This window comes from Myotis daubentonii, chromosome 12 (assembly GCF_963259705.1).
Source record: "Myotis daubentonii chromosome 12, mMyoDau2.1, whole genome shotgun sequence".
In the NCBI taxonomy this organism is placed as follows: Eukaryota; Metazoa; Chordata; class Mammalia; order Chiroptera; family Vespertilionidae; genus Myotis; species Myotis daubentonii.
In genome coordinates, this window is record NC_081851.1 from 34,052,148 (window position 1) to 34,307,491 (window position 255,344).

At 42.8% G+C, this 255,344-nt stretch overlaps 3 protein-coding genes across 3 annotated transcripts; 1 reads left to right on the top strand and 2 right to left on the bottom strand.

Moving 5' to 3' along the window:
• Positions 1-21,753: 21,753 nt before the first annotated feature.
• TACR1 (tachykinin receptor 1) lies at positions 21,754-150,291 on the top strand. The gene is made up of 5 exons (XM_059659324.1): positions 21,754-22,895; positions 88,827-89,021; positions 143,937-144,087; positions 145,755-145,951; positions 146,856-150,291. Exons 1-5 carry the CDS (start codon positions 22,507-22,509, stop codon positions 147,145-147,147), a joined length of 1,224 nt encoding a protein of 407 aa, XP_059515307.1. The 5' UTR covers positions 21,754-22,506; the 3' UTR covers positions 147,148-150,291.
• Positions 150,292-180,299: 30,008 nt separating this feature from the next.
• Positions 180,300-181,097, bottom strand: LOC132213955 (ZW10 interactor-like). The gene has a single exon (XM_059660815.1). The coding sequence runs from the start codon at positions 181,077-181,079 to the stop codon at positions 180,300-180,302; it is 780 nt and encodes a 259-aa protein (XP_059516798.1). The 5' UTR covers positions 181,080-181,097.
• Positions 181,098-214,641: 33,544 nt separating this feature from the next.
• On the bottom strand, positions 214,642-224,327 carry POLE4 (DNA polymerase epsilon 4, accessory subunit). The gene is made up of 4 exons (XM_059659325.1): positions 224,065-224,327; positions 223,258-223,342; positions 222,559-222,600; positions 214,642-214,940 (listed from the first exon to the last, which is right to left on the bottom strand). Exons 1-4 carry the CDS (start codon positions 224,272-224,274, stop codon positions 214,927-214,929), a joined length of 351 nt encoding a protein of 116 aa, XP_059515308.1. The 5' UTR covers positions 224,275-224,327; the 3' UTR covers positions 214,642-214,926.
• Between the last annotated feature and the right edge of the window lie 31,017 nt (positions 224,328-255,344).

Consider the following 255,344-nt stretch of genomic DNA (forward strand, 5'->3'; position numbering starts at 1 on the left):
TGGAGACAATTCAGTTGTAATCGATGTCAGCGCCATCTTGTTTTTTCTATTCCGATATTAATTTTATCCTTCCTTAAAGAGTCACTTCCTGTGCCCACCAATTATCACCAGGGCTTCCTGCCCCTTCTTCCCCCTCCTCCCCGGAATACAGCTCTGTGTCAGAGTAATTTTGTATCTAAAGAGAATATGGGTGATTAAGCCTTTGTCAACTATTTTTCTTATTCACCAAAAATCATTTCAGGGCAGAACTCAAATTTTCAAACGACCAGACAAGATTATCCATTTTTTTGGGAAGGATTACGTGGATCGTAGAGATTTTTCTACTTCTTATTATTATTGCCATCATATTTGACTTCTTGCACTTATAAAGAAGTATGTTAATTTAGAATATGGGTCCACTACATCTGTGTCAAAAGGGCTAATTTTGGAATTCCTGGGGATAGGTAAATGATGAAAAAGAAGAAAGCATTGAGGAAAAATAGAAATTAGTCCTGTGGAGACTTATGTGTGAGTCTTGATGAAAGAGTGAAAACAAATGGAAGGAGCTATTTTCACTGACGCATTGTGAGACATTAGGTTGCAAAGGAGAGTCACAAAAAGGCACAATGCCTCGGCTTCTGCTTAGATTTGCAGTCAATGTGGCCTGTTGGAGTGAGGGGCCTTTGAGGCTGACTGCTCACTGTTGGGCAGCAGAGACCGAGGACTGTGGCCACCCTCATTAAGGAGGGCAGGAGTGAAGAAAGACACAGCAAGCACTATGTGGGAGCTGACAGGATTTGTTAATAAGCACCCATGAGATAGTCTCTGGAAATTTCTAGAAATAATTGCAGAAGAGTTGGCAGGGGCTAGGGGTCTTTTTAATAATGGATGAGGACAAGAACCATTGTAATAAGGTTTATTGTAGTTAATACGACCATGCAGTCAAGTGTGGCCTCTGTAAACAGAGGTTATATTTTGGGGGATCTAGTCCATGGTTATTGAATTCTGATGTAATGGTCATCACAACAACAAAATAATCATGATCCAGAGACTAGAGCCAGGAAGGCATCTGCATCATGACTGCCCAACCACTGGCACAGTCCTGCCTTAAAATATGTGCCAACAACCTAGGATGGGGTTAGTCTCACTCAAGAAATAGAAACAATGTTGAGGCTACTTCACTTCCCGGAAAAAACACTTTCATGTCTTGATATAGCCAACTTAGAGTGGGCCGCTCACGAATTTGTATGAATGGCTTTTAGATGAGAGAAGTGTCAGATGAAGAGAGGTCCTAGAAGCTATGTGTAAGCCAGCATCAAGCGAAACCAAATTTGTTCATTTCTTTTAATGGAGTCTTTCCTGCGGCTGAAAGAAAGACACATAAGAGCAAATAAGTTTGGATTGATCCAAATCCCCTGCTCTATCTCTCTGGGAAGAATTCCCTGGAGGAACCTCAGGGACAGGCAAGAAGGAAAGCAGGAAAGCCTTGGAGAAAAGCAAATGGCACACCAAATCTGCATGTTTGCGGACTCTGTGATGCCCAGCTCATTCAGAAGGTCTTGGAATTGTGCCTACAACACACTGGTGGCAGATCCCTGAGGCAGGGAAGAAAAGAATAATGATAGAAAGTCAATGTTTTCTGCACTAGAGGTCATACATAGCCTCAAGGTTACCGCAGCCTTTGTGTGACTTAAAAACACATGTGGAAATTTAACACTGCACCAAGATATAGGCAATACCACCCACCAACGAGATCTAAACCAAAAGTACTAAAAAATAAAGTCAGTGAAGAAAGGCCAGTAATTGGAGACTGGCCAAAGCAGGTTTATTTGGAACCTGTGACAACAGCAGCTATGAATGCTGGCTTGCTATTGGGGACACTGAGATTCTATTAAAGTCTTGAGGCCTCTTAAGATTTTCACTGTCACTGTTAATTAGGAAGAGCAAATGAAGAAATGGAAAAGCATAAGAACACAGAAGCCCTGCTTCAGGCTTCAGTGGTTGAAGTTAAAGTGAATGTCCCAGCAATTCGATATCACACTGGGTTATTAGTCTTTTGGGAGAATAGGATCGATCAAGCCCATCCTTATTAAGAGGGAGCCTCTCAAAATACACACACATGCGCACACACATATGGACACACACACACACACACACACACACTCACACACCAGCACACTAGCAGGTTGGAGATCCAGAAAAGAGATGATGTTGCAGTTCAAGGCCAAAGGCCATCAGCTGCAGAATTCCCCCTTGCTTAGGAGTGATCAGGCTTTTATTTTATTGCTTTCAGCTGATTTAATGAGGTCCGGCTGATTATGGAGGACAATCTGTTTTTCTCAGAATCCACTGATTTAAATAAATCTCACCCAGAAACATCCCGAATAATGTTTAACCACATATCTGGGTACCATGGCCCGACCAAGTTGACACATAAAATTAACCATCATAGTATATACTTAACTGTGTGGGTAACCTTAAGCTATTTTCCAAATGGCTATACTACCACAGGGTCATTATGGATGGAGGCCTTCAGCTTCTCATTAAGAGTTGATATTGATAGACAGCTTATTTTTTCCCTCTAAGTTAATAGCTCCCCACACACAACACCCAGAGAAGTGCAAGCTAAATTAAAAGAAGGCCTTGCCTCTTGATACTCAGTGTCCAATGTAATTTTCAAGTCTTTTCTTGCAACCAACATCAGGCCAGGCTTCTACTATGAAACGTGACAGAATGAGGGATCTGTGGCAGAGTGTTGGGGTTCCTACCCATGTTTCCCATCAGTGAATGAGACCACAGTCCACACAGTTGCCTGACCAGAAACTTGGGTTTTATCCTTGACTCCTCCATCTGTTTATGCTAATTAACCATTAATTCTTATTGACTTTGTCTCCTATGACTCTCTCAAAGACATCTGTGTCACTCTATCCTCTCTCACACTACATAAGTTCAGGCACTCCCTTGCTGGGTCTACTGCAAGACATCCTAACTGGACCCCTGCCTCAGGTCTTACCCAATCCAACACATTCTGGACTCAGAAACCAGAATAATTTTCTAATAAATATCTATTAAATTATCACTCCCTTGCTTAAATACTCCACTTTGACATAAAATAAATCCTTCCTCCAGAATGTGGTTTATAAGGTTTAGCATGATGAAAACCTCTACCTGGTTTTTCTTTTTTAATATGTCTTTATTGATTTCAGAGAGGAAGGAAGAGAAAGGGTGAGACAGGAACATCAATGATGAGAGAGAATCGTTTATCAGTTGCCTCCTGCACACTCCCCACTGGAGATCAAACCCACAACCCAGGCATATGCCCTGACTTCGAATCAAACCTTGACCTCCTGATTCATAGGTCAATGCTCAACCACTGAGCCACCATGGCCAGGCCTACTTGGTTTTTCTTTACTTCCTTCTCTTACTTACTTCTTCCCATGTGGCCCTCAGAAAGGTTCAACCACAGAACACTTTGTCAATACCACAAATGATTCATATTTCTTCTAGCCTCCAGGCTTTCAGTAATCCCCTCTGCCTGAAAAAATCCTCGCTCTCTCCATACTCTTCATCTGACTTGGTTCCTCCTACTCCTTCAAGTTCTCAGCTAAGCGGAGACAATACTTTGTGTTCAAGTTCAGTTGTATATTCCTTCTTCTTGGGCACATTGCAACGTAAACTTCTCAGCCCTAGTGATGTTAGGTGGAGCCTAATTGCTAGCTTTTACCAATAAAATGTGATCAGAAGTGATAGGTGCCATTCCCAGCCTGAAGCAGTAAAATCTTCTGCCCAATTCTTGCATCTCTTGGTTTCTCTTGTCCTGCCAAACTCAAAGGCCGCATATTGAGAGAGCAGATTCATAGATCAAAGAAGCAAGATCTCTGAGTGGCTATCAGGGAGCTACCTAAGCGTTCAGCAGGCTTTGTGAGCAAAAGCCACGAGGCATTTTGTTGCCCACTAAGTTTTAGGGATGTTTGTCATCACAGCATGGTCTAGTATCCTCTGACTAATACAGAAAATGGTGTCGGGAGTTGGGCACTACCATAGCAAAAACGATATATGTGGCACTGGCCTAGCAGATGGGTGGCAAAGGTAAGAAAATTGGCATTCACGGCTGGGAAAAGTGTTAATCCATGTTATAAAGTAGAAAAATATTTAGTAAAATTGTTGTCTGTGGTTACTTGGTAGCAACTCCCTCTCCCATAGCATTTATCATGCTGTATTATATTTGCCGATTTATTTGTCTTTTTTTTATTGAAAACAAGGACCACACATCTTATTTACCATAAGCATATTAGTATAATTACTAATGTTATGTTGGTGAGCAGTTTATAGAGAAGTAAAGCCAGTTGTTTGAGGTGTTCATATTCATGGAAATAGTAGGAGAGACAAAGCCTTGATTCTGGCAACCACTAACCCTTTTAAAAGTTGTGGCAGGTGACAGATATTTCATTATGTTCTCCATCAATCACAGTAGTCTTTCCACTAGAACATGGAGACAAGTAGGAAATAAAATAGTACCCACACCACTTTCATTCCAAGTACTGCTCTAAAAAATTCCAGGATCTGAGTTCAGACAGGTTTACCTTTGATGACCTTTCAGCTTCTGAGACGTGAAGGAAAGTACTTGAGGTTGGAGCAAAACAATTTTCCCCACAAGAATGTGACATGGGGCATGTTCAAGTCAACCTGCACTCCATAAAGCTAAATGACTCAAGAGCATTAAAGAAAGGATGCACTGACAATTTATGATCTGAGGAATTATATTAAAACACTGAAGCTTAACTGGATCATTACCGAAGTCCACAGACCATATGCTTTCTCAACTGCGATTGTGAGAAAGCAATCTAGAAATATGTGAATACGTGTGGAGTACCACACTCTTAATGATCTGATTAACTTGATGATTACACAGCACCCTGTGTACGAGATGCATTGGGTTACTTGATAGGAAGCCAGCAGTTCCCTGTGATACTCTTTCAGAGCAGATATATCAGATGCATATGGCTCTTGAAGATAAGAACAAAATAACCTTTATTTGCCTGGAAAGCTTTTATCCATTTAAGAGGGTGACTCAAGATTTTCACAGTCCCTCTTAATTTTAATGCCAAATGGAGAAGGTGGCACACGAAAAAGACTACTCAAAGACACTCACACACAGAAATGCATTCGACGGGCAAAGGCCTAAATCACCTGGTTGAACCTTTTTCTGAAATATCTGTGGCCAATGCCAGTTTTCTCTAGACTGTAAAATATAAAGTTGGTATTTAGTCGTCCAGGTGAGAGTGGGAACTGATCCAGCAAAGATGTCTGCTGTTACCTTCTGGCCATGTCCCAAGTGCGATTGAGAATCAAAGGCCTCTGTAAAGTTCTGTGAGAGAATTAAAGGTCTTTGTGGAATTTTAGCTCTAAGATTTGTGAGGCAATATTTCAACATGAGAAAGTTCTTTTAAAATCTAACTCAGAGGCATCAGATTCAAGCTGGGTAAATAGCTAGGAAATGAGGTCAGAAATGTTTTTGTGGGTTTTTTTTTTGTTTTGTTTTAACACTGTGAGAGTAGGAAGAGGAATCTGAGGGCTTTTAATTCTTTGCTGGCCTGCTGGCTCTGAAGCCTTTTTTTTTTTTTTTTTTTTTTTTTGTAAAACTGTATTAGGAAGATGGAGGGAGTCAAAAGCTCCTGGTTTTGCCAGCAGGTTGTCTGTCAGATAGCATGATCTGACACTTTGTCGATAGAACCAACATTTTGGCTCTGAAGTGGGTGATCCATTCTCTTTATAAATACTCACTGACAAAATATTCCTATCCATGTGCTGAGTAGTGCCAGCTTGTCACCTCAGAAAGCCAGTTAGAGTCTAAAGGTCATCAAGGTGGGAACAGATCAAGACCATTAAATTTGAAGCATCTCCGGGCTCATCTTCCATGAGCTGTGGGAGGCTGGCAGTAAATTCAAGCAGTTATTCAGCCAATATGCATTGCTAAGCCTAGCTAATAAAACTGGTGGTGGAGGGAGTATATAAATACTTTCTGTACTTTATGCTAATTGTTTATATAAACTGAAAACTTCTCTGAAAAATAAAGTCTATTAATTTGAAAAATTTATGAATAAACTAGAGGCCCAGTGCATGAAATTCATGCACGGGGGTGGTGGGGGTGTCCCTCAGCCCAGCCTGCACCCTCTCCAATATGGGACCCCTCGAGGGATTCTGACTAAACGGGCAGTCGGACATCCCTCTCACAGTCTAGGACTGCTGGTTCCCAACCGCTTGCCTGCCTGCCTGCCTGATCACCCCCTAACCGCTTCTTCCTGCCAGCCTGATCACCCCCTAACCACTCCCCTGCCAGCCTGATTGACACCTAACAGCTCCCCTCCTGGCCCAGTTGCCTCTAACTGCCCTCCCCTGCTGGCCTGATTGCCCCTAACTGCCCTCCCCTCCTGGCCCAGTTTCCCCCAAATGACCTCCCCTGCAGACCTGGATTCCCCCAACTGCCCTCCCCTGGATAGGCACTGTCCACTGCTCAATAGCTGCTTCCCATTCCAGCCAATCACCTTGATGCCTCTCCCCTCAGGGCTTTTACCTTTCCTTATGCAGTGGCTAAGAGGCTGAGAAAATGAGCAGAGTTTCATTCAGTTTTGTCTTTTTTGAAAAGACAAAAAATGGAGTCCAGTGCCCACAAAGAAGAAAGGATTTTTGTCAATGTCCAAGGTTTAGTTTAGATTCCCAATGAACATTACCCTAGGAGTAATGTTGAACTGAAAATAATCAGCCCTCACAAAGATTAAGCTGTCATTTCCAATGAGCTCAAGCCCTGATTGGATTAAAGTCATCCTAACCACATGCCAGGAGCAGAAGTAACTCCTTCTTGGGGGAATAAAACATAGTCCAATGCCTCAAATAATCTCTATGATTTTTCAGACACATTTCCTATTACACAATGAAAATAACCAAGCATGCAAAAGTCAAGAATTGACCAAGAATCAAGAGAAAGATAGACGGTGCAAACAGACCCACAGGATATTCAGATATTGGAATTATCAAACATGAATATTAAAGAAGCCACGATAAAGTGTTTAAGAAATTAAATAGCAAGATGGAAAATTTCAATGGAGAACTGAAAACTGTAAAAGAATTAAAAATTAAATATGCTTTACAAATACTAACCAAAATTAACCTGGAGTAGTAATACAAGTATTAGACAATAGAGAGTAGAAGGTAGAAAATGTTACTGGAGGCAAAGAGGTGTATCTCATAAGGATAAAAAGGTGACATCAATAGAAATATATATATATATATATATATATATATATATATATATATATATATATATATATACATATACATATATATATATATACATATATATATATATATATATATATATATATCTTAAATTCATATACAACTACTGATATGGCCATGTTGAAATATATGAAGCAAAACCTGACAAGATTAAAAATGTCTTTTTTCACCCCAACAACTGAATACATTGAAATTCAGAGGAATCTAAAGCTAAACCATGAAAATTAGCTATTGAATTTGTCCAAGTCACAAATACAAGGTCAAAATACAAAGATCAATTGTATATCTACATGTAGCAACATTTAGAAGGTAAAATTTGAAAAATTACCACTTACAATAGCATCAAAATGATTAAACATCTAGCAATATATCTAATAAAAGATGTGCAAACCTTCTATACTAAAAATCATAAAACTTAATTGAGATACATTAAGAAGATCTAAATAAGTAGAGCTATATTTCATTATTGGATTAAAATGTTTAATATTGTAAAGATATAAATCCTTTCCAAGTTAATCTATAGATTCAAAACAATCTTAATTTAAACTGCAGCAGAGTTGGACTTTTTGATAAAAATTGATAAATTCTAAAATCTGTGTGGAAATACAAATGGCTAACACTAGCCAAGAAAACATTGAGGAAAAAATTGGAGAATTTATATGACTAGATTACACTGAGTGGCCATATTATTATGAACACCTGACATTTGTAGGCAAATTAGCTATAATTTTGCGCTGAAGTTGCCAGAGGGCCAGACCATTATAAATAGGGAAGCAAGTTGTTTACCACGACAGTAGAAGTGATTTTTGTGATTTTTTTCTGAAGATATGGGTAAACAATGCGATTTAACAGCCTTTGAACGTGGCCATATATATACTGAGTGACCAGATTATTATGACCACCCCATCAGTACTTCGTTGGGCAACCTTTTGCCTTCAATACTGTAGCAATTCTTCTTGGCATTAAGCCCTGATTTTAACATCCACGAGACGTTGAAAGGTGATGCGAGGAATCTGACACCATGCCTGATGAATAGCACTGTCCAGTTCTGTAAGATTTGATGGTTGTGGAACCAGCTGCCTGATGGCTTTTTTAACTTCGTCCCACAAATGCTCAATTGGATTGAGATCTGGTGATTGTGGGGGCCACCTAAGCAAGGTAAAGTCTCCCTCATGTTCTTGAAACCACTCCTGCACAATACGAGCACCGTGGCATGGCCCATCGTCTTGTTGGAAGAAGCCATATCCATTGGGATACGCCATCAACATGATAGAATCAACCTGATCAGCATCGATACTTAGGTATGTTGTGCTATTCAGACGTTGTTCCACACGAATTAAAGGGCCCAAATCATGCCAGGAAAACATGCCCCAAACCATAACACTGCACCCACCAGCTTGAAGGGTTGTACTAGTGCATGTGGGGTGCATGCTTTCATGCTGTTTCCGCCAAATTCTCACTCTGCCATCTGCATGATGCAACTGGAAACGTGATTCATCGGAACACATGACGTTTTTCCAATGCTTGACTGTCCAGTTCTTGTGTTCCTGTGCGAATTGGAGACGTTTTATCTTGGTAACTGCAGACAGCAAAGGTCTTCAAACAGGCCTTCGGCTTCTATATCCCATACGATGCAGTGTACGGCTAATTGGCCTACAAACATCAGGTGGTCATAATAATCTGGCCACTCACGTTCAAATACAGTGGGGCCTTGACTTACGAGTTTAATTCATTCTGTGACGGAGCTCGTAACTCAAATTACTCGTATGTCAAATCAAAAGTGAACGAGTGAGACACGTGATGCTGGGCTGATGTTGTGGCGTTCACTGTGACATTCGCTGCTCCAACTAGCGGTGGGGTATCTGATGCTGGCTCGTAACCTGAATTTTAGCTCGCAACTCAAAGCAAAAAATCAACCGAGAGACAGCTCATATCTTGAAAAACTCGTTAGTCGGGACACTCGTAAGTCAAGGCCCCACTGTATATGCCTTGTTCAAAGGCTGTTAAATCGTGTTGTTTACCCATATCTTCAAAAAAAAAAAATCACTTCTACTGTTGTAGTAAACAACTTGCTTCCCTATTTATAATGGTCTGGCCTGCTAGCAACTTCAGAGTGAAATTATAGCTAATTTGCCTACAAACATCAGGTGGTCATAATAATCTGGCCATTCAGTGTATAAAACAGCTTATTATAGAGAGCTTTAGTGGTATTGGGTCAAGGATATCCAAAAGGCCAATGAAACAATCCACAAGTAGACCTTCACATACAGGGATACTTGATTTATGGCAGAAGTGGCACTGAAGAAAATAGAGAAAGAACATCCTTTTAAATAAATTGTTCTAGGATAATTGAATATCAATAAAGATGAAAATGAATCTTAGCCCTCTAGTTCACACCATTCATTTATAAGTAGTTTATAAATCTAGATGTAAAAATTAAAACAACCAAGTTAATAGAAGATAATAAGAGAACATCTTTATGATCTTGGGATAAGCAAAAATTTCTTAAAGCACAATAAGCATTGACTAAATAAGAAAAAAGGGTAATAAATTGAGATACATTAAAATTAAGAATTTCTGACCATAAAAGACAAACCACATAAGATTTTAATACATTAACTGACGAAGGATCCATTCCCACAATATATAAGGAACTCTTACAAATCTGTAAGGAAAATGAACCTTCTACTTCTTCTTTTTTTTTTAATGAGCAAACAACTGGAAGGAACACTTTACAAAATTACATGAAAAGATGCTCCACCGCATTCTTTCATTCATCAGTGAAATACAAAGTAAAACCGCAATGGGATACCGTCATGCGTACCTCACTGGTCAGAATGGCAGAAATTAAGACTAACAATACCACTCATTAGTAAGGATGTGAAGCAGCTGGAAAACTTAACTGTTCTGTGTTACTGTGGGACGTAATTGTCACAAACAAGGACATGCTTGTAAATATTTCAGAAAGCTGAGAATTTGAAAACCCTATGACCCAGTAATTGTATTCCTAGGCATAAACAATGTGATTAAAAAGAGTAATATTTTTCTTATTGTTAAAAGTGAAAATTGAGCAACTGTTCATGAACAACAAATGAATAAACTAGTACTTTTGAATAATGACTGCTATATGGCAATGAAAATGAATAAACTCCTGTTACAAACAACATAAATGAGCCACACAATTATAACATGAGGTGAAAGAAGCTAGGCAGGTATAATTCCATTAACATAAAGTTCAAAAACATGCAAATGGAATCTATGTTTTTAGAAGCTAAGATAGTGGTTACCTTTGGAGATGATTGAGAGAGGGCTCAAGGGGGGTCTCTGGCATTCTGATAATGCTCTATTTTCTTTTCCTAGGCTCTGTTTGTGCAGATATGTTTAATCTCTGTGATTTATGGAGTTTTACACTTATGATGTGGACCTTTTTCTGTTTAGATACCATACTTCAATAAAATTTTATTTAAAAATATGGATATCCATTTTCATTTCAAATATATCAGAGATGGTCATTAACTTTTCTCCTAAAATATTTTCCAGTAATGGGACAGAACTACTTAAATAGTTAAAACAATGTAAAAGGTCTGAAAATGTTCTTCAATAATTGAAAGTAGGGTTTTCTTGAAGAAATGAGAGGCATAGAAAACCTCATAAAAAATTTTGTGTCTGTAAAATCATAGAAGTCTATGAAAGATGCCAAATAGCATATGTAGATTCAGCATTTATTTTTAAAATAAAAGAATATATATATACATGCTGAAGCTAATCTTCAAATATGAGGCCTATAGAAAATTGTTCATAAAATGAGGCAAAAATCTCCACAGAAGCACTTCCTGAAGAACCTACTAAATGAGCTTCTTTAACTAAAAGGTCAATGCAGAAAGTTCAGCAAAAGGACTGATGGTGACCATTAAATACATTTTATTATAGATCTAAGATCAACACAAGATATATGTGGAAGAATAATGAGTAAATGTTCAATATTTTGTCAAAGTAGAAATAATGCAACTTTAAAAATGAGAGAAATGAAATGAAAAGGGAAACATATCAGATTAAACCAAATAAAATTACTGATAATTATTCATTTTTTACCTACAAAGACAGCATGTTAGCATGGTTTAATTTAAGAGGAAAAGCTCATTGATTGCTACTGGGTAATGATAGGTGGAAGACTCAGGGTATCATTTAAAGTGAGTAAACTAAATACAGTAAGCCCTTCCTCAATGTTATCAATAGGTTCTTGGAAGCTGTGACTTTAAGCAAAACAATGTAAAGAAAACCAATTTTACCATAGGCTAATTGATATAAACAAGAGTTAAGTTCCTACTGCAAATTTCTGTTCACAAAACATCTCCAAACTTCTAAATAAAGACCCCAAATGCTTCTAATATTCAACACTGAAACAAATGTGAGGCACATATACATTTAAGAAAGATTAATAAAAACAACTAGCATAATTAATTCCCCCTCAGTTCTCCTTTTCTGTATTCCTACCTTTAAAAATTATTATAAATTACTTTGATATAAAAGAAATGGATAAATTTTTTCAATTAAATATCTTTCCAGGTCATGTTATGGAACCATAGCTGAACCAGGTGAACCTAATCCCCATTCTCTCTAATCAAAAACTGGTGCCAAGAATGGGTAGCAGAGTAAGTAGAGCCTTTTCACAATTGTTCCTGAGCAGGAGCTAATGTTGTCTGTTGGGTTTCAGTGTCTTCCCAGATTCTGGCATGATGCCTCCAGTGCTGAGAGATGATGAGTTTCACAGCAATGCCCTATAGCTAAATAGTTGCTTATGCAGAGATTAAGAAGATCGCAAAGCCCCCAAACAATCAGCCATCAGAAGAGTCTCAGTAACCCCAGGACTGAGAAATCATTCTGACCGGGGAAGGCTGAGGAGCTGGCTCCATTGACAAGGTGAACCACTTCCATGAGCTGCTACCTGCATAAAACAACCTGCCCCTGGGAGGGAAGAAGCCATGATGCTTAGGTTGGCCTGCCTTTAGGCATGTTCAGGAGCCAAAACCACCGAACAAACATTTATCACCAGCAAAACGCATTTTGTCCAGAAGGCTTATTGGTTCACAACTTCAGGAGAACCCCGAGTGAAATTCAAAACTGGTCCCTGTAGATGGAGGAGAAGGGAGAACAAAAAAAATGGCAGGCCACTCCAGATTGGCAAGTGGCAGGTTCAGTAAGAAAGGGAACTCACATAACAAGGCTTGTCATGAGTGGGCCCAAGGTGAATAGACCTCACACACTCATCGGAAATTTAAGAGTTTACATAGAGACCTTAACTGGGTGAGTCACATATTCAGCCCAGATGGTCTCAACAAAACATTACCCTCTCAAGGCTACATCCTTGAAAGAAGCTCCTAGCGTCAAAATAGTGAGCAGAACACACATTCCCAGGACAGGGAGTGTCTGATTGCCTGAGTCCTACTTGAGGGTCAATGCGCAGTCATGTCCTCCCAAGGACCTCCTCCATCAAGGGTTTTGCAACATGATAGTTTTGTCATTTTCTGGCAAAAGCTAGTTTTCATAATTTAAGGGAATCACTTCAACCACATTGATGTTATAGCACAGGTCTCTAGAAGTATCCCTGATTCCCCAATTTTAGAGAGTTTCCCTTTTAAACATTTATTTCTAGTTAGCATTAAAAGAAAATATATTTATCATAGAAGACTTGGAAAATAATAAAGAAAAACTTAGTTGTCTCTATACTACCACTGTGAATATTTTGATGGGTCATTTTCCAGCCTTTTCATATGTAATATATGTATTAATCTTTACAGAATTCACATCAAATTATAGACACTGTTTGGTATTTTGTTGCTTTCAAAAAATTTGCTATAAGCCATTTCCCACACCATTAAAGTAATGCTGAGAATGATTTTAACTGCTGGATCACATATGGATGTGTCACGAGTTATTTAACCAAACTTTTGGTGTTGAACATTTAATTTGTTTACTTGATTTGCTATTATGTACAAAGTTGCAGCAAACCGTCCTAAACAAAACCCTTATTTCTTTAGATAGAAACTTAGAACTAAAATCACTGGATCAAAAGGATAGATATTGTTTTAAGGCTTCTAAAACCTCATTCAAATTGTCCCCCAGAGAGAGATTATATTAACTTACACGTTTACCAGCAAGGATTTGCTACCAAAGCCCTAGTAATAATGAATGTTCAATTCCATGGGATAAACTAGAAGACTGGTTCAGGATTTGAAAATTTTGGATTCCATTCATCAATTTATATGGATCAGGAGAGCAAATACAAGGAGGCAAGACCAACAATGAAGTATTAAAAATCTACCAGCATAAGTTATACTTGGTATCACAGTTTTCTCTCATTTTTGAAAGCTCTGTATGTTACCATTCTGTTTTGATTTTCACTTATGTCCTGAAATTTAATCAGAAGTTTTATTTCAGAAGTTTAATTCTTTATATAATAAATTATATTTCCCAAAAGAGTCATTTTGGGGGATACATTTTAATGTTCTATTGTCTTTATAAGAAAGAATAGTTTTGAGTTAATAAAATATGATCTAAAACCTTTTCTAAGTGAACCTACTTCATTCATGACCTGGGGAATCCCTAAACACTCACTGTTTTGGATGTTCTGAACCCCATGCCCTAGTCCTGGAAACCCAATAAAGAAAATGGCAACCTATTCAAAGGTGCCCGGTATCCAGAAAATACGAAACTGGATAATCAGAAAATGTGCTCAGCTCAGAGAGAGGCTGAAACAAATAGGTGAAACCCTGAAAAAAAAATTACAATAAAAGTAAGTGTCCTTAAGGATATTCTGGTGTTGAAAGAGGGGAAAACATGATCTTCAGAAGCTAAACAAAAACATTTTGCCTAAAATAGTCAGCATCTGTATTAAAAGACCCAAAGGAATGGCTTAGAAAACAGCAATTTTTAACAGGTGTGCTGAAAGAATTTTTTTTTTCTGCAAGGATTTTTAAAACATGAAATACCTAACTATTTAGTGGGGGCACTGATTTCTTTTCCTTTAGATTGTAAAATAATAATAATAACAACAGCCAACACAACAATAGTTGTCCAGTATGAATGAATCAAAATTATATAACTAATTTTTCATCAGATCGGCAAAAAATATATCTTTTGGTGTGTAGCAAAATTTCAGTAATTCGTTTATGTGTGCCCTGAGATGAAAAAGGTTGAAAATCGCTGGCTTGGGAGATCAAGTGCAAGAAACATATCTGAGCAAAAAGCAAAAATATGAAAAAGAAACCATGAGGAAATTTTTAAGAAGCTTATAGAACTGGTTTTGAACACTTTTTGTTTTACACTATAATCCATGGTGGTGGTGGTGGTGGGGTGGGGGTTTACATTAAAAACCTGTTTACATAGAGTTGTAATGAGAATAAAAGTTTCACAAAATAATACTTACCCTTGCTCTATGTGTTATGGATGCTGACATTTTCTATTCTGTTATTTCTGTTTTCAAAATACTAGTCACCACCAAGGGGTCAAAGGGTCATTTTTAAAACATTTAGAGGATGGGTCCAGGAGTCCTAGCATGTCATCAATAGGAGTCCAAAAAGGAGAAAAAGGACTGATGGAGAAGAGGTAATAATTTCAAAAAACACTAGAAGAAAATTAACTCAACTAGTTTCATGTTGGAATTAAAAACTACATTATTTCCAAAACTTGCTGAAGAGAAGACTGACCCCAAGGTATCCGGTAAAAACACAGATCACTGAGCCCCAACCCAAACCTACCAAATCAGGATTTTCAGAGGAATATGATCATATGTTTATATAACAAGCAACTGTTTGTATAACAAGCAACTCAGAGATGCTTGTCATCTAAGAAATTTGGAAAACACTAGACCGATTTTAAGCTCCTAAAACTTTAAAATGCATGCAAGTCACCTAGGGTCTTATTAAAACAGATTCTAGTTTAGTAGTTCAGTATTGGCCCAAGAATTTGCATTTCCAACTGGCTGCTGGGTGATGTAGGGACTAGGGCTAATATTTCTGGCCATAGTTAAAGATAAGATGCTTCCAAATTCATTTCTGATGCATAACACTAATACCGAAATCTAAACAAGATAGAAACGGAAAAAAAATCTATACATCAATTTCACTTAGGAAAGTAGTCGCAAAAATGTTAAATAAAACATTATTAGCAAGTTGAATCCAGCAATATATCAAAGTAATAAAACAGCCTCTGACCCAGCAGAATTTATGCCAAGAATGCTAGAGGGGGTCGATGTTTGGGTCAGTGTTGCTAATTCGATCCACTTAATCCATTATGTCAACAAATTAGTGAAAAAAATTACACAAACATATCAACAAATTCTAAAAAAGGCATTTTAAAATTAAAAAATTACAAGACATTCCTATTAAAACTTCAAGGTAAAATAAAGTAGGAGGAGACTATTTAAACATAATGGGCTATTTAGCAAATTTAATATCCAATATTACCCTAAATGATAAAAACCAAAGCCATCTTAACTAAATTCAAAAGCTATATGGAAATACCCACTATGATCATTTTTAATTTAATATTGTCTTGGAAGGTAAAGGAAATTCAATGAGACAAGAAAATGCTAATGGTGTGATTGAAAACTAGGGAAACTCAAGTAAAAAACACTAGAATGAGTAAGAAATTTAACAAAATGGCTAGAATAAATACACACATACATATACACTTACAAAGACATACACACAAATACATATACATAGAGGTGAATAGGTTTTCTTTGATCTAAGATATAAAAGGAAACGTGTTTTACTTACAATAGAAACAAAAACTACAAAATACATGAAAATAAATTTAATCAAAAGGCTGGATCTATTTGAACCAAAATCATAAAATCTTTTTGAAAGGCATAAAACAAGATTTGAAGAAATGGAAAGTCACACCATGTTCTTGAATTTTACAAAAACTTAATATAAAAAATGTCAATTTTGTGAAAATTAAATTCCAGTCAGTTCCAATTAGAATACTAATGCAGTTTGGTTTTCTAAAAATTGAATCAAAGTTTAAATATGATGTCCCAAAATAGATAAGAAAGGCATGAAATGAGCACTGGGATGAACTTGCCATAGCAGATATCAGAATATTTTATTCTTGTATTAGACAAAATAAGCTATATCATGGTAGGTAACACATTGACCTCAAATCTTGACACAACAAAAATTTACTTTTTGCTCATGCTGTATGTCCATAATGATTTAGTAAGGGCCCATGTTATGTAGCCACTCAGGAATTCAAGGTGACCAAGACCTTTCATCTTGTAGCTGCATCATTTGAGATTTAGCAGAAAAAGAATACAGAGAGAATTCTCTCTCTCTCTCTCTCTCTCTCTCTCTCTCTCTCTCTCTCCCTCACAAACACACAAACTGCTATGTTTCCACCTGGAGTGACACATCCCTTTTGTTTATTGGCTGAACTAGTCACAAGGTTCTGCCTGATTGCAAAGAGGGCTAGGAAAAGTAAGGATATATATATATATATATATATATATATATATATATATATATATATATATATATATATGGTCTAATATTTATATTCTCCAGTATTTCCCACTGACCCGGTTGTCTATTCCTATAGCAACACTATTATTAGATCACACATATTTAAAAATTTAATCTATGACAAAGATAATGGGAAATGGATGGAGTGAAAACTAGCTAACTAAAAAAGAAAAGTAACATTTTACACAATGTAAAATAATGAACTCCAGTTGAATTAAAGACCTAAAGAAAAAAAAAGAAAGAAAGAAAGAAAGAAAGAAAGAAAGAAAAGAAAAGAAAAGAAAAGAAAAGAAAAGAAGAGAAAAGAAAAGAAAAGAAAAGAAAAGAAAAGAAAAGAAAAGAAAAGAAAAAAGAAAAGAAAGAATAAAAAGCTGTCAAGAAAATATAGGAGACTATGTAAAGAATTTGGGGAGACTTTTAAAAACCAAAATGCTATTAAAACCCAAATGTGAAACATAAAAATTGGTTAAGTTTTTAGGGCAGATATATAAATCAAGGGATAAATAATAATATTAGAAAAACATTTGAAATGTTCATGATGGGCCAAGTGTTTGTACCTATAATATACAAAGAGCACTTAACTTTTAAAAAGTGATTGGAAGATACCCAACAGGAAAAGGGACAAGAGATGTGAGCAGCTAATTTATAGAAGGGAAAATCCATAGAGCCAAAAAATCTCAAAAGAAGTTCAAATTCTCTAGTAGTCAGGAAAATAAACACTATGTTATCATACTTTACATATTTTAGACTGACAAAACTGAAAAGACTTGTAATACTTATTATTGGAGTAGATATGGGGGAAAGGGGTAATTTAATTGCTAGTGAAATGTAGCCATGTTACACCCTTTTGGGAGGCAAACTGGCAACATTAAATAAAAATAGAATTATGCAACACATATATGTGCACATGAATATAAATATAAATGTAAATATAAATGTAAATATAAATATAAATATAAATAGAATTCATTACCTAGCAATTCCACTTGAAATCTATCCCATATATACAAAACATCAGACTGTGGCGACTTATGTAAAGATGCTTATTGTAGCATTGTCTTTAGTAGCAAAAACTGGAAGCAAAGTGATTTTCATGATTAGGGAATGGAGTGTATGGTGCACCCATAACATAAGAATATAAAAGAATGAGTTAAATCTCTGTCTGTTGACCCTGAAGCATCCAGACAATGTTTGGAGTGAGAAAAACATAATTCAGACAATAGTCAAAGTCCTATATTTGTATATGCTTGCATGTGTGGGTATTGTGTGTGTTTGCATTTCTTTTATATGGTATGGAAGAGCCTGAACAAATTAGGAAAGCCTGTCATCAGGATTTCCTTTGAGACTAGTGGGCCTGTGTTGTGTGCCACGGAGGGAGGTCAATAGAAAGGATAAGGGGAAAAGACATTAATTCGTGGTGGGGAAAAATCATGCATTGTATCTTATCTAAGGAGCAGTGCTAGAGAAGGTTTCTCCTCAGGGCATGTGTCTAAAACAAGGGATACCTTCTGCTACTGTTTGACGGAGGCTTTTTTCTTTATATGAACCCATCATAAACATGCCTGGTGTGTGTGTGTGTGTGTGTGTGTGTGTGTGTGTGTGTGTGTGTGTGTGTTTAAGAAATTAATTCTAGCAAGTCATACATATTTCTAGGACATGGCTGCTTGCCATGGAGAACCAGGAGCAGGAAGGAGAGTCACCCAGGCTAGCCTCATCCACATGTCAAGGTGGAGGGTGTGGACCGTTGAAGGCCACAGTAAGAAATGCTGGTGTTCCTCTATGTGAGCTGGGTGGTCCCTGGGATGTTAAGCACAGTGACATGCTTTTACATGTAAAACATCTATCTGGAATATTCTCCTTTTCACCCCCAGCCTTAACACATTCTCCAGGCTTCTCCACAGACATAATTTTCTGCTCTCCCCCTGATTCCCTTCATTATCAAGGTTAGGTGCCCCCACCCCATCTTCTCCTCTCATGCAGAGCCTACAGTGGTTCTCAACCTTCCTAATGCCGTGACCCTTTAATACAGTTCCTCATGTTGTGGTGACCCCCAACCATAAAATTATTTTCGTTGCTACTTCATAACTGTAATTTTGCTACTGTTATGAATCGTAATGTAAATATCTGATATGCAGGATGCATTTTCATTGTTTGCGACCCCCAGGTTGAGAACTGCTGGCCTAGAACCTTTACTCATCATAATGCCACCAGAAAGGGAGTGGGACTGAGGGGCGTCTGGCCCAGCACAGTCGGAAATGCGTGGGTTCTAGACTACATGTAGGAAAGATTTCACAACCTGAGTCCAGATGATTTTGAGGGTACATTTATTAAAGCTGGGGGCAGTGAAACAAAGGGCTTAGGGTAGAAGAGGTGAGATAACAGGAGTGAGCCTAGACTGGGCTGCCTAGATTCAAGAATGGAAGTCAGAGTAACAGAAGTGAGCCACACTGGGCTGTGTGGACTCAGGAAACAAGTTACAGAGGCAAAAGGAGAGTCCTTAGAGATAGGTTCAGAAGGTTAGCCTGGGACAAGCTGCTGTGACCCACTGCTCCCCTAGTTGCAAGTCTTATGGGGACCCTTGGAGCTCAGGAGAAAGTAAAAGTATGCGCCTAAGGGGAGGAGGGGCATGGGTGTGCTCAAAAGAGAGTATGCACTGGATTCTTTGCCTTAAGGGTTCTTATTTGTTTTCTAAAGGTGCAGGGGAGTCTCAAGGGAAGGTCTCAATAGAATACTCAATAGCTTTTCAGGTGTGTCCTTTAATATGCTGATGCTCCCAAATGAGTTTGGGATCATTCTCTGGTCAGCCTTGCTGTTTTACTTTTATCTTGGATTTGTCTGGTTATAATTGGGTTTTTGTTATTTATCCCCTTGACCTCATCCTTCTGGGGCTCGGCTGGTACTAATGGCCTTAACTGGGTCTCTGTTAACTCTCTCCCTGACGAGGGTGATTTAACTTACTCTCTGAGTGAGGAGAACAGGTATAAACCATCTGCTCCTAAGTGTCTCTGGTTAGGGAAGATAAGATCTAGAAATTTATTAGCAGGTTGTCAATTGCTCTGCCTTGTTTAATGATTTTGTTTCAGTTTCCCTCATTCCACTTGCCAGGGAATTTTCCTAACTTCTTTTTATCCTGCCTCAGTAATACTGTCCATGTGTGTGGTCGTCTCTTTTTCTTCCCCTAGATTCTAAGTGCTTGCGGGACTATCACCAGCACAGCATCTGGGTCAAGATTGCTATACTGATGGAGGGTAAATAAATAAATCCTTTTTTTTTTTTAGTTTGTTTTCTTTACTTTCTCCCTCCCCCCATCCTCCCCCTCCCCCCTTCCCCCAAGCATTGAGTATTGTTCCTTTAAAAAATGTCAGCCTGCCTCCACTGAACAGGGAGAAGAAAAAAAAGAGAGAAAAGCCGCTTTATACAACTTGGGAGGAAACATTAAAGGTGGACACGTGCATGCACCCTCTCTCTGTGAAAGACCCAGTGTAGCGGGGAGGCGTTCCCTTTGCTGTCCCCCTAAATAAGGGGGCGCCTTCTCTTCAAGGCCTCACTGGAGTTTTCTCCTCAGGGTTAGGCGCTCTTGGAGGAGCGAGCAGCGTCAGACACAATTCATATAATGCTCAAATTCCAGGCTCCAACAAAGCCAGAGTGAACTAGCCCATTTCCCGCCCCGAGAGAGGATCCGATTTTAGTTCGGCATAAATCTCGGCAATACATTCCTAGGCTTTGAAAAGCTTCGCGAGACGTGCTGTACGCACTCGGTGGAGACGCGCGCAAGCAGGCAGGACTAGTTCCTAAACCTGAAGGTGCGGGCTGGCCCCGACCCGAGCCTGGTGCCCGCGTCCCCGCAGAGACGGCCCCCACGGAACCGCACGTCTGTGCCAGTCTGGCTGGAACGCGCTCCAAACCTCAGCCCATCTCGGCTTCTCCAAACACGGTTCGCACCGACTGGCAAGCCCTTCCCACCTCCTCCCAGTGCCCAGTACCAGCTCGGCCGTTTGAAATGGCCTTGTACTGGGAGATCAGGCTTCCTTCGAAGCCCGCCAGGGAGGGGTGGTGAGGGTGGCAGGGGTTGCGGGGAGGGGAGAAGAGGCGGGCAGACCTGCCCTCCGTCCCTATGCAGACCTGGGAGCGGGAAGAACCTCTCCCCAGCCCTCCCCACGCCACCCAGGTCCCCGCGGTGGTCTGCAGGCCCGGAGGCGTGGAGGCTGAGGCTGCCGGGTCCCCAGGCGCCGAACCCGAGCCGCAGTGGGTGCTGGCAGAGAGCCGGGAGCCGCGCTTCTGGGCGACACGCTGCGGATGGTTGGCTCCTGCGCTCACCACGCTTCGCAGGGAGCTCAACTCAGTCCCGCTTGCCCGCGTGTGGGGGCTCAGCTGGCGGGCTCAGCTGGAGTTTTTCATGGAGCGAGGGGCCAAGCTGCCATGGAGGCTGGGGAGGGTGTCCCCAAAGCTTAGAGCCGATCTCTGCTTCCCTGGAGAATCGGCCCGCCAGGGAAAGGAACTAAGTATTTTTGGAGGTGTTTTCTAAACAGGAAAGTTATTTTCCGGAAGCCGGGAACCAGGCATCCTCCCCTCTCGCTTCTCTGGAGCCGCCAGAGCCAGCGCCCGGTGCACTCGGGCTGGTGCGAGAGCAGGACCGCGGCCGGGAGGGGAGCTCAGCGCGGGCAGGTCGCCTCCGCACTTGCCCAACTCCCACAGCCACAGACACGCGCCTCTGCAGAGCTGTCGCAGCGCTCCGGGCTGCCCTCCCTGGAAGTTGAGTGTCGGTCATTACAGCTCTTTCGCGAATCCTTCCTTTTCCCCTTCGGTTCCAGGGGTAGACCCGCCCCCCCTCCCCCCCCCCCCCCGCCCGCCGGCGCAATTACTCCGATGACACCTGGCGCCCCCTGGCGGAGTGTGTGGGGCGCTCGGCTTGCAGACTCCCACAGCAGGTAGCTGCAAAAGGCGTGGTGCCTGCGACGCCGGAGTGAGGCAGTTGCCAACAGCTGGTGCAGCTGCCGCGCTGCGCACGGGGACTGGCGAGTACGCAGCCCAGGTCCTGCCCCTTCCCCGTGACGTCTCTGCAGCGGGCTATAAAAACCTCGCGCAGCCTGCCGAGGTTCTGCTAACTCCCTAGCCCAGCAGGACCCGAGCCAAGAAGAGCCTGCGAAGCTGCAGGAGGTGGTGGTGGTGGTGGTGGCGGCGGCGGCGGCAGCGAAAGCAAAGGGAAAATGTCCAGCTGCACTCGGAGCTCCAGAATGCCGGCCACAGACTCAGAACTTTTATGGGTCGCACTGTGAGGGGCACCCTCTAAGCCCCAAGTCCTCACGAAGCACAGAGCGTTGCCTTCCCCGCTGCAGGCAGGGGGAATACGAGTTGTAAGCAGCAGCAGCAGCAGGTGCAGAAAGGCGGGGTCTCCAGCTTCCTGGAACCGTGACCCACAGAATTGCTTTTCCAATTCCAGCCCAAAGCAGAAGGTACGCTGTCTCCAGCTTCCGAACTCAGATGCTTCCTGAAGCTTGAAAGTGGAGGCATTCGGTGCCAGCAGGGGCAGCCAGACAGCTCACAGAAGCATCCCTCTTCAGAGCGCCAAGTGTCCTGCCTGCAAGGAAAGAGCCTGCAGCTTTCCCGGCTGGGTTCACCAGGACCCTGTCCCCTGGCGCTGGCCTCAGGACCTTGCTGCCAAGTGGGTGCGTGTACGGAGAGGACAGCTTACCCACTCAGCCAAGGGATGGATAACGTCCTCCCGGTTGACTCAGATCTCTTCCCAAACATCTCCACCAACACCTCGGAGCCCAACCAGTTCGTGCAGCCAACCTGGCAAATTGTCCTTTGGGCAGCTGCCTACACGGCCATCGTGGTGACCTCTGTGGTGGGCAACGTGGTGGTGATGTGGATCATCTTGGCCCACAAGAGAATGAGGACAGTCACCAACTACTTCCTGGTGAACTTGGCCTTCGCCGAGGCCTCCATGGCGGCGTTCAACACAGTGGTGAACTTCACCTACGCTGTCCACAACGAGTGGTACTACGGCCTGTTCTACTGCAAGTTCCACAACTTCTTCCCCATCGCCTCGGTCTTTGCCAGCATCTACTCCATGACAGCCGTGGCCTTGGATAGGTGAGCTTGCCCTTCGTGGAAAGGGGAGAAAGTGCCCACACAGGGCGATGGCTTTGCTATGGAGATGCGTGTTGGGTGGTGCCTGGTTCAAGGTGGAGGGCAGCCACCTGTACTCAGGTTTTTACTGACAGCCAGTTGTTGATGGGGGCACTTTGTCTTATCTCACCATTTTCTTCTCTAGTTCCTTTTTCCTTCCACCCCCCACCCCCCCTTCCCACCCATCACCAGTCTCCTCTCCTTTCTTCACAAAACTCCCTTTTCTCTTTATTTAACTCTCTTTTCTTCATCCCTTCCCTACGCATCTCCTGGACACTTCCCTTTGCTTCTTTCCATCTATTTCTTCTCTCTTTTGCCCTGAAAGCCTGAAGGCGATACCCAAGCTTGGCCAAGGCGTGTGTTCCTGCCTGTCACCTTGCGTACCCCTGCAGGCCTGCTTCGGGGACCAAGGGGGTGCAGCCTCTGGTGCCTTCCAGTTTTAAGTATGCCTCGCCAGCATTTCTCGTTTTTCTCTTTTTCCTGAAGATTCAGAAACTTGTGTCTCCCACCTCAACTTTCCAGTGTTATTTGGATGTGAAGAGCATTTCATTGAATCAGAAATACTTAGAATTCTAATTCAGCTTCCTCTATGCTGCTAGGAGTTCCCACTCAGAAATAAGAGGCAGACTCTGTTCCTAAGGCTCTCCACGGGTAGGGAACTTCCCCAGCAGTTTTGCTAAATTTCCCTTGTAATGGGAGGTCAATGTTGTTAGCCTGTCTGTATCCACAGAGAAATGTGCTTGGCAAAGGCAGTTGCGAACTCTGTCTCTCATGCAGCCAACAGGTTAGGGTTTCAGAAGCTGATAGAACGTGATAAGGTTGGCATTTTCAAATACAGGGGCTAGTGCTCTGGAATGAATGACCTCCCCCAGGTGGCATGATGGAAAATTGATGATTGGAACACAGCTCTAATTGTATTGACTATTTTTGTGGGTGTCCTATGTAGCTCATGTGTATATCTCTGTGCGCACCGGTGCTAAATGTTTACAGGGGATGTGGAAGTATGTTTCAAACACCTGCCACTGTGATTTTAAAACGGGCTCTTTGATGGCCTTGCTGAGATAACTGAATGTGAGAAACCCAAAGAAGGAACTAGGAGAAAAACTTTTTAAAAAAATTCCCAAACTATTAAACCTTGTGCACAAAGATTGTTTACGATTTGCAATCAATTTGAAGTTTTTTTCCAGCTTGTATCGTGAATGAACACCTCTAAGATCAGAGAAGGCTGTGTGTCCTTTGCAGTGGTGTCCAAATGCTGCTTCCTCAGTTCCACAGACACCTCCCCTTAGGCAGCTCTTATGTGCTTGATATGTTGTGTGTAAGACAAGTTGTGATGAGTCAATTGTATTTTAAATGTGGAGGAGAAACCAATTACTCAAAGTGGGAGTGAAATGAATTCTTTTGTGAATGTACCTTTATGCCACTCTGGTTTTCAGATATTCTGTTTGCTGAGAGTGAGGTATACATGTAAATCTTTCTGCACCAATTTACTCCTGTACCTCAGCCCCCGTTAAACTTAGAAAACCCATAGCATGATATATAACCACATATAGAAGCAGTGAAAACTGGTACCTTACACACACTCTCTGGATGATCCCTAAATTAGAGGGAAAGTTGGTATTTTTACTGCGTTGGAACCTTGTGTGAGCTCAGGAGACCTGACAACCAGTATGAGCACCAGCAGACCACTCTTCTGCTTTGACTTCCATAGAAATGACATGTTCCACAGCCCGGCTCTTTCCCTTGGAACTTAGAAGGTGAGGACAGGAGTCAGGGTCAAAGTCTTCACAGTGGCCAGGGCCTGAAGCTACCTCGACTCTGGCCTCTCAAGCTCCACTGTTTTATCTAGGCACCTCATAGACAGGACCCCGACCCTGCGTGACCCCTGCTCAGTGAGGCCAGTGCATCCCTGGTGCCAAGGCTGAGGGAAATGACAGCACCGAGAAATGTCTCCATGTCCCTAATGTACACATACAGTCCAGGGAGATGACCAACGACATGCTCAAGGTTAGGGTTCAAGGTGGAGTTAGGGACGAGGGGTCAGGGCTGTGTCTCCCAGTCTGCTCCCCCTACTATCTCCCCGCCCCCTGTGTTCCTGCTATTTTTCCTTGCTCACCTCCTGAGCACACAGCGAATCAACCCCCTCAGGCCCTCTGAGAATGTAGCTGCCCTGCATCTGTGGTCATCCATTCCCTCCTGAGAATGTTTTAGAAAAGAAGAGCCTTAAGCCCTCTCCATGAGTGATCTCTCCCTTCTCCAGCATGGCATGCTGGCGGTGAGAAAATGCTAAGCTACTTTTTGTATGTTCCTTGACTCTTTCACAGATAATCTTTGAATCAAGTCTTAAACAATGAAAGCAACATGTTTTGTTCAGATTACAAAATTGAACCTCGTTCACTGCAGAAAACTGGAGAACTCTGAGACACAAAAATACAAACCAACCACTACTTCCTTATGCAAAAATAACACTTGTTAGCATTGGAATTTCTCTTATGACTATTACACTATGTAACTGAGGTCAGATTCTATGTAATTTCATAGCTTACTTTTTTTCTGTTGATATTAATGGAAAATATTAATAACATTTCCCATGTTATTAAAAAGTCTTCAGTAACATAATCATAATGGCTTCCTATTATCCCATTATATGAATGTGATATCGTTACTTTAAGAATCCTTCTACTGTTGGGTATTTAGGTGATTTCTAGACTTTTTTGCTATTATGATGAATACACTACTATACATTTCTGCTTGATAATTTTGTTGCTGTTGTTGTTATTTAATTTTTTCTTAGGATAGAGTCCCAGAAGTGGAACCACTGGCTCAAATGAAATTAATTTTATATAAAAGTTTCCTCCTAATTTTAAAGGATTATAAACTCTGAGCAAAGCAAGGAACATGTCTGTCCTCTCTTGTTTACTTTATCTCCTCAGCACAAAGCAGAGTACTTGGCACCTCACAGTTACTACATGTTTATTGAGTAAGTGAATGAATAAGATAATGCAGGTTTCTAGAAGAACATTTGAAAAATGCATACAATTATAAAGAATATGTAGAAATTATTTATAATCCCTCTCTGACAGATAAGCAGTCAAAATTCTGGAATGCTAGCTTATACTTACTTTTTTTGTGTTGTTTACACCACATGCGGTCACTCACACTTTAAGGATAAATCTGAGGCCATAATAAAAACAGTTTCAACAGTTGTGCTTTTGTTTGTTTGTTTGTTTGTTTCTTAACATCATATCCTGGGCATTTTCCATGTCATGAAGTAGATTTAATGGTAGGATTTTTAGCGGATGCATTCTATTGCCTGGCTATAATAATTTCTTTCAGCATTCCTCTATTTTTAGATGTAAATTGTTTCCATTTGTAATGATTACAATTAACTTCAAAATGAATATCCTGGCTATAAATCTTTGAGAACATCCCTTGTTCTTTTCGTAGAAGAATCTCATTGAAGTGGAGTTGCTGGGTCCAACTGTCTTGATAAACTTTGCCAAATTTCCTTCTGGGTCCAAAATATATGCACAGGGGAAAAAAACACAGCAGATTTTAGTACTAATTTAAATCTTTTCTGTAATATTTCTACAGAATGGGAAAGAGAAAGAGAGAGAAATCCCCTTTGGAAGAACATTTATTTATTTATTTTAAAAAATACATTTTTATTGATTTCAGAGAAGAAGAGAGAGGGAGAGAGAGATAGAAACATCAATGATGAGGGAGAACCATTGATTGGCTGCCTCCTGCATGCCCCACACATGGGCATGTGCCCTGACCAGGAATCAAACCACGGCCTCCTGGTTCATAGGTTGGTGCTCAACCACTGAGCCACGCCAGCTGGACAGAAGAATACTTATGTATTAGAGACAAGAGTTACATAGAATAAAAAAGTTGCAGAGACAAATACACTAAGTAAGATGAGGTCTCCCTCTAATTAAGCTCTAACATCAAGGACTGTACTTTTTTAAAAAAATATATTTTATTGATTTTTTACAGAGAGGAAGGGAGAGGGATAGAGAGTTAGAAACATCGATGAGAGAGAAACATCGATCAGCTGCCTCCTGCACACTCCCCACTGGGGATGTGACTGCAACCAAGGTACATGCCCTTGACCAGAATCAAACCTGGGACCCTTAAGTCCGCAGGCCGATGCTCTATCCACTGAGCCAAACCAGTCAGGGCAAGGACTGTACTTTTTGAAACTCTACAATTCTCCTACTTTAAAATAAAATTTAACTTTTTTCCTATTATAAAAACAAAAGGTGTGTGTGGTGTTTCATGAAATGAGAAGTTGGAGGTCACTGAGAGGTGACACCTGCCTTTTGCAGGGACTGGTGATAGTAGCCGGTTCTAGTATTATGGGGCGGCACCTAAGAACAGAGGAGGGGGACTAATCCCTAAGCCCCTTAAGAGGGGCTATAGGGACAAAAGGTAAACTGACTTAACACTAAGCACACAGCAACAAGAGGCTCAGAAAAGCACCAGCCTGGTATTGCGGCTCCTGTACCTGGTAAGGGGCAGGTGTATTTTCAGTGACATGAAAGGGGAAGGTAGCTCATTCCTGAGACTGGTTCTGGGGATGTTGTGCTTGAGTGAAAGGAAACATCCACACAATGATGGTCTCTGGACAATATGAAACATGGTCAGGATCAAACATAGCATTGCTCAGTTTGGGAGAGTGGTGAAGGCAGAAGGAATGGACTCCCTTAGAAAGTAAAAGAGGAACCAAGAGCAAAGACATGCATATATATTCAGAAATCCTGCCCTCTGATACCTGGAGTCCATCCACTCTGCCCCCATCATACTCAGCTACAAGCCTAAGCAGCCTGCTGCATTCTGTCCTTGAACCTCACCTTGTTGACTAGACTTGGATCCCATTGTATAATTCAGGGCATTCCTTCCCCACCCAGAGACTAGACTCAGACTCTAGGATCCTTTGCACTAATTTAGATGGGCCTTAAAACCCATGGCCAAACACCCCTGTGATGCTGAGAATGGTCATTCCTTGGAAACTTGTCCACCACAGCTGCTCCCGTCTTTTCAAATCAAGAACCTTGAATGTCTGGGATGACATAGATCAAACTCATTTGTTTCATCTTAGATGGATCATTTAGGCAGCAGGACTTTTCCTGAAGAGGTTCTATGTAGGTTCCACCTACTCCTTGGAGCTGCCCTGGTGCACTTGCCACATCCTCTCTCTACTCATGAGAGCCTTCAGTGTCTTGAATGGTCAAGACTTTTCATTTTAGTTAGTTAGCTAGTTAGTTAGTTAGTTTGTTTGTTTGCTTTTGTTTTAAACTGTCAGAAACAAAAGTTCAATTTTGGGGAAATAAAGTAATTCTCAATGTGAAATCACATAATATGTACACAAGACTTTTTTCCTATTTTACTATTATTATTATTATTATTGTTGTTGTTGAATCAGCAAATGATAGAATAAGAGAGATACATTCACTGTTAAACTTAGACAAGATCTTCAGTTCATCAGAGGATAATGCCACCAGGTAAGGTGATATTTCCTGACTCTGGGTCTCACGTCGTTCTTTACAGGGCTCATGCTACATATGGGGGCAAATAAGACTGATTGAAAGATAACTACAATATAAGGTGTTGGGCATTACCTTTCATATGGGTTGTACTGACAAATTCTACAGGAAAGGCGATCAGGAAGTAATGTCCAGCAGTGATGATCAAGGAAGACCTCAAAAGATGGCAATTGAGTTGGGCCTTGAAGATTAGATAAGAAATTTAGAGAGAACAGTAAAGAACGGTGACATTATAGGTAGAAGAAGCTATATGACACAAGTGTGGAGGTAGTAAGTTGCAAAGTGTTTGGGGAGAATGACAGGCTGACTTAACTGTAGTAAATTCACAAGTGAATTAGGGAATGAACAAAGAAGTTGTTGGGAAGAAAATGAGTACAGTTTTTGCTGGATTTGATATGAAAATATAACAATTAGTTGGAAATGCCCAACAAGCAACTTGAGAGGTGGGGCTAGAGAATGAGAAACCAGGGATCAAAATGTAGATTTTGGAGTTTTCCAAACAGAAGGCCTATGAGAGTTTGGAAAGTAGAGAATATCTACATATATGTTTCCAGAGGCTAACGATTCCCAGGAACGTCCTGCCAGGCAGTAGGAAGTTGGAAAAGAAGAAATAGATAAAGGTGTAGTGGAGAAATCAGGATCTGTGGAGTGACAAAGGTTAAGAGAGGTGACCTGTGGCTTGTCATATTCATTAGTGTCAGAAGAATCCAAGGGTGACAACCCTGGACTTGACAATTAAAGAACATTGGTGACCTGTGAGACATAGTGTCAGCAAAGCATAGAAAGGTGGGATAAAATTCGACGGCAATGAGGGGAATGGCTCTTCCTCATCTATCCATCCATCAAACTATTACCAAGTACCTACTATGTGCCAGATGCTGAGGGTATAAAACCCTGCTTTTGCCTTTTTGCTCTCAGTATTTGGGGATTGACAAAGTCATGAACACCATTATAAACCAATGCAATTAATGCCATGCTGTTGGATCTTGGAGACAGAGTAGAGAACTACCCTTTGAAATATAAGAAAAACTTACAGGTAAAATAAAGAAAAGGGAGAAGCTCAAGTGCCACCTCCACTAAAAGCTGACCTTAACCTGCACGTCTCGATGAGGTGCCTTCTTATCTATTCCCATGTCGTTTATCCAGGGAGGTTGTAACAGTCTGTAATGTGTTGGTCTCTCCCACACCTCCCCCCCACTAAGTTGCAAGCCCCATGAAAACAGGAAAACTTTATTTGGTTCTGTTCCCAGAACCAATGAATCAGGCAGACTGCAAAGCACACCTGTGATACTATGCCTTGAAGCAAAAGGAAATTGGGCCAAATATATGCCACTATGGACCTTTCTTAGAAAATTCCATGTTTCTAGAAAAACTCCATGTTCTAATTCACACTTGCCTCTTCCACCCTCCATTTGACTGGCCCCACTGGATTCCAGATCCACATCCTGCACCTGACAGGGGTTACACTCCAGGCGACACCTCTAAATGCAGAGGCGTTATCATTCCCACCTACTGCAGTCTCTCCAGGCATGCTGGAAGCTGACACATTTCATAGATCCTTTTCTGGCCCAACTGTTGTCACCTCCCTGGCTTTTCCTCCAACACCCCTACTAGCTACGGGACGTGCACTGTTTCACTTGTCCTTTCTGAGGCAGAACAAGCAGAACCCTACCCACCACCCAGCCCTCCAAGTCCTGTACCCACAGTAATTATCTAAACACCTAGTTCATGTATTAAAATATTACAGACACAGGAAAATCTGAGCAGAGTGGCCTGAGAAAGTCATAGACGTGGAGGACAGAGTGGGGAACTGGCTTACATTGTCCAAACCTCCCCTCTTGCCACCCTGAGGCTGTGATTCCAGCCCGTTGAAGGAGAAATGTGAGGCTCTATGGATGAGGAACCCCAGGGATGAATAGATGCTTTAATGACGTCCTTGAGACTCACATTTCAGCGTGAGAATTAATGCGGCATATGAACTGCTCCAGGAACTTCGTCTAAGTAGCACTGAGCCTGATTCCTTGCCCTTCTCATAAAATTCTTTACTTGATTTATTTTTCAATTAAGCTTTTGTCACTATATTTCATACTTGAGACTCTTCATAGAGTGCCTTTTATGTCCTTTGCTTAGGAGTGTCCTTTAATAACCTCACCTCTAGCCGTTGACAGTGCAGTTCGGTGTAGGAAAGAGCGCGGACGGTGGGTACCAGCAGTGGTTCTATCATTTACTGTCTGTGTGAACATAGGTACTTCATCTTTCTGGGCCGATTTTCCCACCTGATAACAGGGATATAATAAAACTTGCCCAGTGGGGTATTGTTTGAGGGGAAGAAGAAAATGGAAAGAGATGGAAAGTTTCTGATTCATTGCTTGACGGTCAGTAAAAGCTCAATCAAGAGTAATATTATGATTGCTAATAAACCCTGGCACACCATTATATTTATTATTCACATACATTCCTATATCAGCATCCTCTTGGATTCTGGTATAACAGCAAGAGGGTAAAACATTTATATCCTTCCCCGCTAAGATTATAGTTTAAAATCCTCCTGAGTGGGTCAGCGAACTTGGAGCTAAATGCTCCCAGCATCCTTCCCCTCTGTGCAGATTCCCACGCCCTCGCCAGTAGCCCAGGATTTGGATATACCACGGTCCAGAAAAACCCGATCATTTCCTCTTACAACACCTCCAAAACCATTCACTTTCCACATCCTGTATGTCCCAAAGTCACCACCCTCACAGGGAAGCACCATTTGCATGTTTAGTGTCTGAAGGAGAACTTGGCTGTAGCAAAAGGTCTTACAGCTGCATGTGTTTTAGTTGATATTCAATTTGTTAAAGTTGTTTCTTTCACCTTTGAACACATCTTATAAATCTTGGACGCTTTCTTATAAATATAGTTTATGCGTGTCCAAGTGTCAAACATTCACTTTCCCTTATCTTTTGACTGATGCCCAAGTAGCTCTTAAACATGAGATGGAGTCCTTCCTCCTAAGTAGTTTAACATTTTCAAGCTTCATCAATCCAATGATCTTACATATTTCCAATTAGTCACACATTTTTATAAACTTAACAAATCATCTTACAATGTAAACAGTGCCTATAAACTTGATTAATTTCCCTAAATATTTTAAATTATAATCATAAATGTGATGCATCTGGTTTAAAAAAAACAACAACTTTGAATCCCTAACAGGATAACTTAAAAATAGGAAAAACCAAGTTTTCCTCAGGACTTACATAGTTCTGGTAAGCCTAATAAATCAAACCCTCTAAATTTAGCCTATCAAATTCTCTTAAAGCATTTCAACCTCCTAAGAATTAAACTTACAGATTCAGCAAATGAGGTTCTCATGCGCATCTAAACATTGATTACAAAATCAATTAATTAAATCCTCCAAAGTATTTCGATTCAAATTGCAAATCTAGAAAGTCGAATCCTCTAATGTACCGGATTCTCATTTCCAACATATTAAAAACAAATCACACACACATTAACATACAGCCTCATTCACACTTCCTACATAGAAGTACCATCTTTTCATTGTCTATTTACTGTTCAAAAAATCCCTTCCCGGGGTTACAAAGTTACACCGGCAGAGGTGGCCGAACCACCTCCCTAAGGAGCCGCCAAGGTTCTATCCCCAGGGTTGAGTGGAAGACCCGAATCCAGGTGTGCCATTCAGGGGTCTTGCCCAGAGCTGCAGCCCAGTGCCCAGTGGTGGAGCTCTGCTTGCTCAGCGCCCACAGGGCCCACCCACACCTTGCCATTTTGAATCGATTTGTCCCAATGTGCTATGTATTTCCTTGGTTTCCTTCAAGTTTTACCCTTCCCCACTTCTCATCCTCACATTTTATCATTTGAATTACACTGATGGAATCATGCAGCCTCACCCCACCCCTAGTTCACCTTTGACTGTTTTGCTGCCTGAATAGAATTAGCTACATACTGTACTCTCTGATATTTTTTACCTTCTTATCAATCTCCATTTCAGACTTGATCATGGACATGGGTGAAGTGACCCCCAACATTCACCATCTGTCCTGGGTCCTCTTCAGTTTCTTTTCTGAGACTTTGAAGTCATGAAAAATATGTAACCAGCATTTGTCTGACTGTATCTTGTTTCTTCACATGACTCATCAAAACTGGAGGGGTAGTGCCTGTGAGTTTTGACAACCCCGGGATCTCAGCACGTTTCAGATGTGTGCCTGGGGGACTGTGTGCCTCCTAGACAGCAGGTCTACGCAGCAGCGTCCACTCCCTTGGCGTGAAGTCTTCAGAGGTGGGGCCTTTCTTCCTGGAGCGAGGAAGCTACCTGGCACCCTTGTGTCCTCCAACTGGGTCATGAGATATTCTTTCTTCAGATCAGCTGAGTTTCTCCTCTGAGGAAAGAGTCTTCATGGCTTTTTCATAGCTTGGTCCCTTCCCTTCCCTCCCTTCTAAGTGGATTTCAGATAATAATAATAAAAAAATGCTCTGTTCTCACAGCTCAACCCAGTGCCCTATGCCATATGTGAACTGTTGAGCAGCTGCCTTCACAACTCACACAGCTGCCTGGGCTCATGTAGGATGGGTGCTGAATGGTCACGCTAACTACCCCCACCCCACTCTCTCTATCAGAAAATATAATTGACATGATTTTTCCAAAATCTCATGTGCATATTTAGTGGCATGTAGGGAGATTAGGAGCATAAGCTTAAATACCCACGTTGTGTGATTTATTAATTAATTTGATTTCACTGTGGAGAAAGGTCCTCTTGAATAATTAATATGTTTTCCTAAGGGGATTTGTCTGATTCTGAAAATGTTTAAACAAAAGAAAATCCCACAGACAGCCGAAATATCCTCCTAAGCAGTCCCAGGGAGCCAGAGGGGGTTAAAAAATGCCCTAATTCATGACAAGAACTAAAATAGAAATAGCCACGAGGGTGAAATACAACTAGTTTGCTCAACAGTTTAACTGGACTCTTCAAAGAAGGAGTTAGACAATAACCTAGAAAACCTTGTGGCTGAATCCTCAATGGGGGCATGTTCTCAAAGATGGACCAGTTCCTTTCTCTTCCCAGCAGGCATGATGAGGGGTCTGGAAGTCAATATGTTAAAGATGGAGGATATGAGCCAAACCTCAGCCACCAGGTGTTTTCAGTGGCCCGGTTAAGGCACTGCCAGCCTAAAACTCTGCAAAATGCAAAAACAAACAAACAAAAACTAGCAACAACAAACAACTCACAGACAGACAAAAGTATGGTGATTACCAGAGAGAAAAGGAGAGGGTGGAGGGAGAGAGAAGGAGGTAAAGTGGGGATTAATGGTGATGGAAGGAGACTTGAACCAGGGTGTTGGACACACAATACAATGTACAGATGATGTATAATAGAATTGCACCCCTGAAACCTATATAATTTTACTAGAGGCCTTGTGCACAAAATTAGTGCACAGGTTGATCGGGGCCTTCTGGCTGATGGCTGGGGCCTTCCTTCGTTCTGCACCGCCCCTTGGTGGTCAGCGCACGTCATAGTGAGCAATCGAACTCCCAGTCTCCCAGTCGAACTCCCGAGGGGACAATTTGCATATTAGGCTTTTATATATATTGATTACCCCGTGTCACACTAATAAATTCAATAAAGAGGAATGCCATTTAATAGCCTTACATGTAGCCTTTGACAATGCAGTTTGGTGTAGGAAAGAGCATAGACAATGGGTTCTAGCAATGGTTCTATCACTTACTAGCTGTGTGAACGTAGGCAAGATGCTTCACCTCTCTGGGCCTCAGTTTTCCCACCTGGTAACAGGGATATAATAAAACTTGCCTTGTAAGATATGGGTATTCTTTGAGGGAAAAAAGGAAGTGGAAAGAGGTAGAGAGTTCCTGATTCATTGCTTGACATTCAGTAAGAGCTCAACTAAGACTAATATTATGATTGCTAATAAAACCCAAAACACCATGATATCTATTATTCGTATCCATTCCTGTCTCAGCATCCCCTTGATGCAGTATAAGAGCAACAGGGTAAAACTTTCATATCCTCCCCCACCCCTAGATTAAAGTTTAAAATCCTCCTAAGTGGGTCAGCGAACTTCGTGCTAAATGCTCTCCAGCATTCTTCCCCTCTGTGCAGATGCCCAGGCCCTCCCAGAAGCCCATGATTTGGATATACCATGGTCCAGAAAAATCGAATCATTTCCTCTTACCCCATCTCCACAACCACACATTCACTTTCCACATCCTGTATATGAGGGCGGGGCAGGGGGGAGGGGCGGGTGCAGAGGCAGATGTACTATCCTCTTCCCTTTCTAGCCATTTCCCTCCAATAACGTTCTAACCAGCTCAAGCCTGCATGAAGGTTCTCCTCAATCCTGCCTCACAAATGAGTCTCAAATTACTGCTCTGTCCTCTTCCCAGCCCAGTCCAATTTAGCAAATTGAGTTGAACCAAGAGAAGAGTAGCTGATGGAAATCACACGAAGGTGGGAACAATCTGAGCTCCTAAGTCCCGATTGTGTTGTAAAACCGAAATCCTAGTTACTCACTCCTTGAGCAGGAAAGAGTTTGGAGCAGCGGTTCTCAACCTGTGGGCAGCGACCCCTTTGGGGGTCAAATGACCCTTTCACAGAGGTCACCTAAGACCATCGGAAAACACATATTGAATATATAATTACATCTTGTTTTTGTGACTAATCACTATGCTTTGATTATGTTCAATTTGTAACAATGAAAAATACATCCTGCATATCAGATATTTACATTACGATTCGTAAAGTAGCAACATTACAGTTATGAAGTAGCAACGAAAATAATTTTATGGTTGGGGGTCACCACAACATGAGGACCTGTATTAAAGGGCCGCGGCATGAGGAAGGTTGAGAACCACTGGTTTAGAGCATCAAGACAAACTTAACCCTGGTGCCTCTGAGGTGTCCAAGAGTCTGGCTTGTACAGCCTGGCCCCTGTATGCAACCACGGAGACTGCTGGACAACATGAGGGGCTGTCTTCAGGAGCCCAGATTGCTGCTGAAAGACCTTCTTCCGCCATAATTAGAACTGCCTCAGCCCTGAGGTGCCAGTGAAATCTGCATTTGTATCTGAGTAATGAAACAAGGTTGGGCTTGCTTATGTTCTTCATACTTCTTTGTAAGCCACTAAGTCTCTGACAAATATGTAATAATTGCGTAACTTGGAAGGGTATTGTCATCAGAACAGACTTTGAGTCTCAGTCCCAGCCCATCCTAAGGGTCTGGTCGGCTGAGTTAAGAGCAGCAGTGCAGTGCAGTCTTGTGTGGACGGCCAAGGCTGATTCTTCATGTCTTCAGCACCTTCGTCAATGGATTTGTACTGTTTACAAATCCTGGGGGCAGGTTTCCAAGAGCTGGGCTTTCTGCCAGGGTCCGCCTGGACCCACGCTTTAGAAGCTTGCGAACCGTTTTCTTTGCTCTTTCCTCTCGCCCTTTCTCTCTACACCTGAATCAAAAATTTCTTGCTCCGTTTTTCTCCCAACTCCTCAGCATTTTGACAATAGTATGGCTTCAATAAATGTCACTGAGGACAAATTGGAGTTGGAGCAGACAAACCCCCAAAGCTGTTGTGTATCAAACAATTGAATAATAGATTTACACAGCGATATTAAAATGTAAGGTGCTGTGATTCTGATTTAGCAGATGAGTCCAGATGGAACCTGAAAAGATTCTTTAAGGCTCCCTATTTAGATATGAAACTAAGCTACTTTTTAAAAAAATTGAATATATTTGACATATAGCATTTTGTAAATTTAAGCTGTACTTAAACTACTTTCTTTAGAAAAATACCTTACCATTGAAAATTATCTGCACAACTGCAAATTCCCTTCTGAAAGTGTTTAAAGTACATATTTTTAAAACTATAAAGTATTACATTTTCATTAAGGAGAATTAGGATCTTACAAAAATATTAGTATGTTGAAGAACAAACGCAAAATCAACCCTCATCTCACTGCCCAAACACCGCTAAGTCAATTCTTAGGAATTATTTCAATACAGGACTTTTTCCCTATGCATAATGTACAATTTTTAAAATTTAACACAATAAAGTACGAAACATTTCCTGTAATTATATGCTCTGCATGATTATGCTTAATGGTTGCAAAGTATCATAATTTAAATAATCCCTCATCCTGGGACCTTGCAGGTGTTTCTAGCTTTTGCTACGAGATAGAGTTTGTGATCAACATGTTTTTACCTAAACTTGCACACATGCATGATTATTTGGGTGAATTCTTAGAAGAAAAGTCTATTCAGAGTGATGGACATTTTAAGGCTTTGGCTTTATTCTGCTAAATCGGTCTTCAGAAAACCATAGAGATTTAGCAGCATGAATCAGAATATATAGACTCGTTGTAAAGGAGTGCTCCCCTCCCCACATTCCTAACAATTTCAGGAATACCTTTTCCAATATAAAAGATTTAAAATGTTATTCATGTTCGCAGTTCTTACTAGAGAGATGGAATATTTTTGTGTATGTATTATTGCTTTATATTTTACTTTTTGTGTGCAAAATACCTATTCATGACCCTAGGACATTTTTAAATTAAATCTTTATTTTAAAATTATATAGTGAATTACAGAAATTATATGTTAAGGATATAGCCTTCTGACTGTAATATGTTGCAAACATTTTCCATGTTTCTAGTTAAAATTTTAATTTCCTTTTCGGTGATTATCTTAACTTTAATTATTTTTTATAGTTACATCCACCCACCTCTTCTTTTATGGTGTTTCCCTTTAGTGTTATATTTAGTAAGGCCTTCTTCAACTCAAAAGTAAATAAATATGCACAATTTCATTTGCTCGTATACATTAGAAGTTTTACTTAAATCTTAAATTCATTAATAATTTAATTTAAATTTAATTAGATTTTAATCTAATTTTTAAATGCTATATAACTTTATACAGTCAAATATCATTTATCAAATAATCATCTCCCTACTGATTTGAGAAGTTTCATTTGTCATATATTGAATTTTATTAATACTTGGGCTGTTTCTGATTTATTTGCTGACTATTTTTTTAATAGGACAGACATGGACTTATCCACCCTGGTAAACTCCAGATTCATTATTAAAAATCCCCCTATTGAAAAGTCCTGTTGCAATTTTTATTGGAAATGTATGTGTTAAATTTAGAAATTAACTTTAAAAGTAATTGTTAGAATATGAAGTTTTAAAAAAATGTATAAATACGGTGTATTTCCTATGTATGTAAGCCTATATATTTTCTTTTATATTTTTGTATTTTTCTTCATATAGTCCCTCACATTTCTTTAAATGTTTTAAAATTTAACATCGTTGGTTGCTAATGAAAATGCAATAACTTCCCCAGGGTGGATTTCTAGTGGGTTATTGTTGGTGTCTTAGAAAGCTATTGATACTTTTTGAAATCATTTTGTAACCAGCTAATGAACCCTGTGCAGATGAAGTTCTAATATTTTCCCTATTTTTCCTCAGATTTCCCCAATAATTAGATATTAGTCTATAAGTCATTATCTTTTTTATTTTGTATGCAGTGTCTGTGTCCTTCTTTTTACTATATCTTTCAGAACAATGTTTAAAACTGGTGATAGTAAGCATCTTTTCTTATCCCTCATTTTCAAAGAATGTTTCTCTTAATTATTGTTAAGTGTGTTGCCTGTTAGTTTACAATAGACATTACATCATCTAATTTCTAGTTTATCAAGAGAGATAATCAGATCTTGTTATTTCATTTACTGATTCTCCCTTTGGCATCCATCAGTGCTTTTTTTTTTCTATTGCCTAATTTCTTAGTTTTCAGCTGTTCTAGAGCCCCTAGAATAAACAGGAGTTGGTCTTATGCTTTGTTTTATTAGCACTACTAGATTTACTTACTGATATTTTATTTTATTATTTTGTTTATTGATTTATTATATATGTTTATTGATTTCAAAAAGGAAGAGAGAGATAGAAACATTAATGATGAGAGAAAATCATAGATCAACTGCCTCCTGCACACCCCACCCTGGAGATCGAGCCCGCAACCCAGGCATGTGCCCTATGACCAGAATTGAACCTGGGACCCTTCAATCCGCAGGCTGATGCTCTATCCACTGAGCCAAAACATCTAGGGCACTTACTAATATTGTATTTACATTTTGCATCTTTGCTGTAAAATATAACTGTCAGTGTGTGTGTGTGTGTGTGTGTGTGTGTGTGTGTGTGTGTGTGTTGTCTTTTCAAGTTTGGTTTCAAGGTTCTAAGTGGAATAAGTATTTTCTAAAACTTATTCTGTTTGCTGAAATAAGTGTACTTTCATGAGAAGCTTTTCTTCCAATCAATTTTCTGGAAGATATTGCTTCCCACTTTTTCTCTATTTAGTGAGCACACAGTAGTGCAGCAGGTGCTTGCCTTCATTTTTTGTTCAGTATTATTTCGTTACAATGTTGATGGGATGCATAGGAACTTAACTCGTGTTTATATCAAGTAGCCTATGGTAAATTGGTTTCGTTTTACATCATTTTGCTTGAAGTTGTAGAACCTACCCATGAGCATTAAGTGAGGACCTGCTGTACAGGGCATGCCTCGGGCCATTCAGGTGAAGCTAAAGAAAAAAATAACACAATAGGTTGATTCAGAAAACCAGTGGGAGTGAGGTCTATACAGTAGTTTGCAGATTTTACTCTCAAAAACCAGCTAATGATATAGACAAAGAGAAAGGACCCCAGCCATACACTTGTGAGGATGATCAATGCAAATGCCAGCCCCTGGCAGAGCAGGGAAGAGCCCAGCCATGATTCTGAGTGCACTGAGGCTCCTTAGCTAGAGAGGGAGGCTGAGCCTCCACACTCCATCTTTTTTCCGCCACAATACACAGCGTTCCAGGAAAGACACATCCTTGTGGGCGGACACGGATTTTGACAAAATCCAGGAAAATTGTAGCCGGTAAGCAAAATATAGCAGTGCAGACTTTTTCAGCTTGGCTGTGCATTTTGTAGGACTTTTAACAAGCCTGTGATTAATAATACTATTTAAGGACCTCTGTAATTAACATTTTAGAGAGAAAATTAAACATTGCAGTTTTTAAAAATTAAACTTAACTTTTAAACATTGAGTTTTAATTTTTTCAGACTCTATCTTCTATAAACAATATGAATAAGGCAAGCAAGTAAATACTATTGTAGAATAAATATAAATAAACCTTAATTTGTGGTTTAAAAAATTATCATATATACAGGCTACTGGTTTCCAATATGTTATTGTTTTAAAATTATTTATATTGAATATTAATTATGCTAATTTTTATTATTTATTTTAAAAAGTATGGCACATGCAAACAATGGATACTATTCAAAAAGCTGTCAGTCTGTCTTCTGTATCTCTGAGTCTGTTTCTATTTTGTTTTTGTTAGTTTTTGTTCATTAAATTCCACATATAAGTGGAATCATATAGTATATGTCTTTCTCTGACTGGTTTATTTCACTTGGCATAATGCTCTCCAGGTCTATCCATGTTGTTACAAAAGGTGAGATTTCCTTTTTTATGGCCAAGTAGTATTCCATTGTGTAAATGTACCACAGCTTTTTTATCCGCTCATCTACTGATGGCCACTTAGACTGCATCCAAATCTTGGGTATTGTAAATAACACTGCAAGCAACATAGCCAGTGAGTTAAGAGAACTAGTAGGTGAGGCATTCTGGGAGCTAAATAAGAAAGCCTTTCAGAAAGAAGAAAGTACCTACTGTGCCATAAGCTGCTGAGAGCTTAAGTAAGACGAGTACTAAGACTGGACCATTGGATATGACAAGATGAGATCAATACTGACCTTGACGACAAAAGTGGCCTCCATAAAGTGGTGGAGAGTGACTAGGATAAGCTTACAGGGGACTGTGAGGGGAGAAGTGGAGTTATACATGGAAAAAGAGAAAAAGTATATTAGTCAGAAGGAACATTAGTTTAAGGAAGGATTTTTTTTAAGCAGAAGAAGTTACAGCATGTTTGTATTGTATTGTGATAAGAATGGGGCAACTGAGAGAGAGAAATTTATGATGCCAATGAGGGGAGAATGTAGGAGCAAAGTTTTTGAGTAAACAAATAGGAGTGGCTCCAGGGTTGGTTTTCAGAAGCAATAAGACAATACATTACAGAGGAACAATGGACATATGGGTAGAGGTGAAGAGAGGCTGGTAGATTTAATGATAAAATCACATAGTTCATTTTTACTGCTTCTGTGTTCCCAGAGAAATGGCAAGGTCATCAGCTAAAAGTGAGGACAGAGGAGGTGTTAGAGTCTGAGAAGAGAGAAAACAATGTGAAATGGTCGTGTTGTGGAGCTGGAGGGGAAAGTGACTAGAATCGTAAGCAATAGAGAAGTGGCTCTTGAGATTTATGAATTGGCAAGAGAACCTGGAGATCAGTTAATACATGTGTTTTTCTATAATGTAGGCTTAGAGAAGGCAGAGATTATTACAATGGGGCTTTGTCAGATGAGTCAATTGGAGAGAGGGAAGAAAGTGGAATCAAGGGCATATGCAGGGAGTGATTATAGGGAGGGACCATGGAATGTAAGCTGGGTGAGTGGAGAAGCAAGAACATGAGGCAGTTATAGCTAATAAAAAATGGTAAGATCGATAGACTGGGGATCCTGACAAGTATTAAGAATTGTTGGACTTGGAGTGCCAGAGGGCATGAACTGAAAAGATGGCGGGGGTGAGGGGGTGGCGGTGATAGAAAGGAAAAGGCTTGAAGCATAAATTTTAGAAATAATGTAGTTACTAGTGATAGAGTCCAGGTAAGGAGTCACCATGAGAGTGGAAGGCTAGTGGCAAGTGGAGGAAATAAGTCAGGAAGTGAGGCAGGGAGTTGGACTGATTGTGTATGTAGGTCACCAAAAGGGAAGAGAAAAGGTTGTGGGGAGAAAAACAGTGAACCAGGTGCTAAAACTGCCAATGGGTGAGGGAATGAGCAGTAGATAGGCCAGGGAAGGGCTGCAACAAGAGACGCAGGTGGTGTAGTCCGATACATGTGTTTCATAGAATTCAGGGTTTAAAAGCAGAAGAAGGAATGATGGAGTGGAGGTGGAGGTAAGGAGCAGTGAGGACATCTTCCCCTGGTCCAGGTTCTGTGGTGGGTGGACTGTGGAGTAAGAGCAGCCACCGCCTGTGAGGATTGCGGTGGTAGAAGTGATATCTTGAAATGGCCAAGTTTCAGGTAGCAAAAAGGTGAAGAGAGTTTTGTAGAAAAGGTTGAGGATTTTTTTTAATGACAGACTATGTACTCCATGGGGTTGGAAGAGTGGGAGGGTGCATCAGACTATGAAATTGTGTGGAGCCATATTGGAGAAAGAGCCAGGGTGGTAATTGTTAACTGGAGAAGCTCTGACCTCTGGTGGGGGTTGGCTACACGGAGAAGTTAGGAGAGATGGGCTTGGTCCTGGTGGTTATTAAGAGGAAGGCCCATAATGTTCCTAACTGGAGCTTCCTCCTTGGTGCGGGACACTGAGGCATCGAACAGTGGTACAAAAGGAAAGAGGTCTTATCAGGGGCACTCAGACTCTGTGGAATTGCCTGGAATCCTGTTGTGAGAAGAAGGTTTCGCCAAACTTTTCTTTCAGAGAACTTCCTGGACAGTTCATGATCTTGGGGGTGGAGTGCTTACCAGAACTACAGACTAGGTCAGTGATGGCGAACCTTTTGAGCTCAGCGTGTCAGCATTTTGAAAAACCCTAACTTAACTCTGGTGCCGTGTCACAGATAGAAATTTTTTGATATTCGCAACCATAGTAAAACATAGACATATTTTTGATATTTATTTTATATATTTAAATGCCATTTTACCCAGAAAAATCAACCCAAAAAATGAGTTTGCGTGTCACCTCTGACACACGTGTCATAGGTTCGCCATCCCTCGACGAGGTCATGGGGGATTGCCTGACGCCCTTAGCAGAATAGATTCAGTGGAGTTTTGAAGAGACTGAAGGTGGTGAAATCCAATGCCTAGATGATAGTGTTGGCCAGGAGAAAAGAGATTTCTTCAACTGAGAGTAGATGAATCTGAGGGATACACATCCAACTGAATGGCCAACTTTTTTTATAACTATTTACAATACAGAAATAAAATTGATAGATATTTTAATAGACCAACACACATATTTTCAATGAAAAAAATTAATGTAATTGTCTTAACTATATTATAAAAAGAAATAAGGAAAAGGAAATTTATAATGAAATAAAATGTATTTCAATATGGAAGCGCTCAGGCATATAGTAGAATACAGAATGAATGTGCTTACACCTGTATTTAGAATAAAGAGAATGCAACAGCAACAGACACAAGCAGATAGCAATGGCTCAGAACCCACAGCTAAAGCCAAAAGTCATGAAGCAAGAGAGGAGGGTAGGCCTGAGAGGAGAATGCTGCTTGGCGCTTTGGAGGGCACTGGGCAGAGCTTCAGGCATGTGAGGCCCAGGCAGTGCTGAGTCAGCTCAGGGTCGACACACTCTCCGGGTTCATCGACTGAGTCCTTATAAAAGATAGTAATGTGTGTCTTCATGCTAAAGCATAAATTATTAAATTTGAATAATTTTTAAATTATTCAAACATATCCTGTGGATATGTTAACTTATAGAGCACAAGGGACTTTGCATATGTGATTAAGTTAAAGGTTTTGAGATGGGGAGATTGTCTGGGCTATCTGGGCAGGCCCGATGCAATTACAACCCTCATCAATGAAAGTGGGAGGCCGGAGGGCCCACATCAGAGAGATCTGAAGGAGCTATGCTTCTGGCTGGGGGGTCTGGGGGGAAAATTCATGAGCCAAGCAATGCAGCAGCCCCTAGAAGCTGGAAAAGGCAAAGGAATGGATTCTCCCCTAGAGCTCCAGAAGGAATGCCGCCCTGCCAATACCTTGATTTCAGCCCAGCAAAACCCCCTTCAGACTTCTTACCTCTAGGCCAGTGATGGCGAACCTTTTGAGCTCGGCATGTCAGCATTTTGAAAAACCCTAACTCAACTCTGGTGCCGTGTCACATATAGAAAGTTTTTGATATTTGCAACCATAGTAAAACAAAGATTTATATTTTTGATATTTATTTTATATATTTAAATGCCATTTAACAAAGAAAAATCAACCAAAAAAATGAGTTCGCGTGTCACCTCTGACACACGTGTCATAGGTTCGCCATCACTGCTCTAGGACCATAAAATCGCACATTTGTGTTGTGTTAATTCACTTTGTTATATAAACATCAGAACAAGGTTCCGTATTGGGGAAATTATAAGCATGTTTCTCATCTGCATGATTGTCTGTCTGGAGGGACAATCAAAGCATATTGGAGTGTGGAATAGTGTTCTTTCGTGCAGGACTGCACCACTCATGGCTGGACACCCAGCATTTTTGGCACCCATGTGCACATGCCAGTAGCTCCCCCAAATCATTGCCATAACTAACACACACCTTTATAAATATTTAGAAAGTACCTGTCACTTAGAAGCAAGGAGAGGGAAGGCATTCATGGCTCAGGATTTCTTGAGCTAGAAACCCATTTCCCAAGACACTTTCATGGGCCTTCAGTTACTCAGCACTCAGTAGCCTCTAGGCCAGTGGTTCTCAACGTGTGGGTTGCAACTCCTTTGGTGATGGAACGACCCTTTCACAGGGGTCGCCTAAGACCATCCTGAATATCAGATATTTACATTGTGATTCATAACAGTATCAACATTACAGTTATGAAGTAGCAATGAAAATAATTTTATGGTTGGGTCACATCATGAGAAACTATTTAAAGAGCCAGAAGGTTGAGAACCACTGCTCTAGGCGGACACTTTGCAGAGTAAAAGTCAATAAACTATGGGTATTATGATCAGTAAATAAAGACTGCTAGTTGATCCCTTAAAAACCTGAAACCTGTGTTTAATCCCTGCTCATCCCCTTCCCCTGAAAGTGAGACTGAGCACAGAATCTCCATTTGATTATAGAAGCCATCACAATCCATAACTTTCTAATTTCCCAGGGAGGCATCTAATGAAATCCCCAACCATTATAAAAACTCACAAGTGGGGAGAATTAATGCAATTAAAATGGAAAAGAAACAATTTTCCCTTCAGTCTCCTGGATTTCAGTCTACTATGGAGTATGAGGGTGGGAAAAAGAATCTTCTTTTATATAACACCCCTCTACCCTCAGCAGCCATTGCTTACTATCTGCAAAGGTGATAGGCCTCTATGTTACAGTGGATGCAATAATATCCGTGCCACTAGAGCAGTGGTTCTCAGCCTTGGCTGCACATTAGAATCACCTGGGAATCTTTTTAAAATCCTGATTTCTGGGCCTCATCCTCCGGAAATTCTGTTTCTTTGTTACTACTGTTGTAGCCCCACCCCATCACAAAGAAACAGAATTTCCAGAGGATGAGGCCCAGAAATCAGGATTTTAAAAAGATTCCCAGGTGATTCTAATGTGCAGCCAAGGTTGAGAACCATTGTACTAGAGGGTCCAGTGGGGGATTCTGGATATAACACCGAGAAAAAGGACCACAGAATTAGGGCAAGTAATGCACAGATTGGGAACCATGACACAGAAGTCCTTCGGTGGGAGGGAGTGCAGCATGGGAGTGAGTGAAGAGTCAGGCGAGAGAATTATTGCTTCATTCCTGACTCCCCAGTGCCTGAGCACAGTGTGTAATTAGCCTTCACCAGAGAGACTAGCATCAGCATATTGTTTAGCACGTCAGGCATCTGTCCTCTGGGAAGGCCGCGTGGCTCAGTAGAATGCAGGAGGGTAAGACAGCGATTACAGAACTGTTCTCTGCACGGGAAGAAGCTCTCTTCTGCCTTCCTCTCTACTTAAGAATGCAGTTCGATCATTACCAAGTCAGAGGATGTTCTTTTCAGGGAAGGAAACCTATGATGAAAATTCTTTCATGTTAAAAGAGTAGATAATTATTGTATAATTAGACCAAACTTCACCTTATGATCTGCTTGCTGCTCACCTCTACGTGAAGGCTAGGAAAGGAGTTGTTTTTCTCCATTTTTGTCTGGTTCTCTATGTTGAAATCAGCTGCAAAATCCCCCCAGTCATTTCCATCCCTCCTTTAGTTTATCCAGATGCATTTGTCAAGGAGGTCAAGAGCCAACTTCCTCAGTGGAAAATGACCCCCAGTTCTTATTCAGGATTCAATAAGTAACCCAAAGAGAGCATTGAGTAGAAGTACCACGGAACAGACTGGAAGCACTCATTGATCAACAAATACTGACGACTGGCTCTTGGGTTCATCCAGCAGTCAGTTAACAACCTCGAACAAAGCCTCTTCAGGGTTTTTGCTTGCAATGCAGTATTTAGCAAAGTAGGCAAACTTATGGAACCCTGCAACAGCATTGGGTAGTAAAGTTAACAGCTGAATGTATGCCAGTGTGTGGGGAGCAATTTTCACTGCATGGCCAGAAGTTTACCAGGAACCGTGAGACAATAAGTTTCTGTTGTTTAAGCCATCCCGTCTGTGGCACTTTATTCTGGCAGCCCTAGCACACTAATACAAGCACTTCCTTTTTAAAAAATGTTTTTATTGAAGGGAGAGGGAGGGAGAGATAGAAATATCAATGAGAAACATCGACTGGCTGCCTCCTGTATGCCCCATACTGTGGAATCGAGCCCCAAACTCAGGCATGTGCCCTGATGGGATTCGAACCGATGCATGGGACTACATTCAACCAACTGAGCCACACCAACCAGACTAATACAAGCACTTTCTTATGCTACTATGAGGAAACGGGTGTTCCGCCTCAGGGCAAGTCATTATTTTCTGAGGTGACCAGACCATGTATTCACCCCAACCTCCTCCTCACTTGAGAGCCTCTTGAAGGACAAGGGGAGGCTGCAGCTCCAGGATGCAGGCAGAAGACGAGAAGGGACAGGTATTGGCACCTGAGATGTGTGTTCAGGCCCCTTTGGGAAAACATGGCAGGGAGTGAGCTCTGCAGGAAAAGTGTTCAAAGAGCTGTTGTTTCGCATATTTCTTCTTACATCAAAGCACTATGTGTTCATAGAGAAATGGCCTTTTGGACAAGAGACATTTCCACTTCTGTTCAGCAAAGCTATACAAGATTAATACTTGCTAGTTCCAAAACTTGGGCAGAGATTGTCGAACCTGCCTTCCAAATTTAGATTCTAGAAGGGATTTTTACCTGCTCTCAAATACTTAATGGACATAAATACTTCATGTCAAGTCCAGATTTGGTTGGGTTTCTATTCAAGTAGCCAATATGGGCTTTATAAAAAGATTCGATAGCATGAGATGATAAAGCCATTCTTCTGAAGAATTAAAGAAAAAATGATTATTTTATTAATTTTGCACAAGAGAGAAAACTCAGAAAAAGCACACATTAGTTTCTCTGAATATACCAAAAAATATCCTCTAAAATGGGGACAGCAGATGAGAAGAAAAATCAAAGGGTCCAGATAGAAAGGATCTGGCTGACGGAGCGGAAAACCACAAGGAGAATAAAAATGCAATTTCAGTATTAAAATTGCACTGAAGGTCATAAAAAGCTGAACTGACACAAAAAAGTCAAGTCAGTCACATAGAAGAAAAACACAATTTATTCTAGAACAGCGGTTCTCAACCTGTGGGTGGCGACCCCTTTGGCGGTCGAACGACCCTTTCACAGGGGTCGCCTAAGACCATCCTGCATATCAGATATTTACATGACGATTCATAACAGTAGCAACATTACAGTTATGAAGTAGCAACGAAAATAATTTTATGGTTGGGTCACAACATGAGGAACTGTATTTAAAGGGCCAGAAGGTTGAGAACCACTGTTCTAGAACAAAAAGAGGAAAAAGAAGAAAAAACTGAAATTTGAGAGAGGAGTTTTCAGTTATGAAAAATACAAGCCAGAAGTGCAGCTTTACAAAATACCAGGTATTCTTGCAAAAAGAAGCTAGCTTAGCATAAGTCCTTGCTGAGCAGAATCTACTTTCCAGAATCTTCTTAGAATGGGCTCACATATTCAAAGTAACATAAATAAAAAAAATTTATACTCATTTATATGCCTTTAACTCTTTGGTAAGCTATTGAATTCTAAGTTAAATTTTTTATATCCCTTTATATATTCCAGCAGGAAAAAATTAAAGAGCTCTGAAATAAGACAAAAATTACACTGACCTCAGTCTTCTGGTCGATGGCAATAAATATGAGATAGCAACTGAGCAATGTCTACCTATAATTCTTAGGAGAAAAGATTATGACAATTATTTGCATATGCATACATTATAATTCATGTGTGAAAGATATTTTCAGATATGCAAAGACTTTGAAAATAAAACAGCTGTGTCCTTTTCCTAGATAAAAATGAAATCAATGCCAAGACGACCAATGAAGAAATGTATCAAAATTAAAAATTCAAAGGGGGAGGAACTGGTATTGATGATGAGAATTATCTGTAAAATATGATTTTCACCCAGTTGCTATCTGATAGTGAAATTGGAAGCAAAAGTTAAAATTGAAAATTATGTCTTTAAAAAGCTTTATATTTTATTGAACACAATAATACAGTAATAATTTTCAGAAGTAGAAAGCTAAGATTTAGATAGGATTCGGAAGGTGGAAGTAGGTATTTGTCATAAGAAGTAAAGCCCTTGTAAATTAGATTTTACTGATGTTATAATTAAGAAATATAGCCTAATGTGTATTTTACCTTATTCTTTTTTGATTTATTTTTCTGTGTACGAAGGAAAGATATTTTAGAAGAAAAAAGTCTCTTACAATTTCAGCACCCACAAACAACCATTACTACTCTATTTCCATTTCACCATTGGAACGAGGCTGCCAAACTTAGACTGTTATAATCTGCTTCTTACTTTAATTAAATAAATTATTAACCAATATGATTTTTAATTACTCATAACAAAGTATCCCGTTTGTATTAGTTTCCTATTTCTGCTGTAACAAATTTCCACAAAAATTAATAGCTTGAAACAACACAAATTCATTACCTTTCAGTTCCGTAGGTGAGAAGTTCGACAGGGGCTAGAAGGAAGGTGTGGGCAGAGCTCTGTTCTTTTCTGACTCCCTAGGGGAGAATCTGTTTCCTTGCCTTTTCCAGCTTCTAGAAGCAACTGCATTCCTTGCTTCGTTGCCTCCCTCCTCCATTTTCAAAGCCAGTGGCATTGACTCTCTGACCATTCTCCTGCGGTCAGGCCCCCCTAGGACCACAGCTGGGAAAGATTCTTCACTTTTAAGGACATGTGATTGATTGGATCCACGTGATAATCCAGGATAATCCCTCTTTTTAAGGACCTTAATTTAATCCATCCATAAAAAATTTCTTTACCATGTAAGGTAACAAATTCACAGGCTCCTGGCATTAGGAGTTGGATATTTTGGGGGTGGGGGGCGCATTATTCTGCCTACTACACGATGTATGGCCATGATTCATTTAACCAATTCGCTTTGGTTGGACATCAGTTTCGAGATTTTTAAAATAATAACTAAACATTCTTTTATGTAGGTGTGTGCAAAATGAGTCTTTCCATAGGGCAAATTTCTCAAATTGGAATTCCAAGTCGAGGAGTATTTTCTTAAATGCCAAAGCTCTTGACATGTTGTTGAATTTACTTCCTGAAAAGTCTAAACTCATCTCTCTCCAGTGATGCATGAAAAATACCTGGTTTGCACCTTGGCAACTGGGGATTATTATCTATTTTTTAATATCTGGCAAATTAGTAAATTAAAAAATGGTATCACGTTATTGTAACAACTGCATTTCTTAGCTTACTAATGAACTCAATTATTTTTTCATATTTCCATTGGCCACTTGTATTTCTTAGGTTTTGAAACTGGTTTAACTCCTTTGCCTATTTTTATATTAGGGTTTGCTTGCTTAATTCTTAAATTGACTTGTAAGAGTTGTTATTATACTAACTATATCAACTCTTTAGTATAAGGTCCAAATGTATTTCAAGTCTGTTATTTACTTCTTAAATTTTTCTAAGATACTTTTTGACATTCAGAAGGTTTATGTAGTTCATCTATCAAGCATTGTTTTGCTACTGTTTTAAGTTTAGCAAGTTCTCTGTTAAGCATGGAACAGAGTGTGGAATCTCGGAGTGATGTGGGGGAGGGTAGGTGGGTGGAGGTAATCAACCAAGGACCTTGTATGCATATATGCATAGCCCATGGACACAGACAATATGGCAGTGAGGGCCTGGGATGAGGGGCACAGTGGGCAGGGGCCGGCTGGAGAGGGTCAATGGGGGAAAAAGAGACACAGGTAATACTTTCAATAATAAAGAATTATTTTTTTTAAAAAAAGAAAAGTTCTCAGTTACCCCACGATTAGATATTTTATTTATATTTTCTTACAGTTTTGGTATGTGGTGAGGTAATAAAATATTTTTTCACATAATTTACCAATTGTGCCATAAAGTTCTTGACAAAGCATTTCTTTTTTCATAAATGTGTCATGTCAGGGGTATTTTTATACTAAATTCTTAAGTATAGCAGAGTCTGTTTCTAGGTACTTTATTATAGTTATTTGATCTATCTTTCTATCCTTGTGTTGATACAATACTGTTTTAATAATTAGGGCTTTATTTTGATATCTGATTAGGTTGGAAGATACCAATCACCCTATGTACAAGTCATGCTAATCTCTGTTTCTCACTTACCGGACTTGTGCCAGTTTATTCTCCCAGATTCATCTCTCAGATGAATCACTGAGTCATGGTCTAAGAAAAATCTTCCTATAATTTCTTTTGGAATTGCATTAAAATACAAAGTGACTAGGAGATCATTGATTTCCTCACCATGATTAGCCCTCCATTTTTAAGTTTTCTATATCACCTCGGATAAGCACTAAATGTATTCGTCATACAAATATGCTGCATATTTTACTTAGATTGTTTCTGTACTTTACCTTTTTCTTGCTATTGTGGGAAAAAATTATTATCGTATGTATTCTAACATATTATTATTGTAAAAAAAATTTTTAAATCCATTATTTAGTATCTGTGCTGTACCAGCTATCTCCCTGCATTAGCTTAACTCGAACAAAAAGAAATAAAAACAGCAAGGCATATCACATGACCCAAAAAACATCTGCAGCTGCATCTGAGAATGAACTAGAACTGGGCTTTCCTGTCTCTTGGCTCTGGACCTCTGTGTATGTCTGCTTCATCCTCCATTCTCTCTCCCAGCAAACAGCCTACTTGGATAACCCGAACCAAATAAAAGAGGAAATAATTGCTAATAGCATCCAAATTTTACATTTTGCAACAGTAGCCACCCTCAATCTCTAGCCAACTCACTTGCTGTGCTCTCATTTCCTCACTCTTTCTCTCTTCTAAACTTGGGAAGAGACTATGGCCAGGCTGACTATCGTGTATTTCTGGAAGAGTCAGTGATGGCCCAGAGGCCAAAGGTCAATAAGGGTAAATGGGGGCAGGGTGAGGGTGCTGATCTCTTGGTCAACAGCCAAGTAAGTGTCCATCACAATCCTCCTGAATTTTCAAATTAGGCAATTATGTTAGTGTATTGAATTGCTCAGAGCATCTATAATGTTAAACCATGGTAGTAATAGTAGATATCTTAACTATAATAAGAATTATTTTGTAACTTTATCATTCTATAGGTTCTTTGCTGATTTTTGATGCTTTCTACCATGTAAAGGAAGGATCTGCTCTAGTTTCTAAAATTATATCAACAATGGATATTTAATTTTCTGAAATCCATTATTTCTGGTCTCTACCCAGATAGCCACATGCTGTTGTTTTTTTCTCCTATAACCTAATGAATGTGGTATTTTGTTATTAATGAATATGCTAATATTAAATCATTCTTGTTTTAATCGAGCATGTGTGCCTGTATGATGACTGTGTGCTTTGGATGGTCCCAGAGTCTCATTCCTCTCTCCTCACAGTGATGGGAAAAGCATCCCTTCAGGGAGGGTTCATTTACACGACTCTTTAATTAAAGGACAAGGAAGAAAAGGAGATTTGTGTGTTCCTTAATGGATGTGAATTGTTGAATTGACTCGGTGAAGTATGAAGTTTTGCTTCTGGTTAAAAGTCACTCTGAAAGGGCTGAGCTTGACGGGAGAGTTCCCTGTATGACTCAGGCACAGGAAGCATCAGGTGGGGAGTAGCTCTGCCAGAACATGGCTGTCTTCCTGCCTCCCTCTGCTCACTGTGATATCAGAAGTGCTTTAGGCTAAAGGACAGAGACCTGGAACTACAAGCGCTGCCACAGTGAGCAGCAGCGTTAACAGGGGAATGCCCCGTCATGAGAACGCATTCTGCAGGTGTAAAGGAGTCACAGGCCGCGCCCAGGCTACTCTGCTCTGATGTTCTGACCAGAGAATAGATGGTGGGACACCACCCTCAAGTAAGCATTATCCCTTAACTATTCATAAAGAGTTCATAAGGAGCGGGCAAATCCCTGCTCCTCCTAACTCTTCTATGATCTTTAACTCCAAAAGGGCCAGAAGTGGGAGTTATGGCCAATTTATGCTGAGACATTTTATCTTAGAGGTTTTCCTTATGGGAATCCAATCTGAACCCTAGTCTAGCTTCTCACAAGTCAAGTCCCTTTACAACAATAATAAGACTTAACACTGATGCTCATGCAGTTCATCCAGGCTCCTTCTGGTACTGAGTCCAGGGCGTCCACCCCCTAACTCAATACACCTACCGCAAGGGGAAGAGCCAGGAGATTCCTGAGCAAAATTGATGTTAGTTCAGTATCAGATTGTCATGGAGCCAACCTCATGCCTGGCTTTCCCCCACAGCGTCCTATGGCTAGCTTTTTAAAAGAGTTGATGGAGCTTGAGACGAAGCATTTTCAAGAGCCCCTGCTAGAAGCCAAGTCAAGGCTTGGGCTGGACCAACTGGGAATGAGCATGGTGGACCAGGAGCCCAACAGATAGGGCCTTCTTGCAATTTTAGGAGAAGAATGACAGATTCATTACCGTCATGGATAATTCTGCATAGACTATGGTTTGTTATCTGCCATTATTCTCCTGAATCGGTATTGCAAGCATTTTAGCTTTTTTGAGTTGAAGAAACACTCATGAGGGCAGACTGATGACTCATTAAGATTTTGCTTCATGAAATGAATTTGGAGGCTTTACCTCTTTTTCGTTGTGTTTATATATCATGGGAATCATGGGATCACGATACGTAAGAAAGTGTACCTATTAAACAGCCTGGGCCCAATGTCATTTAACAAATATTTATTTCATTTCCTTCCAAGATTACTGTTCTTTTTAGATTGCCAGTTTATGCTTCAATAGGTTTTGGTAATTTGTATTTTCCCAGAAAATTATCTATCACATTTGCTGCTGCATTCCATTTTTATGATTGTTGTAACATTTTTTAGATAATGTCTTTAATCCTTACCAAATGATTCATTTAGTTCTCATTATTTCTTTCTATTATATTTATTCTGTACAATGTTTACAGTTACTCCTTCCCTTTTATTTATTTATTTATTTATTTATTTATTTACTCCTGCCCTTTTAGTTTGCATTTGCCTGATTTGTCTTTGTACATATATTTTTTTTTTATGTTTTAAGGGCATGTGTTTTTATTTCAAGAGTAAGGTAACAATGTTCATATCATTTCATGAAATACTCCAAAGAAATATTTTGTACAAAATATAAACTGGTTAACCTATACAGAGAAACTTAAATGATTCATTTTATTTTATTGTTCATTTCTTTAAAAATTTTTCAATTACAGTTTATATTCACCATTACTTTGTATTAGTTTCAGGTGTACAGCATACTGGTTAGGTAATCATATACTTACAAAGTGTTCCCTCTGATATTTCAGTACCCAATTGGCATCATACATCATTATTACAATATTAAATGGTTCATTTTAAGTTCCATTGAATAGAAGGAATAAAGTCATAAAGAGTAATAATGCAATGCTGGTATGAGTCAATATCACTCTCCCTCCTCCCCTTCCTATTAAGACATCTGAATTTTTGTACTAAATAGACTATCTTCTTCTAAATAAATCATAAAATGATTTGAATCAAAACAAAATTTAATGTCATATTTTTAATATACTCGTGCACCAACTTTCTGAGAACAAGCCATTAGGAAGATCAGAGTTCAGTGTTCCTATCTCAACTTTTCCTCTCTTTATCCGCTAAATATTTCATTAAAAAATAATAATAAACCTGGCAACATTTGCCTTTTCCCCACTAAGCAATCAATGTAGATTTGCACTGTGAACATGAAATTAGTTATTAGGACTTATATAACTGCCATTTTTTAGAGTTTGTACATTTTAGCTGCCATGAACTGATTCACATTTTTATTCAAGGCAAATATTTATAGGTCCTAAGGAACTTGAACCCATAGTAAAGCACAAAAGCCTGTGTTAGGGTAAGTAATCAATAGCAGATGCAATAGACAGACCCTGGATGCTCAGTGGTTTATTTAGCACAACAGCTCATTGCAGCACAACAGTTTATTGCTTGTTCTCCCAAAGTCTGATGTAAGTCCACGGGGCCGCTCCTCCACCTGGTGACTCAGGAACCACATCTCCCTCTATCTTGTGATGTTATCATTTCAACATGTGAATTCCGAGGTTTCTATGACAGAATAAGGGGTAAAGTGGAGGTGGCACATCAGTTCTTAACTGTCTTAGCCTAGAAGTGACAGACATCACATGCACTCACTCATATTTTGTTGACTAGACTTAGTCACACAACCTTGCGTAGCTGCAAAGGGGATAGGAATTGTAATCTCTCATAGGACTAAAACCGAAAATAACTGGATATGGTAGAGCACCAGTAGTCTTCCGAAAGTGATAAATATATAGTGCTTCAGACTGTAAATGGAATCCTGGCATGGGATTTTAACAACCTTGAAACATCAACAAAATTTCCCTGAGGCATCTATCATTAAATAAAATGGTAACATAAAATTAATGTACAAAATGATCTTGTTTTTTTTTTAAAAAGTCAGCATCTTGAGTGTCATCCATATATAAACAGTGCCCCCCAAATCCTAAAAATACAATCATATTGACCTTCCATTGCAGGAAACTGTATACCCAACCAAGCCATGAAATATAATTAAATATGAGCTAAAACAGAGCTCAAATAAACCTATCCCTTTGATATATTTTTCACCTCTAGCTGAAGCTCCTCAATTTCCACTGGCATCTTCTATTGTTCAAGTCCTAAGTTTTTCTTTTCTAAAATAAATAAATATTATAGATTTTTCTATGCAGGCACTGGCTTTATTTTGGTACTATTTGGGGGTTCAGAACCATTGGACATTGATTAGTTAAGGTAAGCTACAGTGTGTGCCTCTTCCATACATACATACACGATTTGTCATTTTTCTTAAAGAAAATTTAGGTAGGGTCATGAAAACATGCAATCCTTTGGGATGCCTTTGACCTTATAAATCTGATTATGTAAACAGTTCAGGGCTGTCTTCTGAATGTGTAGGTGTCACAAAGGAATAACATTTTATTCTAAAGTGCACTTTCAGAACATTCTCTGGCTCATATACTGCAAATAGACTTCCAATATACCCCTGAGTGATATTAATGGGAAGATTTCCAACATTTTTTTCTTTTTTTTAGGGATAGTCTCTACTTGTTGGGTTGCTCTGCTTCTGTTTTGACATATCCATCAGTATTTACTGTGGGTTAGTGATTACCTGATTCACCCACTTGCTCTTGACCCAGCACTGCCCATGTTTTCTCTGCAGCTGCTGAGGAGCTATGACTCAAGTACATAGGCTAAATTTGTACACAGGATGTCCATCTTTTCACTTGCAACTTTTCCTAGGTAATAGTTTTTTTAGGAACTCTGTATAGTTTACATGTTGCTGATCTTTCAGGGTCATTTTCTTTTAGTAGAAGTGTTTTATCCATTAATGTTTCTTGTGATAATCAACATGCCTGGTCTGCTGCTTCTAGTTTACATGATTTTTTTTTCTTGTTATTTCTTTACAGTTTTATTTTGTAAACCCTCTTTGTTACATGGACTATGTTTTCTTTGAATTCATTCCCTCTGGTGATTTGAAAGTTATGTGATCTGTTATTATTTTTCTAGTAAGTAATTTTATATTTAAAAAATTTACTTGAAACTATTCTTATCACTGCCAATGCCAAGAATAAAACTGTATTTATTGGCTATCTCTGTGAAAAATTAGCATCTTAGCATGCATTTTTAAATCCCCTTTTTCTTCTCTTACTCTCCCAGGTTTTTAATTACTTTTTTCTGGGATCAAGCCTTTTTATTAAGGGGCTTGGTTGGTGGGTCAAAGGGCTGGGAGGACAATGAGATCCAATGTCTTCAGCTGGGCTGGGATCTTCCTAGCCTTGCAGTAGCCAAAAGCAAGGAATGGAATTTTAGCTCATGTTTTTATGCTTTATTTTATATGGTATATTTTCTTTTTCAAGAACTATTTTTAACATTTGTATCAAGCCTTATAATAATATTACAACTTATTAATTATTAAGCCTTAATTTTCTATTTAAATGGCTGCAATGTGAGCCATAATCTTTTTAGTCAACAACTTTTTTTTTTTTTTTTTTTTACTATTCTGAACTGTTGTTCTCCAGTTAAATAATGTCTTTGAGTGGTCTGTTTTGGGGCTTCTGTTGTTATTGTTGTTGTTATTTTTCAGGGATGGTATTACTGGTATACTTTCTGAGCTTTTATGTTCCTGAGAAGTTCTTTCTGCAGCCTTAACACATGAATAACAACTTAGGCAGACAACTCTCAAACTATAAGATTTCTCTTTTCATAATTTTATAAATGTGTCTCCTTTTTTCTGGTATTATGATAAGAGGAAATTTTGAGGCCAGCCTTATATACTTTTTCTATAGACAAAATGTTTATCTTCTTGTATGGCTGATAGAATTCTTTCTTTACTCTTGAAGTAAGAAAAAATATATCAGAATCTCTAGATGTGTCTCCCCTCTCCCATGTACATTGATTTTGTTTAGAATAAGCAGTCCTGGATCTTTACTCAATTCAGGAATATCTTTCTTCTGTTATATCTTAAGTCATCACTTCTGTTCAAATTTTCCTACTGTTCAAGAATCCCAATTTCCTCATTATTTTTTATCTCATTGTTATTTTTCTTTTCATTCTGGAACAACTTCTAAAACTGGTTCATTCGTTGCTAATTTGCTTTTCTGAAATTTGCTTATTGTAATGTCGTATTTAATTTTGTAGCTGCGTTTTTTAAAAATATATTTTTATTCATTTCAGAGAGGAAGTGAGAGGGAGAGAGAGAAACATCAATGTTGAGCCACAAATCAGGCACGTGCCCTGACTAGGAATCAAACCATGACCTCCTGGTTCATAGGTTGATGCTCAACTGCTGAGTCACAGGCCAGGCAGAAACTTGCATGTATTACTTTAAAAGTGTTTCTCACCTCAGTCTGGTGGGGAGACTTCATGTTTCGAAAGAAAGGATCTATAGCAGACATAACTTTATCAAATTCCCTATCACTCTTTTCTCCTGCCTATAAGCTTCCTGGGAACTTTGGCTAATAGACATATTTTCTGTTTCCTGGCATATCATTGAGGAATACTTAGAGTTTCAAGTATTATAGAAACTCATTTTGGGGTGTTTTTCCCCATAATTTTTTCACAGTAAGTTACAGGAGAGAAAATTATGATTTATTAGATTTTTTAATAAAAAGATAATACAACAATTAACAATCATTTAGGTTTAACTGGGTTCAGTGTTTACCAACTGACCTTTTATACCATACCTTTCCTATTTGAATTCTTTGCTTTGATTTGGGTCTCAGTTGGCCCAAGCACTTAATCCTTGAAGTGATGTCATAGGGAGAGTTTGTGTTTGAGATCTGCTTTTCAAACCCTTACAGATCTAGAATTATTTCTTAGCCAAGCTAACCTAGAAATTAGGTTTTCTATTTCTTGCCCTTTCCTACCAAATTAGCTACTTTACTTAGCCCTTTAAAAAAAAGTACCAATAAAAAGTGGTTTTATCAGCTTGTGGTTGTTGTAAGAATTAAATGAGGTAATACATCCAAGGCATTTAGTACAGCACTTAGCAGAGGCTGGTGCAATTACTATCTCTGTTTTACACATGAGGAAGCAGACGCTCAGAGATGGGGATGACTTGCTGGAAGCCACACACCGGTGAAGGCAGAGCCAGGGCTGGGACGTGGGACCAGATGAGTTCAGAGTTGAGGCTCTGCTCTCACTAAATAGCCACAGAGCAAGCATCTCACTGATTCCTCTTCAGTGCTGCTTCCTCTGCCAGCCTGGGTATGTTAATTTGAGGAATACTCAGCTTCCAGGGTCCAATTGCCAAAGTAGGTTATGTTGCAAACCGTCAGCTGTCTCCCAGGGCTACACCACATTCTCAGCAGGCATTTCAACAAAAATTAATTGATGAAAATATATGGCAATCACCCAAAGCTGACAAAAACAACTTTTAGCCCTGCTGTTAAGAATTAACAGATTCTGAGGTTAGAACTTCTTTTTGAAGCCTGGAATAGAGACGCCCCGCCCTCTACCCTCTCTTAGGATCACTTCCATTTTTGCTATTTATCTAATTAAATATGTATTTTATCTTGAAAAGGTAGCCGCTCTGTCGCTGCCTCTTATTATAATCCCTTTTCTTAAGCCAGCCCTTGGGAGTGCACAATATGCATGTTCTGCCCAGGAAAAGGCAGAGGAAAGGAGCCTAGAAACCTCTCAATGTCCACTTTGCCTACTTGGAATTATACTGATGAGGTAGTTACCTGGAGTAATGCTTTTCCAATAAATGCCCAGGCCTTCGCCCAGCTTAAGGTCTCAGAGACATTAACCTGAAGTTAACTGGTCCCAAAGTAGAGATGAATGTTATAGAACCAACTTGGGTCATAGTTAGAGCCTCAGATTCTATCTGTCCTCAACTATATGATCTCAGATAAATTTTTTTAATAGTGAGGCTCCATTTTTCTCATACATAACAAAGTTTAGACCTAACCCATGAGGTTATAATGAGAATTGCACAAATCCATGTGTGTATATGCAAGTCCTTTGAGAAACAAGCTCTGAACTAAACATTTCTATGGGAACTGGGATTCAGAATGCTCTTATATCCCTTTCTCTAAGCAAAAACACTGTAAATTGCTTCAATGTTATGAATTCTTTCTCAATAATGAGACTTTCATTCAGGCTTCTTCCCACATCTTCCTGATAATGGTCAGTAGACAGAATTGAAAGAACAAAATGAAATGTTTAACTTGCTTAAGACCTGCCTCTTCCTGAATAATATATATATGAGGGACAGTTCCATGTAGGTGTGAGGGCAGTGCATCCCTGGTCCCCGTGCCTGGCCTCTGCTCTGGGGTTGGGGCGGGGCTCCCACTGATGCCGCTTGTCATGGTCCTGGCTCTGGGCTATTTGGGGAACCCCCATCTTTGGCACATTGCACATGAATAGGAAGGGAACCAGGTGGGTGTCATTCTCCTTTTTCAGCTCTTTCCAGTACTTTCTCTCTGATCCTACTAAGCCAAATTTTTATTTTAAAAACCTACAAAAGCTTTTTTTACCTTGCCTATGAAAGGCTTATTTGTAGAAACTGAGTCCTGTATTTGGGAAGTGTAGGAAAGAGAAGTATGGGTCCCTATCCAAGTCGTTGGGTGGCCCTTGCTTCCGTGGGTGGATGGTGAGGACTACAGTGGGAAGATGGTGCAAAGGAAAACAGAAGGAACGGTGATTCGTTCAGACATGGTTGGAGCCTTCCCTCAAGGCTTGGTTACCAGTTTGCTCCAAGGTACTGTCCTTTCCTCCTTCACTTTCCTTCTTATCATCCTAACCCCATCCCACTACCACACACTGGAATAAAATCTGAGGAGCCAATCCCTTCCAGGCACTGTTTCCAACCACCCTTGATCCAAGGCAGCAGCTGGAATGCGTTGGACAGATGAGAGAGATGGATGGAGCACCTAGCTCCCGTTTCCACCCCCCCATGGGAGGGAGTGTGGTGTCAGCTCCACTGTATGGACACATGCAAGCTTTCTCATTTTTTATTCATCTTAACTTAATAGAAATCCAATGCATCCTTACATTACCTTCTTACCTTCTTTAGGAAAAGACCAACTCTGAATGAGCATAACAAAATACATTGTAGAAATACAAAATGAAATAAGGGTTAGAAAACTTTCTGGAAAAGGTCAGTGTTTGTCGTTTCCTAGCAAATTACCATAAACTGGGCTGCTGAAAACAACAGAACACTTATTTTTCTCACAGTTTTGGCAGTCAGATGCCAAAAATCATAGTATTAGCTGCGCCACGTTCCCTCCTAGGAGAGAATTCTCATTTGCTTCTTCCAACTTCTGGTGGTTCTAGGGGTCCCTTGGCTTGTAGCTGCATAATTTCAATCTCTGGCTTCACTGTCCTATGGCCCTAGCCTCTGTGTCTTCTCCTCTTCTCTCTTTCATGAACACTTGTCCTTGGATTTGGGGCCCTCCCCAATAATTCAGGATGGTCTTATCTCAAGACCCTTCATTTCATCTGCAAAGACTCTTTCCAAATGAGGTAACATCATGGGGATCAGATAGCAGGGCAGTGACCTATCTTTTGGGGGGTCACCAATCAACCCCCTACAGTCAGGTAGTAAATATCTTAGGCTTTATGGGCCATAAATGTCACAACTGCTTTATGTTCCAACGCCTCGACTCTCCCATTGTAGCTAGCATGCAAACAGCCACAGACAACACATAAATAAATGTGTGTGGCTGCCTTCCAGGACAGTTTAATTTATGGTCACTGGAACTTGACTTTCATAGAATTTTCACATATTATAAAATAGTCTTCATCTTTTTTTATTTTTTCACCAGCCATTTAGAAGCGTAAAAACTGTGCTTGTCCACGTCCACATAAAAAACAAGCCACAGGCCACATTTGGCCCACAGCCTATCATTTTCTGATCCCAGGTTAGGATTATAGAATATATTTTAAGGTATCTTGATTTACTTTTTTAAGATCTACAATAACCTCCCACTAAAGCCAACTATCTTTTCTCTGCCTTCGGCATTCTAAAGGTTTCTGTGTCTTTTGACACACGTTGTGATTGCTCTCCTTTTCAAAAGTCTCCCTCCAGCCACGTGGATATGATAAAATGCAAATGTGGCCTCACAGGAAATACGGTGAGGGAGGGTAATATAGTGACTTCCATGGCAGGAAGTTTACATCCATCTGAGCTATGTGACCGTTAGAACAAGGTACGGTGAACTCTGTTGAAGGAATAGAACCTTGCACAGGTGAGCTGGGCCAGCTGAGCTGGTGATGTGGGCGTGGGACCAAAAGGGCAGTTGTGAGGCACTAAATTAGAGAGGGAGATGGAGACAGCGAGCAGTGAGAAAGGGTGTAAAAGGGAATGTGAGCAATGAAGAGGGGAGGTAGGAGAAAGAACAGAGAAGAGAGAGAAAGATGAAATGAGGTTGCTTATGGCAAGAGAGGAAGTTCAATGCAAGTAATGCTAAGTGAGCCTGAGGCTTATTAGGCCATAAGAGGAGAGAGGGCAGACAGAGGCGTCTTAGAGCTGATTGGTTAGGAGCTGAAATCTCAGGAATCTAGAGGGCATCCCTGAGGGCCAAGGGTAGATGGGCAAGGATGCTGGGGCTTGGGGAGAATTTCTGAATTCTTTGGGTTTGTTTTTGTTATTTTAAAGGGAGGACAAGGTGTCACAATCTTCCAAAATAAACAAGTTGTGTTGACCAGTCTTTTCTCTGGTACGGAGGGGTGGGGTCAGAGAGGACCGAGCTCAGTGTGAATGTGGGCGAGGAAAGGAGTGGAGGCCACACAGACTGCCAGGGGCGAGGGGAGCCTCCACCTCCGTTAGAACAGGTGGGCCAGACGTGGCCTCTGAAGTCAGCAGCCCAGCGTGGGCCAGAGTGATGGGGATGCAGCAGGAGCCGAGCTCTGCTCCGAGAGTGCTTTAGAGGACTCCTCTGACAGTCTCAGGGATGCAGGGTGATGGACAGGTAGAGACTGGGGCAAGAAGATCAGAGAGCACAGGACCTAGGAGCTTATGTTCACAGACCAGGCAGGATACCTGAGGGCCTCGCTCAGGCGTGAAGTGGAGGGGAGAGATGGACACCTTCTCAGGGGGCACCAGGGCTGGAGGCTGACAGGCTGGCATCTCTCATTCAGCTGTACTGGGTTTGGTTCTGAATCCCCCATGTGTTTTACTTGGCTGATTGTCTCCCTGGGGCCAAACTTGCGATGAGAATTCTCCCAGAGCCAGCGGCTTCAGACTGAGACGTGCTCAGTCTGGAGGGTCTAACTCTAACTGCTCCCCTGAGGGCCCCCCAGGGGTGTTGTTGTTGTGGGGGGTGTTATGGGAACAGGATGTTCAGGCCTTGGCGTGAATAGTGTGACCCGATCGTTGGCTCCGAGGGGAAGCACGCTAGGAAGGCGGCAAGGGGCCGAGCCTTCCTGTGGACCCGGCACCGCTAGCTCATGCTCTGCACGCAAGCCCCCACCCCCACGCTTCAATTAATTCCATAACGAGCAGGCTCAGCCTTTATCGAAACCCTACAGACAGGCAGCGGTTCTCAACCTGTGGGTCGCGACCCCTTTGGCGGTTGTACGACCCTTTCACAGGGGTCGCCTAAGACCATCCTGCATATCAGAGATTTACATGACGATTCATAACAGTAGCAACATCACAGTTATGAAGTAGCAACGAAAATAATTTTATGGTTGGGTCACAACATGCGGAACTGTATTTAAAGGGCCAGAAGGTTGAGAACCACTGGGCTAGACCCTTTCCAAGGCTGAGGACGTTCTGATGCAGCTGAGTCTGCCCCCAGTCTCTTTGTTCAACACCCCGAGTAAAGCTAAATAGTGCTGTCCCCAGTCAGCGACTCCAGTGAAAAGTTTGTGGGTTTTTTTTTAATCCTTACCCAAGGATATTTTTCCATTGATTTTTAGAGAGAGTGGAAGAGAGGGAAAGACAGAGAGAAACACCGATGTGAAAGAAACATATCAATTGGTTGCCTCCTCCCCAGCCCAGGCCCTGGTCACCAACAGGACCACGCTCTATCCATTGAGCCAAACTGGCTAGGGCTCCAATAAAAAGATTAATGGGTATTTACACAGGTTGATACCCTAGAATTAGCATGAGTAGGAAGAGAGGGCGTGCGGGGAGTCAAATTCTTGCACATAGGAGTCAAAATTGTCTCCTCCATTTTGCTTCCAGGTTGTCCTGCCTACATCTTCTGCCCTGACAAGGGTTAGCAGCCCCCGGGACTGCCATGGGGAATGGGCTGGGGAAATTTTAGGAATCATGCTGTTGCTTCTCCCCGGGGGCCCACAACTACTCTACAAATTAAAGAGGTTCGTTTTAATAGTTTTTGTTCTGACTCTAAAAATGAATCCTGGGTCCTTAGATCTGGAAGAGACACCGAGGACAGCCAGCCAACATCAGTATTTGACAAATGGGGCCAGTGATGCTCATACGGGAGACTTGTCCTGGGTGAGTTACCCCATGGCAATGTCAGGACAGTGTCCTAGCAGCAATCTTTCCCAGTGTTCCCCTGAGCTGTGGATGACTTCAGAAGAGGCCTGTCACTTTCTGCTTCTATGCCAGGCCATGGTGTTTCTTAGATTCAAGCAAGGTGATTATGACCATGGTGGCATTTCTGTCCTGCTCTCCTGCTGAATTTTTGCCTAAAACAACCTTTATGAGACAAGGTCTTGGCCTTATCTTTGTTTGGGATTAATAGTCATTGGTCCACCTGCTGAGGACGACAGATATGGTGTGTAGTCCACTCTCCCAGAGAGCACCTGTCACTACCTCCTTAGTAATGAACTACCCAAATGGGAGTAGAGTTGGGGTTATTAGAAGAGCTGAGATCTTTGCCTATGTTTAGTGGAATTTATCAATTGTTTATTGAGCACCTACTATGTACCAACTGCTAAGCTTGCTGCTTTCAGAATTAGAAGGAGTCAGACTTCTGACACTTCAACTCTTAGCCTTTTGACTGAACGGGAAGGCTGGGTGGCCCTACTCAGGGTTCCCATAGCACTTTGAACACACATTTATTAAAGTTCTTTTCTCACTGTCCTGGAATTAAGTGCTACCCTGCTTCTCTTCTTTACTAAACTCCCAGCTCTTCAAGGGCCACTCAATGTCACTCATCTTTGTGAACCTTTTCCCTGGCAAAGTGCCTGGTGTTTAACAGATGCTTAACAAATATACTTTGTAGGGATGGATAAAGGAAAGAATGGATGTGGGGCTGAGCCCATTATGTTATGGCCATTTGATAGTTGTCACTGAAATGTTCCCACTGAGGGTCTGGAGAAATGTCAGCTCTGTGGCCATTTGAGATCCCAACAATAGGGGGAAAGAATAATTGAAATGTCAGCTGGTTTGGGCCAGGTGCCAAGCATCTCAGGGTTATGTTTGGTGAGGGTGCTTTCCAGCTAAGTTCTGGGAAGGAACATGGTGTTTATTTAAGGGCTGGCATCTACTTAGACAAACAGGAAAGCGCTCTACCACCTAACCTGATTGAGACTGGAATTCTGCTCTCCATCCGATGCTGAAACAATGCAGGGCATTGCAAAACATTTTCAGATCCCCTGGCTTGCCTGGCAGCTGAGTTTGGGTCGGTGCAGAAGCAAACAGCAGATCATGTTTCTGTGTTAACAAGTCGGTGGCACCTGTCTGGATGAGACATTGCACAACAGAGAGGTCGATGGGGCCATTATCTCAGTACCATCCTCTTTAATACACTTGATGTTAAAAATAGTGCCTGGGAGATCTCCAGAGCTAAAAATAACATCTGTGTGGATAGTGGTTTATAGTTTATAAAACAGTTCACCATCATTATCACACTTTTTCCAGCAACTGCAACTCCACTTTCTAGGTGAGAAAATTTAGACTCATTAGGGTTTGGTGACTTCTTCACACAGTAACTGGTAGGTTCCATGCATACTGTCCCCTCCGTGGCTATTAGCATCATAAGAACTTCAACAAGCCTCACCTTCATTTTGCCACTCCCCAATTCCACAAAAACTATTCTTGCCATTGTAACCAGCCATCTCCCAATGTGGACTCCTCCATTTTTATCTTGCCTGACCCTCACAAGTGACCCTGTGGACTACTCCCTATTTCTTAAGGCTGTCTTCTTGGTTTCTAGGATGCTGCTCTTTCCCCATGTTCCTCCTTTGTCTTAAACCACACTTTCCAATCTCATTTACTGGCTCTCTGTCCCTGGGCCCCTCATGAATGCTGGTGTTCTCCAGGATTGGCAGTTGGCCCTTTTCTTTTTGCACTCCACACTCTCCTAGGGGACCTCATCCATGTTCATGGCTACAACCCCTAACTCTACAGTGATAACTCCCAAATCTCTGTAGCCAACCCAGCTCTCTCATCTGAATTCCAGATACATATCCTAACTGTTTTCTGCATCTTTCCATGTGGGTGTGCAATCTGAGTTCCAAATCCCCACACTAGAGTGTCCTGACATTGCAGTATTAGATATGCCCATTCAGCAGACTATAATGCTTCTTCACTTATTCAAGTTTCTATATTTCTTTCAGTGAAGGAATGCTTAGTAGTTTTCTTAATATAGATTTTACATAATTCAATGAGTGTTTATTTCTAAGCATTTATTTCATGACCATTGTAATAGGATCTTGCTTTCATTATGTTGTAGAAATGGCTATGTGGTTATTTAGAAGAGCTATTGATTTTTACACATTTATTTTAAAAACATCTTCTGAAATCTCTAACTAGTTTTACCTGTTTTGTAGTTGATTATCTTTGGTTTGGGTAGATAAGCGATCCTCTGCATAAAATGATAGTTTTCTCTTACTTTATAGTATTTATGCTTCTTATTCCTTTTTCTTATCTTAATTGCATTGGCTAACATGCCTAGGACAATATTACCATTGGTAATAATGGTCATTAGACCACTTCTGTTTTCCATCAAGTTTAAAATCCTTTCAACATTTATTTTATTAATGGCATGTCATTCTATTTCTATTTTTATTAGTAAAAAATGTTTGATTCTTATTAAATGTCTGTTAGTTACCCAAAGAAATGATTAGAAGTTTTTTTATCCTTAGATCTAGTCATATGATAAATGATAGAGTTCCTAATATTAAATTGTCTTCGTAGTAATTTTTTCTAGGAAGGACCCATTTAATTTAAGAACTTACAATTTTACTCAGCTCAAAGGACTACATTCTAAATTTATTCATTATTACTTCTTCTAGAATTCCTATTATACTATACTTTATCTCCTAAACCTCCCCCCTCATATTTCTTACATTTTTATTTATTATATTCATTTTTTCTTTTGCTTCTGGGATTTTGGAAAATTTCTCAAACTGGACTTTGAGTCATTGTTAAGATTTTCTTTACTATCTAATCTGTTAATCACTATACCACCTGCAAATAAAAATGTGAAACTAAAAATTTGAACTTAGAAATTTATAAGATAAATTTACATTTAATTTTTTTTTAATGTTTAAGAGCACTATTTCCTGATGTCAGGTTGTTGCTTTTAGATGGGGTGGGTGCCCAAATCTCAAGTCTCAGTGAAGATGTGAATCAATTTTGTTTTATTTCTGGTTTTAACCTTACTTCTTGGAGTAAACTTCCTTTAGAGGAGAACATTTGTTCTGATTCTTCAGATGTGTTTCCTTCTTTCAAACTGTTGGATGAATCATTTCATCTATCTGGTGATTTTTCTGTTTGCCCATCTTTCCTCAGAAAGTCCTGTTTAGTGTTGGGAGTTACCGTGGCTTGCGTCAGAGATCATGGGAATACTTATTCAAACCTTAAGTCCAAGGGAAAGAGAAAGGGGAAAGTCTGCAGTGTTAGTTTGTAGCAGTACAGTTGGCTGTGAGGATTGAGACAAGGCTATAGCCAGAGACATCTGCACAGAGAACCTGTGTGGGACTGAAGGGTCCTTCCAGAACACAGTGAAGTCCACCATTTAATCAGAGCCCCACAGGCTGTGCCCACACTTTAATTAGCAAACTTATCAAGACCAGGGGGCTCTATCAGCGCTCACTGTATTTCCTGAACACTTATGAAAGACCATGCCTTTGTCCCTTTAGTGGCCCCATGGAGTCCTGTTCCAACTTAGAATTCTCTTCGACTGTGGAAACTAGGAAAGTAATTATGACCGAAGGCCGCTCCCGTGGCAGGGAGCTTTTCTGTTAGCCAGTGCAGACCACTAGCACCACATTTTTACAATATACTAGACAGCATGATGCTGTAAATGCTTGGTCTCTAGAGGCAGACTCCTTGGGTTCAAATGCTCACTCTACAACTAGCTGCAGGACTGGTGGACTCAGTTACCTCCTCGGTGACCTGGTTTCTTCATCTGAAATAGGGAAATGATAATAGCGTATCAGTGTAGATCGTGACAGCACCTTCCTTGTGAAATACCATGATGCTAGCATTCCAGACAATGGGTACACACAGCAATGCTCAGTCAATGTTAACTAGTGCCAAAGTGTCAACACTTCTGGTGCAAGGAAGGCATCCTTCCGATTGCTCTCTTTTTATTTTTTAAAAATATTTTAATGCTTTTGGAGAGTAAGGAGAGGGAGAGAAAGATAGAAACATCAATGATGAGAGAGAATCATTGATTGGCTGCCTTGTACATGCCTCACACTGGGATTGAGCCACACCCCGAGCATGTGCCCTGACCAGGAATCAAGCTATGACCTCCTGGTTCATAGGTCGACACTCAACCACTGAGTCATGCCAGTTAAAAATATTTCTTTGCGTATTTCTTAGGAAATTTTAGAAAGAGAAGAGTTAAATATATAGACTCAAATTTCCATCATGTTTTAGAAATTCTAAAGTAATCTTCCTGAAACAAAAGCTAATCCTTTCACTCCCTGATTTACACCTTTGAGCAGTTGTTCATATCAAAGATGATAAAGTTAAAACTCATTGGTGGGCCCTGGCCGGTGTGCTCAGTTGGGGGAGTGTCATCCCATGCACTAAGGGGTTGCTGGTTCAGTTCCTGGAGGCAACTAATTGATATTTCTCTCTCACGTTGATGTTTCTCTCTCTCCCTCTAAATTAATAAAAGCATATTTTTTTAAAAAAACTAATTGCTGGGATTAGCACAGCACCTGAGATCTAACTCACCTTCTGGCCTTTTCTCTAACTTGGTCCTCTCCTGCACCCAGGCTCCGGCTCATCGTGGTGGGCCACACCCGCAGGCCTCTGCTTATTTGGAGCCTTTCACCTGGAAGCCCTTCCATCCCCCTTCTCAGCGCCCCTCATTTGCTCTATTGCAATTCTGAAGGCTCAGTTTAGATGTCACCTCCTCTGAGAAAGCTCAGAATTGCACCAGCAAACCTGTCCTTAGGATCCACGCTGCACCTAGTGCAGGTTTCTCTATAATGTGTCTGTGACACATTATTCCTAATGCCATGATTGTTGGACTCAACTAGGGAGCTTTTTAAAAAATACAAATGATGGTTCTGTAAGATTCCAATTCATTAAGTTAAGGGTGGGACCCAGGAATACATATATTTATAAAAACAACTGAAATGATTCTGAGGACCAGACAGGTTTGGGTTAATAATATATCTCTCTGGTTAACATGGGTCCTCTCTGGTTAGGCTCCCCCCCCCCCCCAACTACTGGTTACTGGTTAACCTGCCCTTCTCTGGTTAACTCACCCTCCCCCCTGATTAGCATGCTGTCCTCTGATTATCTCTGACTGTTTTCTAAGGAGAATGGAGCTCATTGTGAGTTGGCTCTGTTGTCCTTAGACATGATGGATTTGCAAACTGGGAGAGCTGGATGGTTCCACATTCTATAAAGAGCATGACTCGAGGCTTCTGCGGCAATCCAAGGGGAGATGGTAGAAGGAAGAGAGAGCCAACAAGAAGATGTGAGTTGCTCAATGAGACCTCTCTCTCCCCACCCCCTGCCGCCCCAGTGAATTCTAACTTCTCAGTTCTCACTAGACTCACCAACTCATATGGAAAGCAGTAAAGAGTGAGTTTGAATCCAGATGAATGAGGGGAAAAATGACAAAGTGTGTGTGTTTAGGAACTAGTCACAATAGGAACCATGAAAAGAAAGACTATGAGAATCCCCACATATCATGGATAGGGCTTTACCACAATTAACAAAATTAAAAAACTGAGAGTTTCAGCCAAATTAATCTGGACTACTGAAGAGCAATCGATCTCAAGTGCACACCGGCATCCTCTGAACCTAGCATCATTCTAGACTCCACAAGGAATGCATCGCTAACATTCACCCAGGTCCTTGTCCTCAAGGAGCCTGCAGTCTCATTGTACAGACAGACCTAAAAGCCACGTGCTTTCAAACTGCATTTTAGTCTCAATTAGAGGTTTTTAGGGAAAGGCCTTGAGGCCCTGGCTGGTTTTTCTCAGTGGTTAGAGCATTGGCCTGCTGACCAGGAGGTCATGGGTTCAATTCCCAGTCAAGGACAGGTACCTAGGTTGCAGGATCTCCACCCCAGGCTGGGCATGTGCCAGAGGCAACTGATGAGTCTCCCTCACATTGATGTTTCTCTCCCTCTGTCCCTTCCTCTTTTCCTTCCACTCTAAAAATCAACGGAAAAAGTATCTTTGGGTGAGAATTAAAAAAACAACAACAACAAAAGAAAGGCCTTGAGGAGGTTACCCTGAGTTGAGTCTTAGGAGGGAGATGATAGGATTTGGTTTGGCAGATAGGGGAACAGCCTTTTCAAGAGCTCCCTTTCTGAACTAAAGTCTCCTCATCTATCAGATGAGCATAATATTATCAGACCCGCCAGGCCCTACCCAAGAAGACTAAAGCAGTTCTGTCCACTGCTCATTTAAAGCATGTGCCTCACATAATCTGCCTGTGTGAACTTGGCAGCCAAATCTGGCTCCGCTTTTCCTTATAATGACTTTTAAAGTCATTTCTCCAGGTGGGCATTTACCTGCTTTCATTCTTTTTCTAAAACAAAACAAAGAACAACAAAACAAAACCCTTTAAGTCACTTCTAGCATCCCACATGTTCATCTGCCCGTGGCCTTTCTGAGTTAGTTGAGTGGGAGGAAGGCACACCCATACAACCCACCCAGCCCCCTACTACTGATAAATAGTGTCTGCACAGAACTAAGAAAAGTAAGCTACTCTGAGAAACCCAAAGTTGCAACTTCCAAAGGCTAATGAGTGAAACTGATATTTTCATTTCCACTCGGGCCCGGAAAGGTAGAGATAATCACACAATATCCGGAAAATGACTGCTCCATATGATGGGACTTCAATTTCCATTTTAATGGAAACATGTTGATTTGAAAGAACTAAAAGCAGATTTCTGAATTATATGTCTTCTTTCCCCATTAACAACCTGGATGTGCATCTAAATTAATGGGCTCCATTTTATTCCTGTTTTTGCTCCTAGGCATTGATGGAGCTTTTGTATTACCTGACATCTAATCTTTCTAGTGCTTAAGTCTTCGCCTCATTCTTTTCCCCTCCTGAATGAGCTGTTAAAATCTTGGCTATGTCTCAAAGAAACTTACAATTCAGGTTTTTATTTCTCCCCCAATGGAGCCTCTCAAATCCCTTATCTTCAGCTCAACAGGAAGGAGATTACTTTGTTACCAGACTATTGAAAGATGATTTATTTGTTTATGTATGGGAGAAAGAAAGCTCTGGAATATTCGATTTCATAGACAATAGTTCCTACTTCTCCATGTGGGGAGCCAGTGTGGATGAAGTGGGTAGAATGATGTTGCTTTATACAGCTTCACTGAGCAGGGAGGGAGTACACTGACGCTCATGATTCAGGCAGAGCTAACTGGACCCATAGTTTTGCCTTGTAGTCATGGCAGGGAAACACAAATACTGTTCTCATTTTAGTAGAAAAATTACAGATGCTGAAGTCAGACACCTAACTGCAGCCTAGCAGGCCTATTTACACACCTGCCCTGCCCTAATTCCTCACTACCAATGTGACCTTGGGCAGATAACTTAATTATTTTGTACCTCAGTTTCTTTATGGGTAAAATGTGGATGATAATACCTGGGTGAGGGAGAAGTTTATAGGAAATCAAAGACATGAAGAGTACAGCCCAATTTGTTGTGTCCTGTATTAATGGCTTAAACAAATGTTAATTTCATTTCCCTTTTCTTTAGAAGGCTAAGTCAATTCTTTAATTGTTTAATGCAGGCATGGGCAAACTATGGCCAATGGCCCCAATCTGTCCAGCCACCTGTTCTTATAAATAAAGTTTCATTGGGACATAGCCATGCACGTGCATTACATGTTGCTGTAACTGCTTTCCCTCTACAACGGCGGAGTTGAGTAGTTGCAATAAGACCAAATGGCCCAAAAAGTCAAAAGTATGTACTGTGGCCTTTTTTTTTTTTTAATATATTTTATTGATTTTTTTACAGAGAGGAAGGGAGAGAGATAGAGAGCTAGAAACATCGATGAGAGAGAAACATCGATCAGCCGCCTCCTGCACATCTCCTACTGGGGATGTGCCCGCAACCCAGGTACATGCCCCCGACCGGAATCGAACCTAGGACCTTTCAGTCCGCAGGCCGACGCTCTATCCACTGAGCCAAACCGGTTTCGGCATGTACTGTGGCCTTTTAAGAAAAAGTTTGCCCACCCCTAGGTTAGCAGAAGGAGCTGGGCTTTAGAGAAAGAGATTCCAATCCCAGCTCCTGTGTTTAAGTGTGAGTTGAACAGGAAAGTAAACTTTCTGAACTAAAGTCTCCTCATCTATGAGATGAGAATAATATTAGCCGCCTGGAAGGGCTGGGCTGAGCATCAAGCAATAGAAAATATATAAAGTGTCTTAGTACTGTGTCTGGTTCTTCCTACTCCCCCTTGTAATTGATAAATTGAAGGAAAGACAAAAATCATTATTGTGGAGCAAGTAGAAGGTTTGAAAGTGATCTGCTTCAGTCTGGGAGCTCTTCAAACATACTGAATTCCAGGCCTCCTCCCGGAAATTCTGATAGGTCTAGAGAGGAGCAATGGTATATAACTTTTGTTGATGGTTCCTGAGAGCACTAATGACCAGCCTGGTGTGGGAAGCAGTGACCTAGTCCACGCCTAACACTTTACAGGTCAGGAAGCTGGTCAGTGAGTACAGAGCCATCGCAGCCTCTGAGGCTCCTGGTCCCAGGTCAGAGGCAGTCAGAGTGGCATGGAGAGCTCAAACCACCTGCCTTCTGCTCATCCCTCCCACCCGAGCAAGGAGACGTGCTGGATGAACTTTCGATGTCTACAAAGCTTCATCCAGACCCTTAGCCATGAGTACCTTCTTAGTATTCTGAGGCCTGAGGACAGAGGATGCTGGGACTTCAGGTTTCTGAGCATCATTCCTACCTGCCCATAGCCACATGAGTGCATGAAGAGGGAAGGCAGAGGGTCTAAGATGACCCCAAAGCTGCCATTCACCGAGCAGAGTTTACCAAGCCAAAGTGGACTCTTCGGGATGCAAAACAGGCTACCCACTCCTCACCTCAAGAACATGCAATGGCTTCCTGTTCCCATCTGAGTGAGGACACCCCCGCCCTCAACCTGCTTACTATTCTAGAGCTAGGCTGCCTAGGGATTCAAAGTGCATAGTAGCCATATGATCATTACTTAATCTCTCTGTGGCTCACTTTCCTCATATGTGAAATATAGATCACAAAGCATTTACCTCTTTGGGTTATTATAAAGACTAAATGAGTTCACATGTATAAAGCCCTTAAATAGCACCTGGCACAGAGTAAGCACCAATGGTGTTAACTCTTTTCATCATCTCAGCCATTCTCCCCCAGCTCCCTGTGTTCCAGTGCCCTGAAAGTGCCAATCTCTCTCCCACCACAGACCTCTGGACATGCTGTTCCCCCTCCTTCCCTGGTATGGCTCCACCCCTCCTCCCTCTGTCACTCTTCGCCTACCAGATCCAACTCACCTTTAGGTCTCAGCTCAAATGTTACCTTCTCAGACACTCTTTCCCTGAGCCCCAAGACTGTTCTGATCCCCTTGTTATGTAATCTTATGGCCCTTCTTCAGAACACTGACCACAGTTGTAATTGGATTACCATCTGTCACCCTCATAGGACCAGAGTTCCCTGAGATGAGGGGTGGTATTTTTAATCTCTGCCTCTACATCCAGTCCCTGCCATAGTGCCTGGCTCTGATGGCAGTCAGTAAGTATTAGGATGAAAGAGTGATTTCCAGGCTGCCATCCAGTGATGGGTCAGGACCACAAAAGTGGCCAAAAGAGGCAAAGCTCAGGACAGGCAGATTTCCCACCCTCCACCCTTTGACATAACTACAGCCCAGAAGAAGTTTGTTTGCCACGGTGTACAGGTGTGTGGTACAGTCCAAGCTTTCTTGGAACACAACCACAACTGGTTGGCACTCCCCACCTGCCTGAAATGTGCCTGTTCAAACACCCCTCAATTTTGAGTCAATAAAATGGAGCACCCCTTCATGGGCTAGAGACCATTTTAGTCCTATAGACTATTCTACTTGAGTAACAACCACCTTCCTTGGGAAGAAGGCAAAGGTTCAGGCTAGGTAGCTTCAGCCATGAGTAGGAAGCAAAGATCTCATGAGCCTGTTCACTCAGTGCTCTGCCCGAGGTGGAACTGTCTCACAGCACACAGCACCTGGCACATAGGAGGTGGTTCAAACAAACAAAAGCTGATGGTAAAGTCTGTTTTGGCGTCATTCCCAGCCCTGTCTTTCCATGGGACCTCTGAACTAGGACGGACTCTGCATACCCTTTCCAAAGCATGGGTTTGGGGATCAGAAAAAACTGAGGGTTAGGGGTTCCATCTTTACTTTTTAACTTTGGTGAGACCCAGTTTTCTCACACACTATCAAGGGATTATGTGATGGTAAATGTGTTCATCTTTCCCAATACACCTCTCTGCTGGTGTTCAGAGTCAGAGCCATTTTACTTGAGGTTATTAAGTTGTCTTCGATGTACTTATGTCCTGAGCAGCATTTGTAAAACCGTAATAGTGGGGCCTTGACTTACGAGTGTTCCAACTAACGAGTTTTTCGAGATACGAGCCGTTTTTGCTTTGAGTTGTGAGCTAAAATTCGGGTTACGAGCCAGCTTCAGATACCCCACCTCTAGTTGGCGCAGCGAACGTCACAGTGAATGCCACATCAGCCCAGCATCACGTGTCTCACTCGTTCACTTTTTGATTTGACATACGAGTAACTTGAGTTACGAGCTCCGTCACGGAATGAATTAAACTCGTAAGTCAAGGCCCCACTGTATTGTGTACTCAATATTCTGCAGCCTCTTAGCTCAAAGATCTCATCATGAACAAACATATTAAAGATCAAGGGGTGTTGGATATAAGAAGGACAGAGACATCCTAACATCTCAAGCTTTGGGGGCTCCTTTGAGCTAAAGTTCTCCACCGGCAGCTGGATCTCTAAGGAACATTCCCTTATACCTAGAGGAGGAGGGGAATTGGAGGTAGCACCATATGTGACACTCTACCTACATATCTAGGATTCTGTTTATAGAAACTCTATTTTATAAATACTAATATTAAATAACTTGTAGGAGTGGACTAAAATAAGCTGTTTCTCTTATTGGAAGATTTGGCCTTGCTATTAAGCTCTGGAAAGACGTGAGAATATTGTTTGACATCCTAAGGATTTCAGAGATATGAAAATTCTGGGAAAGCCAGTGTTCACAGGGAGACCCAGTGTTCCCCACAGCACCAAAGTGGTCCATGGGGATTGGTATCCAAGCTAAGCCTTGAGCTCACGCCCTTCTAGGACAGGACAGCTGCCTTACCTCCTTCTAAGGGTGCAGTTGTACAACCACCACTTCTAATTACTTCACTTGGGTCCAAGAGCAGTTGGTGCTTTTCAATCCAGCAATGCTCCAAATTACAAGTCTCTCATAGCAAAGCTGTATTTCTTCCCATGTCTGTGTGCAGCCTCTCTGGCTCTAGCCTGAGTTCATCACTCTCATAGGGCCTTACAAAAACAGCAATAACGGAGCTCATAAATACCATCAGCTCTAGTTCTCCAGGCTCTAGCAGTTTGAGATCTGGCTTCCAAAGTGCATGTATTGACCAAATGAGTTGCCACTGCACAATGAGGGAACCTGCAATCACTGATTCCTTAATATCTGCCCTCCCTTTCTCCAATAATCTAATGCCACATTTTAGGTTCTGTTACTTACAGTATCCACTTGCAAGAGCTAAATTCTGTTGTCAGGATTCAGAGCAGATGAGAGTACCTGAGACGTGACTGCTATGTCTTAAACACGATTGTTTATTCTATTACATTCAATTCATTTCCAGAGGGAAGTTGGTCGACACTCTAAGAATGCTAGAGACATGCAAATGCTAGACTTACCTGAAAGCCAGTGGCCTTCTGTCTTTCTGCTCTCCATGTGACTTCTATTATCAGGCCACCTCATGGTCCAAAGTGACTGCTGAGATTTCAGTCTTTGCATCCAAAGTCTAGGCAACAAAAAGTTCTAGGGAGAAGGGAAGGGAGAAAGGTGCACTCCCTCTTGGAACTCTTATACACCTTCAACTTACATCTCTTTGGTGAGAACTTGAATTAGGATTTTGTAAGTAAGGAAGAGGGGATGAACAGAGGTTGTGGTGGGCCACCACCTGGCTCTGCTCTAGAAAGTGGTTAGGTATCATATCCCAGAGGATGGTGCTTTGGATATCTGAAATAAAAGGCACCATGCTCTGCACGTAAGCACAACAAATGGACACAGACAGTAAGGGGGTGAGGGCCTGTGTTGGGGGGTGGGAACAACTGGGGAGAAGTCAATGGGGGAAAAAGGAGACATATGTAATACTTCAAACAATGAAGAATGTAAATTAAAAGATAAAATACATAAGGGACAATTACATTTCACAGATATTTGCCAGGAAACATAAATTTAAATTTTAGTTAATATGTCAACTGAAACAATCATGTTTTGAAGTAAATATATCATAATTAGCACACAAAAGACATAAAAAGAAAGGGAAAGGCACCATGCTCAGAGAATAAGGTGAGTGGGATGAGCCACTGCTTTCCCAGAGGAGTGTGGATGGTTGCTGACTTATTGAATGTACAGTGTGAACAATTGTAACTGGATGAGTCTTAACTGCAAAGGCATCGTGATGCTACTAGAAATTGAACCATTACTATTTTGGGTGTTTTACTAGGATCCTCCATCCTCTTCCTAGGCCCCAACCCATCTCTAATCCTTTCAAAGAAACCTGAGAGAGGCAGGGATAATGAAAGGGAAAGGCTTGGGTAAGAAATAATTTTCTGCATATTACTTGAAATCAGAAAATATTTCTACATGTTGACCCCACCATGTTAAAAAAAAAAAAAAAAGCCATATCAAATCTGTTTGGACCCAACTATCCTGCTTCATTTCAAGTGGGTTCCCATTCCATGACATAGCTGAAGAGAAATTCCAGGCGCCAGATCATTGAAGACAATAGCTCTGGAAGTGGCCTTTAGCCATCCTTGTCAGTTGGCCAGTCATCCACTGACAACCACTCAGCGTACATAGTAAAAATAAATAAGTAAATAAAAGTAAAAAGAAAGAAGGAGAATGTTGGGAGGAGAGGCAGTGAAGCCAGCCGGGTGGCCATGAAACAGAAACAAAGGCATTGAAGCTGTTCAAACAGAGTCTTTAATCTGTTTGAGACACCTGTTGCCTAGGCACAGAAAAGGCCTTGGAAGGTCAGAGCCCTTCAACACTCAGTGGGAGGAGGGCTCATGCCCCTACCTTGGTCACTGTAAAGCTGGGCATAATTATGATCTTTTCTGTTTGCAGTTATTATTATAAGTAAAATCCCATTTTAATGAATTCTGTTAGCTCTCCAAATTGCTTTTTGGTAATAGCGGTTGGAACTAATGAGTTTGTTGCTAGAAATCACTTCCCTGGTTTTCTAAATATGGACATGGGTGGAAGTACAGATATCTCTCTATAGTGAACATCCATTGCCAAGGCTGGACCCAACTCAGCTCCTCACCATTGCTTCTCTGTGACGCTGGCAGGGGTGGGGCTGGGTTGTCTAGTGCAGAGGATGGGGTCAATGCTGTGTGGACACAGAAGGATCTGCCCTCTTCCCCTTTCACCTAAAAATGTCTGATGGCCACATCTAGTGAGAAGAGAGAAGAGCAGAAAACAGTCCTTGGGCATCAAGCTGTGTTGGTACCAGAGGGTGACTTTAGTTTTTTACTGTCTGTATTAGCTCTTCTCCCATTTTCTGATATAGACAGTTGACACCTTTTCAATCTTATGTAAAGTCTTACACAAAATAAACTTCAAGATAGGGAACCCCCTTCCCCTCAACTGGAATTCTTCCCTTAGCTCTTCCAATATAGAATTTCTGGACCCACCACTGGCTGTAAGCACAACTTGGCCTTCCACTTGACCTTGATTGTTCATGCCACCTCTCCGGGCCTTTGTATCTTCATGTATCCAGTGAAAGGACTGGACTGACCAGCCTCTAATTCTCTTCCCCATCATAAATAGTCTGCCTCACTGCTGAGGTCCCTTGTACCATCTGCAAACAATGAACAGGAACACACTCACCCGATCCCTGGTCCTAGTTGCTTCTAGTATAGTGAGTTACCCTCGACCTAAAATTTCTCCTAAGGGACTATATAAATTGGTAGGTAGGACATACTTATCTATCGAAGTCCCTGCCCATGTCAGGTGTGGGCACCATAGGTTCCCTAGATAGTTGGCCAGCCATTCTGCTCTGCCAGCATTCACCCCAATTGTCTACGATCTTTCTAGAGCTCTGAATGTGGCATGCCTCTTTCTATAATTGAATGCCCCTACAATACCTCATATAACAATTACAAGTCGCTAATTTTTGTCTTATTTGATCTTCATAGTAATCTCATGAGATGGAAAAACTAAAGTGCTTGTTATGGCCCAGCTGATGTGGCTCAGTGGTTGGCCTACAAACCAGAATGTCACAGTTCGATTCCCAGTCAGAGCACATGCCTGGGTTATGGGCTCCATCCCCAGTAGGGGGCCAGGCAGGAGGAAGCCGATCAATGATTCTCATCGTTGGTGTTTCTATCTCCCTCTTCCTTTCTCTCTAAAATCCATAATAAATAAGTAAATAAATAACAAACAAACAAACTGTTATGAATTTGACCACCTCTGATGGGGTTAGGGGGACTTTGAGAGGTGCTGGCTGAGAGGTCCTATAAGATGAGACGGGAATATTTTCAACAATAAAAGATTTTTTTAAATAATAATAAAATAAAAATTAAAAAAGATGGGACAGGGATCAGGGAAGGAATAGACGTCACCAGAGCTGGGAGAAGTGGCCCAGCTCCACTTTCAGGAGTGAGACTCTCAGCAAAACTTGTGCTCAGTCCACACAGAACATCTCCAGAAACTGCTCACAGTGAGGAAACCAAGGCTTGGAGAGAAGATGATTTGACAAAAGCTCACACCAGGTGGTGGCAGAAAAAGTAAAGACAAGAACTCAGTTCCTTCTGCCTCGTTGTTGGAGGAGTTTTTGTTTTAGTTGTTGCGCTAACTCTACTAAGCACAAATTCGGCACCTCCTCTGCTGTGGGCTGTTATCAAAATGAAGACCAAGAGGGCCAAACCCTCAGGCCCACATCTCCTGAGGGAGCAACCACCACAGGCAGGAAGGAAGGCACGGAGGTCTCTGGAAGCTTGAAGAGGCTGGGCTGTGCCCTGTCAGATGGCATGTCTGGGCCCCTCTCCGCAAGGCCCATGTCCCACCAGCACCTACCTTCCACGTGTGCTTCCTTCTGGCTTGGGGAGGTGCTTTTCTCTGCCTGTGCACCCCCTCCTGCACAGTGTATGTGCTTGGTCCTCTGACAATACCCACTAGTTCCTGCTGTCACAACGGTTCTCTGGCAAGCCTCCAACAAACATTCTCAGAAATGAAATTTATAAGAAAGGCAGTGAGACAGGATGCTAAATGGAGGGGGAATCAGGGGAGAGGCAGGGGAGAACAAAGCAGGCTCCTCCTTCACAGAAGATGGTCTTGGGGTTCCCCTGCAGGGAGCCAATTCATTCCAGTCATCCTCAGAGGAGTTACAGAGTGTAGTTGGTCAAATTTCCGCGCCCCTTTACTAGCCTGTGACACCATGTTGTAGCAATTATGCTTAAATGTCTCACGGAATTCACACATGGGGACTGTGGGGATGATAAATACTGCTCCACTTTATTTTTCCCCTTGAAATACTATTTAAGTCATAAATTGAGAACTTCCGTCCTTGACAATAGCTATTAAGCTGACTCCACTGTGTCATTGGCCTTTTGGTATTTGAGTGTCTTTGGGCGCCTGGCCCTGGATCCAACCTGTCCCACTGACAGTTTAAGCTGCTATAAGCATTTGGTGCCCTGGGTTTCTGGGTTTCAGCTGGGTGCTGAGCCTCTGAGAAGACACTATGGTGCCTCTGAGCATGAAGCATCACAAAGATGTGAGAGGAGACTGGCATGTGCCCTGTGCCCACTGCACCAGGCACTGTCTGCTCGCTTCTGGCTTTTCTCTCAGTTAGCCATCACCACCCAGCAATAGTCCTTCTTTGCAAAGAGAAGACTGAGACTCTCAGAAATCACTTCAAGAGAGATCAAGTAGCTGAAAAAGCAAAAAGTAAGAACAAGGGGGAAGCGGGAAGGAGGTACGTTCTGGGCCGGAGCTCCATGGGAGGAGTTAAGCCATAACTCAGGCAGGAGGGGCTCTAGGGCCGGGGAAGGCAGCCTGACACAGCCCTCCATCACAGCAGGACGGGCCACAGGGTGGTCTGTAAACACAAGCCTTGGGAGTGTTTACTTTCTGGAACGTGTGTTTCCCTCTCTTGGACTCTTGCTCTGTTTGGCAGTCCTGGTCCCAGCATCCTTCCTATGTCCCCTTCGAGGCTGACATTCTCTCTGGGCACCTTCACCAGCAGAAGCCACAAGACTCTGTCCTTCCTCACTCAACCCTCTATCCTTGTTTTCCCATCAACCTGTGGAGGGAGCACCTGGCCAGTGTGCCTCAATGGTTGAGCATTGACTTATGAACCAGGAGGTCACGGTTCCATCCCCAGTGGGGGGTGTGCAGGAGGCAGCCAATCAATGATTCTCTCTCAACATTGATGTTTCTCTCTCTCATTCTCTGAAATATATATATATATATATATATATATATATATATATATATATATATATTAAATATTTAGGTACTCCAAAATGGTAATCCTACCCACTCCATACCAGTCTACTCTGATACACAATATAAATTGTTTACTGAAAAATAGATCTATCAAATGATTCTTCACTCAAGGCAAAATATTCCTAAAAGCAATTTAAGAATTTCAAAATTAAATTGTGCATACCACAGAGCTTTCATCATTTATCTTGCACAGTTCTCTTGATTTTATAAGAAGAAATTTCAATGTGTTTATGTTTGCCAGATTTGTATTCAAAATTTGCAGTTTTATAAAAGTTTCAGAACCTAAAATTTTGGGATATTCATTGAAAAATGTACATTAATGACTTTCAACTAATTTTAAACAAGATGCATCGAAAACTTAGAGTACTCAATTCCAAAAAGTTCAACACTATTACTTAGGTCAATTTATAAGAATATTTGTCAAAGGTTCAAACACTTGTAAAATCCTATTAAAATATACTTTTGTATTTATCATCAAATTTATCATTAAAAAATTTAGTTCAGTTATTCTACCTACAAAAATTTTTGTAAATTTCAACAACTATAGCTTCTAAATCAACTGGTAAAATATCACAGCTTGTTTAGACACTGGCAAATTTATGTGTCACAACCTCTTCCAAGTACATTTCTATTTCATAAGTTTCTTAATTTAGTAAGGACATTATTTTTACCATATTGTATTCATATTAGTATCAAAACAAAACAATTTATCTTCACTATTGAGGTCTAAAATTAGTTTATGATAACATTCAAAACAATGTCAGTTGTTTCACCTTCCAAATACTTGAATCCATAAGTTGGAATAAGAAAAAATTGAACCATTATTGTAATGAGCTGATCTTCTATTTAAAAAAAACTAATGACACTGAGGTAAAATTAGAATCATTTATCTATTTGCCAATTCTTCTGCTAACTGAGCCAATGTATTAATAGCTATCACTTGAACTTTTGTTTGTGCACAAGAAAAATTGGAACTGAAAAAGAGAGAAGTTAATTTAGACCAGTCATTTAATCTAAATAAAAAGTCGTGCTTCACAGAATGGTGGGCAAGCACATCGTCTGCCCTTCATATACTAAATCAACATCTTTGGGCCCAGTCTTAAAGTGACTACTAACTTTTGGGGGTAGGTGTTTCTGCCTCTTCAACAAATTTGTGTCTTCCGGTTTACATGTATTCAGTTTTAACACTTGGCCCCATACAAGGTAAATGTCTAAAATCCCTTTGTTTGGGTTATACATTCATCATTAACTTTCATGAAAAGTAGAAATCTATTCCTTAATTTTTTATTAAGCCTATAACTTTTGTCAACAAAAGATTTTTAACTCAGAAAACACTATCAATCAATTAATAAATAAAGTAAATACTATACAATAAAAGGCAAAATCACTGTAGCAAGGATGCCCAAATTACTCTATACTCTGTAGAACAGGATTGCTCAACCTCCATCCTGCTCATGTTAGTAATCATTTCCCAGGCTTCCGCCAACATGCCACCCATGGTCTGGTGACATCTGGGGCATTACAAGGCTGTATGCAGACAGAGGACACCGCATGAATAACTGATAATCAGATGGCCGACATAGTCAACATCATCCAACAATGGTCGCACACTACCTGAGTCTGAATATAATTCATTTTTTTCAGTGACTGTCTGCCTTGTGTACTTGACTGGGAGATATTACCAGGGTCAGGGTGAGGGTGAAGCAAATGAGGCACTCACCTGAGGTACAAAATTTAAGAGGGAACAAAAAGAATTCAGCAATCAAGACAATAATATTTTAATACAAAATTTAAAATAGCAAACTTAGTTCAAAATCTATGTTGAGAAAAATATCAAAATTTTCAATAAAAACAAGATCCAACGCTGCCCTTATACAGCCTTAATAATGAGGGGCCCACTCACATCACCCCGATCCCAGCCCAGAGATCCTCCTTGATGAGGTGAATGAAGGAGATCTGTGAGAGAAGAGAGACTGCTTTCTCTGAAACCTCCACTCACCCCACTCTTCTGTCTCAGGTACCCCTGCTTTAAGTTTTCTGCTTTGAACTTAAAAGTCAAGCATATGGTCATCTGAAGGGAAGACGGTGGCAGGTAATCGGGAAACCCAGGCCTGAAATGGGGGTTTCAGCCCTGCAAGAAAGAAATCTCAGACATTGCTCACACATACTTCAAAATTGGCCAGAAGAAAAACATTAATTAACTTAGTATCAAGGCCATCCCGCATGAAAAGAGGAAAAACTCCCATCTCTGATAATGGCCAACTACACTTTCCTACCTAACTGATAGGAGAAGGTTATTTAATTCTCCAGTGAGAGTGAGACAAAAAAGCACAGTGCTGACAATGCCCTAAATGTGAACTTCCTCTCATTATTAAGTTGCCACTAAAGCCATAAAATTCAATCAACTCAATTCTTTTTTCCCCCTTGTTAGTAATTAAAATCTCAAAGTTGCATTCCAAACTCTAGTCTCTGCTTTCAACTGCCACTGGAGCCAATGTGGCCCCATCAGCACTTCCACAGTCAAATTTCTATAAACCTGAGTCTCTCATGTGTCACTACACTTTGAGTTTTAGTTCCAAATGCCCAAAGTGGAAATGCCACCAAAGAGTGAAGTTTGGCCGTGGCATCATCTAATGGCGCAGGCTATCTGTCCCATGCATATCAGGCTCAGGGTTGGTGTCTCCAATGCAAGTATGAGCACCCTTTACAAGAAGAAAGCAATGGTCTGTGGTGTGCCAAGCTCCTAAGTGGCTGAAGTTAATGCTTGGCAAGAACCTTCAGGATGGGAAGGAAGAGGTGTGTTCCTTCTCTTGCCTTCCATCGCTCTATGGACTGGTTGTCATTTATCCTCTCAGAAAAGTTACATGCTCTGTCCTCCTGCTTCACCCCAGCTACTCCCACTCCCAGTCAAACACTGAAGGTTGGGATTTCTATTGGGAATCGCAGCCTCCCCTTGATCAACTGACTGATACTCCCGGTGTTGCTCCTTCCCGGTGGTAACCAATGCTCACCCAAATCTGGCTCACCTCTGCTGGCGGAACCACTCAGGTTTAACACTTGGTTGGGTTTCCCACATCTAAGATTCATTTGATGGCAAATCTCTCATTTGAACTATTTTTAATCATTTCCTGATGGTGTTTAGAATGGCAGCGAGCTTTTCCTTAATAATAGTCACTGTAACAGAATCAGATGTATTTCTTTTTTTAAATTTTATTTTATTGTTTAAAGTATTACAAATAGTAGTACACATGTCTCCTTTTTTTCCCATTGACCTTCCCCTGACCAGATGTATTTCTTATAACACACCTCAGTTGACCAAAAAAGCAGAGGATCATTGGGCCATTGATATAGTTTTCTGTTTTAAAGGCTGAGTCATCAGGGTTTGGGGTGTTTTTTAGGTGTAATTAACATTCGGTATAAGTACAATGAGGTTTCATGAAGGCATACCACCCAAGTTAACCATGCCCCTACAAAATACAGAATGTTCTAATTTCTATCACCATGAGTTAGGTTTGCCTGTTCTAGAACTTCATGTGAGAGAAATCATGAATATATACTATGTTTTTGTCTGGCTTTTTCACTTAGCATAATGTTGGTTTGCTATTTGTCCTTGTTAAGTGTGTGTGTCAGTATGCATTCTTCTTACTGCTAGTGGTATGCCATTGTATGAATATATTGTATTTTTTATCCATTCGCCTGTTTGTGAACATTTGGATGGTTTCCAGATCTTAGAAATGATACATAAATCAGCTCTTAACATTCCTGACAGGAGACTCTGTATCTGAACCGTCTTTAAACCACACAGGCTCTTCTTCAACATGTGTGCGGCAGGGCAGACTGGACAACAATCAGCTGCATCCCTCCTTCAGTTCCTTCTGAATTGTTACAGGCTCTTGGTTCCATCTGTCTTTGCATCCATTTCTTATGATCTTATTGACTGCTCCCTTGCTGTCAGCTGGCACTTTTTTAAATGAGTCCACATGCAATGCAGAAACCAACAACTCATGCCTTGTAGGATTGTGGATAACATGGCAGCAAGGTCTTGAGGGGCTTTGCTGTTACCAAGAATGCCTTGGTAGTGTGTGAATGCTGGGTCATCTCTGTGGGCTGCCCCAGGGCCTCTCCGGTTATAGTTTTGTGAGCTTGAGCTTGGTTGAATAGACAAAGTTGCTGCTCAAGTGATCTGGCCAAATAAAGTGCCTAGATTTTGGAGATTAAAGAATGTCCTGGGAGAAAACCCCAACTGATGGAATGTTATTGATCTCAGGGAGAAAGGCTGTGTGGTCCCTGAGATGGAAGAAACTAGGAGGGGGAAGGACAGAGTAGCCTCTTGTTACTAGGAAGAGCCAGAGGGTGACACCAGAAAGACTGAATTCTGCACAGTTCCCAACATATTGGCCAATGCAGAATTTAATCAACTGATATGGATTGAGAATTGATGCAAGGATTTAATGTCAAGACATGGGAAATTCTGACGACTCAGGTCCAGTAAGGTCACTCCTGAAGGATGATCCTGGATGTCTGTATAACAGAAAACACAGAGCAGTAATTATTCTCACACACATTCAGACTAGAAGGAATAAAATTATAGTGTGAGCGTGTGTGTATGCGTGTGTGTGTGTGTGTTTCTCCTGCTGCATTTATTTTTATTCCAAAGCCATTTACAGAACCCCTGCTATGTGCCAAGAAATTTGTATATTTATTTATTCAATTAAGCTTCTATTGCGTATTTACTACATTTACTAGGCTCAGGGAGGCCAAGGATACTGACAGGAATAAGTCACAGCAACTGCAAACCTCAAGGTATCTGTGGAGGATGAAGAAAGAAGAGGCAGATATGATATGTAAATAAAGTGAAGTGTGGTTGGCACAAGGTTAGAGACCTTCACAGCAGTAAAGGCAGGGCACCTAACCCAGCCACAAGGACTTGATGACTGGGCCAAGCCAAGACAATAAGTAGGAGCCAGCCAGAAGGAGATGGGAGGAAAAGCATCCTGGGCTCAGAGACCACTGTACAGGTACTCAGACAAGAGGCAAGATTCTGGGTTATGACTGGTGGCTGAGCACCTTACTGACTGCTTCTGGGCTGTGAGATTCACCCCCCAGAGAGCTTCAGTTTAAGTCCTCCATGTGTTAGACTATGGATCAGCAAACTATGACCCAGGGGTCCAAGTCCCAGCCCACCACCTGTTTTTAAAAATAAAATTTTATTGGCACACAATCATCCCCAATAGTTGTCTTGTCTACGGCTGCTTTAGCACAACAAAGGCAGAGTTGAGTAGCTACGACAGAAGCCGTATGGGCCACACAGCTTAAAATATTCACTATCTGGCTCTTTACAAAAAAAAAAAAAAATTGCCAACCCTTAAGCTAGACTATAGCAGCCAGGCTCTCAGCTGTCACCACTCCTGGTCATTTAAACCCAGGAAGATACAGTCCTTTAAAGGGAATGTGTACCAACCCAGGAAGAAGTGAGTTGGGGTAAAGGAGGGTGGGGACTGGAGTGGTGGGGAATGGCTGTGGGAAAAGGGCAAGGACAGATCTCCAGGTAGAGGAAACACATTCTCTCTCTGGAAGATGTAGGAATAGTATAGGAGGAAGCTGTGAGGATATTGTGCTTGTCAGAAGACTGGATTATTTTCCCCCATAAAGTTGTTTTCCTCTGCCTGAAAAAAACAACAAAAAACCCTGCAGTCTTATATTTTGCCAGATTTAGGGGACTACATGGAGAGTTCTTTTTATAAAGTATAGTCATGTAAGAGGAAGACAGCACGTCAAGTTTTTCAGCTGGGAGACCAGATACAATTCAAAACAGAGCCAATGGCCCTCCGTGGGACTTGGAACGAGCTGAAGTGGAGAACAGAATCCACGTCCCACACAGCCTCCGGACCCTGGCAGCCTGATGATTAATGCGTAAACTAGGAAGACGTTTCATTGACTGTCTTCCAGTCCCATGAGCACAATGCAGTCGATAAATATTTATTGAATGCATTTTCCTAGAGCTTCACAGCACTGGCTCAGTGATAACTTATAATCTAATACTCGAGAATGGTTCGGTGTGGTTACAAACAGATACATGAATGTGTAAAGGAATCCAAGCTAGAAATGGGCAGTAGGAAAGAAAAAAAATATGCTTCCATCTGTGGACAAAGTAGCCAAACAGTACTAGCTTTGGGGTAAATAAGAATGAAGCATGTCACACAAACCCTAGAAGTAAAGATTGCAAGAAAGAGAAAAAAAGAAAGGAGGGAGCTTTATAAATGGCTGTGTTTCTGAACAATAAAAATATATACATTTTTAAAAGCCAATCTTTTTTATTTTCTCTGGCTTTATGTGGGTAATACTTTCATGTGTCACTGAAATGGCTCCTACACTCAAGTACCGGCAGAGAGTTAACTGAAATGGGCTCTCAAATTGCCGTTTTTGCAATAGAGATGAAACATGGCTCTCTGCCACCCATTCGGAGCTACAGTACCAATATACTGATGCAATCCTCCCTAAGCCCCAGTCACATTAGATTCTGAATGGTGTATTGCCAGCTTGGGCAAGGGGAGGGGTGTTAAGGTTTGTTTATTTAAGACTGAGCAACTTACCCTGAGTTAAAAGCAGATTAAAATATTTGAGATAATATTAAAAGGGGGCAATGTAATTAGCACATTCTCCCCTGGGCATCCTCTTTAATTCCCTGAGAAGCCTGAGAATGCACAGCCGCAGTGAGAGCAGAAGCCTGGGCGGTGCTGAAAAGGAAAGGCATCTTCATGGGCATGTGTCCGGCTTTGTAGAGGAAGAAAGATCTTGCCTCTGGAAAACGATCCAATAAGCAAGCTACAAGTTTAATGCAAATACTCAGAGGTTCTGGCCATGACCATCCAGGTCCAGCCCTTCGCAGAATTGGAAAGAAGACAGGACAGTGTTCGCTCTGACTTTGAGGTTCCCCCATCCACTTCAACCCCACACTGGAGAGGAAATCAATGCTCTATTGATGTCACATGGCAAGAAAGAGGCAGATCCAGGACAGAAATTAAGACTTCTCAGAGTTCTTTTCAGGAGACGATCCCAGGAATGGGGGGTCCTCAAGCCTACCATATACAGGACCTCCCTTGGGAGTAGCTGTGGCCCCTTGGAGAAACCTAAAGAAGACAGACGATGCTTGAGTCACAACATCCTGAGGGTTGTTTTTGCCCTTTTGATGTTCTGTAGGTGGCACTTGGGTCACAGGCTCTAAAGCCACCAACTCAACCAGGGAAACTTGCCCAGAAATTTACAAATTACTCCTCACCCCCAATACAATATATTTTTCAAGTCTCTATCTAATTTCACTCTATCTTGACTTCAAGATCATCTACCCTCTTTCCAAAAGAGACAGAAGGAAAAGATTCTGGAGTTCCCTTCCTGGGGGTTATCAGCACTCCTGAAAGGCTCTGTAAAAGCTGCCCTGGGGCCTCCTAATGCGTTGAACCTTCAGTGGCATTGCACTTACTAGTAGAGATCAGAGAAGGAAAGTGTAGCTCCCTGGCAAGAAAATGTGGGAAAGGTATCCTAAAGTTTAGGATGCTAAAAGGATGCTCAGGACCGCCTTTGTAAAAACTGAGCCATCAAGCTTCCTGGACAGGAAGCGAGATCTAATCACAACACAGAGAAGGGAGGGAGGCTCTGAAGGCTCCCTGCCCTCCAAGCCAGATACTCAGGCAGGCTCACCCCAAATCCAGCTACGCATGCCTCTGTCCTCGCCTCCAATAGTCCGCCTGCCAGTCCAAGACTTGATTACCTCTGCAGCTTCCCTAAGGTTCAAGGTATTTACCACATTACCACTGAAGGGTTGAACATCCTACTGTCACGTTGCGGCTGATTATTTATGTGCCTTTTCCCCCTGGAGAAATTAGAAGCTCAGAGCCCAGAAGGAAACGCTGTGTTCTGCATGCCGCAGGTGCCCAGTGTGGATGCGGGGCGTGCATACTGATTAAAATTGCTTTACTTATAACCCAGTTCTGGCCTTGAGATCCTAGAAGTCCAGAGAGTGTAGAGAAAGAATTCTGTGGAATTATGTGGAGGCAGCTGACACCTGTGCTGCTGTCTACTCATTTTTTAAGTCTCCATTGACCATTCCTGTCCCTGGAAGCCAGAAACACCTGCGTGTCTGAGAATGAAATGCACCATTCTGAGGATTTACCAGATAATATTTAAACGCCAAAGGCAGTATAAGACCTCATTCCTACTCTGAACAAAATACATGCATATTTTAAGGAATGGATCCATACGCTTTGCAAGAAAAATACACAAAAGAATATGCCTTTTTTAAATGGAGGAGGCAGCATTGATGTGATATGAAATGCTGATTAAAATGTTTCTTATTCCTAAAAGGTGCACTGTCCCTCAGAGGCTGCACACAAATGCAAATGCGTGCACACACTGAGTGCCAGGTCCCAGGTGTGAGAGATGGAGGAAGGGCCCCAGGCCCTGAGGCATCATTCACTTTGCTTCCCCTTCCTCCTCCTGCAAGGATCTTTCATGGACCCTGTCCTTTCACAGGCTCTAGTGTGTCCGTCTCATGTGGAGACTTTCTTCCTTCTCATGAAGCAAAGGGTTGTCACCACACACTGTCTTCTAGATGTTCAAAGAATTGATGAGGATATCTCCAGGATTGTATGGGCTGATGGAGGATTGCTAGCCTTTTAAATGGCCACTCGAGGACTTTAAAAACTACCTTTTCTATCACCATTATTCCTTTCTCCAAAAAGGAAAAAGATAGTCTCTATATTGAATACATTTATGACCTTGGCGGTTGTTTTCTTCTGATTCGCTGTAAGCCACTGACCTATGCTTGGACAGCGTGTCCCTAGCCTCAGCGTTTCTATGATGAAAACGTCTCGCCTGGTGGGATCTGAAATAGAAAATCTGCCTTATTTTTCTTATGGATTTAGTATTTGATGTCATAAGAATCAGAATGCTTATGGATAGACTATGAAAGAGGTATCAGAAAATAGTTGTAACAGTTGTGGTGATTGGGGGTGGAGGTGGAAGAGGAGATGGGGAGATAAATGGTGATAAAAAATATTTCATCTAATTTTTAAAAGAAAATAGTTATAAAACTCACCAGGAGCCAAGGGTTTTCGGGAAGTTTTTCTTGGGAGGAACAATACATAATCTAATGTATTTTGGTGACTAAGCCAGAACTTTGTCCTTCCTTCTCTGTTCCAGGTACATGGCCATCATCCATCCGCTCAAGCCCCGGCTGACGGGAACAGCCACCAAGGTGGTCATCTTTGTCATCTGGGTCCTGGCTCTCCTGCTGGCCTTCCCCCAGGGCTACTTCGCAACCACGATGGCCATGCCCAACAGAGTGGTGTGCATGATCCAGTGGCCAGAATATGCCAACAAGATTTACGAGAAAGTGTGAGTAGAGATGACTCCCTGGTGTCTCTTCACCCTTTCTTGTTCCTTCTTTCTTACCATATTCTTTTATCGGTTAGGATTTAATGTGTATCTGTAAGCACTCTTCAATACCACTCTGATAGTGGGTCTATGTGTCCATCGGTATCAGGGGACTATTATGTCCCAAATATTATTCTGGACTTAGAAAGAAAATTAAAATAAAAGACCTGGATACTGTTCCGGCAGACCCTTTGGGTGCCCTTCATAGTCTTCCTGCCTTTCATCAGTGACTCTGCCCTGCAATGCCTGCATTTCTTTGCCTCAGAACTTCTCCCGTGGTCGGCAAACTGCGGCTCGCAAGCCACATGCGGCTCTTTGGCCCCTTGAGTGTGGCTCTTCCTAAGCCCTAGGAGTACCCTAATTAAGTTAATAACAATGCACCTACCTATATAGTTTAAGTTTAAAAAATTTGGCTCTGAAAAGAAATTTCAATCGTTGTACTGTTGATATTTGGCTCTGTTGACTAATGAGTTTGCCGACCACTGTAAGCCACAGAATGCCATCTGCCCTTTTGCACAGTGTGAGGTTAACAGTGGGATTTAATCGACCCAGCAGCCGGGGGGCTGGGGGGATCAATGCTCAGCCCAGAAGGGACATTGAAAATTATTCTTTCAAACAAAACTACAAGCCTGAGCAGGGTCTTGGTGGGAGAAAGAACATAGCTTTCCAAACTGTACACGACCCAGGAGCACAATCAATCCAGAAGGTTCCCTCAAATGTGGGGGAGACCCTCTGAATTAAAGTTTATTATATGAGCTGCTTCAAAAACTTCCACCTACTTCATGGAATACAGTTTTTTTAAATCTTTATTGTTAAAAGTGTTACATATGCTCCCCTTTATCCCCCATTGACCCCTTCTAGTACGCCCCTGCCCCCCACCCCAGGCCTTCACCGCGCTATTACCTGTGTCCATGGCTTATGCATATATGCATACAAGTTCTCTGGTTAATCTCCTCCCACCCATCCTCCCTCCCATGCCTTCTCTCTGAGGTTCGACAGTCTGTTCGATGCTTCTATGTCACAGCTCAGCTTAGTCATCACAATCTTTTCAAAGTTGGATCACCTTTCTACAAGTTTGGTTTCAAATACACACAGTTCTTTTAGCTTCCAACAAATTCACAGTTGAACTTGGAAATAAAAGTTTACTTTCCCACAGATCTCTGAGGGGCTTGTCCAAGAAATCAATATTTTACTTTTGAACATTTTGCTGTGATATGCTTGTTAATGAGTAGAAAGCCCCCTTGAGACCCAACTCAACGTGCTGGGCTGTCCTTCTCCTTGCTCGGAGAGTGTAGGGTCGCTGCTGCGGCTGCTGCATGTGTGGGTAGGTTTGCTATCATTGTTTATTTCATGGTTTTTATCCTAAAACATAAGTCCGGATTAGGACATGTGATTTTACCTTTTCGAGATGAATAAAATGTTTATGAATGCAGCAGTACGTTGAAAGAATCTGTATTTGCCATTCACATATGGGTTGTGATGCAAACATAAGTCAAGGGCATGAGAAGCTTCAGGTAAACCTACTTTCTGTATGTCAGTGCCCTTCATAATCATTATGTTATAATTATAAGGAATTTAAATTTTTCCAGCTCAAAACTAAGTACTTGGTTATATTCTCTGCTGTTAGAAATGATTGCTGTCCCCACAGTACAGGTCAATCCTGAATTTGGAACCAGAAGGAAACTTTGTTTTGAGGCAGGATAATAACGACTATAAGTAGTTAGATGGGGGATCAACTTTCAGCCATTTCAGTCTCTAGTTGAGTCATAGTGGTTATTTAAGCCTCTAAGCCTAACAGAGGTAGAGAGAGGCAAATAAGATACATGCTTTGCCCAGCATCAGGCACCTGGTAAGAATCTGGTGAATGTGAATTATTGTTGTTGGCATTATACATTGACCTGGGTGCATGAGAAGATGACTGGCAGCAGACAGGGTGGTGGGCAGATGCTTAGGTCCAAATCATCTAATTAATAATGTGGGCCAGCTAATTATATAAAGAGGTATTTTCTAAAAAATCATAAGTTGCTGCATTTGCCCTCTCTGGCTGCGTGGTGAGCCTCCAACCCTGATTATTCATCATTTAGACTCTTTATTAATACATGGATTAAATTAAGCAGTATTAAAAGAAGGCAATCCAATAAAGAACAGGCAAAAGTTTTGAACATCTGCTTCACAAAAGGAAATATCCAAATGACCAATTAACATATGGGGAGGCATACAACTTCATTCATCACTGGTGAAATGCAAATTAAAACCATGAGATCTTACTGCACACCTACTAGACTAGCAAATGTTAAAAAGCCTGACTGAACTAAGCATTTAGAACTTTTGGTGACGATGAGGGACAGTGAGAACTTTGTAGACTGCTAAGAGAAGTGTATATTGATAAAACCACATTGGAAAACGTTTTGTAGTATCTAGGGGGGGGGGGGGAAAGAAGCTATTAATACCCTAGGACCTCCCAATTTCACTCAGGGATAATGAACTTAGAAAAACTCATGGGTGTATACACCCAAATACACCTAGTATATTGTTCATTTTATCAGCATTGTTCTTGGTGCCCCAGCCTGGAAATAGTCCAAATATCCATCATCAGTAGGGTAGATTAAAAAAACTGTGGATCAAGCATGTAACAGAGTACTATATAGTTAATAGAATGAATAAAATATAACTCCATGCAATGTGGATGGCTCTTATAGACAATGTTTTAAGACAGGCAAAATGAAAGCGTATCTGTAAGAGTGCATAAGTAGGTTGTAAAACTATAAATGAAACAAAGAAGTCGTCGCCATGAAAGTGAGGACAGTGATTTTTCTCTCAGGGGTGGGATAGAGTGTGATCAAGAAGGGACACTGAGAAGTTCTTCTGAAGGGATGGAATTATATTTCTGGAGCCCAGTGGTAGTAGCATGAGTGTTTGCTTAAAGGTTACTTATTATACCAGGTAATTTGATGTATGCCTTTTTTCTGAAATGTATGTTTCATTATTTTTACACTTACAATTAAATGCTATTTAAAGACTTTTGCTTTTAGAAGCTCTCAGGAAGCTGCTTTCATTGGGATAACCCCAACAGTTTCTCCATAAGAAGTTATCTTCTGTGGGCTTTGCCTGGAATGACATTATTCATAAGTACTTACCTCTGATATAGTGTGGACGGGCCCCAGCCATTCTCCTGTTTACTTGACCTCTGCATTTTGCCTTGCTGACTCCTATGCTCCAGCCTGCCTGGAATTTTCCCAACTGTCCTACGGCGGTACAGACAAATGCTCTTCCCAGGAGGGATGTGACTAGTGTTAACCAGAGAATAAGGCCCAGACAGTCTCCACAGCCCTCACCCCTTGCTTCTATATTCATAAGCATGTACCTCTGGGCTACAAAATGCTACAGATACACTTGGTTTGTATTCTTGCAAAATCATTTAAAACGTTATATTACACTTAAAACTATGCATTATGGAGTGCAGTGAAAATTCCTATAATTTCTTTAATCACCCATATTCCCATTATTTATGAAAGGCTCTAACATTTTTTAAAAATTTATTTTATTGATTTTTTACAGAGAGGAAGGGAGAGGGATAGAGAGTTAGAAACATTGATGAGAGAGAAACATTGATCAGCTGCCTCTTGCACACCCCCTACTGGGGATGTGCCCGCAACCAAGGTACATGCCCTTGACCGGAATTGAACCTGGGACCTTTCAGTCCTCAGGCCGATGCTCTATCCACTGAGCAAACCGGTTAGGGCAAGGCTCTAACATTTAGATGACTATCCTTCCAGTATTTTATTCCATATCCATGGAAATATTATTCTTAGTTTCTTTTGAAATGTTTTATATACATACAAAGCAATACTAATATAGATTGTTTCCCTCTTTATAACACAAAAGATAGCATATTATGTACATTTTTCTGGATCCTGTTTTTTATTTAATTTAATACATCTTAGAGATCTTTCCATATCAGTTCATAAAGAGTTTCTTTAGTCTTTACTTCAGCTACAGAGTGCTCCACTTTATAAATGTACAATATTATTTAACCAGTTATTTTGGTTTGTCTCCAGCCTTTTGCTATTACACAGTGTTGCCATGAATAATCTTTACATATGTCATGCAAGGCTATCTGAAGCATAATACCCCCAATAATGGAATTCCTGAGTCAAAGATATATGCCATTTTAACTTTAATATTTGCCCTCTATATGGGATTGTACTAATTCACATTTCCACCAGCAATGTGTGAGAGTCCCTATTTCTCCACAGTCTCACCAACAGAGTATATTATCAAGCTTTTAGATTTTGGCCCATTATAATTCATTTTTGCATGTCTCTTATTAAGGGTGGGAGTGAACATTTTTTTTCATAATGTAAGCCATATATATATATATGTCTTATAATCTATTTATTTATTTACCATATCATAATTTCCTGGGGCATCAAACATGTTTCTACAACTTGTGAATATATATATACACATAGGTGTGTATGTGTATTTAGCTAATAATCTTGTTAATTAATCCTCTCCTTGGAAAGTTGACTACTCAGTGGATTCTCTTAGCTGACTAGTAATATAAAGCATCACACTTCAAAGTGGGATCCTTCTCGCGACATCCACAGATACCTGAGGGAACTGGTTCAGTGCCCTCCGCCATGCCCTGGTTATGTTTGCAGCCCACAGTTAGAAAAGTATGCTAATGTTATAGCTCATGAAAGTGAACTTACTATTAGTGCCATATTGTCATATTTTGTAATTTACTCCAACAATAATTAGCAACCAGGCAGCTTAGCAGTGGCTGCGCTTGCAAAACTGTGGCACAGCCCAGGAAGTGCTATAAATGTGCAGTTGATTAATGAGGAAGAAAGATTTCATGGGCCACCAAGAGTAACTCTTCCCTGTGGAGAAAAAGCACAGTAAAAGAAAGATGAAAGTATAAAGAAGAACATTTAGCCTTGCAAAATGCGGCAACTCCCTGTTCTATTAAAGCTAGGAGGAGTGTTTCCCTATCTTGGCTGTTTTAAATAATGCTGCAATGAACATAGGGGTTCATATAATCTTTCAAATTACTGTTTCAGGTTTCTTCAGATGTATTCCCAGAAGTAGAATTACTGAGTTCTACAGAAATTCCATTTTTAATTTTTTGAGGAACCTACACACTGTTTTTCATGGTGGTTGCACCAATTTGCATTCCCAAACAACCGAAGGGCCCATCCATAGATGACTAGATAAAATAGATGACTGGTACATATACACAATCGAATACTACTCAGCCATAAAAAAATTTAAAAATGAATGAAATCTTGCCTTTTGTGACAGCATGGATGGAACTAGGGGATTATGCTAAGATAGATAGCTCAGATAAAGACAAATACCATATGATTTCACTTATATGTAGACTCTAGAAAACAAAATAAACAAGTGAAATAGAAACAAACTCATAAATAGAGAACAGACTGACAGTTGTTGATGATGGGTCCTAACATACAAAAGACAAAAATGCCCTAATAGTGACAATGGCATATTTTTATCATTTTGGGGTATAAGTGGTTCTTATAGAGCATTATATTAGAGTTAATACATCTACATTCAAACGCTGGGGGTGCTGAGTGAAAAAGGTGAAGGGATTAAGAAATACAAATTGGCAGTTACAGAATAGTCACAGAGATGTAGATTTCAGAATAGGAAATATACTCAATAATATTGTGATAACTGGATGGGGCTAGGTGGGTACTTGAAACATCAGGGGACCACTCTATAAAGTACATATTTTTCTAACCACTATGCTGTACATCTGAAACTAATATAGAATAATATTGAATGTGAACTGTCATTGAAAAAATTAAAGAAAAACTAGGAGGAGTGTGTAGTAGCTTTCAAAATGATTCCTAGTCAAGCCCACTCTTAAGGATGCTATACAGGCTCCTAGGCTGCAGTGGTCCCAGAAGGCAGGGCAACCCCCTGAGGACAAGAAAGATGAATGAACCAACATTTTTCTTTATCAGAGGGCCCACCACCAAGGCCAAGAAAAAGGCTGTCATGAGAGTGAAAAATGAGAAAGGCATCCAAAAGAATGAGACTTAAACAGCCTGAGGAATTTCAGCTTCCCTGATTCATTTATTAATATTGGTCATATGTCATTTTCTGTTAATTAACATTGTGGTGGGTTTTAGCATGAAGTAAGACGTGTCTGTGTTGAATTGCAAATATTACCAATATACTGGGAAAGGGGTTTATGTCAGAGAACAGGATCATTCACGACTCTAATTACCTGGAAACTGTGTGGACGTGGACATGAATGTGGATGTATTAACTCTAATATAATCCTCTATAAGCACCAGTTATACCCAAAAACTATAAAAACATGCCATTGTCACTATTATGGCATTTTTGTCTTTCATATGTTAGGACCCACCATCGGAATTAGCTGAAATATTTCACTTATACACAGTCTTTACTTTTATTAGTACTAATGAAAATTGAAAATTTGCTGACAGAGAGTAAGAGGGAAAAGGGAAATGTTAGAAAATGTACCCTTAGTGTTACTTCTCAAATTTTCCATGTTCTTGATTCTTTCACAAATGGAAAAAAGAAGCCTGGATTCTTTGCCAAGCTGCCCCAGGCCTTAGCCAAGGGGGTGTCAGTATATTTGTGTTACTGGGATTGATTATGCTAGCTATTGTAATTAATCTCCCCTGACACCCACTGCTTTTATAGGTATAGCTCAGGGCCCCCTAATACTGTCATTACTGTTGGTGAAAAACAGTTAAAACAAGAGTAAAAAGTGCTGTTGATACTTCAGGGAAAGATGGTGGCATAAAACAAGCCCTTAACCCAACTCCCCAAAAGAGAGAGAACAAAGTGAAAAAAGGAGGAGGAGCCAGGGGAGAGGAGAGGAGGAAAAGGAAAAAGGAAAGAAAGGAAAGCCTATATTAATGCAGGAACTAAGAAGGTTGCCATACAATTGCCAGAAATTTCACTCCACCTATGATAGATACTAGAGGCCCAGTGCACAAATTTTGTGCACTGGGCATGTGTCCCTCAGTCCAGCCTGCACCCTCTCCAATCTGGAACCCCTCTGGGGATGTCCGACTGCCAGTTTGGGATAGGCCCTAAACTTGCAGTAGGACATCCCTCTCACAATCCAGGACTGCTGGCTCCTAACCGCTTGCCTGCCTGCCTGCCTAATCACCCCCTAACCACTCCTCTGCCTGCCCAATCGCCCCCAACTGCCCTCCCCTACTGGCCCAGTCACCCCCAACTGCCCTCCCTGCCGGACTGATTGCCCACAACTGCCCTCCCCTGCCGGCCATCTTGTGATGGCCACCTTGTGGCAGCCATCTTGTGATGATGTGGGGGTGTGACGGTCACCTAGGCTTTTATTAGTATAGATTGTAAAGATAGAGCTGAAGAAGAGGCAGCGGCCAATGACTGTCAAGAGCAATACTTACTAGAACGTCCTAATTAGGAGGTGAAAGTATAAGCCTGAGACAGACGGGACCACCCAACTAGGGATTCCTTTGGGCTATGATCAACTTCCCAAGGCAGCTACCCTTCAACTTAAAAAGAGAGAAAGCACAACTGAGCCAAGAGCATAATAGTAAGATCAAATGGATGATTCTCCACAAAACTGTAAATAACTCATTTATGCAATTGGAGGGGAGAGAAATGCAAATACTGCTCACGAATTTCATTTATTGAAGGCATTGGGATCAAAATTTGTTCAGAGAAATTCTTTCAAATGCCCTATCAGCTCTTCAAGTGTTCAGAACCATACGGAGAACTCAGTAATTTATTAGACACATTAGGCATGACCTAAATGTAAAAAGCTGACAAAAAGACCTCCAAAAGCACATTTTCAAGCCAGTTAATTCCATTTACAAATAGAGATGCAAACATTGTAATTAAAAGATGCAGCAAAAATATTCAAAATTGTACTAAAATAGCAATGCTTTGTTTTTGAGCATGACTTTTTCTGGCTAATACGGTTAGTAAGTTATCAGGAGATCTGTTATTACATTTCATCAAATTAATTAGTCAAAGGGAAACATTACATATTCATCTCAATAAATGCCCAAAATAAATTTGTTAAAATGTCATATCTACTAAAGAAAAAAATGTAGCTTATATCAGCAGTAATCCTTAAGAAAATCAAATGAATAATGGATCTCCTTGACAACAGAAACAAAATAAAAGCAGAATAATTAAGAAATAGTCAGGAATTACATGAAGAAAATGAAAAGCATTATGCTATTTTAGACGTTATTGAATGGCATAAGAGAATATTTGAGAAATATATTTCACATGATTCAAAACCTAGAAAATATCTGAAGGTATAAAGCAGTCTCCCTTCTATCTTTACATAATTCCATGAAGCTATCAGTTTTTCTCAAACTGTTCCCACAAATATGTTTAGGTGGTTGATGAAGAAAATCATTGGAAAGAACATGTGGATAAAAATAGCTCAAGAAAAGATTGAACAAGAAGGATTAATTTTGCTATGAGAAAAATAATGAAAAAGGATGGTAAGAAGTGACTTGCTCTTCCAGACATTAAAATACTCAGGACTGGGGTTAGGATTGGTCATTAAAAAACAGAATAGAACACACACACACACACACACACACACACACACACACGACTATAATATTTTGTATTTAGTATATGCTACAGATAACATGTCAAATCTATAATCTATAAATATTATTTTATAACTTTTTCAGAAACCTGATAACCCAAAATTCTGTAGGATCCTTTACTCAAACAACTTTATTTATTTTGGGTGGAGAAGGGGTGTTAATCTTCACCCAAGGATTTTCTCCATTGATTTTTAGAGAGAATGGAAGGGAGAGGGAGAGACAGAGAGAAACATCGATGTGTCACATAGATTGGTTGCCTCCTGCACACACCCTGACCAGGGTAGGGAAACTTGTGACCAAGGTATATGCCCTTGACCGGAATTGAACCCGGGACCCTTCAGTCCCTGGGCCGATGCTCTATCCACTGAGCCAAACTGGCTAGGGCTCAAATAACTTTATAAATCACCGCATAACCAACCAATACCCTAACTTAAAGAATCACAATATATATTAGTATATTGAAACCTTTGAGGTGCTTTCCAGTATAAAAAAAAATAGATATTTTTACTTGCTTTTATAGGTAATATGTTCACATGGTACACAAACCAGGAAGTATAAAAAGGTAATTAAGAAAATATTTCTCCCTCTGACCACTGTTGTTTATTTATGCTTATCTTTAAAAGTTTAAATATATAATCTTATGGTTCTTTCTTAACACAAAATATATAATACATCTTATTCTTGCTTTCTTCCATTAACAATTTATTTATTTCAGATATCCTTTCCTATCAGCATATAGCCAGTATTCTTGTTCGTTGTTTTTCTTTACAGCTACATAGTATTCCTTTGTAGGGGAAAAATAATTTATTGTGTTGGCATGACATTACTGTATATTCAGACTGCTCCTAGTATTTAGCTTTTCAAATTATATAGCAATGAATATGTCCCACACTGATAAGTTTTGCAGTAAAGAAAAATCTGATGTTTTTTCTTAAACCTTGTGTTTCCCAAGCTTACTTGATCATAGAATCTTCTTTTAATTAACCCTTGTTAAGATCCCACAGAAATATTGTAATAAAACATATTCTGGGGAACGCTGGGATAATCATGAAGTTGTATTCCTTTCCCACAATTAAAACCAGTATAAATTCCAAATAAATTATGATAAAGTAAAGGCTTTTGAATCATAAGACCCAAAACAAAACCAGAATAAAAGACGTTGCTGATTTTGAATACAGATATGGCTATAGATATATTTGTTAAATTATTTTATCAGGAAACTCCATGAGGAAGTTCTGCAAATGACAAATTGAGAAAAAATGCAATGTATGAGACAAATCATTAACTCAATTAACATAGAGAAGCTCTAACTAATCTATAATAATAAAAGCGTAATATGCTAATTAGACTGGACATCCTTCCGGATGACCTTCTGGACAAAGCCTGGGTCCCCAGTGCCTGCCAGCAGCCAGAGGGAAGCCCGGATCCCAGGTGCCAGAGGGAAGCTGGTGCTGGCACCTGGGGGAAGGAAGGCCTACTCTTGCATGAATTTCGTGCATTGGGCCTCTAGTCAATAAGAATAAGGGAAGGATAAAAAGACTAACAGCTCATAAAAGAATATGAAAAACTCTATTCAACAGTGGATACAATTTTCTCTTTACCTGACTGGTCCAGGTTAAGCTTAATAAATATGATATTAATAAGGTTATGATGAAGGTGGGCCTGTTTTCAGGAGAATAGCTCAACAATACTTATCAAAGTTTTTAATCATACATTTGATTTGAATCAGCAATTATCTATACTAATAATGCTAATTAGAGCAGATGTCTTCCGGACGTCCATCTGGACATCCATCCGGACAAAGCCACAGTGGCTGTGAGGCCCTAGACCCAGGCAGCTGTGGGTTCAGGCCTCGCAGTTGTGGCAGCCGGCAGTGGCAACAGCAGCGGGGTGATAGGGGTGGCACCTTCCCCTGATCAGCCTGGTCACCTCTGGCAGAGGGTGGCCAGACTGTAGCTTAGGTCTGCTCCTTGGGGCAGCAGGCCTAAGTGATCAGTAGGACATCCCCTGAGGGCTCCCAGACTGTGAGAGGAGGCAGGCCGGGCTGAGTGACCCCCCTCCCCCACAGGGCATGAATTTTCATGCACCGGGCCTCTAGTACTCTTATAAAGTTATAAGAGCTAGAATGTATATTCAAGACATTCATGTCAACATTGTTTATAAGGTTGTAGAATCAAAACCAAATGCCCAATCATACTAGACTAATAAATCAGTGGTGAATTCTCCACACAAAGAATAACTATGCAGTTATTAGAAATAACATTGCACAAGCATGTTAATTAACATAAAAATATATTCATGATATTCTGATGAGTAAGTAAAATGGGCTTCAAAAGTAAATATGTATAGCCTTGCCAGATTGGCTCAGTGGATAGAGCGCTGACCTGTAGACTAAAGGGTTGAAGGTTCGATTCCAATCAAGGGCATGTATTTGGGTGGCAGGTTCAATTCCTAGCCTGGTTGGGGTGTATGTGGGAAGCAACCAATCAATGTGTCTCACATCAATGTTCCTCTCTCTCACTCTCTCTCTATCTCTCTCTCTCACTCATCCTCTCTCTCTTTCCCTTCCACTCTCTCTAAAAATCCTCTGGTGAGGATTAACAAAAACAACAAAAAATAATATGTATAGTACAGTACCATTTATGTGTTTTGTAAATTGTATACATTTATTTACAGGTTATGGGGGAAAGCCTGAAAAGATATGCAGCAAAGGTTAATGCTCAGTGTACTTACTTTGGGAGTAGAATTACAGATCACTTGAAATTTTTTTGCTTATCTGCAATTTAAGCTTCTTCAAACTGGATATAAATTATTACCGGCACTACATTTTAAAATTCAGTAATGTAAGGCACCCACTTCTGGAATAAAAATATTGACCTTGGAAAAAATCACTGGAGGAAAAAAAAGATGAAGTAAAAATGAATATTTTAGCACCTAAAAAGTAGTTTGGCTAATTGTATAGTTATTAGATCAGGGTCATTTTCTCTATAAATTATTTACCCATTGTCCTGTGGCCTTTCAGCATTTGGTTTTATGAAGAAATCTGAAGCCACCTGACTTTTTCCATCTTAGATAATTTGTGATTATCTTTAAAATTTTTCTTAATTACCTGCCCTCCGTGCTCTGTTTTTCTGAGTTAATGCTATGTAAAAAATTGTTTTCCTCAAGTCTGCTTTCCGTGCCCCTTACTGTGTTACTCATCTCTGCTATTTCCTTCATCTTTTTCCTGGTTTCTGGGTGAATTCTCAAGCATTTCTGATGAAATTGGAAGATCAGAGATGATCTGCTCTTCACTGCTTCCATCATATGCCTTTCAATTGCTGAAGAGAGCCTGGCATTGATTTCTCAGTTCCAGTTCCAGAATGATGATGATTTGCCCAATGTGAATCACTCTCTAAGTAACCCGCAGTAGGGCTACCATTCTCCAGCCATGTGACTTTGGGAACAGCACTTTACCACTCTTCTGAGCCTCACTCTTCTCATCTGAAAATTGGGGATAATACTAGTACCTACATCCTGAGCTGTTGTGAGAATTAGATGAAATAGTACATGCCAAACCCTTAGCATAGTGCCTGGTACATAGTAATCATCCCACAAATGCTGACAGCCACTAATTCTTACGTTGTTTTATTTCATTAGTATAACAAATATGATAGGTCTTGCAGCACCATTGCTACAAAAACTAGTAAAAAAAAAAAAAGATGCAGCATTTTTGTTTATTGCTTCATCTCTATCATTCTGATTTCTTTCAAAGAATATTTTTTCTTCTTGAGAATGAAGCTAACCCAAAGAGAAAAACAAAGCTGAAAGACAAAAAAAGGCAAAGCTCAGCCATTTTCTGAGTTTCCGGATGCAGCTGTCCCCAAAGCTCTCATTCTTGGTCTCTTCTTTATGTTAAAAACAAAACAAAACAAAAACACGACTTTTTTGCTTTTTAGAGTTGAGTTTCTGTTACTGGTAACTAAAAGAGACATGATCCTAACTGTTTAAAGACAGGGAAGACTCTACAGTTTCATCTTCAGTGCTTCTTTATTTTTCCTAAATTGTCTCTTCCAATAGGGATCATTTCCAGGCTCTGTTTGTTCCTATTCCTTTTTGAAATTATTCCCCAAGCCCTTCAAACTTCAGTTACTTCTATCACTAGCCTCCAGTATCTTATAACAAAGACATAAACATAGTTTAAATCAAGACATCTCCTCTAGGCACCTTTAAAACTAGGCTCTGTTCTTACCTGTACAGAATGGTCTAGATCAGTGATGGCGAACCTATGACACGCGTGTCAGAGGTGACACGCGAACTCATTTTTTTTTGGTTGATATTTCTTTGTTAAATGGCATTTAAATATATAAAATAAATATCAAAAATATACATCTTTGTTTTACTATGATTGCAAATATCAAAAAATTTCTATATGTGACACCTCACGAGAGCTAAGTTAGGGTTTTTCAAAATGCTGACACGCCGAGCTCAAAAGGTTCGCCATCACTGGTCTAGATCAACAAGTCTCACCTGAGGTTGGAATGTGAACAAAAAATATTTTTATTAGTAGCTAGGATCCCTGAGAATCTCACTTCTATCCCTATAATAGTTATCTTTATTGTCAACTTGTTTTCTTTTTTCTAAATTATCCTCAAAGGATAATCAAGTCGTCCTCGGCCTGACCACAGAAGTCCTCCCCATCCCTGGGGGGATGTTCCAGGACCCCCAGTGGATGCCTGAAACCACAGATAGCACCAAACCCCATAAATATTATGATTTTTCCTATATATGCATACATTTTATGGCTTCTCTTTGTCATATCCAAATTGCCAGCATTGCAACGCTTGTGCTTTGGAGCCAGTATTAAGTAAAAGGGTTGCCTGAACATAAACACTGTGACACCATGACAGTCGGTCTGTTAAGTGAGACACTAGTAAGTGACTAACAGGAGGGTAGTGTTTACAGTGTGTATATACTAGACAAAGGGATGATTCATGGCCAGGGTGGGATGGGCTGGGATTCCCTCCCCAAAGAAGGGACTAGAAGTCACAAGCTACAGACTTGACACACTGTAAATGTTTACTTTAAGAAGTCAGCTGCCACTCATGGAGATGTCAGAGATCACTGTGGCCTCTGGTTGTTAGTGAATACCCTTCCTGGTGATGGGCAATGTCATACCTAAGAGAAAAATTAAGGAAATGTAAGCTTTGGTTCAGTTTTCTTAAAATTTTACCCAAATAAATATTATAGCCTACTTATCTTTATTTTCATCTAAAGAGTATATATGGAATACTTAGTTTGGACCTGGAACAATGCTTTAACTCTCTTATTTTCAACTTTATTTCTTCCATTTGGAAAACTAGCACCCTGTAAATAAATCAACACTAACAGCAATGTCATTTTCGATCATAAATATGCTTTGAGGAGCTATTTGCATCCAGTGCTCTCTGCACATGTTTTAGCCATGAAAACACAGTGTCATAGTGAGCACGACTGCCTGGAGTTAGAAGACCTGGGTTCTAGTCCTGGCGTTGCCTCTATACTGTATAACCTAAGTCACTGACTTTCTGTGGGCTTGTTTTTCATCTACAGAAGGCGAGAGCTTTGAACTGGATCATTACTAATGTCCCAGGATTCTAAGACAAAACTCTTAGCCCTCGTCTTCTTATTTCACAGGTAAATCCAATTTAAAAAAGGACAGTCATGCATTTTTTTCCAATTAAAATGTCAAATAACACTGATTTTTTTAAACTCTTATTTGTAAATTACTATCTGCCACATAGCCTGTGTGGTAAGTTGCTGAGGTGTTATAAACCAAACAGGAAGTGTCAGTTGTAACGCCACAAAGACTTAGAGTTACCATCCCACCAAACACAAGGCAGAGACAGATGCTCCAGATGCTCCAGGTGGACAACTAAGTGGCTTCAGACTCCTGCCTGGCTTCACAGGTATGAGGGCCTTTGATCTCTGATGCCAATCCCACAGCCCTTTTTCCAGTGCTACTAACCAGCACAGTCTTGAGTTTGTTGAGAATTCCACAGGGGGATTAACAGTAGATCAGATTCATTCTGCTCCAAGCTTAATGATGGAGAAAATCTAGCTTAGAGAGCAAAGCCTACAACTGTCATTGATAAATCCAGTTCCTTTCGTTGCCCAACCTCTAACTCCTGAGATCTGTGAGATCTTTGCTGCATAGAGCCTATGCAAAGATGACAAACTAGAATCTTCAGTATGTAGGGAAATCTTTTTTCTGCTCTGTGCAAAGTCATGCAGGAGGAAATGGAGGGTTAATCTTCAAGGCAGAAGAGAATCGGGATTAGTTTGTTGCAAATTATACAAATGAAATTCATCTTTTCTTCTGCACCTTCCTCCTTTGCTCTCTTAAAGGACCCCACACCCAGATATACAGTCTATGCCGTCTCTAGCATGCCTCCCATGGATGGTATGACTTACTGTTCACTAAGGTATTAGAAATGAATTTAGTTTACCACACACAAAATAACTTTGCCTGTAGACGACAAAGAATAGTTGAAGTCTCTTGATCAGGAATTTTCTTAGTTGGTGGCTTTAGCTCCATTTCTCCATTCCTCAGCAATTCCAGGAGACTTCCAGGCTCCCCCCGTGCCGATAAATTTGATTTCCATTTAATTCTCATAAGAAACCTCCAGACAAATGTAATCACACTGACACAGTAGGTTTAGGCAAACAGTCAGTGATGGTGTGGATCAGCGTGACTGGTCTCGTGAAGCAGATTGTGGAGGACCCTCCACGTCAGCCCAGGGAGCAGGGTTCTGTTCCTCTAGGTCAGGGAGTTCCAATGGGTCATTGGAGACCCCCTTAACCCCCACCCAGGAGCTATCAGAGGGGGTGGTCAAGGGAATTAAGTGGGGTCCTGGGTCTCCAAGTCTACATTCAACCAGTGTGGAGTGACAGATGAGCTTTGGTTGCTGGATAGAGTTGGCTTGATTTTTCTGAACCCAGGAGGCTGACTTCCAGAGCAACTTTACCCAGCACTGGATTCTTTTGATCATCTATCACTCTTTTGAAAATTGTATTAAAATGTCTCTATTTCCCAGTTTCTAACACCTCTCTCTTTCTGCACCATTATTCTAAGTTACCAACATTGTTGCTGTTGTTGTTTTTTATCCTCACCTGAGGGTATGTTTATTGATTTTAGAGATCGAGGAAGGAAGAGAGAGAGAGAGAGAGAGAGAGAGAGAGAGAGAGAGAGAGAGAGAAACATTGATCAGTTGCCTTCCATACACACCTTGACTGGGGTCAAACCCACAACCTAGGTACGTGCCCTGACCTGGAATCAAACCTGCAAAGTTTTGGTGTATGGCACGACACCTCAACCAACTGAATCAACCAGCCAGGGTCCAACAGTAGTTTTTTATGAAGATGACGATGACAATATACAAGGAAAATAATTTTCATTATTTATAACCCTAATAACTGCCCAAAGAAAATGAATCCTGTTAATTATCAGAGATGTTGTTTTCTAAATATCATACTGAGTGGGCAACATGAGTTTAGAGATTAAAGCTGGTGGTATCAACCTGCAAGATTATCAGGGAGGTCTTGCTAATCATTAATGTGGTGTGTGTGTGTGCGTGTGTGCGTGTGTGTGTGTGTGTGTGTGTGTGTGCTTTCATTTGTGAGAACTGGAAGGTGTGCTGAGTTTTGTGTCCAGGTTGACTTGGAACAAAAACAAACACCATCCCCAGAGTTTCAGTTTTGCAAGATGAAAAGAGGTCTGGAGATGGATGGTGGTGATGGTTGCATAACAGAATGAATTTATTTAATACCACTGAGCTGTACATTTAAAAATGGTTAAGACAGTAAGTGTTATGTGTATTTTACTGCAATTAAATATTTTAAAACCCACACACTTATGTGACACTCATTTCCTCACTTAAATTTCTCTTAACAAACTTAGGAGGCAGGTGTTACAATTCTTATTTAATGGAAGAAAATAATTTGTAAACTGAGGCTTGTAGGATGTATGTAACCTTCCCACAGTCATACATTAGCGAGTGGAAGAATAACTTCTTCCCCATGTGACTGTCTTCTGCCCAAGAAACAGTAGCAAGGAGCCCCCAAGAGGGTCCAGACCAGCCCACACAACAATCAGGTATCACAGCCAAGCAAGAAAATGCAATTGGATTTCTCTTCTCTAGTTTTGGAATTCATTTCAAAGATCATATCACCACTTATCTGTCACTCATAGCCCAGGGTAATATAAAAGAAATATGAGACAAGAGACAGTTGAGAAGGGGGAGAGGGGCGCAGGCTTTGAAGTTAGACAGACTCAAGACAGAACAGTCCTGTCTCCCTCAGAGCCACTTAAACAAAAATTTTTGTACAGTTCTGAGTATTAGTTTCCTCATCTGTAAAATGTAGTGCCTCCTTTATAGCATTATTAAGAGGATGGGAAACCGTGTAGTTGAAGGAGCCATCAGGCAGCTTAAATGGTAATAGTCATTGTTGTTATTGGGCATGGACTCTGCAATCAAACTGCTTGTGGTCTCTGAGAATGTGAAATCTGGGGAGGTCTTGAATACCAACTAACTCAGCTCCTATTGTAAAATGAAAAAAAGTGAGGTCTAGAGTGGTTGAGTAATTTCCCAAGGTCACCATTGAGTTATGGCAGAGTTAGGAGTGGAAGCCCAATGGGAAATTATTTTTCCACCACTGAGCACATAAGAAATAGAGGGCTACAGAAAGGATTATATCAATCACTGAAATGTGTGGGATAAACCAATGTGCTCCATGAGCCATCAGGAGAAAGCAGAATTAGTGCAAACCAGAACTAAGAAAGAAAGTTGGGAGTTGATGGAACTTGAAGGGAGACTAGAATGCGATGGACAGAGGAAATGCCCATGCCGAACTTACATTCTAGCAGAAGGGGACAAAGAACAAACAACAGATAAACAATAAATAGGTAAATTATATAGCATTCTAGAAAGTGAAAAGCGGTATGCAAAAAACAAACAAACAAAAAAACCACAGAGTGGAATGAGGGAGGGGTCAAGTAGGAGAAAAAGGTTAGGTTGCACTTTGCTGTAGGATGCTCATGTCATTGAGAAGTGACCTTTGAGCAGGCCTGAAGGTGGTGGGGAGTACGTTCATTTTAACAAATGCAGTGGATAAATTCTCACACTGTTCACTTGGACAAAACAATGCAATATAGACAATTAGATGAATGGTGATGATGATGATTTTGATGACGATGACGATGGTAATAAGCTGCCATATTTGGTGCATTCTATGCCAAGTAACTCCTGTACTTTTCAGAAGCGTGTTTTTTTAGTATTCATAAAACCCTCCTTATGCACTGTGGGAGTGGGGGAAAATATGAATTGGTGGTGGTGACAAAACCAAGGCTCTACTCCCACTTCCTCTTCTCTGCTTCCAGCTTCCACATTAAGAATTTAACCTCTCGCCCTGGCTGCTGTTTCTCAGTGGTTAGAGCATTGGCCCATGCACGGAAGAACTGTGGGCTCCATGGGGACCCATGCAGGAGGCAACCGATTAATCACATCAGTGTTTCTCTCTCTCTCTCTTTCTCTTTCTCTCTCTCTCCTTCTCATCTCTATCTCCTTTCTCCACTCTCTCTCTAAAAATTGATGGAAAAAATATCCTTAGGTGAGGATTAACAAAACAAACAAACAAACAAAAAGAATTTAACCTCTCTTGGCCTCGATTTTCTAATCTGTCAGCTAAGGCAATGATTGCCCCCAACAATGTGTTCACATGATTAACATTTCATTCCCCTAAAGCTTGCTAAAGAAGATCTCTACACATGATTCCATTTGATGAAAGGACTCCACTTATATTTTCAAAGTTTGAAAACATTGCCCTAGTACCTGTGGTCTCTCCTAGTTGGTCAGATGTTTTTGAACAAGAGAAATTATCTTTTAAAAAAAAATTCTTTATTCGCCTGGGAATACTGGGTGCTATAGGCTTAAAAAAAATCTTTATTATTGAAAGTATTTCATATGTCCCCTTTCCCCCCATTGACTCCTTTTAGCCTGCCCCTGCCCCTGCCCAGCAATGGTTTTTAAAGAGGGTCTCAACCAGCCAGTTTCACCGTAAGTAAGCTGGATGCCATGCCTTGCTGTTTTCAAAGAGGAAAGCCAGAGGGAGCCAAATGAAAGTTTAGGGCAAAGACGCAGAGTCCACACCTTGATGTGATCTTGTAAGGAGAATCCTGGAGGAGATGAGGGCGACCCGTGTGCACACTGAAGGTGGCATTCCAGGTAGAAGAAACAGCAAGTGCAAAGTGCAGAGGCGGGGACATTCTTAGCTCATTCAAGGAACCAGAAGGAAGCCCGTGTTGCCAGAGTGGAATGAACAAAGGGGAAGTAGTACGAGACCAGGTTGGGAGATGGAAGGGGGGCTGGAGGGGCCGGTGAAAAAGGTAAAGAAAATAAGAAATAGAAATTGCCTGTTATAAAAGCAATCATGGGGATGTATAGTTCAGCATAGGGAACAGAGTCAGTAATATTGTAATAACTATATATGGTGTCAGATGGGTACTAGGCTTACCGAGGTGATTACTTCATAAGGTACATAAATATCTAATCACTCTGTTGTACATATGAAACTAATATAACGTTGTATGTCAACTTAGAACTAAATTGGCAATTTTCTGTATAAGAATTAGTAGGGAAAAGAAAACCTACTTCTAACTTAGTTGAATGACTTTTATTTTTCCTCTTAATTAATAAGATATCCAAACTCTTTAATTAAGCTCCTTAATTAAAAAACAAAAAAGAAATAAGGTTGGAGAGGGCAACTACATGGACTTCATCTTCCTTCTGAGTAATTCATTAATGGATTTTTTCCTCCCAAATATTGAGATATAATTGACATAAAACATTGTATGAGTTTCAGGTGTACAATATAATGCTTTGATATATGCATATATTGCAAAATGATAGCCACCTAAGTTTAGTTAACATCTATCACCTCAGACGGTTACAAAAATGTTTCTTGTGATGAGAACTTTTAGGACTGACTTTCAGCAACTTCCAAATTAGCTGGCAACATTTAAATAAACAATATGGCATTTTTAACTATAGTCAACATGTTGTACTTTGCATCTCCATGATTTATTTATTTTATAACTGGAAGTTTGTACCTTGTGACCATCTTTACCCATTTCCCCACCCCTGTGCCCACCTCTGGCACACACCATTTATACTCTGTTTCTATGGGTTCCATTTTTTAAGATTTCATGTATAAGTGAAATGTATTCATACAGTATTTGTCTTTCTCTGTCTGACATTTAACCAAGGATAATGTCCTCAAGATCCACCCATGTTGTCTCAAATGGCAAGAATTCCTTCCATTGTCGGATCTTAAGCAGAGAAGTGTCATGGTTGAATTACACTGTGACACCAGCACTTGGGATGCAGTGTTAAAATAGGGAAGCAAAGGCAGAAGCAGGGAGGCGCTGGCAGGAATTCTGGGAAAAGATGGCAGTGACTTGGGCCAAGGTGCTGCCAGTGGAGGTGGTGAGAAGTGGGTCTGCCTCTTGAAGGAAAAGCTAGCAGACTTTGCTGGTGAAAAATCTTGCATTTAGGCAAAAGGGAAGTCATGATGAACCTGCTACATAAAATTGTGGCAGGTGTGATCTCTGGGGCATGAAGAACTCTCTAACCCAGTGGTTCTCAACCTTCTGGCCCTTTCAATACAGTTCCTCATGTTGTGACCCAACCATAAAATTATTTTCGTTGCTACTTCATAACTGTAATGTTGCTACTGTTATGAATTGTAATGTAAATATCTGATATGCAGTATGGTCTTAGACGACCCCTGTGAAAGGGTGGTTCGATCGCCAAAGGAGTCGCAACCCACAGGTTGAGAACCACTGCTCTAACCTGTTTTCTCATCTGGAGCTCTGTCCCTGGCCCCCAGCCCCATGTGCTAGGCTAAAGAGGAGCAGGTAATGAGCCTTCCTGAGAGCTAATTGAGCCTGTGCTGGCTTACGTGCATGTGTTAAAACCAGAAATCACTCTAATCAGATGGAAAAGTGCCTCCACATGTCCCGAGAGCTTGATGTTTTCCATGGGAAACTGCCAGACTAGCAAGAGATGGGGGGAGAGTGTGGAAAGGGAGGGAAGGACCCACAAGCAGCTGAAACAGAAGCGCTGTGGCGAAGAGGGAGAAGGTTTGAAATCTAGAGCGAAGTCGCTCAGGCCAAGGGAATGAAGAACAGAGGAGTGATTCAAGGTTTGACTTATAACTGACCTGCCTAACCCACTGTCACCCCACATGTGGTCCGCACTCCCCCCAGTGTGGCTCTGAGCAGTCTGTGGGAGGAGCAGGACAGACACATTTAGGAATTTGTCCAGCAAATATGTATTGAGTCTCTAGCCCTGGAGATATAACAGTAAACAACACAAAGATTATCCCCACCCTCCAGGGCTTAAAATCAAATGGCAAAAACAGATATCACATATTCACACAATGACATGAACCATCTATCATCAACTGTGATGAGCACTTTGAAAGACAGGCCACCATGAGGGCAAATAAGAAGGCTGGAGGTTTCGAGGAAGATGCCCAGAGGAGAAGCGTCAAGGATGACTTGGTCTGTGGAGGGAAGGGGGACTTATCCCAAGCAGAGAGCCCTGCAAGGAAAGGCCTTGAGTCTGGAGGCAGTAGGACAAGGACCAAGGCCAGCCAGAGGCGGGGTTGGGGGGGGGGGCGGGAGCAGGGTGCAGGAGAGAGTGACCTGAGATTGGCTGCAGAAGGGGGCAGGGGCCCGTCAAACAAAGCATTGCTGGCCATGGTGACAGTTTGGGTCTTTAACCAACCACCTGTCACCAAAGAGGTAGATTGGAGCTTCAGGTTGCAGCACCAAACCAGGAGGCAGAGGTCAGCTAGAGAAGCAGGGACCCAGGTGTGGGGACTGCAGGTAAAGGAATTTCACTCCGCCACAGAGGCGAGCTCACCTTGGCAGGATTCCAGAAACAATCCCTGAATGCCTGCCATCCGGGTCAAGTTCCTTCTCAGTGGGTAGCTCTCTTCCTAACTCCACGTAGCACTTTGCTGTGTGAAAATACTGCAAATAACAACGAGGCCATTAGAATCCCGAACCTGCTAGAACTGTGACAGGTGTGTAATAAGGGTACCGAAAATGTTTCAATCCCTCCAGGTGGACAGACTATGTCACTTAAAGGACCAGGTCTCAGCAGGGAAGAGGCGATTAGAAATGACAAGTCGCTGAACAGAAATCCAACGATTTAGTGTTTACAATGGCCAGCGGCGGGGGGAGTTAGGGGCAACCTGGATATACAGCTGGGGAAGTGTTGACTAACACAAAAGGGAGTCTAATCACAGATTTCGGTTTGAAGTTGTTCGGGATGATGGAGCTTTAAAAAAGGCAAGGGTGTTAATTAGTTTCAGTTTGAATTTATACTTTTACCATTTTTCTCAACAGTAAACCTGTCAAATATATGTGGTGAAGGATAATTGTGCTTGGCAGCCATCTATTAGCGATGTCTTTCAAATACCCCAGAGAGATAAACATTGTTTTGCAAAGAGGGGGTTTGCAAAGGCTCGTCCTTGGTAGTACTTAGGGAAAAGCTACTGGCACCTCTTTTTCTGGCTCTGTGACCAGGTTATCTTAATTCATCCGTCTAAAGTTCTGCGCATGGGCCATGAGGTTTCAATTGCACTGTATGAGCGCGCCCACACGTGGTATTTTGTGGAAGAGCCACACTCAAGGGGCCAAAGAGCCGCATGTGGCTCGCGAGCCGCAGTTTGCCGACCACTGGCCTAAACCATCGCTGCCTGATAGAAATAAAATGTGGATTGCCAATGCAAGACACGTATGTCATATAAGATATTTTAGTGGCTACATTTTTTAAGAAGTAGAAGAAATAGGTGAAATTAATTTTAATAGTATATATTATTGAACCTAATATATTTATAGTATCATTTCAACATGAAATCAGTGTAAAAATTGTCGATGAGATATTTTGTATTTGGGAGGTGTGAGTATGGATGTGTGTATACTTGTCTTCAAAATATAGTATGTATTTTGTACCAACAACACAGCTTGATTCCAGCTAGCCATATTTCAAGGCTCATTAACCACATGCAGCCGGTGGCTACCATAGTAGACAATGATGGTTTCTTCTGTCAGACTAAGGTTTTCACATCTTCCATGTTACGTTGACAATGACTTTTACAGTTGTATGCTGCATGTTGAATTGACAGTTTCCTGTCATCCTGGGAAAGATGACTCAAGCATACCTAAATCTGCCACTTTGCCGTAAACTCACATACCAGAGCTGAAGTAAGCATTCCCTCGCTTTTGAAACTTCCCCATGACTGACTATCTTCCTTCTTTTCAGCCCCCATGGGAGTTCAGTGTTCTACTCCAACACTGGCCTGCTTCCTCCTGGGCATATAGCACAGTGGACTGGGTGTCTGAGACTCACCAACATGTTCATTCATTTATTCATTCAGCAAATATTCACTGAGTGTCCGCTATGTGCCAAGTGCTGTGCTTGGCCCCGAGGATAAGTCACACTTTATCAAACTGATAAATTATAAATCTTCCAAGAGAGTCCGTTTCACTCAGTGATGAATAATGGAAAGCTTTATTTTAACAGATAGAAAAGTGTATCATGGAGGAGAATATAAAATCCGCATACGTTTTAAGATAAAATAGGAGGCCTCACATCAAAGTCTAGGCTTGACATACATAGCTTAGGGCTATACCCATGGGTTACCGGCAGGGCGCCTATTCCCAGTTCCTTTGCTACCAGAAGAAGCTGTGAAAAGACTAACAATCACTCCCCCTCCTCATCTTTCTCTCCTCAACCCAAACAACACAGAACTGTCTGAATGACTTTGTCGCAGCCCAGTGTCAGCATCGCTCTGGGAATAACTGAAAGGCTCAAGATCTCCAGGAGGTTCTAGTTTTAAGGGAGATGAAACTAACTCCAAAACTTAGTTCACAATTAAGTCCTAGACTGGGTAGTGCCAACTGGTAACGCCCATGTGCAGTAGGTTCTCTAAACAATGCTGTGCCTGCTGATGGCGCAAAGAATTGCAGAGCTGATCAGAAAAGGGAGGCGGTTTTATGGAGTGGAGAAACCTGAGAAGGCTCCATGGAGGAAGCAGGCCTGCCTTCAGTGAGACATGAAGAAAAGGTCAGGAATTTAGCCACATGGGGGAGTAGAGAGAGTGGCTGGGGCTGGGAGGAATTAACAATGACTGCCTCCAGCCAAATCCCCCTCAGGACCTCCAGGCTCAATCATCTGTGCCCCTTGGAATTCTTTCCCAATCTGCACAGATTCTTCGAGGCAAAATTCATCTCCCGCCTCCTAGGGCAGCGGCTCTCAACCTGTGGGTCACAACCCCTTTGGCGGTCGAACGACCCTTTCACAGGGGTCGCCTAAGACCATCCGAAAACACATATATAATTACATACTGTTTTTGTGATTAATCTCTATGCTTTAATTATGTTCAATTTGTAACAGTGAAAATACATCCTGCATATCAGATATTTACATTACGATTCATAACAGGAGCAACATTATAGTTATGAAGTAGCAACGAAAATAATTTTATGGTTGGGGTCACCACAACATGAGGAACAACTGTATTCAAGGTTCGAGGCATTAGGAAGGTTGAGAACCACTGTCCTAGGGGAAGTCCTCCCTGATGTTTGCAGTTCATTTCAGTAAGAATTCATTTCCTCCTGATCTTAAGAGCCTGAAGTGTAAGTAATACACATGCAACAACATGTGCAAGATTAGAGAATAACGACCTCCTCCAGTGCTGTGATCTGTGGGCAGATCTGCTGAATTCCTCCCGAACCAGCTTCCCACAGTCTTCTCTGCGTCGGGTGGTGCAGCAACGTAGCCATCACGCAGCTGCTTAGGGAATGTTGTCTCTCCCTTCTCCAATTACAGTTGCACTCAGGCCTGCTGCTAACATTTGCAGGCCAGAGACAAGAGTGCAGCCTGAACAGAACATCTAAATATTTAACATTGTAAATCAAGCTAACACACCCTTAATTAAAATCTCTATCCTCTGATCTTGAAAAAAACAGACCTTAATATTACCTGAAGGCCAGGTTTGAGCCTTTTTGCTCCTGGGAGTTCTTTGTGGAAACAGGACCTTGCAGGACAACCCAGCCCCTAGCTCTCACTCCACCCACTTTCCTTCCCACCCTTCCCTGCCCCCTTCCCCGAGAGGGCTCTCACACATGTCACACCCCACCTCTACATCCCAGTATTTTCCACATCCAGGCCCCAGAAGCAGCTGCCCTTGGCCACCCCCAAGACAAACAGGCAGCATTGTCCACCCTGGGGGAAACTGAACCAAAGGAAGAGGCCCATACAGGCCCTAGAATTGACTCTAGAAAATTCCAGGGTCCCAAGTACAACAGCATGATGAGGGTGGAGGGGTCACCTATGGGTGTGTCTTCTTGACCCCAAGAATGATATAGACACCTCACTCTATGGGGGGGGCCTAGTCATGGGAGGGCCTAAGTGGGGCCCCTCTAGCACAGGACACAGCATCGTGGCCCCTACATGCCTGGGTGTAAGGGTTGGGTTGGCAGCACTAATGTTCTTTCTCTTGACACAACTTTGCATTGTTTGTTATACAGTCTTATTCTGTTTCCTGAGTTTACATCACCCAGGGCAGACCTGGCTCTTTGTAGTCCTCCCAGCACCTGTGGTGTGATGGACTGAAGGATTGATGCATTGGCTGGCATACCATTATTCTCCCCAGCAACCTGCCATGTGGCCTGGAATAATGGCGGTCTCCTAATTGGATTTAGGAAGATGATCCTTCCCTAACTCCTGACTAATTCATCCATTGTCATGCCATCTCCCCTATTTTCGTATCTGGTTCCTACCCCATGGCTTCCCTCCTCAGAATGTTCCCATTCAGGTCTTATGGCTTAGGAAGTGCTAGTATGTGTGCTGCCCCATCAGCTACTGATGTGTGCTACCATCAGGGTTAAGGAATAATTACAGCCACAACAATTACAACCAGATGCGTTGTTCTGTTTCACTTTCCTAAATACTTTTGCATCAGTGATTTCTACTTATCTTCACAACAGCCCAAAGGGGCAGAGGGACTCCTATTAACCCTGTCTGGAAGTATGACAGGATAAAACCCTTCCTCAAGCTCACAGGCTCAGTGACTGGAAGAGCCAGAATTGAAGCCCTGGTCTTCTGTCCTCTAGACTTAGGTGTTTTCTTTCTGAAACCAAGTGATGGCTCAAGACACCACACCAGCTTCCAGAGAAGTTAATAATAATCTTGTATGGTGGGTAATTCACCATATTTCCAAAGGTCTGGGTTAGAAAGACTATGAAATGTAGCTATAACTGGCTCAATGGACCAGTGATTATGTGAATATTGAAAGTCCAAATGAATAGCTATTTCTGACCACACGGATGGTGCTCAAGGGAAGAGATGATGGTTGCATATGCGTGGGTGTTTTATGTATGTGCTCTGTGTGTGTTCAGCCTTTTGGGGATTTATTCTTTCCCCAGGATGGAGTGTCTGAGCACTACTTTTTCCGTGAGCACATTCAAAGAGACATTGCATGTTCCAGCCATTTGAAATGTGCATTATATTCATAAATATTTATGCCAACTTAATTAGAAAGTTTTAATTGCATTTCGATATCTAATTTCAGTAAGCATTACCTCTGTCCCAATCTTTAATATCCTGAAGTGTAAGTAACAGACAAGTAACAGTCTTTTGAAGATTGGAGAGTAATGACTTCCTCCCGCGCGGAGCTCTGTAGGCGGATCAGATGAGCTTAATTACTTCAAAACCAGCTTCCGACAGCCTTCTCTGCACTTTGTGATGGAGTGACTTGCTGGATGTTACAGCTGCTCAGGAAATGCAGAAGTTTCTCCATTTTCAGTCTCCCTCCCTCCAGATAACCCCAAAGGCCACCCTGGGATCATCCTTCCAGAAGGTTGCTGCAGTTGGGCCAACCTCCTCAAGAATAGTCTCTCTCAGACCCAGCGGACTCTCATAGCCAGTTAGCCTGGAGGTCAAATCACCCCCGGTATTGCCGACATCAATCAAGGCTTAAAGGCAACAAGACTGCACACAAAGACCACTAGGGGGTGTACCAAGAAAGCATAAAAAATGCGGAGACAAAGAAACAGGACAAAACTGTCAATGGAGGATATTGAGTTCAGAACCACACTTTTAAGGTCTCTTGAGAACTGTCTAGAAGCTGCCGATAAACTTAGTAAGGCCCTCGAAAAGACTGGTGAGACCGCCGATAAATGTAGTGAGATCCTCAAGAAATCTAATGAGACCCTCGATCTTATACTGGGGAACCAACTAGAAATTAAGCATACACGGACTGAAATAACGAATATTATACAGACTCCCGACAGCAGACCAGAGGAGCGCAAGAATCAAGTCAATGATTTGAAATGCGAGGAAGCAAAAAACACCCAACCGGAAAAGCAAAATGAAAAAAGAATCCAAAAATGCGAGGATAGTGTAAGGAGCCTCTGGGACAGCTTCAAGCGTACCAACATCAGAATTATAGGGGTGCCAGAAGATGAGAGAGACCAAGATATTGAAAACCTATTTGAAGAAATAATGACAGAAAACTTCCCCCACCTGGTGAAAGAAATGGACTTACAGGTCCAAGAAGCGCGGAGAACCCCAAACAAAAGGAATCCAAAGAGGACCACACCAAGACACATCATAATTAAAATGCCAAGAGCAAAAGACAAAGAGAGAATCTTAAAAGCAGCAAGAGAAAGAAACCCAGTTACCTACAAGGGAATACCCATACGACTGTCAGCTGATTTCTCAACAGAAACTTTGCAGGCCAGAAGGGAATGGCAAGAAATATTCAAAGTGATGAATACCAAGAATCTACAACCACGATTACTTTATCCAGCAAAGCTATCATTCAGAATTGAAGGTCAGATAAAGAGCTTCACAGATAAGGAAAAGCTAAAGGAGTTCATCACCACCAAACCAGGATTATATGAAATGCTGAAAGGTATCCTTTAAGAAGAGGAAGAGGAAGAAAAAGGTAAAGATACAAATTATGAACAACAAATATGCATCTATCAACAAGTGAATCTAAGAATCAAGTGAATAAATAATCTGATGAACAGAATGAACTGGTGATTATAATAGAATCAGGAACATAGAAAGGGAATAGACTGACTATTCTTGGGGGGGGAAAGGGGTGTGGTAGATTCGGGAAGAGACTGGACAAAAATCGTGCACCTATGGAAGAGGACAGTGGGTGGGGAGTGAGGGCGGAGGGTGGGGCGGGAACTGGGAGGAGGGGAGTTATGGGGGGAAAAAAGAGGAACAAATGGAATAATCTGAACAATAAAGATTAAAAAAAAAAAAAAAAAAGAATAGTCTCTCAGAAGATAGATGGAAATGACTTACTCCAAAGTGAGACCCCCAGAAATGTATTAGGTCTAGAAGCACAGGCTGGACTTTTCCTAAGATGGACATGAATCTTATTTGAACACAGAGGGTGAACACAAGGAGGTAGAAAATCACAAGGTATTCTCGGCAGCAAGTTGTCCAGTGACTGGAGACCCGACCAGTACCACTGGTGTAAAGGTGCAGTGAGAGCCCTCCCTGGTTTGGCTCGGTGGAGAACAGGGGACAGGGCAGGTGATGGCACTGGATCAAGTGCAAATTCAACATTTGAACTTAAACCAGTGGAAAGTAACCCAGTTTGGGGAGGAGAAATCTGGCAAGAGTGGGGAAGACTGAAGGGAGAGACTGGACACAGAGAAACATGCTAAGGAGACTTATTATAATAGCCCTTTCGACCATGATGGACAACACTCCAGCACTGGCCATCTGTTGAGACGGAAAGAAATGTATATGAAGAGGGAGTAAAAAGCTATTGTGGGACGTGCTTTGGATCACTCCAGAGGACAAAATTAGGACCAATGATGTAAGTGACATAAAGGCATGTCATGTGGTTTCCATCTAAAGACAATTTCCAGAATAATTACCACTGAGAAGTAATGGCATAGGTGCCTTGCTGTGTCCTGTGCTAGAGGGGCCCCACTTAGGCCCTTGCATGACTAGGCCATTCCCCATAGAGTGAGGTGTCTATATCATTCTTGGGGTCAAGAAGACACACCCATAGGTGACCCCGGATATTGGTAGAACTTCAAGCACAGGCAGGATTTTGATGCTTTCATACATTTGTCAGAGAGCACGTGGGTGCATGATTCAATGTCTGTTCACTTTACACTTTAGAATTATTTTGTCACATTTTCTGCTTTATAATTCTGAGAATCTCCAGGGTTTGCGACTAAACTGACAAATAGATGGTGGAGAGAGGCAGGAGACAAAGATAAAGATCTCTCATTTACCCAGAACCTCCATGGTGCTGAGCACTTTCCACACAGCATGTTATCAGAAAATGAGCAAATGGAATCAAGAACATTCACGGTTTGAAAACCACTTAGACTTATTATTTGCTTTTCTGATGATCAAAGGAGATCCTTCTTTCCCCTGAGTATAACCCCTACTGGGGCCCTGGTTGCATCATGTGCGCCATGGTGTTGGAAGTGGCATGGATTGTGTAATCAGAATATGTTGGGGTAGGACGTGGGAAAGTGAACCAAGATGCCATGGGACATTTTGCTTAGTTGAGGATCTTATTAGAAAGGAGAAATGACAAAATGGAGGTAAGGGGGAACTAACAGATATTAAATGCATTTTATTTTGAATAATATTGAGTTTTTATGGCGTCTTTATGTGAGCCAAGTACTCTGCTAGGCATGTTAAATGAATAATGCCATTTATTCTTCACAACCTGTGGTAAGGATGGGAATAAAGCAATCTTCACTTTCCAGCTACATAAACCAAGATTCGGAAAGTTTGGAAAATTACCCAAGATACGGAACTTACAAAATCATGTAAAATCCATTACTCTCAATTCAAATGAGACAATGGAGAACCCACATGGAAGCTGGACAGGGATACTAGGCTCCCGAGTCAGTTACTGAAGATTGTACTCATGACAGCTCTGGGCCACTCTTCCACCCTCCTCCCAATCTGAACAGTGCTCTCCTCCAGTAAGAGCAGTCACACCAGTAGAAAAGTCGTTCATTTGATGTCAGAAGTTCCAGATCCTCCAGAAGACATGATGCGATAGATATGAATGAACTTTCCAGCCGGAGTTAGTGGGTTCCATTTTGATTACCAGAAAGAGATGAGCACACAGCTTGGACTGAGTAAAATGGGGAGACTGAGGGAGAAGCAAGTGGAGAAGATTATTTATGGGTTATGCTCCTGAAAGCCTTCCTTTGGCCTTCTTGTCTGGGGAGAGGCCCGGCCCCACACTCCATGATGACACGTGCTCCCCCATCACAGCACCTTTACATCATATGCATTATCCACTTGACCCTCTGAATTCCCAGTCAACTTGAGCTACTGAGGCTTAACCAGAAGAGCTAGAGAGAGCAGGGAATTGGTCTGTGTTGCACATTGCTGTATCCCCAGCATCTCAGGCCTGCCCCACAGTAAATGTAGGATGTAGGAATGAATGAATGCAGCCACTGACCTGTTCACCATAGGGTTCTGCCTCATGACAGCCTGCTAAGTATCTCTTACTGAGATGTTTGTGTATTTCTGTTATTCCCATGTCAATCGTCAAATATTTGTGGATTTTTGTGCCTATGTCATCCAACTACCAACAATGTCTCCTTCCTTCTAGCCCCTTCTGGAAGAGTTCCACCTTATAGGAAGAGAAATTCACAGCAAAACCATCTGACTCTTACTAGAGCTGTGCTAGCCTCTGTAGGCTGGGTATAGTAGATAAAGCACAGTCTCTGGTGTCAAGAGACCCGAGTTTGAATCCTGTTAATACTGCTATCTGAAGTATTCCCTCCCTGAGCCTCAGTTCTCATCAATAAAATAATAATAGGAAGGTATTGAGAGCAGTATGAAATTACTTGTATAAGAGTATCAGGAATCTGGTAGGCACCTGGTAAATGTTAATTCCCCACCCCCTTCCTACAGAGTAAAAGAGTCAATTAATGAAAGAATTATCTCACCAAAACTTCGAGTTCTCAGTTTCTACCAGAGCTGGGAGGTCTCAGAGGTTAGAACCCAGTCACATCACTTGATAGATGAGAAAGAGATGCACAGACAAGCAGCAACTAGCCCAACATTGCACCAGTGAGTGACTGTCAAGGCCAACAAACCCAGCTCCTATTACCGCACGGCTGCTGCTCAGTTTGTCCCTTTATGCTGCACTTGGAATTGCCACTTAGGGAAGCCGCACTCCCAGCTCTCACAGATGGCCTCTCCCATGCTTCCAGGGCCACTTGCCCTGTGTTAATGCCAGCCTCCCAGCAGTCAGCATGGACTGACTTCCTCACTCTGTCACCTCCTAATTGACTTCAAGAGGCAAACCAGACATGCAATTCCCAGAAGATGGACCTACCAGACTGTGCTTGTGCTCTGTTAGCCCTTCAGCTGACAAAGAGGTTTAGAAGTCTCTGTACTAGTATATTATGTGTAAAGTTGCCTGAGATGAGAAGGGGGAATTTGTGAAGAAGCATGGTCACGGAAGACAGGACTCAGAAGCATCCATCATGTGACAAGACACTGCCTGGCATTGATTGTGGGTATTCCATGGAATCCTTACTCATCTGGTCCAGTGCCTTCTTTTCAGATATGAGAAACTAACATGAAACAAGAGAAAAAGACTAACTCAAAGTCACAGAGGGAATTAGAAGGGACAGAATAGCAGAAGCAGATTCAAGCACAAACCTACATCTACCACTCACTTGCTGTGTTAAAATATCCTACCCACCCATGTTATGAATTTATCCATTTTTCCTAGTAAATCTGTTGAGTTTTGCTTGGTACCTAATGAGCTATATTATACAGATTCAAATAAGTTGCAACTTAATGACGTTTTATAGAGAATCTCTTGATTGCTAATGTTAGACATAGGATATTAGATATTTCTAATTTTTGCCTTAATATCTATTTGTTTGATGTGAACAGTTAACTCTTTCTTGGAATATCTTCTTCTGTCCTTTTACTTTCAATCTTTCTGTGTTCTTATGTTTTATGTATGTCTTTTATAATGAGTATCTAGCTGGATTTGTTGTTGTTTGTTTTTAAAATATAATTTTACTAGCCCTGTATTTTAACCAGTGAATTTAATCTTTTTACATATATTGTGATCATTGACATATTTTGATTTATTTCTACCTTATCTTCCTAAAACATTTATTGTATATTTTCATTTTTATAAATGGATGTATATGACATATCCTATCTAATAATAGACAAACATGGTAATTGACCGTACCTTCGCTACGCATCCCATTGGCTAATCAGCATGATATGCAAATTAACTGCCAACAAAGATGGCGGCTAATTTGCATACTGCGGGCAGGGCGGGTCAGCGCCATCCCTCCTGCCATGCCACCATCTGGGCCTGCTATCTGCAACCTGGGGTGGCAGGAGTCCCATGTGCGACCCGACCCGGGGTGGCCGGGCAGGGCAGCAGCAATCCACCGGCCCTTCTGTGCGTCCTGTGTGCGACCCGACCCAGGGTGACGGGGTGGGAGAGTGTGGCTCCTCTGTCACCCCAGCTTCCTCATCACAGTTCCCTTGGGGGCCTAAGCCTTTAGTCAGACATCCCCCGAGGGCTCCCTGGCTTCCAGAAGGATGTCTGACTGCAAGCTTAGGCCTGATCCCCCAGGGAGTGGGCCTAAGTCGACAGGTGGACATCCCCCAAGGGGCCCTGGACTGCAAATGGGCACAGGCCAGGCTGAGGGACATCCCCCCTCCAGTGCACAAATTCTTGTGCACTGGGCCTCTAGTATAGAAATAATGGGGCATAGTAATAATTTTAAACATGTGAATCTAACAATCATCTTGTGAGTTAGATCATTATTAAGCCATAGAAACTCTCTTCCTCCGCTTCCCTCCCATAGGTGGTCTTTATACATTTCTAAGCAATAGATTGTTTCATTTTGCTTGGTGAATCAAGCAACATATACTGCATGTAGTCTTTATGATTAATTTAACATTTTGTTGCTGAGATTCCTGATGTTTTGTACGCAGCTGTGGTTTATTGGTTTTAACTGCTGCACATTATTTCGTGTGTAAGTACTCCATAGTTTATTCATCCATTCTCAGCATTGTCATCACTTGGGTGGTCTCCAATTTCTTGCTGTTGTGAACTCTTGTGTATAATTCCTGCGGACCAAATAAAAGAGTTTCTCTAGGGTATATAGTTTAAAATACAATTAACTTGATTTGCACATGTTCAACCCTATAAATTAATGTCTATAAGATAACTGTTTCCCAAAGTGGGTACATATTCCAATTTATGCAATGACCAGCAGTAAATAAGAGTTCCTATTGTTCCATGTCCTTGCCAATACTTGGTGTTGTCAGAGTTCTCTTTTGCCTGTCTAATAAATGTAAAATTCTATCATCTTGTGAGGTCGTAATTTGCATTTCCCTGAGGAAAGAGATGGTTGTTTTGAGCAGGAGGGAGTGATCAGCTGTGCACAACACTGCTGCCAGCTGTGATTTAATGGGTCACTCCTCCTCAAGATATCTGCCTTTCACTATGGGACAGTGTGTTGACTTAAAGAAATGAATCTTAAATATGTCCAATCAGCCTTATCACAGGCCAGTGGAAGAGGAACGGCTGCGAAGAGGAACAGGCTCACAGCACACCCACATTCAGGGTGATCAGCCATCTGGTCTCCCTGGAACCGAGGGGTTTCCCTGGATGTGGGATTTTCATTTTAAGACCAGGAAAATCCCAGGCAAACCAAGATAAGTTGGTCACCTACCCACACTGCACACATAGATGCTCCCCTACCCTGTTCATCCTACAACATTTTTCCATGAGAGGAGCCTCATCTCTGTGCAAACACAGCCCATAACAGACCTGGCAGATGGCATTTTATAGGCTGCCATCTGAAGCCGCATTCTCACCTGAAATACTGCCCCACGGGACCGTTTCTGTTCTTGGTGGATAAAGTGAGTGCAAGAATTTTATTTCTTGCTTTAAAAGAAAAATGTGGATCACATTGCATTTTATGTCAGTGCATTCCTCAGTAACGGTGTTCCCAAAAGTCCCTATTTCCCCAGGCTGGGGAAATGTAGTGTCTGGAAAAGACATCTCAGAAATGATACAGGCCTCGGGGCCAATGTGCTGGGAAAGTCCGCCACATGCAGTAGAGCCACAATATGTGAGCCTGTCCCCCCTCCCCCCAAGAGACCTAGGGTCACCCAGAAGCTCCTGATAGATCCCTCTGTTTGAAAGCAGACTTCACAGAGCTCTTGCTAGAGGTGGAGTTTCAGGGAACAAAGACAACAGGGACCCCCGCTGTCAGTCTTTCTCCTCTGCAACAAGTTAGAACAGCACCAGCCAACGCTTGTGGGGATGGTTTCTCACCTAGCAAATAAGCTTAGTGCTCCTGGTGAGCTGGGCTGGCATCAGCAGGGCCCATGGTACAGCTGCACTGACTGTGACAATATTTTATACTTCCCTCCATTTGTTAAATAGTATAACACAATAAGTGTTAAAAAACAAACAAAAACAACCTGTAATAATCAACACTAATAAAAGAGAAAAATGGTAATTGGCGTACGACGATACCCTTTTCATTGGCTAATCAGGGCTATATGCAAATTAACTGCCAACTCAGATTGGCAGTTAACTGCCAACAAGATGGCAGTTAATTTGCATATGTAGGCACAATGCAGGGAGGCGAAAGGGAAAGCAGGAAGAAGCCCCCTGCCACTGACAGTGATCGGAAACCCAGGGGGGAGCTAAGAGCTGGGGGGCAGGGCAAAGGCGGCCCCTAGTAAAAGTATAATATACTTTTGTCCCTGTTGTCTTTGTTCCCTGAAACTCCACCTCTAGCAAGAGCTCTGTGAAGTCTGCTTTCAAACAGAGGGATCTATCAGGAGCGCCGGGCCCCTAGTAAAAGTATAATATACTAATTAGACCAGACAGCTGAATGACCTTCCAGACATCCTTCCAGAGAACCTTCCAGACAAAGCTGGGGCTGCAAGGGCTGAAGCAAGCTGCTGCAGCTGCCAGGGCCAAGCCCCTTGCACGAATTCCATGCATTGGGCCTCTAGTAAATAATAATAACAAATTAGTAATATAAAATCTAGTGTGTAGTTTATCTCAGACACTGTACTTGCCATATGATTTCAAGACATGGTTTTGATTTGTGCAGAGCTCAGAATGGCAGGTGGGAGCTGCTATGGGTGACCTTTATTTACTTCAGGGCTTGTAATCTTGGCTTCATGTTGGGGAGAAAAGAGCCACCAACCTAGTTACAGAATCCGTTCTCCTTGGCTCCCCCTGTCCAGAAAAAAGGGCTCTTCGTGAGGTTTGGGAGCTTTGCTGCGTTTAGTCGTGTGCCTCTGGGTAAGAGGCGGCCATTCCTATGTGAAGCTGTGGGAAAGGAATCTGCCTCAAGTCCCATTAAATGGTCCGAGAATGAGTGTCTCGAGAAGTGGCAGGAGGATGCCTTGTTTGGTACCCCTACATCCTTCGTGACTGGTCTCCAAACAGAGAAACCTGTGTCAGCCCAAGCTCCCCCAGGCCAATGGCTCCCTCCTGCCAGACCAGCCTCAGTGGGTGTCCCCTGGCTCCAAACAGGGAAAGCACCTCACCTGTGTGCAGCCCCATGCCCTCATCCTTTATTTCCTCTTGTTTCTCCCTCTTGTTGGTCTTAGAAACTGGGCTTAGAAACTTCGCTGCATGCTGGCCAATGTCATCATTGTGTGTGGCCCCTTCTCAGAGGGGAGGTCAGATGGGTGATGTGGCTCCAAGCCCTGGTGAGCAGCATTAGCCAATCACCACCTTCTCACCCCTCATTCTCCTCCTCTTCTTGGAAAAAGTCCGAGGCTCACTCTGGGAGATTCCACACACAGGATGCAGGCGTGGGCTTTCCCTGGGGAGCTGGGCTGTCACAGTGTGCACCTGGCCCAAGCAGGTTGGTCTGAGAGATGGAGCTCACTGCAATGTGAGCAGGTAGACATGAAATCAGTTGGATCAAAGCTCATCTGGAGGGTGGCTGCAGGCAAAGAAGCAGAATGATGGCCTGGAGCAGTGGTCCAGAGCCTCTGGTGTTCCAAACCACCAGTCTGTGCGCCTGCGCGTAGTGAGGCTTCTCATTTACAGTAGTGAGGTCTGCATTGCAGGTCCGCCTTTTAGGGTGAAATGTTGCCCTTACTTCTCTCTTGTTAAAATACACTATTGTTGAATGTGGTGGTGGTGACAGTAGTCAGTAGCTTTGTTTCATTGAGCTTAGCTTCGGTTCGTTTTAGTGTCTTTTCTTGGCACAATAAGTGACTGGGGGAAAATAGCCTACATCAGTCCCCAAATTTTGTTTAAAAAATTTCATGAAATGCAGAATTCTGACAACCAGAGATCTTGAGGATTTGGGTGAAAGGGTCCTGAAGTTGGGCGAGAGCCATCATCAGGTCACCAGCTGTGTGCCTGGCCTGTGCAAGGGCGGGGCGGGCCTGCTCATCCTCTGACAGGCAGGTCCTCACTGTGGAGCGGAGTGCCCCTCCCTCCAGGCTCTCGGAGTTTGATGTCAGGAGGCCCTGCATTCAGCCAACCAACCCTCCTGGAGCCAAATCTGATTACGGGATCTGCAGCCTATTGATCTGACCAGCACCAACATCCAGTTTGCTTAGCAGCCCTATTCCTCCCTTAAAGTTATTTACAAATCAGGTTCCCGAGAATGTGGTCAGCATGCCAGTGCCTCCCAGACTGTGCACACTGACAAAGGACGTTTCTAGGGCTCAAGGACCGGGGCAGCCCCTGCGCTGGAGAAAACTTAATAAGGTAAATGCCTTTGGGGGGTCTCTTTGGGGTCCCAACCGGACAGCTGTCCCCAGAGACATCTTTGAACACCAGACACACCCATGTTTTTTCAAGCTGCAGCAAAATTCACTGGTGAGTCTGTCTCTGAGAAGGAATTTGGTGGCCAGACTTCTGCATTTCATGCCCTAAATGAGCCGCCATCCAAACTTCAGCCATTTTAAGCAGTGAATTTTGGTTCCTTCTTAGAGCACTGTTTTCTCCACATGTAGGAGGGCCACCTCCTCATAATCATTGAGGCACTTGTTAAAATCCATGTTCCCAGACCCTTTCTCCGAATCTCTGTGGTAGGGCCCAGGAATCAGTATTTTTTATTTTTTAATATATTTTATTGATTTTTTTTTTTACAGAGAAGAAGGGAGAGGGATAGAGAGTTAGAAACATCGATGAGAGAGAAACATCGCTCAGCTGCCTCCTGCACACCCCCTACTGGGGATGTGCCTGCAGCCAAGGTACATGCCTTTGACTGGAATCAAACCCAGGACCCTTCAGTCCGCAGGCCAATGCTCTATCCGCTGAGCCAAGCTGGTCAGGGCCAGGAATCAGTATTTTAAAAGCATGCCTACAGTTAGAAGGAAGGGGAAGGGCATGGGTGGGAAAGATGAAAGGTAATCAGAGATACAAACTTCCAGTTATGAAACAAATGAGTCACGGAGATGTAATGTACAGCCTGAACATAACTATAGTCAATAATGCCATAATAACTTTGATGGTGGCAGATGGTTACTAGCCTTATTGGGTGATCACACTGTAAGGCAGATGTTGAATCATTCTGTGGTACACCCGAAAATAATATAATATTGTGTGTCAGCGATGCTTCAATTTTATAAAACATCATGCCCACGGTGATTTTTTTTTTTTTTTTTTACAAACCATATTCTGTTTGAGAAAAACTGCCACGGAGATGGAAGGCAGCAGAGAGGTTTTCATATGGCAGGAGAAAAATCGCTCATCCGTCTCCTTCTAGACCCGGGAAGCTGCCTGCATTTTATACTTCAAAACATTTTTTGTTGTTATTGTCAAGTTGGCAACAAAATGGGTTTTCATCAGAGAATTATACTCAGGGTCTGGAGTAAACCTGGCTTCTTAATCAGTTCAGGCTGCTGTAACAAAATACCTCAGCCTGGGAGGCTTGAACAAGAACATTTAGTTCTCACGGTTCTGGAGGCTGGGAAGTCCAAGGTTAAGGTGCCAGCTGATTCCATGCCTGGTGAGAACCCTCTCCCTGGTTTGCAGATGGCTGCCATCTTGCTATGTCCTCACCTGTCAGAGAGAAATCATCTTTCGTGACGCTTCTTATAAGGGCACTAATCTCGTTGTAAGGGCTCCACCCTCATGACCTAATTACTTCTTAAGGGCCCCACCTCCTAGTACCATCCCAATAGGGTTTAGAGTTTTAACATGAATTTGGACACAAACGTTCAGTCTGTAGCTGGGGTCTTTCTGGAGCCATAGTGAAGAGCAAAAGGCTCTTGAGATTGGACCCTCACTGGTCCCTTTTCTGTCCTGATATCCTGGGACTGAGAGGGGAAAGCAAAGAGTGGCCTGCTCCATCCACCTGCCCAAGGTTCCTCCAGGTGGGCACCCTCAGGCCTCTGCTGTATGAAGACATTCAACAGAGCACAAGCACCAGCCACATGACTGGGAAGACCAGGAGGGGTAACCTGAATGGTGTCACATGAGGAAGGATATGTGATTTGATAGAAATGGGGGTGCTAAACAGTCTCTGACTCCTTCAAGGCTGCACTTACCCCCCTAATCTGTGGTACCTAGGGCCTCTTGGGAAACCATTTCCATAGTATGAAGCAGAATGATAGAATGAAAACAAAATTAAAGATCAGGATTTAAATCCCAGCTCTAAGCATATCAGTCAAGGAATTTTTGAACCTCAAATTTAATTGCAGAGTTGAAATCAGGGAACCCCACCTTCCCAGAATGGTGTGGGCATTAAGCAGGGTAACACACGATAATTGCCTAGACCTCAGTTGGTGCCAAATCAAAGGTTGCTGAAGAAATGTGTCCACCAAGGCATTGTTCCCATGGCTTTCAATGGTCTCCATTGCCCATGTCCATCCTCAGCTTTCCCATCTCATATTCCCTTTGTATTTTTCCCCTCTTACACCTGGATCTCCCAGGAATGCTAGAAAAAGTCAGGAAACCATGCTAATGTGGCCATATTAGTTCATGCTACTTGGCAACCTTCCAGAACTTCTCTTACTGATGTCATCAGCTGCCTTCCTGTGGTCAGTCTCCTCAGATCTCTAATCCTGTCCTGTGTCCTTGACTCAGCAGATGACTCATGACAACCTCACTGAAAAAACAGAAAGTCAACCCTTTCTTTCCTCCCTTCCCTCTCTCTCCCCCTCTGCTCTTGAGTGCTCTTCCTGCTCCTTCTGAGTTATCTTTGGCTAACCCCCTCTTTGCATTGCCATTGAGTTTTTCTCTCACCCACAAATCCATGCAGCGCTCTCCCCAGCCTAAACAGTGCATGCACCACTCCTTCTCAGCACAAATATCTATGCTCTGCTTGCTGTAGTTATTTTTTTCATTGACACACTCCTTTGTTTCTGCATTTTGGTTTCTGTCCCCATCCTGACACTGCAATTACTCATGAGTGACCTCATTATTGTCAAATCCATTGGTCTGTTCTCAGTTCTCTTCCAATGTGGTAAGAGCATAAGAGAAAGCCAAGTAGGGAGAGCAGGGGGGAACATTTCCTGAACAGCCACTATGTTCCCAACATGAATCTGGGCATAGTTAGGTAGTAGGAATGGAGGGTGAGGATTATATAACAGAGGGCTTGAAATGTCATGCTAAGGAGTTTGTGCTTTATCTGGTAGGTAGTTGGAAGCCTGAACAGGGAGGGCATTTGTATCAATGGTCAGAGCTGAGTTTGGGAAAACTTAATCTGTGGTTGGTCATGTAGGGAGTAGAGAAGAGAGATACTCATGGTCTCTGCATTCAAGGAGTTTGCAGATGACTTAGAAGATAAAGCTAATGTGCATGAAATGAAGAACTGTACAAAGGCACCAAGTAATCAAAAACTAAGTAGCCCTAGCTGGTTTGGCTCAGTGGATAAAGCGTCAGCCTGCAGACTGAAGGGTCCCAGGTTTGATTCAGGTCAAGGGGACATGCCTGGGTTGTGGGCTCAATCCCCCATAGGGGGCAGGCAAGAGGCAGCTGAACAATGATTCTATCTCATCATTCATCTTTCTATCTCTCCCTCTCTCTTCCACTCTGAAATAAAAATATATATTTTTAAACAAACAAATAAAAACCTAAGTTGATGTTAAGTGGTCTGGGAGATCCGCAAGAAGGATTATGAGGACCAGACTGATCCAGAGAGGTTCCCAGCATCAGGAGACAAACCTTGAAGAAGAGTAGGAGTTGGGTTGGTACCAGAAGAAGGGAGAACATCCCAGTGGCATAAGTAAGTCCACTGAAGGCACAGCATTGGCCCCCCTGCTCTCCTCTGTAATGGTTGTAACTCATCCCCTTCCCTTTGCAGTGCAACGGAGTTGGGGCCAACAAATTTCAAGAGCCAGAGAGTGAATATTTTTTTAAGTTTTTCAGGCCCTGCAGTCTCTGTCACAACTATTCCACTCAGCCATTGAAGCAGCAAAGCAGCCACAGACAATACTGACATGAATGGGCATAGCTGTTCTAAGATAATTTTATTTATGAACACTGAAATTTGAATGACATAATTTTCTCATACCATGAAATAATATTCTCCTTTTGATTTTTTCATTCATCTAAAAATTTGAAAACCATTCTTAACTCCTAAATCATATAGAAACAGGTGGTGAGCTAATTAAACCTGTGGGTGACAGTTTGTGGTCCCCGCAGTGGAACCTGTGGAGTCAGGAGACCCAGGTCCATGTGTGACACCAACACCCCCACTCACCGGATGTGCAGCTATGCACAAATTTCTTACCTCCCCTTGTCTCAGCTTCCTCACCTGCACAGTGGAGATAAAGATAGCAGCATCCGTCTTCTCTGGTTGTTGTGAGGATTAAATGAGGGGGAAGTCTTGAACTGATAAAACTTACCCAGAGGCATGGAGGAGTGACAGAGTGCAGAAAGCAAGTGTGGTTGGAAGAAAACTTGAACTTTGTAGTTGTGAGACTTGGGGTCCAGTTCAAGGTCTGCTGTGTGACCTTTGCAGGGCAGTCTCATGTAGAGTAGGCTGATTTTACTCACTCAGTGGGGTATGTGGGGGGGCGAAGGGGGATTACATCATAAATATAATTGCATTGGTTAAAGTTAACCAGGCTCTCTATCACCCATAGCCCAGATCTTGATTTCTTATACTATTCTCCACTGAAAGGAACCAAGGCTCCTGGGGAAATCGCTGATTCAAAGGCAGAGCCAGTGAATTTACAAAATAATCCTGGAGCACCTTATATTTCTAGAAAGGAAGAAAGAGCTCCAAATATATACTAGTACACACACACACACACACACAGGCAGCAATCAAAAGAGCTTCCAATGGCCAAAGCTGGAGCAATGAAAGTAAATGTTTTAAAAAGTGGTATTGCATTATGACCTACAGTATATAATAAATATACATGAGTCCATATTGATCTGTATATAAAGGATTGAATAAATAAGCGTACAATGAAGAACAGGCAAGCTTGCATGCAAAAGAATTCCTAGTAATTTTTGTGGAAACTCCACCTTCAAGGAGGGGAGCATAACTCCCTAATCCTTAAGTCTGGACAGCGCATATGACTTTCTTCCAAAGAGTGCAGTGTGGAATGCTGGATGGGAGTGGGAGTGGGAGTGGGGGAAGGGGCAGGGGCAGAGGAGTAGCTTTAGAGTGGGTAAGCCTGATATATGCTACTGCAGTCAGGTGATCAAGGTCAACACCAACAGTGATAAGCTTTACTGATAGCATAGACCCTTTATATGATGTGATGAGAATGACACTTTACCTCTGTGGTCTCCCCCCCCCCCAAAAAAAAAAGAAAACAAACATATCCCCAGACTAATCATTAGAAAAACTTTAGACAAATCACAGCTAAGGGACACTCTGCAAAATACCAGACCAGTAGCCTCATAACTATCAAGGAAAATCTGAGAAACTGTGGTTGGGATCCTGAAACAGTAAAAGAACATTAGCTAATCCTAAGGAAAGCTGAATAAAATATGAACTTTGGTTAATAATGTAACTGATATTGGTTCATTAATTGTGACAAATATACCATACTAATATGATGTTAATAGCAGGAGAAGCTGGCTGCAAAGTATATGGGCACTCTCTGTATTATCTTTGCAACTATTCCTTAAATCTCATACTATTCTAACATAGTATGGTTTTTAACTCTATATTAATAAATACTTATATATTCAAAATTAACATATGTTTACCATGCACGTGGCATCCCATATAGTTTTACAATCCTTTCCACCCAAGACAATGCTAATCTCTGCAACATGGGATTCTTGGGCCCATTACTTATGCTCTGTCAAGGTGAGCTGCCTTACACAGCTCCAGGGTTGCTCATGAGTCAATAATCTCTGTGAATGGTGTCCTGGAGTCGTGCTGAGTACCATAGTGACAGTCACTTTGTAATCTTTTTACCTGAGTTTTATCATCCACAAAACAGAGATTGCTGTTGGGAGATGTGACTCAGTAGATATCTGTGAATAAAGCATTTAGAATGGTGCCTGGCATATATAAACACTTTATCAGGGTTAGCTATTAATAAGGTAGGTGGTGGTAGTGGTGGTGGTGATGATGATTTGGAGGCCCATCAGTAGTAGGTATCTATCTAACCCCTTTAAGGACCATCACAAGAGCTATTTAGTTACTTAATAAAAGGCACATGTACACTCCTTATACCATATTCAGCCTCGATCCTCTTGGACCAGGATCATCACCACAGTGGATTACCATTTTAACCTAGATGCTATCTCCACTAAGTCCCTCCTTTTCCTAAATACAGTGATTATGTTGGGGCTGGGAGTCCTTACTAAGAGAAGGGGCTGCAAGACTGGGTCTGAGACTGTGGCTGGGGGCATCCCTTTACTTCACACCCACTTCCATTTGCATGTCCTGCCTATTCTGTCTCCAAATCATACCCTGAATTTTCCTAGCTCTCTCCAACCAAGCTGTGCCTGGTGGGGCCACCTTTATGTGTCAGCTTGGCTGGCCTACTAGTCAAACACTGTGAAGGTATTTTGTAGATGTGATTAGCATTTACAATGAGTTGACTTTAAGGAAAGCAGATTACCCTCTATTGCCTGGAGCCAGTCCATCCTTGCTGTTTCAAGGGACCTGGCGTATATGGCATACTGTTCTTAATATGTTTGCTCACCTTCTTGGCGCTACGTGTTTTAACCAAGGTCACCTCTCTGAGAAAGGTTGTTTCCCCAGGTAAGGATTGTCCCCCGAAGTTAGGGAGGGAATAAAACTCCTTAACTAAGTGCCAGGTGGGTAGTTAATCACTTTAACTATGAACAATCATGCTTAAGCTACATAATCTTTACTCCCTGGAATGGAGATAAGAAACGCCCTAACCTTTGGAATAGAGATTGATAGGATTGAATCAACTGGTATAAATACAGATGTAACAAGACAACAGGAGACAGAACTTAGAAGACAGAACCTAGACACAGAACCTAGACACAGAACCTACACAGAACCTAGACACAGAGCCTAGACACAGAACCTACACAGAACCTAGAGACAGAAGAACTTTGCTGGAGAGAACATGGCAAAAGATCCTGGACAGAAACTGGCAACACAACCTAGAGACAGAACCTAGCGAGAGAACATGGCAAAAGATCTTGGACAGAACCTGGTTACAGAACCTGGCTGGAGAACCTGGACAGAACCTGGCTGGAGAACCTAGCAAGGGAACATGGCTACAGAACCTGGCTGGAGAACCTGGAGCACCTGGCTGGAGAACCTAGCAAGAGAACATAGAGACAGAACCTGGCTGGAGATCCTAACCAGAACTTCGCTGGAGATCCAGACCAGAGGTTGGCTGGGGATCCTGGCTAGAGATCCTGGCTAGGCTGCTGATCAACTGAACGCTGTCTCCGTGTCATTCCTTCTTCGCCGACTCTGTCCACACCTTTGGGGACCCCTCGACCTGCTGGGGTTGGACCCCAGCACTCTATGATGTGGGTGAGCCTCATCCACTCAGTTGAAGGCCTTAAGAGCTAAAGCTGAAGTTTTCTGAAGAGGAAAGAATTCTGCCATAAGACTCCAACATCAACACTTACTTGAGTTTCCAGTCTGCCTCCTGCCCTACAGGTTCTAGACTCACTAACTGCCACAATATTGTGAGTCAACTCCTTAAAATGAATATAGTCTACTACACACACACACACACACACACACACACACACACACATACACATACACACTATCCTGTTGGTGCTCCTCCTATGTATCCAGCTCATTCAGACCTCAGAGCCTTGTGTCTGCTCTTGTCTCTGCACAGGCCACCTACCCTACACCCTTCATGTAGCTGCAGTGACCTTCAGGTCACCTCATCAAAGAGTCTTGGAGTGTGAGCCCCAGATTCCCTACCACCACTTTCCTTTGGTTGCTTTATGTGCATAACTCATTTATGGTTTTATATTTACTTGCTGGTATATTTCTTTATAATCCATCTTCCCCACTATATGCTTATCAAGGGCAGATTTCATGTCTTCTTTATTCACCACTATAACCCCAGAATCTAGCACAAAGTTGGGGTTCATGAACAATTCGGTGGCTGAATGGGTGGGGCCTGGAGGCAACTACACAGCTCTTTCTTCTGCATGTCCCTCACCCATGACTGAAGGTGCTACCTCAACAGAGGGCTGGCCTCCAGGCGGAACAGGTAACTGCGAATCATGCAACCCTCATAAAGCTGAAACCTACTTGATTCACCATCTAAGCAGAGTCAAGTTCAGGAAGCCTAGTTTAACAGGCAAAAGTATTAAATAGAAACTCCATTAAAGATACCCAAAACAATTGTCCACAGCATAACTACAAAAAAATTCTGCCTCTGCTTAGTTCCTACTTACTGCTGTTCTCCTCCTACCATCCCCAGTGAAAACCTCCTTTCCACATCCAGTCCACATGGATTTTCTGTCTCTATTGTATAGGCCAGCTTAGCTTTTCTCCCATCAATAAAGACACCTTTCTAGTAAGAGGAGAAGATTGCGTGAAAGATGGTTCAGACATTACAAGTTTCAATTTGGTCAGCTCGGGGGAGGTTCGAAAAACTGTCAACACTCCCACATTAACAATGTTTGTCTTCTTACACACAACTCATAGCAGACTTCACATTGATTAATGAAGTCTCCATGATAATTTCTTGTGAGATGTAGATTGCATTGCTCAATTTGTTAATGGAAGTTGCAGACTGGCAGCCTGTGTGGCTCATGGCATAATGGTCTATTGTTCATGGTGAGAAACTATTGGCTGAGAACAAAGAGTGGGGTGTTTGTCTTTCTCACATATTTCAGCTAAGCAAGGGTTTCTTTGGGCTCAGGGTTTAAGAGAGGAAAAGGCTGTGGAAATACAATAAGGAATCCAGACATAAATTGGAATCCAAGACTTGGCCACATTCCAAGTCACGCTTGTAGACGGAATTGAATTCTGGGTCTGATGGTTTAAGCGATGCTATTTTTCAGTAAATTATCTGCCATTATTAAATGCCATGGACAATTTTGGGGCTTGGTATACGTGTTTATTCTTGAAAACCTGTGGTTTTCTTACTCGTGGCATTCTTCTTTCTGAGCTCATCTGAGCAGAAAGACAAAGAAATGCAAAGGGTTGAAAGAGAAAAGGAGAGATCTGTTTTCTATTCCCATTTCAACCCTGAGTGACTTCAACAAGGCAATTACCTTTCCTGTACCTTAATTTTTCAATTTAAAATGAGGTTAGCAATCTCTATCTCTTACCTCAAGTCCCAGAGGTGATGCGATGAAGTCAGATCCATTTTCCAGAAATACCTTTACAATGAAGCTACAGCACATAGAAAATGTACAATTTCTACATTTTCTGCAAGCCAGTGGCTGTTTCAGTTGTACCACACTTGATACCAGATTTCTTCTGAGGAAGATTTCATCAAAAAGGGGAAAAACTGGCCATTATCTGGCCATCTATTAGTGGCTGTTGAGCTAAGATGTGCCTTGTGTGGAGGAATTACCTTCAGGGCACAAGGGCCATGAGTCCGGGCACTTCATCCAGACTGGGAGACATGATTGGTTAGTAGTCACAGGCCATTGTGACTAGAATTGTTTTGATTATTTTAAGTGTTTTTTCAGACCTCAGGGACTAGAAGAAGTATAAAACCAACCAACACTCACATTCATGCTTCAATGTATATCAGAAAATGCTTACTGATATCAGTTGGCACTGATAGAAGCAGTTTTTTAAAAACTGTTTAACAATGCCTCATCAAAAATAACCATATTTTATTTTATTTTTTAATATACTTTTATTGATTTCAAAGGGGAAGGGAGGCAGAGGGAGAGATAGAAACAGCAATGATGAGAGAGCATCAGTGGGAATTGAGCCCGAAACCCGGGCATGTGCCCTGATGGGGAATCGAACTGGGAACTCCTGGTTCATGGGTCGATGCTCAACCACTGAGCCATGCTGGCGAGCCCGAAATAACCACATTTTAAATGCTCAGAAGAATGATAGAGTATGAGCTTCAGTTCTGTGCGTGTCTGAACTCTCCTCGGCTCAGTGTTCATCACAGGCTGCAGCAACTCCTCCAGATCTGTCCCTGGCTGCTCTCCCCGCCAGGAGTATCACACTGCAATGATAGTCCGCTACCCCAACCTCAGCAGAGCTTGACACAATAGAATTAAGAACTATCTGGAGCGGAGGAAGGTGGGTGTGTTTTATCAGCAAAACACTTATCGGTGCCCACTAAAAATCAGGAAAACATGTCACAGGCAAAACGCAGTCTTATTCTCAATGGATTGTAATAATCCAAGGAGGTTTGCAAAGCTCATGCTACATTGGTAAGGACTGGACCAAGGTACATATTGGAAAACAGTAGTATGACACCGGAAGGGTTTGGGATGGGATGTGCAGTGTACAATGCATGTAAGCATATAAAATGCATGCTGATTTATTGATGGGGTACTGAAGTGCGAGCAACCTAAATGAAATATATTCTGATGGGGCCAGGTGCCAGCTGCAGTTTGGCGCCACCTGGTGGCGGTTGTCTGTTGGGACTTCAATATCTGTTGCTGGTTGGAGTTTCCAGAATGACCATGGGGATGGTGATGTGATGTCATCTGCTAGACTGGAAACATTGACCAGGGAGCAGAGTTCAGATTTAGGGGCGCCCTCGCTGTCTCCCTGCTTCTTTAGATAAGGTCTCCCTCTTCACCACATCCCCTATGCGACCCCAGGTAAGAACTTTAACCCACCATGGGAACTTGTGGTCACCACCATCTCTGGCTGGCCCACTTGGCTCCACTCAGGAAACCAGTCCTCCTCCTTCATGTCCTCAAAGCCTCACTGACATGGAGTTGTTGGCTGAGGTACATCCTACAGAAGATTTGGGGTGTGATTAGAGAAATCGGAGCATTACACATAGGATAGGATCATATGGTCTTTGAATTTACTCTCAGGCACCACCGTTCCTTACAGTATATTGAGCGGTCCTCACCACAGGAAGTTTCTTATTGGCTGTGTTCTTTTACAAGTCCCTGCTTTCAACCCTGGGGAGTGGGGATCTCTCTCTCTCTCTCTCTCTCTCTCTCTCTCTCTCTCTCTCCTCTTTCTCTCTTTCTTGTTACCTGGTACTCTTAATTTCTTTTTCTTTATAGAGACCAATTTAGCATTTTTCACCCCACCCCAAATTATGCTTCTAGCCTACTTTCCTTATCCCAAAACACAATAATGTCCTCAGCCAAGCCAACCCGCCACCTAATTTATTCTTCTGTCTCAGGAATGCAAAGCCTGCAGAAGCTTTACACTTGAGAGTTTGTTTTTCTCTTAACACAGCCACCAAATAAAACCTTCAGTGTTGGTCCAGCCACCTGCCTCCACCACCATCCCTGCCCTGCCCTAAGCAGCCTGGAGGAAGGAGGGGTGTAGGTGAGGGAGTTGAGTATCTTCCACTGGAGTCCAGGGTTTAAAGACCTCTTATTAGAGCATTTCCAAACTCTGGGGCCATTCCCGGCAACACATCCTTCTGAGGGCCTTTGTCTTTGCCTGAGCATGCTGATCAAGAAAGAATCCAAAACAAGGACATAAGGCTCTGGGCGGATCAATGGCATCCACAGCTAAACTTCAGCATGAGAGTCGCTGCTGGGTTGGGCCAGTGAATTTTCCATCTGATATCTTCTGGAAAGCTGCAAGTCTGGCTGCAAATAACTAAATCCATCCCCTGACCCTCTTCTTAGGAAATGTGCAGATCTGGAGATATTTTATTCTTTGGGACTGAGTAAAATAAAAAGACATTTATACTGCCATAGATAAAAGATGTATTACTAAGCCACAAAAATTGAAATGTGCAGGTCTGGCGCCAGAAAGGAAGAACAGATCAAAGAAACAGAACAAAGGCTGAGAAGCAGAGCCAAGTATATATGTGAATATATAAGGTACCAGTGCAACTTCAAATCAGCAAGGAAAGGATGGTGCATCCAGGAGTGGTGCTGGGAAATTTCTAAACAATTGTTGGAGGAAAAAAATGTGGAGCATTTTCTCATGAGTCTCACCCAGTAGATCCCTGAGAGACTGAACAATTACGTGCAAATAATCAAATAAATAAACAGGGACTTCTAGGCTCCTGTTTTCATGATGTGGGCATGGAAAGAGCCATTCTAAGTATAATATGATAGAAGCCACAAATAGTCCCTTCAAATTAATAAGGGCAATATGAACACCCCCAATGTAAATTGAGTCAGTTATCTAAGCAGGCAAATCACAAAAGACTTGGCAATGTCTAACTAACAAATTGTAAACTTCAATTTACAGTGGATTGAGAATATTAAACGCAAAGTAAAGAACCATGCATAAATGATCATGTTGTCAAGACTAAAAGACATGCTAATGCCCAGAGCAGCCATGCAGAGAAAAGGGAAACCATATACAGTGCTGGATGTGGTAGAAATTGGCATATATTTTCTGAAAAGTCACAATATACACCAAACCTTAAGTACACTTCATTCCAACCAATTAATTCTTGGCAAATAAGAATGAGAGCAAAGACATATATTTGATTTTAATGCTAGCACTAATTAAATATCAAAACAGAGTAAATAATTCAAATGCCCAAATTAGGAGACTGGCCAAATAACCTCCATAAAACAGAATGTTACAGTCATTAGAAATTTTATCATAAAAATGTATTGACCTAAAAAAAGTTGTGACATAATGTTAAATTTGTAAAGTAATCAAAAGTATGCTTGTGCATGTACAGATATAAGTGTGTGCATAAAGATATAGGAAGCTATTAATCAATTTCATTAGAATTTTATTTCTAAGTCATTGGGTTATAGGACATTTTGAAGGTTTTCTTTTCATGCTTGTCTTTTCAAATCCACAGTGAGCAGATAGAATTTGTAGCGAGAAAACTATCGATTAAAAAATGAAGTAGTCCTTGGCTCAGTGGTTAGAGTGTCAGCCCGTAGGCTAAAGCGTCTCAGGTTTGATTCTGGTCAAGGGCATGTACCTCTGTTGCAAGCTCAATCCCCAACCCTGGCCAGGTTGGGGCACCTCAGGAGGCAACCAATCAATGTGTCTCTCTCACATCGATGTTGCTCTCTCTGTCTCTCCCCCTCCCTTCCACTCTTTCTGAAAATGAATGGAAAAATACGCTAGGGTTATGATAGATAGATAGATAGATAGATAGATAGATAGATAGATAGATACATTTAAAATGAAGAAGCAAGAAGTGCTCAGGCCTCCAGGCTCTCTGCCTGCAGGCCTGCATTCAAGCAGGTGCCGGCACACTCCCCTGGAGGAGCCCACAGGAGACTGCTTGCTGGCTGGGGGATGGATCAGGGGAGAACCCTAATGTCCTTCGAAGCCTGAGATGATGTCTTTCCATGAAGTATTTCCTTGGTGCCAGCTCCGTGAAGCGGATGCAAGAGGAGCACCGCCGGGCTCTGCCTCCGAGGGCGGCATCACCCAATCAAGCAGGAAAAGTGAAGAGGAGCCTGGAGAAGAACACAACCGCATGGACAGTGACTGCAGAAAGCTGTGTGCTTTATTTCCGGTCCTGTTCGCCTGAGGGAGCCCTGCCGACCGCCAGGGGGCAGCACTAAGTGGGGAGGGGATTCTGTGAACCCAGTATTTCCATGAATTAAATAAAGCACTGGAGCAGCCTGGCTTGATTGGCCACGGGACCTGAGGGAGGCCGGCTGGGGCTGAAGGCGGGGCATTTCTGCCCAGCGTTTATTGCTGGATGCAGTTAACAGAGGTGTGATCCTGACCCTTCTCTGAAAATACTACTTCATGGTTTCCCATAAACTTTGGAATAAACTACAAACTCTCCAGCCTTTCTTGATTTGGCTTCTGCCCACCTTTCTGGCCAAGACTCCTGATTCTTCCTCAAGCCATACTTCCTCCGTCCGAGCCACAATACAGCTCGCTCAGCATGCCAAGGGCGCCTCCACCCCTTCCCCCCCCCACCCCCAGGCCCTTGTGCCTTTGCACATGCTGTTTTCCTTACCTGTAGCATTGGCCTCCTGCTTACATACCGGGGCCTGGCCTAGCAGCACCTCCTCCAGGAAGCTTCCCTGATCAGCTTGAATAACAGAATCACTTCTGCATTCTCATTACTCTCTATTCACGTAAAAACAAAACACCTACTGTATTTTAGGGTAGTTTTTAAAATTTTATATGTTTATATATTTTTTATATTTTACATATACTTATAAAGGCCCCTGATACCCCTCCTCAATGTCTCCACTCCCTCTGAAGAGATACCTACTGTCAATCACTTCTCTGTCTCCACCACAGACTAAATTCTTGGGAAAAGACCAAGGGATTCTCCTCTGCATCCCCAGCCCCAAGTACAAGGTCAGGTATATAATTATTAATTAGTAGGTCACCTCCAACAGCACTGCCAGGGATTTGGGATTGGGTCTGAAGTCTGGAAGTAAAAGTGAACCAAGAAATATATGGGTTTTGCTTTCCTTTACTACAAAGAAACCCTGTTGACCAGCAGAGAAGATAATTTGTTGCTGGAAGTAAAAAGTCAAGCAGGTATCTCGCATCATGCTTGAAGAAGAGACAGCCTGGGGGTGCTGGAGGAAGAGTAGGAGGATGAGGCTGCTCAGAGCATGTCAAATAAGGGGTGGCGGAGAAGTCCAAGATGGAAAGAGGGCTCTGAGGAAGGGCGTGGTCCCTTGAGTTTGCAGGACCAGGAGGTGGATTCAGCTTGTTGCTCGTGGCCTGCGATGAAGTAGTGAAAGCTGCAGGGCCACAGGTTTTCACTCAGTTTAAGGAGGAAGGTGTCAGTCACAGCCAGCAGCGGAAGGCTCAATGACAGTGGCTCAGCCCTACTGCGCAGAGCCTCCCGGGGGGAGCTTCTATAACTCTATGCCCAGTCTGCGCTGCGGACCAATTTTAAAGGAGAAGCTCTGTAGTAGGATTCACACGTTGGAATTTTGCAGTGCCCCCAGGTGATTCCAATGTGCAGCCAAGATTGAGAGCATCATGCTACAAACTTGAGCTTGCACACAAATCATCAGGTCATCTTGTTAAAATGCGCACTCTGAGTTGGTCCATCGGGGTGGGGCCTGAGAGCATGCATCGCTAGCAAGCTGCCGGAGCTGGCTTTATAGCTAGTAACCAGCATGTCACAGGTATAGGAAATAGGCCTCTGTGGTCCATCTTCAAAATAGCCAACTTTTAATGGAAGTGGTTACTGAATCTCCCCTGGGCAAACAATGTAGGGAGGAGGGAAGAGGATATAAAACTAAGAAGTGTGTACGTGAGCTAGCATCATGATGGAAACCCCTGAGGCACCCAGGATGAAACACCTCATGCCAGCCTCAACTGGACAGGGGGAGGCGGAGACAACTAGAAAAGGCCTTAGCCCATTTTTTTTAAAATGGCCCAATAGGAGACAATAAGATCTAGGTGACATACGAGGAAACTATTCACCCCGTAGTACTCAGCCAGTGAGGAACTGGAGGAGGGAATCTTGCACCCTAGGGGATAAATAGCCTGTGATTGCTATTCTGTGTGTGCCTGTACAACCGGACACCCACTCTTGCAAGAATATATTAAAAGTCTCCTTTTTGCCATACTTCTGTCTCCGAGTCTGTTATTTGAATTCAGACAGGTGGGCATTTCTCACAACAGGGAGTGTTCAAGAAAAGATAGAAAATTATGACATACTAGAGCAGTGATGGCAAACCTTTTGAGCTCGGCATGTCAGCATTTTGAAAAACCCTAACTTAACTCTGGTGCCATGTCACATATAGAAATTTTTTGACCTTTGCAACCATAGTAAAACAAAGATTTACATTTTCGATATTTATTTTATATATTTAAATGCCATTTAACAAAGAAAAATCAACCAAAAAAATGAGTTCGCGTGTCACCTCTGACATGCATGTCATAGGTTTGCCATCACTGTACTAGAGACTCTGTGCACAAATTCATGCACTAGTGGGGCCCAGCCAGCTCACCCAGATGGGGGCCATCGGGGGTGGGCCAGCTGGGGCAAGGAGCTGCAGGCATTCTGGTTGTTCCGCCATTCAGTTGATTTGCATTTTATCCTTTTATTATATAGGGTGGATATTGCAGAGAGGGCTTATGCATCGAATGGGAACTAGAATTACATCAATGACCTTCAACCTCTCTGTAACAGCTTAAATCTTCCAGCACCACCCCCAAACAAAATTATCCACAGAAAGCCAGTATATAAACCCAGCAAAGCAGAGCTGTCTCATAGAATAAAGGTAGGGAACCCAGATCCCTGCCCTCTTGGTCTCCCCACCCCATGGCACTTAAAGTCTCCATGAAGTTCATTAGAAGACACGCTAGGTACTATTTAATAAACATATCTATCTTCACGTCAAATGCTAAGGATTATTTCAGAAACTGGAACTGCTGCTTGGACAATGAGGTGACTCCAGCCTTGTGAGCCCTAAGTGAACCTGGATTAGTGAGCATGAAGGTATTAAGGCGTTGAGGACAGGAGACTCTGTAGGACTTGGGGTTGTATTCAGCAAGTTTATCCTGTAAAATGAGTCAAGCCCCACTTGCTGCTTAGAGGAATAAGCTGGAGGGAACAAAGACACATACCTATTGCATGCACATTCCTTCTGAAAGTCCTGATAAGTCCATTGGCAGGACTTAATGATCAAGATCAATGCATGTCTCATCAAGTGGGAACCTAGCGGTCCCTTCTGTCACTGCCTCTTGCATTCACTCCTGATGCTTCCTCTGGCTCACTTCTGGCGCATCCCTGACTCCTCGTCCCTTCCTCCGAGACACATATCAATCCTGAGAACTGATAAAATTCTGCCTGGCAGGAACCTAGGGAATATCAGATTCAAGAGCCAAAAATGCATGGAGCTACACAAAATAAGATTACACTGGGTTCACTGAGCAGCTCTCCAAAATAATAATTTCAGCAAGAAATAAAAGAACAGAGGTACTTCCAATTAGCTACAAGGATATGGTAAAATTTCTCGAAACAGGTATCAAGGGGGAATAAATGTATTCATTTTCACATTTTTTAATTATGGAATGTCATTCATTTGGCCTACAATTGGATAGGATTTCTATGACTCAGGCATCTTTTGGATAGAGTATTTTCTTTGTAAAAGAAGTTTATCTGAGCACGGTTTAGGAGGCTCCCGAAGGAAGTGACAATACAGGGGACTTTGAACGCCTGGTGAGACTGCACAGAATGGATGTGCTTAGCTCCTGCTTTGCTGAATCTGTGGTTTGTTACTTAAAAACTCCTAAAGTGTCTTCAAGTTGCAAATCTTAATATTCAGAGGACTGGCTTTGAATATTAAACTGTGGCACTTTGCAGAGAAGTGGTTGAAAACAAACGGAGTGTCAGTAAAGGAGAAATTGAGTGACTACCTGAGTTTTTCTTCTTGGAAAAATTTCACTGTAGAGAATAAACATAAACAGAATGGAAGAAAATATCCTTGGGTTAATTTTCTTCAGTGACAAGAAGCTGTTTCTGGTGTCTGCATTCTAATCCCAGCTCCTCTTTTCACCAGCTATGAAGTTACACAATTGAATTAAATTCTAAACATTGCTTTCCTCCTCTACAAAATGGGATCATGATAGTACCCACCCAACCATTTGTTCTCAGGATTAAATAAGAACAAAGTGCTTGACATTGTGCTGGTCACTCAGTGAGGTCAAACTCCCGTTTCTGTGAATGCTGTGAGTACTCTCATTGACATTATTAGCACAGAGTAACCTCCCCCCCCCCAAAGTATTAGCAATTACTGTTACTGCTATTAGGAATTTTGAGCCTCTTCATCAAACTCAGATCAGGGGAAAGGGCCATAACTAGCCAGACATGCCAACGACCCCCTGAGGAAACTATCCTTTCTCAAAATTAAAAAAAAAACTTATTTGAATATCCTCCTTAGAAGGAGTCTTGTCTGAAACAGAACAGGATAAATTATGCTCTTGTAGCAATTTAACACAGCAAAGGGTTATTTCTTACTCATGACTAGTCAAACTCAAGTCAGTTCCTATCTAAACTCCAAGCGATGACTCAGAGACCCGGCAGCTTCCATCTGAAAATATATTTTTAAGAACCAGACTTAGAAGTAGCTTACGCTTTGTGGCTTCTTCCTACCAATCCTAGACTAGGATAAGTCTTCTCTTTCTTTTCCAAGCTAATTTATTCTTATATCTGTGACTCCATTTGTCACATGGAATGAATTAGGGTTCATACAATGATGGTGGTTCTCATCTGAGGGTGCTGGTCTGCATCCCTGCACCAAAATCGAGCCTAAGTGTAATCTGAAAAGTATGAACAGAGTGGGACAATCACCTCCTTCTTTCTAGAGCATATACTTATATTAATGATGCCTAGGGTTGCATACTTTTTTGAGAGAGAGAGAATGTCAGCAATATTGAACTTAATATTAACTAAAATTGCCATGGGTATACAACGGATTCAGTTCCTTTTAATCAATGTTTCTTCTTTTTTCAATCTGAACAGGACTCTTCATTATGGAAAAAGTCCACTAGAAAGACAAAGTTGAAGAGCTACGCTTTCCCTCGATTATCCATTAATATATCTCCTACTCACCCAATGTGGGTGGCAAGCCTCCTTGGGGTGTGTCTTATCATCCAACTTATTAATGGCGAATGCTGAGAAAGGCGGCTGTCAAGCCTTGACCACCCTGTTTCTTAGAATGACCCCTCCCATCTGCCTTGTTGCAGGTACCACATTTGCGTGCCTGTGCTGATCTACTTCCTCCCCCTGCTGGTGATCGGCTATGCGTACACCATAGTGGGAATCACGCTGTGGGCCAGCGAGATCCCCGGGGACTCCTCTGACCGTTATCACGAGCAAGTCTCTGCTAAACGCAAGGTGAGCAAGGGGCAGCAAGCACCTAACCCACGTGGGCACAGGCAACAGGCTCACACGCAAAACATCCTTGAATCTAGGGAACAGCAACGGAGGGAGAGGGAAGGCATCCGTTTTCAATGTATTGGGAACTTAGTTAGGTCTGCCTGAACAGGCCTGACCTTGCTTGCGCCTTAGGAGAATTGCAACCTGTCAAGCCACACACACACACACACACACACACACACACAATTTAACTACAAAAGCATTAAAGAGTTATCCAGTCCTCTTTTTATTACTTATTTAAAGTTTGGCACAATAATACATTCTCTTGGTGCAAACATCAAAAAGTATTAAAAGGAACAACATAATGATGGTAGAGAGCAGATCAGGGGTTAGGAGGGTTCCTATGGGGGAGGGGCTGCCTATGAAGGCGCAGCATGAGCTTCTTGTGGTGATGGAGCGACAGAGCAATCCTGATGGTGGCAACTCATCTGTACACGTGATAAAATGTCATAGACCTATACGCGCCCAAAAGGAGCGTGTGCAAAAACAGGCAAAATCCAAACACTGTCTGTAGTTTAGTTTCGAGCCTGGCACTAACGCCGGTGTCCTGGTTTTGATCATATGGTACAGTTAGGTAGGATGATGTCACAGGAGGAACCTGGGAACTCTTGTACTGTTTTTGCACTTCTTGGGAGTCTTAAATTATTTCAAAATGAAAAGTAAAAAAATACATTAAGAGTTTTACCATGAAAAGGACCCCACCCGGTTCCCATGTGTATGCACACACTCACTGTGGTAGCCATTGGTATTTATTTCTTACTAATCCTTCCCGATATTATAATGCATTTATAAGCCAAATAAATGTCATTTTTTTTCTTTCTTCTTTTTTACGCAAAGAGTAAACACACACTTTCTGCCCTTCACTTTTTTTTTACTTAATATCCAAAATCAATATATAAAGAGCTTTCTCATTTTTTTTTCTTTTGGTACATCTTTGCATAGCATTTCATTATGTGGAGGCTAGGTAGTTCTCACCGAGTTTGTGGGGAAAGAGGGAAAGGTTACATCACCCAGTGTTCATAAAACCTTGTAAGTCCCCTTTAAACATCAGATGCTCTCTGGGGCAGCTGTCCAAATCCTGTCCCTTATCCTTCCTCCCCCTGAGACTCCAAGCAAGAAGCCTGCTCTACTCACTGCTCCCCACTTTAGGTGCTTCCCGCTCCCTGGGTCTTTCCCTCTTGAACACCCGTTCCTCTTTGGCCCATTAATCTGGTCTCCTTTGGCTTCTCCAGTCATTGCCCAGAGGATGATATAACACGGGGATTCTGGACCATGAGTGGGCCTCAGAATCATTGGAAGGAAGGACTTGTCAATCACAGAACTCTGGGTCCCACCCCCAGAATTGGTAAAGTCTGGGTGGGGTCCAAGAATTTGCATTTCTGACAAGGTCTCAAGTGATGGTGCTGGCACTGGTCTTGGGGTCACACTCTGAGAACCACTGATATAACCCAAATCCTTTGGTGCCACATAGAAAAGGTCCTTCTTCCTCCTCAAAAAGGGTTTATTCTAAATACTTCTCCCCCCAGACTACACTGTGTGCCGTGCGAGGGGGAGGGGGAGAGAGAAAGTAGCCATGAGAAAAGGATTATGTGCTGCTGGTCTCACCTGCCTTGCCCTCCTGCCAGGTGGTCAAGATGATGATCGTTGTGGTGTGCACTTTCGCCGTCTGCTGGCTGCCCTTCCACATCTTCTTCCTCCTGCCCTACATCAACCCAGATATCTACCTGGAGAAGTTTATTCAGCAGTTCTACCTGGCTATCATGTGGTTGGCCATGAGCTCCACCATGTATAACCCTATCATCTACTGCTGCCTCAATGACAGGTGAGGACCCCATCCCCCAGACTCTTTCCAGGGGCCACAAAACCATCTGCCTATATAGCCACCAAACAACCAACCTACTAGTCAATGAGCAAACCTGGCTGTGAGACAAGAGAGAGTGGTGGGGACTGCAGCAAACTAATCGCCACAGTTACTCAAGCCTTGCTGATTATCACCATTGCAAGAATATAAGACCAAAGTGCACGTATTTTTCTTTCCCAAGAGGAACCAGAAATCCATATTGTTGTGTGGTATCTTTTTACTTTTAAACACTGGCGTCGAAGTCAATGGGGGAGGGGGTTTGCAGGTAAGAAAAAAACCTCTCTGTGGTTGCTGTGTACAAAGCAGGTCCACAAGTTGAATCCAGTTTGTGGCCTATGCGTTTGCTCACACTGCCCGCTGGATTCATTACACAGGCGGGGCTGTGAATGGAGACAGAGAGACAGAGTCAGGGACTCAGACCGTATGAGGCAAACTACAGGAACTTGACTGGCAGAAAGTCATCTATCAGAGGTGAACTACTTGAAGGAAAGGACTGGCTCTTGTTTTTACTGCACAGTGATAGCACAGTATCGTTCTCACAGTAAACCCTGGTGAATGTTTTACTTTGATGTTGAGTTGACCAAAGTTGGCTGCCCTACGCCAGTGGAGGCAGCGTAGTTCAGTGGCTGTCCTCAGAAAAGACATATTTCACCTGAACCTGGGTTCTAGTACTGGGCTTGACTTTAATGACCCAACCTTTATATCTTCTGGGCCTTACTGTCTCCAGTTCTCAATTAATTTAAAAAATAATAACACAGGATCAAGTCTGGGTGCATTCATGTGTTAAAGAGCTGCCGCAAAGGTGGGAAGGCCCTCTGAAAGCAGGCTGTCCCCCAGGGTCATCTCTCCACCTCTCTCCCTCCAGGTTCCGGCTGGGCTTCAAGCATGCCTTCCGGTGCTGCCCTTTCATCAGTGCGGGCGACTATGAGGGGCTGGAGATGAAATCCACCCGCTATCTCCAGGCCCAGGGCAGTGTGTATAAAGTCAGCCGCCTGGAAACTACCGTCTCCACAGTGGTGGGGAACCATGAGGAAGAACTGGAGGAGGGCCCCAAGGCCACGCCCTCACCCCTGGACCTGACCTCCAATGGCTCCTCTCGCAGTGAGTCCAAGACCATGACGGAGAGCTTCAGCTTCTACTCCAACACGCTCTCCTAGACCCTGGGCCTGCAGCAGAGGCAGCCACCATCGTCTTTGTCTTGCTTCACTTCATGCATGGATAATTCCTCAATCTGGAAACCATCAGGAACACCCTCACACTGGGACTTGTGAAAAGGGTCAGAATGGCTTAGGAAAAACATTCCATCCTGGAGTCCAAAAACCTGGATTCTTCCATGTCGTTGCCAACCCCATGCTGTGTGACCCAAGACAAATCACCGAACTTCTCTGAGCCTGTAAAATGGGAAGGTTAGACTTGATGTTCTCTACAATCCATTCCGTGGTTCTAGAATACAGTTTGGCTGTGAACGAGCACTCATTTCAAGATGAATCCTGCAATGGAGCAACAGACCCAACGGATCTGTTTGCCTGGAGCCTCTGTCTTACTTCAATATAGCCATTCTCAATCATGCTCAGATTAACCCTCCTTTCGCTGGTGGATGTCTTCATTTGATAGAGTGAACAACTGAAGGACCCACAGAAAATCTGAAAGAGAGATTTAACCCCGTCTTCTGAGCATCTATGAAAAGAAGACAAAGTCTGCCCCTTTATTGGCATCTCAATATTTTAGGGCATTTAAACATCATAGGTTTGAGAGCCTCAGAGTCATCTGCATTGTGTCCCCAATAATTTCCCTGAGCAACTAACTGATGCAGGCAGAGTGTGTCCACTGATACCAGCTGATGTCTGTCAGGACCAAGATCAGGAGAGCTGTGCCATATTTCATCTGTCTGAGCCTCTCTTTCCTTATTTGTAAAGCTACGGGACTGAACTAGATCATCTAAGTGTCCCTTCAAATTTTCAATGGTTTAATGACTGTATGAGGTTTTTTTGTTTGTTTCACACACAAAAATGGTGGTCTCAGAAAGAACAGGAGGAGAGTGACTAAATACTCCTGAAAAGTAGCAACTGCTGCGACCATGTGTCCACACCCATATCAGAGATTCTCTGATTGATCCTAAAATGTGAGTACCTTTTTCTCCCGGAAGGTTGTAGCCTTTAACACAGCTGAGGACTTGGTGTCAAAGCCTGCATCTCTCCACCAGGTTTTAGCAGACTGAGCCTGCAGCTGGAGAGAACATCCGAGAAATGAAGTCATGGGCTCCCTGCTCTGGCCTTTTGGTTGTCTTAGGACAGAGGCACTAGCTGTACACTTCGCTCAGCTGCCCAATGAGCAAAGGGGCTGCAGCAGCACCTCAGGGAAGAGGACACCTTGCATTTTCCCTTTAGACTCTCTGAATCTCCCCGTCTTGCCTCCATGGCTTTGCTGGCCTCCTGTCTGTAAGAAGTGGGACAACACATTGACCCTACAGGACAGTTCATCTACCAAGAGCCATGAACTTAAGGCTTCATGTCCCAGTACAGCTTTGGGATTTCCATCAAGTGAGCATGAAGCGCCTTCCTGTCTTCCAAATTCGTGCTTTGTCCCATTGTGGCTGAAAGCAGGAGCCTCATGTAACATCTGTGAATGTCCTCCTTATTGTTTGAAGAATGGAGGCACATGTGCAAAATCTGTGGTATCAATAGAACATAAGCACTGCCCACAGGGTTTACAGCCTCACCAGCCCTGCTGGCTCTAACTCTACCAGGCCATGGTAGGTCTGGGTGAGAGAGCAACAGTATAAGCCAGAAGGACCCAAGAACTATACTCTTCAAAGCCTCATGGGATGGATCAAATAAATTGAGTAAAGCCAGCTCAGTGCAGATATATGAACGGAAGACATAATTTAGAGGCTATGAAAGTCAGTGCCAAAAGCATTAGTCAGACTTCCAATAAGCAATTGTGCCCTGTGTGGATAATTCTCTTCTGAGGGCCATAGAGAACCAGCATGATTATGAGAAGAACTTAAAAAGAAAGTGTCAAGGACTTGGAAGAGGTTGGAATTGAATTCAACAAGAATTATTGAGTACCTGCTGTGAACTTGGCCCTGAGCTGAGGATACACAGCTCCTTCCACTCTTGAGAGCCATGGCTAACCCACCAGTCCTAGGGGGTCGAGGCCACCCAGCAGGCATGGAGGCAGCTGCGAAGCCAATGCTGCCCAGGATTCTAGAGACTTAATGCATGTCATTGAGCCAGGGACTGAGACCTTCAGAGAGCCTTTTGCAGTGAGAGTTCTCTGAGATCACTTTAAGGAAAGCCACCATGGCTGGACAGCATCGTCACTGCACAGAGAGGGAGGGTGCGATGGTGCTGAGCAGTTTCAAATATGGCAAAACATCCCCTCTGAACCCGCCCAGCAGGGCTTCCTCCGACCCACTCTCCAACACTATGTAACTTAGAAAAAATGTCATCAGCTCCCACGTGTGAGAAACACCATGATTTGCACTGTGCATGGGCTCATTTTTATAGAAATGTGTCCCCCTATGTTTATCTTCTAAGTGTTTCTCTGTGGTGTACTGTTCAGTAGTAATAGAATATAAGACATCATGGGGCCAGTCTTTGTTATGTTACTTCAAAAATATGGGATTCAGTTGCTGTCAATGTGTTCTTTGCATTGTGCCAACCTCTCCTCCTTCTTTCACAGAGAGGAGCTGATGTACACTGTGAACTCACAGTCAAATTATAGTGACTGGGGGAGGGTGGGGGGGCGGGAGCGGAGGCCTCTATGGAAGGAACTAAAGGGCACGAGTCCTTGTCCTCTCTCCCCACACACACCACAATGCTGAGACACGCTGGAAGGTCCTTTCTCTTGGAAGGACTGGGGGATTTCTAGGAAAAGGGGGCTTGGGAGCTGACTCTCTGATTTGGCTTTCGGGGAGAGTCCTGTGTGTAGGACGGGGTCATTCCTGAAGTTCCCATTTTCCAGCCTGGGATCCTGGAAAGAATTTCCATGCAGAAATAAAGTATGTGTTTGACTATCTCATGGCTCTGTCTCATCTCCAGGGACCCTCAGTGCTCTACAGGAGACCGAATGGGGTGGTACTCTGAACCCCAATAACGTGCATAGTCAGAAGGAAGGAACCCAACACCCAGTGATCTCTTAACCATGCAGCAAAATGAGTTGACAAAGTGTGGGAACTCTTACCAAGTGGGGATCTGGGAAGATAAGGTAGGATGGTCTGAAGTGACAATGACGTCACCTGTGAGAAGAGCTGTGTCAGTTCAGGTCCTCCCAGAAGCAGACCCAAGGCAGACATAGAAGTGCAAATGAGTAGAACTACCTGGGAAAGGTAAAGGGAGGGAGGAAGCTGGAGTAGGCAGGGGAAGCTTGAGACCACTGTGCAGATCTAACACCTGCGGGAAAGGGGGAGGGGAGGAGTGGGCAGGAAGAGCCTCAGATGCAGGACAGCTCTAAGAAAGTCTCAGCATGTCAAGGGGTGCCCATCGAGAAGGCCTGCATTGGCAAAAATGGCCAGGCCTGGTACTTCCCCTTGCTCGGTCACTGCTGAATGCTCTCTGGGGTGGGATGGGTCTGTGTTTGAACACTGTGGTAGGTTCTGAAGGTGCAGCAGCTGGCGGCCATCAGCTGGCTGCACTCTCACTACCAGTTATCTCCTGAAAGGAGATCTGGGCCAGGACTCTCCCGCCCGTCACCCCTCCCCCCCCACACACACACACACAACTGCCACCAGAGCTTTGGTTAAGGCCCCTGTGTTTGGAGACCCTTGGTAGGATTTGAAACTTCAGTAATACCTTTTGTCAGCCTGGCAACCTGCATCCGACTTCTTGGGGTCACCGTGTCCCACTTCACCTCTCAAGCACACTCCCTCAAAGAAGAAAGGAGCAGCTGATAGTGGACTTACAATGACAAAGACTGTAGAGCAGCGGTTCTCAACCTGTGGGTCGCGACCCCTTCGGGGGTCAAACGACCCTTTCACAGGGGTTGCCTAAGACCATCGGAAAACACATATATAATTACATATTGTTTTTGTGTTTAATCACTATGCTTCAATTATGTTCAATTTGTAACAATGAAAATACATCCTGCATATCAGATATTTACATTACGATTCATAACAGTAGCAAAATTACAGTTATGAAGTAGCATCGAAAATAATTTTATGGTTGAAGGTCACCACAACATGAGGAACTGTATTAAAGGGTTGTGGCATTAGGAAGGTTGAGAGTCACTGTTGTAGAGGGACTTGTGAGGAGAACATACTCAGCTACTGCCGGGGTCCAGCCCCAGCAGGTCCAGGGGTCCCCAAAGGTGTGGACGGAGTCGGCGAAGAAGGAATGACACGGAGACAGCGTTCAGTTGATCAGCAGCCTAGCCAGGATCTCCAGCCAAGTTCTGGTCTTGATCTCCAGAGAGGCTCTGCTCAGGTTCTCCAGTCAGGTTCAGTCACCAGGTTCTAGTCAGGTTCTCTTGCCATGTTCTATAGTCAGGTTCAGTCCAGGATCTATTGCCATGTTCTCTCCAGCGAAGTTCTTCTGTCCCTAGAGACCATTCTGTGTAGGTTCTGTGCCTAGGCTCTGTCTCTCTTGGTCCTGTCTTCCAAGCCCTGTGTGAGTTCTGTCTCTTGCTGTCTTGTTCTGAGTTCTGTGTGTTTCTGTCTTGTTACAACTGTATTTATACCAGTTGATTCAATCCTATCAATCTCTATTACAAAGGTTAGGGCGTTTCTTATCTCCATTCCAGGGAGAAAAGATTATGTAGTTTAAGCATGATTGTTCGTAGTTAAAGGGATTAATTACCCGCCTGGCACTTAGTTGAGGGGTTTTATTCCCTCCCTAACTTCAGGGGAAAATCCCTACCTGGGGATTCAACCTTTCTCGGAGAGGTGACCTTGGTTAAAACACAGCGCCAAGAAGGTGAGCAAACATATTAAGAACCGTATGCCATATATGCCAGTTCCCTTGAAACAGCAAGGATGGACCGGCTCCCGGCAAATTCCCCCGTTTTTATTTTTTAAAAGCAGGCATTAAAAAGAAAAACCTGAAATGCTCTCTTGTATCCATTTTAAGAGTAGGATTGGCGCTTTCCGCTATTACCTGAGTCCTGATCTATCACCCCAGGGAGAGCTTGCCAATCCTGCACTTTCCCAGGGTGGAAAGGCTGCAGTGGGGTTAAGGATAAGGCTCCTTGGGCCTACCTTCTCCCATGCCTCTACATTTACCTTTCTGGCACCTTTCCTTCCTCAGAAAAGCATGGACGTATTTCTTGTATAAAATGTTCTGTCTGACTGGGAGTAACCTTAATTCCTCTGCTAGCAAGCACATATGTTAAAAGATCAATACAGAGTCTTTTTTCTTTAGACTCAGTATGGCACATCTTCTTAATCTAAAGATCAATACAGAGTCTTCTTTCTTTGGACTCAGTATGGCACATCTTCTCAATCTAAGGATCAATACAGAGTCTTCTTTCTTTGGACTCAGTATGGCACATCTTCTCAATTTAAGTTCTGTACTATCCACCTTCTTACCCTACTTATCCTCTATAGGGGGGTCTGTAGCACCCTGGTGGAGTCCTATCCGTCCCGAGTGTGGGGGTTCTTAATGGGGGGGGGGCTTACCTAGGGGAATCCTTTTCCAGGTGTTCCCAAAGGTGTGGACGGAGTCGGCGAAGACTATCCACCTTCTTCCTACGGTGGAGTCCGATCTGTCCCGAGTGTGGGGCTTACCGAGGGGTCCCTGTTCGGGCGCCAGATGCCGGGGTCCAGCCCCAGCAGGTCCAGGGGTCCCCAAAGGTGTGGACGGAGTCGGCGAAGAAGGAATGACACGGAGACAGCGTTCAGTTGATCAGCAGCCTAGCCAGGATCTCCAGCCAAGTTCTGGTCTTGATCTCCAGAGAGGCTCTGCTCAGGTTCTCCAGTCAGGTTCAGTCACCAGGTTCTAGTCAGGTTCTCTTGCCATGTTCTATAGTCAGGTTCAGTCCAGGATCTATTGCCATGTTCTCTCCAGCGAAGTTCTTCTGTCCCTAGAGACCATTCTGTGTAGGTTCTGTGCCTAGGCTCTGTCTCTCTTGGTCCTGTCTTCCAAGCCCTGTGTGAGTTCTGTCTCTTGCTGTCTTGTTCTGAGTTCTGTGTGTTTCTGTCTTGTTACAACTGTATTTATACCAGTTGATTCAATCCTATCAATCTCTATTACAAAGGTTAGGGCGTTTCTTATCTCCATTCCAGGGAGAAAAGATTATGTAGTTTAAGCATGATTGTTCGTAGTTAAAGGGATTAATTACCCGCCTGGCACTTAGTTGAGGGGTTTTATTCCCTCCCTAACTTCAGGGGAAAATCCCTACCTGGGGATTCAACCTTTCTCGGAGAGGTGACCTTGGTTAAAACACAGCGCCAAGAAGGTGAGCAAACATATTAAGAACCGTATGCCATATATGCCAGTTCCCTTGAAACAGCAAGGATGGACCGGCTCCCGGCAAGCTACCCAATGTATTCTGTGTTAGAAACAAATAATAAAGATGTTTCTATTTAAACTAAGGCAGATTACACTGGGTGCCTGGATAAACTTCAATGAATCCACAAATCCCCTTCAAAATCCCTATAAATCATATGTAAAACAGTGTGTGTGTGTGTGTGTGTGTGTGTGCGCGCGCGCACGTGTGCAGTGCAAAACCTGAGTCTTCTCAGAACTCATTCACCCTTGGCTCTCCAGAGAAAGTGAAAAACTGAGCTATTTATAGGAAAGGGGTGAGGAACCCTGAGTCCGTCAGAGCACCGTGAGAGGTAGATGAGCCCCAGGAGAACTGGAGTGGCTGTCAGGCAACTGGAAACAGCTTTGGAACAAAATCATAATTCACCTCAGGCTCCCAGGGGAGTTAAAGCTGTGGAACGTATTTAGAGATGTTGGTGGCGATAAAAATACCAACCTGATGATTAAGAGGTGTGCTCACTCTTCTCCATGGAAAGATGAGTACTTGTCAGTGGAGGAAAGGCTAAGCTTAGTTATAGGTCAAAACATAATCTCAGCTGTGGATATAGGCAGTCCTGTGAAAACCCAAGGACGTTCCACTCACTTCTGTGTAGGCAGACTACACACCGTGGCCGCTTGGCCTGAGGAGCCACCCTGGCTTTGGTGATAACTCCCCAGGGGCTCCTTGAATCCCTTTCATGGGGTGTTCATCCCTTTCAGCTCTGGAACCCGAGAGTGAGGGTTTCAGTCAAGGCCCCAAGCCGAGGTGAGCAAGGTAGAACACACCAAGAACGTTCCTCTGCTCCATCTTCAAGGGTGAAGGGAGCACCTACCTGCAGGAGCTACTTTCCTGAACTCCACAGGCCAAGTTCTGAGATGCCCTCATGTATCTCCACCCAGTTCAGGAAAAGAGGGAGGAGGAGAATGAGGCCTTGGAAGGGCACTCTCAGATGGCACCTTAGCAGCGTACATGCTGCCAGCTTCGAACATTCTCATACAGACAAGTTCAAAGCCAGGTCCTCTGCACTGTGTGCGCGTGTGTCCTCTCTCTCTTCTCTCTTCTTTCTGTGTTGTTTTCTTTTGTTCTCCACTTGTTAGTCCAACATTGTTCCCATCCTTGGAAGCCTCCCCTAACCCTGGCCCTGCTGAGGCCTCTAGGTTTTCTCTCCACTGTGCTGGATGCCGTGTGGGTGCGCTCATTCATAACGGCAGGATTTGGTATGCAAGTTAGAGGACACCATCCCTAGCATATCCCCCTTTTTCCACCTCCCCAAAGCCCTCATTGCCCACCCCTAGTTTATGCCCACCCACACTTTCTCTTCATCCCCAAATCCCCACCTCCCTCTCACCCACTTTCCCAAGTTGAGATGGCTCTCAGAGAAGGGTTCTTGGCTTAGTTCTGACACTTATAAGAATCAGCTGAAGCAACAGATTCAGCCGCTAGACCAAGTGGTTCTCAACCTGTGGGTCGCAACCCCTTTGGGGGTCGACCCACCCTTTCACAGGGGTCGCCTAAGACCATCCTGCATATCAGATATTTACATGACGATTCATAACAGTAGCAACATTACAGTGATGAAGTAGCAACGAAAATAATTTTATGGTTGGGTCACAACATGAGGAACTGTATTTAAAGGGCCAGAAGGTTGAAAACTACTGCTCTAGACTGAGCAAGGAGAATAGCAAACCAGAGCGTTGCCCGGTTCCAGTGCTGTTGTCTCCTAAACATGCCAACATAGGGATTTGAAGAGCAATGTTAGTGCATGAAGAAGCCATAGACAGAGTGGAGGAAGCAGGGCACTCACACGGCCTGTGAAGCGCTTTCTAGATTTGATTTCTCTTCTGCCCTTTGCTGACTCATTGATCCATGCTGCTTGCCCTCTTGTTCCATCACCACCACCAGTACCTGTTTTGATAGAAGTGTCTGATGGGGCAATAACTACACCTCAAGGGTGGCAGCCACAGTGGCCTAATCCAGCTAATAAAAAAACAGATGCTATTATCCCGGCCAGTGTGGCTCAGTGGTTGAGCATTGACCTGTGAACCAGGAATTCAGGGTTTGATTCCCTGTCAGGGCACATGCCCGGGTTTCGGGCTTGATTCCCAGTAAGGGGCATGCAGGAGATGGCTGATTAGTGATTCTCTCTCATATTGATGTTTCTATCTCTCTCTCCCTCTCTCTTCCTCTCTGAAGTCAATACAAATACATATTTTTTTAAAAAAACCAGGTGCTGTGAGGGACAATTATGAACATGGTTTTGTTTGTTTGTTTTTAATCCTCACCCGAGGATATGTTTTTCATTGATTTTAGAGAGAGGAAGGGAGAGAGAGAGAGCAAAAGAGAGAGACATTGATGTGAGAGAGAAATATCCATTAGTTGCCTACCTTATATGCCCTGACTGGGGATCGAACCCACAACCGGGGTATGTGCCCAGACCAGGATTCGAACCCACCACCTTTCAGTGTACAGGACACTCCAACGGAGTCACACCAGCTAGGACTGGTTCTGTTTTAACCTCAGAAATTTGAGGATAATCCAAACACTTCCATAAGAAGAGATGTGGACCTTTTCAGTTATTTTATACCTATAAGGATATGGCAGATGATAATTCAGTTTCATCCACTGAATATTCGCCTGGAACCCATGCTACAGCAGGCACTCTGCGGGGGGTGTAAAATTCAATAGCACGTGGTTCTTGACCTCAGAAAGTTCACAGTCCAGAGGGGTAGACAGACATTTTATATCCCAGTGGGAGGAATGTCAAAGCAACAACAAATGTTGTTAAGAGACAATGAGGTCTTAAGCCCATGTTTTCTGCATGGCACTGCACACACGCTCACTCACAGAAAATGTTGCCCATCACATTGAGTTACTTCCAAAACCTCCTAAGTTTTCTCATATCTGATGGACCTATGCTTTTTCAGGGTTGTGAAGTTCTAAATTCCTTAACCATGCATCCCCCTATCGATGATTTTTTTAATTGAGCCTACTGTTGATTTTAAATTCTCCCAGATTAAAATCCAGTCCCTCAGCAGTACCTGAATGTGACCACCACCTCTACTTCCACCTCTCTCTGGCTTCTACCTTAGGGCCACAGGACTGCTCTCTGCTGCCCTCTGGAGGACCCTCTTTATAAAAGTGCACAGGTTAAGCATTCAAATGAAGTACCAAACACTGAAGCTACATGCACTTTGTCAGCAGGTGGGGAACCCACTTGGAAGTGGCCCAGGAGTCAGTGCTGGGACCATGATTTTCCTGTACCTGGGCACTGTTTGGATTATAGATTCAAAGAAAGGAAGGTGCACAATAGAACATCAGGGCCTGGCAATAGGGACTTGTCATCATGCACATATAATCACTCTGCTTCTGTTCCCACCAGAACTCCTGATCCAATCATGAGAGCTGGCCATGAGGCTCCACAAGAGCCCCTAATAACATTCCCCCATTGTCAGAATTAAAGTACAAAATTTACACTTTCCAGATTTCTAGTCATATGCCATAGCTGCCAACTCCCAGGAGGCCCCATTGTTGAACTACATTCAGCCCGGGATGGAATAGTTTGTTTTCCCTGAATCTCAAAACAATTCTCAGAGCATTTTATGGGAAAGCACTTTGTTTTTATACAATCTTAACACTGAATCCAATTTTTTTCTCTTTCTTTAATTATTTACAACTTTCCTCTTATGTTCAACTCAGATTCCTATCCACACAAAGGAATAGGAATTGTGCCAGAGCAGGGTTTTGATGTACACAGTGAGAGAGGGGAAAGAAGGTTGAAACACAACTAAGACAAAAGCAGGAGTTGGATATGTTTTCTTTTTACAAAAGTAAAGAAACTGTAAACCACAACCACCTCTAATTGTATCCCTCTTTAGATCGCAGATGTGGTGATGTTCCACTAGACATTGTGATGATGAGACAGGACCTGGGGTGTGGTGGGCAGATGGGGCAGAGGATCTTGGCATGTTCTTTCTTGGATACATGATCAGAGCGGGGCTAATGGAGAGGTTCCCTGAAGCTCACCCTTTCAACCAACATGTACTGAATCCCAAGAAATGTTCCCTCATAGATGATGAGTAATTTCCACAGAAGTGACCTTGATGCTCTGGTACTCTAGAGATAATCTCCAATGGTCCTCATGACAAGAAATATGAAGTTTCCTTCAGGTCTTCATTCATTCGCTCTTTGATCTCCTACAATTCATCATGACCTGTGCCAGGCATCAGGGATGCATAAGAATGAAAATACAGGGTTCCCACTCGCAAGCAGCTTTCAGGTTAGTTGTGAATCAAATAATCCCACAAAGGAGGGTATAATTAAAGCCTGAGATAAGGATGATTAGAGGGGATCTTTTGTGAACGCCTGTTACAAAGGAACTGGACTCAGGTTTGAGACCAAGGAAGTCTTCTCTGAGAAAGCAAGGCCCTGAGGAGCAGTGAGACAGAAGGAGGGAAGAGCATTCCAAGCATTGGGAAGGGCATAGAGAAAAGCCTGTGACATGTGGAAATATGGCATATTGAAGGCACTGAAAAACAAGACCAATGTGCCTGGATGGAGGTCGGAGCGAAAGTGGTGGAAGATGAGGGAGGCAGGGAACTTTGGAGAACCTTATGAGCCTTGATAAGAATTTTGGTCTTTGGTCTTACAGCAAAGCAATTCACAAAAAGATTTAGGAGGTGATAGGATCAATCTGCTTTTGGAAAAGATCTCTTGAGCTGCAGGGAAACTGATTAGAAGCTGATTGCTATGGTTAAGTAAGAGGAGATGGGGGCTTGGACTAAATTGTTGGGTGTGGGTATGGGTACACGTGGAAGGATTTGAGAAGCATTTAAAAACTATATGAGAAATATTTATCTAGTGATGAACTGCACTGGTTGTGGGGAAAGGAAATGTTTCAAAGGTGAACTTGCTATTTCTTTTGTTGTTGTTGTTAAACCTCACCAGAGGATATTTTTCCATTGATTTTTAGAGCTAGTGGAAGGGAGGGGAAGAGACAGAGAGAGAGGAACATAGATGTGAGAGAGACACATTGATTGGTTGGCTCCTGCATGCGCCTGACCAGGGCTGGGGATCAAGCCTACAACCAAGGTACATGCCCTTGAACAAAATCAAACCCGGGACCCTTCAGTTCACAGGCAGATGCTCTAACCACTGAGTACCCAGCCAGGGGGAATTTGCTATTTCTTGCTTGTGTAACTAGTTCAGTGATGACACCATTTACTAAAACAGAGAAAACTGGGATGCCAAGCTGAGGAAGGCAGAAATATTATGAGTTTGGTTTTAAAGATGTTGAATGTGAGATAACTTTGAGACATGAGTGGAGATATCAAGCAAGCAGTTGGATATGCAGATTTAGAGCTCAGGGAGCAGTCTGGCTGAGGGCATCAATTTGCAAGTCAATTATAGATGAGTTGATGCAATGCTCAGGAATAAGCTAGCCAAGTGTGATAGTTCTGGGTAATCAACTGCAATATTTAATAGCTGGGTAGAAGAGGAATCAGATAGTGCCTGGAGAGATAGAGGAGAAAATACAGGAAATGGTGTCTTGGAAGCCACAAAAGAGAATATTTCAAAGAGATGTTGAATGCTGTAAACAAGTGGAGGAAGAGGGGATGTGGAAAATGCCCAGTAGGTTTAGTGATGAAAAGACCAGTGATGACCTTAACAAGAGCTATTTGAGTGGAGTCCTGAGATAGAAGCAGAACTCAGCGAGCTAAGGAAGAAATGTTTGGTAAAGAAATAGAGACCAAGCCTATAGAACTCCTTCCAAAGGTGAGGTTAGCAGGCAAAAAAGAGAAGGCAATAGCTAGAGGGAATGAAGAACCAAGGAAAGCATTTTTAATTTGTATTTGTTGTTTAATAGAAGAGACATGAACATACTTCAGTGCCTACAGGTATGATTCTTTTAAGAAGGAGCAGTTGAACCAATGATGTGTTTCTCTCATGTCGATGTTTCTCTCTTTCCCTCTCTCTTCCACACTCTCTAAAACAGTGGTTCTCAACCTTCCTAATGCTGCGACCCTTTAATACAGTTCCTCATGTTGTGGTGACCCCCAATTTCATTGTTACAAATTGAACATAATTAAAGCATAGTGATTAATCACAAAAACAATGTGTAATTATATATGTGTTTTCCGATGGTCTTAGGCAACCCCTGTGAAAGAGTCATTCGATCCCCAAAGGGGTCACAACCCACAGGTTGAGAACCGCTGCTAGGGGATGGTTTTAACTTTCTCTGAGAAGCAGAAAGCAGGGTTACCTACTAGTAATGGGGCAGGAGGTTGTGGAACTAGGCTGTAAGATAACGAATGGGGGGGCATAGAGATGATTTCAAATCATCATTGCAGATTCCCCCAAACACTAATTCAATTGTTCTGGGGTGGTGCCTCTAAATCTACATGTTTTGTTTTTTTTAATCTTCAGTCTGAGGGTATGCTTATTGTTTTAGAGAGAGAGAGAGAGAGAGAGAGAGAGAGAGAGAGAGAGAGAAACATCAATGTGTGAGAGAAACACCCATCGGTTGCTTGCATATGTGCCCCAACCAGGTGTTGAAACTGCAGCCTAAGTGTATGCCCTGACCAGGAATCGAACTTGTGACTTTTTGGGTGTACAAGATGATGTTTCAACCAACTGAGCCACATTTTGAATAAGCCCAAGTGGCACATTCTGGAGAGTCTGTTTTGAACTGCTGCACAGCTCCGGACTCATTCTTGACCTTATAAAAATTTAATAACTCTGAGTTCAGTTCTGAGGCAGCTCAACATTAACCTGAATTAGTATTTTATTGTGACCTTAGGCCCTAGTTCTAATAGGTAGGATTGTATTTTGTCCCTAGGACTATGTCCCACTATACTTAACCCTTCCATTCCCAGAATTACCATGAATTACAGAATTATTATCCAATTTATCTATGAAAATTCCAAGATATGACCCTCATCAAAAATAGCAATACATGAGGATGTACACAATTAGTCTAAAAACTGAATGTAGTACTTAACTATAAATGTCAAGCAAGATGGATCAGAACCACTTTACCCAGTTTAATTTTGGCTCAAGTTTTGAAAAAGCGTTGTAACTATGCCAGTACCATACATCTTGACACATAAATTATTTCTGTCCATGAATTTGAAGATTAAAGACAGATCAGTGAACTCTACCAAGGATCTAACTTGGTTTTGGCCAATTTCTTGAGGAACTTGCCTTCACTCTTTGCTTGGCTAACACCCATTTATCCTTCAAATCTCTGTTCAATTGCCACTTCCTCAGAAATGTCACTCTCCACCCCCCACATGAATGGGTCCCCAAAATAGATCTGCATTGTTATTCTCTCTCACATCAACCTGTCCTTTTCCTTTGTGGCGCTATCACAATTTGCAAGTATAAATTATTTGTATAATTTTTTTCAAGTTTATAATCTCTAGTAGGTTGTAAATTCCATGAAAGCCTGTTAGTTTTGTCATAAAATATATACCCATTTCCTAGCACAGTACCAGCACAAACGGCTGATTTTACTATAATTAGATACATCCAGTAAGTATCAACTGAATAAATGAGTGAATAAACTATTGAGATAGAATGATGTTTAATAGGGATTAATAATATTATAGCTGTCTTAAAAATCTGTTCATTCCTCATACTCAATATTTAATTAAGAGACTCATTCTTGAAATGTATCTCTGGAGTAAGGCTGGCATGGGGCTTAACATTACTAGCAAAGGAATGACTCTATAATCAAGAGGAAATCATTGGTTACCCTTTTGGAAGATGGGTAAAACTGATTTTGAGTTTTCAAGGGACACAAAGAGACTATATAGCTCAATATTAGATGGTCCACAGACAGTGGTGTGCTAATAAAAGTTTAATAACTGGCTGTCTGGGAAAAATAACTATAGCATTTTGTGGAATACTACCTCCATGGTCCATTTCAAAGTACCAATAGTTTAACAATCAGCTCACTCAATTTCTCCAGTATTGACAATGGGCTATCACAAGCTGGTTCGGGCCAGCTCAGGACACCACAGCCACACACATATTACTGAAAATATTCTAATCACCATATCCTTAGCCATGTTTGATGATATAAAATTTTGGTGACTGAATTAAGGAGTCAGAGTAGATCAAACGTCTTTCTGAGAGAAAAAAATCTGACTTTTTAAAAAATATCTTTATAGCTCATCTCCTTGAGGTGGGCTGACCTCCATCTGGGGAATAATACTGGAGAAAAGCTTCCAATTTTAATAAAATTATATCCACTACCTACAGACATTACATACAAAATCCACATACACATTAGGAAGTCAACCCTAGCCTATCCTTGCACTGCTTCCAGAGCAACATGCAGCGCTAGCCCTCTAAGCCCTGGTCAGTCCAGCTAACAGAATGATATCCAGACAAGAGAACCTAAGGCAGGGCTCTCCAACCTCTGCGACTGCCACTTAGCCAGAGAAAGCAACCATGAGAATAACACACTGGGGCAAGCACATTTTGAGAGGATCGTGCAGACATTAACTTTAGCGATACTATTGATGTAAATATAAACCATAACCCACTATAGGGTTAACCTAACAGCCCTCAGAAAAATAAATTAATACTTTAAAAATCAAAAAGAGTTGCCATTGAAAACCCCAATAAGCTTGGGCTACTGCTAATGAGGAACCAATAGCAAGCCATCCCTCTCTCTGGTCTTATCAGCACTGTGAGGAAGCCAGATTTCTTGGTAGAATAATGAATTAGGATCCTGAGGAAATTCTAATAGTGTTAACGTGAGGTTTTCAAATATCAAATTGCAGTAACTCTCAGTAATTCTCATTACTGAGAATTTAGTAGTTCTTAGTAAGCAACTTACTAAAAGGGTATGGGGTTGCATGCCATTAATCAATAAAAACTTAGATTTTTATATTGCCCCCTGCTCGTGACTTATTTGATGACTAAGAACCGTCCCTAAGAATTACTGGCCTACAAGCTGTGCAGTTTCTCTAGGTCCCCTCTGTTCTGTCCTTTGATGCAATGAGGACACCAGACAACCCCACAGTTGGGCCACCTTAGCTGTGGGTCCTGTTGGCCATCTTCACTGAGTTGTGCTAATGGCATGCTCTTGGCTAGAGCTGTTTCACGAAACAACTAAATGGAATCCACCTCTGCATTTGCCACAAGTCACGGTGACTATTATCAATGTTTATTGGTACATGTAATTTGTATAAAATTTTTATATAATCATAATGATGATAGTTAATATTTGAGTTTACCATGTGCCACTCACAATTCTAAGGGTTTTGCATGTTTGCCTTCATTTAATCTTTGCCTATCCCTAAAGAGGAAGGGACTTATTATTAATCCACAGTGTCACACCATTCTCTTTAATCTCGGCATGAGAATTTATTTTGGACTTTACTGCCAGGAAAATTTCAACTCTTTTGGGAAACTGGTATACTTCCTCCTTCCTGGTCACGAGTATTGAAATATTTATTGCTTGCCTTTTATCCCTGCATTCCAGGAAACAAGCAGTCAAATTTGGGTCTCGCACACAGGCTGATGCTGTCTTATCATTAGTGTGCTAGTTTCCACTTATTTGTCTTTGTTCTGATTTTCCATTTCCATTTTATTTGCTTTGTTGCAAATGTTCTTGCTACTCATTGACTCATAACTCTTTGGAAAAAGGAAACATAGAAATAAATTTAACTAAACAAACAACAAAAAGCTTGAGTGTATTCTGAGAGCATCATGTCTGAAGAATCAGTGACTGGAGTTTCAGAACAACAACATTGCCACTTGGGATAAGTTTGAAACCATCTGGAAGCCAAATATATTTTCCTGGACCTTACAGGATATGGTGGCGGTTCATATATTTTTGAGGAGAATGGAGTTATTGGATCTTATCCATGGGGAGCCATGAGAACTAAAAAAAAAAAAAAAAAAAAAAAACACACAAAAAAACAAAAAAACACTTTTGACCAGAGCATCAGAGATCTTTAAAGAGAGTGGAAATATCCTATAATGAAAGAAACATTCCAGAAGCAGGTATGTTTGTACATAAGCATCTAGTATGTGCCTATTGCTGTAATGCAAATTCATTATTTAAAAGAAAATAATTTATTTATAAAATAACTGGACCATAAGCATGCATGTGTTTCTAGGACTCAAGGTAACTGTGGTACTCCTTTGCCCCTGACAAAAAACCACAGCTGTCCATAAGAGTCAGCATATGAGAAAAATCTTTAGAAGAAATCATGCATTCAGAATAAGCAAGGCATACCACAACCATCTCCTTTTATCTGAAAGGGATTCAGTATTGCCATTTTGCCTCAAGAGATGGGCTTAGCAATGCCAAGGTATTTCATCCTGGCAACTAAGATAACCACAGAAATATGTCCTTCTCGCCCTTTAAGACTCTTAAATTTCCTCAGGAGCGATGGTTTAAAGTTTAATAAGAAATGGCATTTACTATCCAAATTTCAGCAGAAAAAAACATGTGAAGCACAAACTGAGAGAGAAATACATTGAAACCTGCCAACATTGAAAGATTTTAAACAGAGAAACGTGGTATGATCAAATTTCCATTTTAGAAAGATCCTTTAGCAACAGTGGACAACTTTTTGGAGGAAGACAAGAATAAAGGCAATGAACGTAAATAGGAATATTTTTCAGAAATCCAGACGATAGATGATAATGATCTAAGTTAGGATACTAGTTCTGTGGTTGGAAAAAAGAAAGTGGGGAGGATTTTATTGATATGTGTTGGTGATAGACTATAGGTAGAGAAAGGGGGTAGGGGACGAACCCAGGAGAATGCCTGGGTGTATCGGGCAGGGCTCCAGGAGGAAACAGACAGCACACTCGAGTCAGGATAACTTGAGGAGGTGAATCTATGTATTGTTGCCCTAGCTGGTTTGGCTGAGTGGATAGAGCATCGGCCCTCAGACTGAAGAGTCCCGGTTTGATTCTGGTCAAGGGCACATATCTCAGTTTCAGGCTTGATCCCCGGTGTGGGAGGCAGCCAATCAATGTGTCTTTCTCACATCAGTGTTTCTCTCTGTTTGTCTCTCCCCCTCCCTGCCACTCTCTAAAAATCAATGGAAAAATATCCTTGGGTGAGGAGTAACAACAACAATATATTTAAAGTGTAGGCAGGGTGCAGTACCCCAGCAGTAGAGCTAATACCAACCCTAGACCAAAGGGCACAAGAGAAGGGGGCAGTCGTTGGACCCAGAAGGAGAGGGCTGTATGATAGGGTTGCCAAGACAGGAGCTGACCTCGATGGAACAGCATAGTCAGGCAGAGGCCAGCCAGTAGGCTGGATGGAAAGTTCTGTGTATTACAAATTTCTGTAGAAATTGCCAAGTTGCTGTTTCATCTGTTCCCAGAAGGCTGTTCTATATGCTTTTTCACCAACAATGTAAAAAAGTATCCATTTCTTATGAACAATGTATATTACGAATCTTTTAAAAATATTTGTTTAATTTTAGGTGTTAACTTGGTTAAGTCATAATATTTAAATATTTGATCAAATACCAATGTAGATGTCACTACGAAGGTATTTTTTAGATGAAATTGACGTTTCAATCAGTAGAGTTTGAGTAAAGCAGATTACCCTCCAGGAGGTGGGCAGGCCTCAGCCAGTAAGTTGGAGACCTTGAGAGGAAAGCACGGAGGCTCCCGGGCAAAGGGAATTCTGCCTCGAGACTGCCTTTGACCTGGAGCTGCAACAGCACTTCTTCCCTGGGTCTCCTGCCTGCCAGCTGCCCTGAAGATTTGGCCTTGTCAGCCCCCAGGCCATCACATGAGCCCTTAAAATAAATCTATTACACACACACACACACACACACACACACACACACACTATTGGTTCTGTTTCTCTGGAAACCTTCACGAATACACCTATTTAGTGAGAAATTATGTCTCAGCTTAGTTCCAGTTTGCAATTTCCTGATCATTAGTGAAGTTCAACGGTGTTCCCTAGGGTGTTTCCTAGGGTGTTTCTTTAAGTATTTGTATTTCTTTTTTGGTAATTTTTCTGTTTTTACCCCTCGCCCATTTTTCTACTGAGCATTTTGACTTTTTCCTTGCAGAAGCTCTTTCTATATTTGTCTGTGGATTTGTATCTTTCTTTTGTAAGTTGTAAATATTTCTCCCAATCTGCCCTCCCTCTGTCACTGACGATGTGAACGCTCTAGTTTCTGAGCTTAGAAGTGTTCAGAGTCCCCAAGAAAAATGTCTGTCACCTGTCTACACACCCACACCCAAGCCTGGCCGGAGTTACTGTTCTTCTAGGCTGGTTTCTCCAGCATTTGACTATGTCTACCTTCTATCTTTTAGGAATTTTCCATTTTACTGTGCTTTTGTGGATGCATTCTTTTTCTTGTCCTTTTTTTCCTGCTATTTCAACAAGATTTGGAGATGGCAGGGAGGGAAATGTGGGTGCCTTGCTGACAATATTGAACCAAAAACTGAGAGAATCACGTAACAGTGAAAGCAGGGTGAGAGTTTTCAAGGTCTCTAGGACTCAGCTGATTATGCTTTTTTACACGCATTCAAATATAACAATAGAACCCCAAGCCATATCATTAACTTTCCATCTAGCCTGGCCCTGCTGGTTTGCCTCTGTCTGCCTGTGTTATTCCGCCCAAACACAACAGTAGCATGCTCTTTTAAAAGTGCATAGTAAGTGGGATATTGGACAAAGAAACCTGCAAGAATATGCTTATGGAAATTGAAAAGTTTATCATAGAGAAGCGGTGAGCAATCTCTGGGGGAGTTAAAATAATACACAGTTAAGACCAATTTTTTCCTTGTTTGTATAAGGTTCTGTTATGGCTTTTTCATGAAACAGAAAGAGCTATATTTGATTGTTGATATTATATATAATTTACAAACAAGAACTAGACATACATGAACTCAGAGACACAACACTACCCCCTCTGAACATAGAACAATTGGGAAAACTCTTCACAGATACAAAGGGACAAACAGCAGGTTTCCAAACAGTGCCTGTCATGGGGGAAACAGATTTATGGGTGAGATTGGAAATAGGCACGAGATTTGCCTCCTGAGTTAGAAACACATAGCCGGTTCCACTCCCTTCATCTCCTAACAAAGCAATACATGGCAGAATTCTAGGATAACTGCTACGTGTGCCTGTCACCCAGCCCAATCCAGCTAGCTCCTCTCCATTTTCCTTTGGGAAAATCTTGAGGGAACTATTAAGCATATTTCCCACTCTCCTCTGACCAAGTGGGGTAGGTACATGATGCAAGATGGCCAAAGGAATGGCCAGAGAATTTCCAATGCAAAATGTAAAAGCACTGAAACAGGATAATATACATAGGTTAGTCACTTTCCTATATACCAGAATTGAACAGTGGAATTTGAACTTGAAAACTCAGCAATGAATCAGGCAGCATGATAGCTAGTAACTAAACAAATGGAGGATTTTATAGGAAGAGAGATAGGGCCAGTGAGCTATTAACAAAAGAAAAGAAAGGATTATTTTTTAGACCCAGGACAGCTTCTTTGGGGAGAAGTGTGGGGGACGAGGGGGAAGGCAAGGGTATTTATCCTGCAGATCGCCTCTTCTTCCTATGAGGGATGGATTGGGCCCATGTGACAGACTAACCTTACAGGTGCTTGACCAGAAAATTCCAGACTGGTTGGTTAAGATTACATTTCTGAGAAAGGTTGAAACTACAATTAGATCAGGTATTAGATCTAGGTTTGGTATCATGGGCTTTTAATATGAATGATGCCACTTGGGGCCTGTGATTTTTTTTCTTTAATTGTATAATAACTAACAAATATATATAAGATCTATGTGGAAATATATATGAGGAAAACTATAAAACTCTGATTATCAAAATATAAGAATGACTAAATAGATGGAGCGGTACTCCATGTTCATGGATAGGAAGACCCAATATTGTCAAGATGTCAGTTGTTGCCAACTTGATCTCTAGATTCTCAATGCAATCCCAATTAAAATTCCAGAAAATTATTTTGTGGATAACAACAACATAATTCTAAAATTTATATAGAGGCAAAAAAAAAAAAAAAAAAAAAAAAAAACCAAGAATAGCCATCATAATGCTGAAGGAGAACCAAATTGGAGACTGACACCCAATTTCAAGACTTAGTGTAAAGCTAGAGTAATCAAGACAGTATGGTATTGGCAAACAGATAAACAAATGAATCAATGGAACAGAATTGAAAGCCCAGATATAGACTGCCTTGAAGAAAACTAACGTTTTAATAAAATGAAAACACAGGGTTCCTTGGTCAACAGTTATTAGGAATATCAAAATGGCAAATGCAGAACATTCAACCCAGCAAGGGGCTCTTCAAAGCAGTTACATGCCTGTGAAGCCAGCCCCACTGCCCACTGGATTCCTGGGAGGAAAGTCACAGGGAGAGGAACAGAGCTGAGTCACGCCCTCGGCAGAGCTCCATGGGGACGCCCATTCATTCCCGCCACAAGAACACAAGGCCTGCCAGGGTGCTGTCCTATGCTTTCCAAGGCCTTGGTGTCCTGTTCTCCAGCTTCACCCACAATTCTGTGAGGTCTCACCGCCTTCCAATAAATTCCTCTTTGGCTTTGCTTTGCTTTGTTTTTCCTTGTACGTTTCTGCAGCCTTCACTAAGCGAACCTAACTTACCAAAAAGTTAACAAGTCATTCCCACTTATTGGGCTTTTTTTTTTTTTTTTACCAGGTTCGATTCTAGGCCTGGGGGATAATGCAGTGACAATCAGTGAGCTCCCTGTTTTCACAGAGCCTCCTTAGCATAATATAAACTACTAGTGACCCGGTGCATGGATTCATGCACATTGAAAGGAAATTAATTAGAAGGTGGCCAGAGGGGTGGGACTGGGCGAGAAGGGCGAGACACACCCTAGAGCCAACCTCCTTCAGTCCCTCCCTGGTGTCTGCTTGGGGTGACAGTACCCCAGCAACAACATAACCCACGGCCGAAGGTGGAATCGCATGGCCCCATGAGGAATCAGGCTTCCTCCTATCTGGTTTCGGGGTGTGTCACCCAAGAACCACCACTGCCACGTCACTGCAGTTCAGCAGCTCCTGCGTTGAGTGTCTTCCCCCTGGTGGCCAGTGAGCATCATAGCAACTGGTCAGATGGTCAGACACTTAGCACATTAGCCTTTTATATATATAGATAAGTAAGCCCTGCCAGTGTGACTCAGTGGTTGAGCATCGACCCATGCACCAAAAGGTTGCTGATTCAGTTCCCAGTCAGGGCACATGCCCCAGTTGCAGGCTTTGGTTTTGTGATTTGGGGAGAGTTTAAGGAAACAAAGATTCGCTCAATTCAGAGACAGTCAGAAAGTGTAGGCAATTCTGTGGTTGTGTATCTCAACATATATGATCTACAAGGAGGGCAGACTAGGGCAGGGACAAAGCTGTAGTTGGGAAGGAAGCAACAGTCATTCCTATGAGCGAGGATGAGGTAGTGTTTGGAATTACATGGGTGGCCCAGTGGCCCTGCTCTTGTCTGAGTTTACAGAAAATTAGGAAGTGGCTTTGTTCTGTCTCACATTATCCCATTCACAGAGTGGCCCAGTCTGATGTTGGTGTTCTGTGGATTGTTTATGTCCAACAGGTAAACATGACTCAGCCATGAGTGTCCAGCAACCTCGTAACACCAAAGCTAACCGGGTCAGGCCAGTGTCAGAAACTAATTTTCCTTTCTCAGATACGATGAGCATTTTAAAAAATAATAATAAAATAAAAACCTCAAATTCTACAACTGCAGAATCTCTGGTCTTTGAAGTATCAAAAGTCTGAGCTCAATAGAGATGAATTTACACAATGTGAAGGGAACTGAGGGTGGGCTCCACCGTCTCTAAGGTAAATAAACACACACCCTGTGAGCACACTGTTGGTGCAGAAGCGGCATCCTGCCTGAGATACACACAATAAAAAAACTTTTTTTTTTTGCTGATTTCAAATGGTGTCATTTTGTCATTGCTGCCTAAGACTGCTCACCCCACAGAAAGGGAAGTTCTGCAGAACAAATATCCACTATCACTCTTCAGGGCCAAATCCCTGCATACGAGACATTCAGTTCAGTAAAGATGCCTAGAATGGTCATCATTCGGATGACGGTATTCTTCCACAGAGAATGCTGAGAAGTGTGGCTATTGTGCCATAGCAGGTGTACAGCACGTATTACATCAATAATATAAGGTAAACAAAGAGAAAGGGGAAAGGCAGCAAGAAACAGTTTAAAGAGCGAGAAACAGTGACCGGAAAGAGAGCAAACAGGAAATGTCTCTTCCCAGTGGTGCCAGGTCTCTCCAGGCCGGTGGCAACTTGGTGCTGCCCTATCCTGGGTGCCAAGACCTCACTCCCTTCAGTTCTCAACCCTCTGCTCAAAGCTGTCAGACTGTGGGCTCCCAAATGCCATAATTATTCCTGAGCAAGTCCCCCAGATTCAGATGGAATAAAGACTACATTTTAAAAATGTATTTGCTTATCTTAAAGTTAAATTTGTTGAATTTTTTAAACTGTTCTCTATTCTGAGATTATACCTATTGTTTTTATATTAATGTTTTAAGTAAAAGTTCAGTTTGGGATTCTGGAGTTTTGGGGAATTTACTTGAAAAGAATAAAAGGTTGACCACTGTGGATTATTTCTTGAATTATTTGGGGGAATGAGGAGGAGATCTATGAAATTCAAAAGGATAAAATCACTAACTTAAGGAACAGAATTTTATTTTTTAAAGTCTCAGAACACTTATAGATGGTAGTATCAGAAGAAATACACAAGAATGTAAAAGAACTGCAATAAAGTGATCAAATAGCTTACTTGTTTCTAATCCATAGTTTTATTTTTAAAATAATGTTGTTTTAGTATAAAATTATATATATATATATGTTCATTATAGAAAAATGTAAAACAAAAAAACTAAAAAAGAAAATGTTAAGCATTCATTATCCCAATAAATAATGTTATTATTATTTAGCAATAATCCCTACTTACATTTCATTATTGTTCTCTTGTGTATTTTTCATTAACACTGAAGTTAATATGCACTTTTATATGTTTCTTAGGCATTTATAATTCCTTCTCTCCAAATTCCCTACCTTCATATTCTTTGTTCATTTTTCAATGGAAGCCTTGGAATGTATTAAATCACTCTTATAAGTACTGAAATGATTAAAAGTCACGATCCCCTCAAAAAACTAAAAATGGAACTCCCATTTGACCCTGTGATCCCACTTCTAGGAATATATCCCAAGAAACCAGAAACACCAATCAGAAAGGATATATGCACCCATATGTTCATAGAAGCACAATTCACCATAGCTAAGATCTGGAAACAGCCTAAGTGCCCATCAGTAGATGAATGGATTAGAAAACTGTGGTACATCTACACGATGGAATACTATGCTGCTATAAAAAGGAAGGAACTCTTACCATTTGCAGCGGCATGGATGGAACTGGAGAGCATCATGCTAAGTGAAATAAGCCAGTCAATGAAGGAAAAATACCAAATGATCTCACTCATTCATGGATAATAAAGACCATCATAAACTTATGAACAAAAATAGATACAGAGGCAGAGCTGCCTCAAACAGATTGTCAAACTGCAGCGGGAAGGCTGGGGAGGGGAGGGGGGCAGAAGTGGGGGTAAGAGATCAACCGAAGGACTTATATGCATGCATATAAGCATAATCAATGGACATAAGACACTGGGGGGTAGGGGAGGCCAGGGGATTGTCAAGGGCAGGGGAAAAAGGGAGACATATATAATACCCTTTGCAATACTTTAAGCAATAAAAAAAAAGTCACAATCCCCATTGGTTGTTTTCATTTTTACATAGTTTTGAAAAGTGTAATATTTTTAAATTTTATGTATGCAAATCTATGTTTTATCCTTTGTAACTCCTTCCATTGTTTTCTATTGGAAATCTCTTACCTATTCAGTGATTAAATATAGATCCATCTGTTTTCTTCAAGTTTTTTAAGGCTTTATATATACTTTACAGTGAGATCCTAAGTATATTACTTTTGAAACTAACCAATCTTCTCAGCACAAATTATTAAATAATTCATCTCTTTCTTATTGGTTTGTAATGCTTCATTTACTATACTTTAAGCTATTTTGTATTCTAGAATAAAGAAGTCTATTCATGTCTTAAGTCAGTACCATGAAATTTTAATTGTTATGTCTTTATAGTGTTTTTATTTCTCCTATTTCTATCTGGTAAGGTAAGTCCTTCCCATATCACTTCTTTTCCAAATATCTCTTTGCTCTATTTACTCGTTTGTTTTTTATACCTATATTTTTTCTCCTTTCAAAAGTAATACATACACATTTTTACTTCAAAAAATACAATGTGGCCGAAACCGGTTTGGCTCAGTGGATAGAGCGTCGGCCTGCGGACTGAAGGGTCCCGGGTTCGATTCCGGTCAAGGGCATGTGCCTGGGTTGCGGGCACATCCCCAGTGGGAGATGTGCAGGAGTCAGCTGATCGATGTTTCTCTCTCATCGATGTTTCTAACTCTCTATCTCTCTCCCTTCTTCTCTGTAAAAAAATCAATAAAATATATTTTTTAAAAAAATACAATGTGAAAATAAAGAGTTTTAGGTAACTTTTATAATTATTGTATTAAATTCCTTTTAAATTTTCTGTTAATATTTTATGTTTATATTATATCCATAGATTAATTTGAGAAATTAACATCTTCACAACCTTGAAAATGCTCCTCATTTGTTCTTTTCTGCTCTTCAGGAACACTTTTTGGTTTTCTTCATGCAAATCAAGTACATTTCTTATTAATTTTACTCCCAGAAATTGTATGTTTTTAATAGTATATAAGTATGATATTTTTCTCATTTTAATTGTAGCTGGTATTTTTTTAAATAAAGCAACATGTTTTTTGTTTGTTCGTTGTTGTTGTTGTTAGTCCTCACCCAACGATATTTTTCCATTGATTTTTAGAGAGAGTAGAAGGGAGGGAGAGAGACAGAGAGAAACATAGACATAAGAGAGACACATTGATTGGTTACCTCCCACACACTCCCCAACCAGGGCTGTGGATTGAGCATGCAACGAAGGAATGTACCCTTGTCTGGAATCGAACCCAGGACCCTTCAGTCCACAGGCTTATGCTCTATCCACTGAGCCAAACCAGCTAGGGCTGTAGCTGGTTTGCCGATATATTATAAAACTATTAATGTTGTATCTGGCTATATAGTTTTTCAATTGGGCTTTCTCAAATTTTATAGAAAAATTATCAGACCATCTGAAAATGATTTATTTTTGTAAATAAACTTATAGCTTTTCTTTTTTATTTTCCTTTTGAGTTCTTGCCTTACTCTATGCCAACAGTGTTGCCTAGTCCATGATCCACAGAGTCCTAGTGTACTATGAACTTGAAAAATGCTAGATATTGAGAGAACCAAGATGGCGGCATAGGTTAACGCGGGAGTTTGCTGCTTTGAACAACTACTTCAAAAGTGAAACCAAAAAACGGAAGGGACATCACCCAAAACCACAGGAACGCTGGCTGAGTGGAAGTCCTACAACTAGGAGGAAAGAGAAACGCACACGGACACTCAGAGGAGGCGCAGTGCTGAAGTCAAATTCTGAGGTGCGGAGTGCGAGGAGCGGGCTGGCGGCGGAGGGCGCGGTTGTTGTTTTCAATCGGGAGGGAGTCGCAGACTCTGAGCACCAGATCCGGGCGAGTCTTTAGGGACCCAGACTCAAACGGGAGAAGCGGGACTGTCTGGCTTCGGTCAGAGCGAGTGCAGCTTTCTCTCCGAGCTTTGCAGCGGGTGCTGGGACTCAGAGAGGCAGAGCCCCTGGGGACAGGACTGAGAGCCGCCATAACTGCTCTCTCCGGCCCACCCTGTTGATCCTGTGCGACCTGCCCCGCCCAAGCCCAGCGCAGAACCATTTGCCGGATAGCCTCAGGCAAAGGCTAGATTAGCACCTCCCTAGAGGACAGAAGTTCTCTCACTGCTGACACAGCTGATTCTCATAGCCACTTGGCCTGGAGGTCAAACCCTCCCTGGAATTAGCTACAACAATCAAGATTTATCTATAAGACTGCGAACAAAGACCACTAGGGGGTGCACCAAGGAAGCATAACAAAATGCGGAGACAAAGAAACAGGACAAAATTGTCAATGGAAGATATAGAGTTCAGAACCACACTTTTAAGGTCTCTCAAGAACTGTTTAGAAGCTGCCGATAAACTTAATGAGATCTACACGAAAACTAATAAGACCCTCGATCTTATATTGGGGAACCAACTAGAAATTAAGCACACACAGACTGAAATAACGAATATTATACAGACGCCCGACAGCAGACCAGAGGAGCGCAAGAATCAAGTCAATGATTTGAAATGCGAGGAAGCAAAAAACATCCAACCGGAAAAGCAAAATGAAAAAAGAATCCAAAAATGCGAGGATAGTGTAAGGAGCCTCTGGGACAGCTTCAAGCGTACCAACATCAGAATTATAGGGGTGCCAGAAGATGAGAGAGAGCAAGATATTGAAAACCTATTTGAAGAAATAATGACAGAAAACTTCCCCCACCTGGTGAAAGAAATGGACTTACAGGTCCAAGAAGCGCGGAGAACCCCAAACAAAAGGAATCCAAAGAGGACCACACCAAGACACATCATCATTAAAATGCCAAGAGCAAAAGATAAAGAGAGAATCTTAAAAACAGCAAGAGAAAGAAACTCAGTTACCTACAAGGGAATACCCATACGACTGTCAGCTGATTTCTCAACAGAAACTTTGCAGGCCAGAAGGGAGTGGCAAGACATATTCAAAGTGATGAATACCAAGAACCTACAACCAAGATTACTTTATCCAGCAAAGCTATCATTCAGAATTGAAGGTCAGATAAAGAGCTTCACAGATAAGGAAAAGCTAAAGGAGTTCATCACCACCAAACCAGGATTATATGAAATGCTGAAAGGTATCCTTTAAGAAGAGGAAGAGGAAGAGGAAGAAAAAGGTAAAGATACAAATTATGAACAACAAATATGCATCTATCAACAAGTGAATCTAAGAATCAAGTGAATAAATAATCTGATGAACAGAATGAACTGTTGATTATAATAGAATCAGGGACATAGAAAGGGAATGGACTGACTATTCTTGGGGGGGAAAGGGGTGTGGGAGATGTGGGAAGAGACTGGACAAAAATCGTGCACCTATGGATGAGGACAGTGGGTGGGGAGTGAGGGCGGAGGGTGGGGCGGGAACTGGGAGGAGGGGAGTTATGGGGGGGAAAAAAAGGAACAAATGTAATAATCTGAACAATAAAGATTTAATTAAAAAAAAAATGCTAGATATTTTATCTTCCTCTCATAGGTTCGCAAGTTACACTTGGGAGCATTAAAAGTTATATGGTAGCCCTAACTGGTGTTGCTCAGTGGATAGAGCATCAGCCTGCGGACTCAAGAGTCCCAGGTTCGATTCCAGTCAAGGGCATGTACCTTGGTTGCAGGCACATCCCCGGTGGGGGGTGTGCAGGAGGCAGCTGATCGATGTTTGTCTCTCATCAATGTTTCTGACTATCTCTCTCCTTTCCTCTCTGTAAAAATACAATAAAATATATTTAAAAATTAAAAAGTTATATGGTAAAGAAACATAGTTAAACTTATCTAACCTTGCATCACAATTGCACCTAGTACCCCAGGAAACACCCATTAATATACCACAGGACAATGGCAGTCCCAGTCTCAAATATCCTCTTCCCACAAGCATATGTTCTTTTAGCCTTTCCTAGCTATAAATTGTATAGTCACTACCACTTGTAAAACCTGTGTTCACGGATTAAAGTTAAAGTAACTCTGGACAACTTCCAAGCAATCTTGAAAATGGTTGTGATTAAAAAAAAAAAAAAAAAAAAGCATCCCTCAATTGATTAATGCAATGTATTGTAATAGTTAACTTTGTTTATGTTTTTTTTTTTAACAGACTTGACGGGGTTTATGTAATTATTTGTTTGTTTAAAAAGAGTTTTCTCTTTCATTTATTAACTCTACTAAAGGCCCGATGCACAAAATCCCTGCAAGCGTAGGCCTTCACAGCCCTGGCTGCCTCACGGTTGTTCCGGAAGGTTGTTCTGGAAGGTCGTTCCGCTGTCCAGTCTAATTAGCATATTAGCTCTTTACTATATAGGATAATTTTGTATATTTTATTCATTAATTTCTGCTTTTATTTTCCCTGTCTTCCTCCTGCTTCCCTTGAATGTGCTTTGCTCTCGTCTTTTCTAATTTGGGAAGTCAGGTTCTTAGTTCATCTATTTTTATATTTTCAACTACATATCAAAGTGTATGAGATTTGGCCAAATGCTAACATACTCCTATTACCAGAGAGAGAAAAAAGGTGGGGAGGGAGAGATTAACCCATTAAATTTCAGGCTCATGCTTCTCTCATAGAATACAATGCAATAATTAAACTTAAATCGAAAGAGCTAATTCAGGTAAGAATTTTGAAAAACATTGAGGTATAGAGAACCCAAACACCCAGATTCCCTTCAACTCTGGGCAAATCAAAGTCAAAGACAGGCACAGAAGCTCAGCCGAAACGAATGTGCATCTCAGGGACTCTTTGGGAAACAAAGTTTAAGATTGTAGAGGCTGTCTTCATTTGAGTTCCTCCAGAAGCCAACCTGAAGCAAGAATTCCCAAGAAAAAGGTTTATTTAGGAAACAACGGCAGAAAACACTACTAGGGGAGTGGGGAAGTGAGCTGAGGAAGGAAGGAAGCCAATAAAAGGAGTGTTATCAACAACTTACCACTGCGGCCACTGGAGCTTGATTCTACCGTGGAACTCTGGGAGCCAGTGCAGAGCAGGTGCCTGCGTGTTGTCCCACCCAGCAGAGAGGGAGCTGGGGTGTTTATATGTATTCCATCAACTCCTAGCCGTTGTTTGAGGGCTGCTGAGCTGGAGGCCACTTGCGGCTTGCACAGGAAGAGCCCACAGGTAAGGAATGCAGATGCTGGCAATCAGACCAGAGCTTTGTGATAACCATGAGGGGCTGGCTAGGTGGGGTGGAGAGTGCGGGGAGTGTCCTGACTACTGCCGTAAAGGCATTAGATTTCCTTCCCTTCAGCCAGCTACAGATGTCTCACCCAGGCTTGGTAACAGGGCCTGGAGTTACTTATAGGCTAATTTGTTTTCTAGGAGACATAAAACTTTATGAGGATTTGTTTCCAGTTTTGATATAACCTATTAAAACCTGGTCATCAGAGAAGTAGCCCAGGGATGCTATCCAGGAGCCGCAAAGCCACATGGGAGCTGGGGAAGAGGAAGGTTCTTTTTCAAAGTCAAGACACATCAGAGACCTCTGGGGTGGACAGGGCAGTAAAAAGGCAGAGGAGGCAAATGTCATCTTCATGACAATTTTATTGTCTTAATAATTACTTCACTCTTCTAGGGCCTCCTTGTGTGACAAGACCCTAAACCACCGTCGGCAAAAAAACATTTATCTCTTCTAGTTCTAGTTCAACCCAGATGACCTTGAGTCCATTTCTTCGCTTCTGAACAGGGAGGGAAATAACAACTGCTCCACCCGGGAGTAGCTGTAACAACTGACTAAATGGAGGGGGAGCCTCAGGATTCGTAAGTGCTTACTAATAAAAGCAAGTCGTTCTCAGAAGAATTGGTTCAGCTTAATTAGTGTGGCAATCTGTTCTCCAAAGCACAATGCAGACGCAATATAAATAAAAGGGATTTGACCCTATGTTTTATTGCCAGTTTCCCAAGAGTGACGATTAATAAAGTCTCGATTCAGGTCAGCTGTCTTACACTGATGGATTTACTCTCCGAAGTGATATTTCAAAAATTAAAATGTGTTCCCATCAATACCATGCCCTTTTAAAAATGCAGTTTTCTTACATGCGTTAGTCGAGTTTTACAAACTGCTTACTATGCCACAGTAGAATAGTCGCCAATAATATGGGCCTTTCTTTTGCTGCATGGAATTCTGGGTAGATACGATCAAAACGCTTTTCCTCTGCAGAAAAGATGTTACCTATGTAATCATCACCTGGCCTTTTGGGTGAGTGGCTTCCTCAACTAAAGCCTTCACAATTTGCAATTTTATGTTTTCTGTCTCGTTTCTGGCAATAAACAATAATGTCCCCACATAACTGCTTTCCTGATTTCAACTTAAATTCGGAGGCCACAGGAAGATGGTGCAGGACTGTTTCTGTGCCACCTAGATCCACCCACATGCCTTGCTTTCTTTTTTTTAAAATATGTTTTTATTGATTTTGGAGAGAGAGGAAAGGAGAGAAACATCAACGGGCCACCTCCTGTACGCCCCCTACTGGGGATCGAGCCAGCAACCCAGGCATGTGCCGGCAACCTCCTGGTACACAGGATGACACCCAACCAACTAAGCCTCACCCACCAGGGCCACGTGTCTTGCTTTCTGGCCCTCATGACAGCTTGTGACAGCGGAGCCAGGTCATTACTTCCCCCATTGCCACAGACTGGGATGTTCCAGATGCAGGGTGCCCCTGCAAAGCAGCCACCTGCTTGGAGAGGCTGGGTGACACAAGCTAGAGTATGGTGGCGCTACACCGTGTGGGGTGACTGACCAGTGGGAGACAGAGTCTGTTTCTCCCTCTGGATGAGAGGCAATGAGGTCATCTTCTCCCATCTGTCAATCTCTTGTCACCCAGATTTGCCCACCTGATCTGGCAGATTAGTCCGGTGATCCTTTCTTCCTTCACCTTTCTGAGTGTATCCCTTCTTTGGCCCCTGGCTCATAGCATTCCCCACACCCCAGACAGAACAGCAGTTAGGGGTGTGGCCTCTACACTCTGAGTGTATACTCAAGCACCACCTCCTTGACCAGATATACTACTTCACCTCTCTGTGCCTCAATGCCTCCACACATATAATGGGGTTGAAATAGCTGGGCCAGTGTTATGGAGCTGGTAGAGGATGAAATGAGTTAATGCACGCAAAGGGCTTGAAAGAGTTCCTGGCCCGTGAGTGCCAATAAGTTTAGTTCACATTTTTATTCATTTTCTAGTCATCTCCATGGGAGTTTTTATCATCCATGTAGATGAACCATCCCACACATTAGCCTTAGAGTTTGACCATCCTAGTTACACACATAGATCCCCAAGCCCACTCTGATTGAGGCACTGTATTAATCTACTTGGGCTGCATGACAAAATATCACAGGCTAGAGGCTTAAATAATAGACATTTATTTTCTCACAGTTCTGTGTTGGGGTCCAAGCCCAGCAGGTCCAGGGGTTTCCAAAGGTGTGGACGGAGTCAGTGAAGAAGAAATGACACGGAGACAGCATTCAGTTGATCAGCAGCCTAGCCAGGTTCTCTAGTCAGGATCTCCAGGCAAGTTCTGTCTTTATTGTCCTGTTATGTCTGTATTTACATATACCAGTTGATTTTAATCCTATCCATTCTATTCCAAAGGTTAAGGCATTTGTTAATCTAGTTCTGTTGAGTTTAATCCCATCAATTCTATTCCAAAGGTTAGGGAGTTTGTTAATCTAGTTCTGTTGAGTTTAATCCTGTCTAGGTTAATCTCTGAGTTCCATTATAAGGGCTATTCCAGGGTCACTGCTCTACTAATAGGCTACAAGGAAGTGACTGAAGGAGATTCTCCTACCCAGTAAAGGTTATGTCCTCCCAGCCTCCCTGCTTGCCTTCCCTGGGACTGCCCTGTGTCAGTGAGTCTCCAGGGGTATAGGCTTTGGTGCTTTCCCTGGTGGGCAGACCCCGGGGATGTGGGCCCAACAAGTCCCAAGTTTATTGCCAACAGTTTTAGTACAAGTACTTCATAAGTAGTACATGGAATTTCTGTAACACTAGGGGCTTCACTAATTCATTCCCTTCCTTAGTCCAGTTAATTCCTAACTCCAGGGAAAAATCCCTACCTGGGGAAACAACCTTTCTCGGGGAGGTGGTCCTGGTTAAAACACATAGCACTAAGAGCGGGAGCAAACATATGCCATATATGCCAGGTCCCTTGAAACATATGCTGTGCAGGTGTTTCTTCCCTGCAGCGACTGTGTCAAGCAGCAAGGGTGGACCAGCTTCCAGCAAATTTCCCCATTTTTATTTTTTAAATGATAGCGCATATAAATCAGCAGCCACCTCTCGGATTGGGTTGTTTAAGACTCGGAAGAAAACTGACAAGCAATGATAGCGAGCATAGCTATAAACATAGTGGATGGAGTGCACACGGAGCCTTGTTCCTGTAGAAGGTTGCTGGCCTCTTCAGTCAAGGGATTTCAGCTGTCCTCAAGTCGGTGGTTTTGTTGTCTTTATTGTTCTGGCTAGTGGGCAGCGTCATTGGCAACAGGCTTCCCGAAGCATCAGCGCGTTGAAGGGCTGGATCAAAGGGTCCATCAGGGCTGCGCTTGATGGTGGTGTCGGCGTCCGGGGAGGAGTCAGCTGTGCCCTCTAGGTCGGCTGATGTGGATGATACTGGGGAGGAGGAGGGGGAGACGGAGATGGAGGGCGGTGAGACATAAGGTCAGACTAGACCAGTGATGGTGAACCTTTTGAGCTCAGCGTGTCAGCATTTTGAAAAACCCTGACTTAACTCTGGTGCCGTGTCACATAGAGAAATTTTTTGATATTTGCAATCATAGTAAAACAACGACTTATATTTTTGATATTTATTTTATATATTTAAATGCCATTTCACAAAGAAAAATCAACCAAAAAAAATGAGTTCGCCTGTCACCTCTGACACGTGTCATAGGTTCGCCATCACTGGACTAGACGGTCTGGAATCCACACAGGTGAGTCTGCATCCTTGGAGGACACACTTCCATCTCTCCCCACGGTATGCCCTCTGGTCTGCTCCCGGGATTGGGTCAGCAGCTGGGATCCAGAGCTGGGAAGAGAGCTCTTTGGTGTCTCTTCCTCTTCTTATCCTCAGGAAGATCCAAGTCTTGTGGTAGCTCTGCCTCTGTCTCAGGGGGTGACAGCTTACCCTGCAAGGTGTATAGCAGTTGAAGGAAGGTCTGGTGCCTCTGCAGCTTGTCCCGCTCCTGCCCTGCTTGCTGCTTCAAGGTTCCAAGCTCCTGACGCAGCTGCTCAAGCTTCTGCTGAGTTCCTGCCTGACGCTGCCTCACCTCTGCAGAAACTTCTGCCAAGTGCTGTAGACGCTTCTCCTGTTGCAGCTTCCACTGCTGCTGGGCTGTTCTGCGTTTCTCCATGGCTACTTGCTTCTTGGCCTGGAGCTGCTCAAGGGCCTCCCGGAGCTGTGCCTGCTTCCTTTGGGCCTCCTCCATCTTGGGCAGGGCCTGGATCACGGCCCTTGAGATGGCCTCCACGTGTTCTTGGTAGGTAGCCTTCAGCTCTTTCCATTGCTCCTTGGCTGCCATTGCCTTCTGTCGGCTCCTGTCTTCAGAAGCCAAGGGGTCCAGGCCCTGGACAATGTCCTCCTTAGCCAAAAAGTTCTGCAGGAAGTCCTCTACCTGAAGATGGCTGCAGAGCACCTTGTTCTTCTTTCGGAAATCCATCACAAACTCAGCCAGGATCTGGCCAGGCACCTCCGCCTCCTCCTGCAGGCCTATAGGCTCCAGGATGTTTGCCAGCTGGGCCAGGGACTCTATGGTTGCAGCCTCGGCCTCGGTCTCCGCCACCTCCATCCTTCCCAGCACAGCCTTTCAGCCTTGGGCACCAGATGCCGGGGTCCAGCCCCAGCAGTCCAGGGGTTCCCAAAGGTGTGGATGGAGTCGGTGAAGAAGGAATCACACGGAGATGTTCAGTTGATCAGCAGCCCAGCCAGGTTCTCTCACCAGGTTCTCCAGCCAGGTTCTGTGTGTATTTCTCCTGTTACATCTGTATTTATACCAGTTGATTTTAATCCTATCCATTCTATTCCAAAGGTTAGGGCGTTTCTTATCTCCATTCCAAGGTTACTCTATTGTTCTATTAAGCTACAAGGAAGTAACTGAAGATTATCCTAAGTAAAGATTATGTAGCTTAAGCGTGATTGTTCGTAGTTAAAGTGATTAACTACCTGACTGGCACTTAGTTAAGGGGTTTTGTTCCCTCCCTAACTCCAGGGAAAAATCCCCACCTGGGGAAACAACCTTTCTAGGAGAGGTGGCCTTGGTTAAAACACATAACGCTAAAAATGGGAGCAAACATATTAAGAACAGTATGCCATATATGCCAGGTCCCTTGAAACATATGCTGTGCAGATGTTTCTTCCCTGCAGCAACTGTGTCAAGCAGCAAGGATGGACCAGCTTCTGGCAGTTCTGGAGATTGGAGTCCATGATCAAGGTGCTGGGAAATTCCATTTCTGGTGAGAGCTGGCTTATAGACAGCCACCTTCTCCCTGCCTCTTCAGATGGCCTTTCCTCTGTGTGCATGTGGAGAGAAGAAAGCTCTTTGGTGTCTCTTCCTCTTCTTATAAGGACTCCAATCCTACTAGATTAAGACCCCATCCTCAGGACTTCCATAAAGACCCTATCTCCAAATACCATTATTGGGGGTTAGAGCTTGAACATATGGATTGGGGGAGGAGGACACAATTCCATCCATAACAGTCACACACTTCTAGGGTCACAACCTGCAACATGCCATCGTCGTGGACAGCCATAACTTCCTGTCCTTCAAGCTCTCAATGCCCTCACTCTCCCCACATCTACTATCTGACTACTCCGATTTGTACCATTTCTCTTTATCATCACCTCCCTAGCGCCCTACTCATGCCCTTCTTTCCCCTACTTTTCTTGGCCCTCACAACTGATACTCCATAAGCCCCTGGCCTAGGCATTTCAAGAGCACCACTTCTGGATCATCTCCAAGAAACATGGATTTGAGAATCCACAGGGGGACTTCTTAGCTACATCCTATCTCCCTAAGTATTGACATGATGCCCAATGAGATGTCACCCATTCTGGAGGGGGGCTCCGTACAATACTCAGAGCTGTAACGCAATCCAGGAGTCTATCGGGTCCTGCCAACAGTTTATCCCTCAATTCTCTGCCAGGACCACAGCAAAAGAAAACAAGCTACGGAGAGAACTAGCCCTCATCATCTAATGCAGCTTGTGAATAAAATGGGGCTCCTGATCCCTGACACTCCTTAACTGTCCTGCTGGGAAAAATTTATGAATCACGTTTAACATTCTCCGCCCTCCTCCCACCTTCTATTCATCCTCAATCAGCTTCTCTCGGCTTCAGCTTTCTCATATCTAAAAAGAGATACCTCTTAGGAGGCAAAAGAAAATTACATCAGATAATATATGTAAAATAATATCAAGCCCAGTTGATGAAACATAATAGCCCCTCATTGAATGCTAGTTATTACCCCATTTCTTGACCATTCCCATAGTATTTGCATTTTATGTATTCGTTTTATATTTTAAAGAACATAGTAACATTACATTGGGTGGAATATTTTTTAAATCACCAATAATTTTACCACCTAACACAGCTATTTCCCATTTTATGTGTTCCCTTCCATTCTTTGATTACATGATTATGTATTTTTAGGGCATTGCAATCAAGAGTGTGCATAAAATTTCACGTCATTATGTTCCTATATTGCTATGATCTCCATAATTAAAATTTTCATGACTGCATAATATTTTATCAAGAGACTATAGCATGGTTTAATTAATTATCCTAGAATCGAACAATTAAGTTAGTTCCAATTTTCCCTATTACAATAAGAATGGAGTGCAATAAACATTTTTGTGTTATTACTTTGTTTCCTTATTTGGGATTATTTCCTCCTGACTTATTTTTGCAAGTCGAATCTCTGTGTCAAAAAAAAAAAAAAATGTAATTCTGCCCTAACCAGTTTGGCTCAGTGGATAGTGCGTCAGTCTGCGGACTGAAGGGTCCCAATTCGATTCAGGTCAAGGGCATGCACCTTGGTTGTGGGCACATCCCCAGTAGGGAGTGTGCAGGAGGCAGCTGATCGATGTTTCTCTCTCATCGGTGTTTCTAACTCTCTATCCCTCTCCTTCTCTGTAAAAAAATCAATAAAATATATATGTTTTTAAATGCAATTCTTTTTGGAGTTCCTGTGCATTTTGCCACGTTGCCTTCAAAGCCTCTCCAGCCACCTCCACTGCCAGTGGGAGTGCTTTCCTGGGAGCAGTGCATTTTCACAAAAACGTTTGTTATTCTCCAGTTTTAAGTGCTTAGGAGACTTGAGAACAGGAGTGGCCAACACCCTTAAGCTACTTGAAGGCAGTGGGCCCACAGTTTCATTTTCATGTGGTAGTATTTTCCTTGAAATCCCTACTCTCCAGCGATCGCCACCTTCTCCCTTCTACTTCTAGAGCCTCCTTTTCTGGGCCGACCTTCAGTCCTCCTCATCGTCAGGTGCAGGCTCTCTTGTTGATCATGTAGCATAATGGTTTGGGACATGAGTTTGACTTTATGGCTGCTCAAAATATAGGTTCAGTTCTGCTGGGTAATATCCAGAGGAAAGGAGATACCAGAAGGAGCAGGTGGACAAGGTCTTACCCAACGACACTTTTGTGGGGTCCCAGAATCCAGGAGGAACAAGTCCTTAACTTTGCAAATCCCAAAATTTCCATTTTGCCTGATCTCTGCCCTAGATGAAGGCCAGAAGAAAGGTGGATTCCCTCAAACCCAACCCAGGTAAAGTGGTGGCTTTTATTAATGATTGGAGCATGCAGATTATGTACAGACTTGAGAAGTTGTGCTCCAAAAAGGATCTGAGAGGAGGAAAGCAGTTCATAACTAAATCATTCAGTCTGAAGGGATGGAGGGAAAGTAGGAGTTAGCCATTTGGCAACCTGGGAAGATAGAGAGACTGGGGCACTAGAGATTGAGAAGTAGAAACTTGGGTAGGTATGGAAGGGAGGATAAAGGTGAGGTGGGTGAGTGTGGTGCTTGGTTAGTTCTGCCACTGGGGCTGAGGGCACAACGACATGGTAGAGTTGGAATGTCAGTGGAAACAACATCCAGGCAGAAGATGGAAGGGGAGTTTGTAACAGCAGCAGCTTTCCTCGGGTGCCCAGAGGAAAAGTCTCCCACTGCAATTCAAAACAGGGGCCCCTGTCTGAAACCAGGGCCTTTGGAAAATAAGGAGGTCAAAGGGTACTAGAAGGTCAAGTGGGACAGGATGTGGAACTAGGGAAGTGTGACCTCTTCCGGAGGGCATCACACCCCCAAGATAAGGTTAGGGCCACATACCTACATGGGAGGGGTACACCCGTAATGTTTTGGTGAGCTATGGTTCCAGGGCAGTTCTGGATTGGTAATGAATGCAGCCATCCTTTGAATAGGCCAAGCAGAGATCAAAGTGGACAATGTCCTGAGTGTCAAAGGAAGAGTATCTATCACACGCAGTGACCTGAGGGGCAACACTTCTGTTGGGATCCACGTTAACAAAGGTAATTGTAGGTATGAATCTTGCTGGTCAGCACTCTGAGCCACCCACCCCTGGCTGACGCAGGCCTTCCAGGTGTCACTGGAAAGGGACAAGGCCTGGAGCAGGGCTGCCTCAGGCTGGCCAGTAGTGTGAGGGTACTTAATTGTGCAGAAAAGATTTCAACAGCATGAGTCGAGGTGATTTTTTAAAAGTATGTTTATTACCCTTAAACTTCTGGCTTCTGGCTGAGCGGCACTCCCCCTGTGGGAGTGCACTGACCGCCAGGGGGCAGCTCCTGTGTTGAGCGTCTGCCCCCTGGTGGTCAGTGCATGTCATAGCAACCAGTCATTCCACCATCTGGTTGAAACTGGCTCTCTGACATTCCCCTAGGGGTCCTGAATTGGGAGAGGGAGCAGGCCAGGCTAAGGGACCCCACAAGTGCATGATAGGGGTCGGGGAGGGATACCGGGAGGTTGACCAGCCGGGGAGGGACCGCAGGTAGGCTCCAGGGCGTGTCCAGCCCATCTCACTCATTCCCTATTGGCTGGACCCCAGCAGCAAGCTAACCTACTGGTCGGAGCATCTGGCCCCTGGTGGTCAGTTCACATCATAGTGAGCGGTTGAGCAGCCTAGGCATATCATTAGCATATTTTTTTGATTGGTTGAACGGCTGACCCAATGGCCAGAAACTTAGCATATTAGGCTTTTGTTATGTAGGAATATATTTTTAATTGATTTCAGGGAGGAAGGGAGAGATGGAAATATCAGTGATGAGAGAGAACCATAGATCAGCTGTCTCCTGCATGCCCCACACTGGGGATTGAGCCCACAAACCAGGCATGTGGCCTGACCAGGAATCGAACTGTTCAATCACTGGTTTTAAGTTCAATCACTGAGCCACACCGACCAGGCTGGATTTCTGTTATCTATCTCCCTAAATAGGGTGATTTAAGCTATTTACCCTCTGGTTGAGAAAGAGAAGTATAACCATTTTCTCTCAAGTGTCCTTGGTTAGGAAAGATAAGGTTTTGCAATTTACTAGATGGCTGTAAACTGCTTGGCCATTTAATTATCTGTCTCCGTTTTCCTATTCCACTTGTCCTGGCTTCCTAGCCTGTCTGACAGGCATTCTGCGTCTTCCAAAGCCCCTTGGAGGCCCCGAACCTCCTTGGTTGGCTCTGTGGTGCACAGGTGTCCTGCAGAGTCCTCAGTTCCGTAGTTCTGGGAAGAAGGTTTGGGGTGAGGAATTTCCCAGAAACAAGTTGCCTTGCTCTCTCTTTCTAGGATAGAGCATCTGCCTGTGGTTCATTTTGCCTGAAGCTCACAGATGGCACACAGTTCTGGGGAACACTCCAGTGGGAGCTGGGCAGAGAAAGCTAATCAACTGGGGAGAAACGTTTGACATTTAAATAGGATAATTTGCTTTGAAGGACCCAAATTATCCATAATGGAATCATTCCCTTCCTTGTGGTGAAAGTCAAAACAACAGAGACTTTTCTCAGCTACTCCCAGTCCTCGGGGGTTTCTATCCGGAATGTGGAAGATTAGCGTGGCTGTTTGTAAGGTACATCCTCTTTTTTTAGGGAATTCTGGGATCGTGGTGAGAGCATATTATCAACTGAAGTATTTATTTCTTCCATGTCCCAGACACTGTGCTAGTATTTGGGTTTGGCGGCAAGTAAAATAAAAATCCCTAATGGACAGTGCCTTAAATGATGAAGACCTTTAATTATCTCACAGACCCAGAAGTCTGAACATAGGTGGTGCCAAGACTGGTGCAGCTGTTCAACCAAGCCAACGGGAACACAGATCTTTCCACTTCCCTCCTCTGCTGCCTTCAGCGAGGCAGCTGTATCCTCCCTCATGGTTCCAGATTGGCTTCCACAGCTCCCAGTATCGCAACCTTTTCGATGCTATGGACTGAGTATTTGCAATGTGATAGTATTGGGAGTTAGGGCCTTTGTGGAGTAATGAGGTCATGAGAGTGAAGCCTCATGAGTGTGATTAGTGCCCTTATAGGAAGAGACAGGAGAGCAATCATCTCTCTTCCGTGTGAGGACACAGCAAGCAGGCCACCATCTGCAAACCAGGAAGAGGGTGCTCACCAGAAAATGAATTGGCTAGCATCTTGACTTTGGACTTTCCAGACTTCAGAACTGTAAGAAATACATTTTTGTTATTTAAGCCACCCAGTTTATGGTGCATTTGTTATGGCAGCTCAAGCAGACTAAGATATATGACAAGATCCCAAGGAAGAAGGAAAAGATAGAACGGCTGTTTTCCCTAAGAGGGGAGATCTTTCCAGAAGACCAGAACTGGATCACATGGCCATCTGTAGACCAATCACTGGCAAAGGAGAATAGGATTACCTCACTGCTTAGACAGCTGTGGTTCTTCCATTGGGGGTGGGCACAGTACCCTGGGGACAGAATTGAAGTTCATTCACTAAGGAGGAGGCAGAGGAGCCAGGGAGGAGGAAAGGCTATGCACACCATTTGCCACAGCCAAGCACATACGGCACCGTGATGAACATGATAGGCACACCATGGAGCTTACAGCTTAGTGACAGAAATAGGCAGGAAACAGCCACTAAATATATGGCCTGAAAGTACTATGAATGAAAAGCTGGGTTTTATGAAACAAAATTTCATTGAGATTAGATGGTAGGGTAACCTCCATCTTCCAGTCCACCTGTCTTTCATTGTGTGACAGCAGAGTGGTTTGCCAAGCCACCTGTTTCAGAAAAGGTCCTCTGGTTTCAAGTCAGTGTGGTAGGCAGAATAATGCGTGCACACACACACGAATATGTTCATGCTCTAGTCCCAGAACCTGTGAAATGTTATCTTACATTACAAAAAGGATTTTTCAGATGTGAAGCTAAAGATCTTTAGATGGAGAGATTATCCTGAGTTATCCAGATAGGCCCAATGTAAATACCAAGGTCCTTCTATAAAAGGAAGGCAGAGAAGATGTGATGACAGAAGCAAAGGTCAGAGTGATGTGGCTACAATCCAAGGAATGTGGGCAACCTCTAGAAGCTGGAAAAGGCCATAGATAGAGAGATTCTCCCCTAGAGCCTCTAGAAGAAACACAGTTCTGCCACCTTGGTTTTAACCCCATATCAGACTTATGACCTCCAGAACTGTAAGGTAAGTTGGTATTGTTTTAAGTCACTAACTTTGTGGTAATTTGTTAAAGCAGCAATAGAAAACTAATATGTACACCCAAATTGTTCCAGTTTAAATTCTTCACATCTGTGTCCACCTATAAATACCTGCTGATGAGCCCAGCCAGTGTGACTCAGTGGTTGAACTTCAACCTATGAACCACACATATCTACATGCCCAGGTTGCAGGCTCAGTCCCCAGTGTGGGGCGTGCAGGAGGCAGCCAATCAATGATTCTCTCTCATCATTGATGTTTCTAATATTTTTTTGATCTCTCTCTCCCTCTGCTTTTCTCTCTGAAATCTATAAAAATATTTTTTTAAAAAATAGTAATAAAATAAATAAATACCTATGGATGAAAGTCAGAGAAAACATATCACCTGGGAATTTGGAGAAAAGAGGTCATGTCAATCATTTTGAACAACTTTAATCTAAGGGCAGCTGACATAAAAGGTTATGTTTATCTCTCTAAGCTGAATTTCTAAGTGCTCATGATCAGGCATACATAATAGAGGGCATGATTTAAGATGACAACTTTCCTCTTAGAGAAACATAAAGACCTAAGAGTATTTTTCCAGCAATTCTCCAAAGCCAATGCCAGTGCTGGGCATACTCTGCCTCCAGAGGAGGATTCTGACCTGCAGCTCTCCTGTGAACCATGAGTACAAGTCAATCTTAACCTGTCCCTTGTGAGCTAACATGAAGATCAAGAGATGGATGCTGAGAAGGTCTTGTGGAACTCAGGAAGGTGATCAAATGAGAAAAAGCCAACTGCATCATTTGGGTAGAGAACTATTATCATAACACAAGCCTAAAAGATGATAAAATCAGCAAAAATGAAAACTTTAAATTAAAAAAAAACTACTAACATGAAGAACTACAAAATCCCAATGAGCAAACACTCCCATGAAGGACCTAATAGTTAAATTGCTAATATTTAAATTTAAAAGCAAAAGCCTTCATCTCCTCTCCATCCCTTCCTGCCCAGCCCGGCACCACTGCCTCGGCACGGGCTCCCGACATCTTTTACCTTGATGATGAAATAGCTTTGTAACTCAACTTTCCTCCTCATCACTTTCCAGTCCATTTTCCATTGCTGTGTGTATTTTTAAAACATTGATCTTACCAAATCACTCCCCTGCTAAAAACAATCTGCTGACTCCCCACACCAGGCACCTGGTAGGAAGTGTAATACCTATATATGGCACCTATTTCCTCAGAGATTCCAAAAGTCAGTGCCCAGGCCAGGATCAAGCACAGAGAACACTTAGTCTAATGGTTCTTCCCCAAGTTGTTAAGCTTTTTCAAATACAGATGCCCAGGTCCAAACCTGGTGTCAAAGTATTAGCATCTCAAAGGTTAGAAGTAGAAAATGCAGGTCCACCATGTACAGCTGTGTACAACTGATGCAGCCATTTGGCATGGCCCTGTAGAGATGTGTGGTTTTTTTGAAAACTCCACAGGCATTTCTCATACAAGGCCAGGGCTCATTCAGTCTCTGCCTTAGACTCCTGTTCTTTGGTTTAAGCCATGAAGTTAAACCTCAAATTAAAAGATGGGAGTATAATGGAATCACTAAGTACATGGGCTCTGGGCTGTCTTAGGACCTCCCATTACTCTGAGCAATCTTCAGTAAGTGTGTTGCCATCTCTGTGCATTGTTTTCTCATACTCACATATGGTTAAGAGGATCAAATAAGATGATATCTGCATGGACTCTGGATTGAGGTCTGACATGAAGGAAGCATTCAGTACGTGTTAAATTCTGATATTATTAACCTAGATCTGTGAGCAAAGAGTGAAGAGATTTTATTCAATTATTTTTAAGATAACTTTTATTGAATAAAATAAGTACTCTTCTATTTCTAGTTCACTGAGAGTTTTTTTTTCTTATCACAAATATGTGTTGAATTTTGCCAGATGCTTTTTCTGTATCTACGGAAATATTCACTTATTTTTCTCTGTTATTCTGTTAATATAATTATTGCATTGACCATTTTGAATATTAAATCAAGCTTGCATCCCTAGAATTAAACCCTACTTTGTCATGATATATTATCCTTCTTTTACGTTGTTTGATTTGATTTGCAAATTGTCAAGAATTTTTGTGGCTATGTTCCGAAGGACATTAATCTGTAGGGCTTTTTTCCTTATAACATCTGTCTGGGCTACATAAACCTTCTCTGTTTTTAGGGGTCAGTAAAGGAACCCTTAAGGGAATAATCATCCACAACAACAACATCAAAATTTTATGAGTCAGCCATCAACTGTAGTATATACATTTTTTTAAAGTACACATGGAACATTTACCAAAATTGAAAATATACTAGGCCACAAAACAAGTCCCAATCAATTTCAAATGTTTGATATTAGATATAATATATCCTCTAACCACAATGGAATTGTTTTAGGAAGAAAATAATTAATAAAGTGTTTTAATTAGAAGTTTTTCAAAGTAAGCAACATATTTCTTTAGAGGGGAAAAAAAAAATCCTGGATCAAAGAAGAAACCACAATGGGAATTCTGAGTGAAATGACAATTAAAATATGACATATCAAAATGTTGCCCTAGCTGGTTTGGCTCAGTAGATAAAGCGTTGGCCTGCAGAATGAAGGGTCCCAGGTTCAATTCCAGGCAAAGGCACATGCCTGGGTCGTGGGTTCGATGCCCAGTGGGGGTGTGCAGGAGGTGGCCAATCAATGATTCTCTCTCATCATTGATGTTTTTAACTTCCTCTCCCTCTCCTTTCCTCTCTGAAATCAATAAAAAATATATTTAAAAAAGGAAAATGTTTATGATCTAGTTAAGTATATATATCAAAATATTTCAAGTTATTTGAAAAAAAACATCATGTTAAAATATAATCAAAGCACTTACTTTCGGGTACATGGTAAGTACAGCAGGACCGCAAATAAAATTGAATCGTTATAACATTGATGAGGGGAAAATAATCAATTCCTGGCTGAGCCACTGTCTGTGTGGAGTTTGCATGTTCTTCCCATGTCTGTGTGGGTTTTCTCCAGGAACTCCGGTTTCCTCCCACATCCCAATACGTGAATTTGTCCCATTCTGAGTGAGCGTGGCTGTATGTGAGTGGCCCGAGATGGAAAGATGTCCTGTCCAGAGTTGGTTCCCACCTTGTGCCCTGAGCTGCCAGAACAGGCTCCCGCCACCTGCCACATTGACGTGGAATCAATGGGTTGGAAGAGAATTCTCTCTCTCTCTCTCTCTCTCTCTCTCTCTCTCTCTCTCTCATTAATCTTCACCCTAGGGTATTTTTTTTTCCCCATTGATTTTCAGAGAGAGTGGAAGGGAGCAGGGAGGGAGAAAGAGAGAAGCATGGATGTGAGAGACACATGCCATTGGTTGCCTTCAGCACTGGCCCCTACAGTTCTGGGATGAAACCTGCAGCCAGCTGCCGGGAGCCGGTCCATCCTTGCTGTTTCAAGGGACCTGGCATATATGGCATACGGTTCTTAATATGTTTGCTCACCTTCTTGGTGCTGTGTTTTAACCAAGGTCACCTCTCCGAGAAAGGTTGAATCCCCAGGTAGGGATTTTCCCCTGAAGTTAGGGAGGGAATAAAACCCCTCAACTAAGTGCCAGGCGGGTAATTAATCATTTTAACTACGAGCAATCATGCTTAAGCTACATAATCTTTACTCCCTGGAATGGAGATAAGAAACGCCCTAACCTTTGGAATAGAGATTGATAGGATTGGAATCAACTGGTATAAATACAGATGCAACAAGACAACAACAGACAGAATTCAGAAGACAGAACCTACATGGAGCCTGGAGACAGAAGAACTTCGCTGGAGAGAACATGGCAATAGATCCTGGACTGAACCTGACTATAGAACATGGCAAGAGAACCTGACTAGAACCTGGTGACTGAACCTGGCTGGAGATCTGAAGCAGAACCTCTCTGGAGATCCAGACCAGAACTTGGCTGGAGATCCTGGCTAGAGATCCTGGCTAGGCTGCTGATCAACTGAACACTGTCTCCGTGTCCTTCCTTCCTCGCCGACTCCATCCACACCTTTGGGGACCCCTGGACCCGCTGGGGTTGGACCCCGGCAGCCAGCTACCTGCGCTTGGCAGGAAGTCAAACCCAAGACCCTTCGGTGTGCAGGCCCAATGCTCTATCCACTGACCCACACTGGCCAGGGCCTACTGATCCTCCCTAAATTGATGTGTACAGTTTACTTTGATTTCAATGTTTAATATTAAACAGTGTTTGGGGTTTTTACTTAGAAGTTTGGTGTATTTTTGTGACCAGAAATACACTGTAGGAGCTTAATTCTTGTTTACATCAATTAGCCTAAGGTAAAATTGGTTCTGTTATACATTGTTTTGTTTAAATTCACAGTTTCTAATGATGTTAAGTGAGGACTTTATAAGTGTTAGCCATTATAATTATTACCTAGCTTAGAGGGGGGAAAAATGGTTACTATATGTGCTATTGGGTTTACTACACCTTACCAGGTACTCTGCATTGGAATTTGGGCTTAGAGCCCCCATAGATTAATAAAATAACAAATTTTTAAATAAAATGAAGCAAAGAGCAATGATTAAGATGGACAGGTCTATAGCTAAGCTGCCTGGGTTCAACTCCAGGATCTATGTTTGACAAATTATCCAACTGCTTCAGTTATCTACTGCTGATGATCCCAACAGTCAAAGCTTAAAATAGCACCACCTTATCGCACACAATTTTGTGGGTTGGGGATTCAGGCAGGGCTCAGCAAGCAAGCTTCTGCTCCATGTGATGTCAGCGAAGGCCCCGGCATGTGGTTGTATCCAGCTGGTGACTGCGCTGGGCTGACAGACCCAGGATGGTCTCACCCACAGGACCAGGCCTTCTAACAGCTGTCGGCTGGCACACTGTGGTTGTCCACATGGCCCCTCTCCATATTGTCCCTGGTACCATATGACCTCTGTCTCCAGCAGGATAACCTGGACTTCTTTACATGGGAGTCGGTACTACAGGAGTGAAAGCATACACTGCAAGGCCTCTCAAGACCTCCCTCGGAACTTACCACTGTCATTGCATTCTATTGGCCAAAGCAAGTCACAGACCACTGCTATTCAAAGAGAAGGGAAATGGACTTCACCTCTTGATAGAAATGACAAAGTCACACTGAAAACTTGGAGGAATAGCCACCATCATCTTTGGAAGTAATATACCACAGGGACCTTGAACCATGTACTCAGACTTTCTCAGTTTTCCCATCTATGGGGGGAGGGGGGGCGTGGAATACTAGTTCACCTGGGGGCTTATTAAAAAGGGATTCCTGAGATACCCCCAAGAGTTTCTGATTGTGCAGGTCTAGGGTGGGGCCCCCAAATTTGCCTTTTAAACAAGTTCCCAAGTGACGCTGATGTTGCTGGTCTTTGACCACACTTTGAGTAGCACTAGGGTGGTATACACTAGACATTCAGTGACTGTCTAGCTATTTTTATTTTACAAGAAAAAGGAAAACAAAAATGATTATGGGCAGTTTTGCTATTTAGTCCCTGAAGGCACAAGGAAATAACATTTATTTTCTTTCTCCCTCCTGATGGAGGTTGTTTATGTGTATAAAAAACTTTTGAAGCGGGACTGAATTGTGGTGAAGCATTTCCATGCTGTGTTTGGCTGAGGACCGACCAGTGATGGGAAGGCCTCCCTGAGGACGGGTTTGGAACTATTCAGCGAAGCATGGATAGACACTAGACAGGGAGAGGGTGTGCCTTCCAGGTAAGGGGAAACGCATGAATAGATGTTCATCAGTCACAGTCACTGTGCGTGCTGTTTAATTCAATGGGTTCTGTTTTTAAATCAGGCAATGTGGCAGAACTGTAAGAGAATCAAAGATGATTCATTCCTACCCAGTCCCCAGGCCCCCATTTTTCTCATCTAGAATCAGGATGCCAAGCTTTGTCAGTTCCACTGTATCCTCGGCCAGCCTGGGCCTCTCCAAGTTGTCATGGTAACAGAACACCCTCATCTCTCTTGTGTTTTTCTCACAAACTATTCCCAAAAAATGAAATGCCATGACACCAGAATCTCTCTCATTTCTCAGCTGAATTTCTTTGAAAACTGCATGTTCTCAATAGCAGATATACAGGTTCTTAGAGATGGTTCTCCCCTTTGTGGGTAACCTTTGTCAGAAATACATCCCTTTGTGTTTTGAAGAAATGTATGACCTTGTACTTCAGCTCTGGGAGACCTTGACGTTCCCAGACTAAATCCTATTGCTTTTAATGTATTTCTATTTTCTCAATGAGAAAAAAGTATACAAAGTTTTAACACCAAATTTATTCCATCCTTATGCCACGTCACCTTGCTCAATAAAAATCTCCAGACAAGGAAAATGAAAACATAACTTACCTTCATTTCTGATACTATAAGGATCAGTCGGGGCTTGTTTTTGTTTTTTAGAGTCCATTCTCATCGTTTCATATCATCTATTTTGACTTAAGTTGTGTTATTTATGTCACACATGTCAATGGTTCTTACACTTGAACCCACACTAGAATCACCTGGCAGACTTTCTGAACCACAGGTTGCTGGCATTTCTGATTCAGCAGGTTTAGAATGGGGGCTGAGAATTTATATTTCTAACAAGTTCCTGTGTTGATGCTGCTGGTTTGAAGAACACACTTTCAGAACCATCGATGGTCGCTGAGGCCAGTTAGTAAGGCTGGACATGACCAACAATTGGCAAACTCCGGGAGTGCACCTCTGCATAGCCTGTTAAAAGCAAGGGGGCGAGGAAGAGGCTCTCACAATACTTGTGATTCCGTATCTACACTGCCCCCGTCCCGACTAAATAACGGGCCACCTGAAGCAAGTCGAAGAAGTTCTCTAAGCCAGAATTTGACCTAAAAAATAATATCCCTGTAACCTTGCCAAGCTATTGTTCCAATTAAAAAGGACAGAGTGTGGAGGCTGCTCAGTCGGCAGAGAACTGCCATACAGATGCAAGTTTTTAAGATGATGTTGCCAAGACTATTTCCATAACTGTTGCAGTGATATTCATCCTCGAGGCCGCCTTAAAGGTCACCTCCTCAGGAGCATGGTCCCTAATCCCCACAGTTGGAATTGATCCTTTTTTCATCAAAACTCCCACAACACTTAGTTTATACCTCTCTTTTGATCATTTTTATCAGGTGTAAAATGTGATAAGTTGCATGCCTATCTCCCCCATAGATCCATAGATTCTGAGTTCCTAGAAGACAGGGCACATGTCTTTTTTACTATTCTGCGCCCCACACCCTGCCTTCATTCTTAGCATAGTGTTATGCACTTTTAAGAATTTAATAAATACTTATTTGAACTAAGAAATAAGTAAAAACATTAATATTACATTTCCCTGACTTCACATAAGAGATAACAGATACATAATACATTCTCCCATTCTTCCTACATGACCTCACCTTCCAAAATATATAATATATACATGCTATATATTATATTTAACATATTACATTACATGTATAAACACATACACACATATAATAAAGAGTGAATTCAAGAAACTAAAACCTGTGGCCCACAAGGCTGGCCTGAGCTGGGCTTCCAGATCCAGCTTGGCTCCTCCAAATGCCATGGTCCAGACACCCTCAAGGCAGACTCCCTGGAAGATGGAAGCAAGATTGATAGTGAGCAGCCCCCCTCCCCAAACCAGATGATTGACAGCTACCAGGACCCTCCCAAGAGAAGATGCTACAGGACAGAGATGGCCAGACCTGGGACCGTCCTTGATAATATGGCTCCCAATGTTGTGCTGTGGGCCTTAGCCTTGACCATGCAAGCCTAAGTGGGGTCAGAAAAACTAGAATTACTTAGGATCTATATGTTTTCACCTGCCTTAGCCCCCAGAAATCTGCAACTGCAAAACATCACCCAACACCCCTTTCCTTTCTTGAGGACCTTGGTTACGAAAAAAGACCGGGTGGAAAGTGAGGAACAAAACACCATATTGTTCATGAAGCCCATCCAGGAATCACTAGACGCCTTTGACTAAGCAGGAAGCTCCCACACTTTGTCAGTTTCTTGGCTGATAGAGTGGGAAAGCCTGATGAGCCTCGGCCTGATGAGCAAGCAGATGACCTGGCAATAACCTTGGCCTCAAGCTTAGAAGGGAGCACCAGATCCATTGCACAGTCCTGAAGGTAATAGCTCACTTCTTTCTCTCTGTATCTGGAAGCATCTTCCCCTAAGCAGCGTGTTCACCTGGAATCCTTAGCATGGGGTGCAGAGGTCCGATTCTGGTGGGTCACCTGGCAACATTGGCTGCGGGAGTTTGAGACAAAGTAGAAGAGACTGTTCCTTCAAACAGCACAGCTAGGGGCCTCAGCCAGAGGTAGCCACGGGTGAATCAGAAGATTCAAAGACACTCGGGGTTTATTAAAAAATGGGTGATGCTACACTAGCAAGCACCCACTGTGGTCTCCAACCAAGATAAGGGTCTATTAGGAAAAACTCGTCTGGTGGCAGACAAAAATTTCTCATTATTGTACAATGCTCTACTGGACAGCACTGGTCTAGACTGTGTTTGAAATTATGTAGGCAGCGGATGATAACTGGGGCTCTCTCATCACCTGGGCCCTGGAGGCAGTGGTGTGACCCTGAGCCAGGTCGTCACCTGGAGGAGCTAACAGCCTGCGTGCAGGACTCCCCAGGAAGTCCCTGAACTGGCCCAGAGGACAGCACTTGCCCATAGGCGAGTAAGTGGCTAAAAAGGGACCCTCCTAGTAAACACAGGAGAGCATCATCTTCCCCTTTTGCAGACAACGCAAAATTCAGAAGTTCTTTCAGAACCTCTGCACTGTTGACCCCACCTGACCCCACCCATGCCTTAGAGGACTTAAGGCCAATTGGCAATGCCAAAAGGGCTGGAAGAGAGACAAGGAGCCCTCCAGGAAGATCCTATTCCTGTACCTGCCTCAAGACATACGTCTTCCCATCCAGAGGCCTGTGTTTTCTTCTCTTTGAAGAGGGATGCTGCCAAAGCTCCATTGCTCACTTACTAGGGCTCCGGATTGGGGATCACAATGGCTGCTTGCTAGTGTAGCATCAGCCTTTTATTAAAAACTAGGGGCCCGGTGCACGAAATTCGTGCACTGGGTGTGTGTGGGGGGGTGCGGAGGGGAGTGTCCCTCAGCCCAGCCTGCCCCCTCTCACATACTGGGAAGTCCTCAGGTGTTGACCCCCATCACCCTCCAATCGCAGGATCGGCCCCTTGCCCAGGCCTGACGCCTCTGGCCTAGGCGTCCGGCCCGGGCAGCGGGGACCCACAGCTGCAGCGGCCCCACGATCATGGGCTTCGCTTTAGGCCCAGGCAAGGGACCCCTAGCTCCTGGGACTGCCAGCTTCGACCGTGCCCAGCTCCCATCGCTGGCTCCACCCCTACTTCCTGCTATCACTGGCCAGGGCGGAAAAGGCACCTGATTCTCCAATCATGGCTGGGGGGCACGCCAAAGGCTGCCCCCCAGCTCTTAGCTCCCCCCTGGGTTTCCGATCACTGTCAGTGGCAGGGGGCTTCTTCCTGCTTTCCCTTTCGCCTCCCTGCATTGTGCCTACATATGCAAATTAACCGCCATCTTGTTGGCAGTTAACTGCCAAGCTTAGTTGGCAGTTAATTTGCATATAGCCCTGATTAGCCAATGAAAAGGGTATCGTCGTACGCCAATTACCATTTTTCTCTTTTATTAGTATAGATTATATATCATATTTCTTAGAATCTTCTGGCTTTATCTTCCCAACTCAATCATCCTGTGGGATAGATACTTCTGTTTATAAACCCGTTGGCTGTTTCATGTGATTGTATCCCAGCCCGGGAAATTCGTGGTTCCCCCCAGCAAGTGCCAAGACATCAGAGCCAAAGTAGTGATTTGTTGGTGGCATTACTGTGAAGGCTAGAGTCCGAAGGAACTGGGAAGATAGAGGTATTGAAACATATATATGCATATGTTATCAGAGAAATGTGTGGATGGTCTTTCTCCATTGCTAGTGGGAGTGGGGTTCTTGGGGTGCCACTAGAATAAGTATTTCTGGAGGCCCCCATAGGAGGATGAGATGTGATACAAAGCTTTATTTTCATGAAATTACATCCCTTGGTTTCTAAAGTCCCATTTCCCTTAAACCAGTCCTGGAAGATGTGCAGCTGGGGATTCAGCAGCGCTGGAAGCAAAGCCAGTGTCCAGAGTTTCCATCCCATGGTAGAGCTGGGTCCGGGATAGCATTAGGCTGGCTGCCGTCCATTAGCCCATTGGGTGTGGGGAATGCAGGGGAACCAAGAAACCATGCCCTCTGCAGCAAGAGCACAAGAGCAACAAGAGAGTGAACTCCTTTGTTTAGGAGCTTAAGTATCTTACACCTTCCAGGCTTGCAGTGGCCATACCTATTCTGGCTGATGGCCTGTTCCCAGGTGTGACTGACAAACAAGTGTCTTGCCAGTCACCCAGAAGGTACTGGCATGTGTCTATTCTTTCCCTATCCAGTCCAGTGGCTTTGCAGCTTCCTGGCAAATGAATGCCCATAATATTTGGCCTTCCCTTTGCTTCTTTCCAGATAGTTAATGGGTTTATTACAATGGTATCACATACACATATGATTCAGAAATAATAGGATATTCAGGTAAGGAACCAAAGTCCAGGACAAAAAAAAATGGAGCCTGGTCAGAAAACAGAGATGTGTGGTTTGGTGCCCAAGGAGAGCACCAAATGAGGAGCCCAGGACCCCCATCGAACTGTGCCTGGAGTCCTGTCTGTCAGGGTGATCAGCTGCCCACAGTGCTTCTTTCTAAGTCTTTTGGCCATAAATAATTAGTCACATCCTGGACCCAATAGATTCCTCAGAGATCCTGCAGGTTCCGTTCCAGACCATTGCAATAACATGAGTGTCACAATAAAGCAAGTCATAATTTTTTTCTGGCCGAGGGTCTTGCCTTCAGTTTGTAAAAAGCACAGCATCTGTGGAGCATGATGAAGCCAAGCCAAATAAAACATACAATCCGCAAAGCCAGAAGCTGCATCCGGGCTTTTCTCTGCTCCACTGCAATCCCAGCACAGCCACGTCCCTCCCACAAATCCTCCGCCTAGACTGAGATGCTCCAGCAACCTCACCTACCTGGCATACAGCTGAAAGCCAAGCCTGAGAAAATAGAAGCATAAAGGCCTCCAACCAACCAAAATAATGGTGTTAAAGTTAACGCCCGCTACTTATGGGATTAGTCTTCAATGTCTCGTTCAGAATTTATCGATCTTATTTTATTCTCCACAGCAACAAGGTTAACTGGTTTACCAGTCCAAAGCAAATGGGAAGCAAACACTTAGGAGCGGAGACCCAACCTCACAAAAAAACAGACATAAGATCAACTCACAGAGCACACGCCTGGTCCATTGGGTCGAACATTAACCCCTCCACGAGGTAACAGTAGCGGCTGGTAATTCACTACAAAATGATGAAGTGCTGCCAGTGTCCTCCGTTTAAGTCACAGATTGGTGGTACCAGGAATTCAGAGGTCACAGATACTGGGGTGCCTGCTAAGCTCTCTCTGTTCTGCTTTATTTTGGGTCTTCTATGTTAACCTTGAAGAACAGAGAAAGAAGGTGCTTTCCTCTCGCAAGACACAGAGGAGACAGAGGCCCTGACTTTGCATCTTAAGCTGAATCCTGCAAAATAATGATCCGGTCACAGAAACAGAGGTCACCAAGGGCTGTGGGGAGGAGGCAGGGGGAGGTGCTGTTTCATGGGCATAGAATTCTGTTTAAGACGAGAGAGAAAAAAAGTGTTCTGGGAACGGATAGCCATGATGGTTGCACACCGTATGAATTGAATGCCACTAAGTCATACACTTAAAATAGTCAGCACGGTAAATTTCATGTTATGTATCTCTTACCACAACAAAAATCAATTAATTAACTAAGTAAGAAGAAAAGGGTGGCCCAGCCAACGGGCTAAAGACAGAGGTGAGGGAGAAGGACATCTCCAGGAGGGACGTCTGGGAGGCATGGTCTCCCCCATGCAGTTTGGATTGTCCTTTTCTGCATTATAATTACTGTCTGTTCTGACCAAATCTTCAGTTGCAGCCTGCTTGCTCTGGGCTGCTGCTTTTCAGGGAGAAAAAGGTGATCACACTTGGGCCATGGGGTAACGGGTCACAGTGGTCACCCGGAGAAACAGTAACAAGAAACACAGACCAGCAGGGCAGCTCTGCACAGGGGCCAGAATATATGATATGGAGGACACGTGACATGCGCCGGAGCCCCTCAAGATCAGCCAGGGAGGGAATGGTCTCTAATGCCGGCCCCTCAGAGGCCCACGGATGGTGATGGAGATCCTGAGGCTGGACCAGCCTAACCTCTTTCCTGACTCAGCATCTTCTCAGATCCAAGCCTGGGCCCCACTGCCTGCACTATGGCACTGGCAGCCCCTTGGGCCCAGCGTTGCCGAGGCCTCCTGCAGCTGAGACTCCTGGTCATCTTCCCTCCCACAGTCCATCCACCTCCCTCATCCCCACCCCTCCTAGAATCTTCGCCTCCTCACTCACAAGCCCCGGGAAGGACCACAGTGTCCAGGGTGGCTGTCAGCTCTTCCTCAAGCACAGAGCCACCCTCCCTGGCCCAGAGCACCATCCAATATGGTTTCTCAGCTCTGTTGGTCACCAGGGGCTAAAGCACACTCAGGAGCATCTCACTCCCCAGGGGCCTTAGCCCTCCCTCCCCCAGTCCTGAGTACCATCATCATCAAACGCAGCCCTTGGATTTCTGCTCTATGGGACAGGGTGAGCGGCCTGTCCCTGGCACGGCCCCTGGTGAGCCCTCTTGGCACAGCTGAAGGCTCTAACACCAGCCAGGGGTGCTACTTAACCACTTTTCTTCCTATTTAAGACCCACTGGATACAGCCAGGTACAAGGTGCCTCAATCAGCCAGGGCCCCCACAGACTAAGCTGAGAGGGCACATGCAATTTTGGATCATTTGCGGGTAGTTTACTAAACAGACTGTTTACAAAGGCGTAGGCAAGGAGCATGGACCTCTAAAGGAACAGTGCAGCATCCCAAAGTCAGAAACAGCGTCCACTCAGCCCTAGGCCTGAAGGGGTGAGGAAAGGTGTGGTGAAGGGAACACGGAGATGAGGAGGCCACACTGAGAGGGCCAAGAGCTGAGGTTTTTGTTTTGTTTTTAAATCCTCACCTGAGGATATTCCCCCCCCCCCCCCATTGATTTTTAGAGAGAGTGGAAGGGAAGGAGGAGGGGGAGAGAGAGAAACATCAATGTGAGAGAGACACATCAATTGGTTGTCTCCGGAGTGCACCCTGACTGGGGTCAGGGATCAAACCTGTAACCAAGGTACGTGCCCTTGACTGGGAATCAAATCCATGACCTTTCAGGTACACAGGCTGATGGTCTGACCACTGAGCAAGCCGGCCATGGCGAGCTGAGACCTTTGGTCCACAGATAAAGCGATTCCAGTTGACCCCACTGGGAGAGAGAAATGAGTACACTGCCTTCACTCTCCCACCCATCTGCTGTGGAGCACCACATTGCTGAAACCAACCAGCAGCTGGAGGGCAGGAAGCCCACTGATGTCAGGCATGCAGGTTAGCCTCCCAGGGCACAGGGCAGCGTGAAGGGTGGACGTGGATGGTGCCCAGCGTAGTGCCCCTGTGGTAGCTGAGCATCACTCACCTGCATGGTACTAGCTAATGTGTACAGAGTGGGACAGGGAGAGAAGACTAAGGTAACCTATCTATGCCTTACAGAGTTTCAAACCCAGACACTGAGACACAAATCCAAAGAAGAGAAAGAAAGAAAGAAAGAAAGAAAGAAAGAAAGAAAGAAAGAAAGAAAGAAAGAAAGAAAGAGAAAGAAAGAAAGAAAGGTAAAAGAACTGAACAAGCCAAATTTTCCTGCCCACATTCTCATGCCCTCAGCACGAGATACAGCCCACTCGCCCATCCCTTAGTCACTCCCTACTGGCTGACTTCCCACACAAACACATAGCTAACAACACAAATTTTTTAAATCAATCTGTAAAGGCATGAATAGGAAAACTTGTAGAAAAATAAATATAAATGACTTACAAACATATGAAAAGGTGCTCAATCTCATTTATTATTTATGAATTGCCAAGACGCTATTTTTTTAACCTCTCATACTGGCAGAAATTAAAACATCTGATAAAATATACAATATTTGCATGGTTATGAGGAAAATGCTGATAGCAATATAAACTGTGCAATTTTTTGGAGATGCAATTTAAGATTTATATACTGGTTAATTTAGCTATCTTACTTCCAGGAACATATTCTTATAGATACCCTCCCTCATGCAACCAAAATACAGTAAGGATAGTCATTGCAACATTGTATGTAAAAGCAAGGATTAGAAAAATCCTAATTGTTTACCTATAGAGGAATGGCTGAATAAATACATACCATGGAATACTACATAACAGACTTAAAATAAGTACATTTGGCCCTAACTGGTTTGGCTCAGTGGATAGAGCGTCGGCCTGCGGACTTAAGGGTCCCAGGTTCGATTCGGCCAAGGTCATGTACCTTGGTTGTGGGCACATCCCCAGTAGGGAGTGTGCAGGAGGCAGCTGATCGATGTTTCTAACTCTCTATCCCTCTCCCTTCCTCTCTGTAAAAAATCAATAAAAATGTATTTTTAAAAAAATATATAGGTACATTTGTGTGCTGTTAAGGAGACCTGAGATATATTATTAGGTAAAAAAGCAAGGTACAGAACAGTAGGTATAATATAGCCTTATTTGTGGAGGCTATGGTAAGTGTGGAGGGGCGGGGGGGGGGGGAGGGGGGGGAGCATTGAGGGCATGTTTTTGGATTAAGCCATACTCAGTTGCAATAGGATGCATGAAAAAGTAAGTTCATTTCCCCCCACAATTTCTGTTTAAACTCATCCTGTGAATGTTTTTTTAATTTTTTAAATTGATTTCAGAGAGGAAAGGAGAGGGAGAGAGAGATGCAACATCAATGATGAGAGAGAATCATTGATCGGCTGCCTCCTGCATGCCCCCTACTGGGGCTCAAGCATGCAACCCAGGCATGTGCCCTTGACCAGAATTGAACCCAGGACCTTTCAGTCTGCAGGCCGATGCTCTCTCCACTGAGCCAAACCAGCTAGGCCTCATCCTGTGAATTTGTTCTTTCCCAGCTCTACTATAACATTGCTGTGAGGTCCTATAGCTTTTCAACCACTCCTGGATCATTGAAAAGCTCTCTCCCCGCCCCCCCCCCCCCCCACCAACACAGTTATGTTCAATTTAATGAAAAACTCATTTTGGTAATTTAACAATCCATCCAGTGTAATAGCTAAAACTCCTGTCTAGTCCAGTGTAAAACTTCTCCTTTCCCAGTTGCCTTAGGCCTGCTGTCTGGAGGTTGGTGCTATTGGAGGTGGGGGTGGGGGCCACATTGGCTGCTTCTCTCTCCCTCAATCACTTCCTGGCTTCAGATTAGGATCCATCCACCCCACGTTGGGGTGCAGGGAAGAGAGCCTGCAGAGAGAGGGTGGTCTTTGCAGAAGGTAATGGAGCCTGTTTCTCTGAGCGTAACAGATGCGTGGTTTCCAGATGTTGGTTTTATAAAAAGCTGTTAAGGGTTTTGATTTTCTTTTTTTCCTCCCATTAAGTGTTTCTCCCACTGTGGACTGATGGCGACTGACCCCCTTGCCGCCAGAGCTGTCTCTTGTCCAAGTGTGGAAAACCTCCCCCAGCCCACAGATTCACTCTGCTGAAACCTCATGGTCCCACCAGGAAACCTTCTTGGGTGGGACTCAAGAGAACTCCGGGCTGCTCCCCAAACCTGACAGAATCCATACCTGGTCCCCCAGAAACATGCACCTTTGCCCAACAGCTACTGAAAGTGCAGCTCAATACAAAGTGACCACCTCTCCTCACTTGGCCCCCAGGTAGACAGTTCCCAAACAGCCTTTTCACCTTCTCCAAGTAGAAATAGGTTTGTCTTTGTTTCTGCAACAGGATCCAGCTCTCTGGGAGGTGACCTTGAGGCCCTGCTCATTGGGACAAGCACCCTGACAGCACACTCCAAAGAAATCTCCCAGCCTCTGCACCTCCCACTGACCAGAGGGAGGGTTGCTAATGCAGCCAGTCCTCTCTTACAATCTCTTAGCACAACCTACAAAGGTGCTTGAATCAGTGGAAACAGAAGGCATCTACAGTGTTGTTGCAACCCTTTGGGCCTCACCCAAGAGGGAGAAAAAATAGCACTTTAACATCTTATTCATATACATATTTCCATGTGTAAGGGAAAAATTACCCTAGAAATAATCCACAATAATAAACTCTGAGGGTAAGCTGGGGGAGAAGGAAGAAAGGGAAATTTACTTTTCATTGTATGCCCCTTTATATTTTTAAGCATGTTTATAATTCATGTATTACTTTGTAAACTAATCAAAAATCTAGTTCATACATTCTAAGATATGAGGACTAATATAATATTCTATGTCAACTGTAATCCTATATAATAAAGAGCTAATATACAAAAGGTTGTCATGCACTCATGCCCTCGCATCAAAGCTGGGGGACCTGAGGCCACGCCCCCTACCTTGCACCACACTGGGAGACCTGAGGCTGCACCCCCCGCATGGTGGGGCTTGACAGGAGACCTGAGGCTGTGCCCCCCACACAGTGGGGCTTGATGGGGGACCTGAGGCTGTGCCCCCTGCCCTGCGGGGCTTGATGGGGATAGGACCGGCCAGGTCTGTGTCTCACGTGATTTTGAGGTGCAGGTGAGTGGGGACTTGACTCTGGGTCCTGCGGCATGCCCCAAACTCTGATGGGAGGAAGATTTTCATATACATTTTACTAATTTTCTTCCATCTCTGACACTTCTATTATAGAGAAAGGGCAAATAGTAATATTAAAATATTTCCTCTAATTCAGCCATGGGCAAACTATGGCCCGCGGGCCGAATCCAGCCCGTTTGAAATGAATAAAACTAAAAAAAAAAAAGACCGTACCCTTTTATGTAATGATGTTTACTTTGAATTTATATTAGTTCACACAAACACTCCATCCATGCTTTTGTTACAGCCCTCCGGTCCAGTTTAAGAACCCATTGTGGCCCTCGAGTCAAAAAGTTTGCCCACCCCTGCTCTAATTAATTCCCTTTTAATGTGCATGAATTTCATGCACCGGGCCACTAGTCTATATATATAAAAGCCTAAGAAACCATTATGACAGATCACTATGAAGTGCACTGACCACCAGGGGGCAGATGCTCAATGCAGGAGCTGCCCCCTGGTGGTCAGTGTGTTCCCACAGCCAACCTCCCGTGGTTCTTTCCCCCAGCTAGCCAACCTCCTGCAGTCCCTCTCCTAGGCCAACTGGCTGGCAGGCAAGCCCTGATGGCCCTGATTGCTGGCCAGGCCGAGGGACCCCACCCATGCACGCATTCATGCACTGGGCCTCTAGTTGAAAAATAAAAAAGAAATATTTTTAAAATAAGAGGGAGATTCGTATACCTCAAGATCAAAAAGGCTTCATTGATACAACAGAAAGTGAAACACCAGTTACAAAGTATATTAAAAGGCATGATCTCATTTACAACAGAAACCAAAGAGATAAAATACAAGGCATGGGCAAAATCTGTCAGAAGTAAACTTTAAAATTCTACTGAGGAGCATAAAAAAAATTGAATAAACGGAAAAACATACTCTGTTCTTGAAAAACTCAACAATTTAAAGTTATCAATTCTCTCTAAATTAAACTATAAATTTTTATGATCTCAATAAAGATGCCAACAAGTTTTGGGAGGTGCAAGGGGAGAGACTAAGCAAACTATAAAGTTCATATGAGAAAAAAAAAACCACAAAAATGAACAATGGGCCAGGGAAACTCTTTTAGACCCCATCAGATGGCAAAACATTTGGTAGTATTCTGGACATTAAAACCATTTGGGAGACTTTTGAGCAAACACAACCATTAAAACACCACAAAATGACAGTGAAATAATAAACAAAAGTGTAAACCAAAAGTCCAAAGAGAATGGGAGGAACAGAAGAAGCTGTAAACTGGGTGCCTTTAAAGGAAGATAAGAATGAGAAGGGGGTTGCCCCGACAGGCTCCCGGAAAGCCTCAGAGCATGGAGGAACAATGTTCTGAGGAAGGCAGGGTGAAGCCAGAGACTGACAGCATGGAGCTTGGCTGAAAGCCTTTTTGCAGGGAGATGGGAATCCTGAGTGCCTTCCCCAGCCTGCTAAGCTCAACAGTGCCCCCTACTCTTCCACTGGATACCACTGATTATTCTCTGGGGAAACAGCAATTGGCAATTAAAATGACTTTCAACCTAGCATCTACCCAGCCAAACTATCAAGTCAACATGAGGCTCAAATTAAGACATTTTCAGACATGCAACGACTCAGAAAACATACTGTCCTGAGGAAGTGCCTCTCAAACTCTCCTCAGCACAGGAACCACCTGAGGATCTCAGTAAACTGCAGGTTCTGATTCAGAGAGCCTGAGAGCCCACATTCCTAATAAATCCCGGTGATACTAGTGCAGCTGGTCCCTGGACCGTACTTTGAGCAGCAAGATAGCATACACAGTAGCAGTTTTCAACATATGTCCAAGGGACCTCTGGGGGACCCTGAGATTTTGGGGGAGGATCAGTAAGGTCTTTACTTTTCCAACTGCACAACTTTGCTGAGACTAAACTTTCTTCATCCATTTCAACTAAAACAATACATCGTGACAGGTGTGAGCACCCAGCTGTCTTCTATTAAACCAGGCATTAAAGAAATTTGCAAAAATATAAAACAATACCTCTTTTCTCAGTAATGTTTTGTTTTTAAATATATATATATATGTGTATATATATATATATGGAATAACACTTGTGTCAACATGTAATGTGTTTTATTATTGCTATTTTGACATGAATTAATGAACATTTTAAAGAGCCCTTAAATTTCTAACATGATATCAATAGATAGAACCACTTTGTATATCAACAAACGTTTTTGGGGCTCCTCGATCAAAGGCTCCTGAGACCAACATGTTTGAGAAAAGCTGCACTAGAGAATATGCTCCAGGAGAAGACAAAGGGTCTTAGACTCCAAGGCTGGAAAGATGAGAGTGAAGCCAGGAGAGCAGCTATACTAGTCTTCTCTGCTGATGTAGAAAACTACTACACACTCAGTGGCTTAAAAACACACAAATTTATTATCTCACAGTTTTTGCAGAATCCAGGCTCAGCATGGCTTAGCTGGTTCTCTGCTTAAAGTCTCACGAGGCCAAAAATCAAGATGCCACCGGATGTAGTCTTTTCTGGAGGCCCTGGGGATAGCTCCGCTTCCGAGCTCGCTGAGGTTGTTGGCAGAAAGCAGTTCCATGTGGTTGTATGACTGAGGTCCCTTGGGTCAGTCTCAGCTTTGAGCAGTCACCCTCATTGCTTGCTTCATGGCTGCCTTCCTTTATCTTCATAGCCCCTAACAGTAAGTCAAGTTCTTTTCACAGTCCACATCACTCTGACCTCCCTTTCTGTCTTGCCTTTCCTTCCACATCTCTCTGACCAACCTCTCTGCCTTCCCCTTCTATTTCTAAGGGCTCATATGGATATACTGGGCCCACCATGATAATCTCCCCAATTTGGAATCAGCTGATTAGTGACCTTAATAACATCTGCAAAGTCCCCCAGAGTAGCACCTTGACTGGTGTTTGACTTAACAACAACCAGTGGATGGGAATCTTGGGGAACAGCTTTACTATTTTGCCTACCACAACAGCAAAAGGGAATTTTCAGATGACAGCTGGTGGTTGGCCTAGGCCCCAAGCTGTCCAGGTTAGAATAGGCAGACTGAGGAATATGAAAGAAATAGAAGGAGCTGATACGTTGGAGCATATCAAAAATCTTATTGAGAGGAATGATACATAGATGTTAGAGTGCTTGGATAAGTATAGCAAGAAGCTCAGAGATAGCTAAGCAAATGAAAAAGCAATGTGCTCATATTTCCAGAACGAAATAAGAAATTGAAAAAGAAAGGAGACTCAATTATCATGAACTTCTTGGTTTGGCAGTGCACAATCTTTGCCCATAATGTAAACAATATTGATTTAACAGCAAAAATTGGTGACTTTGGCCTGGCTGGTATGACTCTGTGGTTGAGCATTGACCTATGAATGAGGAGGTCAAGGCACATGCCTGGGTGGCAGTCTCGATCCCCAGTTGGGGGGCGTGCAGAAGGCAGCCGATCAATGATTCTCTCCAACTTCCTTCCTCTCTGTCATATATATATATATATATATATATATATATATATATATATATATATATATATATATATATATAATTTTAAAAAGGTTGGAAGTCTAACAGCAAACTGGTAACTACTTATGGAGATGGGGGCCTTAAGGTGGAGGAGCTTAAGGGTGGAGCTGGACTAAAGGAACTTCCACTTTTTAACCTATCTTATGTGTTGTTTAAATTTTTATGCAAATCATAGATTCATATACTACTTTTTTAAACTATAAATATTTTGATGCAATTTTTTTCCAAAAAACCTTTTATTTGTCTTACACCAGAGTCCGAGTCGGGGCCAATGTGAAGCAGGCAGTCTCCACCCTCATGGAGGTGGCAGTCTGATGGGAGACAGGGAACCCAGCACTGACTCACAGTGCAGACAGCCCTGTGCTGGAAGAGATGGGTCATGCGGGAGCCCAGGGCAAGGGCACCTTCCCTCACCTGGAGGATGGCCAGGAAAATGAGTGGAACTCAGGAGGCAAACTGGGGAGAGAAGGGGGGGAGGGGAGTACAACAGGCAGAGGGAACAGCATCTGCCAAGCCCCAGAAACCAGGGCTCCCTCAGGAAATTCAGAGTAGCTAGAGCTCTGGGAGAGGAGGGAGGGGAAACAGGAATAGAAAGGGGGCAAGGTGCCATCACAAAGACCTGTGAAGTCTTTTTTTTTCTTTCTTGTTTTTTGATCTTTTTTCTGACCTGTGAAGTCTTATTAAGCCGGTTGGACATGACCCTGAGGGCCAATAGGTAGTCACAGAGGACTGTGAGCAAAAAGGGCTGATCGGACTTGACCTTTAGCAAGCTCAGTATTCAGCATTTTCTCCGCCAGATTACATCAGCTGTGAAGCAAGGTATTCTTATTCTCATGTCACAGCTGCAAGAGTTCCTTTTATTTTTGAGAACACTGGGCAGTGTTTTCCTAGCATCAACGGAAGGAGGACCATGCATCCATCTGTCCCAGCTCGTGACTCCTGGCTTTCACTGTCACCTTTAGTAGACACTTTTCCCCAGGGCCATGTCATCATTCCTAAAGCCACTAACTATTAAAAAAATAATAATAACAAAAAAGAAATTTTTAAAAAAGGAAAGAAAAACAAAATAAATAACGTGAGAATCAAACCCCGGGAAAAATCCAGCCCTTGCCAGAAACTTCGTATAGAGGAATTCCCTTGTAAAGTCCTGCTCAGGCAGGTCTGTTCCCTACTCCAGGCCCTGCAGGGCCCCCGGGGCTACATTCATGAACATCATCAGAGCCTCAAATCATCCATGTTAGCACAGATATAGATTTGCTGGCAACTGCTGGCATATTCCTTCCCCTCTACCCATCCCTCAATGTCATCCCAGCTTAGGGTTTCCTCTTGGCTTGTGCGCAAGTGGCGGCTTTTAGGCCACTGTCTCTCCCTCAGGCTCTGAGCTTGAGGGTTTTCAGTGACAATGAGCTCTCTTGGGAATTTTCTCTCCCGGGTTTGTTATGTCTGACATTATTCTCTGTTAGGACACACATTCTGACATACAGACTTTTGTACTTTTACAAAGTGCTTAGTGAAATCACTGATTTCTGTCACTTGCAATTTAGGAATGATGAATGGGAGAAAAACCAAGGTAGCTTTTTGCTTTTAGCATGCACCATATAGTAACAGTGGCAAGAGGAGGAATCCAGAAATTATCCCCAAGATTTTCATCTAGCGTTTACCTGGGGGAGTATTTCACTATTTTGAAGCACTGAGAGCTCGAAGCTTCTTTTAGCAGGTAAGGCAAATAAGAAATGTTTTTAAATACAGTTTCATAGTTGTGTACTGTGAAATGATGTATTTCTTTAAAATGCACTGAGAATCTCTAGTGAATTATCTTTACCAGTGTCACTTAAAAAGACAGAGGTAATCTTTGCTTCGTGGCCCTGGAGTGACTCCCTGCAATGAGGACAGACGCTCTCACAGGTGCTCTGCGGCACCCTGGTCAGTCTCCATCCTCTCTAATAAGGTAAGACGTGCTCATTATCAGCCTGTCAAGAAAACACCGTGAATTGATGGGCATAGATAGCTTTTTAAAATCATGTCTTTCTCACCCTAACCGGTTTGGCTCAGTGGATAGAGTTGCGGACTGAAGGGTCCCGGTTCGATTCCGGTCAAGGGCCTGTACCTTGGTTGCAGGCACATCCCCAGTAGGGGGTGTGCAGGAGGCAGCTGATCGATGTTTCTAACTCTCTATCCCTCTCCCTTCCTCTCTGTAAAAAATCAATAAAATATATATTTTTTAAAAAAAATCATGTCTTTCTCTGTTTGCTGTACTAGAGTCTAGTAGGGAATGGGGAGCAAAAGGGACATGTTGTCTGTCTTGGGTAAGAGCCCTCCAGCGTCTCCAAAAGGTCTTTCTTAATAATCTCAATCAGTATGTCTCAGGCTAAGAAACCTGGGCTTGTAAGCAGGTCAAAATGAACCTTTTTCTCAAAAGCAAACTCTCATTAACCAGCTTCTAGGTCTGATATACAGACACGTCTCCACCTCCACTTACGGCGTTCCCTTATGTGTGTTTGAAAGAGCCCTGGTTTCTTAGAGCTTTTGTTACCACAGGCGAGCCACGTTCAGAATAGGAAGGGCTGCAAGGCTCAGTGAGCATTACTGCAGGCTGGCAGTGGAACTGACAAAAGCGATAGGAACCAGACCCACTGTGACGGAGCAACTCAACACTATGTGCCCAGCATGATATTGAGGACTTTACTAGCGTTACTGTGACCTTCACAATGACTTTATGGAGTAGTGACCATTATCACCAAGGCTTAGAAATGTTAGTGTGCACAATCCCAGAGTTAAGAATTGCAAAGATGAGATGTTGTGGCTGAGACTTCTAGATGTCCATCAAAATGTACCTACCATTTGACCATAATAAGGGGGTACACGATCCCCTAGCCAGAAACAGTATGTCCTCGCTGACCTTGCAACTAGAACTGGCAAGTAGGCTAAGTAGGAATCAATGGGATTTGGACTGAAGTAATGTGTGCAACTTGAGTCCTCTCCAACTTCAAAGGCAAGACCCTGGTCCTACTCACACTTTCTCCTTCCTGTGAACTGGAACTGAACTTGGAGATCATTCAGCTTGTGTCTAAGTTGTTCTGTCAAATACAGTAACCACTAGGCATCTGTGGCTATTTAAATTTAAGTATAATTTAAAAGTTAGTGCCTCAGTCACAATAGCCACATTTCAACTTCTCAATAGCCACATGTGGCCAGCAGCTACCACATTGTAGAGCACGGATGTAGAGCATTTCCATCATCATGGGAAGTTCTATTGGACAGTACATACAGGAATGTCAAAGCCACCCTGTGGAGCACAGCAACCCTGCTAGTCTAGTCCAGTGGTCGGCAAACTGCGGCTCGCGAGCCACATGCGACTCTTTGGCCCCTTGAGTGTGGCTCTTCCACAAAATACCGACTTCTGTGCATGGGCCACGAAGTTTCAATTGCACTGTACATGCACGCCCACATGTGGTATTTTGTGGAAGAGCCACAATCAAGGGGCCAAAGAGCCGCATGTGGCTCACGAGCCGCAGTTTGCCGACCACTGGTCTAGTCCATGATTGTTACATGGAGGAGAAATGAATTTCTACTTTATTTAAGCCAGTATGTTTTGTGGCATATTTGTTATAGCAAATTAGCCTTTACTCTAATACAGAAAACCAGGAATATCATTGGCAGGCAATTCAGCACAATAGCCAGTGAGTGGTGGTGCTGTCTTTCTCATTCCCCTAATGGTTTCCACAGCCTGGAGATTGGACTTTTGTGTTTTGAGTATTGTACACCCGGCCCATGTGTCCTACACCTTTGGCCTGTGCAGATCACCTTCTCCTGACTTCACATCTCCTTCCTCCCTCATCTGACGCAGTGAATATTTATGGAATTTTATAAATATGGGTATAATGCAGCTAGCAGATGCTCCCAAATATAAACAAAATGCCTCCGTCCCCCCACCCCCCATATCATTTCCTATTGTAAATTTTCTTGTATGTATTTTCTGGCTATTCACTATTTTCCAAGAACATAGCCCTTGCTTGGCAAGAAAGTAATCTATAATATGGTGTGGAGACGGGCTACAGTGTTTGGACACTGTAGTTTGGACACAGTGTTTGGACAGGTTCAAGCCTCGGACTGAGAAGGCACAGTCCTCTCATGACCACGTGCAAGTCCCAGCTTGGAGGGCAAAGCCCTCCCAGCACAATTATAGCCAGAGGCTATAGGTGCAAGCTTGAACCCATGGTCGGAACACGTGGGCCCACGTGCCTGAGTGATGTGGGCTTGACAGAGTTCAGGTGCATGTAATTGGGAAGGTTCAAAACTCATGAGAACTTTGTAACCACGCCCTTACTTTGCCTCGTGGAATACGGCTATAAAATAAAGACTCGGCTTACAGGCTGTGGCACTCTCTCCATCAGAGAGGGCAGCGTTCCACCCAGACCCAGCTTTCTTCTCGTCTATCTTTTCTAAATCCTTCACCGCCCCCACTCAGGTTCACCCTTGGCCATGCTGTCGCGGCACAATATGGAATAACTCTCACAGGGACTGAAATACTTCCAGTGCATATGGCCACCACATTCTCATCTCCCTTTAATGATGTAACGTGGACCAACAACCCAGAGCTGGAAATGACCCCATTCATTCACAAAGAGAAATCTGTCACAGTGAATGGAAATAGTCCAACTCCCCATGATCAGCCCTTCTCCCCATGGTCAGCTACATGGGAAGCCAGGTGAGCTTCAAACCACTGCCTAGGAAAGGTGGGCTCAGAACAAAGGGAGTTAGGATTCCAGTGTTTGAAGGCACTGACATGTCTGGCCAACGGGACCAAAGTAGTCAGAGGCACTGGCTAAGGCTCAGGCTACCTACCTAGTGGGCAATGGTGTTTCTGGGACCCTTTCCTCACTTCCAGGATTGACCAGTGCCCCATGCTGACTGACATTCTTCTAGATAGATTTTATCAAATCTAACTGTACTTGACTTTAAGGTTCCACTTTCAGGGGACAATCTTCCTACCTCTTATTTCCAAATTCTTGGGGAGAGCCCACCACAGCTTATATAATGGAGTATATTATTAAGAGCAAAGGGCTTTAAGCATGGTATTCTGAGCAGAGCCTTATACTGGTTTCCTTTGCACTGCACGAAATCTTCCAAGCAGAGACAACACACTGAGGTTCAGACACCCTGCGTGAAAAAGAAAAAAACACTGTGTATTGCGCTCAATACAATGGTTGGAGAGTGCCTGGGAGTTTATTTCTTAGAAAACTCAAGAGGAAAAAGTTTGTTATTTCTTAGAAAACTCAAGAGGAAATTCCTGAAATTGCCACAGCCTTCCCTGATTTGTCAGAAGAGAGCACTTCTACCAAGTGGTGCTCTAAGGATGACTACTTCGCCAAGGGCTTGGGGAGCCAGCCTCTCTCTGCAGGACTGAGCGCAGTTAAGACTTACTTATAGGACACTGAATAGCTCATTGGCTGTAGGGTCTGGGCACTGTCTTTGCAACTTTGTTGTAAATGTAGTATTATTCTAAAATAAAGTTTATTTATAAAACGCTACAGGACTGAGTATCTGCATTTTTCTAGGGAGATCTATGAACTTTGCATCATTGATCCATGATCCAAAAATATGTAAGACCCATTGTCAAAGGCTTCATGCGCTTTCCTTAACCACTACTTCCTACATAGTCTGCCTCCTTCCTGCTGTCACCCACACCTTCCCCTCAAAAAAACAAAACAAAATTTAGCCAGAGACGAGGGGAGGAGAGAGTGGGAAATTACTGTTTAATGGGTACAGAGTTTCAGTTTAGGAAGATGGAAAATGTCCTGGAGACAGATAATGGTGTACAAAACTGTAAATATGCTTATGCCACAAAACTGTACATTTAAAAATGGCTTAAATGGTAAATTTTGGTATGTATATTTCACAATTAAAAAATAAAAATAAAGGAACTGCTACTGATATATGGTATCACATAGATAAATCTTGAAAATATTATCTACATGAAAGAAGCCAGACACAAAATACCACATATTATGATTCCACTCAGATGAAAATGTTCTAAAATGGTGGTGACAGTTGTACATATCTGTAAATATACTAAAAACTATTGAAATACATACTTTAAATGGTATGTAAATTATATCTTAACAACGCTGTTAAAAATTTGAATTCATTTTAAATCTAGCATCACATTTATTTGAACTTATGAAGACCTTAAGTGGTACCCAGCAAATTCTGGAACCAGATTCTGGTGACATGCTGGAAAAGAACAAATAAATGAAAAGACTGAGATTTAGAATGGCTGGCAGGGACGATCAAGAAGGTCTGTGACTGGGCATGGCAGCTCTCCCGTCACGGTGGGAGAACAAAAGCAAGAATATGAAACACACTAGCTTCAAGTTGATCAGAGACCTTTATTCTGGTCCCTGTCATTCATTAAGCAATCAACACAAATCATTTTGTCTCTGCCTACAGCAGCAGCAGTTGATCCAGACAGAAATGGAAGACAGCCATGGAAGACCTTGTAGAGAAAAACAAGCAGGTTATTCTGGCTTAGGTAAAGTTAGAACAGGAAACTATAGAGTGCGACTTTCCAAGGACTCTGTTCTTCAAAGCTGAGGCCTGCAGAGGGCTTGCTGAGGATGCAGGTGAAGGCTCACAAAGTGTCCAGCTCAGTAATCAATCCAAAGTACCTAAAAGACAAAGAGCAATGTATCAAGCAAGGTGCCTCAAGAGCTGGGTGCGTATAACAAACAGGGCAAGGTTAAAGTGGGAGCTGCTTTGGTGCTGGCAATTCTCTAAAACCAAATACTTGTTTAGAAGATAGCCATCCAAAAGACCCTCGGGGGAAAGAGTCAGTACAGAGGGGGGCAGCTGGGAATTAAGCATACTTGTCTAAAGCGTTAGAGTTGGGAAAGGCCTAAGAAGTTATTATATTAGTTAGCGAGCACTTATGGAGGCCATACAAGGGGAGATACAAAATACATGAGATAAAACAAAGAGTTCATAATTTTTTGAGAAAGTTCTAGTTCAAGATGGGATACTGAGCCCACAAGTTCCTATGTTCTATGCTCTCCTACCTAAGATTCCATTCAAAAGGAAAAAAAGCTTAAAAAAGACATAAATCACCTGGCCAGCATGGCTCAGTGGTTGAGCATCGACCTATGAACCAGGAGGTCATGGTTTGATTCCTGGTCAGGGCACATGCCTGGGTTTTGAGCTCAATCCCTAATAGGGAGCGTGCAGGAGGTAGCCAATCCATGATTCTCTGTCATCACTGATGTTTCTATCTCTCCCTCCCTCTCCCTTCCTCTCTGAAATCAAGCAAAATATATTTATTAAAAAAAGACATAAATCTACAACAAAGAATTGGGGGATCTATCAACAGTTAAGAGAGTTCAACAAAAAGTTGAGTATCAGAAATCTGACTTAAGTATATTTATCAATAATGTAGAGGGAAAAAGCAAGACTGTAAACCTAACTTGGCAGGAAAGTTAAAGGACCAAATGAATTATCTGGAAAACTAGCCAGCTCCCCACAGTAAAGCTCTCTGCATTCTGGCCTTTGGGGGAAACCACCATAACATCTAAAGAAAATTGCCAGGCAAAAGACACACACACGCACACACACACACACACACACACAGTTTCCAACAGCCCTCTTATTCCCTCATTTTAAGACAGAATGAAAACTACCAGGCCTGTGAAGAAATCCTGCACAGTGAGAGACGAAAATTTATTTTTTTTTTAAAAGTGAGAATGCAAATTCCTGCTAAGACCAACTGATAAAGCTGATTAAAATATATATATTTTTTAAATCTAGGCTTTGAAAAAGCTCCAAGAAAAGGAAAATCCAATATGCTGAAAGGCAACAACACAGAGTAAACCCAGCCTTCAAAGCTGCTTTCACCCTGAAGGCATTTTCCAATCCAAAAAGCAGAGCTGAAAAACTGCTATGATTTTGGCAGGCTCAGTGAACCAAGATTCAAATCCCAGAATCAATAGGGACGGTCTGATAACCTGACCACCCCCCCTCCCACACACACCCCCCCTCCCACACACACCACCACCACCAACACACACACACACACACACACACACACACACACACACACACATTGTTTAACACTGGAGTCCCAAATGGTTAAACTCTCAAGTAAGGCAAAACCAGAATTAAATCAGCCCCCTCACAGGCCTATAGTCAAGGTTCATATCACCACAGTGATCTGAGCAGCCTCAAATCTTGAATTTGGATTAAGGAGATTCCGCACTGATAAATGCCCTTAGGTGCCTTGCACATGAAAATCTTTGGAGAAAGATTTCATTATATAGGCCTCAGATTATCCAACAAATAATACTTCAAATCCAATGAACCATGTACTGATATAACTAAGCATATAGAGAAAAATGACCATGAGACAGTACCTACAGAAACAGTAGACAAAAAAAAAAAAAAAAAAAAATGCTTCAAAAGGCTTGGGTATTAGATGGACACAGACTATAAACAATTGTGCTTATGTTTAAAGAAATAAAATGCAAGCTTCAAAATACCTACAGAAAATACAAACAACAAAAAGTGACAAAATACATTTAAAAAATAACCAAATAGAATGTGCAGAACTGAAACATATAAAAAGTAAAACTAACAAAACAAAAAAAAGTTAAAGGAGATAAGGTCACTGAAGAGAAAGCAAACTGCAAGGTCAGAAACATTACACAGAATACATCATGGAGTGGCAAAATTATGGCTGAGTTTTAATATCTGTTTAACGGTAATTCCAAAGAAAAAGAAGATAGAGAAAACAAACCAGAGACAATATTTCAACAGTTATTAGCTAAGAATTCTCTAGGACAGATCCACAGATTTAACAACTCTTAGCATACCACATTAGAAATCTACACCTAGATACATCAAAATGAAACTACAGAAATATCAAAGATAAAGAGGAGATCTCAAAAGCATACAGAAAAAATAGAATAACAAGTAATTCTTCAATGGAAACCAAAAAAAGTAGAATGATAGCTTCAATGTGCTAAAAGAAAAAAGAAAAAGGCAGCTACCAGAAGACCCAAACTAAAGGAATTCTAAAGGATTTACTTCAGAAAGAAAAAAAAATGATCACAAATGGAAGATCAGAAATACAGAACGGAAAGAAGAGCAAAGATAGTACTAAGCATATCGATAAATTTATATATCATTGACTGAATCATTGCAATACAACAATGATAATGCCTTATGTGAACCAACAAAGACAACAAAAATCCATAACAATATGTGTGGCAGAGAGGGACTTATAAATGGAGTTAATGGATTCTAAGATCCCATATTGCTGAGACTGAGGGGAAAGGTACTAATCACTGAAGGCTTTCCCTTTGACAGCAAGTTGCTTGGTCCTTGTGGCTCAGTTAGTTGAATGTTGTCCCACACACCAAAAGGTCACCAGTTCAATTCCCAGTCAGGGCACATGTCCGGTTTGTGGGCTCAATCCCCAGTAAGGGGTGTGTAAGAGGCAGCCGATGGATGTTTCTCACATCAATGTTTCTCTCCCTCTCCCTTCCACTCTCTTTAAAATCAATAAAAGCATATTTTGAAAAAAAATGCTGTCACTATTGCTCAACACTAATGGAGATACAAGCCAGTGCAATATGGCAAAGAAAAATTTTTAAAGACATTAATTTTTAAAAATTTCTCAAAATTATCATTATTGGAAGATATTACTGTGTGATTAAGGAAAGTCAAAAGAATGAATATATAAATCATTAGAATTAGTAAGAGTTGAGCAAGAGACTAGGTGCAAAATTAACATATGTAATCATTTATATTTCTATATACTAGCCATGTTTTTTAAATGACATTTATAGGAATATACCACTAACAATAGCATTAAAAATATAAAGTCCTTAGGGAAAAACATCTAACAGTATATGTCAAGATTTCTTCAGGTAAAATAAAAAAATAATTAATTAAAAAAAAATTAAAGATCTAAATAAATGAAAAAATATACCAGGTTCATGGACTGGAAGATTCACTATTGTAAAGATATCATTTCTCACCCAAAGTAATCTATAATTCAATGCCATCCATATCAATATCCCTTTTTGTAAAATTTGACAAGCAGATTCTAAAATGTACATTAAAATGCAAAGAATAAAAATCAAAGAACAAGGTGGGAAGATTTGCTCTCTTGGATAAAGCTCCTATAATTGAGACAGTGTGGTACTGACATGGAAATAGACACACAGATCAGTAAGAGAGAATAAAAAGCCCAGAAACAGCCTTGATTTATAACAAAGATAGAACTATAGAGAAAATGATATGGACAAGTAGATAGCCAAACAAGAAGGGAGAAAAACAAAAAGAAAAAAACTGGATACCGACCTCAAACCAATAGATAAAAAGGCTATTCTATTTTTATGAAAGACTAGAGGCCCGGTGCATGAGATTTGTGCACTGGAGGTGCGGAGGAGGGGTGGCAGGGGGGGATGGAGCCCTCCCTCAGTCCAGCCTGTGCCCTCTCACATTCCGGGACCCCTTGGGGGATGTCCACCTGCTGGGGATTGGGCCTAAGCCGGCAGTCAGACATCCCTCTCGCAGTCCGGGACCTCTCACTCCTTACCGCCACTGCCACTGTGCTCACTAGCCATGAGCCAGGCTTCTGGCTGAGCAGTGCTCCCCACTGTGGGAGTGCACTGACCACCAGGGGGCAGCTCCTGTGTTGAGCTCCTGTCTTTTAATAAAAAAGAAAAAATATCCAAAAGAAAAATAGAACAACCTCCCCACAAAAAATGAACATGCATATGGAAAGATGCTTAACATCACTAGTAATGAGGGCAAATTAAAATCACAATGCAATTTCATTACATTCCTACCAGACTGACAAAAATTTAAAAACTCTGATAATATCCGGTGCTGGCAAGAATAAAGAGCAATGAGAATTATCATATACTACTGGCACTAATGTGAATGAGGTAATACAGGAAGTTCAGCAATACCTACAAAAGGGAGATACACATATCCTATGTCCCAGGAATTTTATACATACACATACCCAGAGAAACACATATAAGAATATTCATAACTGTTCATCATAGCACACACCAAAAAAAGATTATCCAAATATCGACATTAAAATGGTTCCATTGTGGTATTGTCACAATGTATTGTATGCATGCCATACAACAAAGAAAATGAAAAAACTAGATATATGTGTAACCAAACAGATGAATCTCATAAATGAATTAACCTAAAGAAAACAGCTATGAAACGGATGCTGACAAATGAATACATACAGTTTATTTCTATTTGTACAAAGTTGAAAAAAATACAAAATTCAATCCTCATATTTACAGATGCATGCTTATATGGTAAAGTTATAAAGAAAATCAAGGAAGTAATTACCAAAAAGTCAGGTAACAGTTATGTCAGGACAGGGCACAGGAAAGAATATGATGAGGAAGAAATATATATGGAGCTTCTGGGGGCTGACAATAGTCTATCTCTTTGCCTAGTTGGTGGTTACAATGTTGTTTATTTTATTATTTATTGTCTTTACATTTGTTCACATTGTATTTCATAAGGAAAAACTTATAAGAATATACATATTTACACTTATTTGCATAAAGTATCCAGAAGATTACAGAGCCTGATAACAGTTACCTGCAGGGAAGGGACCTATATGAAGTATTAAGGAACAGAAAGAATATACATGAAGACTATTCACAGTACTATTTTCAACTTCTACACTTAACCTACATATAAAGCATGAAAGATTTAATTCTGATAATATGTCATCAGCCTCAACAATGTCAAAGAGTAAGTGTAGATGACCCAAAGCAAGAGCTAGAAGTGGGCTAAAAGCAGGAAAGGAAAAGACAGGTGCAGTAACAATCATACTTTACAAAGTGTAAAGACAAGAAATATGTTGAAAGTTGGGTACAACAAAAAAGTAGACATTTTGGTGTGTTATATAAACTGTAAAGGTATCAAAGGAACTAAAAATAATGATACAACTACCAAAAAAAAGAAAGGAAGGCCCTAGCTGGTTTGGCTCAGTGGATAGAGTGTCAGCTTGCAGACTTAAGGGTCCCGAATTCAATTCCCAGTGGAAGGTGTGCAGGAGATAGCCGATCAATGATTCTCTCTCATCATTGATGTTTCCATCTCTCTCTCCCTCTCCCTTCCTCCCTGAAATCAATAAAAATATAGTTTTTTTTAAAAGGAGGAAGGGATTTATGGGGTAGTATAGGTTAGCTAAATCTTCATTTATCATAGCAGGAATTAATAACATCTGCAGTTGATAAATCAAGGAGGAAGCATATTATTTAGAAATATGAGTAACCACCTGAAAGCTAAAAACAGAAGCAAAAGGGTGAGGGGCGACAGCTGCATTTCACTACAGCGATTAGGTAACTGATTTTGTTGTTGTTAATCCTCACCTGAGGATATTTTTCCATTGATTTTTAGAAAAAGTGGAAGAGAGGAGAGAGGGAGAGACAGAGAGAAATATTGATGTGAGAGAGACACATTGATTGATTGTCTCCTACACACACTCCGACCAGCGCTGGGGAACCTGCAACCGAAGTACATGCCTTTGACCAGAATTGAACCCAGGACACTTTAGTCCGAGGGTCGACGCTCTATCCACTGACCAAAACCAGCTAGGGCCCTATCTGATTTTTAAGCATGGATATATATTGCCTTGATTAAAAAAAGAAAAAGGTTATTTTCTACTTAGAACATACACTTCTAAGGACATAAGAACATTTATTTTAACAGGTACAAAAATAATATAATATTGACTAAATCCATAGAGGCTAAAATGGTCAAAATTCTGATATATTAATGTAATAAAACAGAGGATTCAATTACTGAGATTATTCTATTGGAACATGAAAATGAACACATCTACTACTCAATAAATGGCATTACTAAAAATCCAAGCTAAGGTGCCTCATTAGCGCAGTTGGTAGCACATCTTTCTCATAAAAGTCAAAGCTAAGCACTATGCCATGGAAGAGGATGGGATGGAAAACTGCATTAAAATGTCTCCACTTCCATTCCTGGAACACTCCAATTAATTTATTATCCACAGGGTACTAGTGTTATATCTTTAAAATACAAATCTGAAGAGCTGGTAATTAAAAATGAGCAGGAAAAGTAGGGGCCCAGGATTTTTGATTGGAAGACTAATAGGAAGTCAGTCACAAGAAGTTGCCTGCCTTAAGGCAGGTAGCTAACAAGTTAGTTTTAAGAATAATGAGTACATGAACAGAGAGCTTAAGAAAATGCTATAAAGAAGATGCTTGAGCCGTAGCCGGTTTGGCTCAGTGGATAGGCCTGCGGACTGAAGGGTCCCAGGTTCGATTTTCGTCAAGGGCATGTACCTGGATTGTGGGCACATCCCCAGTAGGGGGCGTGCAGGAGGCAGCTGATCGATGTTTCTCTCTCATTGATGATTCTAACTCTCTATCCCTCTCCTTTCCTCTCTGTAAAAAATCAATAAAATATATTTTTTAAAAAAATAAAAATAAATAAAAAAAGAAGATACTTGAAGCTGGTCATGGGAATTTAAAGACATTTAAAAGAACATCTCAAAAGGGCCAGGAGCCTAGATTGATATAAAAATGCAAAAGAAAAGTGTAAATAAAATAAAATAAATACATCAAGAAAAGATTTTGGATGGTAATAAGGCTTGAAGGAGGTAATGAGAATACCTTGGTACAGTGAAGTCAGAAATAGTTCTGAAAGAAGGTAGCTGAAATGAGATATGTCAAATATTTGCTATTTCAATTTACAAGATTTAGTTAGTAAACATGAGTTCACCTAAAATTCCTAAGAACAAACAGATACAGGTGAGTATAGAATCTCTCAAGGCAGCAAAATAATCACTTAAGAAAAAAAGGAACAAGAAGTTGTTGAAGAAAAAAAGGAACAAGAAGTACTCTTTAAATGTTGGCAATAGTTTCTGGCTTCTAGCATTAAGAGGGGAAAGATTTATACCTAGGGCAAGATCAAAGTGGGAATTAAACTTCAGAATCCACCTAACTCCACTTCGATCTAAATTTCTCTGCCATTTCTTTATGATTAGCAATCCTCAGGTAGAAGTTCTAATTCCCCAAGGGAACTGAAATTTCTAAATCCCACCAGATTTATCAAATTACTAGTTGTTCCTATGTATAGGAAGTAGGGAGAAAGAATTATGCCTACACAACCAAAGAAGAACCATGCATCCATTTTATATAAGGTTTTGAACTCAGATCATTAGCATGGAAAAGACAGCTAGAAATAATTACCCACTGGTAGAGAACTTACCTTCCAGAAAAGCAAATTCATCCACAGCTTCTATCGCATTATCTGAAACACAAGGTAAAGGGACACCTGACTACCTCTGGTCATTTGGACATCAGCCCCCACAAAGAGCATAACCCCCACACTGAAGGAGGCAAGAGGCTTTATGCAAACCAGGGTGTTTATAAAATGTGTCCCTTTGCTAACTTGAAATCCATTGCTACTCCACCACCAAATCTTACCTATCAGCTCTCTCTCTACAAGAATAAGAAAGGCCTGGGCAAATATTGTTCAGGGAAGGGAACCTCTTTGCTCTGAGTGTCATCAGAGAAGAGTTTAGCAATATAGCGGGGAAAGTGAAAATACGATTATGTGAAAGCGTGCACATGTATGATGGTTACCACCTAGAAAGAAAATGCAGAAATCAAATCCCGAGTGTCTAGGGAAAAAACAGTATCAAGCCTGGCACAACCTGGCAGAACGCATAAAAGGTCTAGTCAGCTGTGGCAACAGCTGGACTCCCTTCCTTCTCTGTCCCGACATCACACCAGCCACCCAAAGCACAGAGACTCTAAACGTAGGGCTTTCTGGCACGATGGCGGCCCAACAGAAATCACAGACAGACCCTTTGGCACCTCTCATTTTACAGTGAGGCCTTCCCAACCACTAAGAGGGAAGCTCCGCCCCGCCTCCTTGGCAGCAGATGCCACAGGGACACTCTACCCAAATCTCTGCGCTGGAGGGTTTTCCGCTTTCCTTGCTGAGCGCAGCAGTAGGCATCTTTTGCAATAGTCTCCACAAACAGTTCCTGTGAAGCAAACGGGAGAGGTGTACAGTAAGCCCTCACTTAATCTTCTGAGGCTTTAGGCGAAACGCCACATAACCAAACCAATTTTACCTTAGACGACGTGATACAAACAACAACTAAGCTCCTATGGCACCTCGTCCACATGACATGGGAAGGATGCTGAACAGATACGGGGTTATCTGAGGACCTGCTGTATTGGTGGGCACTGGCCCAACTTCTGAGAGCTTCTATTGGTGAGTAGGGGGTAGTGGTGAAAGGGGGCTCGGATGCTTGGGGAGGTCCTCAGGGAAGCTGAAGGTGGCCCTGGACTTCATGAAGGTCTATCCCCCTTTCCCTTTAGCCCATGACATGTCTCTCCTCCCTCCTTTGTCAATCCACTCCACTCATTCACTAGAGACTCCGACAAGGTGTGTGGTAGACACTGGAGATGCAAATTAAAGTGGCTGTCCACGCCGTCAGCAGAAGGCAGGTGTAACAAACTAATACCACCATACGTGACCATTTACCGTCCCCACTTCCTGCACTCACACCTCACAATGCAGCCCCAGCACCTCCCACTTCCGGCTCTTCGGTACACCCCGCTCCGACCCTCCTCCTCCTCCACCTCCTCCATCCCAACGCCGGCCCACGCCGCCGCTAAGCCCCGCCCCTCACTGGCACTAAGCCACGCCCCTAGCCACGCCCCCACCCGCGTCCCAGAGCCCCTCGCGCTCCCGCCGCACCGCGGCTCGTGCCAGAATGAAGATGGCTTCCTGTCCCGCGAGCGTCACATCGGGGTCCGCCTTAACCAAGGCCTTCACTCGCGCCAGAGGCAGCCTCGAGAGACGGGCCCCGGGCGCACTCGTCGGAGCTTGCGGCTGCGGGGCCGCTGCCTCCCCACTGGACCCCTCCTCTTCGCGGGGCGTCCCGCTTCCCGCAGCGGCCGCCGCCATCCGGCCCGTAGCGTGCTGCGCGCGGCCCCCGCCTGTGCGCGCGCAAGCAGCGCCAGCCCCTTTCCCGCGCGCGCTGGAGGCCACGCCCTCTGTGGGCGTGGCCCATCCCCTTGTGCAGCGCAGCCCCTCGCGCACCCCTCGCTCCTGGCAATCCCGGCGACTCGGAAGTCGGCGCGGTGTGTGGTGGCTTCACGTAGTTCCTGCTGCTTCTCGCTGCCGCTGGACTGTAGTGGCCTCCTTCTCGGTTCCGGGTGGCCCTCCGGTGCCGTCCGGCCTAGTTGAGCCCAGGCACCGCCCCGTGGTTGGTGACTATTGTGGCTGGAGGTGCTGGTGCCGGGACCAGCGCTCCGATCAGGAGAAACCCAGCCCCGGCCCGCTAGTAGTGGTCAACACAGACTGACACCCAAGTCTGCAAAGGGCAGGTGCCCCCGAGGGAGGCCCGGGCGTGTCCCCAAAGGGCCCAGCGCGCCGGGAAGAGAAGAGGGAGCGGAATTTGGACCAGCTTCAGAGAGAATTAGATGCTCTGGAGGTAGGGGTAGGACTTTGACAGGCAGAAAAGGAAGGAATTCAGTCCGGACAGAAACCACAAGAAGAAAGTATACAGGCTGGAAAACGTGAATTGGCGATCACAAGGCATCTACAAGTACTGGGTCATGAGTTGCATCACAGCATGGCTTCTCAAACTTTGCTCACAGGATCCCATTTTACTCTTAAAAAATGTATTGAGGACCCCAAAGTTGCCTCAAAATGAATCCTCTCTGCAAAAGACCACTGCCTTTTCAGTTGTGCAACGAACCCACTTACCTGGATTGGTTACATGAAGAAAATAGTTTTGTCCCTGGCCCGGTGGCTCAGTTGGTTGGAGTGTCGTCCTGTACCCCAAAAGGTTGTGGGTTTGATTCTTGGTCAGAGCACATACTTAGGTTGCAGGTTCAAGAGGCAACCAATGTTTCTCTTTGACATGGATGTTTCTCTCTCTCTCCCTCTCTCTCTAAAATCCTCCGGTAAGTATTAAAAAAAAAGGAAATAGCTTTTACTTCATGGACCACTAAAAATGGTCCTCAGAACACACCCACAGTGGTCCCCACACCACACTTTGAAATGTGCTGGCATAGAAGAAGAGTTGATATTTGCAATTACAGGTTTCTCCTAAGGCAATTCTGTTTTAATAGCTCTCATTTTTTAAGCACTTACTATGTGCATGGTTGAAAGTGTTTTACATTTATATGCGGCATATTGACTTACATTATTTTAATGACACCCTGTTTGAAGTAGGTAATATTTTAATCTTGTTTTATAGTTGAGAAAATTGAGACAGATGGTTAATTCACTGAGGAATAGAGTGAAGAAATAAAGTGGAGTCACTATAGTCAAGTTGTTCAATTTCTAAAGTCAAATAGGTTCAGGTGTGAGGAAACAATTATAGTCTTATTTTAACTAACCTGGGAACTTAAGCTTTTGAACTTTGCAGTCCTGTATCAATGCCCGGATATACATCAAACCTCCAAGTAACCTGATTACCCCCTGAAGGACTAAGGAAAGAATATTCCCGTATCCAGGCTTCCTACTATCCATTATCCAAACTGTCTGACATCCGTTACCCAGACCACCAGTCATCTTCTAGAATATTACCATCTTGGACCATCCAGCGGCTAAGAATTCAGGACGGATTCTTCTCAAGAATGTACTCTTACTCTTAGCTTTTCTTTTTGCTTCAGAACACTCTGGATAATGCCTAATTGTGTTTATAGTTTGCAAACCCTACGGCCCTTGAATAAATCTTTATCATTTGTTTCTAGCCAAAGCCTCCTGATTTTATGCTTGGTTGACGTCACCCACAGGGTAATGCGGTACAGCCAAGATGAGGCTGAATTAGATAATATCTGATATCACTCTCCATTCCAAATGATGTGAACACTACTGACTGGATTGGCAGAGAGAGAGGCTCCACTGCAGCAGAGCAAGAGGTTTGGCCAAGATTACAATCTTCAGATTGCCTCCTTTAGGACCTCAGTCCTGAGTCCACCTTCAGATTTCATTTGTGGATGCTCCCGTACCTAGAAAGCTCCACACAATGTGTGAAAGCGTGGTCAGGTTCTTACGTCACCATGGAGGGTATTTCAAAGTAGGTAAGTTCTAATGGCAGTGTTACGTGAAGTGCTGGGGTCCCAGAAAACCTCAGTATATAATTTGTGGATTCCAAAGTAATAACCCGGAGGACTGGCTGTGAAAGACATGGGTTTATTAGGACTTACGTGTGCCCTGGTGGCAGCCAACCAGTGAAATTTACCACCGTACCAGCTGCCACTGGTGAAGTTGTCCCGCTAAGTCCCATCGGGCCTGTGGACAGGCCACACTAGGGGCGGCTGGCCAATGCTGTTGTTTTGCTGCCACCCACACAAGGTTTTATAGAGTTCAGAAAACAGAAAAACAGGGCATGCAGGGTGAGGTACACATGCGAATAGTAGTTGCTCACAATCCAGGCTCACATCTAGCAGTTTCTCTCTGGCCTTTCTTCGACCAAGTTGCTGGCCAGGTTCCCAAGGGCTCACAGTCTGCTTACACATGGCCTTCACTTCATTTCCCGGAGGGTGGGACGGGGAGTTGGAGCAAGGGAAGGGGCCCATGTGCCCATTTACCATACAGGAGGCATCAATTCTGAGTTAACACAGTACAGGGTGACCACTGTGTGGGCAGGATTCATTAAGACTGCCTGAAGGTTCTAAGTCAAATTGGCTTTTAAAGGGCTCTCTCTTTAACCTCCCCTTCTTCCCAGTTTTCTCTTATTTATTTGTATTTTCCCTACCTTTCTTCCATTTCCCTCTCTTCCCCTCTCCCTTTGCCCCACAGTGTTTATTTTCTCCTCATCACTTGAATATTTTAGCACTTGGCCCTAGCCCCATACTCCTTTCCCTAGTTTTACTGTGACTAACAGAAAGAGCTGATATAGGCCACACAGGACTTTCTGACTGTGAGCACTGAAAGGCACTAAATCATGTTAAAGGCAAAGAACAGAGGAAATAGAAAGACGGAGGTCAAAAAAAGTCACACACAAAACAAGTTTGCATATCAATTTATATTGGCTGAAAGGCTAAAATTATCTTTAAAAGGCTTCAAGAAGAAAATGCAAAATAAGAAACATCATGTGAACATTTTATGTAATAAATGAATGGTTCAAGACAACTAATCATCTACCCTCCTAGGGTAAGTGTTCTATCCAGGAGATGTGTACTCAAAGGATACCAATAACCCTTCATTTCTAAATTATTTTTTAAATTATATGTGTTGTTAAAATATAAAAGTCAACTGAGTAAATTTTAAAGATCTGATTGGCTGTAATTTAACAATTTGAGATTTGGGCAGCATCCAACCTAGTAGGTAGAAAGGAGCTCTGAGGAGCTGTACAAAATGAAAGACTTTCATAGGCAGAAGAAAGCAGGCAAAGAAAAGCGGTTGGTTATTGCACGATTCCTTTCCTTTCGGGGATGGCAGGAGTCTACCAGGCAGATTTCCTAACTAGTGCTGATCAGGCGATTCCTGATTGACGAATTTGAAATCCCATTTCTGTCAGAGCTGAAACTGCCTCAGTTTGGTGATGTGGGACTTCGCGTAAGTGACTCCTTTGGGGGCCTGTTGTCCTATTTTTAAAGTGTTAAATAACAAAATTCAACTGAGTACATTTTAAAGATCTTATCGGCTCTATTTGGTGATTCATGAATCAGGCAGCATCCAATCTAGCAGATAGCAGCTCTGAAGAGCTGAACAAGGCAAGAGATTTTTATAGAGCAAAGTGAACAGAAACAAGAAAGAGCAAACTGAACAGAAACAAAGTTAGACTGGGCATTTGCTGATTGGTTAAAACAGGGTTACGTATATGGAGCAAAGGGAGGTCTTGGAACCAGGTTAGGTAACTTGTGCTGAGCAGCAAGCATTGATTGATTGATCTAGGCCTTCCTTTTCTGGAAGAGCGGAGCATAGAAACTTAGTTAAGTTTTGATTTGCTGACATAGGGCTTCCCAGGAACAACTCCATCTTGGACCTAATCTGGTTACTTTAACATATGTACACATATGTATACATATTTGTGTGTGTGTATGTGTACATATAAGAATAAATCCATATACATAGACATATACATTTTTGTAGAGCAAAACATTAAATAAGTCAAAGGGATAACAGAGGACATGCTAAAGCAAAAAATATATAATCCATAGGACTGTTTGAAATAGAAAAATAGCCCTGGTCGTGTGGCTCACTTGGTTGGAGCATTGTCCTGTATTCCAAAAGATTGGTTCAATACCCAATAAAGGCACATATGGGTGGCAACTGATCTCTCTCTCTCTCTTTCTCTCTCTCTCTCAGTCAAATCAATAAGAACATATCCTTGGGTAAGTATTAAAAAGGTGGGGGGAATAAAGTATCATGGCTTGGCCATAGAAACCTTGGGATGCAGGGATTGCTCAATCACTTAAAAGGCAAATCATCAGGAAGAGATAGTATATTCAGAAAAAGGAAAGGGAGAAATAAAAGGAAAAGTTTTTAAGTCCTAAAACGATAGGATTAAGTCTACTCTTAATTCAGTGTTTAAAGAAATTGTTTAGCCTGGCTGGCGTGGCTCAGTGGTTGAGCGTTTTACAAATATATATTCTCTTACCTCTAGGTTGTCTTTTTATTTTATAGATTGTTTCATTTGCTATGCAAAAACATTTTAGTTTGACCACTTGTTTATTTTTGCTTTTGTTGCCTACGCTTTTGGTGTCAATTTAAAAAACAAAAACAAAAACAAAAACAAAAAAACACTCACACACACAGAAAAAAAAAGAAAAAAAAACTCATTTCCAAAACCAGCATCATGAGCTTGACATCCCCTATGCTTTCTTCTAAGAGTTTTTTAGTTACAGATTTTATGTCTAAGTCTTTAATCTGCCTTGAGTTGATTTTTGTGAGTGATATAAGATTTGGGTCCAATTTCATTCTATTATATATGGATAACCAGTTTTCTCTAATCCTACCTCCTTATGGCATTTCATTGGTAGAGATCATATTCTCCTTTTTAAAAAAATCCCTTTGAAGATACCCCCACAGAAATGGGGAAATGGATTATTCAAAATGGTCAAAGTTCTAACCAAAAATGGCTCCACTTTTCCCTCATCATAATTACCACCTCTATAAAAATAGTCTGTGGACAGTGTCAAAATTCAGTGCAGACAATCAGCCCAAACTCCAAATTTCAGGTGCGAAGGGAGGTTCTCAGTAACCTAATAGCTCATGGGGGGGAAGGGGCAGGTGGAGCGCATTAAGATCTGAATGCCAGAAGCCCAAGATATTGACCACAGACCTGGTCAGTGAGTGGGGCTGGAGCAAGTAGGACTGGCTCCTGACACAGAAGAACTAGATCAACGGTTCTCAACCTGTGGGTCGCGACCCCTTTGGCTATCGAACGACCCTTTCACAGGGGTCGCCTAAGACCATCCTGCATATCAGATATTTACATTATGATTCATAACAGTAGCAGCATTACAGTTATGAAGTAGCAACAAAAATAATTTTATGGTTGAGTCACAACATGAGGAACTGTATTTAAAGGGCCAGAAGGTTGAGAACCACTGAACTAGATGTTGCCCAAGGGGCCCTGATGTTTAAGACTAGGAAGTTTCCTTTTAGAAATACTTAGCTTGCTTGAGAGTTTGCCTTGATACTTGTCTCAGAGAGATAGACACATCAATGATGAGAGAAAATCATTGATGGGCTGCCTCCTAGACTCCCCACCCTAGGGATTGAGCCTGCAACCCTGGGCATGTGCCCTGACCAGGAATAGAACAATGACCTCCTGGTTCATAGGTGGACATTCAACCACTGAGCCACGGCAGCTGTGCTAAATTCACCTCTTGTCTTGACCCTGCCCCGTATCCTAGAGCAACCTCCCAACAGCCACTTCTAATGTTTCAGCCAGGGCTCCTGCACATACCCAACCACCACGTCACCTGTGTCTTCTGAGTAAGCCTTTGCCCTGCCTGACTTCCTTCCCAACTTATCTCCCTGGTTGACCTCCCCCACTGTCCTACTTTTTTAAGAGAGTCAGACTCTGATAAGAGAAATTAAATATAATTAAGGATAAACACTCAAATCAAATACTAATGATTATAAATGGAATGAGTTTCTCTGATCTCTTGGCTTCTAGCCAAGTAACTCTCAATTCTTTTTCTCTTTTTTGGAAATCCTAGAGGACTACAAGGTCCTAGATTGTTCCTTGATTGTTTTGTGAATAGCCACGTAGGTCTTCCCCAAAACACTAAGGTCCTTGAGGCAGAGTTCAAGTCCTACTTCTTTTGTACTCTCCACAGCACCTAACAAATGGCTTCAAAGTAATTGCTTAATAAATGCTTATTGGTTGGTTGGTTTTTGATTAATTAATTTAGAACTTAATTATTCTTTAAGTCAACTCCCCCCTCCCATTTGAAGTCGAAAAGCAGAAACCTAAGAGGGTTAAGGAATTACTCAACTTTTCAACAATTATCTCCTAGGTTCTGAAATTTTAATTTTTAGTACATTTTTATTCAATTTTTATAATTTATATTTACAAATCTCATATTACATTGTTTTTTCTGTTTTTTACCACAAACATTTCAAACATACAGTAAAGGTAAGAGAATAGTACAATAAACACTCTTATGCCCACATAGATGTTTACTTGCTTCATAGGCACCTCAAACTCAACCTGGTAACTTTTCCTCTATTGAGACTGGGACTATATCCACATGGTCTCCTAACCAGACACTTGAGAGTCTTCTGGATGCTCTTTTCTCTCCCTCCCAGTGGATTTAGAACCTTCACCCCACCCTGAGCTCCTACAGCACCTGTCCACAACTGTGCTAAACTTGCCAGTTTGCTTTCACGACACTGTGGAGATAGTGAACTCATATCCCTTCTTCGGTCAAGCTGACGGTACAAACCAAAGGATGGAAAACTATGGTCCGTGGGCCAAATTGAAACTGCCATATTTTCTTTTTTGTAAATAAAACTTTATTAAAACACAACTACACCCATCTGTTTATGTATTTTCCATGACTGCTTTCATGTTACAAAGGCAGGACTGAGTACTTGTGACAGAGACCACATGGGCCAAAAAGCTTAAAATAGTTACGATCTACCCTTTACCGAAAAAGTTTGTCAGCTCCTGATATAAATGATGAAGCAGCCATAGGGGTGCACATTCAGATGACTGGATCTTCCAATTTTCTAAAACTTCTCATTTTGAAATGGCCCTATGGAGCCCTTCAGCCACCTGTGTGATCTCTGCAAGAAACCACACACTCCTAAAAAGCAAGGACTCCATCATTCACCTCTGTATCTCTGAGCCCTAGTATGGTGCCTGGCACATAACAGGAAATCACTGTTTATGGAATAAATATGAGGAGGACTGGATCATCCCAGTTTCTCTCAGTTCTGACATTCTATGGTCTTTATGTCATCTGTGAGCTTTTGAAGAATACTTTAAAAGCTTCCATGTCTACCTATTTTAACAAAACACAGATGGTCCTATATCTATGAGAGAAGTATGAATTTCCTGGGGAGCAGACTCCTTTCTTGAGCCTTCAAAAACATTGGTGAAAACTCTTCCTTCAAACAAGCGTTCTCAGAGTAGTTCCACAGTCTTCAGCAACTCCTATCTCAGCATCTCCTGGGACCTCTGTAGGGTCAAGTTGCTGCATTTGAGGGGACACTGGCTGTTCACTGCAGCCAAGCCAGATGGCATGGGATATGCAAGAGAGAAAAAAAATGATCCTGACATTGCAGATTTTACCATCTGCCCAAGATAGGAGCACATGGAGAAAAACTTAAGGTAGTGGATTCTACAGGGCAAACTATGAAGACTGTAAAGATCCAGAGAAGGGTAAGATGGTAGTTAAATAAGGTGGTCAGAGAGTTTCAGGTTGGAGAACCAGAATCTGGACAATTGGTAAGATTTGGATAGAAAAATGTTCAGAGCAGGAGTATCACCAAAGGGGCGTGTGGGTGGAGAGGACCTCTGGTGTGAAGCTGCTTAAAACCATCAAGCAGCAAACTAATCTTTTGCTGGAAAAAACAGCCAGATGTTCAACCAAGACAATTTGGGTGAATCTATATACTTAAAGGTGACTTTAACAGGGTTTCACCATCATGGAAAGAAACGTATTCTGCCTCATTATTACCATTTGCACTAACCTTATGCAATCTTGTGCCTTGGGAAAAATTAATCAGTGGACCAGTTTTAAAAATCAGTAAGTGGTAATTAAGATAGAGTTTATCAAAAAATAGAGAAAGTTAGTAATTTGGCATAACACCAAGATGAGACAAAGGATTTCTGACGAGTGTCCTCAAATGTTTTTAAATAAAGATAGAGACCTTTTTGGCTATTGAGGGATTTGCTGAGGCCTTCCTCAAGTATGTCTAAATTAAGAAAATAGGCCCGGCCAGAGTGGCTCAGTGGTTGAGCATCGACCTATGAACCAGGAGGTCATGGTTCAATTACCGGTTGGGCACATGTCCAGGTTGCGGGCTCAATCCCCAGTAGGGGGTGTGCAGGAGACAGCCAACCAATGATTCTCTCTCATCATTGATGCTTCTATCTCTCTCTCCCTCTCCTTTCGTCTCCGAAATCAATAAAAATAAGGGGGGGGGGGAATAGTTTATCCTCTGAGAATTAAGCTCTACAACCACACAAAGCTAGTCAAAGCAGAGTTAGTCAGCCATGAAAGCATAGGAAAAGGAGCATCATGATGGTGAGCATCAGCCAAGAACATTTAAGAAGTGTCCGCTAGAGATGGCCCCTCAGCCAATGACCGTGAGTATTCTATTGGCATGGCCATTTCTATAGTAAAAATGGTGGTGTCAAGATTTCCCAGCTTAAGCCATTAAACATTTGAATCCTCTAACTCACTTCCCTCATTTGGATTCCATGCACACTAAGCACTCTTTTGATAATTTGCCTTCCTTGGAGGTCTGTCTTCAGTGAAAAAATGCACAAGCCATGTGGAGACAAGCATTCCAGACACAGAAGCAGTTCCAGTCCTCCTATGAATCAATAAATAGACATTCTGGTTTCATGCATCAGCGCTCTAAGCTTAATTAATTAGACTTACAGCTAAGAGATGGATCTACACTTAGTAGACTGAACCAGTCTCTATACCTGCACGGTGGAGACCAGACCCTTGGCAGAGACGGTGCCACCCTGTGAGGTCTCTTGGGAGACAGCCAAATACTCATCTTCTGAAAATTCCCACATTGCCTTTGGCAATGAAATTCCTCTAAGCTTTGGATCTGTCTCCTGACTCTGAGAGCATTGATTTATAGGAAAAGAAACAGATGTAAATTAACAAATCTCTGATCCTGATTAGAGAGGACACCAGAGTGAAGTCAGAGCAAATATGACCCTTTTCACTAGCCAGCTTAAGCAACTCCTAATGTAATTGGTGCTGGAACATGTTATTTCATCCTGGTCCACTTTCAATTAACTTTGGTTAATGAAAGGCTATTTGTGTCTCTGGGTTGTGAGTATTAAGTGTCTCTTTATAGTTAACCATTTTCTCCACTATAACATGAGAATAATAATACCTACCATCTTATTCACTTATTAGTTATTCGTTCATTCAACAAATTTTGACTGAGTGTCTGCCTGCCATGTGAGAGGCACCATGCCAGGCACTGGTGATACTGGGGAAATGGAGATGCACGGCTTCTAAGAGGGAACACGTAATTTAAATTAATTATGTTAACCTGCTTGAGCTGCTATAACAAAATACTATAAAATGGGTGGCTTAAACAACAGACATGTATTTCTTACAGTTCTAAAGGCTGAGAGTTCCGAGATTCAGCTCCTGGTGAGAGCTCTCTTCCTGGCTTGTAGATTGCCACCTTCTCGCTGTGTGCTCATATGACTTCTTAGTGCACATGCAGAGAGAGAGAGTGAGATCTTTAGTGTCTTGTCTTAAAAGGTCACTAGTCCTGTGGGATCAGGGCTCCACTCTTATAAACTCATTTAACTTTAAAGTAACCTTAATTACTTCCCTAAACGCCCCCATCTCCAAATGCAGTCAGATTGATTGGGGGTGATGACTTCAGCATATGAATTTGGAGGGGACACAAACATCAATAATGACAAGTGATTAATTAATCAATTACAGTGTGGTCAGGGCTGCAAAGAGCTTAAAAAAAGAAAACCCTTTGGGGAAGAGTAAATGTGCCCACCTACCTGGTTTTTTGCTCGCTCCATTTTTTCACGTAGTTCATTGTCATTATCAGAAGGGGAACAGCAGCACTGCTACTGCTCACAGTATCAGGACTCTTTGAAAAGTCCAGGTCAGTGTGGCTCAGTGGATTGAGCATTGGTCTGTGCACTAAAAGGTTACTAGTTCGATTTCCAATCAGGGCACATGCCCAGGTTGTGGGCTCAATCCCCTTTGAGGGGCGTGCAGGGGGCAGCCGGCCGATGTTTCTCTCTCATCAATGTTTCTATCTCTCCCTCTCCCTTCTTCTCTCTCTAAAATAAGTAAAAAACATATTTTAAGAAGTCTCTTTGAAACATGTTTCCATTAAAATGATATGACTTGGGGTTTGGGTCTATTGTTTCTCTGACTTTCATTTATGCCCCTATGGTTCTCTAATTACATTTCTTTTTCTTTCTCTTTTTTTAAATATGGTTTTATTTAGTTCAGAGAGGAAGGGAGAGGGAGAGAGAGGTAGAAACATAAATGATGAGCGAGAACCCAGGACCCTTCAGTCCACAGGCCGACACTCCATCCTCTGAGCCAACCTAGTTAGGGCTCTAATAGCATCTCTAATGCTTTTGCATCATTACTAATGATGCTGCACCATCCATCATAGCGTCTGTGAAGACCAGCTTCCAATCACTCTCTCAAAGGTTGTCTTTGTGCTCCATTGATGATGACTAGAAATGCCCATCTTGCCCAGAATATTCAGGAAAATGTGAGTGATAATCCATTTTCTGATTACGTTTTCTGTTTGGAATTTTATAGCATTAACATAGAACAACATATCTTCAAATCATGTATTCTCTTGAATTCTATAGGCCATAATCAGGCATTTATAGAATACAATTGCTTCCACAAACCACCACCAACAGGAAGGAAAGGTGGAAACATGGACAGGGCAAGAAAATCAGTCCTATTCACACGAGGAGTGTCCATTCCTGGTTGGGCATTTGGAGACAAGAGAGGACACTGGTAGGAAGAGCCTTCAGCATTGCAAGGCAATGGCCATAAAGGCCCCTGGAGGACTTCCTGGTGTGTGGTGGGAGCCTAAGTAGGGGGATAACCCTAGATGCCAATGGCAAGGGGTTATACAGGGTAAAGGATGCCTGACACCATTCCAAACCTTTGAAAATATAAATCAGAGACGACTCTGTGATTGGAACATACATGGGCGAGAGCTGAGTCGTGGGGTCCGCACACGCAGTTCCGACCCATGTGTTGGCAGTGGCTCACCAGTAGTCCAGTGCCCTGAATTCAACTGTGTCTGATATGAGAATCACCCTATATCAGTGTGTCAGCACCACTCTGGTGACCCAATCTTGAACAATCCCACACCAGCTCACAGGAGCAATCCAAGGATAGAGGTCCACATAGGTCCTGTCTAAAGACAAAGGGGCCCATTTGTCTCCAACCCGCAGGGGCCTAGCATGACTAAGCCAGCCCTACTGGGAGAGGAGATCAAATAACCCCATTTACATGGTTGCCTGGACTTCTCTCCCTGGATCCTCATTTTTATTCTGGGCTTGACCTTATCTACGGTAATTTTAAGGCCCAGATACAAAATTAGACGTTGCCAAGAGCTCATTTTTATAGTCTTTGGAGAAGCCCAATGATTCATCAAGGAAGCTTGTTTTCCCACAGATACAGCAAAGTCATGGGATTTACCAGCTTAGAGGGATTTGAGACATTCATAAAACCATAGAAATTCAGGTTTGGAGGAGTTGAGAGCCACTCAGATCAATTCTTTCTTTCTGAATTCCCTCTTTCCAAGCCTCCTTTCTTGGTTTCTATGACATCCAATGCCCAGTTTCCTTCTTATCTTTCTGGTCACTTCTCCTCAGTCTACATTGCAGGCTCCTCATTCCAGGCCTCAGTCTAAACTCTCCCCAGACCCATGGCATTAAGTACCATCCGTATGTTGATGATTCCCAAATTTGTTTGTTTGTCTGTTTATCCTCACCCAAGGACCATTTCTCTATTGATTTTTAAAAACATATATTTTTATTGATTTCAGAGAGGAAGGGAGAGGGAGAGAGAGATAGAAACATCAATGATGAGAGAATCATTGATCGGCTGCCTTCTGCAGGCCCCCTACTTGGGACCGAGCCCACAACCCAGGGATGTACCCTTGACCAGAATCGAACCCGGGACCCTTCAGTCCGCAGGCTGATGCTCTGTCCACTGAGCCAAACCAGCTAGGACTTTCCATTGATTTTTTAAAAGAGTGGAAGGGAGGGGGTGGGACAGAGAGAGAAATATCGATGTGAGAGAGACACATCAATTGGTTGCTTCCCACATACACCCTACTAGGAGTTGAACCCGAGACCCTTTGGTCCATGGGCTGACTCTACCCACTGAGCCAAAGCAGCTAGGGCATGATTCCCAAATTTATATTTCCATTCCACATGCTTCCCTGAGTTTCAAGCTCCTATCCCTTGCCTCTCTATCCCTTGCCTCTCGTCTATCTCACAAACATCTCAAACTTTATGTTTAAAATGGACTCTGGACTGTACCTTCACTCATATCAATGAGTTCCTCCCATAGTCTTCCAACCACAGGCTCCACTGTTCACACAGATGCCTGAAACCTGAGAGTCCTTCTTCTTACCTACCTTCCTTTCATCACTGTCACATCCAGTCTGTTAATAAATTCTTCCCACCATTTCTCAAGAGCATCCACATCTCTTCATCTCCAATGCCATCATCCTTGTCCCATGTCCCAGCCATCATCATCATCTCTCCACCAGACCACTCCAGTAATGTCTTAACCAGTTTCCCTATGCCTATGTCACCCCAATCCATTCTCTACAGAGCAACAGGAGGGTGCTTTCAAGATGTGAACATAAATCTGAAACCTTTAATGGCTCCCACTGCACCCGAATAACACCTAATCCCCTGTGACTGCTTAACATGACTCCAATGCCTCTAACCTCATCTCCCCTCTTGGTCATTGTGCTCCAGCCTTGCTAGCCTTTCATTGCCTTGAACACACCCTCAGGGCCTTTCCATGCTAGGACCCCTTCCTGGAGCACTCTCCCACAGATTTCTTCTTTAGGTCACAGCTTGTGGTGTTAAACACATCCACAGACTCTTTCACTTCACCCTTTCAAAAGATGGACTGTTGTTCCTCCCCTCCCCTAGATTATGGGCTGGCCTCAGCAACTTGCTTCTAATGAGTAAAATGCTGCAGAAGTGACTCCATGTAACTTCTAAGGCTAGGTCAGAAAAGGTGATGCAACTTCCAACCTCTCTCTCTCTCTCTCTCTCTCTCTCTCTCTCTCTCTCTCTCTCTCTCTCTTCACCCTGGGAACCCAAGCACCATGCTGTGAAAAAGGCAAGCAGGCACATGAAGAGGCCGCAGCAGAGGTCTCAGTTGATAGCCCAGCTGTAGTCCCTTGCCAACAGCCAGTATCAACCGCTAGACATGTAAATGAGGAAGTCTTCAGGTGAGCCCCTCCCCCAGGCCCAGGGTGATGCTAGAGCAGAGACATGTCATTCCCACCGAGCCCTGCCTAAATTGCAGATTTGTGAGCAAACTAATTGTGGTCATCGTCTTAAGCCACTAGGTGTGGGGTGCTTTGTTACATAGCAACAGATGCCTGGAATATAGCTGCTATGTCTCCTTTTCAGAAGTGCCCTCCCTGATCATCCTAAGTGCCCACTGGCTCCATTCACCACTGATAAATAGTTAATTATTATTATTAACCTCAGCGCACAGCTTAGTGCCTGGCTCACAGGAGATGCTCAATGAATATATGCAGAATGACTGAATAAGAGAATAAATCTTCTTGTCACTTTTGAAGTTACCAGTCATGGATGAGTGGAGGTTTGTGTGTTTATCTGCAGAGTGGTGATGTCAAACAGCAATTTAGACAGAGGGAAGGGTAGGCGCATGCTCTCCCGGTGCTGCTGCATGGGGGGTGGGGGGGAGACTTGATGACCACCAACCAGGCAGGGCCCTAGATGACCAGAAATCACTGGGGCCTGGGAAGGTAGGTGGGCGCGCCCCAAAGACACTAGTCCTGGTGTGAATGCAGCAGGCAGCCTTCCTTATCTGTGGTTTAGGAATTGTCTTTCTCAGAGGTGGGCGTACACCTGATTTGGGAAAGAGAAGACGGGAACTGAGGCAGGAGAGAATCATTCTTGCAAGAGATGCTGCACCACGGCAGAGTTGATAATGACAAGCATGTCAGACAATTGGGTTTCGGGCTGGTTCCTGGGGGCCCTGTTCATGGCTTTCTGCTCTGACATGTGGTTTCCTTGGTGACAGGATGGCTGCCTGGCGGACAGCGGCTTTGGGGCCACCTGACAAGCTCTGACATTAACTGGCTCTGACAGCTCTGATTGGGATAAAAAGATGTAGGGTCCCTTCTGGCTTTCTCAAATTAAACCCTCCCTCCTGGAGTGAGTTTGTTTATAAAGGTTGTGTTACATTAGGAGACTTTTCCTGTGATAAAGGAGCTCTTTTACCATAGAGATTGACGTGTTAGGGCTGCTGACAATATTTCTGAGCTCAGCCTCCCCGAAGCAGCCCTGGCAGGTAAGGCTACACTCTCATCTGCTTCCCAGGCAATGTCTCTGAGGGGCGTGAACGAGGAAAACAGAAACCACACCAGTTATTTTAACATCAAGAATTTAATATAGGCCATAGGTCAGGGGTGGGCAACCTTTTTGTGAGTGCGTGCCAAAACCAGCAAAAATCTCTGACTCAAAATTTTTCTGCGTGCCAACCCTAATTTTTTGAGAATATGTTACGCCTACTTGATGTCTCTTAAGGTGTACGTATGTGAAGAACCTTGAAGAAATAATAAAATTCATTCGAGCGACAAAAACACAGTAGATGATGATGAAAACTACATTTATTTTTTAATGTATACATGTACACTGATAGTCCAACAGAAAACTTTATGACTCCGTTTGATATTATCAGTGGGACTTTTGCTGCTGCATCACTGATGACAGAGATTTTACATCAGGTTTGTGTTTCGTGACCTTCAGAGATATGCACGAGCTACTACGTTCATCCATCAGGCTACTCCTATTACGAGACTTAACAAAATTCATCACTGAGAACAAAGATTCACAATTGTAATTGGAAGATTATAAGAGAGGGTTTCGCATGCCAGCAAAAGTTACTGGCGTGCCATGTTTGGCACACGTGCCAGGGGTTGCCCACCCCTGCCATAGGTGAAGCAGGTATTGGAGGCTGAAAGGGTGAATGGGGAATATCGAGGTAAACACAGAGGCAGGAAGCAGCTCCACGTCTGGGTGGGAGAACAAAGAAAGGAGATGGGGTGCTAATCACTTGGAAGCATGGAAGAGGGGCCCTGCAGAGCTGGCACCCTGACCTCCACAAAGGGGCAACTGCCTGTGCTGAGGCTGGTGTTGAGAGCGCAGAAAAAACTGGAAATGGGAACACAATGCTGTTGGAAGGAACTGTCACTGCGAGGTGAAGAGTCGTTGCTGGGGTGATGCTCACAGGGGCAAGAACAAGTCCCTGCTCCCTCCTCCAACCTTGCAACCCACCTTGTTGGCAGAGCCTAGCCTGGAGCCAGCTGCACAGAGAATCATGTTTGCAGAGCCCCAGCCCCAACATCACAGAGTAAAGAAAAGTGGGTCTAAGGTGAGAGACATCACCTTCATAACCAGCACAGGGAGTCCGAACAAGGCCATCGCAGTAGATGACAAGACAGGACACCAGGCTCCTCTCCTGGACACCTACTTAGTACAGCCCTGTCCCCACACTTGGGTCCCCCTTGACGCATGGAGGCTCTGAAATGGATACTTTCTCTCCTTCACCTGCTCACTCTCAATGCAAAGCAAGGGCCATGGGGCAGAGTAGCTGCTTCATAAATGAGGTCTGGCTGACTGGGCAGTCACTGGCGAGACAGCTACATGGCAACTCAGCTCAATAGTCAGCGGGGAGCAGGGTTGCCGAGCAAGGAGCCTGCACACTTTGGCACCAGACTGCTGGGCTCTAACTCTACCTCCACTCGCTGGATCGGCACTCTTGGCCAAGTCACCTAATCTCTCTACCAGAGTTTCCTGATTATGAAATGTGATTCTCTTCTTATCGTCTTATTATGTACCTTTGAGTTCATGTATGTAAAGCACTTAGGACCGTGCTTGACAACTAGTTAATACGCTGGACAAGCCACGCACTTGCTGTGATAATTATTACTAGAGGCCTGATGCACAAAATTCGTGTGAGAGTAGGCCTTCCTCCCCCGGCTGCTGGCACAGCTTCCCTCTGGCACTCGGGACCTGGGCTTTGTCCAGAAGGATGGAAGGATGTCTGGAAGGACGTCCAGTCGAATTAGCATGTTTCGCTTTTATTATTATAGATGACAGATAAAAAACTCTGTGTGTGTGTGTGTGTGTGTGTGTTGCAACTGTCAGGCAGCAGCAGAGATATGACTCCTTCACTTGCTAGCACCAGAGGTTTAGCTAAGCCCTGAGAGGAGACTGGCACCGGAAGGCTGCAGCCCCACCTCCCTCCCCAATTAACTTTCCTAAAATATCTGCGAAGCTGCGCTGGAGCCCAGAAGGGGGACGCACTCCTGACGCAGGCTGCAGGCTGCGCGTCTGAGGCGCATCCATCCCGCCAGCCCCTCCCGGGATCCCGCCTGGCGGTGCGGCCTGGACTAGCCCCCCACGCCGGCACCTCCTAGCGGCGGGCGCCATCTGGAGGCCACCTCGAGATCTGCGGGGATGCCAAGTTTGTTAGGGACGGTGGTAAGCCCTTTCAGTCCATTTTATCCTTTGAACATCCATTAAGCCGCTGCTGTGTGTCAGCCTCTGGTGCATGGGCAGGTGTGAAGGTCTCACCGCCCAGGCATTCGTGGCTGCTGGAGTAGACAGACCCTGAACAAATATTTCCATGTGCAACGCCAGGGGCTGGGAAAGAGGTGGATACAGAGGGAATAACCAACCAGTTATTCCCCGACAAGTTTATTGGTGCCAGGCACTGTCCAAGGCGCGCGCGCGCGCGCGCGCACACACACACACACACACACGAACAAAACGGCGCTCCTACTCAAGGGGGCTCATAGCGGGGTCAGCCAGGCAAACTCAAAGGCGGGGACAGCCCTGGGAAGGGGCCAGCCCGGATCAGAGGTGTCCGGAGAGCTCAGGGAAGCCTCCGGGAAAGTTCGATACTTCAATTGCGTCTTGAAGGATGGTTAGGATTTCTCCAGGTTGGGAGGTGCAGGGTGGGTATCTTTTGTAAAACCCGGAAGCGAAAAGGAAGGCCGTGGGCTGGAGAGTGGCAGTCGGTGTGTCTGAGACAGAGCCCTGTGGGAGCGCGGGCACAGGGCTGGCCACGGACACGGGGCCAGAGCGGGAAGGGCTTGGTGCGGCGGGTGGAGAAGTTCGAGCCGGATCCGGGTGGCAGCCGGGAGCATCGGCGGTTCCCACGCAGAGGCCTGAGCTGCAAAAGCGAGGACGGATGAGGCGACAGGTGAAGCTCCTTGAGCCACTTCATCCCCAGCTCCTGCTCTGGTCCCACCTGCACTGCACGTGCGCCAGGGATGGGCTGAGCGCTTGGCACTCGCTGTCTATTCCAATCTTCTAAATGGGCCTATCGCGTAAGTACTATTGTTATTCCAATTGTACCAACGGGAAGAACACGCAGCCCTCGAGTTCCCGCCAGACTCCAGCCAGACTCCAGCGCACGTCCCCAGGAGGCCAGGCCTCAGCTCTTCTGCTGACGAGCTGAGCCAGCGCGCGGGGGAGCGGGCGGCGCTGTGGTTTGGAGATGGAAGGCACTAGAGCCACCACGCCCCCAGTGGGTGAAATCCACGGGATGAATGACAATCCGGATCTGCAAGATGGGGGATAGGAAAGAGCTGACGACGAGTTTATAATCAAAAAGTTCATTTCTGAGATAAATTTTTATACCTGAAAACACACACACACACACACACACACACACACACACACACACAGAACCGTATCCCACATCCAGAGCAAACGTCCTGGCCCCGCATCCACCCATGTTTATGTGTCCTGAATTCTAACCACCCCCCCACTTTCCCCCGCCCCCGCCCCTGCCTGGAGGGACTAAGCTGCACATTCCCAAGCTAGATCTCATCCCACACCACTTCATCCATTGGCCCTCTCACTCCCTGAACAATTTTATCTTTCTACTGAATCATTCCCCGAAACATACATGCATACTCTACTTCTCTCGTTTAAAGAAAAAACACAAAACCAAATCTCCTTGACCCCAGTTCTCTGCCACCATCACCATTCCATTACATCAATCCTCTTCCAACGAGTTAATTATACCCAGACTGCACTTTCTCACCTCTCATTCTTTCTTGAGCCCACTTCAATCATTTTCATTCCCACAACTCCACCCAAATTGCTCTTGGCCAGGTCATGGATCACTCCACATTGCAATCACAAGTCAACTGAGAAGTCTCATCTTAGGTAACCTGTCAGCGGCATTCAGCACAGTTGAGTCTCTTGACTCGGTGCCTTAAGACTGTCTACAATCTTCTCTATCTGCTCCCACTTCCTAGGGGTCTCACCTGGCCTCGGGCTTACACTCCCAATTGTACATATTTGCAGCCTGACTTTTCCCTCTGAAATTCAGATCCTTGTATCCAACTGCTGACTCACACCTGAGCTTGAATGCCTAAGATGCATCTCAAACTTAACGTGTCCAAAAACAAACTCCTAATCCTCCCCAATAAAACCTCTCCTCCCACACTCTCTGCTGTCTCAGGAAATGAAAACCCCGATCTTTGGGTTGCTCAGAACGAACCCTCCCGTCCTGTTATCTGTCATTGTCAGGATTAATTAGGTTATGCCGCATAGCACAGAGCCCTGAAATCTCAGAGGCACAACACAACAAATGTATCTTCTCTTCTTCATGTCCACCATGTTCACTAGGGACCAGACCAACTATTTCCATCTTCTTTGAGATGGATGAAGAGGCCTGTTGCAGGCCCCTTCACACTTAAGTGCCATGCACCTCTCTTCTCACATTTTGTTATCCAAAGCAAGTCATATGCCCATACCTAACCTAAAGGAGGAAGGGAAATGCAAGCCTACTATGTGCCCAGCGGGAAAAAAAAAACAACCAAAATATTGTGGACAGTGCTAATGACTCAACCTCTCTTTTTCCCTCCCCTTGCAAATGCAATCCACCAGCACACCTTGTCTTACTTTCTAAAACTACCCAGAGTATGGCCGCTCCTAATGCCTCAGCAAAAGCACTAGCAGCATTCACCTGGATAACTGCCATAGCTTCTTTTTTTTTTTAAAAAAAAGTATTGATTGATTTGAGAGAAACATCAATTTGGTATTCCACTTATTTATGCATTAATTGTGGGATTCTTATATGTGCCCTGACCAGAGATCAAACCCAAAACCTTATCATATCAAGATGACACTCTAACCAACAGGGCCACTGCCATAGCTTCTTTACTGTACTTTCTGCTTCTGCCCCTCAAGTCATTCTCCACCCAGCACTGGAGTGATTCTTTTAACCGTGTCCCTCCCCTTTCCAGACCCTTCCAATGTTTCCATGTGAGTGAGTGGCATAGCCAGAGTCTCAGAGTAAGCATGAGGCTACATATTCTGCCAACCCCATCCCCACTCAAACCTAATCTCCTACCACCTTCTCCTTCAGTCACTACTGCCCAGCCTCACCGGGCCCTGGGGGTTTCTGGGATACCAAGCATGCTCATCCTCACCCTTCACACCTGCCGTTCCTTCGGCCTGGAATGTTCTCACCAGGTAACCATGTGTCTTTCTCCTTCAGATCTCTGCTCAAATATCTCCTTTTCACAGAAGTCTTCCCTTTAAAATCACACACACACACACGCGCACACACACACACACACACACACACACACACACACACCAACAGCAGCAGCACTCCCCGCCACACGTCCTGCTTCATTTCTCTTCATAGAACTTGTCACTGCCTGGCATCTTCTATATTTGGCTGAATTTACTTACTACATTTCTCCTCGATTAGAACATATGCTTTATGCAGGCAGGAATTTTGCTTGGTCGCGGCTGCATTTCCAGTGTCTGAAACATGAAACGTGTTAAACTTGAGAAAGTGAGGCCCAGGCTGGTCAGCGCAGAGCTTGGAATAAGCCGTAGATCTCCGACCTTCTGACCAGGCTCGCCCCCATATTCCATGGAGAATCTCAGAAAGCCACACTAGGGTCCAACATTGCTGGGAGAAATGAGGAGCTACCACTTACCAAACCGGAGCTGACCCCAGGGACAGGGACAGGGACAGGGACAGGGACCCGGAGGGCACTCTGCATCCAGAGCCCCTCCCTGTGGCAGCGGATGTGGGCAGTGGCCAGAGGAAGCCACTCTGGGTCCCAGTGCAGGCAGTGAGGCTTTCGTTGGGAGGAGCCACACGCAGACAGCCCAGAAGGCTGATTCAATCAGCGGTGATAGATATGTGATTGGTACCCCAGGGTCGTGGACTTATTATTATTCACATAATGGAGATAAAATGAGATTTAATACAGGGCAACTGTTTATGGGGAAAGAGAGTGTGCTGATCAAAAGGAAACCATAGGGGCCACAGCTCCTTGAACCACTTCATCCCCAGCTCCTGCTCTGGCCCCAGCTGCAACCCCAGCCTCATCTCTGGCCTCCTCCTCAGACTCAGAAGCAGCGTCTAGACAGCCTGCCCTGGCAGAACCTGGCCTCAGTGTGGGCCCCAGGCTGACCAGCTGGCTCTCCCAGGTCCTTCCCCAGCATGTGGCCGGTGTGGTCTGGCTATACCTTGTCATTGTGTCCTTGATCATGGACAGCTACAAGGGAACAGCCTGAGTTATGGGATGCTGGAAGCTGTGGGCGGTGATGGAATTGGAAGTCATCAATTGCTTTGCAGTGGACACAGCTCCAGAATGGCCACATGAGCTACATCAGCACTCTCACAGGTCCCTGGGAAGACCATCGGGGGTGATATCCAGCCTCTGACAATGAAATGTGTGTGTCATAACACCAAATGCATCATATGTAACCTGGTCATGAACCTGTTTCAGGTCCACCTGGGTGATCCAGGACGTCCAACTAGCAATTTCTCCTCTGTCACCAGTTATGATTTATTCTCTCTCTCTGTCTCTCTGCTGGATCATTCCCATCAGAACAAAAACATGCTATAATTCCTTCCTTTTTTGAAAAATAACCTGTCAGCCCTATATCCCACTCACACCTGTCTCCTTCTCTGCTGCTTTCTTGCAAAACTCCTCTAAAGACTCACCCACGTGCACTGCCTCTGGTCTTCTTCTCTGCCTTTCAGAATCCACCGCACCCTTCCCCAAAACTGTTCTGGTCCAGGCCCTGCAGCTCCTTTTCTGCCTCATCGTACAGACCTCTCAATTTGAGGGACCTTCAAGATTCACTCTGTAATACCTCTTTTCTCTTATTTATACTTATTTTAAGGTGCTGTCATTCGGTTCCATGACTGTAATATGCTTATAAATTTAGTACTTCTTATTCTTTTTCTGTCTAGCCCTAACACTGTCCTGAACTTCAGTCTGGATACCAGATTGGCAGCTCAAACATGACATGCCCAAAACAAAACTGTCTCCTTCCTTTCCTTATGCCCTCCCTCCTCCCTTCTTCCCTATTTCCCTTCCTTCCTTCCTTCCTTCCTTCTTTTCTTTTTATTATCTTTTCCATTTTTTAACTTACAATGAAGAATTTCAAACATCCACAAAGTATGCAGAGGGCCTAATATCATGAATCCCCATGTACCCATCACCCAGGTTCAACAATTACTAACTCATGGCCAAGCTTATTTCTCGTCCCCCAAACACTGTAGTATTTTGAAGCCAATTCCAGACATAGATGTTGCATCATTTCCTCTGTGTATGTCTCTAAAAAATAAGACCTCACTTTTCAACATGATCGTCATACCATTATTGCACTCATAGAAAATAACAATTTCTTAATATCATCTAATAGCCAGTGAGTGTTCAAATCTCCAATTGTCTCATAGTTCTTGTGTGTTTGTTTGAATCAAGATCCAAATAAAATCTCCATAATGTGATTGCTCAATATATTTTGTAAGTCTCTTTTAATCTACAGGTTCTTCTTCCTTCTCTCTTTCTCTTCAATTTATTTGTGGAAACAAGGCCATTTGTCCTATAGAATTTTTCTCATTTTGGATTTTGCTGAATGCACCCATGGTGTTATTCAACATATTCCTTCCTCCTCTGCATTACCTACAAACTGGCATTTGGATTCTAGAGATGATGGTATAGCCTTCCATCAGAAGGCACAGAATGTCTGCTTCCCTCTCTTTTTGTCATATTCAGAGCAGTTTATGCTCTCTGCCTGGGTCCAATACCTCATTAAGACTGACATTCAAATCCACCATTCTTCTTCATTCAATAGCTGACATACTTCGGTAAAGAGAAATATCCCCACCTGGCTAGCACAGCTCAGTGGTTGACCATTGACCTATGAACCAGGAGGTCATGGTTCGATTCCCAGTCAGGGCACATGCCCGAGCTGCAGGCTCGATTCCCAGTGTAGGGCTTGCAGGAGGCAGCTGATCAATGCTTCTCTCTCATCATTGATGTTTCTATCTCTCTCTCCCCTTCTCTCTTCCTCTCTGAAATCAATAAAAGCATATTTTTTAAAAAGAGAAATATCCCCTTACTAATATTTGGTACCCTGAGGTATATCTGTATAGGAAAGGCAGGATAAATGCTTGGTTCTTTCTCTCTATTAGCCAGTTTTCAAAATAATGAGTTGGTTCCATATCATTCTCCAACAGAGAGCAATTAAGAGACCAATTTACTAGTAAAGGTCATCATAAACGCATGGATTTAAACATCTTTGATGATGTTTTAATACATTGCAATTTAATCCTTGGTGATGCTCACTTGTCCCCACTCTTCTAAGTGACTTAGTCCTTTTGATGGGATCCCAGTGGTCTTTGATAGCATTTCTATCTGGTGCTTCTGGGGTCATCTGGTGCATTTCCTGCCCCACACCTGGGATCAGCAGACCTGGGAAACGGTATTTCAAGACCACAGTCTGGGTGCTGGGGTGATGGTTGCTTCTGAGTTGGTTCAAAATAGACCTCTTGATTTTTCTCCTGAAAACTTGCCCCTCTCCCAGCTTTCCCCATCTCAGTGGATGACAACTCCATCCTTCCAGTCACTTGGGCCAAAATCCTTGGAGTCAGCTTTGATCTCTTTCCTTCACACCCTCTATCCATTTCATTAGCAAGTCTGCTGACTTTATCTTTAAAATGTATCCAGACTGATAGCTTCTCATCTCTGGCAATGCAACCTGCCTGGTCTATCATCTCTCACCCGGTTTGTTGCAATAGCTTTGTAACTGGCTTTTCTGTGTCTGCCCATCCTCTACATGGCAGCTAAAAACATAACTGAGATATTGGCATTACTTTTCTCAAAACCATTTCCACTGACATCTCATTTTATTTGGAGCAAAGTCCAAAGGCTCACATGGTTTGTTAGGCCAAATGTATGACCTGGCTTCCAACTACCTTTTTACCTTGTCCACTTCCAGGGCAGATGCTGGATCTGATGGAAAGAAGATTTAGCTCTGCCTGTTTAGGCCGGTCTCTGCCCAGTGACAGTAGACTTTGGGCATCTGGCTTATGCAGTGTGGGGCCGGAGACCTGACCTATAGCCTTTGGGAGGGGGGTGTCGATCCCTGACCTCACTCTACCTAGTCAGGTGTTGTCAGTGAGGAATATCAAAAAGCTCTCCCCTGCCCCACACTCTCTGATGAAAACATCCCTTCCTAGTCTTCTACAAAACTGTCCCTCATTCTGTATACAGACAAGTCCGGATTCAGCATTGAGCCATAGCAAGAAAATTTATTGCCGAGAGCTGGAAGAGACAATGATATAAAGGCAAAAAAAATAAAATAAAAAATAGTGTCAGCAGGAGAAAAATGAACACTCCTGGGTTTCCAGAGACACGAGAAAGCCAGAGCTCCCGGAAGCCTCTGTGTTCTGCTAGATGCCAAACAAAGCTCAGGGAGGCCCTTGGAAGCGTGCCAGCCAGAGGCCCGGGCTGTCCAGGTGTGTATTTCACAAGAGTGCCCGTGAAATTCTCATTCCTGCTTCCCTGTTTACCCTCTGGAGTGTTCAGGCATGCTTAGCAACTTCTCCTCTTCCCTTCCCCTTCCCCTCCTCCTTTGAAATATTGCCTGTAAGGTAGAAAACAAAGGAGACACGCATAATTTAAATTGATGTGCTTCAGCCAGGCTGCTCTCTGTTCCCACCACAAAATTCAGGTGGGAAATTTAAATGATTGATTTGCACTAAACCTAACTGATTATTGATTTATTAAATTGTTGGTTTACAGTAAACAACTGTGGCTTGTCTTTTAGACTGTCCAGGGTAAACCGCTGGTCTTGGCGAGTCTGGCCATATCTTTAAGACAATCAGCTCTCCCTAGTGGTAGAGTCATACTATTCAGGACACCTATGCAGGTCAGGGACCTGCAAGATGAGGACTCAGAGATACCAAGGGTGACAGTAAGGTAGGGGTGGACTGGGCCCTGAATACACCTGCCAGCCATAGCCCTCTGCGGTTCTCCCTGCACCTCACCACCCTCACTCCTGCTTCCCTGCTTATCCTCCGGAGTGTTCAGGCATGCTTAGCAACTTCTCCTCTTCCCTTCCCCTTCCCCTCCTCCTTTGAAATATTGCCCGTAAGGTAGAAAACAAAGGAGACACGCATAATTTAAATTGATGTGCTTCTTTGAGAGAATCTAAATTAAAAACATATCCATTCAGTGTCTAAGGCTGGAACAGCCTCCAGTCTTTTTAACACCGTAAATACTCCAAAGAGGAGCTGGGGGTTGGGGGCGCGGTCAGGTATGATTACCCGAACACGCTGGAATGGTTCCAGCAGGGGGAACAGTTCCTATATGCAGCCACACGAGGGCGCTCTGAGACGGAGCCGCTGGCAGCGCAGGAATGTGTATTTGCCAAATGAGGTGTCAGTGCCACCTCCAGGGGCGCCATCTCCGGGGCCAGCGTCTGGTGCCAGGTGGGGCGGATACCTGCGCAGAGGCCGCGGAAGGCTGGCAGACCCGGGGGCTCTCCAACAGAAAAGCAGGGTGATCACAGTGCCTGCAGACAGAAGGCCTTTTCTCAGGTTCCTCTGGACTGTGTCGCCCCAGGGACTCCCGCTCCCTCCTGGAAAGGGGAAGAGCACCCCAGTAATGCCAGATATTGGCATCTCGTCATCTTGGTGAGGGAGAGCTCGGAGCTAATTTCAGCGGTGTGGCATTTCTTGCAACAAGTGTTGTGAGGCAAATGCATATCCACTTCATGCATTACGCATATCAACTGAATATACACATGCACAAACGCCGTTTTCCCCACAGTGTAACTCTGGAGCACGGGGAATGGCCTTAGGGATACATCTGGGGCTTCGAAATGTGTAGGAAGTTGCCAAGGAAAGGGTCGCTAGGTCCTGCCAGATAGAAGGATTGCAGGGCCCCTAGGTGAGGACCTTCCTGGCGTGACTGCGCAAATGGAAAAGAGAAGTTCCCAAGCCCAGTGCTGCACCCTCCCCGGTCAGCAGGCGGCTGCAGATGGTTCTGGCCTTTCCCACTGCTCTATTACGAAGGAAAACATTTAATAAAGCGGAGAGCACACGTTTGTCCCTCAGTGGCCTGCCGTGCTGATTGCTGGCGTTTGTTTCAGTCTTCTGATGGGAGCCATTCATGTCTGCCTTCCCTGGTAGCGGGCTCGCAGCCTGGAGAAAGAACCATGTTTATCGTTCAACGAAAGAAGGAGAAAGGCCACATTAGCTGATAATGCAGCGAGGAGGCTCATCCCTTCTCCCCTCCCCTCACCCCTAACCCCTCCCTGCCCCCATGGGTGGGATCGTGCTCTCCCTCCAGGTTTGCCAGGTTTTCTGCGATGCTGGCTGGTACCTGAGCCTGGACCATGGCCTGTGGTGCCAGGATTTTCCAACAGCAGATGGGGCTTACAGATAAATAACAGAACATAAATGTTCAAGCTGGGCTAGAGCTTAAATCCCCTCATTTCACAGAGCAAGTTGGGAGGCCTGGAAGGATGGGCAGGTCACCCACATGATCTTCAGTGGCAAATGTCACTCTTTGTCCAAATATTGCATGGGGTATGTTTTACTAAATAGTTATTGCTTATCTGAAATTCAAATTTAACTGGGTATCCTTTTAAATTTTATCAAACAGACCGTGTCCTCAGACTGTCATGCCAAAATTAGAAATGAGTAACAAAGGAGTCATTTAAAAAACATATTACTGGAAACTAAATAAGAGAACATTAAATTCTGAGAAGTGAAAAAGAAAGAAAACATATCAAATTACTAATTACTTCAGAATTACACTGACATGGCAATGTATCAAAATTTGTAGGACTTAAAACAGTTGATGTGCGGACATTTATAACTTCAAATACAAGCTGAACAGTCCACTTAAGAAGTTGGAATAGGAGAAAAAAAACAAGTTCTGTGAGACCCCCGAAGCGGGACCCTCACTCTGTCCCACAGATCGACGGCGACCCCAATCAACCGCAGGAGACGTCACTTGATGCAAAACGCAAGAGGCTTTATTCTTTATTCCAGCGCACTGGGGCCCAACCCGAACTCACACAAGAGCAGAGGAGTTGTGCCCCCAGCAAGGGGTTTTTCAGCTAATTATATGCTAAAATCACACATCAGGGAGGGGTTGCATGCAGGAGGGTAAGAGGAGCTTGATAGGGATAAGGCACTCCTTCCTGGTGTTTTACAGCCTGTTCCTCTCAAGGTTGATTGAAGCTGGGTTTACTCAACCCATCCTTTGTTGGGGCTATCTCCTGTAATAGCCTTGGGGAGGGCGTCATTCCCTCTGTTCCTATCTCTAGTGGGGGAAACCTAGGGAGTTGAGATAAAACAGGCAGCTAGGCCTGGCAGCTGGGCCTGTGCAGTTTGTAACATTCTTTTATTCTTTCATTCCCCCATTTGCTTTTTGGTAAGTTCTAATCATGGAACTTCTGTCTCTAGACATTCCTCTTCGAAACTATCTCTCTGGCAGAGAGACTGGTATTGCTGCCTGAGCACTAGTACCTGCACAGCACTTATTCCTTCTCTGATAAAGGTGACCAGTCGGTTTAAGATACAGGGCCCAAAAGTAAGAATTAAAAGCAATATAATAAGAGGACCCATAAGGGTGGATATAAGGGTCCACTGAGTATTTTGCCTGGGCTGTCTTAAGCCAGGTGTGATGAAGCCACGTCGGGATCCCGTCGACCTGACCGCCGTGGGGGTGGTCCTTTCAGTCCTTGGGTGGCAAATTTCTTTACCCAAACAGTGTCACCAGGTTGGAAGGGATGAACCGGATACAGGCAGATCATCTTGGACGTGCTTCTGGTCTGCTTGCTGGGTAGACTGTAAAACCTGAAAGAACTTGAGTAAACTGGTGAGATGAGTAGTACAGGGTCTGGAAGAGTCACTAGAATCTGTAAAGGCCCCACTGGTTTTAGGGCAGCCTCCTGGGCTGCTTTGTCTGCAGCCTAGTTCCCTCCTGCTTCTGGGGAGTCAGTGCCAGTTGACCCATCGTCCTTGCTCTGCTCATGTCTGTCTAACTGCTTATTATATTACCTCAAGGATCCTGGCTCTGAATTCTTTCAGGGAAAATGGGCGTTGAATTCTCTTCTGTAGCTGCTTCGTGCTGAGGAGGGACAGAAGTTTCTCTCAGAGCCAAGAGATCCTTGCTATCTGTCAGAGGGACGATGAGGCCTGGGCACAGAAGGAGGTGGGCTTGTGACCTGGCAGAGACAAACTGTAACAAATGGTCTGGTGGGAGGGAAAGAAAACATTTCAGTTTTAATAACCTCTGTTGAAATAGGATTTTTCTCCTTAAAACTCCTCTATGGCTATCCAAAAGCCAAATCAAGATCAATTTATCTACTGTATTCAATTTGGCCTGATGTTTGCATAAATACAACAAGAATGGTAACTGACTACCTGTGCTGGAATTTCATGATTGAATCTTAATGTGCCCCGTAGGGCCAGGAAGCCAAGCCATCCAGCTGCCATCAGGCCTGCCTGCAGTATCTGCTGCGTTAGGTGAATCCCTCACCTGTAGCAACTTCACCTGAGCCCACGCTCTAGGTTTTAAGGCCCATCTCAGTAGCCCTCCTACTCGTTGTGGCCCAGAGTGTGTGGGGGTTTCGCAGGGATGCAGAGGCATCCTTATTGCTCCCCTTCTACTCTTACCAACCGCCAGTGATGGTAGGGCATGGGCCTGACGCTCCAGCGCCAGCCATCTTCAGGGCTCCCAAGCAGGATACCAGGCTTTTCCTGTGGCACTTTTTTTTGGCTTCAAGTCTTCAGAGGTCAGACAGGTTTCTTTAAAACATGATACTCCAGTCAAAGTTTTCATTAAATAAAACCACTACTGGAAACTGGTCTTATTGAATTTATGCAAAGAAATGTATTGCCATGACTTATTAAGCATTGCCAAATTTCGGAGGAATTACATAAGGAGAAAAAGCCACTGACCTGCCTTAACATCTTCTGATTTTCCTTGTAACTGTTAGATTTCTTTTATCATTCTTCCTAAGTACTTTGGCATAACTATTTACCCTCTGTTTAGGGAGGCAGAATGTACTGGCCTGTATCATTTGATTAATTTCCTTTCAACATTTCTCTTCTCCTTCTTATCACATACACAACATTTCTAAATTTTATACTTTCAAATTAGCCTTTAAACCTTCTTTCTATGTCTTTTAAAAAATGCATAACCATGCCTCAGACCTTCTACTCAGTAATTCCTTATTCTTAGAAACCTCAATCCTTTAATGATTACCATAAAGTAAACAGCCAGTATTTCTTAGATTACTAAAACCAGGTGCTTCCATCCTTATGCAATTTCAAGTATACTGTATTCGTCTAATTTAGTCTTGGAAGGGTTAAAGAGAACAAAACGGGGCAGAGAGAAACTTACTGAGCTTAGCAGCTTGCGGCCTTGAGTCCAGCAGATAAGTAAAAATCAACAAAACTTCTGGTCTGCTTTCCCTGCCGACGGCCCCTCTCTTGGTAGCAAATTGGCTAGTTCCACACAAACAAACAGCTGTTCACTCATGCTTCCTCAATGTTTTAGCATTCATTTTAATTTCACAATCTCTATTGTATCCCTTTTAAAAAATCTTTTTTAACATGTAATTAAGAGCAGCAGGTTTACTTTATCCCAACCTCATGATGATCTGTGACAAGAGACAGACAAGGGAGGGGTGACCTGTTTTCACAGATTTTCACTCAGGTACCCGCCTGACCAAAGTTGCGGAGCCACACAAAGGAGAGGAGAGGGCAGGCCCCCTCCCTCCACACTCGCACACTTTCACCAGACATTCATTCAGCAAAGGCATTTAGCTATCACAACACACAGTTTTTCTCAATCAGTAACATTTTTAAGAATAACCTTCAAAAATGCAAGACATAAGTTTTTTATCATTTGAATTCAGTAAGCTTCAAGGTCCTAAGTTCTCAGCACATCTGGAAAACCACACCTGAGGCTGGCAAGAAGGTTTGACCCAGCCCTTGACTTTAAAATGACCATAATGCTTAAAGGAGTAGTTTGAGTCTGTCCCATAGCGTCCGTCCAGTGAGTCCACAAAATCAAACAAAAGAACACAGGACAAACACAAGACAGAGACAAACAACTCGGGGTACCCCTTCTTACCTCCAAGGTCAGCTCCGCGGATGAGGGGTGGTCGTCTAATCCCGGACGAGCCCCCAAATGTGAGACCCCCAAGAGGGACCCTCACTCTGTCCCACAGATCGACGGCGACCCCAATCAACCGCAGGAGACGTCACTTGATGCAAAACGCAAGAGGCTTTATTCTTTATTCCAGCGCACTGGGGCCCAACCCGAACTCACACAAGAGCAGAGGAGTTGTGCCCCCAGCAAGGGGTTTTTCAGCTAATTATATGCTAAAATCACACATCAGGGAGGGGTTGCATGCAGGAGGGTAAGAGGAGCTTGATAGGGATAAGGCACTCCTTCCTGGTGTTTTACAGCCTGTTCCTCTCAAGGTTGATTGAAGCTGGGTTTACTCAACCCATCCTTTGTTGGGGCTATCTCCTGTAATAGCCTTGGGGAGGGCGTCATTCCCTCTGTTCCTATCTCTAGTGGGGGAAACCTAGGGAGTTGAGATAAAACAGGCAGCTAGGCCTGGCAGCTGGGCCTGTGCAGTTTGTAACATTCTTTTATTCTTTCAGTTCAAGAAACAAGAAGGAAAATACAGGCAAAAATCAAGGAAGTGAAGAAAGGGAAAAACAAAACATTAACAAACCTCATAAGCTAATTCTGTAAAAAGATGAATGAAAGAAAATTCTGGTAAGAGTGATCAAGAAAAGAGCTGGTGAAGAAATTACATGTTGAAATATACAAATACACAATAAGAGGGTAGGGGAACAATTACAGTCACAACAAAAATGAAAGAATAATGCAACAACCCCTTTGAAGTAGTCGTGCTAAACTATTAAATTTACATCTGCTCAAGTCAAGATCAGTGTACTAAAAGACAGTTTATTCCACCAATAAAGGAAGATTTGTGAGAGAATGAATCAGTGTTCTTCATCACAGTAAAGACTAAAGGAGATTATAAAAAATATAATCATCTGCATAGAAAACCAACAGGATAAAAGCCCTACTACAATTAATAATAAAATTGAGCAAGGTCATCATACTTAAGATCAACTTACGCAAATTTCTAATGTTTCTCTACACCAAAGGTTCTCAACCAGGAACAATTTTGCCTCTAAGGGTAGGGTTGATAAATTTAACAAAGAAAATTTAAAAGGATACCC

Excerpts from the sequence above, each read along its gene's own strand:
- TACR1 (XM_059659324.1), top strand. The coding sequence starts at position 22,507 with ATGGATAACGTCCTCCCGGTTGACTCAGATCTCTTCCCAAACATCTCC. Across the intron at positions 89,022-143,936 it reads AACAAGATTTACGAGAAAGT|GTACCACATTTGCGTGCCTG; the intron begins GTGAGTAGAGAT and ends GCCTTGTTGCAG. Across the intron at positions 145,952-146,855 it reads TACTGCTGCCTCAATGACAG|GTTCCGGCTGGGCTTCAAGC; the intron begins GTGAGGACCCCA and ends CTCTCCCTCCAG.
- LOC132213955 (XM_059660815.1), bottom strand. The coding sequence starts at position 181,079 with ATGGAGGTGGCGGAGACCGAGGCCGAGGCTGCAACCATAGAGTCCCTG.
- POLE4 (XM_059659325.1), bottom strand. The coding sequence starts at position 224,274 with ATGGCGGCGGCCGCTGCGGGAAGCGGGACGCCCCGCGAAGAGGAGGGG. Across the intron at positions 223,343-224,064 it reads TCATTCTGGCACGAGCCGCG|GAACTGTTTGTGGAGACTAT; the intron begins GTGCGGCGGGAG and ends TTTGCTTCACAG. Across the intron at positions 222,601-223,257 it reads CCTCCAGCGCAGAGATTTGG|ATAATGCGATAGAAGCTGTG; the intron begins GTAGAGTGTCCC and ends CTTGTGTTTCAG.